Raw genomic sequence first — 288,358 nt, forward strand, 5'->3', positions numbered from 1 at the left:
TATACATTAATCCAACCAATGCCACACACAGCCTTCTGAGTGAATGTCGGAGTGCATTTGTGAGTGAGTGTGTGAGTGACAGTGGCTGTGTGAGTGGCTCAGCCACAAACAAACCTCACCTGCCCTTTTATCCAGCAACAGTCCACAGCTTTGTACAAAATATCTACCCAAGTGGAGTTATTTTTGCTTCCTTTGGGTAAATATCCAGTACATATTCTGCACTACAGCTGTGCAATGGAGCATAAGGAGGTGTCACCAGTGACCTTCTGTGTGTTTGTCAATGAGATTGTTCCTTGTGTTCAGTTCTGCAGAATTCTGTGATACCTTGAATCCTCCTAGAGAGAGCCCACGAGATTCCAAGATGTAAATCTTCACCAAGCCAGGGTCCTTTTTTTTATATATATGATGTAAGTGCTTCTTTGGTTTGTGGAGACGTTCTCATATTCCTCGGCATCAAGAATGTGCCACCAATATTGATGGCAAGCACTGGGGGCCCTTTGTTAGACTGTCCATCATTGTGACAAAATGCTGAAAGACCTTTGCATACTGCTAAGGTGGACAGTGCAGGGCCAAGTGGGCAGATCTTCCAGTTGATTTGCACATTTGCATACTCATAGCACTTTAAAGAGAGAACCATGGGTTCTGTTCTCACCAGGAGAGGACAAAAAAGAACCCACTTGACACAGTCACATACTGATTGTGCTCTAATAGATCAAAGATGCATTCACCTCCATGAAGGATTTCAGAGTTTTTTTCAATATGGAATCACAGTGTAAACACACTTGCTTTGCCTTTGCCAAGCATAGGGGTTGGGATCATTTGTCCTTTCCAGAAGTGGAGCGTCAGCTTGGGTACTTGCTATATTTATATTTGTAAGTGTTTCCTGTTGAGGTTTAATTTCTGTGAAATGAGCTTCATGGCCAGAACAGAAGGTCACCTGGTTGTTTATCTAACAAGAGTCCACAGTTTCACACAAAATGTCTATCCAACTGAAGTATTATCTGCTAGTTAGTTATTAAGTGCTACCTCATTGTGTAAATGCCCAGTGACCAGGAGGGGGCTGGTTGCCCCCCCTCCCCCTGCCAATTTTGGCCTCAGGGGCCACCACTATACAATGAGGGTGGGGGGCTACACAAGCCCCTCCCAGGCTGATTCCAGCCCTGGGGATACCCCATCCCCTGGGCTGACCCTTAAAATATATAATTTTTTTATTTGGGAGGAGGGTTGTGTGCCCCTCCTCCCAGGGCTGATCTTGGCCCCAGGGACCCCATTCCCCGGGGCCAGGCTTTAAAATATATTTTCTTTATTTTAGGTAGGGGGCCATGCGGCTCCCCTCCCCAGGCTGATTTCCTCCAGGGCCCAGCCATGTCAACCCCCGTTGGGGACCAGATGGGGAGCCTGAACGCCTCCCAACCTCCTGCTGGAGCTAGCACTGGTGCCACAAACAGGGAGCTGCTAAACATACAGCTCCCTGTCTGTGAGAGGAGTATTTTCCTCTGTTTCCCTGACCGCAGAAACAGAAGAAACCTCTGCACCCAGGAAGTGAGAGCTGTTTGACAGCTCTCGCTTGCTGGAAGCAGAGTTGCGTTTGCTGTGACCTGGAGGGAGCTGTTAAAGTTCCCACCAAGTTAGAGCAAACACCTATGTCCTTGGTGTGGATACTCCAGGACATAACAGAAGCCGTTCCTGGGGGTGGCGGTCCCCAGGGTCATTTTTGGCTCCTCCATCCTTAAATAGCCCCTCAACAGACCCCCTTCATCATTTTATATCAAGCCCTGTGAGATGGTGGTCCTGAGGCTGCAGGGGAATCTGCGTGCCGCCCCTCATAAGTAATCAATTGCCCCTGGGAGATGGTGGTGGTTCCCGAGGCCAGGGGTGAGGCCACACGGGCCTTCCTCTTAAAAATAACAGTTTTGCCCCCGAAAGGTGGTGGTCCCTGGGGCGCGGGGGGGCACTGCCTCCCCACATACCTATTCAATAAAGTCCCAGGGTGGTAGTGGTCCCCAGGGCTCCAAGAGTCTGAGGATGGGGGACCATGCACATCCCTCCATTATTTAGATAGTGTTCCTGGCACCTGGCCTACCCGGGGCTTTTTCCAAATTAAGAGCAAGAGCCCGTGCTTGTTTTTTATAATTTTCACTGGCTATACCTTGACCCTTGATTAATATTTTAAAATAATGTTTTTTTGCCCTGGTGGGGTCCGTCAGGGACCCCAGCAACAGAAATAAGGGGTCAGAGTGTCCCTATTCCGCCCCCATTTCTTTTATTTTTTTTTGTTTACAGGGACTTGGCTGAAGCCAAATCCCAAAGTGGCTGCTAACACTTCCCTGTGGAAGGGTTGGCAGCCAATCAGATCTCAGCATGAGATCGGGAGGGTTAATGAAGCCTTCATAAATGTATATATATATATATATATATATATATATATATATATATATATACATTTACATTTTCTTTAAGATCTCCAAAAATACTGAATGGATTTACACCAAAAAACAAAAAGGGCGCTTTGTGGCCCATGAGTTGCTTTTATGTAAAATGTAGTGTCATTCTGTCCAGCGGTTCAGACTGTACTCCTGTTCAAAACCCCAAGGGAATTAACATGGGGAAAACACATTTTGGGCACCCCCAGCTCTCACTTGATGGATCACCCCAAAAATGTTCAGTCCGCAGCTGAAAAAAGTGTCAAATTTTATTTAAACATTTCATAAAGATTCTTCAACCAGCGCCAAAGATATAGGCAAGTACAAATATACTTTTTCTATAGAAACCTGGTCCTGTTTATTTATATATATATATATAAATATATATATATATATATATATATATATATATATATATATATATATATATATATATATATAGTGAAACTACTGTGGAAAATATGTTATATTATATTTTAATATATTATATTATATTATATTATGTTATGTTATGTTATATTTTATTATATTTGCACATAATGTTGCACATAATGTTGCCCATGTAGGGTAACAGGCATTCCAAACCATTGTGAACATCAACACCAAAGATAATAGTGCTTACCCCAACACCTCGTGATGATCTGTGAAAGCATAAATATACTATGGAAAAAGAGAAAGAAGAAAGGCAGGGTATTAAAACAAATACAACTCTTTTAAAAACACATTTAAAAAAAACAATTAGAGGCTAAACAGAAACATTACTCTGAACACTCATTGCAATTGTATTGCCATTTCCTAATCGTAGCTCAACTCTGGAGGTGGCACTGATAAACCTTGACTCCAAATTCCTCAAAGTCTGTTCCCTGCCACCCCCACTTACACTTGGAGAAATGGTATCAATCACAAAAAATCTCAATAACTCTGTATTCCTGTAATGTCTATTCACAAAATGTTGTGCATCAGGATACTGGGAGTTATGTATTGCACTCCACTCTACGCCACTTCATTCTATGCTATTTGATTGAACCCCACTCCAAGGTATGCCACTTCACTGTATGCTTTTGCATTCTACCCCATGCCACCGCACACCACTGCAGTCTACACTACTCTGTTATACGCCATTTCACCTATGCTACTCCACTATACAATATTATCCTCTATGCTACTCCACTGTACAACACTCTGCTCTACACTATTCCACTGTACACAACTCAACTCTGCACACATCCAATCTATGCTATCACACTGTATGCAACTCCACTCAGTACCTTTTCAGTGCATGCCACTCCACTGTATGCTATTCCAGTACATGCTATTCCACTCTACGCCATTCCAATGTATGTCCCTCCAGTCTATGCTATTCCATTGTATGCCACTCCACTGTATCATACTCCACTCAATGCTACTTGAGGTATGCTACTCCACGCTACCCCACTCCATTCTACACTATTCCATTGTACACTTCTCCACTGTATGCCACTCCACTGTAAGCAATTACACTCTACCCCATTCCAGTGTACACCACTCCAGTCTACACCACTTCACTGTATGCCAATGCACGTACACCACTCTATACTATTCTACTCTAATCTATTCCAGTCTATGCTAGTTTACTCTATGTCACTCCTCTGTGCTCCACTCAATGCTATTTCACTGTACGGCTCTCCATTCTATGCTATTACGCTCTACACCATTCAATCTTTGCTCTTCTACTGTATGGTATTCTACTCTATTCCACTCCACTGATACCTCGCTCCACTGTGTGTTATTACACTCTGCCCCACCACATAATACACCACTTCAGTATAAACCAACTCACTGTACACCACTCCACTGTATGCTAATACACTATATGCATTTACATTTTACACTATTCGCTGTTGCTGCTACACTATACATTATCACACTACATGCCTCCACTGTAGGACATTGCAGTCTAAGCCGCTCCACTCTATGCTCTTCCTCTGTATGCCACTCCAATGTATGATACTACACTCTACACCACTGCAGTGTACTATCCTCACTCTAAATAACCACCACTCTACAAACCTCTGCCATACTCTGTCACTCTACTCCACTTTATCCATATACACTCCATTGTCCAAATGTGCACTTGACTCAATGTCCTTACACTCTATTGTACTACACTCTATTTCACTCTAACATTTCTAACACTATGGCCCTCATTACGACTTTGGCGGGCTTTTACCAAGACCGCCGAAGCCACGGGCACCAGAAGAATGCAAATGCTGGTGGTCTTCCGACCGCCATATAATGACTACCGAAGGATTTCCCCCACATTTTGGGTGGCAATTTGTCAGCATTTGTGCTGGCAGTCGGCAGCGCAGAGCCATTTCCACAGCCATCACCGCCACGGCAAAAGGACTCTACCCTCTGTATTACAAGCAGTAATACGACGTGGTGGTGTCTTGCGGGTGGGTTGCTGCCGGTGGTGGAAGCGCTGGGTCCCGTTCCCTTGCGGACAACCTCCTCGCTGGACAAGGTAAGTTGATGGTCGGACAGGAGAGGGGGGTGGGAGGGTGTTGGGTGTTGTGTGCAAGTGTGAGTGTTTGTATGCCTGGGTCTCTGAATTTAAGTGCGTATGCGTGAGTGTATGCGTGTGTGAATACGTGTGCATGATTGTTGAAGTTAGTGTGTGTTGGTATATTTGTGTGAATGCGTGTTTGTTGATTCGAGTGAATGAGTGAATGTATACATGTTGGTGAATACTTGTATTTAAGTGTTGGTGAATGAGTGTCTGTATGCGTGTTGGTGCATGCATGTATGCGGGGTGTGTGTATGCAGGGAGTGGGTGCCGTCAATAAAGGGGGGTATTGTAATTGCAGGGGTGGGGTTGGGGGAGTCGTCTACCGGCAATGGGAAAGTATTTTCCTGTTGCCAGCAGTCTTTCCGCCAGGGTTTTCATGGAGGTGCTACTGCCTCGTGAACCCTGGAGGAAAGGCGGCTCGTAATACCGCTGGCAGTCTTCAGTGGACAGCCGGCCCGGAGGTGCTGTCTTACTGCCCTAGCGGTACTAGCGCATATGTGGTGGTTTGGCAGAGGCCAAACCGCCACACACGTAATGTGGCGGACTTCACCACCTGCCCGTCAGCGGTGAGAATTCCACTGCGACCATGGCGATCTTTGGACAAGCCAGTGTTGTAATGAGGGCCTATATGACACAGCACTCCACTCTACTGTATGAGATACCACTCCAATTTATAACTATTCCAAGACTTTACGGTACATCACTTCAATGTACTCCACCCAACTCTATGCTTATTCACTGTACGCTGCTTCTCTCTATGCCACTCCACTTTACATGACTCCATTGTATGTTATTGCACTCTATCCACTCCGGTGTTCTGCACTCCAATGTACAGTATTCCACTCCATGCTATTACACTGTATGTTACCCCACTTTACATTAATCCACTCTATGCCACTACAGTGTACGCCACTCCACTCACCACTGCTCTAATGGTTTACACTCTCCTCCACTCTATAAAAGTCCACCACACTTCATGGCACTATGTGAATTTCTACTCCACTCTTTCCCTGTACACTCTACTGTCCAACTCTATACTCCACTCCATGCCCGAACACTGAAATGTACAGCACTCTAGTTCACTAATCAGTACTTTTCTATATGACACAGCACTCCACTCTACTGTTTGAGACCCCACTCCAACAGTTTACTATCTACGCTAAGCCAGTAAACTCCACTCCATGCCACTTTACTCTATGACACACTATTACAATCTATTGTACTTTACTCCATACTACATTACAACACTCTACTCAACTCTACTGCATTGTCTGAGACTTTACCTAATTGTATATTACTATATGTATATTCAGCTCTACTGTTTCACACACTACTGTACTTTGTGCAACTCCACTCTACAAGACCCTACTACACCGTGTGCCACTTGCTGACAGTTTACTCCTGCCTCTACCTCTTCATTCCACTGTACAACACTTTACTATACTGTATGCCACTGTACCACTCTCTATGACACTCTACTCTATGACACTCTGGTCTACTGTACAACACTATTGACAACCCTTTGTATGCCAGTGCACCTCACATTACTCTACTGTATCCCACTCCACAATAGTCTACATCACATTCCAAATACTGTACAACACTCCACTACACTCAACAGCATAACACAGTAGTCCAATTTATCACACTTCACTCAACTGTATGTTATGCCACTCCACTCTACTGCATAACAAGCCACTTCACTCTATGACTCTTACTCTACTGTATACTACTCCATACCACTGACTCCAGTCCAGTAGCTCCGCTCCACTGTACTCCTATCTACTGCGCTTGATCCCACCGTATGTCACTTTACTTCACTGTCTGACAGTCTACTCCACTATCTGCAACTCCACTCTACAACACTGTACTAAAATATATTGCACTCTATCACTCAACTTCCCTCTATGCTCATCCACTGTATGCCATTGTACTATACTGTATAACACTCAACGGCACGCTACTCAACTTCTCTCCATGATACAACACTCCACAATATGACACAGCACTTTACTCTATGACACACTCCTCAATGTTCTCTTCAATGCTCCATTTGAATATACTCCAGACTAGGACACTTTACCTCACACTACTCCTCTTTATAACACTCTAATTCACTCTATGACAGACTAAGACACCCTACTCTACTGTTCAACACCTGATTCCACTGTACAACTGGCTGTTCCAGTCTAAGATACTTGACTCCACTACATGAGACAGAATGCCACATACTATATAACACTTTACTACACTCTACGATACCCTACTAGACTCTTCTCTGCTCTACCAACTCCAATCTACAATGCTGCAGTCTATGACAACTGACTTCGGGAACACTCTCCTCCTCCACTGCACTGCACAGCACTCCACATAACTCCCCTTTTGTGACACTGGACTCTATGGTTTGAAACACATTTTCTTTATTAAAAACTAAAACCCCATACAAACCAAGTTTAAAGTACACAAACTTCAAAAATTCTAAAGTTAAAGCTATAACTCTCATTTACAATTTATCCACCACCTTCAAATTATTACACATAGTGAATCTTCTTACACACTTTTTTTCAAATTGCTAACCAAAGAGCACTAACTATAACTTGCCACTCTACCATGCACAGTGTTCTCACAAATAGTGATATTCCACTATACACCTCTACACTCTATGAGACTCTTCACCTCTTTACTACATGACACTACATTCATCAACACTGACCTATACAACACTCTACTCCACTGAATTCTCTCTGTGCCACTACAGTCTACAACACTCTGCTACAATCTATGCCACTTTACAATACTCTACTTGATGACACTCCACTACACCACACCCCATTTCCTGAAAGTCCAGTCAACAACACTTCACTATACAACACTCATCTCTACTGTTTGACATGGCACTACACTGTACAACATGCAGCTTCACTCTATTCTACTCCGTTACACGATATGACACACCATGCCACTCCACAGTATAACACTTTACTCCACTGCATGTTATGTCACGCCACTCTACTAAACTATACTGTACTCTACTCTACAATACTCCACTCTAAGACACTAAGGGGGTCATTCCAACCCTGGCGGTCGGTGTTAAAGCGGCGGCAAAACCGCCAACAGGTTGGCGGTAAATAAAATGCAATTCTGACCCTGGCGGAAACCGCCAACAGAGACCGCCACTTTAACACACCGCCCGCCACGGCGGGACAAACAAACAGTGCGGCGGTCACCGCCAACAGACAGGCGGGAGACAATGTACCGCCCACCCTATCACAACCCACCAATCCGCCACCCTTTCCGGGGCGGTAGCCCCGCTGATAAAAACACGGCGGAAACAGACATTTAAAACGGAAAACGCTCACCTCCATACACCCCACGAGGAATCTGGACAGCATGGAACCCGAACTCCACATCCTACCAGCCATTGTCTTCCTGCTCCTCTACCAGGAGCACGAACGCCGGCGCAGAAGACAACGGTGAGTACTGCACTTGCAACACAGGGGAGGGGGGAAGAAAAAATATCGGGGCACACACATACGCGACACACCCACCCCCACCCTCACCCACTACAACACACACATCAATGCATAGCAACACATCACAGTTACCCGCCCAATCCCCCCAGAAGAATGCAAAGGCAAAAGGAAATGATTATAAATTTAGAATTATATTGTTAGACTGAGTATAAAATATATCACACATCAATAATTTTATATACATAAATTGTCCAGTCCGATATGTCTATCAGCCATTGTTCATGGGCCACTGGGCCAAAACACATGGGCAAAGCCCACACAGGATACCTGCCTCCAACGGAGAAAACACTGCAGGGGCATCAGATAGGAAAACTACAGGCACCTCAGGGGGAAGGGAAGGGGGGCACCTCAGCCAGATGAGTCCACAAAGCCAGATCCACGAGGGGCCTCCATGGCCACTGTGCCATCCTGGGGAGTGCAAAGCCACAGTCTCTCAAGTCTCTACAGTGGGTGGGTTGCCCACTGTGCCATCCTGGGGAGTGCAAAGCCACAGTCTCTCAAGTCTCTACAGTGGGTGGGTTGCCCACTGTGCCATCCTGGGGAGTGCAAAGCCACAGTCTCTAGTCTCTACAGTGGGTGGGTTGCCCACTGTGCCATTCTTGGGGAGTGCAAAGCCACAGTCTCTCAAGTCTCTACAGTGGGTGGCTTGCCCACTGTGCCATCCTGGGGAGTGCAAAGCCACAGTCTCTCAAGTCTCTACAGTGGGTGGCTTGCCCACTGTTACATCCTGGGGAGTTCAAAGCCACAGTCTCTCAAGTCTCTACAGTGGGTGGCTTGCCCACTGTGCCATCCTGGGGAGTGCAAAGCCACAGTCTCTCAAGTGGATAACAGTCTTCATTGGTACTGGAGGGGGACTAGTGCCCAGAGTGCTTCGTGCAGCCCTGCCCGACACAGATGCGGGCCTGCCCCTTCCGCCAATGGGCCAGCAGTTCTTGAGATGAAGGGCCCAGTGGAGCAGTGCTTGAGATGAAGGGCCCAGCGGAGCAGTGCTTGAGATGAAGAGCCCAGTTCAGCGGTTCTTGAGATGGCGGTGCCCAGCAGAGCGGTGCTTGAGATGAAGGGCCCAGCAGAGCAGTGCTTGAGATGAAGGGCCCAGTTCAGGGGTTCTTGAGACGGCGGTGCCCAGCGGAGCGGTGCTTGAGACGGCAGTGCCCTGTTCAGCGGTGCTTGAGATGAAGGGCCCTGTTCAGCGGTGCTTGAGACGGCGGTGCCCAGCGGAGCAGTGCTTGAGATGAAGGGCCCAGCGGAGCAGTGCTTGAGATGAAGGGCCCAGTTCAGAGGTGTTTGAGACGGCGGTGCCCTGTTCAGCGGTGCTTGAGACGGCGGTGCCCTGTTCAGCGGTGCTTGAGATGAAGAGCCCTGTTCAGCGGTGCTTGAGACGGCGGAGCCCTGCGGAGCAGTGCTTGAGATGAAGGGCCCAGCGGAGCAGTGCTTGAGATGAAGGGCCCAGTTCAGCGGTGCTTGAGACGGCGGTGCCCTGTTCAGCGGTGCTTGAGACGGCGGTGCCCTGTTCAGTGGTGCTTGAGATGAAGGGCCCAGTTCAGCGGTGCTTGAGACGGCGGAGCCCTGTTCGGCGGTGCTTGAGATGAAGGGCCCAGTTCAGCGGTGCTTGAGAAGGCGGTGCCCTGTTCAGCAGTGCTTGAGACGGCGGTGCCCTGTTCAGCGGTGCTTGAGACGGCGGTGCCCTGTTCAGCGGTGCTTGAGATGAAGGGCCCAGTTCAGCGGTGCTTGAGACGGCGGTGCCCTGTTCAGCGGTGCTTGAGATGGCTGTGCCCTGTTCAGCGGTGCTTGAGACGGCGGTGCCCTGTTCAGCTGTGCTTGAGATGAAGGGCCCAGTTCAGCGGTGCTTGAGACGGCGGTGCCCTGTTCAGCGGTTCTTGAGACGGCGGTGCCCTGTTCAGCGGTGCTTGAGACGGCGGTGCCCTGTTCAGCGGTGCTTGAGATGAAGGGCTCTGTTCAGCGGTGCTTGAGACGGCGGTGCCCTGTTCAGCGGTGCTTGAGATGAAGGTCCCAGTTCAGCGGTGCTTGAGACGGCGGTGCCCTGTTCAGCGGTGCTTGAGATGAAGGGCCCAGTTCAGTGGTGCTTGAGACGGCGGTGCCCTGTTCAGCGGTTCTTGAGACGGCGGTGCCCAGCGGAGTGGTGCTTGAGATGAGTGTCCTGGTCAGCGGATCCGGCCCAGGCATGGATGTCACTCGCCACCTGACATGTGGCTGGCGGGGCCTTCCTGCCCATCTGTCTGGTGGTTTGCGGGGCCCTCCTGGGCTGCAGTACCCGGCCTGTGGGTGTCCTCCTGCCCACCTGGGACGTGGCTTGCGGGGCCCTCCTGGGCTGCAGTACCGGGCCTGTGGGTGTCCTCCTGCACACCAGGGATGGGGCTGGTGGGCCCCTCCTGGCCAGCTGGCCTGCTGCCGGACTTGTCGGGCGTGCTGCCCTTCCCACCCTTCCCTGTACGCTTGTGGCCCTTTCCCACCTTTGGCGGTGTGCCAGGTGGCACCCGACTTCCTGCCGGATCCAATGTAGGGATTTTGGTCCCTGGGGTCTTTGGTCGCTCGCGCCGGGCACTGGCAATCTTCGGATGCTTTTCCGGGGGTGGGCTGGGATGCCCTTGAGGGTGGGGGACTCCACAGTCCATGGCAAACAGTCTTTACAGGTCCCGGTTTTGTGGTGGCTGAGGTGCTGATTGGAGTCTTATGAGATGGACGGGGTGGGGGAGTTGTTGGAAAGAGGTCAAGTTTGGAAAAGAAAAGCAATTTGGAAAGAGAGGGACGGGTAGGTGTAGTGGGTATGGGAGTGGAGGAAGAGGATGTGGTTGTAGGAGTGTGAAGTCTGGTGTCTTTGGGTGCAGGTGCTTGGGCTGGAGGCTGTCGTGAGGTGGTTGGCTGTTGGGTGGGTGGCTGCCTGCGTTTGTGTAGTTTGGAAGAGGGGGTGACAGACACACTGGGAGAGGACACAGAGGACGTGTAAATGGTAGTGGGGGTGGTGACTGCACGTGTGCGGAGTGTTCTGGTGGGTGTGCTGGTGATGGACGTAGTGGCTGAAGATGTTGTGCATGCAAGTGTGAGTGGAGACGTCACAGGGAGGGAGGAGGGAGACGAGGAGGAGGGGGACACAGTGGAGGCAGTGGCTGTTGGTATGTCTGCATGTGGATGTTGCTTGTGTGAATGCTTGTGTGATGTGTGGTGCTTATGTCTGGATGAGCTTCCCTTGGGTGTTGGGGTGTGTGCATGCTGGTCTGATGGTGTGTCTGGGATAGGCAGAGGTACAGGGGATTGGGTCTGGGTGGAGGAAGTTGTAGGGGGGAGGCTAGAGACAGGGACAATGGCTGCTGTCAGTGCTGAGGCCAGAGCGTTGAACGATCGCTGATGGGCAGCCTGACCCGAATGAATGCCCTCCAGGTATGCATTACTCTGGTGCACCTCCCTGTGTGCACCCTGGATGGCATCCAAAAGGGTAGACTGCCCAACAATGATGGTCCTCAGGAGGTCAATGACCTCCTCACTGAGGGCAGCAGCGGCGACAGGGGCAGGGCCTGTGGTGCCTGGGGTGAAGGAGATGCCCACCTTCCTGGGTGAGCGGGCACGGGGCAAATGCTGAGGGGCTGCTGGGAGGGCGGTGCTGGTGCGCTGGGTGGCGGCTGTACCTGTTGTTGCGGGGGCACGGATGTTGCCGCCACCACAAGGGAGCTCCCTTCAGAGGACGAGTCGCTGTCACTGACATCAGCACGAGTCCCCGCTGTGGAGCTCCCCTCGCCCTCCATCCCACTGGCGGATTCAGACACCCACAAAAGTCCGCCACACCAAAGGTCAGTGATAAACTGGTGATAACAAAACCTCCACCGTCACGCCAACAGGAGTACGGCCACACTATCACGACCCACGAATCCATGCGGCGGTCTTTCAAACGTGGTATTCCATTGGCGATACACACCGCCGTGCTCAAACTACACACACATTTACAAAAAACTACCACATTGGACAATTCCAAATACACACATCTGATACACATACACACACCACTCCCACACACCCAATACAATATAAAACACACACTCACATCACCCACAAACCCCTACTACCACAAATTCTGAAAGAAGGACAGAGAGAGACACCACAATCTACAAACAAGCATCCACAGGCACTCAACACCATCACCCACATAATATCCACACACCTCATACAACACACCACTAAATATCACCCCACACATCACAACACACACCAACCCACACATCACCTACACCACCCCCTGGTACGGCAAAGACACCCCAGGTTTTCTGAGGAGGAGCTCAGGGTCATGGTGGAGGAAATCATCCGGGTAGAGCCACAGTTATTCGGAGCACAGGTGCAGCACACCTCCATTGCTTGGAAGATGGAGCTATGGTGAAGAATAGTGGACAGGGTCAAAGCAGTGGGACAGCACCCAAGAAATAGGGATGACATCAGGAAGAGGTGGAACAACCTACGGGGGAAGGTGCATTCCGTGGTCTCAAGACACCACCTTGCAGTTCAGAGGACTGGCAACGGACCCCCACCTCCTCCCCACAACTAAAAACATGGGAGGAGCAAGTCTTGGCTATTCTGCATCCTGAGGGCATCACAGGAGTAGCTGGAGGAATGGACTCTGGTAAGTCAAATCTTTAATACTATGGTGGTCATTCTGACCCTGGCGGTCTTTGACCGCCAGGGCGGAGGACCGCGGGAGCACCGCCGACATGCCGGCGGTGCTCCAATGGGGATTCCGACCGCGGCGGTAAAGCCGCGGTCGGACCGGCACCACTGGCGGGGTCCCGCCAGTGTACCGCGGCCCCATTGAATCCTCCGCGGCGGCGCAGCTTGCTGCACCGCCGCGGGGATTCCGACCCCCCCTACCGCCATCCAGATCCCGGCGGTCGGACCGCCGAGATCCGGATGGCGGTAGGGGGGGTCGCGGGGCCCCTGGGGGCCCCTGCAGTGCCCATGCCACTGGCATGGGCATTGCAGGGGCCCCCGTAAGAGGGCCCCTACATGTATTTCACTGTCTGCTGCGCAGACAGTGAAATACGCGACGGGTGCAACTGCACCCGTCGCACAGCTTCCACTCCGCCGGCTCGATTCCGAGCCGGCTTCATCGTGGAAGCCTCTTTCCCGCTGGGCTGGCTGGCGGTCTGAAGGCGACCGCCCGCCAGCCCAGCGGGAAAGTCAGAATTACCGCCGGGGTCTTTCGACCGCGGAACGGTTACCTGACGGCGGGACTTTGGCGGGCGGCCTCCGCCGCCCGCCAAGGTCAGAATGAGGGCCTATATCTCCCACCTTACCTGCATGCCATCACATACCCCCACCCTCGTCCTCACCCCCATCACTGAAACTCCTCACGAATGTCCCTATATCGCAAACCACCCATCCCAACACCAAGCCCTGCATGCAACAACAAAGCATTGACACCCATCACCAAAGCATGGCCACTGCACATACCCATACACACCCCTAAACCATCATCACACAAGGTCCCACACAGGAATGCAAGCACTGGTGTACACGGTAACCGACCCACTGCACACCATGGCAAACACAGATGCAATAATCATGCTTTTACACCCCTGTAGGACCCCTACCCAACGTCACCGGACAGGAGGGTCCAGACATGTCCACACCACCAACAGAAGAGGCCTGTGATGACAGCAGCTCTGCCCAACTGGATCTAGACGACCAGCCCGGCCCATCTGGGACCTCGGGACAGTCGGTTCCCCTCACACAGTTGCAGGCCACCACAGAGCTTCACCCCTCTGGAAACACCAGCACAGCACCAACCCAGCGGGCCCATACCTCTGTCCCCAGGACACGCCAATCAGCAATGTGTCCACCACTACTGGGAACCCAGGCTAACCCACCACCCCAACAACAAAAGGGACCTGGGAGCAGTGGCAGTGGGCACACGGTTCACAGGACAGAGACCCAGGGAAACAGGGGAACTGGGAGGGCTGCTGTGCAACAGGGGGAGGACAGGCCCAGGGAACCCAGTCTCCACAAGGCCCTCTCCAACATCATGGGAGCCTACCATCATTCCCAGGAGACGATGGCAACAGTACTGGCCAAGTTTCAGGAGACCCAGCGCCTGCAGGACGAACAGTATTTGGGGTTCAGGGAGGAACTCAAATCCATCAATTCCACCCTGGGCACCATCGTAGGGGTGCTGAAGGAAGTCCTCATCACCAGGAGGGACACTGTGGCACAACAAGGGGCCCCTGACACTACCCTGGATGATGAACTGCCCACCACCTCCGCTGCCACTAGTGGACAGGCGGCACCACCATAGGACCACCACACCAGCACCCCACCCCCTACAGATGGAGAACCACCCCACAAACGGTCCCTGAGATCCAGGACAAAGACAGAGAACAATGCCAAGACCCTCGCCAAGAAATGAGACCACCCTGATTGTCATCCTTTTGTCCCACCTTGTCACCCTGTCCATCCTCAAACTGCCCCATCTCCACTTCCTATGCCCCTTTGGACAATGCACCTGTAAGACTAATAGCTTGGACTCTGCCATGGACATTCCTCCACCATCACCCCTCACCATTTTACAACCCCCTCCAATATTGAGAACTTAAATAAACACCCTTAAAGCACAAAACAATCTGGAGTCTCTCTGTGATTTCGAATTAGTGTATTAGCAATTACAGTGACAAAATGCTCTTTCAAATGTAATGTCAACATGCCTATGTCAATCAGCTCTAGTCCATGAGGAAACAAAGCAGATGTCACACTGTGGGACCCACATCTGTGAAATCGTAAGGGAAAGTGAAAACTCAGTGACCATACACTGGGTTAAAAGGACAGACAGTAGAGAGGTAGTAGTGTTAAAGTACATGTAGCAGGCAGGTTTGTCTACTTACCTGTGTCTCACTGGAAGTATTGCAGGATCACAGAGTTCCTGTTGTCGATGTCCTCTTCTTCTGCTTCCTCGTCTTCACTGTCCACAGGCTCCACAGCTGCCACAACATCCCCATCTGGACCATCCTCCTGCAGAAAAGGCACCTGTCGTCGCAAAGAGAAGTTGTGAAGCATCCAGCAGGCCACGATGATCTGGCACACCTTCTTTGGTGAGTAGAATAGGGAACACCTGTCATATGTAGGCAGCGGAACCTGACCTTCAGGAGGCCGAAGGTCCGCTCTATAATCCTTCTAGTTCGCCCATGGGCCTCATTGTAGCGTTCCTCTGCCCTTGTCCTGGGATTCCTCACTGCGGTCAGTAGCCATGAAAGGTTGGGGTAACCAGAGTCACCTGCAAATGGCGAGGGACAACTGTTAGACACACACTAACTCTTAGGGATATCCCCAGACCCAGACAACTATTCCAACTGATTTGGTTCCAGGTGCTCACCTAATAGCCACACACGGTGCCTCTGGAGTTGCCGCATCACATAAGGGATACTTCTATTCCGCAGGATGTAAGCGTCATGCACTGAGCCAGGGAATTTGGCATTAACTTGGGAGATGTACTGGTGTGCCAAACACACCATCTGCACATTCATCAAATGGTAACTCTTCCGGTTTCTGTACACCTGTTCACTCCTGCGGGGGGGACCAAGGCCACATGTGTCCCATCAATGGCACCTATGAAGTTTGGGATATGTCCCAGGGCATACAAGTCACCTTTCACTGTAGGCAAGTCCTCCACCTGAGGGAAAACGATGTAGCTCTGCATGTGTTTCAGCAGGGCAGAAGACACTCTGGACAACACGTTGGAAAACATAGGCTGGGACATCCCTGATTCTATGGCCACTGTTGTTTGAAATGACCGACTTGCAAGGAAATGGAGTACTGACAGCACCTGCACATGAGGGGGGATTCCAGTGGGATGGCAGATAGCTGACATAAGGTCTGGCTCCAACTGGGCACACAGTTCCAGGATTGTGGCACGATCAAGCCTGTAGGTGATGATCACATGTCTTTCCTCCATTGTCAACAGGTCCACCAGTGGTCTATACACCGGAGGATGCCGCCATTTCCTCACATGCCCCAGCGGACGGTGCCTATGGAGGAGAACAGCGAGCACAGAGTCCACCAACTCTGAGGTACGTAAACAGAGCTTAGTCAGAAACTATTCATAAACCGAAATTTGCCTGTATGAGTGTTGAGCCAAGGCCTAGGTATGTGTGACGCAGTTAAAAATAAAGCCATGTGGGCCCCTGAAATGGCGGCTGCCTGACCTGTAAAGTGGACAATGGGATACGAGGTAACTGCGCTGGCGTTGTACACCGTTGGGGTAGGCGGTCGAAGACCACGGCGCAATTCTGCATTGGTTAACATTGGACCCTATGGGTCCCAGGAGCCAATGACGATGTAAGCCGGTGGTGATGGTACGCAACCGCCGCGGATGTGACTGCCATTTTCTATCTGTTCAATCACTTGATACCTGATCTTCGACAGAAGAGGACCTACACTGCAAGTGCTGCTGTGACCTCAGTCTGGAAGAGACAATGGCTCGTGCGTCTGGGGAAAGGGCCCCTGCCTTCAGCATGGAGGGGTTGGAGAAACTCGTGGATGGGGTCCTCCCCCAATACACGTTACTCTACGGTCCTCCAGACAAACAGGTAGGTACACTGAGAGCATGCTGTATGTGCAACGACTGTGTGAAGTGGTGTGGATGAAAGATGGGGGGAGAATGAGGCGGGCATGAAACGACGGTGAGTTCATGTGCACACATGGCAAGGGTAGGGATGCGGGCCAATGACTGTGACAGTGCAGTTGGTAATAACTTCTCTTTTTCCCCTGCACAATTCCTGTAGTTCAGCGCCCACCAGAAAAAGGATATTTGGCGTGCCATCGCCAAGGACGTCTGGACCCTGGGGGTCTACCACAGACGGACCACACACTGCTGGAAAAGATGGGAGGACATTCGCCGCTGGAGCAAGAAGACGGCGGAGGCCCAGCTGGGGATGGCCTCCCAACGTGGGAGGGGTGCCCGTCACACCATGACCCCCGTGATGTTCAGGATCCTGGCGGTGGCGTACCCGGAGTTGGATGGGCACTTGAGGGCATCACAGCAACAACAAGGGGGTGAGTACACTCTTATTCAGCTGATTCAGTGCGCATTGTAGGTGTCTGGGTGGGGGAGGTGGGCTGTGGGTTCCCCTAGGCCAGGGCGAGTTTGCTAGTTAAGTCCCCTTTTTCAGGCAGACCCTGTGGCACCCCACCCCACCTGGGTGCAGTGCCAACTACACCTAGTCAGGCTCCTGTGACATCCATGTGTTCAGAAATCGGCCATAGCCTTGTAACCCATGTCCCAGGGATTGAATAGTGGACCCCAAGTGCGCGTCGTAGTGCAGGGGGCTTCTGTGTCTGTCGTGTCCACCAACAGTAGCGGTATGGCATGCACTCAACATGTATTTCTTCTGTCTCCCCCCCCTTTTTGTGGTCTCCCTGTACTTGTGTGCATTAGCATCATCAGGCGGAGGAGTAGTGGCACCGGAGCAGGAGGGAGCTGCATCCCACATGGCCCTGGAGGGTGAGACTACGGACTCCGAATTTACCAGTGGGACAGAGGACGAGGGGAGATCCACGGCGGGGACAGGAGCTAACCCCAGCGATACTGTCTCCTCCTCTGATGGGAGCTCCCTTGCAGTGGCGGTCCCATCTGTGCCCACCGCATCTACAGGTACAGCTGCCACCCCCCCTCCAGCACTGCCCTCCCAGCAGCCCCTCAGCATTTGCCCTGTGCCCACTCACCCTGGACATCACCTTCACCCCAGACACCTCAGCCCCTGCCCCTGTCACCCCTGCAGCCCTCAGTGAGGAGGCCATTGACCTCCTCAGGTCCCCTGACCGTTGGGCAGTCTACCATTTTGAATGCCATCCAAGGTGTAGAAAGGCAGTTGCAACAAACCAATGCATTCCTGGAGGGCATTCATTCTGGTCAGGCAGCCCTTCAGCGAGCTTTTCAGACTCTGGCCTCAGCACTGATGGCAGCAATTGTCCCTGTCTCTAGCCTCCCCCCTCCAACTTTCTCCACCCAGATCCACACCCCTGTACCTCAGCCTATACCAAGCACACCATCAGACCAGCATGCACACACCTCAACACACAAAGGAAGCTCAGGCAAACATAAGCACCACACATCCCACAGGCACTCACCCAAGCATCAGACATACCAACATCCACACATACCAACATCAACTGCCTCCACTGTGTCCCCCTCCTCCTCGTCTCCCTCATTCCTCCCTGTCTCGTCTCCACTCACACCTGCATGCACTACATCTTCAGCCACTACGTCCATCACCAGCACACCCACCACCACACCCCGCTCACGAGCAGTCACCACCCCATATCCATTCACACATCCCCTGTTTCCTCTCCCAGTGTGTCTGTGAGGCCACCTTCCAAGGTTCACAAACGCAGCCACACACCCACCCAACAGCCATCCACCTCACGACAGCCTCCAGCCCATGCACCTTCACCCAAAGTCATCAAACGTATACCTCCTACGACCACTACCTCTTCCTCCACTCCCAAACCCCCTCCATCTACCCGTCCCAGTGTTCCTAAGAAACGTTTCCTTGCCGTCCTTGACCTCTTTCCCTCACCTCCCCCACCCTGTCAGTCTCCTGGGGCCCGGCTCTCCAGGTCCCAACCTAGCACCTCAGCCACAACATCGGCAGGACCGGTGGTGCCAGTAGTCACCGGATTATGGAGTGCACCAGGCAGCAGGGCAGGCAGTGTGGCAAGAAGCCACAGCACAGAAAGTCCCCCCCCCTGTCAAGCATCAAAAGTTGGCCAGTGCCCGGCAGGAGAGGGGGAAGACACCAGCCACCAAAGCCGCTCACAGAGGTACAGTTGGGATTGTGGAGTCAGCTGCGACACCTTCCAAGGTGGGGAAGGGGCAACAAGAAAAACTGCAAGTCTGGGAAGATCAGCACGGCGGAGAAGACTGCCATCAGCCCCGCTGCCCAGGAGGCGACCGCCAGCAGCCCCACTGCCACAGACAGGACCACCAGCAGCAGCCCCGTTGCCCAGGAGGTGACCGCCAGCAGCCCCACTACCCCAGACAGGACCGCCAGCAGCACCCCCGCTGCCCAGGAGGCGACAGCAGCAGCCACACTGCCCCAGGCAAGACCACCAGCAGCAGCCCCGTTGCCCAAGAGGCGACCGCCAGCAGCCCCACTGCCACAGACAGGACCGCTAGCAGCTGAACCGCTGCTAAGGACAAGGCCGCCACAAGCACCGCTGCCAAGGACACCGCTGCCACAAGCACTGCTGCTAAGGACACCGCAGCCACAAGCACCGCTGCCAAGGACACCACCTCCACAAGCACCGCTGCCAAGGACACCGCTGCCACAGGAACCACAGGCCCATGAGTGCCCAAAGCTCTGATGCTACTGAGGCCTCCACGAGCAGGATGAAGCACTTTGGGCACAAAGACCCCTCCACAACCAGTGGAGAATGTTATCCACTACCTCAGTCCTTGGCGGGATGAAGCACTCTGGGCACAAGGCCCCCTCCAGAACCAGTGGAGATTGACATCCACTACCTCAGTCCTTGGCAGGATGAAGCACTCTGGGCACAAAGCCCCCTCCAGAACCAGTGGAGACTGTTATCCACTACCTCAGTCCTTGCCAGGATGAAGCACTCTGGGCACAAGGCCCCCTCCAGAACCAGTGGAGATTGACATCCACTTGAGAGACTGTGGCTTTGCACTCCCCAGGATATAGCAGTGGCCAAACCACCCACTGTAGAGACTTGAGAGACTGTGGCTTTGCACTCCCCAGGATTGAACAGTGGGCAACCTACCCACTGTAGAGACTTGAGAGACTGTGGCTTTGCACTCCCCAAGATATGGCAGTGGGCAAACCACCCACTGTAGAGACTTGAGAGACTGTGGCTTTGCACTCCCCAGGATTGAACAGTGGGCAACCCACCCACTGTAGAGACTTGAGAGACTGTGGCTTTGCACTCCCCAGGATATGGCAGTGGGCAAACCACCCACTGTAGAGACTTGAGAGACTGTGGCTTTGCACTCCCCAGGATGGAACAGTGGGCATGGGAACCCCTCGTGGATTTGGCATTGTGCACTCAACCGGCTGAGGTGCCCTCTTTTTCCCATCCCCCTGAGGTGCCTGTTTTATTTCTATCTGATGCCCTTGCAGTGTTCTCTCCGTCTTGTTCGGGCAACTTGTGTTGGCATCGCCTATGCCTTTTGGGCCCAGTGATCCACGGACTATGATGGTGGACTCCCTTGGACTTGTGTTCTTGGTGTATTTAATTGTATATAGTATAAATGTGCATTTTTGTAAATATTTTGGATGTATGTAATTGAATATATCACAATTTTTTTACTCATTTCCTTTTGTCCTTGCATTCTTCCGGGGGGGGGGGGTGTAACTGTGATGTATCATGATGTATTAGTGTGTGTGTTGTAGCGGGTGAGGGTGGGGGTAGGGGTGTTGCATGTGTGTGTCACAGTTTTTTCCCTCCCCTGTGTCGTAGATGCAGTACTCACCGTGGTCTTTGCTGCTGGCGTTTGTGCTCCTGGTAGAGGAGCAGGAAGATAAAGGCTGGAAAAATCTGGAGCTCTGGTTCCATGGCGTCCTGGTTCCTCGTGGGGTGTGCAGAGGTGAGCGTTTTCCCTTCGAAGTCCTGTTTCCACCATGTTTTTGTTCACAGTGAATCCACCCCAGAAAAGGTGGCGGATTGGTGGGTTGTAATTCTGTGGGCGGTATATTGTCCTCCGCCTGTATGTTGGCAGTGACCGCCGCTGTGTTTGTTTGTACCGCCGTGACGGTCAGAGTGTTAAAGTGGCTGTCTATATTGGCGGTTTCCGCCACGGTCGTAACTCCATTTTTTTTACCGCCAGCCTTTTGCCAGTCTTACCGCTGCTTTTACACCGATCGCCAGGGTTGTAATGACCACCACAGTCTTGTCACCTCACTTACCACAGTACATTAACTATGCCTTTTCAATGCACTGTTTATACCCTTGAACGACACATCACTTATCACGTGTGAAATCATAGCATTCATTACACTTATAACTTCTCAAATAGCATTATTTGTCACAACACAGTGCATGGTACAGTGGCGAGTTATAGTTAGTGTTGTCTGCTCAGCAAGCGTTAACATGTGTACAATGATGTCCGCTACATACAGTAATGTGAAGGAGGTGGATACATTGTAAATGAAAGTTGGAACTGTAACTTTTGAAACTTTAAAGTTTGTGTAGTTTAATCTAGGTTTGTATAGGGAAAGTAAGTTTTCCTAACTATAAATAAGCTTTAACTTTTTTATATACATATATATTTTATATACATATATATATAAATATATATATATATATATATATATATATATATATATATATATATATATATGTATATATTCCTTCACAAGTGATCCGCCCAGAGGCTGCTGATGCACACAGAGTGGGTGCCTCCCTCCATGAGGGCTACTCACGTAAAGCATCCACCAGTTTCCCGAAGGAGAACAACTGCGGAGCACTCATGGGATGCTTTGCTCTTCAATTTATTAATGAACAAACAGACCAATGTGTTTCGGTGCTAGACCTTCTTCAGTGTTAGTGAACCCATGGTGACGCTTACCTAAAAGCTCCTTGTGATTGGGTGATTTCCAAAACATAGAACTGTGACTTGCTCATACATTAAAATGAAAGAAGGTCTTGCTCATTCATAAAGCTCAGAAGGGTGTTACATAGCGGCCACGATTTTAACTTGATATAACATTCATTAAGAAATTACATTTACATCAATACACAGGAAGGCTGTAGATAGTTAATGTATGATTCATTACTGCAAATGTAAACATTCCATATTTCTTGATTTTCAAACAATTTTTGAAAGAAATCCCTTTTCTTCAGAATTTATTTTGTTACTTAAAACCCTTCTCTCAGCCAATGAGTTGAAACAAAATTCCTAGTTGGATACATGCATGCCTATGACCAGAATTAGTTATTATAATAAGGATTTTGGAGGGAAAAGATTTTCAAAGGCATTGAAATACATTTGTTACTGCTACATACCATTGGGATAGTTGAGAAATGTGTGATTACCACTTTGATTGCTACTTCTACACAGTGTATTGCAGGACCCATTCCCTATGCAGCACAATTATTATTGAAAATTCTAGTTTCTATTCAAATTAAGTTGTGTCGCCCTATATCGACTTAGGCTGCCCTGACTCCCCTTCCTGCCAAAACCCATTTCTGTCCCCTATATGGACCCATAACTCCTCATCAAGATTAAGGCCATTTGGGATCTTTGTTTAGAGTGTAAGAATCTATCCAGACTCTAAACGTCTCAATTTTAACATTCTGGCCCTCATTCTGACCCTGGCGGTCGGTGATAAAGCGGCGGCCAACCCGCCAACAGGCCGGCGGTCCAAAATATGCAATTCTGACCCTGGCGGGAACCGCCAACACAGCCCGCCGCATTAACACTCCGCCCGCCACGGCGGAACAAACAAACAGCGCGGCGGTCCCCGCCAACAGCCAGGCGGCAGACAATGTACCGCCCACCCTATCACGACCCACCAATCCGCCACCTTTTCCGGGGCGGGAGCACCGCCGATAAAAACACGGCGGAAACAGACTACGAACGGGAAAACGCTCACCTCCACATACACCACGCGAGATTCCGGCAGTATGGAACCCGAGTTGCAGGTCATCCCCGCACTCCTATACCTGCTCCTGTACCAGGAGCACGCCCGGCGGCGCGGAAGACATCGGTGAGTACTGCACCTACGACACAGGGGAGGGAAAAGATTACCGGCACACACCCACCCACCCACACCCACTACAACACACACATCAATGCATTCCCACAGATCACTGTCCCAACCCACAAACCCCCCCCTTCCGAAATAATGCAAAGACCAAAAGAAGAGATCTCAAACGGGCAGATATATTGAAAAATGGACAGCAGTAATCCAAATAAATAAATAAACTATGTACAAAATATATACAGCTACTAAATGTAGTCCAACCACTGTCCGTGGACCACAGGGGTCCTGAGCAAAGGGGCAAGGCCCAGTCCCACGACAAGAACTCCACGGAGAGAACACTGCAGGGGCATCAGAAAGAAAAAAGGACAGGCACCTCAGGGGGAAGGGAAGGGGGGGCACCTCAGCCACTTGAGTACACGACGCCAGATCCACGAGGGGACTCCATGACCACTGGCCCATCCTGGGGAGAGCAAAGCCACAGTCCATACAGTCCATACAGTCCATACAGTGGGTGGCCTGCCCACTGGGCCATCCTGGGGAGAGCAAAGCCACAGTCCAAACAGTCCATACAGTGGGTGGCCTGCCCACTGGGCCATCCTGGGGAGAGCAAAGCCACAGTCCATACAGTCCATACAGTGGGTGGCCTGCCCACTGGGCCATCCTGGGGAGAGCAAAGCCACAGTCCAAACTGTCCATACAGTGGGTGGCCTGCCCACTGGGCCATCCTGGGGAGAGCAAAGCCACAGTCCAAACAGTCCATACAGTGGGTGGCCTGCCCACTGGGCCATCCTGGGGAGAGCAAAGCCACAGTCCATACAGTCCATACAGTGGGTGGCCTGCCCACTGGGCCATCCTGGGGAGAGCAAAGCCACAGTCCAAACAGTCCATACAGTGGGTGGCCTGCCCACTGGGCCATCCTGGGGAGAGCAAAGCCACAGTCCAAACAGTCCATACAGTGGGTGGCCTGCCCACTGGGCCATCCTGGGGAGAGCAAAGCCACAGTCCAAACAGTCCATAACAGACTCCACTGCCACTGGAGGAGGCATGTTGGCCAGAGGACATCCTGCAGCCCTGCCCGAGACAGATCCTGCCCTGCCACGTCTGCCAAAGGGCCAGCGGTTCCTGCCTGGAAGGGCCCAGTTCAGCGGTTCTTGCCTTGAAGGGCCCAGTTCAGCGGTTCTTGCCTTGAAGGGCCCAGTTCAGCGGTTCTTGCCTTGAAGGGCCCAGTTCAGCGGGTCTTGCCTTGAAGGGCCCAGTTCAGCGGTTCTTGAGACGGCGGTCCCCAGCGGAGCGGTGCTGGAGACGGCGGGGCCCAGTTCAGCGGTTCTTGCCTTGAAGGGCCCAGTTCAGCGGTTCTTGCCTTGAAGGGCCCAGTTCAGCGGTTCTTGCCTTGAAGGGCCCAGTTCAGCAGTTCTTGAGACGGCGGTCCCCAGCGGAGCGGTGCTGGAGACGGCGGGGCCCAGTTCAGCGGTTCTTGCCTTGAAGGGCCCAGTTCAGCGGTTCTTGCCTTGAAGGGCCCAGTTCAGCGGTTCTTGCCTTGAAGGGCCCAGTTCAGCGGTTCTTGCCTTGAAGGGCCCAGTTCAGCGGTTCTTGAGACGGCGGTCCCCAGCGGAGCGGTGCTGGAGACGGCGGCCATTCTATGGCCAACTGCTCATTGCCTGGTGGTGCCCTCCTGGGCAGCGGGGATGGTGCTCCTTCAATGCCCACCTGGGCTGTGGGTGGTGGGGCCCTCCTGGCCAGCTGGGCTGGGTCCTCCCTGGGCAGCGGCTATGGGGGTGGTGGGCTCTCCCGGGGCAGCTGTGCCGGTTCCTCCCGGGGCAGCGGCTATGGGGGTTGCGGGCTCCTCCTGGGCAGCTGTGACGGGTCCTCCATGGGCAGCAGGCCTGCTGCCTGACTTCTCCGCCTTGCTGCCCTTGCCCTCCTTAGTCGGGAGTCTGTGGCCCTTTCCTCCCTTTGGAGTTGTGGCTGTTGACGGTGGCTGGCTAGTGTCCTGGGGGGATATCGAATCCGGGCTCCGGCGGCGGCCCTTCCGCCTTTTGCTCCTCTTCCCAGGGGGTGGGCTGGCTGTCCCCTTGCTGCTGGTCGAAGATCCAGACCTGCGGGCTGGTGGGCTCCAATACCCCTGCACCCTTGTCAAGGGGGCTGCAGGGCTGGTGGTGGATGAGGTGCTCTTTTTACCCCGACGAGAAGGAGGGGGGGGGCTCAGGGTCAGGAAAGAAGGTAGCAGTAGAGAGATAGATTTTCTTGGGACAATGGAGAGTGGTAGGTACAGTGGGTATGGGAGTGGAGGGAGAGGATGTGGTTGTAGGCGAGACAAGTTTGCTGTCTTTGGGTGCAGGTGCAGGAGCGGGAGGCTGTCGTGAGGTGGATGGCTGTTGGGTGGGTGGGTGGCTGCGTTTGTGTGGTGTGGAAGAGGGGGTGACAGACACAGTGGGAGAGGACACAGGGGACGTGTAAATGGCAGTGGGGGTGGTGACTGCACGTGTGCGGACTGGAGTGGAGGGTATGCTGGTGATGGAAACACTGGCTGATGGTGAGGTGAATGAAGGTGTGAGTGTAGACGTCACAGGGAGGGAGGAGGGAGACGAGGAGGTGGGGGTCACAGAGGTGGTAGTGACTGTTGGCATGTCTGCATCGGAATGTTGCTTGTGTGAATGTCTGCGTGATCTGTGGTGCTTATGTTTGGATGAGCTGCTCTTGGGTGTTGAGGTGTGTGCAGGCTGGTCTGATGGTGTGGGTGGGACAGGCAGAGGAACAGGAGACTGGGAGGAGGGAGTTAGTAGAGGGAGGCAGGAGACAGGGACAATGGCTGCCGTCAGTGCTGAGGCCAGAGCCTGGAACGATCGCTGATGGGCAGCCTGACCCGAATGAATGCCCTCCAGGTACGCATTGCTGCGATGAACCTCCCTCTCCACCCCCTGGATGGCATTCAAAAGGGTAGTCTGCCCAACAATGAGCGTTCGGAGGAGGTCAATGACCTCCTCACTGAGGGCAGCGGGGGTAACAGGGGCAGGGCCTGAGGTGCCTGGGGCGAAGGAGATGCCCGGCTTCCTGGCAGAGCGGGCACGGGGTGAACGCTGAGGGGCTGCTGGGAGGGCGGAGATGGTGCGCTGGGTGGCGGCTGTACCTGTAATGGCGGGGGGCACGGATGGTGCCACCCCCGCAAGGGAGCTCCCTTCCGAGGACGTGTCCGTGTCGCTGCAAGGTCCAGTCGTCCCCGTTGTGGAGCTCCCCTCGCCCTCCGTCTCACTGGTCCAGTCAGACTCTGTGGCATGGCCCTCCTGGGCCATGTGAGATGCAGCTCCCTCCTGCCCCGATGCCACTTCTCCTCCGCCTGATGATGCTGATGCACACAAGCACAGAAAGACAAACAAAAAGGGGGGGGGGGAGAGAGAAATAAAGAGATTTTGAGTACATGGATCACCGGTACAGTTAGCGGACATGACAGACACAGATGCCCCCTGCACTAAGTTGCGCACTTGGGGTCCGCTACGCATTCCGTGGAACATGCCCTACACGCCTAGAGTTGACAACTGCACCCATGGGTGACACGGCCCAGGGATGGCTGTACTGACACACTACTGAGGGTGGTGGCTGGGGACACAGGGGCTTACGGGGGTGCCCAGCCTACAGATATCGCCCTGGCCTAGGGGGACCCACAGCCCTCCTCCCCCACCCAGACACCTCCATTGCGCGACAACAGAGTAGATGATGCTTGTACTCACCCCCTTGTGTCTGCCGTGCTGCCCTCACGCGCCCATCCAAATCAGGGTAGGCCACCGCCAGGATCCGGAACATCAGGGGGGTCAGTTGACGGCAGGCACCCCGCCTACGTTGGGAGGCCATCCCCAGCAGAGACTCGGCGGTCTTCTTGGTCCCGCGGCGGATGTCCTCCCACCTCTTGCGGCAGTGGGTGCCCCGTCGATGGTGGACCCCCAGGGTCCGGACTTCCTTGGCGATGGCACGCCAAATCCCGATCTTCTCATGGGCGCGGACCTATGTGACACGTACAGGGAGGGAGAAATACCACGTTCAAGTTTGTCTGCATTTTCGTTGCCAGTGGCCCAACGCCCGCCATCCCCGCCAGGCCCCCCGCCAGGCCCAACATGCCCCCCATCCCCGCCAGGCCCCCCGCCAGGCCCAACATGCCCCCCATCCCCGCCAGGCCCCCCGCCAGGCCCAACATGCCCCCCATCCCCGCCAGGCCCCCCGCCAGGCCCCCCGCCAGGCCCAACATGCCCCCCATCCCCGCCAGGCCCCCCGCCAGGCCCAACATGCCCCCCATCCCCGCCAGGCCCCCCGCCAGGCCCCCCGCCAGGCCCAACATGCCCCCCATCCCCGCCAGGCCCCCCGCCAGGCCCCCCGCCAGGCCCAACATGCCCCCCATCCCCGCCAGGCCCCCCGCCAGGCCCAACATGCCCCCCATCCCCGCCAGGCCCCCCGCCAGGCCCCCCGCCAGGCCCAACATGCCCCCCATCCCCGCCAGGCCCCCCGCCAGGCCCCCCGCCAGCCCCAACATGCCCCCCATCCCCGCCAGGCCCCCAAGCCAGCCAGTGGCCCCAAATCCATATTGAATTAAACTCACTTGTTGGTCTGGAGGACCGTAGAGTAGCGCATACTGGGGGAGGACCCCATCCACAAGTTTCTCCAACTCCTCTCCAGTGAAGGCAGGGGCCCTTTCCCCAGTTGCAGCAGCCATTGTCCCTTCCAGACCGAGGTCACAGCAACACTTGCAGTATAGGTCCTCTCCTGTGAAAGTTCAAGTCGCAAGTGGATAAGTAGATAGGAAATGGCGGTCACGTCCGCGGCGGTGCGTACCGCGGCGGGGCGTACCGCCACCGCCGGCGCCCTTCGCCATTGGCTCCTGAAACCCATAGGCTTCAATGTTAACCAATGCGGCTTCGCGCCGCGGTCTTCGACCGCCGACCGCCGCGGTGTGCCACGCCAGCGCATTGACCTCACATCCCATTGTCACACTTCACAGGTCAGGCAGCCGCCATTTCGAGGGTCCACATGGCTCAATTTCAACTGCGTCACACAGGCCTAGGCCTTGCATAGCCACTCAGACACGCCATTCACTGCATAGAGAATCGTTTACTGTGCAAGCTGTGAGTACGTACCTGTGGGTTGCTTGACTCTGTGCTCCATGTTGTCCTTCCTAGGCACCGTCCGCTGGGTTTGGCGAGGAGACGGATGAATCCTCGCGTGTACCGACCGCTGGTGGACCTGTCGACAATGGAAGAACGCCACATTATCCTGACCTACCGGCTTGACCGTGCCACTATACATGAACTGTGTGCCCAGCTGGAGCCCGACCTGATGTCCCCCATCCGCCAACCCACAGGGATTCCCCCTCTGGTGCAGGTCCTGTCAGTACTCCATTTCCTGGCAAGTGGGTCATTTCAGACAACAGTGGGAATTGCTTCTGGGATGTCTCAGCCCATGTTTTCGAAGGTGTTATCCAGAGTGTTGTCTGCCCTGATGAAATACGTGAGGAGCTACATCATTTTCCCTGAGGTGGGCGAATTGGCTACAGTGAAGGGTGATTTCTACGCCCTTGGACATATTCCCAACGTCATTGGTGCCATTGATGGGACCCATGTGGCTTTGGTTCCCCCAAGAGACAGGGAGCAGGTGTACAGGAACAGAAAAAGTTACCATTCCATGAACATCCAGGTGGTGTGTTTGGCTGACCAGTACATCTCGCATGTAAATGCCAAGTTCCCTGGGTCAGTGCATGACGCCTACATCCTGAGGAATAGCAGCATCCCTTACGTGATGGAACAGCTAGAGAGACACCGTGTATGGCTATTGGGGGACTCTGGGTACCCCAACCTGTCGTGGCTACTGACCCCAGTAAGGAATCCCCGGACCAGGGCAGAGGAACGGTACAATGAGGCCCATGGGCATACTAGGAGGGTGATCGAACGCACCTTTGGCCTCCTAAAGGCCAGGTTTAGGTGCCTGCATATGACAGGTGGATCCCTAATGTACTCACCTAAGAAGGTGTGTCACATCATCGTGGCCTGCTGCATGCTTCACAACCTGGCTTTGCGCCGCCAGGTGCCTTTCCTGCAGGAGGATGGTCGAGACGGTGGTGTAGTGGCAGCTGTGGAACCTGTGGAGAGTGACGAGGAGGAAGACGACGGGGCTGAAACAGACAACAGGGACAGAATCATTGAACAGTACTTCCAATAGGACACAGGTAACAATTCAAACATAATTTAGTAAATGTGAACTACTCTCCTGCATCTCTGCTGCCTGTCTATTTGCCCCAGTGTATGATGACTGAGTTGTGGCTTTTCCCTCCCTATTTCAGATCTGGGGTCCCCACTACGAGTCCTGTGCTTCGTTTCCCCATGGACTACAGCTTTGTGGCAGCTGTTTGTTGACTTCACTATGTACAAGGACATATTTGCACTGTCATGTCAATTACAATATTTTGAAATTACAGCCAGACTCCAGATAGTTTTGTGCTAAATGGGTGTTTATTTCAGTGCTCAAAATGGGATGGGTGGTTTCAAGTGGGTGGGGGCTATGGTGAAGGAATGTCCATGGCAGAGTCCAGAGTAACAGTCACACAGGTGCATTGTCCAGAGGCCTGTGGAGAGATGGAGCATGGGCAGTTCAAGGATGGACAGGGTGACAATGTGGGACAGTGGGATGACATCAGGTGGTATCCTTTGCTGGCCGGGGTCTTGACATCCTACTCTGTCTTCTTGCGAGATCTCAGGGCCCTCTTGCGGGGTGGTTCTTCTCCTGCAGGAGGTGGGGGTCTGGTGGGCTGCTGTTGTGCGGGGGCCTCCTGTCCACTAGCGCCGGCGGAGGTGGTTGGCTGTTCTTGGTCCAGGCTAGTGGCAGGGGCCCTTTGTTGTTGTTGAGTGTCCGTCCTGGTGATGATGAGGTCCTGCAGCAGCCCTACCATGGTAACCAGGGTGGAGGTGAGGGCTCTGATGTCCTCCCTGTACCCCCGATAGTGTTCCTCCTGCAGTACCTGGATCTCCTGGAACCGGGCCAGTACCGTCGCCATCGTCTCCTGGGAGCGGTTGTATGCTCCCATGATGGTGGTGAGGGCCTCGTGGAGAGTGGGTTCCCTGGGCCCGTCCCCCCCCTGTCGCACAGCTGCCCTCCGAGTTGCCCTGTTTCCCTGGGCCTCTGCCCCCTGGCCGGTGTGCCCACTACCACTGCCCCCAGGTCCCTGTTGTTGTTGGGGTGGTGGGTTATCCTGGGTGCCCTGTAGTGGTAGACACACCGCAGATTGACGCGCCCTGGAGACAGAGGCATGGGCCCGCTGGGTGGGAGCTGTGCTGGTGTTCCCAGAGGGGTTTGGGTCTGTAGTGGCCTGTGCCTGTGTGAGGGGAACCGACTGTCCAGAGGTCCCCGATGGTCCGGGCTGGTCATCGGTGTCCAGGTCGACAGAGCTGCTGTCATCGCTGACGGCCTCTTGGGTGGGGGGTGTGGAGAATTCTGGGCCCTCCGTGGCGGTGTGTTGACGGTCGGGTCCTGCAGGGGTATAGAGGTATGGTTATAGTTTCAATGTGTGGCATATGGGTGTATCTGTGGGTTCCCGTATCCCCAAGTGTTGGCATTCGTGTGTGGGGGCTTTGGTGAGGGTGGCTTGTGGGGGGGATGTGTATATGCATTGGGCATGCTTTGGTGATGGGTGTCCATGCTTAGTGGACGCATGCAGGCCTAGGTTTTGGGATGTGTGGGTTGTGATGGTGAGACATTGGCAGGGAATAGGTGTGCTGGGGTGGGGGTGAGGATGGTGGTGGGGGTGAGGATGGTGGTGGGGGTGAGGGTAGGGGTGAGGATGGGGGTGGGGGTGAGGGTGGGGTTCGAGGATGGGGGTGAGGGTTGGGGTATGATTTGGCATGCAGGTGGGGGGGAAGCAGTAGTGAAGCTTCAACTTACCAGTATCCATTCCTCCGCCGACTCCTGCGAGGCCATCAGGATGCAGGATGTTCAAGACTTCCTCCTCCCATGTTGTAAATTGTGGGGGTTGAGGTGGGGGTCCTCCGCCAGTCTTCTGCACGGCGATGTTGTGCCTGGATACCATGGAACGCACCTTCCCCCGTAGGTCGTTCCATCGCTTCCTGATGTCTTCCCGATTTCTAGGGTGCTGTCCCACAGCGTTGACCCTGTCGACAATCCTCTGCCATAGCTCCGTCCTCCGGGCAATGCTGGTGTATTGGACCTGTGTGCCGAAGAGCTGGGGCTCTACCCGAACGATTTCCTCCACCATGACCCTGAGTTCTTCGTCTGAGAAGCGGGGGTGTCTTTGGGGTGCCATGGAGTGGTGTGTATGATGTGTGGGGTGGAGTATGTGTAGTTAAGTGTGTTGAGTGTGGTGGTGTGTGTTGTTTTGTGTGTGGATGTTGTGTGGGTGATGGTGTAGTGTGCCTCTGTGTGATGGTATTCTGTGATCGCTGCTGTGTCTCTCAGTGCTTCTTTCTGAATTTTTTGTCGTAGGGGTTTGTGGGTGATGTGGGTGTGTGTTTTATATTGTATTGTGTGTGTGGGAGTGGTGTGTGTATGTGTATCAGGTGTGTGGAATTCAAATCGGCCAATGTGGCTGAGTTTTGTTCGTTTGTGTGTATTCTGACCGCGGCGGTGTGTACCGCCAATAGAAAACCGCGTTTGAAAGACCGCCGCATGGATTCGTGGGTCGTAATGGCATGGGCGTATTTCTGTTGGCGTGACGGTGGAGGTTTGGTCGCCTCCACTTTTCCGCCGACCGCTGGTCTGGCGGTCTGTTGTGGCTGTCGGATTTTCGGAGGTTTGGCTGCTGCGGGTCAGAATGACCGTGGCGGGTTACCGCGACCGCGGCGGAATTATGGAGGATTTCTGACCGGCGGTAGGCGCCTTTTACCGCCGAGGTCAGAATGACCACCTCTGTCTCCTCCCCTTTCGGCCGCCGTTATTCAATCAAGACAAAAAAATTGAGCTTCCTTACTATTGCTGTCATGTGCCTGCTCAAAGTGTTGGGCAACTGGAAAAGTGAAATCATTGTTATTGATTGCTTGCATATGTTGCAGTACCCGTATTTTCACTTGTAATGTTGTGCGTCCAACATAGCATTTTTTACATAAACACACAAGGCAAACAACTGTACAGTATTTGATATTTTTTTAGGACAATAAGGAAAACGGAAACTGGGTCTTTTCGTGACTCAAGACCTCATTTAACATAACTAAAAGATAATCTCAAACTGTATAAAGGAAGATAGGAGCATCCGAGAGAAATAATGAATTAAAAGAGGAGGCTTGTAAACATATTGGGGCAGGCAAACCATGAAGGAGATTATTCAGAATCATTCCAGAAAGGTGTGCCAAATGGCAGCTTAAAGCTAAGGTATTTTTTGGCAAACAACAAATAATTAAAGAATTGCAACAGACCAGAATCACAGGAATAAATAAGTGGTTGGAAATGACAACATTGAAGAATTACATTCAGTGTGTATGGCTTCTGGGGGAGCTGCTCATGTTTGTTCTTACTACATTAAATGATTTAGTTCCAGATTTACTTAAACAGTGGCACCACAGAATGTTCTGTAAGACTTATAAAGACATTAACTATTCATTCAGAAAAAAACTTTCTAAGGTAACAGAAGGTATTACGGAACTTTAGGAACTATTGGGGCCTCTGAAAAAAAAGCCTTGTCTGCGATGGAACAGTAGGTAGTGAGAGAGCGTAGCTTATAGAATCTATATTAACATTAAATGTTTTTGAACTAATGTGTGGTAATGCCATATAGAAATTGTGTTGACCTGTTTTGCTAAAACGTGCACTTGAAATGTGACCATAGGGAGTGGCCGTCAATGTATACGTGGATTATAAAAAATGACTAATGCCTATGAATATTCAAATTAATGAATGATTTGCGCTAATTATGAATGATTACGCTATTAAAGTTATGTTAAAGAAATCTTGTAGGCCTTCAGTTAGCATGAGCCAAAGCTTAGCTGCCTGGCTCTCATATTAAATGTATTTTTTCTAACGTGCAGTGTGCTGACTCGCTAAAGGACATGCCCCTTGTTTTCTTCAAACTAGAAGCAGAATGTAACCATAGTAGATCCATTCTCATGAAAATGCTCATTGCTTGTAGAAATATTAGACAAAATGCAACAGTGTAGATTAATGTAATGTACAAGGTCGTTCAAACCGGTGAGGACAATGGAGCTACTGACCAAAAGATGTGCAAAGAATCACAGAAGGATGAAATCATACCGGACGTGCTACCTCTGAAGACGTCAATCATGTGGACCAATGAAATGTCTGTAAAATAATATGGGGTGAAAGATTAATGACATGATCCATTTTCCAATTGGGTAGAGATAGTGGGGTATACCTAAGATCCAATAGAATTTTAGGGGAATGTACAATGAAAAAGGGATAAAAACTCATGACTCAAGGAGCCATGAAGGTGGGTAGGGAATGCTATTGATTTTATCCATAAACTTTGTCACTCTGTTTGGTGACTTGCTTTGGTTTTATTAAAACCATCCTTTTCCTTAGATTGCCCTTCACACTTTACCTCCTTATGAGGGAAGTGCCCCTTTTTTTGCCCCGGAGCTGTGTTTTGACTGATGGCGATTCGACTCATGTCCTGAAGACGAAGCCTGAACTTGTGCGCTGACCTAAACCTTGGAGGGTAACTATGACAATGAACTTGTGATTTGTCTGTTTGTTTTTCCTTTCTAGGTACCAACTGCTTACTTTTGACAGGGACCATAGTTTAGATGTTTTCCAAATTGATGTTCTAAATCATTTTACATGAAGCCCAACATGCCAATGCTAATCAGTGGTTAGGACAGGTGTTCACTAAACTGAAAAAAAATAGACAAACAACTGATTCTATGCTTTGTTGAACTGACTCGCTAATTACATTCTGCTAAAACTGATCTATGTTCACGCCGTGTTATGTTCTGATGTTCGTGCTTTGATGAAATCTTATCAGAGTTGCCATATTGTGACTATGCTACTTTGCGTCTTGGTTTTAAGATTAATGCATCTGCTCTTAGAATTGTAACTAATAGGGAATAAAACTCATAAAATTCTACCAAACTGGTGTGGTTATTCATGACTGCCAGGTCATGTTGGTGTCTTTGATTAAAGTGAAATGCATTGTGGTTATCAATATTGATGACATTTTTGACGTATTGATTTACATATTGATTAGCTATCTCATCCTAAGGTATCTCTCAACTGGGTCAAAAGATTCATTAGCCTAAAATGAGTCCTGATGTGTAATAAATTATTATAAAGGGACGCGTTAGAAGTTCTGGTAGCAGAGCGACGGTTTGGCCCTTTGGGGCCCTAGGACAGAGAATTATTCTTTAGATTGTTTTTCTGAGATAATGCAAATTGGAGATATGATGTGTTTCTAAATTCCCCATGACTTTCCCGGGATCTCGGAGCCTGCCTAAGTGAGTCGGGAATGTTCTCGGCGTCTTAGCATGTATGGTGTAGGATTTGCGCTTGCTCAGCTTATGCATTTTTGCAGGTGATTTGTGAAACTGATGGTGGTCATTACAACCCTGGCGGACGGTGTTAAAGCGGCGGTAAGACTGCCAACAGGCCGGCGGTAAAAAAATTGCAATTATGACCGTGGCAGAAACCACCAACAAAGACAGCCACTTTAACACTCAGACTGCCACAGTGGAAAAGCGCATCGGTCACCGCCAACAGACAGACGGAGGACAATGTATCGGCCACAGTATCACAACCTACCAATCCGCCACCTTTTCCGGGGTGGATTCACCGCGGATAAAAACACGGCGGAAACAGGAATTTCGAATGAAAAACGCTCACCTCTACACACTCCACGAGGAAGGAGGGTACCATGGAGCCGGAACTCCATATTCTCCCTGCGATAGTCTTCCTGCTCCTATACGAGGATCATCAACGCCGGCGGCGAAGACCACGGTGAGTACTGCACGTACGACATAAGGGAGGGGGGAGGCAAAAACACAGGGACACACACAACCAACATCCCAACCCCCACCCGACCCTCACCCACTACAACACACACACCAATGCATATCTATACATTACAGTAACACCCCCCAACCCCCACGGAAGAATGCAAAGACAAAAGGAAATGAGTTGAACCATTGTAATATATCAAAATACAGTAAGTAAATATATACACATATATATATATATACAGTATATATATATATATATATACACAATAAACAAAATATACACCACGATTAGTGGTGCAGGTATTGCACCATTCATAGTCCGTAGACCACTGGGCCCAAAATGCATGGGCGAGGCCCACACAAGATACCCGTTCAAAACGGAGAGAACACTGCATGGGCATCAGATAGAAATACAACAGGCACCTCAGGGGGAAGGGGAAGGGGGGGGCACCTCGGCCGGATGAGTGCACAACGCCAGATCCACGATGGGGCTCCATGCCCATTGATGTATCCTGGGGAGTGTAGAGCCACAGTCTCTCAAGTCTCTGCAGTGGGTGGTTTGCCCACTGTACCATCCTGGGGAGTGCAAAGCCACAGTCTCTCAAGTCTCTGCAGTGGGTGGTTTGCCCACTGTACCATCCTGGGGAGTGCAAAGCCACAGTCTCTCAAGTCTCTGCAGTGGGTGGTTTACCCACTGTACCATCCTGGGGAGTGCAAAGCCACAGTCTATCAAGTCTCTCCAGTGGGTGGTTTGCCCACTGTACCATCCTGGGGAGTGCAGAGCCACAGTCTCTCAAGTGGATAACAGTCTCCACTGGTTCTGGAGGGGGCTTTCTGCCCAGAGTGCTTCATCCTGCCAAGGACTGAGGTAGTGGATGCCTTTCTCCACTGGTTCTGGAGGAGGCTTTGTGCCCAGAGTGCTTCATCCTGTGCAGGACAGATGGAGTGGATGCAAGTCTCCACTGGTTCTGGAGGGAGAATGGCGCCCAGCGTGCAGCACACACCCCGTGACGGTCCTGGTTGTGTCACTGCCCCTGCCGCAAATGAGCTAGCGGTGCATGCCATGGCGGTCTTGTCCCTGTTCAGCGGTCCCTGGCCTGTTCAGCGGTGCTTGAGTTGCCAGTGTCAGACCTGTTCAGCGGTGCATTCCATGGCGGTCTTTGCCCTGTTAAGCGGTCCCTGGCCTGTTCAGTGGTCCTTGCCAAGGCGGTCCTTCATTGCTCAGCAGGGCTGTGGCTGGCGGTCCTTCATGGGTCAGCTGGGCTCTGGCTTGCGGGGCCCTCCTGGCCAGTTGGGCTGTGGCTGGCGGTGGCCTCCTGGCCAGTGACGATGGGGCTGGCCTCCTGGGCAGTGACTCCGGTGGTGGCCCCCTGGCCAGTGAAGATGGGGCTGCTGCTTGCCTTGTGGGCAGTGGGGATGATGGCGGTCTTCTCCGCCGTGCTGCTCCTCCCAGACTTTGGAGATTTCTTCTGCCCCTTCCCCACCTTGGGAGGAGTCACAGCTTAGTCGACGCTCCCCCAGGGACCCTTGTGAGAGGCTTTGCTGGCTGGAGTCTTCCCCCTCCCCTGCCGGGCACTGTCCAACTTCTGGTGCTTCACGGGGGGACTGGCTGTGCTGTGGCTCCGTGCCACACTGGCTTTCCTGGGGCCGGTGCACTCCACATACCTGTAACAACAGGCACCACTGGTCCCGGAGATTTTTTTGCTAAGGTGCTAGTACGGGACCTATGAGTTGGAAGGGGGGGTGGTGGGAAATAGGTTAAGGGGGGACAGGAAAAGTTTTTGGGAGACACTAGGACGGGTAGCTGGAGGGGGTTTGGGAGTGGAGGAAGAGGTGGTGGTTGTAGGAGGTGTAACTTTTGTGGATTTGGGTGCAGGTGCATGCGCTGGAGGCTGTCGTGAGGTGGATGGCTGTTGGGTGGGTGTGTGCCTGCGTTTGTGTATCTTCAGAGGGGGCGTCACAGACACACTGGGAGAGGACACAGGGGACGTGGAAATGGTAGTGGGGGTGGTGAGTGCACGTGAGCGGGGTGTGGTGGTGAGTGTGCTGGTGCGGGACGTAGTGGCTGTAGTGGTAGTGCATGCAGGTGTGAGTGTAGACGAGACTGGGAGGGAGGAGGGAGACGATGAGGAGGGGGACACAGTGGAGGCAGTGGATGTTGGTGAGTCTGTATGTGTGTGATGCTTGCGTGAGTGTCTGTGGGATGTGTGGTGCTTATGTTTGCCTGAGCTTCCCTTGTGTGGTGAGGTGTGTGCAGACTGGTCTAATAGTGTGCTTGGGATAGGCTGGTGTACAGGGGATTGGGTCTGGGTGGAGGAAGTTGGAGGGGGAGGCTAGATACAGGGACAATGGCTGCCATCAGTGCTGAGGCCAAAGTTTGCAGGGTTCGATGAAGGGCAGCCTGACTAGAATGAATGCCCTCCAGGAATGCATTTGTGTGTTGCAATTCCCTTTCTACACCCTGGATGGCATTCAAAATGGTAGACTGCCCAACAGTGAGGGACCTAAGGAGGTCAATGGCCTCCTAACTGAGGGCAGCAGAGGTGACAGGGGCAGGGGCTGAGGTGCCTGGGGCAAAGATGATGCCCACCCTCCTGGGTGAGCGGGCACGGGGCGAATGCTGAGGGGCTGGTGGGAGAGCGGTGCTGGTAGGGAGGTGGCGGCTGTACCTGTAGAAGTTGGGGGCACAGATTTTGCCGCCACCACAAGGGAGCTCCCATCGGAGGATGAGTTTGTGTCGCTGGTTGCAGATCCTGTGACCGCCATGGTGCTCCCCTCACCCTCTCTCCCACTGGTGTATTCTGAGTCCGTGGTGTGGCCCTCCATGGCCACGTGGGATGCAGCATCCTTCCACCTGATGATGCTGATACACACAAGAACAGGGAGACCACAAAAAGGGGACGACGACAGAAGAAAGACAGGTTGAGTGCATGGCTTACCGCTACCGTTGGCAGACAATACAGACACAGCAGCCCCCTGCACTACGTCGCGCTGTTGGGCTCTACAGATGCAATTCCTGGGATATGGCCTACATGGCTATGGACGAGATCTGCACACATAGATGACACAGGGGCATGAATACCTGTACTTGGCACTCTACAGAGTTGGGGTGGGGTGCCACATGGCCTGCATTACGGAGGGGCCTAGCCTACGGAACTCGCCCCGGCCTAGGGAAACCCACAGCCCTCCTCCCCCACCCAGACACCTTCACTGCACGCAAAGTCTGCTGAATGATGTTGTACTCACCCCCTTGTGCATGCTGTGATGCCCTCAAGCACCCATCCAACTCAGGGTAGACCACCTACAGGATCCGGAACATCAGGGGGGTCATAGTTCGACGGGCACCCCTCCCACGTTGGGAGGCCATCCCCAGCTGAGCCTCCGCTGTCTTCTTGCTCCAGCGGTGAATGTCCTTCCATCTTTTCCGGCAGTGGGTGCTCCGTCTGTGGTAGACCCCCAGGGTCTGGACGTCCTTGGATATGGCACGTCAAATATCCTTCTTCTGGTGGGCGCTGACCTACATGACATGTACAGGGGAAGAAGAGAAGTCATTAGCAACTGCACCGTCCAAGTGGGTGGCCCACATCCCTACCCTTGCCATGTGGCACATGCATTCACAGTCCTTCATGTACGTAGAACTGTGCCCCCTTCATTCTTACAACCAGCCCTCTCCACACAGTCATAGCCCATACAAGATGCTCCCTGTGTACATACCTGTTGGTCTGGAGGACCGTAGAGTAGTGTGCACTGAGGGAGGACCCCGTCGACGAGCTTTTCTAACTCCTCTGCAGTGAAGGCAGGGGCCCTTTCCCCAGACGCACGAGCCATTGTCTCTTCCAGACCGAGGTCACAGCAGCACTTGCAGTGTAGGTCCTCTCCTGTCGAAGATCAGGTATCGAGTGATTGAACAGAGAGAAAATGGCGGTCACGTCCGGGCGGTCACGTCTGCGGCAGTGCGTACCATCAATGCCGGCGTACTTCGTCATTGGCTCCTAGGACCCATAGGGTCCAATGTTAACCAATGCAGCATTGTGCTGCGGTCTTTGACCGCCTACCGCGATGGTCTACAACGCCAGCGCAGTTACCTCACATCCCATTGTCCCAGTTTAGAGGTCAGGCAGCCGCCATTTCAGGGGCTCACATGGCCTAATTACCAACTGCGTCACACATACCTAAGCCTTGTCTCACAACACAAATACAGGCCACATTTTGTGTATGAATGGTGTTCTGTGTAGACTGTGGGTACATACCTCTGAGTTGTTTGACTCTGTGGTCACTATTGTCCTTCCTAGGCACCGTCCGCTGGGACAGGTGAGGAGATGGCGGAATCCTCCGGTGTACCGACCGCTGGTGGACCTGTAGACAATGGAGGAAAGAAGTTTGATCATCACGTACAGGTTTGACCGTGCCACAATCCAGGAACTGTGTGCCCAGTTGGAGCCTGACCTGATGTCAGCAATCCGCCATCCCACAGGAATCCCCCCTCAAGTGCAGGTGCTATCAGTGCTCCATTTCCTTTCAAGTGGGTCTTTTCAAACAACAGTGGCCATGGCATCAGGGATGTCCCAGCCTATGTTTTCCAACGTGTTGTCCAGAGTGTTGCTGCCCTGCTGAAACACATGCGGAGCTACATCGTTTTCCCTCAGGTGGAGGATTTGCCTACAGTGAAAGGTGACTTCTATGCCCTTGGACATATCCCCAACATCATAGGTGCCATTGATGGGACCCATGTAGCTCTGGTCCCCCCCACAGGAGTGACCAGGTGTACAGGAACCAGAAGAGTTATCATTCCATGAATGTACAGATGGTACGTTTGGCAGACCAGTACATCTCCCAGGTAAATGCTATGTTCCCTGGCTCAGTGCATGACGCCTACATCCAGCGGAATAGCAGCAACCCTTATGTGATGGGTCAACTCCAGAGGCACCGGGTGTGGCTATTACGGGACTCTGGTTACCCCAACCTGTTATGGCTACTGACCCCAGTGAGGAATCCCAGGACCAGGGCAGAGGAACGCTACAATGAGTCCCATGGGCGGACAAGGGGGGTGATCGAATGCACCTTCGGCCTCCTGAAGGCCAGGTTCAGGTGCCTCCATATGACAGGTGGTTCCCTATTCTACTCACCAAAGAAGGTGTGCCAGATCATCGTGGCCTGCTGTATGCTTCACAACTTGGCTTTGCAACAACAGGTGCCTTTTCTGCAGGAGGATGGTCCAGATGGCGGTGTTGTTGCATCTGTGGAGCCTGTGGACAGTGAAGACGAGGAAGCAGAGGAAGAAGACATTGACAACAGGGACTCAGTTATCCAGCAATATTTCAAGTGACACACAGGTGAGAAAACATTCCTGCCTACTACAAGTACACACTTCTACCTCTTTCCTGTCTGTCGATTTCAACCAGTATATGGTCACTGAGTTGTACATTTCCCTAACGGTTTCACAGGTGTGGTTTTCAACCTGTGTCATCTGCTTAGATTCTTAATGGACTTGAGATGTGTGACATAGGTATGTTGACATTACATTTGAAAACGCATTTTGTCACTGTCATTGCTAATACACATTTTCGAAATCACAGACTGACTCCAGATTGTGTTGTGCTTCAAGGGTGTTTATTGAAGTGCTCAATATTGGAGGTGGGTTGTAAAATGGTGAGGGGTGATGGTGGAGGAATGTCCATGGCAGAGTCCAGTCTATTAGTCTCACAGGTGCATTGCCTATATGGGCATAGGAAGTGGAGCTGGGGCAGTTCCAATATGGACAAGGTTACAAAGTGGGACAGTGGTTTGACCATCAGGGTGGTCTCATTTCTTGGCGGGGGTCTTGGCATCGTGCTCTGTCTTGTTCCTGGACCTCAGGGACCGCTTCCGGGGTGGTTCTCCTTCTGCAGGGAGTAGGGTGCTGGTGTGGTTGTCCTGTGGCGGTGCCTCCTGTCCACTAGCGCCAGCGGAGGTGGTGGGCAGTTCATCGTCCATGCTAGTGTCAGGGGCCCCTTGGAGTGCCACAGTGTCCCTCCTGGTGTTAAGTATTTCCTTCAGCACCCCTACAATGGTGCCCAGGGTGGAGCTGATGGTTCTGAGTCCCTCCCTGAACCCCAAATACTGTTCCTCCTGCAGGCGCTGGGTCTCCTGAAACTTGGCCAGGACTGTTGCCATCGTCTCCTGGGAGTGGTGGTATGCTCCCATGATGGAGGAGAGGGCCTTGTGGAGAGTGGGTTCCCTTGGCCTGTCGGCCCCCTGTTGCACGGCAGCCCTCAGTTCCCCTGTGTTCCTGTGCCTCCGTCCCCTGGACCGTGTGCCCACTGCCACTGCCCCCAGGTCCCTGTTGTTGTTGGGGTGGTGGGTTATCCTGGGTTCCCTGTAGTGGTGGATACACAGCTGATTGACGTGTCCTGGGGACGGAGGTATGGGCCCGCTGGTGGGTGCTGTGCTGGTGTTACCAGAGGGTGGAAGGTCTGTGGTGGGCTGTGCCTGTGTGAGGGGAACCGACTGTCCCGAGGCCCACGATGGTCCGGGCTGGTCATCTGGATCCAGTTGGACAGAGCTGCTGTCATCACTGTGGGCCTCTTCTGTGGATGGGGTGGAGATGTCTGGACCCTCCTATCTGGTGACGTTGGGTAGTGGTCCTGCAGGGGTGTAAAAGCATGATTATTACATCTGTGTGTGTCATGGTGTGCAATGGGTGGGTGACCGTGTACCCCAGTGCTAGTATTCCTGTGTGGGGGCTTGTGTGATGATGGTTGAGGGGGTGGTATGGGTATGTGCAGTGGGTATGCTTTAGTGATGGGTTTCCATGCTTTGTTATGTCATGCAGGGCTTGGTGTTGGGATGTGTGGTTTGTGTTATTAGAACATTTGTGAGGAGTTGGAGTGATAGGGGAGGGGGCGAGGGTGGGGGTCTGTGATAGCATGCAGGTAGGGTGGGGGATATGATAGTTAAGATTTGACTTACCAGAGTCCATTCCTCCACCGACTCCTGCGAGGCCCTCAGGATGCAGAATAGCCAAGACCTGCTCCTCCCATGTTGTTAGTTGTGGGTGGGGAGGTGGGGGTCCTCCGACAGTCCGCTGTACCGCAATTTGGTGTCTTGAGACCACGGACCGCACCTTCCCACGTAGGTCGATCCACCTCTTCCTGATGTCGTCCCGATTTCTTGGGTGCTGTCCCACTGCGTTGTCCCTGTCGACTATTCTTTGCCATAGCTCCATCTTCCTAGCTATGGAGGTGTGCTGCACCTGTGCTCCAAATAGCTGTGGCTCTTCCCGGACGATTTCCTCCACCATGACCCTGAGCTCCTCCTCCGAGAACCTGGGGTGTCTTTGCCGTGCCATGGGGTGGTGTAGGTGATGTGTGGGGTGGTGTGTGTGGTGATAAGTGTGGTGATATGTAGTGGTATGCAGTGTTTTGTGCGTGGAAGTTGTGTGGGTGATGGTGTTGAGTGCCTGTGGCTGCTAGTTTGTTGATGGTGGTGTCTCTCTATGGCCTTCTCTCGGTAATTGTGGTCATAGGGGATTGTGGGTGATGTGGGTGTGTGTTTTATATTGTATTGGGTGTGTGGAAGTGGTGTGTGTATGTGTATCAAGTGTGTGTATTTCAAATTGTCCAATGTTGTGGTGTTTTGGAGATGTGTGTGTATTTTGAGCGCTGCGGTGTGTACCGGCAATGGAATACCATGGTTGAAAGACAGCCGCATGGATTCGTGGGTCGTGATAGCATGGGCGTATTTCTGCTGGTGTGACGGTGGAGGTTTTGTTTTTGCCAGTTTATCACTGACCTTTGGTGTTTTGGACTTGTGTGGGTGTCTGGATTTTGTCGGATTTCGAGATGTCGGCCACGGCGGTGTGTTGGAGGTCTTCTGCACGGCGGTAAGCGGCTTTTACCGCCAATGTTGTAATGACCCCCTTATGTGTGTTTAAGCCTGGTAAAAGTTGATTTAGTAGAAGTGGGCCTACTCCACAGTATGAGAGTAGGGAAGTAGGCGTACTTCATGTGAGTGTGGCGCTTTTTGCTCAAAATTATCCACATGGTTGGTTGTTAATGTACAGACCCATCGTGGTCTAAGACTCCGAAGTATATTGACAAGTCTAGGAAACACTTGAGTTTATGTTGTAATTTGTGCGGTTTAATAGGTCGATCGGGTGTGGTTGACAAGTCGATTTTGAGTCTAAATGTGTGAGTGAAACCTTCGATGGAGATTTGGCAAGTTCTATAGTGCACTAGGACAAACCATTGACAAGTCGAGAGTAGGATTTGCGGGTCGAATTCTCCTTGCGTATGCGGGAACTGAGAAGGAGAGAGTAGCGGCAGAGGCTTCAAGTGAAATCTCTGTAAAGTTCTGAAGCGATTGTGTACCATTCCTGTAGTAAACCAGAAAATTTGAGTTGTTGTTGTTGTTAAAGGTGCTCGTAAATGTTGCATTAGTTTGGTGTGAATCCATTGAGGAGCGGACAAGCCGCAAGACTTTGTCAGCAGCAGTGTGTGAGTGTGACGTCAGTGGTGCCGCGCTGAGGTAGGTCCGTTGCAGAGAGGGGTCGCGCATGGATTGGCTGCCGTCTGTGAGAGGCAATAGGTTCAGAAAGGTGGGTGAAGAGTGTCCTGGGAATTAAAGTCACTTTCTGATTAAATACAAACAAAAGAAAAGACGCAAAGATGAACTTTATTAAAGCCTTTAGGAGCACTCTAAAAGGAGACGCATACATCATGGCGAGTGAAGGGGAGCCTACACCGCCTGAGGGTACTCCAGCTTATATAGTAATGGAGGAAAAGGGTGTTGCACCTTGCTTATGGATGAAACAGTGAAGCAAACTCACAGAAAAGGAGGGATGTTTGGCGTTTCCAGAACACGGAACGTTCAATACGAGAATTTTAGAGAATTTGAGGTGGATGTTAAGTGTACAAAAGCCACCTCCGAGGCTGGCTCAGTACGAGGCATTAGCAGTCTGGGATTTAATGGCTATTAAACAAAGAGAGCAGAAATTCAAAAGGAGAATAAAAAGGGCAGAAAAGACTTTAGCTGAGGATAGGTGGGACAATGAGAGCAAAATGTGGAAACGAGGAATAGTTGACGGACTCAAATTGTTTCCAGCAATAGCACAGGGAGACGAGACGCAGGGGAAGAAAGCCACATGTAAAACAGACAAAGGGCCTGATTACAACTTTGGAGGACGGTGTTAATCCGTCCCAAATGTGACGGATATACAACCTACCGTATTATGAGTTCCATAGGATATAATGGACTCGTAATACGGTAGGTGGTAGATCCGTCACATTTGGGACGGATTAACACCGTCCTCCAAAGTTGTAATCAGGCCCAAAGACTCTAGTAAGCCTAAAGAGGCTAAGAGATCTTGGATAGAAGAAGATGATTCAGACGACGAAGAATTCCTAAATCAGATATTACATGATCGCCCGCCACCTTATGCGGTAAGTGACAATGTCCCGAGCACTAGTGTGGGTCCTGGGAACCAGACGCAGGAGAAGGGAGTTACTGATACAGTGCAGACTATGATACGGTTTCGACACAAAATGGTGTCAGTGTATCCATTGCACCAGACATGCAGATACAGTTGCAACCTCCACCGCAGATACAGAGAATCTATCCAGGCGTCCCAGTACTAGAGACTACTACAAATCTGATAGTGCCGCCTGACCCGATATTTGCAAAATCGAGGTTAGTGCAGCTTGAGCCAACTCCACAATTGCTGCCCCAGCCGCAGCAACAGCTGATACCAGGGTATAATCCAGCAGCAGGACCTCCATTAGTACCTGCCCCGGCTTCAGAGAATCAAACTTTGGGAGTTGCTGCTCCGCAGTGTTTCGGACCAGGCCAAACACTTGCTGCCATATCGTTACCAATTACTGTCGGTCCACCGGTGCCATTGTATGCGCAAGGCAAGCCTGGCATGTGTGATCAGGGAGTAATGACGCAAGATGCAATAAAAAGAAGGTCCATAGGACCTCCCCAGTTAAAGGCTCCAGGAGAGCAATTAATTGAAAGACCAAGATCTTTACTGGACCTTAGCGCGGTTGAAGCACCGTTGGAGGCAATGAGACAGGCAGGGCTAGGTGTGCTAACCCCACAGACAAAAAGTACGAATGTTTCACAGTCGCCAATGATGCATGCAGGGAATATTTCACTGCAAGGTTTTACGGTACAACAGTTAAATGAGTGGTTAGAAAAGACCTATGCTTCACAAAAGACTACAGTAACTGCAGAGAAGCCAGAAAGGTCGGAGAAAGATGAGTACCTGATCTTTGTGAAACTGGGCGTGGAAGCTGCTGTACTGGTGGAAGGGACAATAGGGGTAAGCAGATTAGAGTCATACACAGAAGAAGAGTTAAGATATGTGTGCCCCAAGATTACTAAAGAAGTGGGCAAGGTGCATCAGAGGTTGGCGAACCTGGCAGACAAATACAATATAGACATTGAGAATACTAAACATTTGAATAGAAGTTACAGACTAGACTTTGACTCTAAAGTCTTTGATCACATGAGGTCAGCTGGAATAAAAGCACATCTTAAAGAAATATTGCAAAGTGCGCAGATCTGGGGAGCTTTAGAGAAATGGAAGGCAGATGGGCAAAGAAGAGAGATAAGGGAATAGGTGGCAGTCCAGGATCAAGTCCAACTAAAGCTTCACCAGATACCGGAACGCTAAAGATACAGCCTATGAGAGAAACATCTGGAGGAGTTCTAGTCCATGTACCGTGGACTAGGGGAGACATTTTGTCATTCACAAATGATTATCCCAGGTTGAGGGAGAAGCAAATAGAGTGGTATCAGCAGACAGATAGGTTTCTGAAGCTTGCGAAGTGTCTCTGGGAAGACCTGAATACTTTGTTTGAGATTATTGTTCCACCTGACTTATGGCTTGAGTGTAAGAGGGGTGTAGACTGGCCGACACAGGAGTCGGCAAGGGATAAAGTAACTGGAGCACCATCTGAGGAGGTGATGAAGTACTATCATAAAGTGATTGAGTTTTTGAAACAGAAAGTGTCACCGAAAGTGACTGATTGGCAGAAAATCCACCGGACCTCACAGGAGGTCAAAGAGCCAATCCATGCTTACTATGAGAGGTTATTGAAAGCGTTCAAACATTACAGAGGCACTGAGACTATTGAGCCGAAAGCCATGAATCATCTTGTGTTTAGATTCGTTGAAGGGCTGAGGCCAGAGGTTAGCCAGATGATTAAGAATCATTTGATCTGTTGGCAAGCAAAGCCGATTGATGAGGTATTGCAGTATGCGAAATACTGTGGTGACGAGATTGAGCTGAAGCAGAGAAAGTTAAAGGATAAAGTGATGGTGATGCAGATAAGGGCAGCACAGGCAGGTATACAAGGGAATGGAGTTCAGCAGATGGTACAGCAGCAACCGCAAGGGAATAGTGTGATTCAGGTGCAACCGAGAGGTCGAGGTTTTGTGAATCACGGTCCAGACTTGAATACTGTTGTGGTTCAAAACGATGGACAGGGGATAAAAAAGATGTCACCATGTCACGCGTGCGGGAGTGTGGGGCATTGGAAGCAGGAATGCCCAAATGTGGTGCTGTTCAACAAAGCAATAATGGTGTTGTTCAACAAAGCACTGATGTCGGTACATTTCAAAATCTGAGAGGTCCAAAAATGAGAGGTCAACATCAAAACTTCCAGAATAACATGGTTCAGATGCAGGGGCTACAGTCCATGCAGCAAATGCAAATGCTGCGTGTTCAACCAGCACAAATGCAGCAAGTACAAGAGCAGGTTCCCATGGTACCTAGACAGCAAATTCAACTACTCTTGGCTCCTATGGGACAGCAACAGGTGATGCTTCCTCAGCAGGTCACAGGTCAAGTAGTGAGCCAAAATAACACAGTACAGCAATTCCCATTGCATGGTGAAGATGGAATGGATGATGAATGGTCAGATGACAGTTCAGACAGTGAGGAGTGCAGGCTTGCAGCATCCCTAGAAGTAGACCAGAGGAGACCCTATATAGAAGGGAAGGTGATGGGTCACAAGGTTTCATTCTTGGTTGACACCGGAGCTACACACTCTACAGTCAGAAGTGCAGAGGTTCTGAAATTACCACTATCAGGGCGTACCATAAGAGTGGTAGGAGTAGCAAACCAGTATTTGACAAACCCAATTACTGATCCAGTTCAGGTTGAGATTGGAAACTTCCAGGAACTGCACAAGTTTGTAGTTTGCGATTCAAGTCCTGTGTCCCTACTGGGAAGAGACTTACTGTGCGAAACGAAATGTTCGATTACCTGTTTTAATGATGGAATTGAAGTGCAGACAACAGTGATGATGAGGGGGATGATGGGCAATTTACAGAATCAGAAACGGAGACTGCAAACGAAGATTACCCTTTGATAACCTTATTCTCAATGCTTACAGTAACTGACTTACTAGCTGAGTTGCAGGGAACAGTGATAGAGAAAGTGTGGTACCTGACAGGAAAGGAAGTAGGACTGATAAAAGGAGTAGAACCGGTTAAAGTACAGGTGAAGCCAAATGCAGTGTTTCCCCAGGTGCTGCAGTACCACATGACACAAGATCTCCTCATTCAGGTGTCGCAGATAATCGCGGATTTTGTAAAGCAGGGAGTTTTGAAGGAGGTATTGAGCAGCCCATGTAATTCACCAATAATGGGTTTGAAAAAGCCTTGTGGGAAGGTTCAAATTGTGCAGGATTTGAGAAAAATAAATGAGATTGTGGTAAAATGTTGCCCCATAGTGCCGAACCCAGCAGTGATCATGTTCCAGGTCCCATGTGATGCAGAATGGTTCACAGTGGTAGACTTGTCACAAGCATTCTTTTCGGTGCCTCTTCATGAGGACAGACAATTTTTATTCAGTTTCAAATTCCTGGACAAAGTGTACAATTGGTGCAGAATTCCTCAAGGGTTTTCTGAGTCACCTTCTATTTTCAATCAGATACTGAAGAAGGATTTGGAGTCGCTAGAATTGCCTTTTAGTTCGACTCTAGTGCAGTACATTGACGACTTACTGATTGCATCCAGGACAAAAGACGACTGTAAATATGATACAATTGCCTTGCTGAACCATTTGGGAAAGAACGGACATAAAGTGTCCCCAAAGAAGCTGCAATATTGTCAAAAAGAGGTGAAATACTTAGGACATTTGATTGAGAAAGGGTCCAGGAGAATATAAAATAAAAGGGTGACAGCCATACTGCAGATGAACCCCCCGACAACAAAGAGAGATGTCAGGATGTTTTCGGGAATGGTGGGCTACTGTCGCCAATGGATTCCCAACTTTTCGATTATCTCTAAACCATTGATAAAACTGACAGGCAAAGAAACCAAGGATGAACCGTATACCATAGCTTTGTCTAAGGAAGAGCTTGAGTCATTCATGGAATTGAGAGAGTGCATGTGTAGGGCACCAGCGTTGGGTATGCCTGATTACACGAAACCTTTTCTACTGTTTTGTCATGAACGTGATGCTTGTTCTCTGTCTGTCTTAACACAGGTCCATGGAGGTGCAAATCGCCCTGTAGCATATTTTTCAGCTACTCCGGACCCCGTCCCAGCAGCCTTACTGGGTTGTTTGCGAGCAGTTGCAGCAGTTGGTGAAAGCCTCACACAGTGTGAAGGCATAGTGATGGGACATCCCCTAACAGTAATGGTTCCACATTCAGTAGAATTTTTTTTTACTCAAACTAAAACCTAGCACAGGACAAATGCCTGACTTACCCGATATGAGACAATTATTTTGGGGTCACCAAATATCTCCTTAAAGAGATGTACTGTATTGAACCCGGCAACTATACTTCCTGTCGAAAATACTGAGATTAATAATGAAGAGGAAGTGGAGCATGACTGTCTTGAGGTAACAGAACTGTGTACCAAACCCCGACCTGACATTCAAGATATGCAGTTAAAGGAAAATTACTGCATTATGTTTGTTGATGGATCCTGTTTAAGAGACTCAGTTGGAATACTGAGAGCTGGTTATGCAGTGTGTACCATAGCTGGCATTATAGAAGCTTCCTGGCTCAAAAGAGTGTATTCTGCTCAAGTGGCTGAATTAATTGCCCTTACTAAGGCATGCCACGCAGCTGAAAATCTGAAAGTCACTATCTATACTGACATCAGCTACGGATTTGGCATTGTACATGATTTTGGCCAATTGTGGTCACAGAGAGGTTTTGTGAACTCTTCTGGTTCTCCAGTTAAAAATGGCGAACAAATTAAGGATTTGTTACATGGGATTCAGTTACCTCTTGAAATTGCCGTGGTGAAATGCAATGCTCATGTTAAGTCACAAGATTTTGTGTCAATGGGAAACGGCTATGCAGATCAAGTTGCAAGGTTTTGCGCATTGAACTGTATATCGTTCAAGGATCAGTGGGAACTATTACCGCAAACTGAAAATGAGACATGTTTGAACTTTGCATTAAGAGTAGTTGATACTTTAGACGAGCTAAAGTCACTGCAGAGCCGTGCAAGCAGAGAGGAAAAACACTCTTGGCAGAGAATGCAATGCGTACAAAGAGCTGATGATTTGTGGGTCTCAGAGGAGGGGAAACTAGTTTTGCCAAACAGTCTCTTGTCACAATTTGCAAGGCTTTATCATTGACAGGCACATCTTGGGAGAGATGCAGTGATCAGATTGTTCAAAATTGACTGGTTTAACCTGAAATTCGGGCATGCAGCAGAGGTTACCTGTCACAGGTGCATCATCTGTCAACAGGTGAATACCGGAAAAGGGACTGTGGTAACTATGAGCCACATAGGGAGAGCTGGAGGTCCATTTGGCAAGATGCAAATGGATTTTATTGAAATGCCAATGTGTGGAGGATTGAAGTACGTGTTGGTGATTGTGTGTGTTTTCAGTCATTGGATTGAAGCTTACCCCACACGTAGGGATGACAGTCTCACAGTTGCAAAGCTGTTGCTTAGAGAGCTAATACCCAGGTTCGCTTTTCCGGTCTCTTTAGGATCAGATAGGGGCAGACACTTCGATAATGAGGTGATTCAGCTCTTGTGTGCTGCATTAGACATTGATCAAAAGCGGCATTGTAGTTACCGCCCTGTAGCATCAGGACTAGTAGAACAAATGAATGGTACCTTGAAGTCGAGAATAGCAAAAATGTGCGCAGCCACCAATATGAAATGGCCAGATGCATTACCCTTAGTACTGATGTCAATGAGAAACACCCCTGATAAGAAGACAGGGCTATCACCCCATGAAATCCTCATGGGCAGAGCTATGAGGCTGCCCACAGTACCCGCAAATACTCTTGTGAATATCACGGATGATATGGTGTTGGACTACTGCAAAAGTTTGGCTGATGTGGTCCGCTCTTTTTCCCACCAGGTGGAGGCCAACACATTGCCACCAATCAGTGATCCAGGTCACAACCTGCAAGCCGGTGACTGGGTGGTTGTCAAGAAGCATGTGAGAAAGTCGTGTTTGGAGCCGCGTTGGAAAGGACCATATCAAGTGATACTAACAACAACCACTGCTGTGAAATGTGCAGGTGTTCCAAACTGGATACATGCCAGTCACACAAAGAAGGTAACATGTCCGACTGATGAGGAACTTGAAGTTTCCGACTCAGCAACTCCAGAAAAGGAAGTCTCAGGGCCAGAAAACAGACAAGGGGGAACTGAGACTACAGGAGAGCCCACTGAGGACGGCCTAGTCCCTCAAACAGTAAACGAATCCGAGAGAGGTGACAGTGAGCCTATCTCAGTAGAGGCAGCAGGAGAACTAAATCAAGGAGAGGTTCTCCCAGAAGTAGACGGGTACGGGCTAGAGCTTGAACCTGTTACAGACCCAGAAGAAGAAGAAGGGGAAATAGTAGAGAGAAGTCAAAGCACACCGGCATCCCCTGAACCATTTGCAGGTCCGTCAAGAGAAAACACCATAGCACAAGAGGAGGATGCTGTTCAGTGTTCTGAAAGGACAAGCAGGAAGAAGACGCATAACGGTGATAACTGGCCAGAGATGCAGGCTGCAAAAGAAAAGGTCGTACCAGGTGAAACAATAGCAGAAGAAACCGATTCAACCTGAATAGAGGATCTAAGTGAAGAAGAATTGCAAAGTGAAAGCAGGTTGAAAAGAAAAAGAACCGCAAATAGAAGGTACGCGGGTCCTGAATGGGCATATTCAACTACATCTGAATGGCAACAAGAATTCCTAGCGTTCTGTTTTGATCGAGAAGTACCAGGTCAATACTATGGTACCTGAAATCAATCAGAGAAAGAGACTGTGTTAAAACCGAAATTGAAATCAAAAGCTGAAAAGCTGAGAAAAAGACTTATAAATTACCGGGTGTGACACTAATAACCTGAATTGACTTTAAAACCCGATTATGACAAGCTGCTAACCTAATTTGACAAAGGGATCCTGAAGTGAGTGGAACGCTGTAAATACAAGCTGAGAAAAAGAGAAACTTTGCACCAAGAAAAAATAAAAAAAGAGTTTTAACATCATCCTCAAGTTGATCGTTTGTTTAAAATTATTCTGCTATCAGATTCTTTACAGACCAAGGCTTATAATAGAGGTAGTAGCAAGAAGGGTAAAGTGTGTGGTTGGTTAAGCCTTATATTAGGTATTGTGTGTGCAATAATAATTGTAGGTGTGATTGTGGGAATGCCATGGTTGGATAAGAAAGCAACTAACAATGCTTCAAAACCAGAAACTTCAACACCATCACCATGGAAAGGTTTGAGCAGGGTACAAAACTCTTGCATGAGGGAACTAATTCAAAGGGGGAACTCTCCACTTATGTCTTCTATCGCTTGCTGAATGAGTATATTGAAACCATGGATGCGAGAAATTGTTATGTGTGCACAAAGATTCCTTCATCAGTGCAAGAAGGGGTCACATATCATAGTCTTCCACTAACATACGGGATAAGCTGTAGATTGCTACTAACAAGATTCTATAATCAGGAGCATGTGCAATATTTTTACTCAAATTTGGATGTGGTATTTTCTTTTGTGCCAGTGATTGAGTTTCTGAACAAATTAGCTAAAGAGCATAGTATAAAAATAGTTAGAGGCTTCTTTGAACCGACACTTACATTTGGGACTGCTTATGCCCACCGCAACAATCTGACTTGCTTGTTAACACCTGTAGAAAAAAGCTTCTTAGATCACACTGATGATAGACGCAAAGCATTGAAAGAGAGATTAGAAAAATGGCTAGAAAAACGCACATATGCAAATTATTATGCTTACACTGCAATAAAGACACAAGGCAAACTATCTATAGATGCATTACATGCAGGAAGGCTTTGTATATATAGGCCAAAATCTGAACATGACACTTTATTTGTGGGAATGAGTGAATGCAGGCATGTGTTTTTGTAGTAAATGGACATTCATGTTAAATGGACAGAATCCAGCGATCCCTGGGATCTATTATATTTGTGGATTAAATGCTTATTACCGTCTCCCTAAGGGATGGTACGGGACATGTTATTTGGGGATAGTTTTCCCAAAGATTTACCAGATTGATAACTTAAAGCAAATACCCAAAGCGTCTGAATTACAACATGCTAGACAAAAACGAGAGACAGCAGCTGCTGTCGTTGGTGACATATTTGGAGCCATAATTCCTTCAGTAGGGGTTATCTTAAACTCCATAAAGATTCGAAAGTTGTCTTCTATATTGGATAACATGCTGACAAACTTCACAGGGGCTATACTCCTGATGGATATTGAGCTTGCTGCTGAAAGAGTTACGACTCTTCAAATTCAGCTTGCTTTAGACATTCTTTTAGCAAAGAGTGGCAGAGTCTGCAAGATGCTCAACGAGCATCATTGTTGCTCGTTTATACCGGACAACAGTAGAAAGATTAGAGGTATGCTTACTAACCTAACTAGAGATAGTGCAGATTTGAAGGAACTGAATGAACCTGGAGTGTGGGAGAAAGTGGGAAAAGGAACTGGTTTACCAATATTTGGAATGGGGTACTTGCAAAAATATTAGGGGGTCTACTAGTTGTCCTGACTTGTCTATTAGGTTTATGGGGAGCATGCAAAATTAATGATAAAATCAAGAGAAATTGGACAAAGAGAAACAAAAAGAATGAGGAAAGTGAAAGGGAGAAAATGTTTAATGAAATTTGGGAAAGTTCACACAAGGGACAAGATGTTGAAATGCGCATTATGCTCAAGGTGAAAAATTAGAAGTGAAAGGTCAAAGGAAAAGGTTTGTGTGATGACGAACATCATCAGAGGAGGGACTGAGAGAGCGTAGTTTATAGAATCTATATTAACATGAAATGTTTTTGAACTAATGTGTGGTAATGCCATTTAGAAATTGTGTTGACCTGTTTTGCTAAAACGTGCACTTGAAATGTGACCACGGGAGTGGCCGTCAATGTATACGCGGATTATTAAAAATGACTAATGCCCATGAACATTCGAATTAATCAATGATTATGCTATTAAAGTTATGTTAAAGAAATCTTGTAGGCCTTAAGTTAGCATGAGCCAAAACTTAGCTGCCTGGCTCTCATATTAAATGTATTTTTTCTAACATGCAGTGTGGTGACTCGCAAAAGGACATGACCCCTTGTTTTCTTCAAACTAGAAGCTGAATGTAACCATAGTAGATCCGTTCTCATGAAAATGCACATTGCTTGTAGAAATATTAGACAAAATGCAAAAGTGTAGATTAATGTAATGTACAAGGTCATTCAAACCGGTGAAGACAATGGAGCTACTGACCAAAAGATGTGCAAAGAATCACAGAAGGATGAAATCATACTTGACGTGTTACCTCTGAAGATGTCAATTATGTGGACCAATGAAATGTCTGTAAAATAATATGGGGTGAAAGATTAATGACATGATCCATTTTCCAATTGGGTAAAGATAGTGGGGTATATCTAAGATCCAATAGAATTTTAGGGGAATGTACAATGAAAAAGGGATAAAAACTCATGACTCAAGGAGCCATGAAGGTGGGTAGGGAGTGCTATTGATTTTATCCATAAACTTTGTCACTCTGTTTGGTGACTTGCTTTGGTTTTATTAAAACCATCCTTTTCCATAGATTGCCTGTTCACACTTTACCTCCTTATGAGGGAAGTGCCCCTTTTTTGCCCTGGAGCTGAGTTTTGACTGATGGCGATTCGACTGATGTCCTGAAGACGAAGACTGAACCTGTACTCTGACCTAAACCTTGGAGGGTAACTATGACAATGAACTTGTGATTTGTCTGTTTGTTTTTCCTTTCTAGGTACCAACTGCTTACTTTTGACAGGGACCATAGTTTAGATGTTTTCCAAATTGATGTTCTAAATCAATCAATCAATCAATCACAATATTTATAAAGCGCGCAATGTACCCGTCAGGGTTTCGAGGCTCTGAGGGGAGGGGGGGGGGGCGTGGTGCGCTGCTGTTTAGCGGTCGAAGAGCCAGGTCTTGAGGAGCCTTCTGAATGCGAGGAGGTCCTGGGTCTGGCGTAGAGGTGTGGGGAGAGAGTTCCAGGTCTTGGCGGCGAGGAAGGAGAAGGATCTGCCGCCGGAGGTCTTGCGCTGGATTCGGGGTACGATGGCGAGGGCGAGGTTGGCGGATCGGAGTTGATGAGTTGGAGTGTAGAAGTTAAGTCTGGTGTTGAGGTAGGAGGGTCCGGTGTTGTGAAGCGCCTTGTGAGCGTGGGTGAGGAGTTTGAAGGTGATCGTCTTGTCTACCGGGAGCCAGTGGAGTTCCTTCAGGTGAGGGGACATGTGACATCGGCGGGGTATGTCGAGAATCAGTCGGGCGGAGGCATTTTGGATACGTTGGAGTCGTTTGATGTCTTTGGTTGGGATGCCTGTGTAGAGTGCGTTGCCGTAGTCAAGTCTGCTGCTGACGAGGGCCTGGGTCACCGTCTTTCTGGTTTCTGTTGGAATCCACTTGAAGATTCTGCGGAGCATTCGAAGGGTGTTGAAACAGGAGGAGGAGACGGCGCTGACCTGTTTGGACATGGTGAGGGCGGAGTCCAGGATGAAGCCGAGGTTTCTTGCGTGGTTGGCAGGGGTGGGCGAGGGTCGGAGGGCCACCATGAGTCGTTCCAGGCCGAGGGAGTGCGCCCGAGGATGAGGACTTCCGTCTTGTCGGAGTTGAGTTTCAGGCGACTGTTGTTCATCCAATCGGCGATGGCTTTTAGTCCCTCGTGGAGGTTTGTTTTGGCGGTGAGCGGGTCTTTGGTCAGGGAGAGGACGAGCTGGGTGTCGTCGGCGTAGGAGATGATGCTGAGATGATGTTGGCGGGCCAGTTGAGCGAGGGGGGCCATGTAGACGTTGAACAACGTAGGGCTGAGGGAGGATCCTTGGGGGACGCCGCAGATGAGGTTGGTGGCTTTGGAGCGGAAAGGGGAGAGACGGACTCTCTGAGTTCTGTCGGAGAGGAAGGATGAGATCCAGTGGAGGGCTTTATCTTGGATGCCGGCTTCCTGGAGGCGGGTCAGTAGGGTGCGGTGGCAGACTGTGTCAAAGGCGGCTGATAGGTCGAGGAGGATGAGGGCTGAGGTTTCGCCGTTGTCCATTTGATGTCTGATGTCATCTGTGGCGGCGAGGAGAGCAGTCTCAGTGCTGTGGTTTTGTCTGAATCCGGATTGTGAGAGGTCCAGGATGGAATTGTCTTCGAGGAAGTGGGTGAGCTGAGTGTTGACGATCTTCTCGATGACTTTAGCTGGAAAAGGGAGGAGAGAGATCGGACGGAAGTTTTTGAGATCGTTGGGGTCGGCCTTGGGTTTCTTGAGGAGGGGTTGTATTTCTGCGTGTTTCCAGCTGTCCGGGAAAGTTGCGGAAGTGAAGGAGAGGTTGATGATCTTGCGGAGTTCGGGGGCGATGGTGGCGTTGGCTGAGTTGAATACGTGATGAGGGCAAGGGTCCGTAGGGGAGCCTGAGTGGATGGTGTTCATGGTTGTTATGGTTTCTGCATCGTCCACGTGGGTCCAGGCGGTGAGGCGGCGGTCGTGGGAGGAGACGTTGGGGGTGGGGACTGGCGGTGGACCGGTGTTGAAGCTGTTGTGGATGGTGGCGATTTTCTGGTGGAAGAAGGTGGAGAGGTCGTCGCAGAGTTTCTGGGAGGGCGGGATGTCGTTGGAGTTGGCTTTTGGATTGGAGAGTTCCTTCACGATGCCGAAGAGTTCTTTGCAGTCGTGGGCGTTGTTGTTGATGCGTTCGGTGAAGTGGGCGAGCTTGGCGAGGCGGATCCGTTGGTGGTGTTCACGGTTGGCGTTTTTGAGGGTGGCGAGGTTGTCGGGTGTGCGTTCTTGGATCCATTTCTTTTTGAGCTTCTGGCAGATGCTTTTGGAGGTGGTTAGATCGTCTGTGAACCAGGCTGGTTTTTTCTTTCCTTGGATTGCGGTGGGTTTCTTGAGTGGGGCAAGGGTGTTGGCGCAGTCGAGAATCCATTGATGGAGATTGATGGCGGCTGTGCTCGGGTCGGTTGCGTCGGGTGGAGGGTTGTTGATGAGGGTGCTGGTCAGTTGGTCTTGGGTGACTTTGCCCCAGCGGCGGTGAGGAGGTAGCTGGATGCGGTGTTGCTCTGTGATTTTCTTATAGGTGAAATGGACGCAGTGATGGTCGGTCCAGTGGAGTTCGGAGGTGTGGCTGAAAGAGATATGGTTGCTTGAGCTGAAGAGGGGGTCAAGGGTGTGTCCGGCGATGTGGGCGGGAGTGTTGACTAGCTGGTGGAGTCCGAGGTTGAGGAGGTTGGAGGTCAGTGATGCGGTGTTGGCGTCGTTGGCGTTTTCCAGATGGTAGTTTAGATCTCCCAGGAGGATGTAATCAGTGGAGGCGAGGGCGTGGGTGCTTGCGAGGTCGGCGATGGTGTCGCTGAAGGGGGCTCTTGGTCCTGGAGGGCGGTATATGAGGGTTCCTCTGAGGGTCGTTTTGGGGTCTGTGTGGATCTGGAAGTGGAGGTGTTCGGCTGTCTTGAGAGGGTGTCGTCCGAGTGGGTGTGGATTTTGAGGGTAGCTTTGTGAGCGATGGCTATTCCGCCTCCGATTCCGTTGGTTCAATCTCTTCTGATGATTTTGTAGCCGTCCGGTATGGCGATGGCGATGTCCGGAGCCGAGGAGTCGTTCCACCAGGTTTCGGTCAGAAAAGCCACGTCAGGTGCAGTGGTGTCGAGCAAATCCCAGAGCTCGATGGCGTGTTTTCGTGCGGAGCGGGTGTTGATGAGGTTGCAGTTCAGGTGGTTGGGGTTGAAAATTTTAGTAGTTGGATTAGTCGTTCTGATGCAGGAGAAGTTGCAGGTGCGGCAGGAAAAAGGTCCTTTAGTGTGCTTCGGGGACGCCCAGAAGCATTCAGTGGAGGGGCCGTGGTTGAAAGCGCGGCCTGAAATCGTTTTGCATGAAGCCCAACATGCCAATGCTAATCAGTGGTTAGGACAGGTGTTCACTAAACTGACGCAAATAGACAAACGACTGAATCTATGCTTTGTTGAACTGAACCGCTAATGACATTCTCCTAAAACTGATCTATGTTCACGCCGTGTTATGTTCTGATGTTCGTGCTTTGATGAAATCTTATCAGAGTTGCCATATTGTGACTATGCTACTTTGCTTCTTGGTTTTAAGATTAACGCATCTGTTCTTAGAATTGTAACTAATAGGGAATAAAACTCATAAAATTCTACTAAACTGGTGTGGCTATTCATGACTGCCAGGTCATGTTGGTGTCTTGCATTGATTAATGTCATGTAAAGTGAAATGCATTGTGGTAATAAATATTGATGATATTATTGATGTATTGATTAGCTGTCTCATCCTAAGGTGTCTCTCAACTGGGTCAAAAGATTCATTGGCCTGAAACGAGTCCTGATGTGTAATAAATTATTATAAAGGGACGTGTTAGCAGTTCAAAAGCATGAGGTGAAGGTTGAGATCAAGAAAGCAAGGAAATTCAAATGTGATAAGATAGACTATGTCACAGGTAGAATTTACAACTTCAAAAAAATTTGATTATCTGTACAACAGACATACTATGGTAAAAATATATAAGACAGTCCTAATGAATGTGGACAGCTCAGAGGTTAGCTTGGGGGACGAGAGACTAACAACATCAATGACAAGATTGGATTTTCCAATGGAAGTGCAGTTGTATCTGATAAAATCACAAAAAAGGCAGAGAGGCTCCTATGAAAGGCAATGCTCCACCCTCCAATGGAGGACAAGGAGGTCATTTTTAAGTGTGTCAAACAATGACTGAATAAGAAACATATTGATTTATTGAACAAACGTTTTACATTTTGCCCCTTGGTATGGATGGAACTGGCCGCAGCCAGGACTGATTTGTCCTTCAAGAAACTTGAAATGAAACACATATTTCTCACAAAAAAGAATTTCAAACAAGGATACAGAGTGCAATCCAAGGGAAGAAGGAATAGGATATCGGTACTAACGTCAGAGGATGTGACCCACTTGAGAACATTAACCTCCCTGGCTGTGGAGGAGGAGGATGTACTTACTCAAGAGGATACCGGAAGTATGACAAATTCACTGCTTTGTGAGTCTATGGGGATCTAAGTGACTGAATCAATTTCCAGTTAATGCAATCCCAAATCCAAGTTTTGATCACAGCTCCCACCTGGAAATAACATAGATGTCTTCCAAGAATTAGTAACGGAGGGGTTACAGGAGATCAACAAAAATGATCTAAGGAACACAAGAAGGAAACCTAACATCATGACCAAAGATGATTGGTCACTCACAGATTTTCAAAATGATGAGTGCATTATCATTAAAGCCTCTGGTAAAGGTGGTAATATTGTCATCCTGAGTAAGGAACAGTACATTGCAGAAGCTAATTGACAATGAATGCAGAGCATTATCAGAAATTATCAGGGGATCCCATGAGGAAATACATGGAGATTGACAAGCTAGCATGGAAAAGGACTTTCGGATGATGAGGAATATCGCTATTTGAAAATTGACAATCCTTTTACTCCCACTATATAATTTTTGCCAAAAGTACATAAGGATAAATACAACCCACCAGGGAGACCAATTGCAAGCTCAATTAAAGCTCTCCCTAAAAACACCTCATCATGTATTGACCTCTTGTTTTTTCCCATTCATGGCCATGTTACCATCCTATTTCAGGGACTCACAAGATTTTTTAAATAGAATAGAAGGGTTACCCTAGACGTCATGTTATTGGATGGCTGTAGTTGATATAGTGTCATTATATACCTTAATCCACCACTCGGATGGCGTGAAAGCCTGTGAATAATTATTGAAATCAGTGCCATTTTTGGAGCATTCCAGGATGACAATGGAAATGATGGGCTTCTGTCTCCACCATAATGTGTTCTCATTTAATAATTAGAATTTTCTCCATAAACAAGGTGCAGCTATGGGGACATCCTTTGCACCAACTTATGCCAATCTCACCATGGAATATTTGGCGGTGGAAACTGTGTGGAATGATCAAAACATGCCCATAGCAGACCAGATCATCACGTGGGTCTGCTACAGTAATGATTTATTCCCTTTATGGGAACGTGAAAGAAAGGACTTTTAGAGGTTCATTGAGTCCCTGAACAATAATACACAAAAGGTTTAAATTCATCTTTGAAATCAACAATACAGAGATAAGTAATCTTGACATCAATGTATGTGGAGGGTAAACTATGAACGAAGATCCATGGAGAAGCTGCCAACACCAAAAGTATCCTCCATGCCAGTAGTGGGTATCAACATGCTTTAAAACAAACTGTACCCTATGGAAAATTCCTCTCAGCTAGGAGGAGCTGCATGGATATGGAAGATTTTGAAGTACAAGCGGTAAAAATGTATCAATGTTTTGAAGTAAGGGGATACCCAACAGAAGTCCTTGATGATTGATGAGAGTCAGAACAGGGAGAAGACAGGAATTATTGGTAGTGAAATCAAGAAGGGTGCGCAGGAAAGATGGAGAAGAACCCATAAGGTGTATAATTGAATATAATTGGTCTCATTACGAAATAAGAAAACTTCAGAAACATAATTGGCACATCCTGAAGTTGGGTGAGACTCTGAAGCATTCAATTTCGGAATACCCAAATATCATGTACAAAAAAAAACCTTCTTTAGGATATATGTTACATGCAACCAGAAGAGATTATGGGGGAACAGCAATTACAAATTGGCTAAATAAAAACAAGAATGGGTTTTGGAAGTGCCAAAAGTGCAGGCTTTGTCCTCAAGCTTGCAATAAAACACAATTTGAGATACAAAATGGCAGAATGAGGCAGAATATAGAATGGATAATTTGTGGAACCCCACTTGTGATTTATGTATTGGAATGCTCCTGTGGGCAAACATATGTTGGGAACACGATGATTTAACTATATCTTTGAATTCTCCAGCACATGAGAGACATAAAAATAAAGACTTTACATGCTTGATGGCTAAACATTTATGGGATTTTCATGATAGGGATGTGAGGAATTGGTACTTCTATGGTATCCATTATGTCCAAAAAAAAAACCACGGAGGGCACAGAGAATTGGATCTGCATGCAATATAGTCAAGATGGATTATATTGATGAAACCAGAGAAGACGTTTTGCTTGAACCTGGATTCAGAACTACATGTGCACCTCTGATGAAAATATAGACTTTTGTGGAAATAGGTGGAAGTACTATGAGATGATGATTTGAGAATAGACATGTACATTTAGGGGGTCTTTATGACCCTGGCAGACGGCGGTAATTTGGGTAAAGATATTGCCAACAGGCTGGCGGTACCTTTTCCCAAATTATGACATTGGTGGTTTGGCTCAAGCCAAACTGCCAATGTACCACTCCGTCCGCCAGGGTGGTAACAGCCGCTGGGCTGGAGACTTCAGTCTCCAGCCAGGCGGCCGTCACAAGTCCGTCTGCGCCCATCCGCGCCATGACCGCGCCCAGCACCAGTCCCCCTGGCCCCCTCAGACAAATCTACTCCCCCCTCACCCTCCACTCACTCAACCCAGGCCCTCACCCCACCTGCACCCTTTCCAGCCCCACACACACTCATGGCCCCTTCACTTGCCACACCTGCCATTTCTCCTGCTCCTCATCCCTCACACCACACACCAACCATAGCGACCCCCTACAACAAACACAACAACCCAAATGCAATACTCACCTGCTCTTTCCCCACCCCCACCAACCAACCCCACCGCACACCACCCCACAACCAGAACACACCCCGCAACAACACCCTCACGCACCACACCAACACCACCCACCACAACCACCTCAACTGCCTGCTCCTCAACACCCGCTCCCTTCACAAACATGATATGCCATAGAACTCTGGGACCTCATCACATCACACTCACCTGACATCGCCTTCCTCACGGAAACCTGGACCAACCCCTCCTCAGGACATGACATAGTCATCGCCACCCCCAAGGGATACAAAATCCAATGTAAAGACCGCCAGGTGGTGGCATCGCCATCCTACACAGGGACACCATCAAAGTCACCACCAGCTCCCAAGACACTATCGAAAACACAAAACACATGCACTTCCTAATCCACATTAACAACAACTCCACCCTCAGAGGTACACTAATCTACAGGCCACCAGGACCACGCCCCGCCTTGTGCGACACCATCGCTGACACCATCAGCTCACACGCCCTCACCTCCACAGACTACATCCTCCTCGGTGATTTCAACTTTCACTTGGAGAACCTTCAAGACCACAACTCTACCTCCCTCATAGACAACCTCACCAACCTTGGATTCAAACAACTGGTCACCGCACCCACCCACTCAGCAGGACACACCCTCGATGCAATTTTCTCCTCAAGCCAACACATAGCGTACACCCACACCACCAAACTCCTCTGGACTGACCACCACTGCGTCCACTTCCTCTTCACCACACCCACCACACACCACCATCAACACACCACACCATACCGCATGTGGGACAAGATCCCCACAGAACGCCTGAAGTCCCAACTTGCTCACAACCTCCCCCCCTACACCAACGACCCCAACACAGGAGCACACAACCTCTCTAAATGGATCACTACCTGCGCAGACACACTAGCCCCCCTTAGAAAATACATCGCCACCCGCAACATCAAGAACGCCCCATGGTTCACACTCGAACTCCAAGATTCCGAGCGTAAATGCCGCCAAGCGGAGAAAATATGGCGACAAGAACCCTCTACAGCCAACTTCTCCACCCTCAAAGCAACCATCTGCACCCATCACCACCTCATACGCACCGCCAAAAGAGCTCACTACAAGACACTCCTTGACAACAACTCTCAAAACAGCAAAGAACTCTTCACCATCATTAAAGAGCTAGCCAAACCCAAAGCCAGCAGCATCGACCTCACACACACACAGCCTCTATGTGACGCCCTCTACAACCACTTCCACCACAAAATCCTAGACATCCACAACAGCTTCATACCACACACACCCGCCACACACAACCCTCACTTACCCAACTCAACCCCCACTCACGACCCCCCACCACACTCACCACCTGGGCTTCCACCACACACGAAGAAACCGAAAAAAACACGAACTCCATCCACTCCGGATCCCCTCCGACCCCTGTCCACATCGCATCTACAACATAGCCAGCCCAACCATCGCGCCTATAATCCGCGACATAATCAACTCCTTCTTCGACTCCTCCACCTACCCAGACCCCTGGAAGCATGCGGAAATCACTGCTCTCCTAAAAAAAAAAAAAACCCGACCCAGAGATCCTCTCCAACTATCGCCCCATCTCCCTCCTCCCTTTCCCCACCAAGGTTGCTGAGAAACTAGTCAACGCCTGCCTATTCCACTTCCTCGAAGAAAACAACACTCTTGACCCCTCACAATCCGTGTTCCGCAAGAACCACAGCACAGAAACCGCCCTCATCGCATGCACTGACGACATCATGACCAAAGTCGACAAAGGCGAGACCGTCACACTCATCCTCCTAGACCTGTCTGCAGCCTTTGATGCTGTCTGCCACCACACACTCCGCACACGCCTCCACAACATAAGAATTTGCCACAAAGCCTAAGACTGGCTCACCTCCTTCCTCACCGACCGGACCCAGAAAGTCCGCCTTCCACCTTTCCACTCCACCACTACCAAGATCATCTGCGGAGTCCCCCAAGGGTCCTCCCTCAGCCCCACACTCTTCAACATTTACATGATCCCCCTAGCCAACATCCTCCGACCACATGGAATCACTATATTCTCCTACGCAGATGACACCCAATTCATCCTCTCCCTCACCTGCAACCCTACCACCGCCAAAACCAACCTATTTGATGTTCTGCTTGACACCGCCAACTGGATGACAACTAACCACCTCAAGCTTAACCCCAACAAAACCAAGATCATCATCTTCGGCCCCAACAAAACCATATGGGACAACTCCTGGTGGCCCACCTCTCTAGGCCCTGCACCCACCCCCGCAACCTCGGCATCATCCTGGACCCCTCCCTCTACATGACACAACAAACTATGCACAACCCTCCTCCTGCTTCCACACACTCTGCACCCTAAAAAAATCCTTCAAATGGATTCCCCCAGAGACCAAGAAGACAGTCACCCATGCACTCATCGGCAGCAGACTTGACTACGGTAACTTCTCTACGCCGGCACCACACTCAAACTCAAACGCAAACTTCAGAGAATCCAGAACACATCCGCACGCCTCGTCCTTGGCCTCCCCCACCACGAACAAATCTCACCACACCTCAAATTTCTTCACTGGCTCCCCATAGAAAAAAGAATCACTCTCAAGATCCTCATCCACGCACACAAATCCCTCCACAACACCAGCCCGGCCTACCTCAATGAAAGAATGAACTTCCACACTCCCACCCGCAACCTCCGACCTCGCACTAGCTACAGTCCCCCGCATCCAACAAACCACCACAGGAGGCAGGGCATTCTCCTACCTCGCCCCCACAACCTGGAACTCCCTCCCCACCAACCTCCGCAAAACCAAAGACCTCCTACTCTTCAGAAAAAACCTCAAGACATGGCTGTTCGAAAAGTACCCCCCCCTTTGCCCCCCCCCACTAGCGCCTTGAGACCCTCACGGGTGAGTAGCACGCTCTATAAAAAAAATTGATTGATTTCATTGATTGAATCCCACCCTCGGGATAACGACCCCGCCTACCACCATGGTTTTCTTGGCAATCGTACCTCCATGAAAACCATGGCGGTAGGCATTATGAGTGCCAGGGAATTTCTTCCCTGGCACTGATAGGGGTCTCACCTGCCCCCTCCCCCTCTCCAGAGTCCTCTCCCACCCTCCCCCCTCTCTTGCGCCCGAACACATTTACACACCCACACACGCACACATACACACTCATACACACACGCATACCCACATCCACCCACGCATGCACACATACATAATCACACACCGCAACACACACTAACATACATTGTCGCACACATGCATTCACAACACACAACATACACATACACTCACATTCAGTCATTCACGCACGCATTTGTCATTCACACACGCATTCCACGTGACTCACGCCCGCATGAATGCATAAAGAAACAGACACACACACCCCCACACAACACCCCCACACATGTACATTTCCCCGTCCCCCTATCCTGTCGGAGAACTCAACTTACCTGCTTGCAGGGAGTCCTCCGGCAGGAGACGATACGCCGCACTGCTGCCAGCAGCAGTGTCTGCCAGCAAAACACCGCCAGGCTGGCGTGGAAATACTGCTGGCAGCAGCGCCACCTAATTGACGTCTGCCGCCATGACCGGGCGGAATTCCATCTACGGTCATAATGCGGTTGGTGGCTGGTAGCCAGGGCGATGATATGTTGGCGGCTGTTGCCGTGACCGTAAGCAGCATTTACTGCCAATGTCATAATGAGGGCCTTAGTCTCTGCTCTTGGGATACATGAATTGTGGTTAGGAATTGACTATAATGTATTATTGTGCACTTATAATTCTCTGGTAGACAATATTCACTTATAAATAGAAACAATGAGGACAATCATGTTATAGTTCCTATATAGCCAAAGGCATGGTACATATATGGCTATAAATGAGAAAGTATTTCAAATGGTGAGAGTGAGGGAGACTAAATGGCATTTTAAAACTGGCTCTTTGGGTTCATTATTTCCAGCATTAATGGAAGTGCCACTGTCCCCCTTTCAATTAATAAGTGACTCTGGATTGGTACTTTACCAGGAAGATCATCCTATTATCTTATGCAATTATGCATCCTTTCCCCCACAAAATATCTTTTTTTGAAGTCCTTCTCATAGATCATGAGTAGATATTTGCACTTTTTAACTTGTGCTTTTTGCACAGTTCTCTAATTTGCTATTTTACACAGTGAGATATATTATATATTGATCCGTATACCATTAGTACTGTATGGCAATTGCACTTTATTGGTTCTTGTTGCATTTTTGTTATCTGAATTGACTTTCATTTGGAATGGGCCTATAGCACTGACACTTTGAATGGCATGGTTTACATAGTGGTGAAAATCAGTCACCTTTGTCCTTATATGGCATTAATGGCAAGAATGATCACAATTCGGTGACTGATATTTCACCAGGAATACATAGAGACATTGAAATTTTATAAATTGCAAGTTTTTGCATATGAGATTATACTTGTTACCTCTACATTCTTAGGGGATTTGCTATTATATGACAGTCTGTATCTGAAGGACCTGGGAAAGAAAACTCTACGAAAATTGAGGTTTACCTCTTGGCACTGGCAATGTGTTTTGAAAATTAGACACACGTGGCAATGAAGAACATTTTCTTATCAGCACTATTTGGTACTTTACCAGATCAGTAATTGGATATCTAAGGTGGGATATTTGTTTATGTTGCACTGGGACATTGAATGTTAATCGGAGAAGATTGGTGCTAAATGTTATTGTTGAAAAATTTATAAAAAACTGATGAAAGAACAATATTGCAAGTGCAGGTGAGATACTTGTACTTACATCTCAGAAGGTGGAACGGAGTTGATTTGTAATTTGCACTACAAATACATGGGTATCAGTATTTGCACTGATACTCATGTTTAAATTCAGTTGAGATTCATGTTTATATCAAAAAATGTTCTTAAACAATTAAGTTGAACACCAGAAGAACAGTGCACATGTAAATATTAAAGAATAGATTGAAATGGCAATTGTTCCTCATTGAAAATCTTTAAATCCAAGAAGGCAGTGGGTGATGTAATCATACACCTATACCATATAGATTATTTACCCCAGCACTGGAGTTATGGATCATCTCTAATTATGTTAAACAAACATCCTGCTACACAATATTTAACGAATGGGTGGAAATGTGTAAAAAAAAAAAAAAAAAAAACAATTAGAAAAGGGTTTGTGGAAAACATTGAAGTTAATGATGAAGTTTGGGGCCCAGTTGTTAACTGTTTTCAATTTGCAACGTATGGAAATGGTGGTGGTTCCTTTAAAAAGGATGATCTTTCAGCATGCACTTTATGAACCAGAGGAAGGCTATGGCTGAAAAGCATTGGTCAGTTACTATCCTGTATACTATTAAAGTAAAATAAAAGAAGCACTACTTTACCAGACTTATGCCACTTATGTCCTTGGGTGCCAGTCTCAGATGCAAAGGAGAGATGGGGTTTTCGAAGGATTGATTACTGTTTTTACATATATTAATCGGAACTTGTTGTTGTAGGTGGGGCTCACCAGCACTCATGTTTGGGACTTGGCATTCACTTTTCCTGATCAGACTTTGATCACAGCATAGAGGAAAATACACAGGAAAAAAGAAGAAAGAAGAAAAAGAAGGTAAAGGGTGACTAAGGGAGAAAGGCCAGACTTGTTTTTTTGTTCTATTGGTCATTTTCCTGGTGGGCTGGAGTCATTGGTGGCCTGTTTTGAGAGCCCAAGGTTGGTGTCACTTTCCACAGGTCCTCATGATTAAATAAAGCAGGCAGAAAGGGCTGGAAGAAAGAGAGAGTAGAGAGACTGCGAGAGAGAGGAAAGAGAGAGATAGAGTGAGGAGAAGAAGGGAGTGGAGCTTGAGTGTTTTTGCCAGGGATGCTTTTGGTTCCCCAGTTAACCCTGAAAAAATGAATCAGGAACCTGCAAGAGTGAGATAAAGAGGCAGACAGTGACTGTTTATGGAATAAAGAGTCATTAACTGGTACACTGACATTCAGTAGTGCTGACTTCAGACTTGTGAGCAAGTCTTTGTGTCCTAGCACTTACTGATTTACAAATTAAGCACTGGGAACATGTCTATAATGTAGACCAGGGAAGACCTGATTTGGGAATAGCTAGATTGCAAATTGGGTGTAGGGATAGAAGTATATATTGAATGTCAGGCCGGAGGTACATTATGGGTGACTTAATTGGTGTGCCAGTACTGTAATGTACTGCAGGATGAAAGTCAGTGTAGAAATTCATTGTGAGATCTCAATATTAGATCAGGATTTAAAAAACAGTCATGTATGGAGCAGTAAGGAGAAATCTATTGGGGTATTCCCTCAGACATAGAGAGCTGAGACAAAAAATAAACCACAATCAAAAATTGTCTTCAGATGCCTGCCAACCCACCACAGGGTTGGTGCAAAACAAATAAAAGCAACATTTAAAAATAAATCTTCTACAGGTGAGTGGGTGAAGGCATCTCACAAATACTCATATGATGTAGCAGGATAGGAAATTGCTCTGCTGGAGCCTTATTTCCCTACCCCTAAAGAGTAAAATAACATATGTGCAGGGCTAAACACTGTTAATAGTTGTCCATGCTGAGTCATCATAAGGCTATTAACTTCACATGCACATACAGTAATGTGCTGTGGTTCTGATGCTACAACCTCAAGAGGGATATTTATTATTATTAGCTGCATTGACACTGGAGGTAGGAAACTCAACAAACCTGTCAGAAAGACTTGTCCTGATTCTAGGGTACACTGTGCGGGATGATGCTACAAAGTAGTAAGATGAGGTGGGTGATTGGGATTTGGAAGTGAGCATTGTCCAAATAATTTTCACATCAAGCTCTGCTGGTGGAAGGACATGATAAAGTGAATGACTGAAGGATACAGCATGTGCCCAGAGAGTACTAGCAATGGTAAGGCAGAGTATAGCTGGAGACCATCCCCCAGAATCAACAGGAAGACAATGTGCCCATCAGGATTGAGAACAAAGCATCATAAAGCCACCTTCCTGTGCCCAGTGACCACTGGGACTGTGATGAGTGATACAGAACCTGGTTAAAGGCTACACCATATATAATGTAGGCAGTGTGCATACTACTTGTCAAGGTCATACTATAGAAGGTACTAAATATAGAGGACAAAATCTCGACAGGTAAGTAACACTAGAATTTCCATATCTAACTCCAAATATATGTACCTACGTGCTGCCTGTATCTTTAAAGTGCACAGAGGTGGAGATGGGGATAGTAAATTTATACTTCCTCTAAGTACTTACCTTTCGCTACTTTGTCTCTCAATATTCTGGCCTTGATATTCTTGTACCACAATATACTTGTCGACATCCAGAAATACAATCAAAGTAGACATGATGGAAAGGAGGAATGAACACAATGCAAGATGAAGTTTTTTTAGCTGGATGTGAATCACGGGCAAAGGTTACCCCCAATGTGAAGCAGGCACAGGGAAATGCTTAAACATTTAGCATGCACAAACCTCAGACACTTGACAGAGCAGAACCTAGAGGAGGGATGAATGGGCTGATGCCATAGCTGAAGGTCACAGTATATTCCTAGCAGGGACTAAAGACAAGTGCAAATCACACTGTGTGCTTAGTATGCACGTAAGCTGGTTGTAGACCAGGGACAGCAACCCCTGGAGGTTAAATGAATGGATGTTGAGTATGATAAAATGTCATGGGTTTTATATTTGCGTCCTCTTACCGAGGAATAAGATATGGTTTACTAGACATTCCATGCACAGGTTTTATTTAGAGCCATTGTTGCACTAAAACATAAGCATTATGTGAGAATACATAAACCAAGATAAAAACTTTAACCCTGAATCCAAAATGAAGAAACAATTATTGCTTTTCTTAGAAAATAAAGAAAAAATGCATGTTATTAGATATTTTCAAAAATGCTATGTGACCCACTAAAACGGTCAAGGTTTGGAATCAGAGTTAGGGTAAGGCTTAAAACCTGGCTTATGGCTAATGGTGTGTCAGGGATATGTATAGGCTAAAGGCATTGGTTAAAGTACTGTTAGACTTGGTATCCTTGGCGTGATCTTCCACAAATATTTGCCTCTATTTCCCAGGTTGTTGATGTGTGCTGTACTCTGTTTTTGCTGTTTTCGGTAATCTGGGCAATTTACCACTGCTATCCAGTGCTAAAGTGCAAGAGTTCCCATGTAAAATTATGTGTAATTGGCTTTCCATAATCAGAATATTTGATTTACTAGTAAATCCCTAGTACAGTACACTAGAGGTGCCCAGGGCCTGTAGATCAAATGCTACTAGTTGACCTGCAGCATTGGTTGTGCCACCCACATGAGTAGCCCTGTAAACATGGCTCAGGCCTGCCACTGCAGTGTCTCTGTGTGCAGTTTTAAACTGCCAATTCAACTTGCCAATTGTACCTACTTGCCAGGCCTACACCATCCCATTTTGTAAATGTAAGGCACCCATAAGGTAGGCCTCATGGCAGGCTGCAGTGTATGTGCATATACTAAGGTGTTTTATATGTCCTAACCGTAAAATACTGCCAAATTCGTTTTTCACTGTTGCAAGGCCTATCTCTCTCATAGGTTAACATGGGGGCTGCCTTTAAATATTATTAAAATGCATATTCCCTTTGGGAGCAGATGTAAATTTGGAGTTTAGAGTCTTTAAACTCACAATTTTAAAATACATCTTTTGATAAAGGTTGCTTTTAAATTATGTGTTTGAACGTGCCACTTTTAGAAAGTAGGCATTTTCCTGCTAAAAACATTTTGTGACTCTGCCTGTTTGTGGATTCCCTATCTAGGTCAGTTTGACAGTTGGGCTGTTTGCACCTCCCCTGTAGACAGTGACACAAAGGGAGCTGGGGTGTAGCCTGCATATCCTGATGAGCCACCTGGGCTGAATGGGAAGGGAGGAGTGGTCACTTGCACCTGAATTGACTGTACCAGCCCTCACACTATGCAATCTCCAACCCCCCTTTAGTGTGTCTGGGGCCTGGCCTGGGCAAGGCAGGGTCTTACAAACAAGAGAGACTTTCCTTTGAAGTTTGCCTACTTCAAAGGCAGAAAGGGATATAAGAATTAGACCAAAACAAACCTGAATATTAGATCATTTCTGGATTTAAGCGGAACCTCTGCCAAGGAGAAGAGATGAGGAAAAGTGCTGCCTATGGCTGTGCTCTATTGGGCTATCCTGCAGTTTCTGCCTCTGCCTGTGAAAGTGGACAAAGGCTGGAGTTTGTTGTGTATTCCTGCTGGAGAAAAATCTCCAAGGGCTTGAACTGAGCTAGTCTCCTGTTGTTGTAATCTCAGGGTCATCAAAGACTTCCTCTGCCAGCACCTGGACTCTCTGCTGAGACTCCTGCCCTGCCAAGTAGGGCCCTATCAAGTCCCTGGGCCCTGGAAAGGTGAAATTGACAGACAAGAACTGAAAATCCACACACAGAACACAGTGTGGGGACATTTTGGACGCACCTTCCCCAATGTGGCTGATAAACAACGTGGTGCCGGCTTTGTGGCTGAAATCGACACACCACCTGCAAGCGGCTGGGAGATCGACGCACCGTGACTGGAGAAACAACGCGCAACACCCCCTTACAGAGGATGATAACAATGTAAACCCCACAAAGCTTGGTTTTCTGATACAAGCGACCGGATTTTCCACACATCATCCCTGGGCGTCCAAGTCAACCCGACTCTGCGCTGATCTGAGGTGCCCCATCCGGAAATCGATTGCATCGCTCTCTTGCGAGGGATTAAAATGACGCATCGCTGATCCGACCGGAAAAGGAAATAACCCACAGCCTCACTGGTGAGTAAGGAATCGATGCATCGCTGCCCTCTTCTGATGCATGCTCACCTGTTCAGCTTTATTTTTGCCGCTACCAGGTGCTTTGTGTAACAACAGGATTGTCACTGTTTTCTAAGGATTAATACTCTCATTCTTTAAAAAATTCACATCTTGACTTGTGTATGTTGGATTTTTGTCGTTTTGGTCTTGTTTGATTTAGATAAATATTACCTATTTATCTAAACTGGTGTGGTGTCCATTTTGTAGTGTTTTCACTGTATTACTGTGTGTGTTGGTACAAAATACTTTACACATTGCTTTAAAAGTTAAGCCTGCCTGCTGGTGCCAAGCTACCAAGGGGGTGTGTAGGGGTTAACTGAGGGTGATTCTCCTTTACTCTGACTAGAGTAAACTAGCAAGGACTTGAGTGTCCTTGCTTGGACAGGGGACAACCTGACTGCCAACCATAGACCTCATTTTTAACATTGGTGATCAGCAGTGAATATTGGACTTGTATTTGTACTTGACATACAGTGAATAAGGCCCTCATTATGACTTTGGCTGCCTTTACTGAAGACCGCCGTGGTGACGGCTGCCAAAAGACCACTGCGGAGGTGACAATTTGCCTAACAGATCATGAGTCACAAACACAAAGCCGCCAGGAAGCAGCCAAAAGTACCATCTCACCAGACCCAACAAAGGCACGAGAGAGTCAGTCCCACCACCCTTACAACACACCGCCCTCCAAATAATGTCCCAAAAAAATCACCACAGCGGTAACCCATTGGCAGTGCGGACCGCCACAGTCTATTTGGCCACTCCATACCAAAAGAAGGCAACATTGGACAGAATGAAAAACCCACATCTGACACACATACACACACTGTGCACACCCACCAATAGCACTATAAAACACCCCCCACACAACCCACAATTCTTTGCAAATGCTACATGTTGCCAGTCCACACTTTTACAGAACTGTACACACAAACCACAACCACCTATACACCCTTCACACACTACACCACTGAACACAATCACTACTTCACAGCATCCCCTGCTATCCGACCAAACATTCCAACCTCTGCACAACACACACACTACACCCACTACTGGTATGTCCCCACCAAAGAACCCCTGTTTCACTGATGAGGAGTTGCGGGTCATGGTAGACAAAATCGTTAGGGTAGAGCCACAGCTGTTCTGTGCACAGGTCCAGCAGATAATCATTGCGAGGAAGATGGAGCTATGGAGAGTCGTGGACAAGGTGAACTCTATGGGAACCTATCCATGCACAAGGGATGATATTAAAAAGAGGTGGAATGACCTATGGGGGAAGATGCGTGCAATGGCATCCAGGCACCACATTGCCGTCATGAAGACTGGCAGTGGACCCCCACCTCCTCCCCCACAGTTGACAATTCGTGAGCAGCAAGTCTTGGCTATCCTGCATCCCGAGGGCCTCCCTGGAATCACTGGTGGGCTGGAATCTGGTAAGTCAGCATTACTTCCCCACCACCACCTTTACCTGCATGCCATGTCTCCTCGTAACCCTATCTCCCTTCACCCCACTCCATCTCAAACAGAGAACCACCCTCATAACCATCTTCAACAATTTACCCCTGCATGCCCTACCCACTTCAAGCACACCTCTCCAAGGTCAGCATGCACACACATCAGTAATGCATTGGCAGCATGTAGCACTACCAATCTCACAATCTATCACCATACACAAACCAAAGGTGGAAAAACCACACCCATCCCATAGGAAAACCCAAAAATGCAGTACATGTGTTTGAGAATGAATTTAACAAACATTATACATGCCCACAGGTACCCCGGCCAATGTTAGCTGGCAGCATGTGCCACATCAACCTATTCCTCCACCAGAAGAAGGCCTCAGTGATGATAGCAACTCTGGATGTCTAGATCTGGAAAATATCCCTGGCCCATCTGTACCATTGGTCAGTCAGACACCACAGGCAACACCCCGTCCACCCCAGAGCACACCACATCAGACTCCACTACCACAGCATACACCCAAAGTCCCCAAACATCTGTCCCCAGGACACATCAATCAACAGTGTGCCCACCTGTACAGGAACCCGAGTCAGCACCTCACAGGCAAAATGAAGAATGTCCTGGTGTCAGTGGGAGTGGGCACACAGTTCAGGGGACACAGGCACAGGGAGCCAGGGCCAGTGGGAGGATATCTGTGTGCCAAGGGGTGGGCTATCCCTGGGAACTGACTGCCCAGGAGGCACTGTCACATGTCCTGGGAGCATATCTGAAATCACAGGACAGGATGGGCCAGGTACTTATCATCTTGCAGGAGAACCAGTGGGTGCAGGGGGAACACCACCTGGAGGTCATGCCACCATGGCCTCCATTAAATGAGTGCTCAGTGATATGGCTACCATCATGCTTGAGTACACAACACACCACAGGGATCCTTCCACTAGCCAGCGTACTGAACAGCCCTCCACATCTGCTGCAGCTGGTGGGCATAAGGATCTGCCACAGGACTCACGGACCACCATCACCCCTCCCTATGCAGCAGAAGAGCCACCCCACAAACTTTCCCTGTGATCCAGACAGCCACCAGAGACTGTAGCCAAGACCTAAATCACTGCCAGGAAGAACGCCTCTCCTACATGTCTCCCTTGTGTGCCACTGAGACATCCTATTTATTTAGGACTGCCATTGCTTCTTTTCCTATTGCCTATGGATACTGAACCTGTGCTACCAACTAACTGGGACACTAAACTGAAGATTTCATCCACCATCACCCCATTCTATTGCACTGTCCCTTCCATTTTGCAATTTCAATAAACGCACTTAAAGACAACTGAAGGATTGCTGCTTTGATTTCAACAATATTCAATGTCTTGACCTTTATTTTCCTGTGCAAATGTTATGTAAAGTGTGAATCCATTCAATGTACAGTCAGCTTGGGGTACACAAAACCAGTGTAAGAGCACATCACAAGTCACCATCACCAAACTGTGTGAAAGAATGCTGTAGGCATTACATGAGTTCACAGTAGTGACCTCACCACCATCTGTAAAAAGGGAAACCATTAGTGACATTCAAATGAGAAGTTAAAGGTAGTAGAGCAACATGAGCTCCCCGCAAAATAACAGCCTACATTCAGCTGGTCACATCAACTCAGACATTTGCACAGCAATTGACTCCAAACACCAGAAGTGAAGAGAAACAACTCATTTAAGGCCCTCAGACAAGATACCACAGTATTATCTATACCATATTGTCAGTATGTCAATCCCTCCTCTGGCATAGCTAGTCTAGGCCAAATTATCAGGGACAATGAAGTCTGAGCGGTTGTGTAAGCACATTGTAACCCACATAACATTCCCAGCAACAAATGCTAAGTACTGTATGGAATGAGGACACAGTCTGATATGGGCATGTATCTGAAAATGCAAAACAGCTGATACATTGCATTTGCTGAATAAGCTTTATCACTATCTTCATACCACTGGCACGACTGACCACAGATGAAACAGTGTCAGGTTACAAAATGCACACATTTGTGCTTGGTACATCATAGCTACCACACAGCTTTCAATTGTAATGGTGGTGTGAACAGAAGTACAATCTTACCTGAGTGTCATTGGAAGTAGTGGTGTATCAGATATGTCCTGTTGTTTACATGCTCCTCTCCATCTTCCTCATTGTCCTCGGCATCCTCTGCTGTCACAGGCACATTATCTCCCCCTCCTTCTGGAGGAATGGCACATGCAGTCTGAGGGCCAAATTGTGAAGAATGTAGCAGGCCCCCACTATCTGGCAAGCCTTTCCAGGGTAGTAGAGTAGGGATCCACTAGACATATGGAGGAACCTGAACCTGGCTTTCTGTAGCCCAAAAGTTCTTCTGATGACTCTTCTGGTACGTCCATGTGCGTCATTGTATCAATTCTCTGCCCCTGTCCTCGGATTCCTCACTGGTGTCAACAGCCAGGATAGGTTTGGGTAGCCGGAGTCACCTGGAAATAGTGAGAAACACACATTTCTTGTCTATAATAGCACAGAGGACAACTCCAGGTGGCATACAGTGATACATAGTGTGAAACATCGAGCTCACCAATAAGCCAGACTCTCTGTCTCTCTGTAGTTGTGCAATCATCTGTGGGACACTGATGTTCCTCAATATGTAGGCATCATGCACAGATCCTGGAAACATGGCAGTAACATGGGAAATATACTGATCAGCAACGCACACCATCTGCACATTTAGTGAATGGTAATTCTTGCTATTTCTATGCACCTGCTCATTCATCCTGGGAGGGACCAAAGCAATATGGGTCCCGTCAATGGCCCCAGTCACATGTGAAATGTGTCCCATTGTATAGGAAGCAGCTTTAGCAGTGGGCAAATCATCACTGTGGGGGGAATGAGATATACGTGCTCATGTGTTTCAGCAAGGCAGTCAAGATTCTACTCAGCACATTGGAAAGCATTGGCTGTGACTACCTGCAGCCAAGCACATAGTCACCTGAAATGATCCACTGGCCAGGAAGTGGAGCACTGACATCACCTGCACTGTAGGAGGTATTGCAGTAGGACTACGAATAGCAGGAATGAGATATGGCTCTAATTATGCACACAGTTCAATGATTGTGGGTCTGTCCAGAAGATAGGTGAGTACAATATGGTGTTCCTCCAGTGTAGCCACGTCAGATAGGGGTCTGCACATGGGTGCGTTTCTCCTCCTCCTCAGCAGTGGTTGGTAGCCAAACAAACCAAACATCACAAGTGTGTTTCAGCAGGAAGGATAGACACACAACATCACAGTAAACTCTCTCATACATTCCAGGCAACCAATGATTGAAATCTGCACTGGTGTACTCTACATTCAAATGGACTACTGAAACCATATATTCTTATTCATTTGCCATAGTGCAATAACTACTCTTCTTCAAGCAGTGCACTGGTATGAGATCTCATTGAAGAGCCAGAGTCTCCCACCAAAGCAAAATATGTAGACGGCTTGGAATTGTCTTGGTGTGTACCATCTATACCCATGACACACATTTAATTGACTGCCATGAGTACTATCATGAAGTAATGGCACCCACCTTCCCTGCATGCAGCGGACAGGTGGAAGGGAACCCACAATGGCCCATGCTATAGTGGATTGGGCCCCAGCCTTCACATCTGAAGACCTGGTGAAGCTTGTGAATGGGTCCCACCTTTGTATGGACAGTTGTATGGGGCTCGAGATCAACAGATGAGCACCTTTTGGGTATTTTGGATGTGACATGGATGTATGTAGGTGTATGTGTGTGCAGGCAGTGTGTCCTTTATGGACTGCTTCTATGCTGCATGCAATATGTAAGCAGAGGTATGAGTTATGTTTAAGATGAATGTGCGATCAAAGCAGTATGTAGTCCATTGCTGTAACAGAAGGTAGTGTGTAATTAATGGTGTCCTTCTGTCTGTGTTTCCTATGCAGGTCAGCAGCATCAGAAGAAAGGATTACGGCATGCCATCACCAAGGACATGCGGACTCTGGGAGTTCATAGCCGGAGGAGCACCCACTGCAGAAAGAAGTGGGAGGACCTGAGACGCTGGGCCCTGAAGACCGTGGAAGCCCAGCTGCGGACGTCCTCCCAATGAGGGAGGGGTGCCCGTTGGATCTTCACCCCTCTAATGACTCACATATTGGAGGTGGCCAACCCAGAGTTGGATGGGCGCTTGAGGGTAGCACAGCAGCCACAAGACAGTGAGTACAAACTGTTAAGTTAATTCTTGATGCCTGGCATGGTGTTTGGATGTAAGATAATAGTGAGTGTGTGCCTCAATATGCTCCTGGAGGTTATGTTGTCAAGTTCTGCATAGCTATGATGAGTGGCATGCACAATTGGTATTGGTAATTTGCTGGTATTCCAGCTTCAGTAAGGGCCTACAGCCTGACTCACAGGTGTTAGAGTGATGCTCAGATGTCCACTGTCTAAGTGGTGTTACCTGGCAATTGCATGTTAGGCAGTCACTTTGTCGAATTAGTGTAGCTGTGCCTTTGTCAACAGGAAGACCTGTATTAGTGAGTCTCTGTAGATGTGCAGTTGGTTGTGTCTGCTGAGGTAATTTCAGTTGTTGTTCCCAGGCAATGGTGTGGTATTGTGGTTGTTACTGCATAGTGTAATTACCAGTGAGTCATTGTGATATGTATGCCATATGTGCTCTGATTGCTCTTTTTGACCCTGTGCTCCCTTTCGTTCTCCCCCACCCTCCCTCCTTTTCTTCTCCTGTCCTTGTGTGCATTAGCATCATCTGGCGAAGGAGCCAGGGCACCGGCGATTGGGGAGCTGCAGCCCACGGGACCCAGGAGTCAATGTCCACCGATGCCAAGGGGACCAGTGGGTTGGACGGCGATTGGAGCACCATGGGGTACACAGGAGCTACAACAACAGATTCTAATTCATCCTCTGGTGGAAGCTCCCTGGTGGTGGGGGACCCTTCCGGGACCCCCCCAGCAACCTCATCTCCACCACCCCCGTACCAGCACTGCCCTCCCAGTAGCCCCCCAAACAGTTGCCCGTGCCCACTCACTCAGGAGGGTGGGCGTCTCCTTCGCCGCAGGCACCTCAGCCCCTACCCCAGTCCGCCCTTCTGCCCTCACTTAGGAGGCTATTGACCTCCTGAGATCCAGCTCCGTGGGGCAGTCAACCATAGTAAATGCCATCCAGGGACGGGCATCCCAGATGCAGCAATGCAAGGCATACCGGGAGGGCATTCATGGTGGCTTGTCTGGGCTACAGACATTGTTTCATGCTCTGGCCTCCTCTTTGATGGCAGCAAGTGTCCCTAGTTCTTCCATTCCCCCCTCCAACTACCAGTACTAAGGCCCAGAGCCCTCTCCCCCCACCCATCCCAATCACACAATCAGACGAGCGTGCACCCAAGAAAACAGACAGGACTCCCAAAGACAAGCACAAGCACCACAGATCACACCACAAGCATACACATAGCCAACACACAGAAGCACACATAACAAAAGCCACTGCCTCCACTGTCTCCCCTTCCACCTCCTCCCTCACAATAACATCAGCACTCATACCTGCAAGCACTGCATCCTAGTTCCAAATCCTGCCACCTGTTCAGCCTTGCACACAGTCACCACAACAGCAGACACACACAGTAGAAGACCATTCACCACATGCGCAGTCACCACCATCACAACCACATGCTGCACACCCACCTCACTTGTAGAACTCACCCCAACATACATGCACATGACCCATTTGTCCTCTCCCTCCTTCTCTGCCACCCCAAAACACATAAATGTTCCCTCTCAGAGGGAAGAGCATCCACCTCACACACGTACAATTTACATGCACCTACAACCCAGTCCAGCACACCTATACCTCCTACAACCACTCCCTCTACCTCCACACCCAAATCTCCTCCCACACTCCACCCCACTGTACCTAAGAAACTTTTCCTTTCCTGTCTTGACCTCTTCTCTCCTCCTGACCCACCCTGTTTTGTCTAGAAACAGAAGGTCCCGCTCACCCAGCCCAGTCACTCTTGCTCCCAGTCCTCTCAAGGCCCCCCTAGTGTTACACATGTTCCTCCTCCAGTTAAAAAGGCTCCTACTACAGAGCATAGGGCAGCCACTATGACTGCCTCCTCCAGGCCCACCCGTCCACCCCTAAACAGGAGAGCAAAAGCTTGCCTCCTCCAAAACCAAAATCAAAAGACCCTTTTTCCAAGAAAACCTCCCCCAACCCTCCCTGCTGCCCCGAGGTGCCTGCCTTCCACATGGATGGCCCTGCCCACTGGAGTCACTTGGGCTGTCAGGAATCAAGTTGGGCCTCTCACGTTGCCCTTTGTAGTGACATGGACACTTTTGGACTGGTCATTGGACCTTTGTGTATATAGTTCCATTAATGTTAAGTGGTCACTATTCCCACCAGAATACAGTGGTTGAATCAAAGTTATTTGTCCTGGCTTTGTTTACTCCTGGCTTAGAATTATTGTTGTATTTTTCAGTCAAGTGTTCTCCACATGTGGTATGTGTGTATGGTGTGTGTTGTGCGTGTGGGTGTGTCACTCTCCCCTCCCTCCCTTGTGTGCTAGACTGCTGTACTCACTGTTGTCGTCTTCATCGACATCACTGCTTCAGGACTCCCATCATATGGTACAGCATCAGCAGGACTTCCAGTTTGGGTTCCATGGTGATCGTGCACTCATCTGTCTCCCTGGAGGAGAGTGTCTCCTTTTATATGGATTGTTTCCGCCATGCTTTTCATGGCGGTGGTCCTGCCCCAGAAATCCTGGCAGTCTGCTATGCCGTCATATGGTTGGCGGTGAATGGCGTTCCACCGGCCTGAAGATGGCAACCACTGTGGTCGGTGGCTAGACTGCATTGGTGGTGCAGGCGGTGCATTGGCTGTATATGGGAGGGATCACCACTGTTGTCATAATTTGGCAGTCTTTGCCACCAGCCTGGCGGCGGTACTACCTCCATCACTGGCGTGGTGGTCAGCTGACCGTCAAAGTCATAATGAGGGCCTAAGTGTACACTACTGTTTCAGTGCAGACCATTACGTGATCACATACTGCTTGGTTTTGCTTTTTCCCTTTTTGGATTTTTTTTTCCCTACTTCTATATTTTTGGTGATCTTTGATTGATTTTTGAACTTCATTAGGAACTCTTTTTCTGCCTTGGAACTTTGCACATTTGTTGATTCCTCATCATGTCTCAATCTGGAGATGCATCAGCTGGAGCTGCTTTTGACTTAGAGAAACTTTAAAGCTACACAGTTGCTCAGTTGAGACAGTTATGTAAGAAGCTTGCCTGTCCCCTTACAGGCTCTACCCGGAAGGATGAGCTGCAGAAGGCAATGGGGGCCTGGGTGACAGCCAAGGAAGCTGAGGTGCACACAGAGGAGGAGGAAAAGGAGGAGGATGAGGATGAGTACATGCAATCCATACACAATTGTATAGTGGGAGGGCCTGTTAGGTAGAGGGAGAGGGTCTCCAGTGCAGGTAGCAGTATGGCATCCAAGGGTCTGACACCTGAAGCCTTGCAGGACAGACAGACAGAGAGGATTCACCAATAGGAGTTGGAAAAACTTAGAATGGAAGAAAGGAGGATGGCTGTAGAGGAGAAGAAGTTACTGCTGACTCATTAGCTCAGCTTGAGGGAGCAGGATCATAGGAGTCAGTCCAGCAAGGATGGTGGCAACAATATCACAGTGCAGCCTGAGAGGTGAGTTCACATTCCTAAAGGCGTTGTGAAGGATTACAAAAGGGAGGATGACATATTCTTGTGGTTTGAGGGGCATGGGTCTGCTCTCCATAAGAATCTGGTCCCTGAAACTCATTGGGGGGCAGGTCTATGGAAGCACTTTAAGGTAGAGGGGAGGGATACTCTGACATCTTTAGGGGATGCTCAGGGGCTCACTTTCTCTATCATGAAGGACGTCATACTCACAAGGTATGGTCTCACCCCTGAGCAGTATAAGGACAAATTTAGTTTGTATAAGAAGAAGGAATCCCAAACATGGTTAGAATGTGTTGATTAATTTTACAGGTCACTTGATGGTTGGGTGAGGGGCAGTAAGGTGACAGCGTATGAGGGCTTTACAGTTTAAATGTTTGGGAGCCCTTGTACAGTTTATGTTTTCCAGAGCTGCGCCAGTACCTGATTGACAGCAAGCTGACTGACCCCAGGAAGCTTGCACAGGAAGCGGACCTTTGGGAGAGCACCAGGGTCCAAAAAAGGTATGGTGGAGACCACGCTAAGGGTGGGCAGTGTCCCTCTCAAAATAAAGGGGCGGGGTAAGGATAAAAAGGGGAGTTCTCTAAAGGGGCCGATCCAAGTTCCCATGGTAAGGATTCCCAGCCCGAGTGAAAAAAAAACGTTTCTCAAAAAGGAAACCTGTGGATGGGGACCCCTGCAAGCGTTATGCATGTGACCAGGTGGGTCATGTGAGAGGGGATCCCAAATGTCCCAAGGGTACACAAGCACCCACTGGTGCTCAGACACAGCGTTTGGCTACTGTAGCACTTGGGGAGTAGTTGGTTCCAGGTGAGTGGAAGCCAGCTGAGATGACCCTTGTCTCACTAGGGGACAGTGAGATGGTCCAGAGAACCCTAATGCCTGAGAACACTAAGAAGTACAGGCAGTGGGTGACCATTAATGGACAGAGGGTGGAGGCTCTGAGAGACACAGGAGCCAGTGTGCCTAAAGTGAGGAGTCACCTGGTGTCTGAAACCAGATAGATCCCCCTGTACTTCACCAAGTAGTTGCAGTGGACAACTCGGAGCACCTGTGCAGAGTGGCGCAGGTTCCCTTTGAATGGGGGGGTCTCAGGTTAATTGAAGCTAGCTGTGAGTCCAACCATGCATGTGGATTGTTTGCTTGGCAATGACCTGGAGGATTCCCCTTGGAAGGATGTGGAACACAGGTCACACTTGGAGATGTCGGATCTGCTTGGGTGGGTATGTGTATATACCAGGTCAATGGCAGCCTGTCAGGGTAGTCAGAAGCCCCTGGAGCCTGAAACTGTGGCCCAGGGGGCCACCAAAAAGAGGAAGGGCAAGGGGCACAGGAAACCAGCCCCAGAAGTTCCCATGGTCCGGGAGGAGGCTGACCCTGAGGGTGACACCCCAAAGCCTACTGGGAAACAGGTGGCTGAGCTGAGGGAGGTCCCTAAGCTGTCACAGTGGCAGCAGGAAGGGGACCCTCCAGTGAGGCCTTCTGTGAGGCACAGAGGTATGCCGTACTCTTAAGGGTTTGTTACAGCAGGCTGCAGACCAGGTGGCTGGCAAGGAGCCAGGATCTCATCTGATTTAATGGGAGGATGGCCACCTGTTTAGTAAGTCTAAGGCTGCTGAACCTGGGTCAGCCTGTGAGCTGGTGGTACCCCAGTGCTTCAGAGGCTTCCCATTGGGTCTGGCTCATGATGTGCCTTTAGCTGGACATCTGGGGCAGGACAAGACCTTTGACAGGCTTGTCACCTTTTTTTACTGGCCCCAGATGTGTAGGCACTTAGATGCTCATTGAAGGTCTTGCCAGACTTGTCAGGTAAATGGCAAGAGTAGGGGGAGGTGCAAGGCTCCCCTCCAGCCTTTTTCAGTGGTTAGTACCCCCTTTGAAATGGTGGGTATTATCATTGTGGGGCCTCGGAATCCCAAGACATCCATGGGCAACAGGCTCATGCTGGTTTTGGTCCACCGTGCCACCCGGTACCCAGAAGCCATTCCTCTGAGGTCAATCACCTCCCCTGTGGTGGGTCATGCATTGATTGAGGTTTTTATCCACATGGGGCTCCTATGGAAGTGGTATTTGATAGGAGTACAAACTTCATATCTACTTATATGAAGTCTCTGTGGCAGGAGTGTGGGGTAATGTATACGTTCACCTCTCCTTACCACCCCCAAAGCAATGGTCTGGTTGAAAGATTTAACTGCACCTCAAAAGGCATGATCATGGGCCTGTCAGAGCCCTTGAGGCAGAAGTGGAACATCCTCTTGCTATGTCTTCTGGTCGCCTACAATGAGGTGCCTCAAAAAGGGCTTGGATTTAGTCCTTTGGAGTTACTGTATGGCCACCCTGTCAGGGGACCTTTGAGTCTGGTGAAGGAGGGTTTAGAGAAAGCCCCCAGTAAACCTCCACAGGATGTATTTAGTTACATGCTGGTCTTCAGAAACCAGACTGCCCACTTCAGAGCTCTTGCACAAGAGAACCTAGAAGCAAGCCAGGAAGACATGAAACGGTGGTATGACCAGAATGGCGCTCTAGTTGAGTTTCAGCCTGGGCAAAAAGTGTTGGTAATGGTGCCAGTGGAGCCTAGGGCACTCCAGGTCAAGTGAACAGGGCCATTTAAGGTGGTAGAGATCAAGAACAAAATCACCTACTTGGTGGACTTGCAAACTCCCAGGAAGCCCTCAGGGGTCCTGCATGTGAACTGTCACAAGTCACACTTTGAGTAGACCGAATTGTCCATACTCCTAGATACAGATGATGGGGTGAAGGAAGAGAGTGAGCCTCTTCCTAATCTCCTGTCTGCTGGAGAGAAGGATCGGTCTGTGGAGGGAGTGAACCTCTTCCCCTTCCTGACCTCAGAACAACAGAGGGACTGTCGCCAGATATTGGGTCAGTTTGCCTCACTGTTCTCCTTGATCCCAGGTTTCACACACTTGTATACACATGATATGGACACTGGGGACAGTCCACCTATGAAACAGAAGGTTTACAGGATGACTGAGAAGGTCAGGGCTAGCATCAAAGATGAGGTGTCGAAGATGTTAACTGTTGGGGTAATTGAGCTTTCTAGAAGTCCTTGGGCCAGCCCAGTGGTCCTGGTCCCAATGGCCAATGCTCCTGGTGCCACCCCAGAACTCCAGTTCTGTGTGAACTACTGGGGTCTCAATGTGGTCACTAAAACTGATGAGCACCCCATCTCCTGAGCTGATGAGCTCATTGATCCGTTGATAGTTGCCAAATACCTCAGCACATCTGATTTGGCGTCTGGCTAATGGCAGATTGCCCTAACTGGGGGGGCCAAGGAGAGGTTAGCATTTTCAACCCCAGATGGGCACTTCCAGTTAAAAGTGATGCCATTTGGGATGAAAAATGCCTCTGCCACATTTTAGAGGTTGGTCAACCAGGTATTGACTGGGCTGGATGACTTCAGCCGTGTTCAGTTCCACCTGGGAGGAACACTTGCAGGACCTCTGCAGAGTGTAGGAACCCCAGCAAAAGGCAGGACTCACTATTTAGGCCAGTAAGTGCCAAATAGGGCAGGGTTCGGTGGTGTATTTGGGACACCAGGCAGGGAGTGGACAGGTGGCACCCATACAGCCAAAAATTGACACCATTCTGGCTTAGGGGTCTCCCAAGACCCAGACTGAGGTGAGGGCCTTTTTAGTCCTCACTGGCTATTACAGGAGGTTTGTCAAGGGATATGGCACCATTATTGCCCCCTTGAATGAGTTGACTTCAAAGAAGAAACCAAGGAAGGTGATCTAGACAGAGACTTGAATGACCCCTTTTGATACCCTGAAGGCTGCCATGTGCACAGCATCTGTGCTGAAGGCACCTGACTACTTTCAGGAGTTTGCTGTGCAAACAGATACATGGTATAGGAGCAGTACTCTCACAGCTTAATGAAGAGGGCCTAGATCAACCTGTAGCCTTCATTAGCAGGAGGTTACTTCCAAGGGAACATATGTGGAGTGCAATACAGCATAAAGCTTTTACCATGGTCTGGGCGCTGAAGAAGCTAAGACCCTGCTTGTTTAGGACTCACTTGTGGGTTCAGACCAACCACAGGCCCCTCAGATGGTTAATGCAGATGAGGAGTGAGAATCAATCCAAAATTGTTGAGGTAGTTCATTTCTACAGGGGATGGACTTTACAGTGGAACTAAACTTTCCCTTTTTATTCATGTAAAGCACCCCTAAGGTAGGCGGAGCCTGGTGTTTCCACTAAACTGATTACGAGGTTGCACACAGTCAGTGGGACCATGGCAGTCCAACCACCATGTACAAGATGGTGGGAACGGACAATATAAAGGGAGACACTCACCTGCAGGCAGCCTTACACATCTGGTGCCGCCATGGAGCCCTTACCAATGTCATGCTGCTGCTGATGATCACTGTAAGACAACAAAATCAATGCCACTGTGGACACCAATAACCGTAAGTACACACACCTATCTATATCATTAACCTTAAAAACAGCCTGTAGCACCATCTTACACACAATGGGGGGGCACGCCATGGGCAGCAGGTCCATGTCTCAACCTATACAGACTCAGTAAAATAAATCAACACAGACACATACACAGTCACAATATGTCCCTTTAAGGCAGCACACTCACACTGCACTGCAAACCTACACAAATACACACAGCCACACAGCTCAGGCACAGGGGGACTGAAGGCTACACAACACTGTCACACACATTAACAATAACACACCTACAGCATATATACAAATACAGTTCACACACTCATATTCTACACTGGCCAGGGACTGTCCTATCATGCAACACACATATTTATTGATGTGGCATGGAACACAAACAACACCACCATTAGACAGCCCTGCAATGAACACACTCGTCACAAACATCACAGCATAATGGAAGGACAATGGTATGCAAAAAACACAGAGAGACAAATAGACATAGAATACTATGTCAACTATACATGCACAATTCGGATGGGGCCATCTGGAACACCCCAGGGAATGAGACTGCACTGGGGCTTCTATCACTTTGAACAGGTCCCTCAAACAACATGTGCACAGGAAATGACCCTACATGGGTGTCTGGGACAAAGAATAATAAACCCAAATGTCATGCACAACTGCACAATGGAGAAGGACAAGTCAACAAAGCACATACAACTCCTACTGCATGGGACATACCTCTACCGGAACAAGGAACACACACCTAAATGTTCACGTGCACAGTCTAATGCAAACACAGTTAGTACAACTTAAAACACTCCATTTCAGCACAAACAAAACTCAAGATGACACATATCACATGAACACATTAGATATATTAGGGGGACAAGTCTAACACCATACATGTCCACATTGGACAACACAAAAAGAAATACTTACCATACCAAATAGTACACAATGTCATGACACCACCACTGCATTTACACACACATACCTATACACACAACATATACCCTTCTGTTGGGAGAGACTAGCACTGCCCACAAAGTCCCATATTGCGAGCTACAGCACATGAAGTACTAAGCAGGCTGAAACACACACATCAGGTGGCACACAACACGTCACTCAGGAACAACATAAAGCTAGAAAAGGAATTGCAGGATAAATGTGTACCCAAAATAAAACAACTGTTTGGGTTTATTTGAAAACCAAACTGGAAATGTCCAAGACTGTTGACCAGACCATTAGTGTTTAGAATGCACAGTACTGTGCCAACACTTGACTAATTTTACTGCCAGGGAACCTCCACATGAAGAGGCATCAAGGTGGTGTCGCGTAGGCTCTCATTATCCTAATGAGACTACTGGATTTTTGGACGGCAAGATCGTTCACAGTGTGGGGGACTAAGTCTGACCCAAGGCGAAGGACCCTTGTTACCCCAAATCCGGGTTGAGCTCCGGCTAACTAGCAGTGCCTTATCTCTCCCAAAAGGAAGAGACAATTGGGAAGCCGAGCGCAGGACATCTTAGTGCTTCCCAGGGAAGTCGTGGTCACTCAGGTCACAACCAGTTCTCTCATACACAATGTGGTCTCATATATAAATGACAAAGGCAGTTTGAATTTTAAAGATTGGTTTAATAAAACGACTGCATTTTAGATAACAAGGCGTGAGCCCCAATAATCAGAACCATGCAACACAGTAGGATTGAAATAGTAACAAGGAGAGTGAAACATAAGAATAATGCTATCATAGTGTAACTAGATTACATTCTCTCTCTAAGTTATATTTTGAGCACAGCATGTTAAGCTCTAAGCCTGCCTTTCAGGTTCCCCCGGGAGGACATCAACCCTCATACCTGAGCAAAGGCCTGCGATCTGGATCAGCATCTGCAACAGGGCAGTCAGCATCTAGTTATGGGTTCCTGGTCGGAATCTCCCTCTTACGTATACTGGGACTAGAAAGTGTTTTTATACTATTGATGTGAAGTAACACCCCGATGTTCCTGCGTAAGAATGTGTACTGTCTATGAACCATAAAGACTAAACTTCTACCACGTCTATCGGCAATGTACCAGACTGTATCCTTGACTGAAGCACAGAGTGAGCAAGAATGTATTGTTTGCAAACACAGCACTGAGGTAAGCTAAACAGTGTTATAGAAGAAAATAAAACAAGACCGTGAAACTGGTTATTGTAAAATAACAGTGCGAGGCTAAAGAAAATGCATCTAGAACAAAGTGCACAGAGGCCTAATACTTTAAGCAAACGTGCATACAGCTACATTAAAAATGGCTACACTACAGTGGCAGGCAGGTACCTCAGGGATTGTCTGGGGGTGGTGGGATCAGATTTGGGAGGGGGGTCTGGGCTTGGGCTTGGGAGGGGTGGGATTTTTCTTGGGAGGGGTGGGCTTTTTCTTGGAGGGGAGAGGTATAGCTACTTGCGGGGGACAGAGAAGGCCTTGGAGGTGGAAGGGACAGCCTGGTAGCTGGGCGGGGTTCTTCTGGTTCTAGGACAGGGGGATAACAGGGCAAAGGTTAAGCTCAACAAAAAAAGTTTCTTTGACACACAGGGATGGTCATCAGAACAGGGTTGGGATTTGGAGGTTGAGGGAGTGGGTGTAGGCTGTGTTGTTGTGGATGTTGTAGATATGTTCTTCTGCAAGGTATGTTTGTATGTGGTGAGTGTCTGTTGGGTGGGTGAGTGAAGGCATTTATGTGTATTGGGGGATGGAAGGTGGAGGTGCTGGGGATGTGAGCTTAGTGGATGTGTGTGTGCCTGTTGGGGTGTGTAGGAAAGTACCCTCTTTTTGGCCTGAGGGCAGGGTGTAGAGTACCTGTGTATTAGGGCACACATGCACTAGCAGAGGTACCCCCATGACCTCCAGGACCATTTTCGAAGACATTGTGAGTGCGGGGACACCATTTTACGCGTATACTGGACATAGGTCACTACCTATGTCCAGCTACATAATTGTAACTCCAAACATAGGCATGTTTGGTATCAAAAATGTTGGAATTTTACCCCAATGTTTGCAAGCATTGATTGTATTATTCCATGTACTCTGGGGACTCCTTAGAGGACCCGCAGTACTGCCCTTCCAGCCTTCTGTGGTTTTCTAGGCAGCCGCAGCTGCTGTCGCCTCTCAGGCAGGTTTCTGCCCTCCTATTGCATGAGAAACTCAAGACCAGGAAGGCAGAATAAAGGTTGTCCTTTGGGAGAGGGGTGTTACACCCTCTCCCTTTGGAAATAGGTGTTACAGGCTTGGGAGGGATAGCCTCCCCAAGGCTCTGGAATGCTTTGAAGGTCACAGATAGTGTCCTCCTTGCATAATCCAGTCTACATCAGTTCAGGGACCCCAGCCCCTGCTCTGGTGCGAAACTGGACAAAGGAAAGGGGAATTACCACTCCCCTGTCTCTCACCATCCTAGGGGTGGTGCTCAGAGCTCCTCCAGGGGGTCCCTGGGTTTTGCCATCTTGGATTCCAAGTTGGCAGGGCACTCTGGGAGCAGCTGAGTGGCCAGTGCCAGCAAGTGACGTCAGAGACCTCCCCTGATAGATGCTTACCTGTGTAGCTGACCAATCCCCTTTTCAGGGCTCTTGAGAGTCTCTCTCTTGGGTGGTTCTTCAGATTCGGGTTGCAAAACTACAGGAGGAATTCTCTACATCCATTACTTCACTTTCTTACTGAATAAACTACATCTGGACCCTCCAGGAACTCTACAAACTGCAATAAAGTAGCAAAAATGACTTCTGCAACATTGTATCTTCAGCTCCTGCTAGCAACTGCAACTTGTTCAAGGTCGTGCATCCTCCGAGGACTGCCTGTCTTCAGACTGCACCAGAAGAACAAAGGGATCTCCCTTGGAGTGAAGGAGTCACTCCCCTGCTTCAGCAGTCACTCCTCTGCAGGCATGACTGGTGGTGTGAGTCTCCTCTCCTAATGAAGTGCATGGATCTAGCATCACGGGTAGTAGACTGAAGTGGTCGCCATGATCCTAACGTCCGACTGTCCAACTTTGGTGGAGGTAGGACCTTGCCTCCACACCCAAGACAGTACCCCCATGCACAGCGTGTTTTGCAGTTGCCAAGGCTTGTTGGCATCCTTTCATGAAGTTCATGAAGCTCCGGCCCCCACCACACTTTCCTGTGATGCACAGCTTCCTGAGTGGTTCTCCACCAGGGTGGAATCCCTCTGTGTAGTGCTACATGGGCCTCCTTTTGCACCTTCTTTGTTTGCATGCTGGTCGACTCCTGTGTGTGCTGCCTGATGTTCTGAGGGCTCTTTGCATTGCTGAGAGCCCCCTATGATCGCCCTCCTGGGTAGAGTCCACCAGGTCCCTCCTGGTCCCGGGCAGCACCATTTCCTGTTAACTGTGATTTTTGCATGTGCCAAGGCTTGTTGGCGGAATCCAGCAACGCAAACCAGACTGCATTCATCCATCCGGCATGGGACATCTTCTGCACCAATCAGAATCCTACATCTGTCTTCTTAGGGTTCAATACTGATTGTTGTTCGTCAGCAGTGGTTCTTCTTTTGCATCTTAATCTGGGTTAGCAGGGGCTCCTGTTCTTCCTAGACTCTTCAGTACTTCTTGGACTTGGTCCTCTTCTTTCACAGGTCTTCAGGTCCAGGAATCCATCATTGGAGTCTTGTAGTCTCTTCTGGTTCTTTCATAATCTTCTTTCATGTGTTCTGTGTGCTATGAAAGTTACTGTGATTTACTCCTGCTGTCCTGGGCTCTGGAATGTGTTCTATTACTTACCTTTGGTGTTTCCTAATACTCCCTGTGCCCCTCTACACACTACACTTGCCTAGGAAGGAAACCGACTTTCGCAATCCACTTTTTTTAGTGTATGGTTTGTGTTCCCCCAGGCCCTTTTCTAACTCTAATAATTTTCACTATTTGCATTGTTTTCTAGCTGTTTTTACAGCTATTTCTGCATACTAGTTTATATAATTTGTGTATTATTTAGCTTCTAAGGGAGTATAGTCTCTATGGTATTTTTTGCATTTGTGTCACCAAAATAAAGTTATTTAATTTTTGTAACACTGAGTATTTTCTTTCATGTGTGTGAGTACTGTGTCATCACAGTGGTATTGCATGTCTCCTAATTAGGCCTTGGCTGCTCATCCACACTACTCCTCGAGAGACTGCCTTCTCGACACTGTCTACATTTTACTAATAAGGGACAACTAGACTTTGTATACGGTGTAAGTACCTTTGGTACCACTACAAACCAAGCCAGCCTCCTACAGGGTGGTGACTGCAAGATGGCTGGATGCAGTGAATGCATGTGTGTCTGTAATTATGGTGTCTGCTAGTGTGGTGCTTGTGGTGGATGTTTGCAGGTCTGCTGGGGTAGTATCTGCAGTTTGATGGGTAAAGTAGGTGTGTCAGTGACTGTTGGTGTTGTGCCTGTGAGTATGCTTCGTGTTGGGTCTGTGATGCTGGAGGTGGTGGGAGTGTTCAGAAAAGTAGTGAATGTTGTTGTGCCTGTAGGTGGATGTTGTTTGTGTGTGTGCCAGTGTGTTTTGTGGTGTTTGTGTTTGTGTGAGTGTGAGCTACACTTTGGTCCCTCTGTGTCAGTTGTGTCTGGACCCAAGGTCCCGTGGCCAGATGCTTCCCCACTCAAGTCGGCCCGTCCCCTCCACTTGCGGGTGCTGAAGCTGCAAAGGCAAAGAGGAATAGGGTCATCACATGTCCATGAGATACTTGGACCAAAACTCTGTTTGACAAACAATACCATTATGTCAAGTAGGCCCCAGCAATAAACTCCACCCAAGAGGCCCGTACATATGCCATAACACATGCATGCATCCCATCTGGATTTTCTAAAGTTGGCCACAGAAAAATATGGATCTCAGACAACTACAATTGCATGGCTGAAGTCTTGCAATCACAATAACCATATCAATTGGCAAACAATAGTAGCCCAGTGTAAAGTCCATTCCCACATATCCCACACAATGTTATTCGCACATCTATTTGGCACCTACATAATGAATGAACAATGAGAAATGATGCCCTGAAGTCCTGCTATGTTGCTTACAAAAGTACAATATCCTGGAGTAGGTGACATGGAAATACCCATGTCACACTGGAAACATATCAACAATGTACACTTTACCATCATGACATCTGTCCCACTAGAGTCAAAAGGGTAGTATCAATGTTACTCAGATAGGCCTCACATATGGCATTCAAAGAAACACTGTTGACGTCATGGCCAATATGTCAGAAAGAGATGCCCCCAAAAACACAACACAATGAATCAGCAAGCCCCAGGGTAATCACCACTAATGCCTGACACCCATAACAATGACATTCTCTGAGTGTTTCTGTAAAAGCCAACTGTCCTTTGCTTGTTGGAGAGACACAAAACTTGCAAGGACTAGTAGGAGGCATAAATGCATGTACCCATGTACCATGTGATGTCAACATCACTGCAAGTCACTCCGTAATGCATGCCAAGAGCCAGGGTACAAACTGTACCCATTACATGTGCAGTGCACTTTTCCATTTGATTCCATATCAACGGCATAGATTAACACCAAGTGGTTCCACACTCTGGGCCTACCTATCATGTTGTTCATTCCTAATGCAGTTCTACGTGCCAAATGACATACTATGACACATGAAAGTATCTGTCAGACAATAAACAATGGTGAGACACTCCTGTCTGTGGCACAACATGAAATGTACCTCCATGTAAATGTACTATTCCACAGTTTGCCATGCACATATATGGGAGGGAATACAGTCATCACCCCATCAAACAGAGGAAGACCATGCATGGAACTGCAGCCTACAAATGCCTACTTAAGAGAAAGAGACACATGTTGACATGTAGGCACAAGGAATGTTGGCAACAGTAATGGCACATCATTCATGTCAATAGACATTCCCAACTTAAGGGAAAGTAGTTTGCTGCAACTGAAAACAATTAGCCATGTTAGCCATGTCACATGTATGATGGCCACATCTCATCACAGACTGCAATGAGACACCAGCACCCATCATATACTGAAGATAACTAGATCCTGGGTGGCAGATGTCTCATACAAATATAGCCAGACAAGTGGCAGAGGACGGTGATCCATCACCTACTTACTTTTGGCAAGTAACATTTAAGAGTAGTGATCTTTTGGATAGAAATTACACCCACTACAACTGCAAACAGTACATGAATGATCACTGTACACAGCCATTTGTGATCCCTGCAGAGCAAGTGGTCTGAGGATCCCCCTCCAGTTTTGTTCTAGGTCCCAGGTCCAAAAGGTAAGGCACATCTGTTTGATACAAATGACAGGTCAACACAAACATCCTCCCATCTACTGTGTGACACATACCTCATCCGCAGTCAAAACCTCACTCAATCACCTGGCAAGGGGCATGCAGGAATTTGCTGTGTACACCCTCCTTGTGGCTGATGTGCTGCCATCAAACACCCATCAAGCTCCGGATTGGACGCTACCATCATGCGAGTCATTAGTGGGATCATTGTCCAATGGGGACCCCACCCACTTTGGGAGGACAGCCTCAGCTGGGCCTCCGCGATCTTCCATGCCCAGCGTATCAGGACCTCCCACCTCTTGCAACACTGGGTGCTCTGCTGGCTGTGGACCCTCAGGGTCCGCACCTTCTTAATGATGGCTCTCCATATTCCTGACTTCTGATGGGGGTTGACCTGCATGGATGTGTAAGACAAAACAAGAAATTACGTCCACAGGTCTCATCCAAAATGGCTGAGTCCCATACATGTCAGTAGACCAAGCTAAGAACATTCTGTTTTGCCCATAGTGCTCAAGTGTTGCACATACTAAACAATGAGTACAGGGACATGACTAAAAACATCTCCCAAGCTGCAGACTAAGCCACACACCTGCTCATGTAATGCACTGACTAGGTAAGTCAACTGACATCTTGTGGGAAATGCTTTAGCAACCTGACTGAGATCTGAGAAACGATGAGACACGTCACACCTCTGTGGCTTCTGAAGGGTAGACTCCCTAGGCATGACTGCATCAATAAACTCACTCTTTGAATAAGATTCTCTGCATACAGGCTAGACTACTACCAGATTACAAACTCAAACATTACACATGGCTAACAATGAAGGGACTGGCATGGTGGGTACAGAGGGAGTTTAGCTTGTCCATGTGTGGTCATGTGCAAATGCAGATGGAGACTCATCCCACTTCAGGGGGTGGGGTTCTGTGAGACTTATCATTAACACATATGTGACCTGTATGAAGATGACAACAGGGCTGTCGGACTAAGGGACACAAATTGACAATGATGTCACATGCACATCTGTCGCAAACCAGTAACTCTCCTCTAAAACCATTTACAATCGTATCAAAGAAAAGAGACTCAATAAGCTGCATTTTAGCACATAGCTTAGATTAGTCCACATGACAGGATCTTCTAGGTACAGAAAGTAGGCGCAGTGCTACAGCTGCATAGCTAAAGTGACTGAGCACCAGCCTAGACTTGAACCCATACTGTGAGATACTTGTCAAAGGCCCTGGTCTCTGCAGGCTGAGCAGACAGAACCTACACGATACTCCACTCCCATCACTTCCATGCATGACAGTACATCATGTAGCCAACAGCAATTTGAAATGTGGTGTGCGTATGGCAACCTTAAAGGCAGGAAGAGTGATGACATGCCTTTCAAACCATCTAGCAAGGGCAGATGAGTGATGAAATCTCTGTGGCAACACACACATAGCTCACTTCACACACAGCTGACACATATAAAATGCTTACACAGCTCATTCTGTCATGCACATACATGTTGTCTCACATTGACAAGATTCATGAGGTAAGAGGTGTCTGTGGATGGCTGTAATGTCACTCACCTAGTTATGTGCATCCAACACAAGGTGGATCAGGGAATGCACAAAAGGCACACACCACAATGTATTAAAACTCACCATCTGGCACTGTGCACAAATTCATGCCCATTGACTCTCCCATTGATGCCATACTGACTACACCTACAGGTCCTCGAGTTTACATTCTGACCCACATGGGCACAATCTAAACTGTGAGGAGGGAATATATGGTGAAGTACAAAGAAAACTGTGCACATGAGGGATTTTCCTGCTCCTCTGGTGCACCATAGAGCTGTTGATACAGGGGTAGGACCTCAGACACCAGCTTCTCCAACTCCTCTGGCGAGAAGGCAGCGACCCTATCACCTGCTGGACATGGCATGATTGCTCCCTGAGGCAGTACACAGCAGCTCACGTAATTGAGGCTTTGATGGAGCAATGGCAGGAATCTAGTGAGGGATTTTGCAGAACATGGTGGTCATGTCCAGCACGTACGTGGTTGTCAGCGCCACCGGTCACAGCCATTGGCCTGCAGCCACCCCTGGGAACAACGATAGCCTATGGCTGTATCAGTTGCGGTTGCATCTGCCTACCACCATGATGACTTCTGCCAGCAGTCATGGGCGGCTCCTATTGTCCAGTGGAATAGATCAGGCAGCTGCCATTTAAGAGGCCTCAAATGTATTACAGGGCTCCTAAAATGTGTCACTCCTTGGAAAATGTTGTTTTTAGCATTACAAACTGCTTGTCTTGTCATGTAGGCCATACTACTACACTATTGTTGTACTGATCTAGGGAACATATACTACTGCACCATTGTTGTACCTTGCTAGGCACATACAGCAGTTTGCATCAGGGCACAGCCCCCTCAACAAAGGTTGTTTTAATGCTTGGGACATCTAGTCACAGTCCGTGTGGCATTCGTAATGTACAAATTGTTGATGTCTAGATACATGATACATGTGTGGCAAAGCAAGGGGATAATATGTGACCCGTGTGATTATCAGCTGTGATGTGTACTGTGTATCATGTCCACACCTTACTACATTCCTTGTCACATTTTATCATTGGAATGCATCCTGTATGTTGCAAGGGACACATTGCAAATTGTCAATACTAATTTCTTGTCATATAGGTACCCAGAAAGGGGGAGGATAAGACAACCTCCTGTCCATCGTCCACTGCCAGACCTTCAGACCATGGAAGAATTCCACATCATCCAGATCTACCATCTGAATCTGCAAACAATTGTGGCCCTATGTTGTAGGTTGAAGCCAGATCAGATGTCTGCCATTAGTCATCTAACAAGCATACCACCCTTTGCACAAGTAATGGCAGTGTTGCACTGCTTGGCCACAGGGTCCTTCTAAAATACAGTGGGCCTATCTGTTGGGAGGTCCCAGCATATGTTCAGTCTGGATTTGAAGGATGTTCTCTCAGCAATGTTGAAACACCTGGACAGCTTTGTCCAGTTTCCTCAACATGAGGATTTCATCCATGTGAAGGCTGAATTCTATGGTTTGGCCCATATCCCATATGTGGTGGGAGCCATTGATGGCACACATGTTGCCTTGGTTCCACTGCATGGCAATGAACAAGTACACCACATCAGAAAGAGCTTCCATTTCATCAGTGTCTAAGTTGCTTGTTTGTTGGACCTCTATATTTCACAGGTCGTTGCCAGTTATCCATGTACAGTCCATGATGCCTTCATTAAGGGGAAAAGCGCAATCCCCGAGCTGATTTTAAAACTGTACCCAAAGAGGGCCTGGCTGGTTGGAAGTCACATTTGTCCTGTCTGTTTGTGTGCAATGTCTGCTGTAACAATTTCAATGAGAGGGACCCATAGTTGCATATATGTCCTATTCTATAACAGGGGACGCTGCATACCCAAACTGTCTATGGTTGTTGACGCCACTGACAAGTCCGCTTCAACGATGCCCATTGAAGAACATGGCGTGTTGTGGAGCGGGCTTTTGGGCTCCTGAAGGTCAGATTTAGATGTCTGAACAAGATAGATCGAGCCCTCCTCTACTCACCCACAAAAGTCTGTAAGATCATTTTAGCTTGATGCATCCTCCACAGCATTGCCCTGCAGAGGAAAATCCCATACATCCTGGATGAGGGGGAGCTAGCAGTGCACCCGGTAGAGAGTCCGGAGAAGCCAAGTGAGGATGACAGTGATGAAGATGAAGGTAAAGACTTGTGGACAGATTTCATCAATCAATACTTTATAAGTATGTAATGTGGTGTAATTAGTGAGACTGTATGAGGAACTGTAGTTGTCAGAATGTGTAGAGTAGGGTGTTTTTCAAAAGCCCTGGGGTCCTAATGTTTTGCAGTATATAGCCAAAGGTTGATTCTAAGTCAGACCGGAACATTTCACTACTTTGATTAGCTGTTTTATTTGTGTCAGTATCATGAGTGGATCTACTGATGTTTGATATGAGGCTTTGGTCATAGGTATCACTATCAAGCCTAAACTCCTTGTATTGTTTTTATCCAGGTACCTTCACCATGGCATTCTCATGTAGGCATTTCAGAGTTGTGACACTGGCAGGCATCTGATGCAGTTCTGACATAAGAAGTAGACATATATTGATCCAGGTAACGTTAGTCACATATTTAGGGAGTATGAGTTCTGTGCCAAAGCAGCTTGGACAGGCTGTGGGTGGAAGTCTGAAGTGCACAATACACTTTTTTGATGTAGTGTGTTGGGCCAACTGTCTCATGTGTGTGGTGTGCTCATGTGGCCTTGAAATATGTTGTCTTCAAGTGCAATCCATGCATTCACCCTTCACATTGTATAGACAATGATCTTGTATGACCTATTTGTAGCTGTAGATGTGTTTCCTTATGGCAAGCCACAGTGCCTGTGCCACAACACTGGCATAGGTTTCTCTGATACCACCAGGTGCTTGGTCACTATAATAAGATGGACCTAGGATTAGGGACTGTTGTACTGCTCTCTGTCTGTGCCATGGTTTTTGTGATGTTAGCAAACCTGGTTGGCAAACATTTACCAGTCTGTTAGCCTATTCTATGGGACAAGGTCTGACAAAGCCCTTTCTTCTGTTGTCTGGGGTACTGTACCTTGTTATAACTACCTTGACTCAATATGGTTCAGCCAATCTTGGCAATGACAGTCCTGACATTTTGCCAGTCTACCTGCTGTACAGTGCAATAAAATGATTGGTGTGACCAGATGCTTGTATCAGTCTGTTGCATGTAATCCTCAGCATGACACCACCTGTGATATATCCCTCCTTCCTTTACCATTTTGTGTCTTCCTCATGTGCATCACAAGGGCTTGAATCTCAACATTTCAATATGTGGAACAGAAGCAAGTAGGCAATGATTTTCTGATAGGTGAATTTATTGACACAGGTGCAGGAAATAACAATGAGATGCAACACAAAAGAAAAGTGAAGGGATCAGTCATCTAATCATTTTAGTAGATACCACAACATTTGAAGTCCTAAGTTCAGTGTCTTAACACCTAAGAAAATGGAATTTAGTTGAAGGACAGTCAACAGAGTGACTATGTGGCACACAAAGGAGTTCCTTCAGGAAGAGGTCACTTGCTGGCAGTGGTCAATGTCTTGCTATCTGATGCTCCTGGATTCTTGGCTGGATGTCCCTGCTTGCGGGGGACGTGGTTCTGCTGCTATAGAGGCAGGGGTGTCAGAGGTGGGTCCTTTCCCTGACAGGGCCTCTCTTCCACTGGCTGACACAGATGTTGAAGGGACTGGTGTTGCTTGGCCAAAAGAAGGGGTATGGTATTTCTCACGGTCCCTGATCAGGGTAATACTCATCTCCCTGAACACCCCTATATGGAGGCCAGGATAGTGTTGGTGGCCTACAACTTTTCCACTGACTCACAATGGAAGTCCCTCTGCAGCTGCTTTGTTTCCCTGAGTTTGGCAAGTACCTGGCCCATCACACCTCTGGATTCTTGATAGGCACCCAAGACTTGGCTGATGATGTCCTGGCCAGGACCATTCCCAGTGGCCTCAACCTGCTGTCCCACAACATCCCTCCCACACACATTACCCCACATGCTTTCCCCCTTTCCACGGATTGCCCCCTACCACTGGTTCCAGGATGATCACTGTCAGAGGTGTGTTTCTGTGATTTAAGATGGTTGTCACTGTCCTGCCGACACATTTTGGGGGCGGTGAATAGCTGCATGCGATGTTGATGCTACTGGGCTGGGAGGACTGGATGTGGTCAAGGTGAGGCTCACCGGTGTTGTCTGACCAGGTTAACCTGATAGGCCACAACCGTTTTCAACATCCAGACGTCCAGGAGTGTTGTCATCACCGAGGGCTTCATCATGGGAGTAGTGGCAGTCTCCCAGTGTTCACAGTGTCAGCTCAAACTGTTGATGCTAGAGATACAATTTTATTGGTTGATGTGTGACATCTACCTCCAATAGTTTACAGTGACATTTAGCAAAGGCTGTGTACCCATTGTATTGACCTGACTTTTGTAATACAAACCAATTCCATTTCAGTCAACTAGCTGCAGGATTTAGGAGTTCATTAACACTTGGCAGGATGGGCATAGACTTGCATCTTGGCACCCGTGCAGGTAACATAGTGTAGGAAAGTACCATCTTGCCTGGCATGTTACCCCCATTTTTCACTGTATATATGTTGTTTTAGTTGTATGTGTCACTGGGACCCTGGTAACCCAGGGCCCCAGTGCTCATAAGTGTGCCTGAATGTGTTACCTGTGTAGTGACTAACTGTCTCACTGAGGCTCTGCTAATCAGAACCTCAGTGGTTATGCTCTCTCATTTCTTTCCAAATTGTCACTAACAGGCTAGTGACCATTTTTACCAATTTACATTGGCTTACTGGAACACCCTTATAATTCCCTAGTATATGGTACTGAGGTACCCAGGGTATTGGGGTTCCAGGAGATCCCTATGGGCTGCAGCATTTCTTTTGCCACCCATAGGGAGCTCTGACAATTCTTACACAGGCCTGCCACTGCAGCCTGAGTGAAATAACGTCCACGTTATTTCACAGCCATTTTACACTGCACTTAAGTAACTTATAAGTCACCTATATGTCTAACCTTTACCTGGTAAAGGTTAGGTGCAAAGTTACTTAGTGTGAGGGCACCCTGGCACTAGCCAAGGTGCCCCCACATTGTTCAGAGCCAATTCCCTGAACTTTGTGAGTGCGGGGACTCCATTACACGTGTGCACTACATATAGGTCACTACCTATATGTAGCTTCACAATGGTAACTCCGAATATGGCCATGTAACATGTCTATGATCATGGAATTGCCCCCTCTATGCCATCCTGGCATAGTTGGCACAATCCCATGATCCCAGTGGTCTGTAGCACAGACCCTGGTACTGCCAAACTGCCCTTCCTGGGGTTTCACTGCAGCTGCTGCTGCTGCCAACCCCTCAGACAGGCATCTGCCCTCCTGGGGTCCAGCCAGGCCTGGCCCAGGATGGCAGAACAAAGGACTTCCTCTGAGAGAGGGTGTTACACCCTCTCCCTTTGGAAAATGGTGTGAAGGCAGGGGAGGAGTAGCCTCCCCCAGCCTCTGGAAATGCTTTCTTGGGCACAGATGTGCCCAATTCTGCATAAGCCAGTCTACACCGGTTCAGGGGACCCCTTAGCCCTGCTCTGGCGCGAAACTGGACAAAGGAAAGGGGAGTGACCACTCCCCTGACCTGCACCTCCCCTGGGAGGTGTCCAGAGCTCCTCCAGTGTGCTCCAGACCTCTGCCATCTTGGAAACAGAGGTGCTGCTTGCACACTGGACTGCTCTGAGTGGCCAGTGCCACCAGGTGACGTCAGAGACTCCTTCTGATAGGCTCTTTCAGGTGTTCGTAGCCTATCCTCTCTCCTAGGTAGCCAAATCCTCTTTTCTGGCAATTTAGGGTCTCTGTCTCTGGGGAAACTTTAGATAACGGATGCAAGAGCTCATCCGAGTTCCTCTGCATCTCTCTCTTCACCTTCTGCCAAGGAATCGACTGCTGACCGCGCTGGAAGCCTGCAAACCTGCAACATAGTACCAAAGATGACTACTGCAACTCTGTAACGCTGATCCTGCCGCCTTCTCGACTGTTTTCCTGCTTGTGCATGCTGTGGGGGTAGTCTGCCTCCTCTCTGCACCAGAAGCTCCGAAGAAATCTCCCGTGGGTCAACGGAATCTTCCCCCTGCAACCGCAGGAACCAAAAAGCTGCATTACTGGTCCCTTGGGTCTCCTCTCAGCACGACGAGCGAGGTCCCTCGAATCCAGCGACTCTGTCCAAGTGACCCCCACAGTCCAGTGACTCTTCAGTCCAAGTTTGGTGGAGGTAAGTCCTTGCCTCACCTCGCTGGGCTGCATTGCTGGGAAACGCGACTTTTGCAGCTACTCCGGCCCCTGTGCACTTCCGGTGGAAATCCTTTGTGCACAGCCAAGCCTGGGTCCACGGCACTCTAACCTGCATTGCACAACTTTCTAAGTTGGTCTCCGGCGATGTGGGACTCCTTTGTGTGACTTCGGGTGAGCACCGTTTCATGCATCCTCGTAGTGCCTGTTTCTGGCACTTTTCCGGGTGCTACCTGCTGCTGAGAGGGCTCCTTGTCTTGCTCCACATCCCCTCTCTCTCTTGGTCCAATTTGCGACCTCCTGGTCTCTCCAGGGCCACAGCAGCGTCCAAAAACGCTAACCGCATGATTTGCAGCTAACAAGGCTTGTTGGCGTTCTTTCGGCGGGAAAACACTTCTGCACGACTCTCCACGGCGAGAGGGATCCGTCCACCAAAGGGGAAGTCTCTAGCCCTTTTTGTTCCTGCAGAAACCTCAGCTTCTTCTGTCCAGTAGAAGCTTCTTTGCACCCGCAGCTGGCATTTCCTGGGCATTTGCCCATCTCCGACTTGCTTGTGACTTTTGGACTTGGTCCCCTTGTTCCACAGGTACCCTAGATTGGAAATCCACAGTTGTTGCATTGGTGGTTTGTGTCTTTCCTGCATTATTCCTCTAACACGACTTCTTTGTCCTTAGGGGAACTTTAGTGCACTTTGCACTCACTTTTCAGGGTCTTGGGGAGGGTTATTTTTCTAACTCTCACTATTTTCTAATAGTCCCAGCGACCCTCTACCAGGTCTCATAGGTTTGGGGTCCATTCGTGGTTCGCATTCCACTTTTGGAGTATATGGTTTGTGTTGCCCCTATCCCTATGTTTCCCCATTGCATCCTATTGTAACTATACATTGTTTGCACTGTTTTCTAAGACTATACTGCATATTTTTGCTATTGTGTATATATATCTTGTGTATACTTTGGCATATTGTCATAAAAATAAAGTACCTTTATTTTTAGTATAACTGTGTATTGTGTTTTCTTATGATATTGTGCATATGACACTAAGTGGTACTGTAGTAGCTTCACACGTCTCCTAGTTCAGCCTAAGCTGCTCTGCTAAGCTGCCATTATCTATCAGCCTAAGCTGCTAGACACCCTATACACTAATAAGGGATAACTGGGCCTGGTGCAAGGTGCAAGTACCCCTTGGTACTCACTACAAGCCAGTCCAGCCTCCTACATTGGTTGTGCAGCGGTGGGATAAGTGCTTTGAGACTGCTTACCACTCTTGTCATTGTACTTTTCATAAGAGAAAAATATACAAAACAAGGTCAGTGTATATACACATAGCCAAAAAGTTTTGCATTTCCTCTTTTCACTCTTTTCTAAGTGCTGAAAAGTACTTCTAAACTTTCAAAAAGTTCTAAAAAGTTTTAAACGTTTTTTTCTCTGTCTTTCTAAAAGCTCTGACAAACTTTTTATCTTTTACTATCACTTTAACTCTCTCTAAAAATGTCTGGCACAGGCCAAAATGTTGATCTGTCCAAACTTGCATATGATCACCTTAGCTGGAAAGGAGCAAGGAGTCTCTGCATAGAGAGAGGTTTGAGTGTAGGGAAGAATCCTTCCTTGGAACTGTTACTTAACATGCTTAGAGAACAGGATAAGGCTAGAAGTGCCCCATCTGTTGAAAAAGTAGCTAATGGTTCTCAATCTGATCCAGGGACTCCCCCAGGAAAAGATTCAGGAAAGAAACTTCCTAGCCTGCCCATTACTAGACAGTCTAGCATAGTTGGTAATGATGATGAGCCACACCATATAAATAGTGTTGTCTCACATCATAGCAAAAGCATTTATTCTCACCATACTGGTAGTAATGTTTCTGTTAGCCAAGCTGTTAGGGTGGCTTCTGTAAGGGACAGGTCTCCTTCTGTCCATTCTCACCATACTTCTGTTTCAAGGCATGTCCCTCCCACCCACCCTGATGACAGATTGTTAGAAAGGGAGCTCAATAGATTGAGAGTGGAACAAACCAGACTGAAGCTCAAGAAGCAACAGCTGGATTTGGATAGACAGACTTTAGAAGTAGAGAAGGAGAGACAGAAACTGGGTTTAGAAACCCATGGTGGCAGTAGCAGTATTCCCCATAGTCATCCTGCAAAAGAGCATGATTCCAGGAATCTGCACAAGATAGTTCCCCCTTATAAGGAGGGGGATGACATTAACAAGTGGTTTGCTGCACTTGAGAGGGCCTGTGTTGTACAGGATGTCCCTCAAAGGCAGTGGGCTGCTATCCTATGGCTATCATTTAGTGAAAAAGGTAGGGATAGGCTCCTTACTGTGAAAGAAAATGATGCTAATAATTCCCAAGTTCTTAAGAATGCACTCCTGGATGGTTATGGCTTAACCACTGAACAATACAGGATAAAGTTCAGAGAGACCAAAAAGGAGTCTTCACAAGACTGGGTTGATTTCATTGACCATTCAGTGAAGGCCTTGGAGGGGTGGTTACATGGCAGTAAAGTTACTGATTATGACAGCCTGTATAACTTGATCCTGAGAGAGCATATTCTTAATAATTGTGTGTCTGATTTGTTGCACCAGTACTTGGTGGACTCTGATCTGACCTCTCCCCAAGAATTGGGAAAGAAGGCAGACAAATGGGTCAGAACAAGGGTGAACAGAAAAGTTCATACAGGGGGTGACAAAGATGGCAACAAAAACAAGGATGGTAAGTCTTCTGACAAGGGTGGGGACAAATCTAAAAATGAGTCTTCATCAGGCCCACAAAAACACTCTGTGGGGGTGGTGGGCCCAAATCCTCTTTTAATCAGAACAAGGAAAAGAAACCATGGTGCTATTTATGTAAAATAAAAGGCCATTGGACAACAGATCCCAGTTGTCCAAAGAAAGGCACCAAGCCTCCTACCACTACAACCCCTACTGCTACACCTAGTGTCCCTACTAATAGCAGTGGTGGTGGGAGCAAACCTACTAATAGCCAATCCAAGGGAGTAGCTGGGCTCACTATTGGTAACTTAGTTGGGGTTGGCCTTGTTAGGGAGGCCACAGAGGCTGTGTTAGTCTCTGAGGGGGCTATTGATTTAGCCACCTTAGTTGCTTGTCCCCTTAATATGGATAAGTACAAGCAGCTACCCCTAATAAATGGTGTTGAGGTTCAGGCCTACAGGGACACTGGAGCCAGTGTGACTATGGTCATAGAGAAACTGGTCCACCCTGAACAACACCTACTTGGTCACCAGTACCAAGTAACCGATGCTCACAACAACACACTTAGCCACCCCATGGCTGTTGTTAATCTCAACTGGGGGGGGGGTACTGGTCCAAAGAAAGTTGTGGTAGCCACAGATTTACCTGTAGACTGTCTACTAGGAAATGATTTGGAGACATCAGCTTGGTCAGATGTGGAGTTGGAGGCCCATGCAGCAATGCTGGGCATCCCAGGGCATATTTTTCTTTGACAAGAGCTCAGGCCAAAAAGCAAAAAGGACAGGGAAGCTTGGATCCTGGAACAATGGACCAAGTGCTCCCTAAAGCTAGGGCTAGTAGAAGCAAACCACTTCCTACTATCCCTCCCTCTACAGTGGATTCTACTTCTGAGGAAGAAGAATTCCCTCCCTGTGCAGAACCTACACCAGAGGAGCTGGAAGCAGACACTGCTGAGCTTTTGGGTGAAGGGGGGCCTGCCAGAGAGGAGCTGAGTGTGGCACAGCAAACCTGTCCCACATTAGAGGGTCTCAGACAGCAAGCTGTCAAACAGGCTAATGGGGATGTCAGTGACTCTCACAGAGTTTACTGGGAGGACAACCTCTTGTACACTGAGCATAGGGATCCTAAACCTGGAGCTGCCAGGAGATTAGTGATTCCTCAGGAGTACAGAAAGTTCCTCCTAACCCTGGCACATGACATTCCCTTAGCTGGGCACCTGGGTCAAATGAAAACTTGGGACAGACTGGTTCCATTGTTTCATTGGCCTAGGATGTCTGAGGACACAAAGGAATTTTGTAAGTCCTGTGAAACCTGTCAAGCCAGTGGCAAGACAGGTGGCACCCCAAAGGCACCCCTTATTCCACTGCCTGTGGTTGGGGTTCCCTTTGAAAGGGTAGGGGTTGACATAGTTGGCCCCCTTGACCCTCCTACTGCTTCAGGCAATAGATTTATCTTGGTGGTAGTGGACCATGCCACAAGATATCCTGAAGCTATTCCTTTAAGGACCACTACAGCACCTGCAGTGGCAAAGGCCCTCCTGGGAATACTTTCCAGGGTGGGCTTCCCAAAGGAAGTAGTATCAGACAGGGGAAGCAATTTCATGTCTGCATACTTAAAGGCCATGTGGAAGGAGTGTGGTGTAACGTACAAGTTCACAACACCCTATCATCCACAAACAAATGGACTGGTGGAGAGATTTAATAAAACTCTCAAAGGCATGATTATGGGTCTCCCTGAAAAACTCCGCAGGAGATGGGATATCCTTCCACCATGCCTCCTTTTTGCCTACAGGGAGGTACCCCAGAAAGGAGTGGGCTTCAGCCCCTTTGAACTTCTTTTTGGACACCCTGTTAGGGGTCCACTCACACTTGTAAAGGAGGGTTGGGAACAACCTTTAAAAGCTCCTAAGCAGGATATTGTGGATTATGTACTTGGCCTCAGATCAAGGATGGCTGAGTACATGAAAAAGGCCAGTAAAAACCTTCAGGCCAGCCAAGAGCTCCAGAAGCAATGGCATGATCAGAAGGCTGTTTTGGTTCAGTACCAACCAGGGCAGAAAGTGTGGGTCTTGGAGCCTGTGGCCCCAAGAGCACTCCAAGATAAATGGAGTGGACCTCACACAATTGTTGAAAAGAAGGGAGAAGTCACCTATTTAGTTGACTTAGGCACTGCCAGGAGTCCCCTTAGGGTGCTCCATGTCAACCGCCTGAAACCCTACTATGACAGGGCTGATCTCACCCTGCTCATGGCAACTGATGAGGGACAGGAAGAAGACAGTGATCCTCTACCTGATCTCTTCTCTTCCACAGAACAAGATGCTCTTGTGGAAGGTGTAGTTTTGGCTGATTGTCTTACTGCTGAGCAGAAAGACAATTGCATAAATCTCCTAGATCAATTCTCTGAACTCTTCTCTACTGTGCCAGGTACCACTTCTTGGTGTGAGCACACTATAGATACTGGAGACAGCTTGCCTGTCAAAAGTAAGATCTATAGGCAGCCTGACCATGTCAGGGACTGCATAAAGCAAGAGGTCCAGAAAATGTTAGAACTAGGAGTGGTTGAGCACTCTGACAGTCCATGGGCTTCTCCTGTGGTACTGGTACCAAAACCCCATTCCAAAGATGGAAAGAAGGAAATGCGGTTTTGTGTAGACTATAGAGGTCTCAACTTGGTAACCAAAACTGATGCTCACCCTATACCCAGGGCAGATGAGCTCATAGATACACTGGCATCTGCCAAGTATCTAAGCACTTTTGATTTGACTGCAGGGTATTGGCAGATCAAATTGTCAGAAGATGCTAAACCTAAGACTGCATTTTCAACCATTGGAGGACATTACCAGTTTACTGTAATGCCTTTTGGTTTGAAAAATGCACCTGCCACTTTTCAAAGGTTGGTGAACACAGTCCTGCAAGGGCTGGAAGCTTTCAGTGCAGCATATTTGGACGATATAGCTGTCTTTAGCTCCAGCTGGGATGATCACCTGGTCCACCTATGGAAAGTTTTGGAGGCCCTGCAAAAGGCAGGCCTCACTATCAAGGCTTCAAAGTGCCAGATAGGGCAGGGTAAGGTGGTTTATCTGGGACACCTTGTTGGTGGGGAACAGATTGCACCACTTCAGGGGAAAATCCAAACAATTATTGATTGGGTTCCCCCTACCACTCAGACTCAGGTGGGAGCCTTCCTAGGCCTCACTGGGTATTACAGGAGGTTCATTAAGTACTATGGCTCCATTGCAGCCCCTCTTAATGACCTCACATCCAAGAAAATGCCTAAAAAGGTATTATGGACAGCAAACTGTCAGAAAGCTTTTGAGGAGCTGAAGCAGGCCATGTGCTCTGCACCTGTCCTGAAAAGCCCTTGTTACTCTAAAAAATTCTATGTCCAAACTGATGCATCTGAATTAGGAGTAGGGGCAGTCCTATCACAACTTATTTCTGAGGGCCAGGATCAACCTGTTGCTTTTATTAGTAGGAGGTTGACCCCTAGAGAAAAGCGTTGGTCTGCCATTGAGAGGGAGGCCTTTGCTGTGGTCTGGGCACTGAAGAAGTTGAGGCCATACCTGTTTGGCACTCACTTCATTGTTCAGACAGACCACAAACCTCTACTTTGGCTAAAACAAATGAAAGGTGAAAATCCTAAATTGTTCAGGTGGTCCATATCCCTACAGGGAATGGACTATACAGTGGAACATAGACCTGGGAGTAGCCACTCCAATGCAGATGGACTCTCCAGATATTTCCACTTAGACAATGAAGACTCATCAGGTCATGGCTAGTCTTATTGTCCTTCGTTTGGGGGGGGTTGTGTAGGAAAGTACCATCTTGCCTGGCATGTTACCCCCATTTTTCACTGTATATATGTTGTTTTAGTTGTATGTGTCACTGGGACCCTGGTAACCCAGGGCCCCAGTGCTCATAAGTGTGCCTGAATGTGTTACCTGTGTAGTGACTAACTGTCTCACTGAGGCTCTGCTAATCAGAACCTCAGTGGTTATGCTCTCTCATTTCTTTCCAAATTGTCACTAACAGGCTAGTGACCATTTTTACCAATTTACATTGGCTTACTGGAACACCCTTATAATTCCCTAGTATATGGTACTGAGGTACCCAGGGTATTGGGGTTCCAGGAGATCCCTATGGGCTGCAGCATTTCTTTTGCCACCCATAGGGAGCTCTGACAATTCTTACACAGGCCTGCCACTGCAGCCTGAGTGAAATAACGTCCACGTTATTTCACAGCCATTTTACACTGCACTTAAGTAACTTATAAGTCACCTATATGTCTAACCTTTACCTGGTAAAGGTTAGGTGCAAAGTTACTTAGTGTGAGGGCACCCTGGCACTAGCCAAGGTGCCCCCACATTGTTCAGAGCCAATTCCCTGAACTTTGTGAGTGCGGGGACTCAATTACACGCGTGCACTACATATAGGTCACTACCTATATGTAGCTTCACAATGGTAACTCCGAATATGGCCATGTAACATGTCTATGATCATGGAATTGCCCCCTCTATGCCATCCTGGCATAGTTGGCACAATCCCATGATCCCAGTGGTCTGTAGCACAGACCCTGGTACTGCCAAACTGCCCTTCCTGGGGTTTCACTGCAGCTGCTGCTGCTGCCAACCCCTCAGACAGGCATCTGCCCTCCTGGGGTCCAGCCAGGCCTGGCCCAGGATGGCAGAACAAAGGACTTCCTCTGAGAGAGGGTGTTACACCCTCTCCCTTTGGAAAATGGTGTGAAGACAGGGGAGGAGTAGCCTCCCCCAGCCTCTGGAAATGCTTTCTTGGGCACAGATGTGCCCAATTCTGCATAAGCCAGTCTACACCGGTTCAGGGGACCCCTTAGCCCTGCTCTGGCGCGAAACTGGACAAAGGAAAGGGGAGTGACCACTCCCCTGACCTGCACCTCCCCTGGGAGGTGTCCAGAGCTCCTCCAGTGTGCTCCAGACCTCTGCCATCTTGGAAACAGAGGTGCTGCTGGCACACTGGACTGCTCTGAGTGGCCAGTGCCACCAGGTGACGGCAGAGACTCCTTCTGATAGGCTCCTTCAGGTGTTAGTAGCCTATCCTCTCTCCTAGGTAGCCAAACCCTCTTTTCTGGCTATTTAGGGTCTCTGTCTCTGGGGAAACTTTAGATAACGAATGCAAGAGCTCATCCGAGTTCCTCTGCATCTCTCTCTTCACCTTCTGCCAAGGAATCGACTGCTGACCGCGCTGGAAGCCTGCAAACCTGCAACATAGTAGCAAAGACGACTACTGCAACTCTGTAACGCTGATCCTGCCACCTTCTCGACTGTTTTCCTGCTTGTGCATGCTGTGGGGGTAGTCTGCCTCCTCTCTGCACCAGAAGCTCCGAAGAAATCTCCAGTGGGTCGACGGAATCTTCCCCCTGCAACCGCAGGCACCAAAAAGCTGCATTACCGGTCCCTTGGGTCTCCTCTCAGCACGACGAGCGAGGTCCCTCGAATCCAGCGACTCTGTCCAAGTGACCCCCACAGTCCAGTGACTCTTCAGTCCAAGTTTGGTGGAGGTAAGTCCTTGCCTCACCTCACTGGGCTGCATTGCTGGGAACTGCGACTTTTGCAGTTACTCCGGCCCCTGTGCACTTCCGGCGGAAATCCTTTGTGCACAGCCAAGCCTGGGTCCACGGCACTCTAACCTGCATTGCACGACTTTCTAAGTTGGTCTCCGGCGACGTGGGACTCCTTTGTTCGACTTCAGGTGAGCACCGTTTCACACATCCTCGTAGTGCCTGTTTCTGGCACTTCTCCAGGTGCTATCTGCTGCTGAGAGGGCTCCTTGTCTTGCTCGATGTCCCCTCTCTCTCCTGGTCCAATTTGCGACCTCCTGGTCCCTCCAGGGCTACAGCAGCGTCCAAAAACGCTAACCGCACAATTTGCAGCTAGCAAGGCTTGTTGCCATTTTTTCGGCGGGAAAACACTTCTGCACGACTTTCCACGGCGAGAGGGATCCGTCCACCAAAGGGGAAGTCTCTAGCCCTTTTCGTTCCTGCAGAAACCTCAGCTTCTTCTGTCCTGTAGAAGCTTCTTTGCACCCGCAGCTGGCATTTCCTGGGCATTTGCCCATCTCCGACTTGCTTGTGACTTTTGGACTTGGTCCCCTTGTTCCACAGGTACCCTAGATTGGAAATCCACAGTTGTTGCATTGGTGGTTTGTGTCTTTCCTGCATTATTCCTCTTACACGACTTCTTTGTCCTTAGGGGAACTTTAGTGCACTTTGCACTCACTTTTCAGGGTCTTGGGGAGGGTTATTTTTCTAACTCTCACTATTTTCTAAAAGTCCCAGCGACCCTCTACCAGGTCACATAGGTTTGGGGTCCATTTGTGGTTCGCATTCCACTTTTGGAGTATATGGTTTGTGTTGCCCCTATCCCTATGTTTCCCCATTGCATCCTATTGTAACTAAACATTGTTTGCACTGTTTTCTAAGACTATACTGCATATTTTTGCTATTGTGTATATATATCTTGTGTATATTTCCTATCCTCTCACTGAGGGTACACTCTAAGATACTTTGGCATATTGTCATAAAAATAAAGTACCTTTATTTTTAGTATAACTGTGTATTGTGTTTTCTTATGATATTGTGCATATGACACTAAGTGGTACTGTAGTAGCTTCACACGTCTCCTAGTTCAGCCTAAGCTGCTCTGCTAAGCTACCATTATCTATCAGCCTAAGCTGCTAGACACCCTATACACTAATAAGGGATAACTGGGCCTGGTGCAAGGTGCAAGTACCCCTTGGTACTCACTACAAGCCAGTCCAGCCCCCTACACATAGTGGCTGGGCAGGATGTAGCTTTGATAATTGTAGGGCCTAGTAGACTGTTATGTAAGTAGACCCAGAACTTTGTTGTATATGTGGTTGGAGTCATCAAGTGGTCAGTGCAGTGTGAATGTGTCTGCTGCTAATACCATTCAGGGGAAGCATCTTGAGGCTTTTGGGGTATTTTTTGTTGCACACAGGTTGAGCTGTCCCTCCTGTCCACAACATTTTCATCTTGGTTTGGCTGCTCAAGATGGATCTAGGAGGTTAGCCGCATAACAGAGTGTACCATGATCTGTATCTTGGTTCCTCCCAGGTGAGTAAACTTCATTTGTGAGTTCACAGACTGATACATTATGGCACATGGACACTGGCCTGGTGATTAGAGTTACAGAGACTGGTTCTCCTGGTATTTCCAGTCATGTTACTCCATGTACTACACACAATATACATATGCTATCCACCCAGGTGAGTACACTTTCATTGTGAGTTAATGAACAGGAATATTTGAACAGATGCACACTGGGCTTCTAGTCGGAGTTGCAGAGACAGAGTCTCCTGACCTTAGCAGTCATGTCACTCCCTGTACTTCGTGCACTTGTTATATGTCATCCCCCCAGGTGAGTACAACTCATGTGTGAATTCCCAAAGAAGGGTATTTTGGCAAGACTGGTGGTTGGAGTGAGAGTAAGGGGGCCTCCTGTAGGTTGCAGCCATGTAACTCCCTGTATTTCATAAACTCTACTGAAGGTTTCCTCACAGGTGAGTACACTTCAATGATGATTTGGTACACAGGGTAATTTTGAGGGGAGAACACTGTTTTGGTGTTTGGAGTTGGGAGAACAATGCGTGCTGTGAGTTGCAGTCCTGTCACTCTCACTGCTCCCCAGTACCTGACAGATGCCACCTTCCCCAGTGAGTACACACCATGTGAGATTTAAAATGCTGTGGTCTTCAGAGAAGAGGACACTGTTCTGGAGTTTGTAATGAAAGTACCAGCGCCCCCTGGCCTTAGCAGTCCTGTCAGTGCCTGTACTACACACATACTATACAAATGTCATACTCTCAGGTGAGTACACTTTAATGAGGAATTGACAAACAAGGTAATTTTGTGAAGGACACACTGTTCTGGTTTTTTGAACTGTAGAACAGTGCCTGCTTGGAATTGTAGTGTTGTTAATCCCTGCACTGCACTGCACATAATATACACATATGTTGTTCCCGCAGGTGAATCTACTTCACATGTGAGATGCCAGACAGGGATCTATGGACAGGTTGACACTGACCTATTGAGTGGGATGATAGTGAATGTGGCAAAAGGTGAGCAGTGAGCATGCATGACAATACATTATGGTGACATAGTTTTAGGTTGTGACTTACCAGACACCACTCCCTCAAATATTCCTGTCATGCCCTCGTGGTGCAGAATGGCAAAGACCTTCTCCTCCCAGGATGTGAGCTGTAAGGAAGGGGGGGGGGGCTATGACAGTCTTCTGAACCTGCAGCTGGTGCCTGGATATCATGGAATGGACCTTCCCCCTGAGGTCGATAACCTCTTCCTGATGTCCTTCCTTGTACACGGGGTGTGGCATACAGAATTCACTCTGTTGACTATCCTTTGCCACATTTCCATTTTACTGGCGATAGTGGTATGCTGGACTTGGCCTCAAAATAAATGTGTCTCTACTCTAATGATTTCATCCACCATGACACTTAACTCATCTTTAGTGAAATGGGGATTTATCAGGAGCTACATGGTGGTGATAAAAAATAGTAGTAAATTAACAGATGACAGTGAGTTTTTTAAGTTGGAAAGTATAAATAGATGTGTTTGGAAATAAAGGTGTATTGAAGGTATGGGATAAGTGCTTAGGTAAAGTTGGAGGGTTTGATAGTTTCTTTTGATAATGCGCTCTGGCTTAAGTGCTTGGCATTAGAAATGCAAAGGATTGTGGTGTGTGAAGGTGGATGTTTTTAGAGTTCTTTGCAGGTGTATTGAGTGTGGCAAAGTGTGTCAGCTGTTTTGTTTTCAAATCCATTCAATGTGCAGTTGTGTTTTACTATGATGACCTCGAACAGCCGAGGTTTGGGCCACCACTGGTGTACCCCCATGGTTATCCGCTACTGCAACTTTAAACTTGTAATAAGATCAGTGGTTGGTCAACAGCTGTCAGTGTTTGGGGTCGGACTGCCAATTTCCCGCTCTCCATGGTACTGTTGGTCTAACTTTTTTTGGTTGGCGGTAAGTGGTCCTGCCTGTGTAACTCGTAATACAGCAGGCTGTAAGACCACCAATATGGCAGCCTTTCGGCAATGTCCCTATGGCAGTCTAGCGGTCTGAATGTAATGAGGCCATTAGTGTAAGAGTTAGGATTAGAGGCAATACAAGGATTACCTTTGATGCCACATTTTTTATTACTATAGCCTTCCAAATTATGAATCAGTGGTCATTGCTATTTCAATGGCTAATTTAATGGCACATGACTGATGTGCATTGTTATGACTTCCTAAGTGTGGATTTTTTTGTGTTGTTTTATTCTTCAATGCAGCATTTTCATTTACACATCAATCCAAATGGTCGTCTGTTCCCAACATGAAACTATTCAGCTCCAATTCTGAGTAGACTGCTAAAACAAGCAGAAAGTAGGGTAATGTAAAGCAAATAACTTTGAAACTGTGAATATTTGCAGTTAAAGTTTATTGTTATTGCAAAGAATAGGGTTAGATTTAGTGAAAGGTTTATGGTTAGAAAAAGGGTTAGAGTGAGAACAAGGATTTTGATTTCTTTTTTTTGTTGTGGGTGTGATTATTGTCAACCTAATGTAATGTAAATAGAAATGTTCTTATTAATTAGATTTGTATTATTATTTAATTATGTCTCTTCATAACATTCTTCATTTTCAAACAGATGCAACAAATGACACATTGTTCATGATCAATTACACCACCCAAAGAAAAAGGCACAGTGATCCAGACTTCTGAATGTTGCGTAGGGCAAAGTTCTAATGAGTTCCATTCAAATTGATGGTTTTACTTTTCATAGATCTCAATTTATAATCACCGTTACATAAACAGCTGCTTAGGACCTCAGTTCATTCTATTCTATAAAGTAAAACAGATAAAGCATGTTTCCGGCCACAATCCCCAGTGAAATCATCTGAACTGATTAGCAGTCCATAGACAGCGTTACTGTGCACCTTTTAACTGTATCTAGTGTGTTGCAGGTGGGCTTGACACATGCTATGTTATCACATCTGATTAAGCCACATCTGGTGGAAATGTGTATGGTAAAAACAGTTATTCCAAGTGGGATGGACCCCAGTGAAATAGGCAGAAATGCTCAAGAAAACATCCTTGAGTTAAACGCAGTTAGGACATTATTTAAATTCAGGGATGCACCCTCTCAATACCATTTAGTAAAAGTAAAAAGACAAAATAGTGACATCCCGGCTGACATTAAATGAAAGAAAATGCTATGATCTGGGTTTAGAGAGGGACATACTAATACAAGGACCCCATCAAAAGAAGAATATAATTGCAGTTCATAAACTACACGTCTAAAGTTACTTAAGCTCTAAACGTGTAACAACAATAGTGAACGTACTTTATCTCCATTCTTGTAGTAAGTCAAACACCACACATGGTCACTCACAGGTACTGATTTAGTCTCCCACACAAAATGATGGCAGAAAAATGTAAAAAACAAAGCTCAGGAACTATTGTTACGTATATATGTATTTAAATTTGTATAATGTTAAAACATTATTTTTATATATATATATATATATATATATATATGTATATAATATATATATATAAATATATAGATAGATAGATAGATAGATAGATAGATAGATAGATAGATAGATAGATAGATATATTATGAGTATTAATATATATATATATAATTATGAATAATATTTTAAAATGCTAAAATGATTTAAAATGAATTAAAAATTAAAAATAATTTAAATACTTTTGACAACATTTTGTAAATATTAAATAAAAACGTTATTGAGGGTGTGATTGTTAAAATATATTGCAAAAAATACTATTTGTATATTATATTAATATTTAACACACATTTAAATTTAGGAGTTAATGTGCAGTGATTTTTCTCTTAAGGGGTAAAAACGAATATTTTCAATTAATTTACATTTCTATTTTTCACTAACTTCATTGTTTTAATGCTTTTCAATAACGTTCATTATATTTTCCCCTATGGAGCTCTCCACCATGGTGATCGAGATTGCCACCTGCATGTGCCAAGTTACTACTAGTAAATGTACACTTTTAAATCTTGTTGCAGGAAGTTCCACCTCATAAACTGAGGGGGAGGAGACATACATATACACCTAGGTGTACGCTCTGAATTGGTAAATAATAAAAAAGTGCAGAGCTACAACTTGTGCATAAGTAAACAGGCATATGTATATTTAACTCTGTGAAAAGGCCCCTTAAACATCACATCATAATACCCTCATCACATCGATTGTCAATTAAAACTGCATGAGAATCATTTCGCCTGAAGGCATTGCCCAATCACGATGAATTTAGTTGTGTCCTCTCATATCTATCAATATGAATTTAAGCGTGTGCCTATGTACCTAATCCGAACATGAGAGTATGTTCATGTATATTTTCAGAATGCAGCATACTGCTTACTTAAATCCATCTGTGCATTCCATGTAGGAGACTTTAGATATTTCCCAAAGCCATGTTTATGATCCCTCTGGAAGAACAACAACAGCTAATGACCAAGTATACAAGAGTGCACAAATCTGGACAAACAAATTAATTGAGTCTGTATTCGAAAAGCTGTTTCCGGTGTATACACTGCAACAGGAGAGCCAGCTAAGGTGCGCTACATAGCCCGATTTTGATAATTGCCTCATCATTGCAGTGAGGCGAAGTATGCCCATTTCAGAAGAGGGGGAGACATAATGCAAGTGACAATGATTTGAGGCAGAAGTGCAACATGTGCAAACTTAACAAAATGCATGGCTTTTCTCATAAAAACATCATTATTACTCACTTCTGAACAGATCTACACAACATTGTTACAGTTTACTTGAACATAACACATTGCACAAGATTGTTTAGTTTCAAATAATTATTTTGAAAAATTCCCCACTAGACAGGACAGCTCCATCCCACCACCCTAAAGCCAATAGTACCATCTGTGGGGTATGTTAGTCTACCATCTGTTTTTTGCCCTTTTTGCAGGATTATCCTAAACATTTTGCCCTCCTCCTCCTATTTTTCTGACCTTCTTTTTGTTGGGTTTAGGACTGTGGGCAATTTACAACTGCTAATCAGCACTAAAGTGCCTGTGCTGTTTCCTCTAAACAAGGTATTATTGGTTTACATCTGTTTGGCATATTTGATTCACTTGAAAGTCCCTTGTAAAGTAGTATACCATATACCCATGGCCTGTAAATAAATGCTACTAGTGGGCCTGCAGCAGTGATTATGCCTCCCACAGAAGCAGCTTGTAAATCCAGTCTCAGGCCTGCCACTGCAGTGTCTGTTTGTGCAGTTTACTGGCACTTCAACTTGGCATTTAAAACTACTTGTCAAGCCTCAAACTCACCTTTTATTATACATAGGCCACATTTAAGGTAGGCCCTAGATAGCCTTATGGGCTGGGTGCTGTGTAAGTAAAAGGTAGGGCATGTACTTTTATGTATTGCATGTCCTAGTAGTGATAAAGAAACGATTTCATTTTTCAGTACTGTGAGGCCTGCTCCTCTCATAGGTTAGCATTGGGAATTGCCTTATATCCATTTAAGTGGTAATTCCTGATGAGAAATGAGTAGCTTTGTCATGTTTGGTATATTTAGAATGGTGATGATAAATCATACTTACTGGTGTAGTTGGATGTTGTATTACTATTTTAGAAATGCCACATTTAGAAAGTGGGCATTTCTCTGTGCTTATGGCTTACTGTGCTGCAGCCTGACTCCAATCCACGTCTGAGCTGGGTGACACCTACGCTTAGTGCATACTTTCCAGACAGTCACAACACAGGAAGGGCTGCCTGTGACAGGGGATACATCTACATTCATCTGCATACTGATAGTCTTCCTGGTCTAGTAGAGGGAGAGGTTGTTCTCACTTTACATTCATATAGATTATGCCCTGCATCACTCTGCTAATCACCTGGAGCCAGGGCTGGGTTGAAAGGGATTGCTTCACACGTCTAAGGGTTCTTTTTGAATTAAAGTCACCCATTCATCAAAGGCACTTATGCGTATGCATACAGGGGCTTTGCCCCAATGTTTAGGGACCCTGTGCTGTGCTGCCAGGGGGAACTGCCATTTGGATTGCCTGCTTTGTTGTGCTGACCTGCTGCCCACTAGGCTGCTGGAGAGACTGTCACTCTACAGTCTGCCTTATGTGCTGGCATGCCTGGTGCCCTTCAAGTGTTCCAGAAGGAGCCCAGCAAGTAGTGAGTGTTGTTTACTGCTCTTTGCCTCTTCAAGCTCAGCACGTGGTGAGCGCAGTTTACTGCTCCTTGTGTTTTACAATCTGCACATGGCGAGTGCTGTCCATCACCTTCTGGTGGTTACAGGATCAGGGTGTGGTGTGCGCTCTTGGATTCACCATAAAATAGAGCATGTGTCATGTCCTACGAAAGCCCTGTGGTTTGTGCCCCCTAAGCAAGGGATTCAGGACATGCAGACCTCTGGAGATAGGTGCTGGTCGGAGGCACCACCCCTGCACATGGCATCTCCGCTAGCCACTAAGGACCCCCCTAGTGAGAGCCTCTGCCAAGAGAGGCACAGAGGGTGCGGATCCCAGTTGCAGTGTTGAGGAATAGATGCTGCTCCCAAGGGCAGCATCAGATGTTCTTTCCCACAGTGCTGACACAGAGAAGTGCTGTGACTGCTGGGAAGACAGCTGCAACGTCGTCTGATTCAGGCTCAGCCTGTCTTAGTACAGATTGGTGTTCTTGAGACCAGTGTGGGTCCCAGGGGATAATATCTATATTTACCCACTCTAGTATTTAAAAGGCTCACTTTTACCTCGTCCACCTGCCTCAAACACAAGCCCCATTTTTGAGGATGAATGCTATGCGACAGCAGAGGCTGTGCATAGCCCACGAAGCAAGAGTGCTCTCGCTAGCACTCCATGTTGTTAAACATTGTCCTGGGGACCCTGAAACTGTGGAGAAGTGTGTCTCCACTCATTCTTATTGGATGTGGGTCGTTAAAGGGTGACCCATGGAAAGAAAGTGCTGTTTAGCACCGTGGCTTGTCTTAGAACCAGTAAATGTGCAGTTAAAGGGATGTTTACAAAATGTTTACTTGCTGGGTTTTTTGGGATACGTTAAAATTGCATCCCTGGGAAAGTACTTATTGTGACATGTATTCAAAGTAATATTTATGCAACATTTACTCCCTGCATCTAATGTGACATTTTTATCCCACATTGACTGCACTACCGATTGATCCATGTCCTTTTGGATAGGTCATGTACAATATACTTTATTTTTATATAATCTTGTGAGGAGTCTCTTTGGTGGTGTATGCATTGTGTTTCTGTGTGAGTGTGTTGCACAAATGCTTTACACGTTGCTTCAGTTTTACCAGAGGGTGAGCACAAGTTATCTATGGTGTGTAACTTACTCGCCCTGACTAGGGTGGTCGGTTTTGCCTGACTTAGGTGTATACCCTAGCCAAACATAAATCCCATTTCTAACACTAACTATCCTAATTCCAAAAGACCTCTGCCCTGAGAGCTCTAGAACAAAAAAACGACTATGTTTTTGAAGGTCGTTCCACTGCATCCCAAAGAGCTGCACCTCACAGGTCACCCGTCTGTCTTGATCGAGATACCTACTAGCATTGAAGGCCAGGAAGTTAATTGAGTGATGAGTGGCATAATACTGTCCCAGGAATGGAAATGGGGTATTAGTGGCAGTATAATCTTCTAAACCCCCAGGATTCTGTTCAGGGTGAGAAATGCTAACCCTGTTATCTGCTGCCTTTTCACAACCTGCCAGCAAGCAGTTAGTGTACAACACATTAGCTGATTGATGGTTCAGCAAATTGTTCGTAGTGCACCAAACTGCTCCTGCTCTCCTGTCGTACATGATGGTGTCAGGCAATTGATATAATTTCTTGTGCACTGGCTTGCTGAAAACAAAGCAATTTAACATGTTTTTTTTTTTCCGAATGCCTGTTTTTCTCACAATTAAGTCAATTATGTCTCCATAGCGAAATTAATTTTAGAAACATTTTTTTCTGACAAATATGGAGCAACGGCTGGAAAACCTTCTATCTGTACTTTGAAAGTTCTATGAAACACACTGAAAAGTAAGCCATTGTTTCAATATTATAAACAGCAAACATACGCTTATATATATTTTCAAATAATTGAGCTAACATTCAGTTTGTTCTGACCAATATTACTCCTTGTATATGTCATTTTCTAGTAGAATTATTTCGAAAGCTTGTGGCTCCGGAGCACTGTTTTCCATTAAAGATCTACATTTTATTCAAGACAATGCTTATGAATAGCATTCCTGCCAAAAAACTGGCAGGAAAAAGACAGGGTCCTACAAATCACCATGAAGGTGCTAATCAACCTGGAATGCTCTTTGATTTATTCCTGGAAAAGGATGTCCTCACCATTATCTTCTAATAAAGACTTTTGGGAGGAGCCTAACTCTTTTTTTCTGAACAAAATGTACTCTGTAACAAACAGCCTAAATGTTACTGCTAGGCATGGAGGTGTTTGCTGGAAGGGACCCTCATACTGGTCTATTGCTGTAATAGAGTCTTCAGTCTTTAATCTTGTGACAAATCTTAATCCACACATTACTTGATCGTACTCTGAGACATTAATTGAAAAAATGCCCTTGGTACCCGTCTCATGGTTATCACTTTAATCTTTGCTTTATAGAAATCTATGCCCTCAGTACCTAAACTGTTAGTTTGGTGATTATGCTCTATGATCAAGTATGTTCAATGGCTGTACCCCCACATGTGCCCTTTGTTAATCACTTTGTTTAAGATTACCCATTTAGGATCATTTACAGAGTGTTCTTTTTCCAAGTAATGTCTGGGCAGCTTTGTCGCACTCTTCTTACAGCTGATGGTGTTACATCACTCGTTGAGTCTAATACTAAGGCCCATATTTATACTTTTTGACGCAAACCTGTGTAAGCCAGGGCCAGGGAGGCGTAGGGGGGACCGGGGCTTTTGTGCCAAATTATGGCGCTACACTGTTTAGAGGCAAAATAATTGCCTCTAAGCAGTGTAGCGCCATTTTCTGGTGCACAAGCCCCATGGACATGGCTCCTGGACAGGAGCCATGCCCAACACCCCATGGCCATGCCCAGGGGACAAATATCACTGGGGCCAGAAGGGCCCCCGAGCGGTGCTGGGGAAAAAAAATATACTCACTTTGACCTACCTGGGATGGGTCCCCGAGCATTTGGTCACCTCCTGGTGTGGGTGAGGATGAGTGGGGCTGTCCCTGGGGCCAGGGAAGAGCACCTGAGGGCAATTTCTATGGTCTCTGACCATGGAAATCTCCCTACAGGTCCCCTTACGCTTGCCCAGACCCAGGCATTAAATAATGGCGCTAAGCAAGCTTAGAGTTATTATTTAAGGCCCCCATCCCCTGTGCTTGATTTTAGCATGGGGGATAAATATGGCGCAAAGGCCATATCGCCCTTTTCTGGACGGAAATGCCTACCTTGCATCTCATTGATGCAAGGTAGGTTTTCCCATACAGAAAACAACATAAACTCCATAACTTTGGAGCTAGACGTGTCTAGCGCCAAAGTATAAATATGGAGTTAGGTTTGCAATGAATTATTGTAAAAACATGACGCTAATTCAGCACAAACCGAGTATAAATATGCCCCTTAGTGTGCGTGTTGTCATTCCTACATAATAGAGGCTGTATCGACAAGTGATAAGGTAAATTACATTGTCACAATTGCAATTCATAAATGTCTTTATGAGCCAGGGTCTGCTAGTGCCTATGTCAACGTTTTAGCAAGCGAGCATTCACACCGAACATTTTCCGCATGGGCAGTGGCCCACAATGGCACATAAACCCCAAAGGGTCAATGCTGAATGTCTAAGTCTTCTCTGTACCAACATCTAAAATAGGGTTGAGGAAACTCTCACCCTAGGTTGGAAAATTTAAAAAGAGGCTGACTTTATTGTGGCTAAGAAACCTGACAGTCTCCTGATCACAGTGGCCACTGAAACTCTTCATACTTGTGTTCTCCAGATCGGTGACCTTGCAATTATAGCAAACATTCTCCCAGAAACAGAATGTAATTTCATGTCACCTGTTTGCTTCATGACTGAGAGAGCCCAACTGGCCTTTATGGTGAATTGCTTTGATGGGCAGCACTTTTGCCTCAAGAATGGCATGTCTTTACATCCATCAATTCAAAATACACTTCACTTATTCTGAGAGCAGCCTATACAAGAAACGTATCAAGTTGTGGTGTAACTTCGTTGATGATGTCCTGATTATATGGAAGGTGGACAATACCACATCAGATGTGTTCATTACATGAGTGAACGAAAGAGATCAGTTCCTAAGATTTTCTCATACCATTAACAAAGAAGAAAACTTTCTCCTTTATTTATCACTCAAAATCAGAGATAATCATTTTCAGACACAGGTATATAAGAACTCACTGATAAGAATATACTTCTTCCTTTTGACAGCCACCATTCCTAGAACCTGTAAGAAAACGTTGCCTACTGACAATTTTTAATAATTCAATGCAATTGTTTAGGTATTAGTGTGTATAATGAAGAAGCGGGAAAGCTCACCAAGAAGTTGGAAGCAAAAGGCTATCTCAAAAAGATCATTAAAAAAAGCTGGAAAAGATGCTACGATCAATAAGAGGAAGGACTCTTTGTAAACAGTACTTAACTGGAACAAGACAGAATCACATCTTACAACATTTTTTCTGCCTCCAACACTATTAAAAAAATCATCTCTGATCATTGGATCCTCAAGAGCACAGGCACACATTGGAAAAATACCTTGCACTTCTTTAAATGCAGTGCAAATATATGTGATCTATTACTACATACTAAAGAACAAAAAGAGACCCAGGGCCCCCATTAGCACATTTTGAGGTTTACCCTAAATAGTGGGCCACGACTCATGCAGAAAATGTTCAGTATGTATGCTTATTTGTGCTACTAAAGAGGGAGACAAAGGCACTAACAGACTATGGCTTATAAATATCTTTATGAATTGCAGTAGTGACAATGTAATTTACCTAATCAGTTGTCCTTGTGCCCTCCATTATGTAAGAATGACAGCACACACAATTTGTATTTCAACCACTGTATCATTGTTCTTCTTACAGACTCAACATAAGAATATTGAACCATACGTATGCTTGAATAATTCTACTAAGCACTGTGAGGAAATAGGCTTTTGACAGGTTCCCACCTCACTTTTTGACCCCATTTGGACTACTTACTACTAATTTATTGACTTTGAGAGTGCACAGGTCTACTAAACAGACCTCAGTGCCAGTGTTCTAACCCATTACAAACTTTATGTTGAATTGGCTATCCCCAGTTGGCAAGGATTGACTTACTTATAAGTCCCTTGTGTGTGGTACCTAGAGTACCCAGGGAAAGTAAGGCAGAGTGGTCACCCAGAGCTGAGGCACTAATTGTGGTACCCTGTGTTGGACACAGAACAAAAATGCCCCCAGCATACCACTGCAGACTGGAAGGGCGATGCCCCAATACTTTTTCGATTTTGCCTTTCAAACTAATGACAAGGCCTCCACTTGCCTGAACAATATGTATAATTCTGCCCTAAGGAAGGCCTATGAAACCCTAAGGCTGGCAGCTGTATATTATTAAGTAGGGCATTTACTTATATATGTCTTAACAACAGTGCCTGTGAATTGTCATGTTTATTGTGGAAAGGTTAGTAGCTCCAACACACTAGGCCCTTATTTGCAATGGCATTGCGCCACTGGAATGTCACTTTAACAGATGTTCCAATGGATCAATGCCCTGTCCCTTATTTACAAAGAGGCGTTAAGCCACTTTTTGTGGCTTAATACCGCTTTGTAAATACGGCCCCTCTACACACATCTCTTTGCATGAAAGGGGCATGCAATGGGTGTTGCTGTGGGCGTTCCACTGCAAAACCCATTGCATTTTGGCGCTGCCCCAGATTTACGAGGATTCAGAAGCTTGAGGCAGCTCCAAAAAGTAACACCACTCTAGGAGTGGTGTTAGAATGGCACATCGCAAAAAAATACTTTTATGTCTTCTTGTTTTTAATTTTCCTATATGTTCTGCATTATGCACCACACATAGGAAGAGCAAAACGCCATTATTGATTGTTTATGTGCAAGAAAGTGTATCTTCCTGCACATAAAAATCATTAAATAATGATGATTTGCCACTCCTATGTGTGCTGCATTGTGCAGTACACACAGGACTAGCAAATCACCATTATTGATTTTTTATGTGCAGGAAGGGACACCTCCCTGCAAATATACAATCAGTCCCTGCAACGGCAGTTGGTGCTTGGCAGCTAGTTTTGCACCATTGCTGGGGAAAGCGCAGGATGCGCAGTATTGTATTAAAAACAGTGCATCCCTGCATTTCTGATGTGACACAGCGCGTAGCTGTCAAATTTGGATCACTGCCACCTGCACCACTACTTAGTAAATGAGGCCCTAGGTGGCGCTTCGTGCTCACCACGTGCACGTTACGTGCACCTAATCTGTTTAAAGCCATTGTGCTGTAGCTCGGCCAACGTTAGATTCATTCCGGCTGCTGAACTCATCTTGAAATAAAGTTTATGATTTTGGCAGGTACTTTATCACAGTAATTTTCTGGTTTGAGACTAGCCCGTATATTCTCTCTTGCTTTTATTAGAGGAATTCCGAACATTTGACGGATTAAGAAGTTTAGGGTCAGTCAGTAGTTCTTGTGGTTAAATACATTGTGAATTCAAACGATATGTTGTTTCTTTGTCTGTTGTGTCACAGTGATCTTTCGGCAATTGTTGACAATTCGAGGGTAAACTGTTGACTCCTTCTGGATGATAAAGTGTATGCAGGGCTGGTAATTTGTTTGAAAGGACTGCCTTGGTTATTTATGAATCATAAATACGTTTTTATTAAACAGCTTGTTTTGAGTGTGAAATTACAACCTAAAATATGTTATATCTACATTAGGATTGATTTCCCATGACACACTGAGTTTTCAAGATGAGTTCAGACACCTTCGATATTGTTCAACCACACACTGCTATTGTAAATGTTGGATTCATGTGACAGACCCGTAAGATTTCAATATGGATGTTGCAGGTATTTGCGTGTCAATAGGAATCATTAATGGTTCACACTGGCATTGCTAAATATTTTACATAGTAGTACGTTTCTGTCGTGCTTGGGTTTATTATACACTAGATGACATTGAACTAGTGGTTATACAGGTTGCTTTGCAGTGTTGCAGCAACTTTGGAGACAAATTGATCTTGCCATAGACCAGTGGTTCCCAACCTGTGGTCCGGGGACCCCTGGGGGTCCGCGAAGCCTCTTCAGGGGGTCCGCGACAGCTTAGAAAAATAAATAATATTAACAGATTAGGTCCCCAGCTTTCAGTAATGACTCAGTGGGGGGTCCCTGGATTCCAAGAAAGATTCAGTGGGGGTCCCCGGGCTCCAGTAATGATAAAGTGGGGGTCCACAGAAGTCAAAAGGTTGGGAACCACTGCCGTAGGCTATTGGATGGTTGCTCTATTCCATGGGGATTCTATCCTGTAAGCCTTCAAAGGTTGAACTTTTACAGTTTATCATTTCATGCCACTGTACAATAGGGTAATATTTTACATTCGTTTTTGCAGCTTGCCTTTACTCGAGTTAAGCTGGATGTTACACCTACAGAGTGTGATTTATGCCCGTATTTTGAGGCAGGTCTCAGAACCAATAGATTTCACATTAATTCATTCATTAAGTACAGAGCAAGGAACTGATACTTGATTATTTTTTTGTAGGTGCTTCCTATACAATCATGTCATCCTGATGATGACCCTTTTCTAATGAATCTTCCATTTGGGTCAAAACGTTGACAAATTTGAATGTGGGCTATTTTTAAGTTGTTATTAGAACATTGGAATGTTGGCATGTCCATTGAAGACAATGGACTGCTGTGGGCTTTTACAGGCCGGTAAAAGCCCGCAGCGCCAACATTCCAATGTTCGCTTTGTTCACAGCAACAGCTGTGAACAAAGCCTCACGGAGCCCGAGGGGATTTAAATCCCCTCGGGCTCCGTGAACATTTTATTTTTTTGATAGAACATTCTGCCCTGTGTGGCAGAATGTTCTAATAGCCTTAGAACCCGCCGTAGCGGGCTCTACCGGCTATTAAAGTCCCTCTCCCTTGTTAAATGCCCTCGCCTTCGGCTCGGGCATTTAACGCGGGGAGCGGGCCTTTAATAGCCGGTAGAGCCCGCTACGGCGGGTTCTAAGGCTATAGTGGATTTCCGAGACTCATATTATGGGTGTTGAACAAAAGATCAAAGGATCCCTATCAGTCACATGTGTGTATATATGCCCTTATAAATATCACTGGATTGCACTTTGTGTTCACGTTACTCACCCACATTGCACTGTCAATAATAAGGAGCAAGTTTTTCTCCATCAGATAAAGCATTTCACATACACCCACACCCAGCATGCTTGAGAATCTTCATCTCCTGTATCTGCTGCATTAGGACACTCCATTTAAGTCTATGGCAGTCATGCTGTAAAGTTTGGAACTGGACTAGAAATATTTCTGGTGGCCAGGTAACTGTCCAGGTGTACCCCATTGGCCCCCTCAGACATTCTTCTTGTCAGATTAGGTCACCCAATTCGGGCCGAAGTAGACAAACTAACTTTTACAAACTTTTCAAACGTTTACAATCTTTACGGTTACAATTTGTTTTTGTTTGAATCTGTACCTTGGGAACCATCCGGTCGATTTTGCTCATGTTGGACTCTATACTTATAAATTGGTGTTGTGTTTCTTTCGTGTTGTGTGACTTTATTATTATATTATTTGGTACTGTTGAATGCTTTACACTAGTTCCTTTGTTCAAGCCTTGCTGCTTAAAGCTATAGGTACCCAGGGTTGAGCTTAGGGTTGTTCAAAACAGCCTGACTGGACTTAAGACAGTTTTTGCAAGTGTATTCTACAGGAAGGCCACGCAGCCATAACATATGATTCCTCCAAGTCCTCAAAAGCACAGTGCCTGAGTATGAGTTAATGTTGATTGGAATGATTGGAAAATAGAGTTCATTAAAAAGGAATCGTGGTCCTGACAAATGCCATGGAGCTTTCTAGGACCAATGAGCAGAAACATGTTGACCAGAATAATGCAGGTATAATTCATCTTTAGATACCAACCATTTTGTTTTTAACCGTCACCTCGGTACTCACTATAGTAAAGATATACTTGAGGCATCTAAGTGATTTTATTTTTCTATATCAGATTGCCCTTCCTTCAAAAAATCCTCAAAGTGCTTCCGACCATTTAGGAAGCCCATTATGTTATTATAATAATTTTTGATGAAGGGGGGAGCATGAGGATTAAGTGTTTCACCCGGCTAAATGTGTGAGGGCTTACCTTACTTTTTTTATTTTTTATTATCCTTTCTTATTGGGCAGGTTAACTGGACACCATATGGTGCACCACTAATTGGAAATTTCCTGTGTACACCATAATTATTCCACCCCAGGTTTTTTTTATCTACAGAAATGTGATTTTCAGGGTGCAATCCCTTGTGGACCATTCAATCTCATTCCTTCTCCCTTGCTTCTGGGTAATCGTCACATGTGGTCATAAATGATGTACAACAGACGCTTACAAAAGGCAATTACGGAACAATACTTTTATTGGACGGTTCAGCATTCTTCCATGTGATATCCTATATGGCTCACCTTACCCATTTGAAAAGATCTTTTGGCTTCACGTTCGTGGCCTCCACTGATGACACGCAATTATTCATCCATTCAGGTAATCCTGAAAGTCAAACAAAAAAACTAATTACAATTGTCTTCTTGCATTGTTGTTATTGATGAAGGAGAGTGCATTAAACCAAAATCTTGATAAAACAGAGATCCTTATCTTACATTGCCTCTTGGGAGCATGGGCAATCATTCAATCACTAGGATTTATAAAGCGTGGCAAATCACCTGTGACCGTCTCAAGGCTCTGGAGTTGCTAGCTGTTGTGAAGTTCTCTGTTCATTCGAACAGCCATGTCTTGAGTTCTTTTTGGAATTCCTGAAGTGATGTCGTGTTCCTGAGGTGCAGCAGAAGGTAGTTCCAGGCTTTGGCTACCAGGTGTGAGAAGGAGCGTCCTCCACTGTTGGATAAGTGCACCAGGGAGATGTCTGGGAGGACGAGGGAAGTGGATCGCAGGTGTCTGGTCGGTTGGTAGAAGCTCCATTGTTTGTTGATATATGCTGGTCCTTCATTGTGCACAGTTTTATGTGCGTGGGTCATCATGTTGCACTGGCATCTCTTCTGGATTAGGAATCAGTACAGCTTCTTGAGACGCGGGGTGATGTTAGTCCATCTGGGGAGGTTAAGGATGAGCCTTGCAGCAGAGTTTTTTATTGTTTTTATTCACATCAGGAGGTGTGCAGTGATTCCTACATAAAGAGTGTTACCATAATTCAGCCTGCTGGTGAAGAGCACTTGAGTGATTGTCTTTCTGGTGTTGATTGGGAGCCACATGAAGATCTTACAGAGCATGTGTAGGGTGTGGAAGCAGTTGGATGACACTGTGTTTACCTGTTTCTGTATAGATAACTTGCTGTCCAAAATGATGCCGAGGTCTGTTGGGTGGGGTCTGTCAGGACGGGGTCAGCCAGCTACTGATGACCTTTAGAATTTGGTTCCATTCAATATCCAGTGCAAATGGTAAAAAATATGAGTTGCTCTTCATATGTCTTTATCTCTAACACCCCAGGTTAGAAATTTTACATCTTCCTGCTCAATTATATGTGAAGACGTTTGGAAAAATATGTATGTTTCTGCCTCTAAAATGGGGCAAAGCAGATTTTTTGGCAATAATTCTATCTAGAAATGACTATTGTATTTACCTTCATTTAGTTTATTTACATATCTGTTACTGAAACTGCAACCTAGTTCATTATTTTTGGCCAAATTACATTGGCTGCCAATTGAGCAAATAATCTTACTTAAATGCCTTTCCTTTTATAGCAGATGTTCTAGTGACCGGGGCAGTGAATATCAAACATAAGTTCATCCTTTCATGCATTTAACCCTACATATGAAACAGACAACTTTGTTCTATTGCTTCAGCAGGGCATTTGGTTCCTCTATATGGAAGATGTTTGGTGGCCAAGCTTTCTCGGTATGTGCAGTTAAGGCACAAAATGCTCAGCCTCTGGCCTTAAAACAAGAAACTAATTATTGGCCTTCAGGAAACCACATAATATCTCACTTTTTGGCAGACAGTGTCTTGAACTTCACCTTATACATGCACTTTTTTTCTTCTCAAGCCTTATTCCTCAGTGACAGGCAGTGGTGCTTTCTCCCTTGGAGTGTGAGGGTGTTGCCCTTCCCCTTCAGTGTGCTGCCACATCACAAAGTTTTAATTTAATAGGAATCTTACTAGTGTTTGCCCCCAATGCCTTGCCTGACCATGGTGCTCTTTCTACTGTTTCTTCCGTGTCTGGAGTCTTTGAGGGTGGGACCAATATTTGCAGAAGGGAGTTCAAATAATTATGTGGGGGCATGTGTAGTGCACACGTCACGTTGAACAGTTGCCTTGCTATGTCCACCATGGCATGTACAGTGAAGGCCTCCCTAGTACTCACTGTAGGAGGAGCCGAAGACCGTGAGGATGCAGGCTTTCAGTCTCCTGTGAAGTGAAGGATTTGCCTTATTCAACCAGTCATGATACTGCTCTCATGTTTGTTTGTATAAACAGCATGATAACAGTGTCTTGATTGGTTCTGAAGGCCGGCCTGTAGTCCCTCGCATTGTCGCACATGAGGCAATGAGGGGGCAGGACAATTGAAGAATATGAACAATCAGTGTGTGGCTTAATTCTGAAGCCACATAATGATTAGCTTTTTGTCCGTGACAAGCTCTTTGGTACCGGTGTGCTTACATTATTGCAGCACAGCTGACACCACTGTGCGTGAAAGAATGAAAGTGAAAGCACTGCTACCAAGAGAGCTGCCTGTCTCTGGTAATGCATTGCAAATGATTCAATACTACTGTACAGACGAGGTGTGACCATTTTTTATTGGAATGAAAAAATGTGGAAATGTTAATGACATTTTCCGTCAATGGAGGCAGTGGCGTAGCGTGGGTTGTCAGCACCCGGGGCAAGGCAAGTAATTTGCGCCCCCTAACCCGTGGATTTTAGCACTCGAGTCCCCCCCCCCAGATGTTGCGCCCGGTGCGGCCGGCCCCCCCTGCACCCTCCACGCTACGCCACTGAATGGAGGAATAGCCACGCTGTACCTGCCCGAGTTACAGATTGACATGCGAGTTAATATTCACGTTTAAATAGCATAACGTTAATTAGTTTTCTAAGCACGTCCAGCAGAGGAGAGTGAGGCATATGGCCGCACAAGACAAAAGTGGAAGAGCAAAATTCGATGCATAAACACAGCTATGCACTTTATTTACAGACTCTTGAAGGTGTCAGGCGGTATACGGATTTACTAATCATTTCACAGTTTGATGATTGGGTAAGAATTGTCCTTTTCATCTGATGCAACTGTCTGTGGCTACTATATTTTGAAAGAAACATTTTGCAATCTTTTGAACAAAAAGCTATCCTGTTTTGGTTAAGGTTTTATATTTCCATTTATGGTGTAAATGCTGGCCTTTGACTTTCTATGTGCCCCGTAGTTGCAGGCAACAGTTATATTATGAATGTATTCTTAATTAGCAATAGGTTCCTTCTAGTTTTAATTCTTTAGTCTAAACTCTGTCTTAATCTTTCTTATGTCCTCAGTGTTGATGAATAGATTCATTAAATGGCTAATAGGGTCTTTAAACACAGTATTTTTATACCTACCAAAGTTGTACTTCAGTTTGTAAATATATGTCCAGAATTCAACATGGATTCACTAAGGTGAGGCAAATCTCACCGCTGTCAGTCGTTATTATACTGTAGACTGCACCTAAGGTGGGGTGTTCACCTGCAGTTTCATGGCACTTTAATAGGGAGGGATTGAGGACTATTGATGAAGAGTGCCTTAGCAGCATTCACAGCGCTTCAAAGTGCAAAACTGTTAGGGAGCATGTTTTGCAAAAAAACAGTAAGTAGATTGTGAAGACTGGACGTAAGAATCCACACACTATGATTTCAAAAGCTATGTCCACATTCAAATAAATATAGCTGTACCGCAGATTGGCAGTTTCCAGGGCCCGCCAATATGGCTGAAGCCCTCCTCTTGTATTCTTGCAAAAGACTGCTTCAAAAAGTAAACATACATGCTTTCATATTTCTGAAGGCAATTTTCCATGTTCCCTACTCTAAGACAATAATGTTCATAAAATACGTGTATCTGATCTCTCTCCCTGCTTTGGACCTGGGGCCAAGGCTTGTACACATGCTTCTTCATATATGCTGCCTGATTTAACAAATACATTTTCATCGAAAAATAAGCCATGGGTAAGCAGTTGGGCTTTTTAAACAAATTCCTTATCAAATGTGCTGAAAAATGTATTTTTTGGTCATATTGTTCAAATATTTTTCTGTGGGAAGACTTCTTGCTGGCCCCTCATTTGGCAGGTGGACTCATACATATCATTTGCTCAATCACATTCCTCAGCAACTTTTCCAGTCCGCCAATTTCAAAAGTCACCAGCCACCACGGGACACCCTCCAGTTAACAGTCACACTTTATAAAGTAAATAACAGTACTCCTGGCTCTTCTCTAGATACACTACTGTATTTTTCTTTTTTCTCATGTTTTAGGCCCTTCAACTAGATCAAAATCACTGTACAAGGGTTATAGGAAGGTGACTTGGATGTGAGATTTGTCATACACTTGATTATCTTGGACCTCTCTGCAGATTTGGCACTGTGCTCTATGAAGCAGTGCCTACTAGTCTATATCAATGATGACAAATATTGACTAACTCTGCTATTATGCTGACAGATCTTATAATATGTAGAGGATATCAGTAGCTAGCTGGGCTTGTGCTGGAAGAAGTGGCAAGGAATTTGAGTTAACTCTATACACATGCATGCAGGACACCTCTCCATGAATATATGCAAAACACCTTCAAACTGTGTGAATATCAAGAGAACAAGAAACCAAAAAATTTATAAACAGAAATGACACCAGAGCAATCAAAAATAAAGAAGGGAAATTAGATATTTAAAGTTTTGGCATGCACAAATGCCTTAACAAAATCACACAGCACAAATTAGAAGTCACACATAATGGTTGCCCGGAACCTGGGTGCAATTTCAGGTAGGCCAAGTCAGGTCAAGCCACACGGGTCAAAGTTTTTACCTTTTTGACTTAGGGACCCATTTTGACTATGGCAGGCAACCTCCTGTCCGTCAGGGAGCCAGAGGTAACTACTTTCATACCTTTACTGGACTACTTCCAACAAGATAAAGAGATTTCTACTGGGCCTGCAGAGATCTCTGTGCCATCAGAGGAGATGCCACCATGGTCACCCCTCTGAAGGCACTAAAAGTCTGCTTATCGATCACCTGTTTCAGGCAATATTGTGAACAGAGAACTTTTCGAGGCTTTGCTCATGATTGGGGGAGGGTGCAGTTTAGGTTTGTTTTGAGATCATTTTAATGAGGAGTTTTGCTTGTTTTCAATTTCCGACCTGGGCAGTCTATAATCTAGTGTTAAGGCTCTGATGAAACAGCTGCTGTCTGTGTTTGCACTTTCAATCACACTTTTAACTCCTACTGTGTTGCTGATAACAATTAATACCCCTTCTGTAGACAGATATCTTTCTCTTATTTTTTGAGAGATACAATCAATATTTACATTGAGATACTCATAAACCACATTGCCAGCAGCCAACAATTAATTTGATTCATTTTGCAGCAGCAATGTTGGGACTTTGGACGTATTTTTCGACCCTTTTTAAAGTGATTGTCACTTTATGAATGGAACTGTTCTTTCTCTGTTGTTCTTAGGAGATGTTTCCTCTTCCAGAGTAGTAAAGCATAGACAGTAACAGCAACACAATTTCCTGCCTCCCTCTTTGGGAATAATAGATAACCCATCTGTCTGGGTAGTTATTTGTATTTTTAATACAAAATCACTACAGCACATTACTTTTCCCAACTACACACCATATTATTTCCTTCAACACTAAGAGTAATGTTAGCCCAATAGGAAGTGATCTAGCCCCTTCTCCCTCAGAAATGAAATTGTCAATATACATTGTTGTGGATGACTTATATAGTGGTGTCATTTGTCCACAACCACCACACTTTAATATTCCACTGAGTGATATTGATGGGTGCTTAGCTATCCAGCCCTCTTTTTGGTGCCCATATGGCCTGGAAAAGACACTGATGCATTGAACTGACGTCCGGGTCTCAGATGGATTTCCATTGCCTTCATGATTTTCCTTTTAAGTTGATAGTACTAACATGAGACAGTAAAATATTACAACTACCCATGCACTAACTCATCTATCATTAGCCTTACTCATTCACTTTCCCACCGATTGCACTGCACTTGTGCCCATACTACTCCTTCCACATCATCCTTACATACTTATGGCCTGATTTAGATCTTGATGGGAGTGGTCCCGCCATCGACTTTTTGACTGTAAACACATCCACTCCATGATGGTCCGCCTGCCGTATTTAGATGCTGGCAGTCCCTCAGGCAAAAGTCTGCATCAGAACCACCATCTCTGCCAAGAAACACTGCCCATGTTGATGGCGGGAGAGGGAAAAAGTGGATGCCGGCAGGACCCCAGCCACCCTTCCGACTGTGCTGAATTGGATGTGCCTTAATGCTAAGAAAACGTGGCGGACCGACCCCCATGTCTGAGTTGGCGGATTGTGGGGAAAATGGGTGACAGCTCACCTTTTTTTCCCCCATTTCACCCCGTCTTTGACTGGACACAACTGGGCAACACCTGCCATCACTGCAACACTGACCCACGGAGAAAACATAACCCCCCCATCGCCGATTCTATGGTAGAGATGCCACGATGCCAGGATATAGCGGGTGGGCACTGCACTGGAGGTTTGACCACTGCAGCCATTATTTAAATCACTAATATGCAAATGTGGAGTACACAATGGTGTCACCATGGCTGGGGACACTCTGGCACAACACACATATTGCAAACATACGCAACTGTCATTGTGGTGTCATCATTCATTGCAAATGACGAAATTCGTACACTGAACAGTGGTGTCCATGTGTGCGCATTACAAGGGAACCTGTATAGGTAGGTTTGTGCTATCTGTGGTGTATGTGAGTCTGTAAGTGTGTGTGTGTGTGGGTGGGTTAGCTGTTTGAGGTGGGGGAGCTGGAAGGGGTGGTGTGGTTGTGTCTGTATCTGTGTCACTTGCATGTGAGATTGATGTTGTGTATGTTGTGATGCTTTGTGCACATTCTGGTGAGTGTTGTTGTTGTATGGCGAACAATGTCATGATGTTTGTAGTTGTGCTTGTGTGTTTGTTTGTATATTTGAGTGTGTAGTTGTGTTGGTTGTTGTGGTTGTGTCATGTGTGGATGCAGTGTCAATGTTGTGTGTATGTTGTGGCGTGGATGTTTGTCAATGTGTGTTTTCGGCATGTATGGGTAGTGTTGTGTTAGAATGGCAATGGATGATGGTGTGAATGTGCTATGTTGTGTAGTGTGTAGTGCAGGGGTACACATATGGCTAAGAAACAGTGTGTGTGTGTTACTTACCTCTCTTTCATAGTCCCCCTACTTGTACGAAGTCCATTGAGTACCACCACTGTCTCCCTCCATCAGTAGTCCATCACCAGTCAATCTGCTTGCAGAGTTAACTCTGTTGACTTGATGGTCTTATTGAGTCCGCTCCTGAAGCGGCTTGGCGGGAACACCTCCAAGATCTAAATCAGGTCCTTAATTTGTTTATTCGCTTATCAATAAATATAATCATTGAATCATCCAACAAGTTTCTCATCTATTCAACCATTCATCGATGCACTAAGTCACTTTGTTATCCATGCACCCATTAATCTATTGTTTCAGCTTTAGTCACCATAGAAATGGCACACCTTTTCTATGAGCACATACATGTATTTTTTATAATTTTAACCTATTTGCAGTTAGACCAGAATAATATTTCAAAGTACTTGAATACACTTTACAAGTGTAAATTAGCTCTCCTAGAGCACTGACTCCAGTAAGTGGCAGGACTTATCCCCAAATGTTTGAATCTTTCTTGAGTATATGCAGGTCCTGAGTGAGAATATTAGAATCATCCCCTCTGTGCCTGGAAGTTTAGGCAATAATGTGGTGTTACTGCCACATTTCTAAGGGCAACATTTTAACAGCCTGCACTGGCAGCTTTAATAATTTTGTATAGACTTACAAATTAAGCTTTTGCAATTAAACTAAATGCTCTAGGTGTGCCAAATGCTAGACCAGCTGCACCTATCCATGTCTGGAATGCCAACAGTGCCAGTACCCCTGGTACTTCACCTGCCCACAGCTACCAATCCACATCCCTCCAAGTCCTCAACCCCTCCTGATCCTCACAGTGCTGCTGCAGTGCACCTTCAACACAGAAGTAACCTTCTCCTGCCACTTTTGCAAGTTCTCATGCACACTCTTTCCCCCAACACAAGTCCCATACCAACAGCACCCCATCAGCCCACATGCATGCCAACAAGGCACAAACAACTCCACTCTCACATGCATGATCCTCAAAACATGCTCTTTCAGCAAAGACAACACAGAGATATGGGACATGCTGCACAATTTTGCCCCAGATCCGCTCCCATGCCCGCAACCATATCATCATCACTGACAACAAGCTGGAAATTTCCACACAAGTTATTGATTTTCACAAATTCCTGCTTGCACAGCCCGAGGATACTGAGAAAGACCTTCAAATGGCTCTAAAGCAACACCAGAAAACCGTCACTCAGGCCATCATCACTAGCAGGCTGGACTACGGGAATACCCTCCATGCGGCAATCACAAAGCAACTCATGAGAAGGCTGTAAATCATCAAATCATCCATAATGCAGTAGTCATGCTTCTTTTCAACCTGACTCAAGACTCACATCACACCACACCACGCCTCATGGAGTTCCACTAGCTCCCGGTGCATAAAAGCACTGAGTTCAAACACCTCACCCACACATTCAAAGCACTACAGAACACAGGCCTTGACCACCTGAACAAACAAATCTCCTCCCATCAACTAGCCAGACACCTGCACTTAGTCATACTGCTACTTGCAAATATCCTGCGTATACACAAAAGCAGAGACAGTGGTAAAAAAAAATTGCTCCCAAAGCATATACACCAGATCCTCCTCTTCTCTACTTAAGTTCCACAAGAGGCAGAAGACTTGGCTCCAAGAGTAACCTCTTTCCCACACTCCAGCAAGGCCTGTACACCATTACAGTGCCTGAATACCCTTCATGTGCACAGTGTGCTCCATAAATTCACTTAACCTAACATAACTTAACCTAGCATAACATAACATAACATAACATAACATAATGTTACATCTTTCTACTTTGTCCAGAAGACACTGCAAAGTGCTGCACTTGCCATCTAAATTGATGTTTTAAGGTGGGCGGAGCTCATGGAGTTCTACTCCGCTGAATTCCATAGAGATGGTTTAAAACTCCATGAAATTCTGTGGCGTTCCGCGAGCGGTGCAATGCCACCTGCCTTAGTGGCAGCCTGGTCTGAATGTGCCCGATCTCGGAACCGCTAAGCAGGGTTGGGCCGGATTAGCCAGGCCAGACCGTGCTTAGCGCTTCTGAGACTGGGAGCATTCAGGCCAGGGTTGTAGGCAATGAAAGCTGCAGTGTCAGGCCTCTTTTGCCCCGGCCTGCCCCATATGCAATGCACACAGGACAATCCAGTGCACAAGAGGCCTGGGTAGGCCGGTACACAAGAGGCCTGAAACAGCAGCTTTCGCTGCCTATGGCCCTGGCCTGAATTCAGGCCAGGGCCGTGGGCAGTGAAATCTGCCATTTCAGGCCTCTTGTGTACCGGCCTGCCCACCGTGTGCACAAGCGAAAGTGAAACAAGGGTCTTACCAGGGTCTTCCCCCTGCTCCTGGGCGGTTGGTGAGGCCGGAGAGAGGCCTGGATCTGGAGCTGACACCAGCAGCAGCAGCACAGACTGTCTGTGCTTCGCACTGTGTGGCCCATAACTGGGCTGCAGTGCACAACACTGTGAGCTCCGCTCCGCTGCTGGGGCTAGCAGAATTTTTGGTTGAACTATGCGCTCTGAGAGGTGTGCGTAGTGCCTAAAACTCTGTTAACTCCACCAGCGGAAAGGAGCTCACTGGAGCTCACCGCCCACCTCTAGTTTGCATACCACATGCACCGGTATCTATGGTCAACCTTTCAAAACCACCTCTCCTCATTTCTTCCATACATGCATGTAGAAATTATAATTTTGGTGTGAAATCCCTACACATTCAGGGTTGTGTCCTTTGGAGTTCTCAGAGTCTGCCTCTTCGCCTTGGGAAAAGAATACAAAAAAACTGAGTATCTGGATTGAACTGTGAGGACCGGACACACTGAGTTTTCTTCTTCTTTGCTTTTCCACTCCATATTCAACTTTGTGTGCAATGAAAGCTCTGAAGCTCTGATTGTACTGTATAATTTCTCATTTGAAGCAGAAAGTTTTGTATTGCACGATAATAATGTGACAGGATTACCAAGGTGTTCGATAAAAGAATCAGAATAAAGACTTTATTAATGAATTCTGCCATGCTACCTAAAGACACTTGTGCTATGCTTAAAGCAGAGCAAGGTGTTGGCAGTTCAAGGGTACCTTGAAATTCAAACTGAATGTGAAAAAAACAACAAGGCAAAACTTTGAGGCCTATGAACATTGATGAAGATGAGAGGATGTCTTACCTAGGCTCATTCCTTGACTGTGTCGGTCATAAAAAGGGAGTATCACACTGATAGACCCTTGCAAACTGTGACGATCTATCCTACTAAACTAGGTAAAACTTTGACAAGAAAACATAAAATAAGTTTGTGAATAGTGAGTTTCTAACTAGATTATAGAATTTTAGTACCAACTAGAAAGCACTAAAGTGAGGAAGTACTACATTGTTAATTTTTAACAAATGGCCAGTATGGCACATTTTGTGAGTTATCATATTTTATGGATTTAAAATAGAAGAACTATTGTTTTTTATTATATTTTATTTTCAGGACTAGCTAATGCAAATTGTGAATAAAAGCTGAAAAATGTGATGATTTGCTTGAAGTCCATTTAGACATTTGTATCCACTGCAGCTATATTCTTCTTCACACATATAGGCACACATGCACCAAACATTCAAAATCATAAAGCTTATTTCTGTTGCAGCTCTCAAAGGGGGAAACCTCAGAGGTCCCAGGAGAGTTGGGACTACTACCTCTTCCCATGAGAAGAGTCAGAAACCCCTCACTCAACACAGTGATGGGATCAGTGGGACTTCTGACCCCAACACATTTTGTGACAGGGAGTCACTGATAGATACTCAGCCCTTAGCATTTCAAATCTTAAAATTCAATTGCCCAGGGCATAGGCAATCTCCCACCCAAGCTCCCACCCATCATGAAAAGCTCTCCCCATCATTAAAGGGAAGACTATGAGGCAGTTTTAACAGGCTAAGGAGGTCAAGCCCACAGAGCTGTGAAATATTCAGCCTGGCAAAGTTCAGCTCAAGCAGCTAAGTGCCTGAACATTTAGCCCATGTCTAACTCCTGGCTGTCTGACCTGAAAAAGAAGAGTGTCTGACAGTGTTACCTTTGCTCAGCCTGACAGACACTTTTGTTGTCGGGGAAAATGGCAGTGGACATGCAGCGAGTGGCGGATTGAAATTATCTTCAGGAATTATTTTTTTTGCTGTTAGCTACATTTTTCAAGAGTAATTTATGTTTTAAGTAAGCAATTATGTTTTTACAGTGTATAGCTCTCTGTGATTCAAGTTTAGTGAGTGATTTAAAAAATCAGTTTGTTTTGGAGTAAAGGATTTGTCAGAAAGTATTTGGCCTGAACAAGGTCAATCAATCAATCAATTAGGTCATACTTGTGGAGCGTGACTTGTCGCCGGAGAGGGTATCCAAGTGCTTACAGCAGGTATCAGTCAGGACTTGAGTTCTTTCCTGAAGTGGGTCAAGGAGTGTGCAGTGTGAAGGTGAAGAGAAAGGGTGTTCCAGGCTTAGGTAGTGAGATGGGAGAAGGCGCTTCCTCTGGCATGGCAGTAGAGTATGCAAGGTATTTGTGCGAGGAGTGGACCTTCCTGGGAGGTCAGTGGAAGTGCAGGCAGTGGTTTAAGTAGGCGGATTCTTGGTCGCTAAGGGCTTTGTATGCTTAGGGTCAGGAGTCTGAAATGGCATCTTTTCAGGATCGAGAGCTAGTGGAGGTCCTTCGTGTGTTGGGTGATGTGGGTTCTCTTATGCAGGCCGAGGATCAATCTGGTGTCTGTGGTCTGGATTGTCTGGAGACTTTGCATGAGTTCGGAGGTGGTGCCTTCAAAGAGTGCATTGCTGTAGTCCAGTTAGCTGGTGATTAGAATCTGTTTAACTGTCTTCATGGTGCATATGGGAAGTCACATGAAATCTTTCTGGAGCATGCAGAGCGTGTGGAAGCAGACTAAGGAGACAGCATTGACCTGACGTTTCATGGAGAGCTGGCTGTCAAGGATGATGCAGAGGTTGCGGACATGGTCTTTCAGCTTGGAGGAGGGTTCAAGTTCTGATAGTCACCAGGAGTCATTCCAGAGGGCTGTGTGTCTGCTGAAGATTAGAACATTGGTCTTGTCCGTGTTGACCTTTAGAGAGTTGTCCGACATCCTGGCTGATACGTTCTTCATAGTCTTCTGGAAGTTAAGCTTCACCAAGGTGGGGCTTACTGACAGTGAGAGGATGAGGTGATGTTGTCGGCATAGGAGATAATATGGATGCCTGTGAGTGGTGTGATGTAGATGTTGACAAGTGTTAGGCTGAGGGATGAGCCTAGGGGGACACGGCAGATGGTGTGCTTGGTTTGCAATGTGAAGGGTGCTGGCACACTCTGTAGGTGCGCCCCATGAGAAAGGATGCCATCCATTTAAGAGCATTATCTGTGATCCTAATCTGGTTTAGTCTATCGAGGAGTGTGTGGTAGGAGGAAGTGTCACATGCTGCAGAGAGGTGAAGCTGGATCAGAATGGTTGATTCTTCTCTGTCGAGTAGGGTGCGGATATTGTCTGTTGCGGCAATCAGCGGTGTCTTGGAGCTGTGGTTGTCCCTGAAGCCTGATTGGGATGGGTCCAGTAGGTTGTTTCTCTACAGGTGTTCGGTGAGTTAGAGGTTGATGGCCTTCTCCATGCCTTTGGTGGGGAATGGGAGCAGAGATATAGGACAGTAGTTCTTAAGCTCGCTGGGGTCTGCAGAGGGTTTCTTGAGGAGGGGTCTGATCTCTGCATGTCTCTAAACTTCAGGAAAGGTGGCTGTGGTTAGCAAGGCTTTGAGGATGGTGGTGAGCTGGTGGCTGATGCCATCTCTTCTGAGGTTGAAAAGCCAGTGAGGCAGGGTTATTGGGTGCTCACAAGTTGATGGAGTTCATAAGTGTGTTTGTGTTTGGTGAGCTGAGTTGTTTTGATGCGGTGAGTGGGTGGTCGGTAGTGGTGGTTGATGGGATGCTGAGGAGGTCAGAGGGTTGGGGATTGAAATTTCAGTAGATGGTTTCTATCTTGTTGTGAAAGTGGTCAGCAAAGGTATCACAGAGCTCCTGTGAGAGGGGGATAGAGTGTTTGGTGGCTGACAGCAGATGAACACTCTGAAAATGGTGAAATGTTACTTGACCTGGTTGGCACTGGTCTCGATCTAGTGGGTCAGGGCCCCCTTTTTTGCAGCTTTGATCTGGCAGCAGGAGTCTTTAAAGGCTGATTTGAAGGTGGCTTGGTCAGTGAGGTTCCTGCTGGTTGTTTGCACCTGTGTTTTACTGTGCTGAGTCCTAGGGTGTACCAGCCGACTTGTTTGGATGGTCTGTGGGTTTTGGCTGGTTTGGTTGGAGTGACTCGTTCGGCGGCGCTGGAGATCCAATCGTTGAGGTTCTGTGCTGCCGGATCCAAGTTGGTGGTAATGTTGGGCCGTGTGCTGCTGAGGAATTTGGTCCATTGTTGCTGAGTGACATTGGTCAAGCTGCACAAGATGGTACTGTAGCAGTTCAGCATGGTGCTGGGGGGGTCCAGTGAGGGTGATGTGTATGATGTAGTGGTCCAATCAATTGAGTTCCGAAGTGTGGCTGTATCTGATTCTCTTGCTGAACATGAAGATGGGGTCCAGCGTGTGTCCTGGTTTGTGAGTGGGGAATGTGACCAGCTGTTTGAGGCCAATGTTGTCTAATCTTTCCATGAGGTCGGTAGATTTGGTGTCACTGGAGTCATCCAGGTGGAAGTTAAGGTCTTCCTTGAAGACATAGGGGGTCAATCTGACTCCCGCGGGCGGCGGAAGCCGCCCGCCTGGCGGGAACCGCCAGAAGACCGTACCGCGGTCAAATGACCGCGGCGGTCATTCTGACTTTCCCGCTGGGCCGGCGGGCGACCGCCTGAAGGCCGCCCGGCGGCCCAGCGGGAAAGCCCCTTCAACAATGAAGCCGGCTCCGAATGGAGCCGGCGGAGTTGAAGGGGTGCGACAGGTGCAGTGGCACCGTCACGATTTTCAGTGTCTGCAAAGCAGACACTGAAAATCTTTATGGGGCCCTGTTAGGGGGGCCCTGCACTGCCCATGCCAGTGGCATGGGCAGTGCAGGGGTCCCCAGGGGCCCCACGACACCCGTTCCTGCCATCCTGTTCCTGGCGGTAAGAACCACCAGGAACAGGATGGCGGGAAGGGGGTCGGAATCCCCATGGCGGCGCTGCTTGCAGCGCCGCCATGGAGGATTCCTATGGCCAGGGGAACACCGGCGGGAAACCGCTGGTTTCCCTTTTCTGACCGCGGCTTTACCGCCGCGGTTAGAATTGGCCAGGAAGCACCGCCAGCCTGTTGGCAGTGCTTCCGGGGTCGTTGGCCCTGGCGGTCCATGACCGCCAGGGTCAGAATGACCCCCATAGTGTTTTGATCCAATGGTAAGCGGTCTGATGAATTCAGTGATGGCGTCGCTGAGGCTGGTTCATGTTCCTGGCAGTCTTTATGTGAGAGTGCCTATGATGGTGGTGGTGTTGTTAGTCTGGAGCTGGAAGTTCATGTGTTCCATGATTGGCGTGATTTCTTCATTGGTGATGGTGCAGGTGATTAATTCCTTGTGCATAAGTGCGATGCCACCTCCGTGTCTGTTGATGCGGTCATGATGTTTTATCTTATATCTGATGGGTGTTGCTGTAGTGATGTCAAGGGCCGAAGATGGGGTGAGCCAGGTCTCTAAGCAAGGTAATTCCCACACAACCATGAAGGAAAATGTGAGCTAAAGTTCACCCACTTCCCTGCCAGGTAAATTAAATGTGGCCAGCACTTACTGAGTGTGATTGTGGTGAATGGACATTTCCACTTTTCAGTCAGTCATTAATTATAATTTTTCAGTGAACTCTAGCTATATGTAATGAAGGATCACAATACTCTAGGGTACAACTTTGAGGAAGGTATATGCAGACCATTGGCTGTATAATGTAATAAATATATTTAAGAAAAGTGATACAGAGAAAAGGGATGTGTTCCTCCATTTCCAGGTTTTCTGCAGGGTCAACATGTGTCTCATCTGTGTAAAATGTAATGGTACGGCTGATAGAGAAACCAAAGGGTGTAGGCATTGAATGAGAGTCAAATTGATTCAGCACTCAAGCAACTGTTCTCTGCACAAAATGAGTGGTTTGTGTACAAGGAACACCATAATCAAACTGTCTCAAATTCACATGGGCCAAGATCACAGGGTGATGAATTAGCAAGAGTGAATGCATTTCCCAGATCCACAATAGAAGACAAATGTGAATATAACCATGATTTGAGATCTTGGAGTAAATCATAGTCTAACTTTACACAACTTTAAAAATAGACACGTCCAAACCTCCTCAATCACTGACAATAACTTTTTAACCTCAAGCTGTGCAGGTACTCCATTTCGTAGTTCTATCATTTCAAGACTTGTGCACAAACAATTCTGATCCATTCATAAGAAAACCGCCACCAAAAAGGCTGGTGGTCAGTGCCTAATTTGGCCCAGTGGTTGCTTGTGGGGCCCACCAGCACTCCTTTTTGGGGACGAGCACTTATTTTTCCTCATCAGATATTAACTACAGGCAAGAGAGAAAAACACACATAAAAGTGGGAAAGGAGGATGAAGACAAAGGCAGTAAAATGGGAACAAGGGGAGCGAATCAGGGGCCAACTAGATTGAGATAAAGAGGCTGCAGTAGATAATAGTGGAATAAAGAGGCCTAAAGTGATGTGGCACTTTTTTATAGCACTGCCACAGCAGAGGTTGGGCAACAGCATTCATTCTTTTACACATTAAGCCCTGCTGATAGGTATGATAAGTCTGTGTCTGGTCTTTGTGCAATTGATAATATAAATGCATGATATCAGAAAGTGATAAGAACTCAAAGTATACCATATGATCGCTATTGATATTGATCTATGTATCTTGAACAAAGGACAGAATTAGACTGACCCTTGTGGCACTCAAAGGAAGGATGAGAACCTTGGTGTCACTGTTAGTTGCTGGTAGGAATAATCACCTTAAATTCAGGCACCCTGTTGTCCACAGAACAAAAGTAGTACATATAATCATCAAAAAGTGTTCTGCCCGGAAATTCTATAGAGTAAACATCACGGAAAACGTAACAATAATGTAATAGGTGTCACATCAAAATGTAATCAGTCAATGATTCAAAAATCCAAATATACTATTTCAAAGCTTGATAGTAGTCAATTATAGTTTCTTTATATTCAAGAAAATAGTGAGACTGATATAATGATGAAGGTGCTCCAAAGTGACCACTCAATGAAAGGTACAAAAGTGAAGTGCCAACACAAATCCAAAAATTAGATATACAATATTTACAATAAGAGAGGCAGCCACTTGGTCTGTGTTAACAAACAAGAACTTAAAGTGTTCTTAGTATCCAATAGATAATGAATGCATGTTGCCTCAATCCTATGTCGACGTTATGACCACAATTGGAATATTTAGTCTGGGGTCTTCATCAGGACATTATAATGGTAGACACCTACAGATCAAATTGTGTGCACGAATCAGGCTCAATCAAACCAATAAAATTGAATGACTTGTTATAACAAATAATAATGAAAAGCTCATCACGACCCATATTATTCACGGTGCATTCTAGAATCAATTCCTACACATTAGCCTTTAAGCTCTATAAAATACAGAAAACCCTTACCATTGAGATGAATACAGGTCAAATAGTAACGCATGCATGCATGCTTGTCCAAACTACAGAAGAATAGCATACTGTGAATTTGGCAAAAAGGAATGAATAAAAGAAGAATGAATCTCCAAAAGCTTGGACAGGACACTGATGTTTGGCACGCAGGTAAGTTAACACGTCTACACCCAAGTGTGCGTCGCAAGAAGGATGCAATTGCTATGGATATCTACTTGCGATGCCCGCACTGCACGTTCTAATTGGGGTTGAAACCTCGACATAGGATTGAGGCAACACACGTTCATTAATTCTTGGATTTCAAGAATGCTACAAATAAAAACCCCTGGACAGCAATGTAGTCTACCCATAAACACTTCAGTAGACATTCTTAGCCTCAACTCATAAATTCTGCCACTAAGGACTAAAACAAAATGCTGGACATTGCTCATACTCCCATTGCACAGCCAGAGTTACTGCATAAGAGTTCAGATACAAAGGGTACTATTTATGCAACACATGCACCTAGAGGCATATGATCAATGTTTGATTTTGTAGATCTTTCCACTTCAGACTGTGGTACATGAGCAGGAGTGATTGGAAACAAAGACAAGGATAGTTAACAAGCATTGGTAAATGCATTAGGTTTCGCCCATGTGATTTTGAATATTGTATGTGGTTGAAACTCAATATATTTGACACAAGTTAATCAGTGAGAAATGCAATATTGTTCTTTATGAAACCTGAAATACTGCAGCATTCCTTTAGCAGCAAACTTCTTGTTGCCGCTCTTGTTCGGCTCAATCAACTGCAGTCAGTGTGACAACCAGCAGATGGAGTATTTTGACAAAGGTAAGCAGGGCGGCTGGAGGCGAAGAGGTTAATGTAAAAAACACAAAGGGGGTTATTCCAACTTTGGAGGAAGTAGTCATCCGTCCCAAAAGTGACGGTAAAGTGACGGATATACCACCAGCCGTATTACGAGTCCATTATATCCTATGGAACTCGTAATACGGCTGGTGGTAAATCTGTCATATTTGGGACGGATTACCACCTCCTCCAAAGTTGGAATAACCCCCAAAATCTCTTAATGATGGGAGTTCCACGTGGTGTGGCAAGATTACTTGTATTAAAAAGTAATTAAGATGTGTTACAGTCACTGCTGTATGGCTGCTTGAGTCGATCATTTAGGGCGCTGTATGTTGGTGTGGTCCGCATCTCCAGTGCTTTATTTGAGCTGGTGGCTTCTGGTGCAGGGCACCAGCACTGATTTTTGAGGGCCGGCACTCAGTCTTCTGCTCACACATTTACTGAGAGTAAAAGAAACATATGGGAAAGATGGAGGAAGAGAAAAATGAAAAAGCATCACAAAGGGAAAAAGAAGAAAGCTGCAAGAGTATGCTGAAGGGGCAGGGAGTGGCTGTAATGGATTAAAGAGGCCCAAGATGGTTTCAGGATTATGCTCCTTCAGTATTCAGTATTCCGTGCTTGCACATTTAATTTCAGCAGCCGCAAGTTTCAGAGGAGAGCTTTGGGCACCAGCACATTCCTGAATGGTGTGAGTAACCTGCTTTATTCTCATACTAATGCATGGTATTATCATTGAACAGAATGACCACAAGGGGGTGTCGCTGCTGGAGAAATATTTCCCTATGTTTCTCAGTGAGTGAAATCTTGTAAGTTTGATTCTTGTTAAAACGCTCCTTAATGAAAGAGATAGCTGCATGGCGAGAGCTGGGTTTGTAGGCTTCAATATCAGACAGTTTTTCTCATTCGCTCGACAATCACAATTCAAATAAGTGTTTAATTTGAGTTGATGGTTGTCAGTGGGGGGCACAGGCACTTATTTTTAGGGGCCTACATTTTTTTTGCATCAGGCATTCACTTCGAGCAAAAGATGCACAAGGCGTCTCAAATGGAGAAAGCAGAAAGCTCCAAGAGTGAGAGGAAGGGGCAGGGAGTGGCTGTAAATGTGTTAAAGAGTCCCAAGATGGCTTTAGGATTATGCTGCCTCAGTATTATGTGCGTGCACATTTAAGTGCAGCAGCCACCTATTTCAGAGGAGAGTTTTGGGCACAGGCACATTTTTATTTACAAGTTAAGCACTGAGCATCTCCCAATCAGATAACAATTATACTGTGGACTATATTTTCTAGGTGATTGTGTTGGAGTGTAACTTTTATAATCAGTATTAACATGAACAGCTAGCAAACTAATGTGTAATGAAGCTGCATAGAAAATGTGTTAAAACAGTACGAATGCACACGTTTGAAATGTGCCCACGGGGAGTGGCCACTAATGTATACTTTGATTAATGGAACTGACAAATAATGAGTTAATAATGTACTAATGTATGATTTATATTAGCATTTAGAGTTATGTATTAAGGTTTTGCTAAATTAATTACTAGGCCTTAGTTAACAAGGGTCTGGGCCTATCTGCCTGGTCTCATATTAAATGTGTTTTTCTAACGTGCAATGTGCTGTCTTCCTGAAGGACATGAAGCTGTACTTTTCCAGAAGCTAGAGATATGTGTGTAGCTGTGTAGTAAATTCTTTCTCATGGGGCCCGACTTGCTCAAGGAGACATTCTTGCTGAATGCAACAGTGTAATTCGCAACAGGTGCAAGGTCGCCTACACTAGGAGAAGACAATGGAACTACTGACTGGAGCGAACAGTGTAACTTTTCTTATCTGGCATTCTACCTGATGAAGACGTCAATCACAGGAGCCAATAAACTACGTGAGCACTGTCTTAGGTGAAAATTCTAGTGTGTGATGGATCATTGGACAGAGATAATAACGATGCACCAAATATTGCCCAATGGGACATTATAGACTTGTTCGACAGATTTGATATAACACTGTGACCTGAGGAGAAACCAGCCATTATTACTTAGCCATTCTTTTGAAGCCATTCTTAGCCATACTTTACCATCCCTTGCTACGCTGAGAGACTTTGTCTTTGGCTGTCTTATACTTAAAACCATCCGCACCCTATTCCTTGCCCGATACTTTCTTCTCCTCCTTACGAGGGAAGAGCCATATTCTTAGCTATGTCCTGCTGAACTTGCCTGTCCTGTTCTGGCTGATGGCGAATCAACTGATGTCCTGAGGACGAAGACTGACGTTGTATGCTGACCCATTTGGATGGGTAACTATCTGATGATTAATTGTAATTGTTTGTTTGCCTTTTCTTTCTAGGTACCAACTGCTCTTTTGATAGAGTCCATAGTTATATGTTTTCAAAATTTGTGTTGCTAAATTGTTTTGCATGAAGCCCAACATGCTGATGCTAATTAGAGGTTAGTTAAGGAGTTCACTAATATCGGATGCAAATAGACAAATGACTGAATCCTTGCTTTGTTGAATAACGTGCAAATTATACTCTGCTAAAGTTCATTCATGTTAACATTGTGCTTTGTTCTAATGTTCATGATCTATGCTCTGATAAAGTCTTACTCAAGTTGCCATATTGTAGTGGTTTTGATGTGCTTACTGGTGTTGAGACTAATAAATATGCTATCAGAGAGTAACTAATAGGGAATAAATATCCTAACTCTTAATGGATTTGAGTGGTTATTCATGGCTAAAAGGTTTTGGTGTGTTTGATTCTTATTAATGTTATTGATTAGTTTGATTGCTTGGTTATTGTGAATATTGATGAGATTATTGATCTATTGATTGCAATGATTAATAGATATCTCGTCCTGAGGAGTCTCCAATCAGGGTCAAAAGTTTCATTGGCCTAAAACAAGTCCCCGTGCAAGATAAATTATTAAGGTTGGGACGCGTTATCAATTGTAAGTGGTGCAAGTTAACCTTCAGGGAATGGAAAACAATATTTCTCCTCTTCTTCTGCTTACTATTCCACACAGTGGGCACTTCAACCATCGCCAAAGGTGGTGCTGAGAACACTTAGGGCCATATTTATACTTTTTGACGCAAAACTGCGCTAACGCAGTTTTGCGTCAAAAAAATTAGCGCCGGCTAACGCCATTCTGAAGCACCATGCGGGCGCCATATTTAATCAATGACGTTAGCCGCCGGAGCTGCCTGGTGTGTGTGAAAAAAAACGACGTACACCAGGCAGCGCCGGCGTAGGGGGATATGGAGCTTGGGCGTCAAAAAATGGGGCAAGTCAGGCTTAGGCAAATTTTTCGCCTCAACCCGATTTGCGCCATTTGTTTCGACTCCCAACCCCCATAGAAATGACTCCTGTCTTAGCAAAGATAGGAGTCATGCCCCCTTGCCCAATGGCCATGCCCAGGGGACAATGGTCATTGGGCATAGTGGCATGTAGGGGGGCACAAATCAGGCCCCCTCATGCCACAAAAAAAAAAAAAAAAAGTACTTACCGGAACTTACCTTAATGTCCCTGGGATGGGTCCCTCCAGCCTTGGGTGTCCTCCTGGGGTGGGCAAGGGTGACAGGGGGTGTCCCTGGGGGCATGGGAGGGCACCTCTGTGCTCCTTCAGAGCCCACAGGTCCCTTAACGCCTGCTTTGTCCAGGCGCTAAAAAACGGCGCAAAAGCGGCCGTACGTCATTTTTTTGGGCCCGCCCACTCCCGGGCGTGAATTTTGCCCGGGAGTGTAAATATGGCGCACATGCCTTGGAGTAAATTTTTTAGACGGGAACGCCTACCTTGCATCTCATTAACGCAAAGTAGGTATCCACGCTAAAAAATGACGCAAACTCCATGGACTTTGGCGCTAGACGCGTCTAACGACAAAGTATAAATATGGAGTTAGTTTTGCGTCGGAATTGCGTCAAAAAAAACGACGCAATTCCGGCGCAAACAGAGTATAAATATGCCCCTTATTCCTACAAACCACATAGAGCAAAACAATCATTTTTTACCATCAAAAGTGAGGTCCAACGCCCGGCATACGTTTCCCAAAGGGCCATGCAAAGTGTCAGGTTCACCTTCGGATAAGAAACAGTGTAATCATTTGCCTACATTGTTGTATGCCGCAGGATAGCACAGGGTGTGACAGGTCTCTCTTCTGAGACAGTGGTGTGTAATGTACTTCATACAGCGGCCTGGGGCCCATTAGGATACACACCATCTTCTCTTACTGTGCTGCTTGTGGTTAGACCACACTTTTTACATGCTGATGCATGCCCCTGTATTTTTGTGGTAAAGGGGCAAGATAAAAAAAAATTAGAAACTACAATTTCCGGCATGGGCTGGTTGCAAAAGAAGCCTATGAGAGTATTAATTACCACCAAAAAGGAGGCAGTTTGTCCATGAACATAGAAGACGTCCAAGAACTGCATGACCGTGGCTTATTAAGGACAAAATCTGCCATGTTGAAATCTAAAAAGTGCTATATTTTCAGGGATGGAGTCACACAGATACATTTTTGTTCTAGAAAATCCTATAACAATGTGATACCACTTTTAGATCTTATGATTCGGAAAATTAGGCTACGCTTAAGAACTAGTAAATGTGATCGAATTTTGAAAATAAAAAAAACACAATTTGTTCTCACTGGCAGGATATTTTTCACTTGCAATCGCTTTGGGTCACCATGAACATGATGAAATGATTGCAGCAGTGTTTCTTCTTTAACAGATGGTGATGCCAGTCCTCTGTTTTTGTTGTCAGCCTCAAGTGAGCAGCTTGTGACGTTAGAAGATTGAGATTTTCCTAGCCTTGGTGTCTGAAAGGCTAGATTTTATTAAAGACACGGAGGTGAGTATTATGCAGTCTTTTCTTGCTTTAATTTTAACAGCAGCCAGGAAGAAAACTACATTTCACAACAAAAACAAGAAACTACAACGTGACATCACAAAGGAACCATCCAATAAGACGTTGAATACCACTACTAGTATCTTAACTGCGAACAACAAGGAGAAGTAACCAACAAGATGACATAAAAAACAGAAATCATTGTCATAAAGCAATCCTGAAGATGGCGAGTGTAGAGAGGAGTCCGGGAAGGATATCCACTGATGACAGAGTCCAGAGTCGGAAGAAGTACATCATGTAGGTTATGAAGAGCCAATGCTTGAAGAGGGAGTTGGAACTGAAATAAAGGAACAGGGAGAGTTAGCCTAGTGGTGGGATAATACTCGCCTCCATGTCTTTAATAAAATCTAGCCTTTCAGACACCAAGGCTAGGAAAATCTCAATTTTATTACAAGACTGGAGGCTCATATTATGCATGTTTAAAGCATAGCAATAACAGAATCCGAAACATGAGAAATTGGTTTATAGTAAAAGGTTCTAAAGGTACTTTCATTAGACCAGTCTGCAGACTTGAGAATATCCTGTAAAGAGGATCCCGCCCAAATGGCCCGAGAAGCCAGAGCCCCTCTGGCAGAATGGGCTCCAAAAGAATTTATATCAATCCCAGATAGAGACATTATGCATTTGACCCAACGAGCTAGGGTAGGTGCAGAGACAGGTTTATTTGGTTTCTGGAAGGAAATAAGTAATTGGGAGGCAGAGGATGATCTCAAATCTGCAATACGAGTCACATAAGTTTTGAGACAATTACCAACACACAATTTGGGTTGAGAGGGAAAAAATTGAAAATTGACTGATGCTAAATTAGTTTTAGTACGTCTTCTAACTTGAAAAGAAACACCAAGAGGAGAGAAGAAAAAGGATGTAACATCTAGGGCTTTAACATTCGAAACACATTTAAGAGAAATTAGACACAAAAGCATAGTAAATTTTGCAGAAAGTTGTTGAAGAGAGAGGAATTCATTATCCGGCCAAACTGTAAAAAATGTAACACCATATTGACATCCCACATAGTATTATATTTAGGAGATGGAGGGAAAACACATCTTACTCCCTTTAAAAGTTGACAAATGAGAGGATGTTCACCAATCGGTCTGCCGCTGACTCTATGATGCTCAGCAGAGATGGCAGATCTGTAAGTGTTGATAGTGCAATAGGCCTTACCTTGGGAGGCCAAAGAAGCAAGGAAATTTACAACCAATACTACATCAGCTGAAAAGGGATCTGTATTCCTGTCCATACACAGGCTGCACCAAATGACCCATGCAGATTTGTAAGCTTTGGAGTTACCAGGGGCCCTGGCCTGTTGGATGAATTTGAGAGCATCCTCTGAAATTCCTGGGGTTCTCCAGAATGACCCGAAATCTTCCAAGCAATGAGGAACAAGGAATTGTTGAGAACCAAGTGATGTTGTCGACCTTGGGGATCTAAGAGGAGGTCGGGGAAGTGAGGAAGCCAGACAGGTCGGTCGGCTGTTAGTTCCAATAAAGTTGGATACCAAGGCTGAGCCTGCCAAAATGGGGTTATTAGAACTACAGTGGATTGGTGTCTGCGCACTTGTGCAAGGACTCGAGGAATGAGAAGAAAGGGAGGAAAAGCGTAAAGAAGAGACAATGGCCAAATCTGAAGGAAAGCATCTGTGGCAAGAGCCTGCGGGTCCGGCCTCCAACTGAAAAAGAAAGGAAGGTGAGAATTGAGGCGAGAGGCAAAAAGGTCTATGGACATTTCACCAAAGATGGAAGTAAGATGATTGAATATTGAAGGGTGCAACTGCCAGTCGCTGGAGTCGTGAAGATGTCTGGAATACCAATCCTCCACTGTATTCAGATTGCCCGGCAGGTAAACCGCTCTGACCGAGATTTGTTGAGGGAGACAATATTCCCAAAGATGTTTTGCCAGGGTAGACAGAATCTTGGACCTGGTGCCCCCCAGATGGTTGATATATCTGATGGCGGTTAGGTTGTCCATTCTGAGAAGAATGGTGCAGCTTACCTTGTCCTTTGTAAAGGAGCGGATGGCAAAGGAACCTGCAAGCATCTCTAAACTGTTTATGTGCAAGAAGGACTCCTTCAGAGACCATGCGCCTCCAGTCGAGAACTGGCCACATCTTGCACCCCAACCGGTGTGACTTGCATCGGATCTGGGGCTGCAGAGAATATAGTTCTGCCGTTCCAGGTGTCCAGGTGAGTCAGCCACCATAGAAGCTCTTCCTTGGACTCGGGGTCCAGAACCAATGGATCGGAATAGGCCAGACCCTTGTGAAGATGGTGAATCTTCAGCCGCTGAACGGCGCGATAATGTAGCGGACCCGGGAAAATAGGTTGGATAGAGGAGGCGAGGAGTCCTACTAAATGAGCCAGAGTTCTGAAGGAAATGTGAGGAAGGGACAAGGATTGACGAATATCTTTTTTGATTAAGGAGACCTTGTGCTGGGGAAGTTGAAGAATTGAACGAGTAGTGTCTATGAGAAATTCCAATTTTTGAGTTGGAACCACGGCTGACTTCTGAAAATTGATGAGGAAACCCAATTTGAGAAGAAGATCTTGACAAAACAGTAGATGAACGAGGAGAAGGCGTCTGTCTTGTGCCATCAAGAGAAAATCGTCCAGATAGAGAATCAGACGAACACCGTGAGAGCGGAGAAAAGACACAGCGGGTTTGAGAATCTTGGTGAAACACCAAGGGGCAGAGGAGAGCCCGAAAGGGAGAACTCTGAATTGATAGAAAGAATTTTGCCATTGAAATTGAAGACATTTTCTGTGTGAGGGGTGAATTGGAACCGTGAGGTAAGCATCTTGAAGGTCTAGTCTGACCAACCACTCTTCTTGAAGCAATATATCCCTGAGGTGGAGAATAGTCTCCATCTTGAAGTGCCGGTAAACCACAAAATTGTTTACATTTTTTAGGTTCAGGACTAGTCGAAACTTCTGATTTTTCTTTTGGACCAGGAAAATGGTACTGAGAAAACCTGAAGTGTCGAACAGAACTGGCTCTATGGCCTGTTTGGTGAGGAGGGACTGAATCTCGTTGTGGAGAATTTGATTTTGTTTTTGAGTAAACACGAGGGGAAGAGAAAAAAGGGTCTGAGTTGGGGGTTGACTAAACTCTAAAAGGTAACCTTGAATGGATGGAATTATTCAGGGGACTGATGTGAGAAACAGCCATGAATCTAGAAATAGAGTTAGTCTGCCTCCTACTGGAGGAAGGCCAGAATTGGAAACACTTACCGGAGATTTGTTCTCCTTTATTGACGTAGCCCCTGTGTCGATAGCCTCTTGACCGGCGGGGGTAGAATCGTGGCTTGTAGCCTGAGTAGGTGTCAAGCTGGGTTTGCTGGTTGTAGGAGTCTCTATTGGCATATTGACCTCTGAGGGAACGGCCGGCAAAGTGACTCCTGCCTTTGCCGGCCCTGGCAAAAACCCGAGATGAAAATATATTTTTAATAGAAAGCTGAGCTTTGTCCAGGGAGGCAAGGTGGAGACATACTTTCCCAGCTCTTTGATAAAGGAATCTTCAAATAATAGGCCTTTAGCCGAAGGACCCTCATCCTTAGAGGCCAAAGATGCCAGTTTAGGGTCAATCTTGAGCAGGAGACTTTTCCTTCTTTCCATGGACAATTGGGTGTTGGCATTGCCCAGCATACAGATACCGGGCTGCGCCCAGTTAGAGAGAACCACAGGATCAATTGGAGAGTTTTCCATTTTGGCTTCCTCTGCCAAATCCAAAATCCTGGTGAGAGGACCCACCAAACCCAGACGTTTATCCTGGCAACCTGACCAGGCTCTGTCGACACCCTTCTTAGGGTCTTTACCAAATTTAGTAAAAAAAACATGAGCATGTTAGGGTCAATCGTCGGAGTAGCAGTGATATTATCAGGTAAAGAAGGACGGGGACATTCAGATTTAAATTTATTCCGGGTAACTTTGTCTAGAGAATGGCGTAAGAAAAAGGAAACATAGTCTGCCACATGGTCAGCAGGATACAATTTTTTTTGAGTTTGGATGAACCATTAGGGAAGGATCGAACATGGGTTCACCAGAATGGTCCACCAAAATCTGAGACACCGGGTGAGCGTCACCACAGTCACTAGGATAAATTCTGCTCCTTTTCTCCAGAGGCCCATAATAAAAAGGATCCGAAGATAGGATCCGAAGATCTTTCCATATCATCTGTATGACTGGGAGAGTCATCATCATCATCAGTGTCTCTTACATGGGTAATATGGAGCGGGCAAAAAGGGGTTCCCGATTTGGATACCTCTCGGGTGGAAGGACCAGCAGAAACGCCTTTTGAGGCCCCCGTAACTGTGGCCGCACGTTTCTTGCCTTTTGTAGAAGGCATATCAGAAGCAGAGATAATCTTAAAAAGAGAGGCTTCCAAATTCTCTAATATGTCAAGCATAGAGACAGAAACTGCTTGTTGGACAGAATCTTTAATAAAGGACTTTAAAGATTCCTGAAAAAATTGGGAGTCTTCTTCTTCAGTCATTATGAAAAACAATTTTGTATATATGCTATAAAAAACGAAGTTAAGCTGAAACATTACAAAAAATCATGGAATACAATTAGAACTGGTAAAAAAGGGGGTAAACAGTGAAACTGTGAGGGAAGGGCGTGGCCATAGGGAATGGGCGTGAAGAGACAGTCGAGGCAGAACTAATAAAGCACTGCCGGAGGCGGTATTTAAAGAGGAGCCCCTCTCGAGGGAGTTAAATGAAGGAAAAAGGGCTTTGTGTTAAAGCGCGCCCTTAATAAACAATTAAATGCGTGAGAAGTGCAGCCACAAAGAAAAACGGGCTTCGCAAGTGAAAAGCGTGTCCAAAATAAACAAAGAAACGCGTCTGAAGAAGACGTGAAAACCTGTGGTATGAGAGGAATGCAGCTGGCTGTCAAACGGTGAGGCAAATGGCATGCGCGCGTCTACAACGGTGAAAAACAACTATTACTAGACACGCCGGCAAACAAAGGTTAAAAGAAGAAATAAACGGTGCACGCAGGTAATGAAAGCAATTGAGTCATAAGCATAAAAGTATACATGCAAATATAAAGTATATAATTAGTATCAAATGTACATATCCAAACTTAACAAAGACGAAAGAATGATGCTACTTATCTTGACTGCGAGCAGCAAGAAAAGAGGACTTGTTGTTCCCAGTTAAGATACTAGTAGTGGTATTCGACGTCCTATTGGATGGTCCCTTTGTGATGTCACTTTGTAGTTTCTTGTTTTTGTTGGGAAATGTAGTTTTCTTCTTGGCTGCTGTTAAAATTAAAGCAAGAAAAGACTGCATAATATGAGCCTCTGGTCTTGTAATAAAGTCTTGGAGCTGGGGGACCTGGTTCAAGTCTCGCATCGGCTTACAAGTACGCTTTAACTGTGTGGTAACAGAAAGCGATATTATTAAAGGAAGAAAGAAAAAAAACATGCTGACGACAAGCAAGCTTCAAATGCATGCTGGCAGTGAAAGTTTAGATAGCAGTGCAAAAAGAAGTTCCACACCAAAGCGGATGAAAATAGTGCTTTAAGGCACAGACATTGATAAGAGAAAACACATGAGAAACAAGCATTAGCAAATGTAGGAAATAGTGCTACAGCCAATCAAAATGGAGGAAAAGTAGGTGGCAAGCACAGGAACCAATGAAAGGTATGGAAAGAAAGGGGGCAGGATGTAATTCCCTTTTAAGATTAATATTAAGTACTCTAGATTTCGCAAGCACTGTGCCAAAAAAGCCTAAAAATGGATACTCTTCTATAGTGTTTGTTTAGCTTCCTTGAATATCCTGCCTTCCACATATCATGTATGTCAAAACACATCATGGCTGGACACAGGTATGTGCAGGTCAAGTATGGAGGGAAGCATTGAAGTGATTTTCATACATAGGCATATCCAGTTGTATGTTAAACACGTTTTCTATGAAGTTTCCGTTTTTTATCCTAAAAGTTGTAAGGTCTTTTAACCAAAGAGGAGATGTGGATTAGAATAGAAGCAGAAGGAGCCAGAAATTAAAATCCAGTATTCCACCTGCTCATCACACGGAATTCGGTTTCTAGGACTTTTGTCATTTGTTTTTTCACATGTCCTTCTGTATTTAGCTATATTTGTTTTTGGCTCACTTTATCTGTAAAAATGAAGCTGCAACATGTATATTTACCACATTTAGTCAATCCATAGATGAGCACTAATGCTTATGAGGGGCCCATCAAGATGGACTGAAAATAAAGCACTAGGGGGTATATTTAAGAAAGGTGGCACTGCACACAGTGCAATGCCACTTTTCTTGTGCCCCTTAGCGCCGCCTAATGCCACAATGTGTTCCCCGTATTTCAAATGCGGCGCACCATAGTAGTAGTTAGGGGGACTAGCATCAGAATTGTTGATGCTAGTCTGGAGTTTGCAGGATTAGCATCAAAAATGTTGACGCTAATCCTGCTAAGCACCCAGAGGCTCATTGTAACTAATAGAAGCCTCCTTTTAACGCCTGCACAGAGCTTTACACTGTGCAAGCACATAAAACAGGCACACAGCTCTGTGCCAGCACATTCTATCATGATAATGTCCCTGGTTTTAGTCATATGGTACACTGCACTCACCTGAAAACATCTGCGTTGTAGTCCAGCTAAAACAGTGGTACATCTGCTATACATGCTTCATTAGGAAATCTTTTCCTTTTAACTCCCCTTACTGCCAATCTGCACAACTCTGGACCTGCAGCCATGATTGAAAGGAGGGAGAATCATCAAAAAAAGGCCTTTTTCAATTTTTGTAAATAAAAATATGTAAGGGCAGAATATCTGTAGAAATCAGTAAAAACTGAAAACAGGAAGCCTTATTCATAATCCAGTTTTCAGCATCACTGTTTGTGTGACCTGAGAAGTGGCATTGTGATTTCAATTTGCTGTTGTCTCATTCTGCCCAAGAAAGAATATTAGTGTTTGCATTTGAGCCCATATCTTGGTATATGCTCTATTTACTTTGTGAACATAACTTAAAAACATTCATTGCTACTTTACATCATAAGTGTTGCCCAACGTGAAGTTTCTGATTATGTATCTACATATTGTATAATGCCACAGATTACAGATTTCCTGCAGGTGTTAGATGTGCACACTGTCCGCAGTTGTGGTGGTCACTACAAGCCTTTTCGCTACGTATGTTTCAGGAAGAATGTGGATAATTGTATACATCACCTGAGACAACTCCTATGTGGAGTATGGGAAGTAATAACTATAAACAGGTTTAAAGGATAGCAGCTGAAACCACATCCTTGTTACTGGTCATGAGCATCACTTGTGCTTGAATCTCTGCCACAAAGTCTGACATTCACTTATGCACTCAAGAGAATGCCAGTGCCATTGTTGCCAACAAGCTCATGGGTGCTCTTGAGGGCTAACATGAAAAAAACATAACTTGGCATGTGGAGGGAGAGCCAGATCCTGATATATTCTATAGCTATTGGAGTTGTAATATGTAAAATGTTTAATTCCCAGCAGAAGCTTTAATGAGTCTACAAAGGGAATCAGGCATCTATGGGTCTTTGGAGTGTGGTGTATTTCAGAATGTTGTGATAAGTAATGCCTAACTTAACAACTATCACACAGGAATACTACACACGCACATTTGATAAGTGCACGTCTATTAAATAAGGCATATGTTTTGGCCTGTTTTGGTGTAGGAACATTGTGAACTCAGAAACTGAAGTCCTCAGTTGTTTAGATTGAGTCCTCCTCGCAACTCCCCCTAATCTGTGAAGAATGTTTTTTGTGGTCGATATAGCAGCTAGCAACAACAGTAGCAAAACCACACACACTTAACAAGTTACAGTGTGAATGGTAAGTTTACTTTTACAACAGACAAAGACAAAGAATAATGAGTGCACTGAAAATCATGCTTGTGTTACAGCTCAAGAGATGAAGTTGATGCACATGATCTGCTGCAAATATTCACCTACCTCACAAATTATGGAGACATGGGGTGCCCACAACGTATATCCTGCTCTTGCTTAAAAACATGTATAAAATGTATTGCACCAAGCAGAAGGGGATGAATAACCAGGACTACACTGGATGCTTAGTTGGGGCTGCTGCTTATTGCTGTGAGGGAAGATGGGAGTCACCTGATTGGTATGGTTGTTTAGTCTCAGAGTTTGTCTCTGCTTTTTACTGCACTAAACCCTCTGTCTTTAATGTTGTTCTGCCCTATTTGGCCCTGAGTTTCTTGTAGAATCAATTCCCTTCAAGGTTTTCTTCTGGCAACTACAGTCATTATGACAAAAGAGTCATTAGACATTTCAAATTTGGCTTACCAAAGATCACTTTCCTCAATATCATGAAATAAGAAAGGAATCTTAGGAACTGTTGTATGTGGAAAAACGGGGTAGATCTTCATGTCTTAAGAATCAGACTTTAAAAATGAGGCAACAGCCACAAGACATAGACATAAAGAGTTTTAGAATATTGCCCTCATTCACAAGGACAAAATAAATGTTCAGGGGGACAGCCCATTGGAGATGGACTTCTGTTTCTGTGTGATTCAAGGTGAGGCTGTACTCCCACCTTTGCTGTGTGTTCTGCCCACACATAGGGGGTCATTACGACCCTGGTGGTCTTCAGACTTTGGCACTTTGACTGTGGCAGTTGCGCCATGGTAGGATCACCAGCCCTACCAGTTTTCCTTCACGGAGGGGCTGGTGGTGCTGACAGTCCTAATCCACAAGGGCAGCCCTGCATGCAGTGCCACCCTGGGGATTTAGACCCCCCTTTCCACCAGCTTTTTCATGGTGGTAGCACCGCCCTGTAAAGGCTGGCGGAGATGGGGTGCACGGGGCATGGGCAGTGCAGGGGCCCCCATGGTCAGCCCCATCATGCAATTCACTGTCTGCATTGTGGACAGTGAACTACATGACAGGTACTGGTGCACTCAACACACCACAACATTGTCGCTGGCTCAATTATGAGCCGCCGTCAATGTTGTAGGCTGTTCCCCGCTGGATTTTCTGTCCTCTGACCCAGCGGGAAACTCGTACTGCGGTCGCATTGGCAGCAACCTTACCGCAGGAGTTTGGCAGACGACCTCTTCCATCTGCCAAACTCCGAATTACCTTTTTAGTGTCCCATGAATAGACATGGAGAGTTACTAACTACTGTTAGTCCATGCCATGGGCAGGCTAAAATATGCTGCTGACAAAGCCCAACATGGGCCTACTTTGGCACGTTCACATCTGCCTCCCGCAGCAGCTGACAATGCTGTTGTTCCAGGATAGTCAACAATAACTATGTATTTACATATCCTCAAGCAGTAATCAGAACATTAGCATTCCAATAGATTTGCCTTCTTGTAGAAGAATTTGAAAACATTGGATACAGATGTGTCAATACTCAATAAGCAACTGGTTCCTTTGTGTGCTACAGTGGAAGTGGAGGACTTGTGCGTCAATTAATGTGTTTGTGTTGGTACAAAGCATTCGCAAAGCAGATCCCTAAAGGTCAATAGAGCAGTTCCTCTCTCTCTTGAAGATAGAAATAGAGTTACTGGCTTAAAAGCTGACATCTCATTGAACTGCTCCTAATGAGGAGGGAGAAGTCTTCCCCCCTCACTGATTTTCACACATATGATCTGAGGATTCCATTACATTTGAGTGGCATTACTCAGAAAATAATTTAATTGTAAGTAAGCACAAGAATCTTATGAGCAAAAGGTGTTATTCCACATTCTACAACTTGCTGTATAAACAAGAAATAGCTGAGGAGTCACAAACAGTTTTGAAGTGGATTCAGGAATCTGGTACTAGCTATACATAGAATTGAGGGATGGATTAGTCAGTGATATGCATGAAAATATCCTGAACATTCCAGTCCCCATTAACAAAGGTCATTCTATAGTTGGACAGTTCTACACACACACATAGATTTACACATACGCCTAGGTATAAATGTCTGCCTAATGACATTTCAATAACTCAGAGCAGAGAACTATGCTGAGGAGTAGGATTGCATGTCCCCGACACCTTACATGAGAGGACGCAGATACACATAACTCAAAATATGAATAGAAATTATAATGTCTGGTGCATGGCTGCTGAGTAGGAGCCTCTGATTATAGCCATGAGCTGAAATATGAACTTTTTCTGTCCTGTAGAGTGATTTTGAAGGTGCCTGTTTTAGGACTCTCCACAGTTATGTGAGGTATTGTCAACATTACATCAAATTGAAATATAAAGAAGCATAGAGCAAAAGTAGGTATTGGGTCACCCTTGTTCATCCATTGTCTTATACATAATGTTGGGAATGACCCTTTCTGCAGAGTCGTCCTGAGAATTTTGGCCTTCATCGTTCTCTTTTTCTGCCTAAAACATCGTAACATTAGTGTCTTCATGAATGGCATATTTGATTTACTGCTACGCCCTTAGTAGAATACACTATGGTGGCCATTACAACCCTGGCGGACGGTGTTAAAGCGGCTGTAAAACCGCCAACAGGCCGGCGGTAAAAAAATTGGAATTATGACCGTGGTGGGAACCGCCAACAAAGACAGCCACTTTAACACTCCGGCCGCCACAGCGGTACAGACAAACAGCGCGGCGGTGTGTGTGGTGTTTTGTGCGTGGAAGTAGTGTGGGTGATGGTCTGGTGTGCCTGTGGATGCTTGGTAGTAGTTTGTAGTGTCTCTCTCTGGCCTTCTTTCTGTGTTTTTGTCGTAGGGGTTTGTGGGTGATGTGGGTGTGTGTTTTATATAGTATTGGGTGTGTGGGAGTGGTTTGTGTATGTGTATCAGGTGTGTGTATTTCGAATTGTCCAATGTGGCGGTGTTTTGTATGTGTGTGTGTATTTTGAGCGCAGCGGTGTGTACCGCCAATGGGATACCGCGGTTGAAAGACCGCCGCGTGGATTCGTGTGTTGTGATAGTGTGGGCGTATTTCTGTTGGCGTGACAGTGGAGGATTTGTTTTCGCCAGTTTACCACTTACCTTTAGTGTGGCGGACTTGTGTGGGTGTCTGGATTTTGTCAGATTTCGAGATGTGGGTCGTAATAGCTGTGGCGGAATTCCGCGGCCGCAGAAATGTGTTGGTGGTCTTCTGCACGGCAGTAAGCAGCTTTTACCGCCAATGTTGTAATGACCCCCTATGTGTGCCCAGGGCCTGTAAGTCAAATTCTGCTAGTGTGCCTGTAGCACTGGTTGTGCCTCCCACTACAGTAGCCCTTTCAACATGTCTCTGCACTGACATTTCAGAGCCTGTGTGTGCAATTTAAACTACTGTTTGACCTGGCAGTGTACCCACTTGCCAGAACCAAACCTTGCTTTTTGTTACATGCAAGAAACCTCCAAGGTAGAACTTGGTAAGCCCCGAGGGCAGTGTGCAGTGTATTTAAAAGGTTGGACATGTTGTTTTGAGTTTAACATGTCCAGAGAGTGAAAAACTCCTAAATTTGTTTTCACCACTGCAAGGACTCTCTCTCCCATAGGCTAAAGTTGAGGTTCCCTTAAAACATCCTGTAAGAGTAATTTACAATTGGGAAAATATAGAAAAATTGACTTTGGTGTCTCTGGACTCACAATTTAAAAATACATCTTTTGTTAAAGTTAGTTTTAAAACTGGAGGTCTGAAAATACCACATTTTCTTACTTTAAACATTCTGTACCTTAGCCTGTCTCAGAGCACATGTCTGGGTTTAGGCGACAGCTACATTTGTGCATTCTCTCCAGACAGCCAAAAAAAGGAGAAGCTGGGTGTGACAGGAGATATATCTGCATTCATCAGCTTACTGTTAGTCATCCTAAGCAGGAAGAGGGAGAGGTAGTTCATACTTACATCAGAATAGGTTGTGTCCTGCCCTCACACAAAAGGCTAATTACCGACTACTGGTAGTCTGGAACAAGGGCTGGGTTAAAAGGGGTCTCTGTGCATTTCAGAGAATTCTTTTGAAGTTACCCCTACTTCAAAACACTTTTTGGGTATAGGTACTGGGTCTCTGGCACCATGTACTCAAAACACTTCTGGACGGAGGATATTCTACCAGGATGAAGGACTGCTGAGCTGTCAGGAGGGACTGCTACTTTGCTGTCTGCTCTGCTGTGTTGGCCTGCTGTCTGCTACTTCTTGTTTTGTGTGAGGGGACCAGAAGTAAATCTCTCCATTCTCCATTCTGTAGTTTCTCTACGGGCCTGGCTGAGCTTGCCTACTGTTTCTGAGGTCTCAGGGATATCGAAGACTTCACCTGCCTCTGAGTGAGTTTTGCTGTGCCAAGTGGTGCCATATCCAGTCCTGGGCCCTGGGAGGCGAATTTGGTGCTGCAGAACAAGAACTGATGTATCAACACCAGCTCGTCATTTGGAACCAATGCATCCTGCTGCAGAAATGCCACTTTGCCGCTGCCTGCACCAAAGACGCGGACACCAATCACTGACTGCATGACACAATGATCTCAAATACAGCCCCGGCGTGGCTGATGCACCACCAGCACATTGAAACTAGTACTCATCGCTCTGGACATCAGTGCATCAATGACATTGCCCAATCAGGAAGTGACGCTTCACCTGCAGACAAGATGCATCCCCTCCTCTGGATCAACACAGTTCTATGACACAATATCGAAACTCCAAATACTGTGGTACACAAATATTGTGTCAAAAATATTGATCATAAAAACATTGTTTTCCAAAAACATATACAGTAATGATTAGTACAAACATATGGAGACAAAATTGTTTAATACAAATATTGAAAACAAATATATTGTTTTTAATATATATGTAGTTAAAAACAGTACATCTTAAATAAGTGAACATATAAAATTCATATAATGTGAATTAAATATATGTAGGTAATTAAAAAAAATATATACTTAAACACACACATATATATGAATAAATTAATCTTTTTATACACATATATCATGTAAAACTATTATAACAAATACCAATTTTAATTTATTTTGTATTAGTTACTTTTTAATGTGTGTGTGTGTATATATATATATATATATGTCGGAAAAATAAATACTGTAACAACTTGAAAAGTTCAAAAAACCTTTCAATATCACATTGTGTAGGTGCTTTTTTTCTTTTGTTTTCCTTTCTTCCTCTTTCCTTTTTCTTTTTTCTTTTCTCCCCTTCTTTCTCTTTCTTTCTCTTGTCTTTCTTCCCCCTTCTGTATAGTGGGATAATAAGGAAAATGGAATAATAAGGAAAATGGAAGAGAGAGTAGCGAAACGTGCTCTCAAAGCTGAAACCTTATTCTCAACAGTGCAAGGAGCTCAGATATCCGAAGACTCTGTGGAATTAACAGATCATGTTACCGCTATACAAGATGCATTTTTTCAACTGGAGAAGTTATATCGGAAGGAGATGAACAAAAGTTGGGAAATAATAGCTCATGAAAAATACATAGAGGTTGGTAGGGTGCCAAGAGGGCTGCAGATTTTTACACTTCCCAGCCATCTAGTTATAAAACCTGAGCCACTATCAGAATCGGGTGAAAATAATATGACTTGCTCACGAAAGATGATGCTGATCTTGATCAAATATTCTAAAATTGATGTGGCAGAAGCAACAAAGGAAGCACAGATATTGGAGGAAAAAGTTAAGAACATGAGTAATCAGGAAGAACTTAGTAGATATAGGAAAAAAATGGAGGATAGACTCAATTAATATGAATTTGAAATAGAAATGCGAAAACAAAGGAAATTCCATTGTGATGAATTGGATTACAAAAATGGCACAGTGTTAACTTTTGCAAAGAGGGTTGAACGTATTAAGGAAAAACATTCTAAAGATGTTAAATTAAAAATGCCAGCCATGTCGGATACGATAAGTGAATCAGATATTGAAATCAGTGAAGGGGACAAGGTTGGAGATATAAGAACCAAAACAACATTGTTAGAAGAAATGAAGATTATATGTATAATCAGCAAACGTCAAAAGGCAGGGGCTGAGGATGCAGGATGGGCAGAGGCCTGCCAAGAAGTGTACAATCAAGCATAGAAAAATCAGAAGAGGTAAAGGTTTTCATCCAAAATCATTGTTAAAGACCATTCCATTTGGCGAATTTTTAAAAATGAGACGAAACTGCTCCAATGACAAAGAAATGGAGAAACCATTCAGTAAGGTGCGAAAACGATTTATGCGCTGTGGTTATTTAAGAGCAAATATTGATTCTAGTGAGAGAAGAGCTAAAAAGATATCTCAACAGGATACACTGATAGAAAAAGGTGTAAAAAGAGGAAGTGACAAGGAGGCAGTGTGTCCTCGTCTAATTCTCACTTATAGCAAGGAAAACAAGGATATAGAATCAATATTTAGAAAACATTGGAAAATACTGAGAAGTGATCAAGATCTGGCAAAGAGAATAGGCTGTAATTCACAAATATCATACAGAAAGACACGCTCATTGAGAGACCTATTGGTAAAAAGCCAAACAAATTGTGTGGGAATAGTACATTTTACACTTCATGAGTCCAATGTTTTCCCTACTGTTGCACCAACTGGAGTGGGAATAGTAAATTTTACTTCTTCTGAGTACAACACTTTCCCTACTGTTGCATATATTGGAGTGAGAATAGTAAATTTTATATTTCCAGTGTCAAAAGATGTATTTACTGTTGCACAGATTGGAGCGGGAATTGTACATTTTACCCCTCCTGATTCCTATGTTTCCCCTACCATTATATAGATTGGAATGGGAGTACTATATTTATTATTGAAAGTTTAATAATTTTGTTCATATTGTTTAAATATTTATTACTGTTATATGTTTGTGTATTTAATTTTATATTATTTATATTTATACATTTATGCTGTTTTTAACACAGTTTTAGTTAAATGTATTTTTATCTATTGTTTACTTTTTATGTATAATTAAATTTGACATTTTTTTTGCAGTTTATTTGCTATATTTCTTATGTTTGTACATAATACCAAGAATTTGCACTGCACTCCACGAAGTATCAATGATGTATATTTTAATTTAAGTAACAACCACCAACACATTTCAACTCCCCTGTCTTGTTCACAGTGAGTGAGTCCCTTTTCCCTTTTACTTTTTATACTCAATATCACTTCATCATGCACAATGCATTCTGGATATTGTAGTTCACATACATTACACTTAAAGTCAAAATTAAAAATTTAAGTTTAAAATTCAACATCCCATTTTAAACACATAATCTTCCTCTCTTTTGTTTTTTAAACATTCTTCCAATCCTTTCTGACTTATCAGTCCTCACTGTTTATGTTTGCTATTGTCTTTTCACTACTTCTACTACACATGTAACAATGTTTCTCCTTTATCATTTGTTTCATTTGGCATGGACTCTTTTATATGTGGTACTGCATCTATATTTGAAGTCATTCTAGTCTGATGATTGTTTCATTGTGTATACATTGATTTTTGAAAAGTTTATTGCATTCATTCATTTTCATGTTACTCTTTTCTCTTATTTTATCATATCAGTTCCACCACAAATGCCAATAAAGCCTTTTCTTTCCAACTCAATGTCTATCATTGTTTCACTTTAGTACCATATAATAAAATAATAATAATAAATGTCCGCCCTACATACTATCATTACTATCATTACCGTATATCTTGTCATATTCCAAATCATAAATGTACATGTAATTCCTCATCCTTGTTCAGCCCATAGGGCATTTTCGTACGGAGCTGAATAATATATTTACTCTCCATTTGTCGTAGCTTTCGAATTCTATCACCCCCTCTCTCACTCCCTTTCACCTGCGCTATTCCCACAAATCTTAGTGATCTCCAATCATTGGTATGTGATCTTGCAAAATGTTTTGCCATTGTATAGCTCATGTCTTGATTAGTGATGGCTCTATTGTGTTCCAAGATCTTTTTCTTGGGTGGACATATTGTGCTCCCAATATATCTTAATCCACATTCACACTCAAGCGTATACACTACATATTGGCTATCACAAGTGATTCTCTGTGAAATGTGTATGACCTTTCCTCTATAGTCCATGTATGTTTTTGTATTCCTTGCAATCTGACACACTTTACATTTATTACATTTGTAAAATCCAACTGCCTCAGTCTTCAGCCAGTTTCTTGTTATTGGTGCCACATTGTTGGATAAGTATTGGACACCAGAGGGGTAAAAATGTACTATTCCCACACCAGTGTGTGCAACAGTAGAGAAAGTTTTGGACTCAGGCGGGGTAACATTTACTATTCCCACTCCATTCTGTACAACTGTAGGGGAAACGTTGTACTCAGGAGGAGTAAAATTTACTATTCCCACTGCAGTGTGTGCAACAGTAGGGAAAATGTTGGACTCAGGAGAGTTTAAATATATTATTCCCACTTCAGGATATGCAACAGTAGGGAAAATGTTGGACTCAGGAAAGGTAAAATTTACTAGTCCCACTCCAGTGTGTAAAACACTAGGCAAACTGTTGAATTCAGGAATGGTTGCATTTACTATTTCCACTACAGTATGAGCAACATTATGGAAAATGTTGAACTTAGGAGGGGTGACATTTTCTATTCCCATTCCAGTGTGTGCAACAGTAGAGAAAGCATAGGATTCAGGAGAAGTCCAATTTACTTTCCCCACTCCAGCATGTGCAACTCCAGAGAAACTGTTGGACTCGGGAGGGGTTGAGACTTCCGCAGCAGCGATTGGGAGAACACCACCAAGCCAGCGGCATCCCGACAGAAGCATTACAACATTCCTGCGGGGCTGGCAGAATGGTGATGGTACAGTCAAGGTGACATGCTTCAGCTCTAGGAGAGAGCCTGAAGACAAAGCCGGCTACACTGCTGCACCTCCAGCAAGTTGAGCGCACTGTTTCCATGCAACATGTTGTGCATGGTAAACAATGCATGCACCAACATTTCAGGCGTAGGGAGAGCAGCATGGCCCCAGCCACAATCCACATGCGCCTATGTGCTGAGGCAAGCAGTGAGAACTGGAGACTGTGGAAACATCAGCTGTTGAGTAGTAGTCCAGCAGCCCTGCAAGATAGAGATGTGGGTGGCCTCAGAGAGTGCCTTAGAGCCCAGTGGAAAGCAAGGCTAGGCACTTTGTGAAAATACCAGACTACTGGTGGCGAGCTGGTTTGCTGCTACTAATGCTGGGCCCCACATAAAGGGAGGTCTGAGGCTGTTTGTAAATAAAGACAAACGGATTGCAAGGCTGGTGCAAGACAGAGTGTGGGCTTAACCCTCTGAAGGAAGATTGTGAAAGAGAGGCAATTGGTGAAGGGAAGTGTGCAGTTGTGGTTGAGAGCAGCATGCTCAAGGCCAGTGGGCTGTGTCAGCACAAGAGGTCTGAAACTGCAGCTCTTGCTGCCATTTCGGCCTACCCTGGCCTGAATAAGCCTGATCCTGGAAGTGCTAAGCAGGGTGGTAGAGCAGGCGGCACTGCGCTGCACATGGAGCTCAATGGAATTCCATTGAGTTTTTATGCAACTCCACGGAATTCTGTGACTAGAACTCCGTGAGCTCTGCCCACCACTAGTTCATTGGTCTTCGGACCGCCGCACCATCTTTTATGGTCTGACTGCCACCTCCTTGGCTGTCCAACCACCCAATTACGACCTGTGGGGTCAGACCACTGTGAGATTGCCACCACCGTCAACATTTGAGCTACAGAGGGGGTGGTAGGGACAATGGCGGTCAATGGTGGAGGTGTCAGCATTGGCACTACCCTGTGTATTATGACCTGCCTTTCTGCCAACTTTTTCATGGCAGAGACACTGCCATTAAAAGGACAGAAGAAAGGCAGATAAAGGGCCACACAAAGGGGTCCCAGGGCAAATAAGCCAATGTTGATTGTGGCTGGGGCCCAAGCTGTTCCTCCCATGCCCGCAATGTTGGTGAGCGCACTGTTTGCCATGCATAAATGAATGCACCCAGCTTTCTGGAGGTGCAGAAATGTAGCCGGTATTGACTCCAGGCTCTCCTAATGCCGAAGCATGCCACTACCTCGACTGTACTGCCAACACACTGACTGCTTCGTGGGAATGCCGTAATGCGGCTGTTGGGATGCCACTGGTTTAACAACGTTCTCCTGACCGCCTCAGGGCCAGACTGGTGGTCCAACCACCAAACTCGTAATCAGGCCCTATATTCCCACAAACATAACAGCCAACAATTAAGATGTAATAGAAATAAAGAAAGTATAGCACAAGGAACCTATGAAATAGTTAAAACATACATTTTTAAAAAGTTGAAAACCATTTTTAAATAGATAATTACTTAAATACCTTCCCATATTACTGTACAAACTAAACAACACACATCCAAAGTATTATTTAATATTATAAATTAAAAAATAAATAATAAAGTGATAAGTGATTACCAATCACTTATGTATTAGTTAATTTCCAACCCTGTAACCCTAAAAAACAACACAGACCTAATGTATAATCTCAAAAATATAATATTTTCACAATTGACGTAACTATCAATTAAATAATTAATAATACTTTAAATTAATTATTAGTTAATTGTAATTAATTTACTTCCCACCCTGTACCCCTATAAATCCCATAACCCACACCTAAAACATAACTTTAAAAATGCATTAATTAGAGAATTTACATATTCAACCGAATAATTAATAATATTTAAAACATAATTATTAATTGAGTACAATTAAATTATTTCCCACCCTATATTCCTAAAAAACCCAGAACCCACAGCTAAAACTTAATTGAAAAAACAAAAAAAATAACTAGAGAATTTACATTATTAAATTTAAATAAAATAATTAATAATACTTATGTAAATAAGTATAAATGGATACATACATATCATAAAAAATAGTCTAATTAAACCACTTAATAAAATTAAATACTTAATCAAATGACTTGATCAAATCACTTCCCATCCTCTACCCCTATAAAACCCACAACCCACTACAACACTAAAAATTACAATAAACAATTAAACTAAATTAAAAAACAACTAAAAATCTACAATCTATATTGAAAAACGTTAGCAATATTTCTACAAATAAGTTATAACATATAAAATTATAACATATACTAAAACACATAAAAATAATTTAAAAAGATAATATTGAGAAGAATATTTTTGCAAACGATATTACCATAACATAGATATTTTTAACATTGATATTAACAACATAATTATTTCTGTAAATGATATTAACAACATAGATATTTTTGACATTGATATTTACAACATAGATATTTTTAACATTGATATTACTTACAGCTGAAATCGATATTCTTGTCAATGATGTTCCTGCATCACGGTATTTGTGGATCACTATATTTAAAGCTCAATATATTATTTTAAATTCAATCTTTTTTCTGAATACTGATTAGCATATCGTCACTAAGCCTTGACGCAACAAAGGTACAGTCAGAGGGTCTGCATGACTCCTGTACCCGCACCCCGCTACATCGCGGTTGGACTGCATTTTTAGATTTGCCCCAGTCCAGCATGATCCGATAGTTCTGGATGGAGCTACTTTCTTCTAAGCAGTACATTTTGATTTAACCTTTAAAAATTAATAACTGGATGTGTGCATGTTGGATTTTTGTCTCAGATAAATATCACCTATTTTTCTAACCTGGTGTAGAGTTCATTTGTTGTGTTTTTACTGTGTTACTGTGTGCACAAATACTTTACACATTGCTTCGTTAATTTAGCCTGACTGCTCTCTGCCGAGCTAGCAGAGGATGACCACAGGTAAACATTTAGTGTGCATCTTACTTGCACTGACTAGAATTGCTGTCTCTGTTTGGACAGAGTGCAAACCTCTGCCAACTAGAGACCCAATTTCTAACACATATTTAGCACATATTGTTGATGGTTTCCCATTTCTTAGATGAGCTATCTCCCTGGCCATGCAATTTTGAGAATGGGTACATTGCCTCATGTGTTTACCCACTAGATTCTGGATATGTGATCAATTAGTCATTTTATTAAACTGAAAATGCAGCATGTCAAGTAGTTAGAATTTGAGACCCTGCATGTGTTTTTTATTAATTACTATATTTGGCTTTACAGTGTGGTGTTTGGATGTCTGAGCCTGTCACAAAAGAAAAGCACAGCACTATTGACTAATTGCCGTTGAGTGTTCTTTAGATTTTGGCCCTCATTATGACACGGGTGGTCTTTTCTGAAAACTGCCGTGGTGATGGCCACTAACAGACCATCGCGGACGCGGTCATCAGCCCGCCAGATAATGACACACAAACACAAAACTGACAGAAACCAGCCACAACAATTCCGCCAGACCCAACGGAGGTGAAAAACTGTCAGACCTGCCACCCACCCCGCTAAGCCAGAAACAAACGCACCACCCTCCAAAATTATGGACCACAAATCACCACAGTGGACACTCAACAGCGGTCACCCATTGACAGTGCACACCTCCGCAGTAGAATTGGGCACACAACACAAACAGAAGCTAACATTGGCCAGATGAAAAAACCCACACCTGACACATATACACACACCATACACACCCACCAACATCACTATAAAGCACACAACCCACAAGCCTTTGCAAACATGAAAAAAAAACACACCTTGCCAGCAATAGACAAAACAAGAACTGCACACACAAACCACAGTCACCTATTCACCTCTGATGCATCACAGACCACACACCATACCCCAACACCCATCACACTCTGCACAACACATACACAGCACCCACCACACAATAGGCATGTCCCCACAGAAGAATACCCATTTCACAGATAAGGAGTTGCGGGTGATGGTGGAGGAAATCATCAGGGTAGAGCCACAGATGTGCGGTGCACAGGTCCAACAGATATCCATTGCCAGGAAGATGGAACAATGGAAGAGGATTGTGGAATGTGTGAACTGTGTGGGAACGTATCCATGCACAAGGGATGACATTCGCAAGAGGTGGAATGACCTAGGAGGGAAGGTGCGTGCAGTGGCCCTCAGGCACCAAGTTGCCATCATGAAGACTGGTGGTGGACCCCCACCTCCTCCCTCAAAGTTCACAACATGGGAGGAGCAAGTCTTGGCAATCCTGCATCCTGAGGGCCTCACTGGAGTCACTGGAGGACTGGACACTGATACATCACCATTATTACCCTAACTCCACTGATACCTGCATGGCATGTCACACCCTAACCCTGACTCCCTACACCACACTCCATCCCATACAGTGTACCACCCCAATAACCACTCTCAACTGTGTACCCCTGCATGCCTTACCCACTGCAAGCACACCCCTCCCAGATCTGCAGCACACACAACAGCAATGCATGGGCAGCATTTAGCACTACCAATCCCACAATCCATCACCATACTCTAACCAAAGGAGGGAGTACAACACCAAACCCATAGGAAAAGCCAGAAATGCAGAGCATGTGACAGACAATGACTGTAACTAATCACTTATACGTCCACAGGTACCCCTGCCAATGTCAGCTGTAGCTCAAATGCAGAAGTCTACCCATATAACCCTACTAGACCTGGGTTGAAATTACAGACAATGTAGAAGACTGGTCATATAGCTGGAAAGAATCTGTCACATTAATTAAAACACAGTGAGGCTATTAATCCCTCATTGGCAATGAAAATGAATTTCGACATTTATTCAATTCATTAATATAAAGAACAAGAATAAAAAATCAATAAACACCAAACAACATTCAACATTTCTAGACAAACAAATATTATTGAAAATCCATAATCTCCAAAACATTCGCCATTGCTCTCCTAATATGCAGGTAATGTGGTTATGTCCATAAATAATGTAATAATCCACATAGATTTGATGGTTGTACTTGCCTGCCAATGTCAGCGGTGAGCATGTGCCACAGTAGCATGGTCCTCCACCAGAAGATGCCCTCAGTGATGACAGCAACTTAGGATGTCCCCATCTGGATGAACTCCCTGGCCCATCTGGGACCCCTGGTCAGTCGGCTTCCACATCCCACACCCAGTTCAGCACAAGCCCCCCGCCGACTCTAATTCCACAGCAGCCAGCCAATGTCCACAAACCTCTGTTACCAGCACACGTCGATCAATAGTGTGCCCACCAGTACAGGTACCCGAGTTGACACCACACAGGCAAGACGATAAAGATCCTGGTGTAAGTGGGAGTGGGCACACCGTTCAGGGGACACTGTCACAGGGGGCCAGTAGGAGGGCAGCTATGCACCAGAGGGAGGCAAGACCCAGGGAACCGACTGCCCAGGAGGCACTCACACATGTCCTGGGGGCATACCAACAATCCCAGGACAGAATGGGGCAGATGATTACCATCTTGAAGGAGAACAAGTGGCTACAGAGGGCACACCACCAAGAGGTTATGCAGCAGTTGCATGACCTAAATGCTAACATGGCCTCCATTACAGGGGTGCTGGGTGACATGCCCAATACGATGCGTGAGAACCGAGCACACCACCGAGCCACTTCCACTAGCCAGTCCACCCAACTACATCTGTTGCAGCTAGTGGACAGGAGGACCTCCCATACCACTCACATGACACCAGCACCCCTCCCCCTGCAGAAGGTGAATTACCCTGCAAACGTTCCCTGCAACCCAGACAGACACCAGAGACAGTTGCCAAGACCAAAACCACCACCGGGATTTGAACCCCTTGTGTGCCACTGAGCCACTTTGTTCACTTTGGAATGCCAGAACTCCTTTTCCTATGGCCCCAAGGATAATGGACCTGTACTACAAACCAACTGGGGCACAACACTGTGAGTTTCAGTCCACCAACACCACACTTTATTGCACCACCCAATCCTTTTTTGTCACTTCAATAAACACCCTTGAACACAACCTGAGTAATCGTGATTTCTCATACAACAATTTGCAGTGTGTTGAACTGCATTATCCTGTGCAAATGTCCTGTAATGTGTGAATCCATCCAACAAATGTGTTTAAGCAGTCTGTAGTCAGCACATCAGTACACAGTTGTGACCACTCCAACATCTACAAAAAGGGAAAGCATAAGTAACAATCAATTGAAAAGTAAAGGTAGTGCTTGCCACACAACAGCAGGCTTAACTGTAACGGAGATATGAACACAAGTACAGTCTTTCCTGAGTGTCATTGGAAGTATTGCTCTATGATATGTGTCCTGTTGTCCACATCATTCTCCTCCTCACTGTCTACAGTGTCCTCTGCTGCCACAGGTGCATTGTCTCCCCCTCCTCCTGCAGGTAGGGCACATGGTGTCTGAGGGCCAAATTGTGCATTATGCAGCATGGAACATGGCCTTCAGTAGACCAAATGTGCGTTCAACAACACTCTTGGTACGGCATGTGCTTCTGCCCCTGTCCTCAGATTCCTCACTGGGGTCAACAGCCAGCACTGGTTTGGGTAGCCAGAATCACCTGGCAGTAGTGAGAGACACACATTACTCATGTACAATGGCATGGAGTAGAAATTCAGTTGTCATACACTGACACACATTGGTTGAAGACTCAAGCCAACCGATGAGTCACACTCTCTGCCTCTGTAGTTGTGCCATTACCTGTGGGATGCTGCTATTCCTCATCTCATAGGCATCATGCACAGATCCAGGAAATGTAGCAGTGATTTGGGAGATGTATTGATGAGCAAGGCACACCGTGTGGACATTTAGAGAGTGGTAACTCTTTCTATTCCTGGAGTCCTGGTCATTTGACCTGGGAGGGACCAAGGCAATATGGGTCCCGTCAGTGACCCCAATCACATGTGGTATGTGTCCCGTGACGTTGAATCCAGCCTTCACAGTGGGCAAATCTTCACTCTGGGTGAATGAGATGGAGCTGCTCATGTGTTTGAGCAAGGCAGCCAAAACCCTTCCAAGCACAATCAAAAACATTGGCTGCAACATTCCTTCAGCCAAGCCTACTGTCACCTGGAAATAACTACTTGCCAGGAAGTGGAGCACTGAGAGTATCTGTACTGCAGGGGGTATTGCTGTAGTGCTAGGAATAGCAGGAATCACATCTGGCTCTCATTGTTGACACAGCTCAGTAATTGTGGCCCTGTCCTGACGATATGTGATAATGATGTGCCGTTCCTCCAGTGTAGCTAAGTCCAATAGGGGTCTTTACAAGGGTACTTGCCTCCTCCTCCGCAGTGGTAGGTAAGTAAGTAAACCAAAAAGGAGATGTATGTGACTGCAGAAAGTATGGACACACAATATCACAGTGCACAGAGCATGTATGTATGTAGCTGACTGGAATTGTCTTGGGATGTGCCATTGATACCTATGATACACATTAAATTGATGTCATGAGTACCAACGTTAGGAATTGACAACTTTTTTTCCTGTATGCAGGGACAGGTGGAAGTGACCTCTCTCCGCCAGTGTTTGGTGTCATGGCGGTAGGTGGTCTGTGCTGAAGTGCAACTCCTCATTGGCTAACATGGAGCTCTATGGAGCACAGGGACCAATGATGATCAATGCCGGTGGTGAAGGTGTTCACCTCTGCAGATGTGACCGACATTTTCTCTGTGCCACTTCATTTGATTCCTGACTCTCTACTGTTCAGCACCTACACTGCATGTGCTGCTGTGTCCTGTGTCTGGAACCCGCAATGACCCGTGCAACAGGGGAAAGAGCCCAGCCTTCACCTCAGAGGAGTTGGAGAAGCTTGAGGATGTGGTCCTACCCTTGTATGGGCAGTTGAATGGGTCTCCAGACCAACAGGTGAGTACATCATGGGTACGTTGGATGCAACATGGCTGCATGAAGATGTATGTGTGTGTGCTGGCAGTGTGTCATTTGGGGCGTGGGGGCTTCTCTGCATGCAATGTGTATGCAGAGGTACGGGTCATGTGTGTGCTGAATTTGGGATCTATGCAGTATGTAAGCCATATCTTTAGCAGTATGGAGTGTTGAGTTCATGGTGTCTATTTGTTTGTGTTCCCTATGCAGGTCAGCGCCCATCAGAATTAGGGGTTGTGACGTGCCTTCGCCAAGGATGTGCACACCCTGGGGGTCCATAGCCGGCAGAGCACCCACTGCAGGAAACAGTGGGAAGACCTGAGACGCTGGGCTGGAAGACCACAGAGGCCCAGAAGGGGATGGCCTCTCAACGTGGGAGGGGGCCCATCGGATCCCGACCCCCCTAATGCGCCGCATACTGGCGGTGGCCAATGCTGAGTTGGATGGGCATTTGAGGGCAGCACAGCAGCCACATGGGGGTGAGTACAACCTGTGAGGTATTTTCTTTTTGTTGCCTGCCATTGTGTTTGAGTGCAAGGTTCTAGTCAGTGGATGGCCCAATTTGCCAGTTCAGCTATTCCTGTGGCCCTATTTAGCCATGTAGGATGGTATGTATTTTTGCTTTTGGTCAGTAGCTGCAATTCCATGGCAGACATGGTTTAGTGAGTCCCAGTAGTTGTGCAGATGGTAGTGTTTGAGTTATTTTCTGCTGTTGTTCCCAGGTAAGGGTTTGTCATTATGGTTGTTATTGCACAGTATTAGTCCTCGACTTTGTCGGCGTTGCTGCTCCTGGACTGCCATCATGAGGTACAGCATCAGCTTGACTTCCAGTTTGGGCTCCATGCAGCCGCAGACTCCTCTGTGATCATGCAGGTGAGTATCTCCTTTTACTTGATTATTTTCGGCCAGCCTTTTGGTGGTGGTGGTTCAGCCCTGGAAATCCTAGAGGTCTGCTGTGTCGTTATATGGTGGGTGGGGTGTTGTCTTCCGCCAGCCTGAAAGTGGTAACTGCTGTGGTCAGTGGAGGGCCCGCACTGCGGTTTGGGTGGTACATTGGCTATTTATGGGAGGGATCACCGCCATCATCATTACTTGGCAGTCTTCACCGCCAGCCTGGCATCTGTACTACCACCATCGCCAGCGTGGTGGTCAGCTGACCGCTAATGTCATAATGAGGGCTTTAGTCTGTCATGATAAGTCATTATATTTACAGCTTTTATTTTTGACAAAGAAAAGTGTGCACACGCATAGGCTTTCGTAAACATGCAACAAAAATGCTGCCCCTCAGGTGGAAGTGTGTACCATAGAACTGAATTTGCTAGTTATCACACAGTGAATTGAAAGCTAGAAGCAGAAATATTTTTGCAGCATCAAATATAGTTAACTTCTCATCTATCAGCAAAAATGTGTGCTTTATTAATAATAACATAAGTTTGTGCTAATCGTTCAAAATTCTGCAATTTGTAAGGACGAAATTTAGAAAATCCTTTAATAATAAACATTTTTGAAATCTTTAAAAATTGTATACGTTACTCTATATAACCTACAAAGCCTGAATCACCATACCAACCTACCATATGTAACTACCGTACTGAACCTATCATACTTACCTACTTTCTATGCCTACAAAAACTACCTACAATACCTATTTACAGTGCCTCTCTATCTTACCTGCCAGACCTACCAAGGGTACCTCCAATACATAACCTACTTTATCTACCTAATCTACCACAACCAACTTAGATACAGTCCATGCATACCTAGCATTCCTAACCTCCTACCTAATCTATTCACTACACTTAACCTAACTTAACCTACACATCCTCTTTGTTCACCATATCTATCAAACCTACGTACCATACTTATTTCCCTATTGAACCAACTTACCTACATATTACCATGCCTTACTTGACCTACATACAATATATACCTACCATAAGTACCATAACGTACCTACATGCCATACTTTACCCACCATTCCTACCTACACACCATCCCTAGCCTGATGTACCCATTCTACTATACCTACCTAGCATACTTACGGTCTAATTTTGAGTTTGGCGGTCCCACTAAAGGGAGGGACGCCACTGCCATGGCGGTGGTATCTCCACTGTGTGTATTACAATGTTTCCACCGAGTTGACTGGTGGGAACATTGTAATACACATTCTGGCCAGTCCAGTGGGAACTGTACTATGAAATAGAACTCAGCTCCCATGAGGGAGTTTGTGTTCTATATCGCAGCACAGATGCGGCCTTCCAGCACCCTCTGAATGCTCACTGTCTGCAAATCAGACCATGCTTATTCTGACGGTGCTGGGCGGGGGGCCCCAGCACTGCTCATGCCATAGGCAGTGCTGGGGCCCCTTGTGGCCACCAGCACTGGATTTCCTCCACCGTTTTAATGGCATGGTCCCTGCCATTAAAAGGCTGAGTGGGGTTGTAATCAAAAAGGCGTCGCTGAGCTCAGTGCTGCCATGACCAGTTACAAGTCTGACCACCGTCACCCTGTTGCGATCTTTGATCCTGGTGGGGATGTCAGTATTTAGGCAGGTCCGCCCACCAAAATTGTAATTTGGCAGTCAGACCACCACAGCTGCGGCAGTCCAACTGCCACAATGAGACTGGCAGTCGTAGGACTGCCAGTCTCGTAATGAGGCCATTAATCTAGTTACTAATTGTAATTGACGAACATTCCCAGAAGTACAACGGGAAAGCTAAACTAGGCAGTTTTTGAGGCCTATGTCTGGAAATGTCGTTACTTTTTTCCCGTTTACGGAATTGTCCACACAGGGGAATGGGGCCCACATCGCAAAGGCACACTTTATTTTTATGCTCCCAGTGGGAAAAACATTTTTCCTCAAGGAGAAAGTTTATCTACCATGCCCCCATACAATGTGAGAGTGGTATGTTACCCCTACCTCCCTGGAACTAAGGTTTTTCAAGCAATTTGCTGGTGTAAATCTCTGACAATTTCCCCTTCTATGAGATTTGCTAGAGTGGTTTTCTCGCACTTGTGGCAGGAGAAATAAGCTCTGTAAATGCATTGGCATCTGCAAGGAATTTCTAAGTGGATTTCCGGCAGGTGTAAACAAAAGGTAAATTACAAAGTAAAATTAATTTTACAATCAAATTTATCTTTGTAAGGACTTGTTGTGCTCATTTACATTTTTTGACAAACGTAGCATAATATAGATGGAGATTTGGAGAGAATTTCCTCAGATGACAGCCTTAGAAAGGACTATGTCATATGCAAGGATGGATAACACAATTTGTGAGATCAGGGCAGTGCTATAAAAACTGCATGAATTATCATATATAGTTGACATAAATTGTTTTTTCATTTCCACATTGATTCATTGTTTGAAAATGTTGAGAAATGTATTTATTTGCCGACTGTACGCGATTCAGATAAATAGGCATGAAAAGAGCTGCATCTTGCAAACCATTAAGGAGAATGATGGAGCAAGGGATAACTTATCGCATTTTCAAAAGGATTGGATGTGTCCACTAGACAAAGAACCTAGGGCCACATGTACGTACGTTTGGTTTTGCGACTCGCAAATTGTGAGTCAGAGCGACTCGCAGTTTGCAAGTCGCAAAACCTTATGCAGAAAAGTGTCCATGACACTGTTAGCGATTCGCAAGGGGCTCGCAAATGCCCACCTCATAAATATTCATGAGGTGGGTCACAATTTGTGACCCCTTTGAGAATGGCGGCCCTCACAGGGATGGTGGCCTGCTGCGGACAGCAGACCACCATGTTTGTGACTGCTTCTCAATAAAGCTTTTTTTTTTTTTTTTAATGCAGCCCGTTTTCCTTAAAGTTAAACGAGATGCGTTACAAAAACAAAAAAAATAACATTTTCGTTTCATTTGTTCAGAGTAGGCAGTGGTCCGTATGGGGACCCCTCCCCTTTTGCGAATGGGTTAGCACCCATTTGAAATGGGTGCTAACTTCGATTGTTTTGCGACAGCGTTCGCGGTCATAAAACAATCCTACATTGCACTGCGAGTCGCAATTAGGAAGGGAAAACCCCTTCCTAATTGCGAGTCGCACACCCGTTTTGCAATTTGGTACCCAGGTTACCGAATCGCAAAACTGGGTTTGCGCATGGCGATGTGCTTTTTGCACGTCGCAAACAGTGAAATTCTCTGTTTGCGATGTCCAAAAAGCTACCTACATGTGGCCCCAGATGACTAAAAATGTATGCAAATTGCGGCCAGTCCCTACTCAAGCTTCAAAATTACACTGATGATAACCAGAACAACCTGCTTACTAAACACTTATGAATATTTAATTGAACGCGATAATCAATCGTAACAGGTTAGGGAGAGGGAACATCATAGATGGGTGTAGCATTGAATGACACAGCAGGCTCGAGCTACCATTCTTTTAGTGTATGAATGGTTGAAGGGTCCAATAGAGCTAAACGGCAGGCGACAAATACAGCTCTGGCAGAAAATGCAGTACGGATTCGGTAAACAATTCTAGTACAAGTGGGATGTTTACGGCGTCCACTGCTTACCTTAAATTGCAGTTTTTGTAGTCTGAGGCACCTCATGATAAGGGAACAGTGATAAGGCTACAATTCTGGTGAACAAAACCATTGAAACGCAACAAGAGTCCTTTTTGTGATTAAAAAAATTAGAGTATGGTGATGTTTTGCAGCATCCATCTTTTTGCCAGAAGAACCTAATGCTCCTTAAATATAAATACACAGCTGTTCTGAATCCTCCATTTGCATTCCTGTCTGAACTAAAGAACCCTATAAAGATGACAGTCTCTGTTGTATTGCTTGTTACGTAGGTACCACCAGGTAGGTGATGATCCTGCATTCTATTGAGTGATCCACTTGTCACCTATTGAAACTGTACTCCAATGAACATGGTGGGTGAAAGCTTTTCAAATTCTGTAATGGAAAGTATACTTCTGTGGATTGTAGTTGCAGTTGAATGTGAGACAACCTTTCATCTTCAGAAACGTATTCCTTTGAAATATTTGGATTTCTATTTGCCAATATTGGTTCTTCAATACATAGGGCTTAATTGGGAGTTCGGCGAATGGGAAGGCCCGTTGGCCGAACTTCTGACAGGAAGGTTGCTGCCACACCGGCTACCTCCCCGCAGGACCCATTAAGACTTTCCTGCTAGGCTGAGTGGTGGACACCACCATGAAAAAGCTGGCAGAGAGTGTTAGCGCATCTGAACTTATTTGGTTTCCTATCGTTAGATTATAAGGGGACTGGTTAGAGGTTTGATGGACCTTTTGACTGCATGTTTGGGCTTCGTGCAAAACAATTTAGTCAACACAAATTTGGAAAACATCTAACTATGGCTCTATCAAAGTTAGTGGTTGGTACCTAAGGACAAAAGCAATAGACATAGCAATCAGTAACATCGCCTTATACCTTGCCTCAGAATGGTTCAGCAAGCTGCGACTGTCTTCGTCAATTGGACATTGGCTTGGTCAGCAAAGCATTGTAACTCACCAATACAGTTCAAGATAGAATGTTGCTTCTCGGTAAAGATTTAGGAAAAAGTGAGCTCTCTCTCCTCTCGGAGCAGTCTGGCTAAGTTAGATTCCCTAAATACTACTTCCCACATTGCTATTGGTAAAAAAATCATATGTTTACATTTAGTCCAATGAAAGTGGAACCTCCCTAAACCGTTGTTCGCATGCCAATGATTGGCTCCTCTTCTCCTGTTCCCGTTGTTGGGCTCGTCAGATAACAAATTTGTATCAGCTTGTACTCCAGTCAGTGCATCCATTGTCAGTTAATAGGAACCTTCCCTTTACACACACTAAGGTATACAAAGTATCCTTAGCTAGTACAACATATTCTATTAAGCAGTTCTCATGGGAATTAATTCTAGCTAACATTCAGTCAATGCAATGGAAAATTACAATTTAATTCTCTAAGCAGCCATTTTATGATTCGTCTAAACAATGCAACTTGACATGAGGCTGTGCAACTAGGCTCAAGACCTTGCTAAATAAAGGCCTATGATTAATGAAACAAATACATAATAAATAATCATTAATATGACATACTACTACATTATTCCAAACATGAGCTAAATATTTCACATTAATAAACTGTGAATAGGTAAACTTTGTGATTAGTGGTGGTCACTCAAGTAAGCACGTTTTCAAACGTGTGTGTTATTTCTCTATGTTAACTTATTTTCTATGCAGATTTAACATTCAGCATTAGTAAAATGTTAGCGTTAAAAATCCCTCCTCTGATGACTAAATATGTCACCACACTTACATCTTCCCACACAATTTTTCGCTACAGCTAATATTTGTCATTTCCATCCCTTCTAGTAGTCGTTTCCTCCTTGAATTTTCCCTTAACAAATTTTACATGTGTATCTCTTGCCTCCTCTGATCATTTTTCGTTTTCTCTGATTTAATCACATGATACAATTTACATATTACCCATGCTCCAATTATACAAATCACAATAATCAATATCGCTTATATTATTTTCAATATTATCCCTTTCTCAGTGTGGCTGATCCAATTTCCCAAAGAAGCAAATCCTTTGCCAACTTTCTCTCAAACATGGGGTTCTTCCTGCTTTTTCAAATGGGCACTATCATTAGTCAGATTAGTAAGTAAGTTTCAAATTTCTTTGCTATTATCAGGAATATATGAACAACAATGCTTCAAATTCAGCATTTTGCAATCTCCGTCATCATTTGCTAAAAGAATGTCTAACGCAAGGCAGTTCTGAACAGTCATAGATCATACCGCAGCCATTTCCGTATCCATTAGGATCATGGCTCCTGAAAAATTTGTCAACATGTTATCCACAATAGTAGACAACTTTCGAATCTTTATAGAATTCAGAACAACTCCTACTGAAGGAATTATTGCTCCAAATACATCTCCCAATATACAACAAGGAGACTCTCTCTTTTGTTTAATGTGATGTAACTCAGTCATTTTCGATAATCTTTTCAAGTCCTCAAGTTGGAATATCTTTTGGAAAACTATCCCCAAGTAACATGTGCCATACCATCCTCTTGGGAGACGGTAATAAGCATTCGGCCCACCGATGTAGTAAATTCCAGGAATCGCTGGACCCTGTCCATTCTACATAAATGTCCATTTACTCTGAAACAAAAACACATGTCTACATTAACTCGTTCCCACAAACAACGTCAGTACTAGATGTAGGCCTATATATACACAAAGCTTTCCTATGTGTTGTGCATCTAAATCTAACCGTCATTGTGGTTTTATTTCACTAAATGCATAATTATTTCTAAAAGTCCTTTTCTTTAAGCCTTTTTCTAACTTTTCCTTTAATGCCTTTCTCCTGCTTTCTGTCTGATCTAAGAAGCTTTTCTAGTGGTGCAAGCAAGCATTTCAGCTTGTTTCTATGAGCATATGCAGTGCCAAAGCTTAATGTAGGCTCAAAGAATCTTCTCACTAATTCTATCGTGTTCTGCTTAGCTGCTGTACTCAGGTACTTAATTATGGGGACAAACGAAAACACAACATCATAGTTGGAGTAGAAATACTGGATGTATTTCTCGTTATAGAATCCTGTTAGTAACAGACTACAACCTATCCCATAAGTGAGGGGTAATCTATGATAGGTAACTCCTTCTTCGACTGATGAGGGAATCTGCGTGCAAACATAACAATTTCTCGCATCCATCGTCTCAACACAATCACTCAATAAGCTGTAGAAAACATTAGAAGAAAGTTCTCCTTGTGTTTTACCTACATGCACATACTTCTCATCCAACCTGAACTTCTCTATTTCTGTCAGTGCAGTAGTTGTCTCTGAAGCTGAAGTATGGTTGGCTTTGCTCTTGTCAAGAACAGTCATTCCCATACTCTATACTAAGCAAAATATCACGCATACTGTTAGACTTTTCATACTTGGTATGGTCGTCCTTAACTTTTTGCTTCTGTTTCACGGGTTGTTGATGTGTGCTGGACTCTGATGTTGCTGTTTTTGTTACTCTGGGCACTTTACCACTTCTAACCAGTGCTAAAGTGCAAGTGCTCCTTTACAAAATGTGTATGTAATTGGCTTATCCATGGTTGCCATATTTGATGCATTAATAAGTCCCTAGTACAGTACAGCAACTCAAATGCTACTAGTGGGCCTGCAGCACTGGTTGTGCCAACCACATAAGTAGCCTTGTGATCATGTCTCAGACCTGCCACTGCAGTGTCTGTGTGTGCAGTTGCAAACTGTAAATTCGACTTGGCAAGTGTACCCACTTGCAGGCCTAAACCTTCCCTTTTCTTACATGTAGGGCACCCCTAAGGTAGGCCCTAGGTAGCCCCAAGGATGGTTAAGATAGGACATATATTAATGCATTTTATATGTCTTGACAGTGAAACATTGCTAAATTCGTTTTTCACTGTTGCAAGGCATGTCCCTCTCATAGGTTAACATGGGGGCTACCTTTAAATCTGATTAAAGTGTAGATTCCCTTTGGGAGCGGATGGACATGTGGAGTTTGGGGTCTCTGAGCTCACAAATTTAAAAATACATCTTTTAGTAAAGTTGATTTTAAGATTGTGTGTTTGAAAATGCCACTTTCAGAAAGTGAGCATTTTCTTGTTTATACCATTTCTGTGACTCTGCCTGTTTGTGGATTCCCTGTCTGGGTCAGTTTGACAGTTGGGCTGGTTGCACCTCACACTAGACAGTGACACAAAGGGAGCTGGGGTGCAGCCTGCATATCCTGATGAGCCATCTATGCTAGGAGGGAGGGGAAGAGTGGTAACTCACACCTGAATGGGCTGTGTCTGCCCTCACACAATGTAGTCTCCAACTCCCTGGTGATTGTCTGGGGCCTGGCCTGGGCAAGGCAGGATTTCACATTCAAAAGAGACTTTACTTTGAAGTAGGCCTACTCCAACTGAGAAATTGGGTATAAGAAGGGCACCCAAAACCACAGACCTTAGAACACTTCTGGAAACCAAGAGGAACCTCTGTCTGGAGAAGAGCTGAGGAAAAAGAGCTGCCATGCCTGTGACTGTGCTTTGTGGAGCTATCCTGCAGTTGCTACTTCTGCCAGAGTAAGAGGGCAAAGACTGGACTTTGTGTGCCTTCCATCTTGAGAAGAAATCTCCAAGGGCTTGATTTAGAGCTTGTCTCCTGTTGTTTGAAGTCTCAGGGACAGCAAAGACTTCTCTCTGCCAGCACCTGGAGTCTCTGGAGAGATACTCCTACTCTGCCCTGTGGTGCCCATCCAGTTCCTGGACCCTGAAAGGAGAAGCTGGCAGCCTAAGCGGAGGAAATCCACACACAGGACTCCGTGCGGGGAAAAGATCAACGCAAATCTGATCTGCAACTGAAGAAACAACGTGCCGCCCGCTCCAACGCTGAAAATCTACGTACGCCAGAAACGTGACCGAAGAATCGATGCACTGAGCTGGAGAAACGATGCGCAGCATCGCTGATGAAAGCTGAGAGATCACAAACTGCGCTGCGTGGTTTTCTGATCATCGTGCGGCTGGATTTGTGACGCAAGCACCGCTGGGCATGTAAAAAAAAAGCAAGGCCTGTCTGGACCCGAGAGTGCTGACCAGATCAACACATCGCTCTCCTGCAGAGAGAAGAAACAATGTACCCCGACCAAACAAAAGGAGAAACAACAGAAGGTCCCACTCGTGAGTGGAATGGACGCATCGCAAGCCCTTTTCTGACTCACACTCATCCGTGCGGGGTTCATTTTTATGCACCCAAGGTACATTTTCACACTAACGGTGTTAGTGTGTGTTTTAAATTACATAAAGACTCTTTTTGATTTTTAATTGATAACTTGGCTTGTGTATTTTGGATTTTTGTTGTTGTGGTCTTGTTTTGTTTAGATAAATATTTTCTATTTTTCTAAACTGGTGTTGTGTCATTTTATAGTGTTTTCATTAAGTTACTGTGTGTGTTGGTACACATACTTTATACCTAGCACTCTGAAGTTAAGCCTACTGCTCTGCGAAGCTGCAAAGGGGATAAGCAGGGATTAGCTGAGGGTGATTCTCTTTTACCCTGACTAGAGTGAGGGTCCTTCCTTGAACAGGGGGTAACCTGACTGACAACCAAGGACCCCATTTATAAAACATACAATAGCCAAACCAAGTACTTACAGCGTCTATTCTTACTCTGCGGGCTAAGGTTACTCATGATCTGTAAGGAATCAGAATGTAGAAGATAAAAAAATAATAATTATGCAGCAAAAATCAAAAACAAAATCTTCACTCTTCTTCAGCAATTATCTACAGCTCTCAGTCTTATTTCCAGGATCCTTTTGTCAAAATCGGTTTAGCAGCTCGTCACATCAGGTTATATTGTCAAATCAGGTTATCAAAAAACTTTTTTGGGTTACTTTCAACAGTCTCTTTCTCTTTGTACTTTTCTCAGCTTATAGTTTCAACATTTCAGTTCATTGGATTCCTTCAATTGCCAAAATATTTACCTGCCTCAATCAAAACAAAAAGAAAAAAATTCCCTTTGCCATTCACTTGTTAGTACATACGCCCATTCAGGACCAGCATACCTTTGACTTGCAATTCTCTTCCTTTTCAACTTTCGATCTCCATTCAATTCTCCTTCAATCAGATCTTCTTGCCTTGTTGTATCTACTTCCCCTTCAATAGTTGTCACTACAATTGCTTCCTTTCTCTTTGCTAGTGACTCCGGCCACTTATCTCCTTTCAGTGGACCTTTGGTGAATGCTCTTTTCAGTGTTGAACTTATAACTTCTTTTTGCTCTGTAGGACTCTCTCTTGATGGACCTGCAACTGGTTCAGGAGGAGTCAGACGGCGGTGGCTTTAATTCACCTCAACTCCTAACCCCTCGGGGTCTGTTGTTTGCTCAGTTTGTCTCTCAAAATTGTCTACTTCTGGGAGAGCCCTCCTCTGACTAGACTCTCCTGCGGCCTCAATTGAGATTGGTTCACTTTCACTTTCATGTAGGTCTTCTCCTTTGTTTCTCACAGGAGAGGCTGAGCCGTTCTCAATCTGCCCAGATCTGATCTCAGTTCCTCTTTCTCCTCTTTCCGGCTCTGAGATTAATCTGGTCGTTGTTGGTACTCTCAACAACTCTTCTTCATTGTCCAAAGGACATCCCACTTTTCTCGTGAGGCTTCAGTGGATCCAGTTCGGAACTCCTGCGCACTTCACAGATGTGGTAGTGATCAAAACTACCTGGAAAGGACCTTTCCATCGAGGCCCTAAACACATCTTTCTCACTTGTTTCCTGATCACAACCCATCCACCTGCTTTCAGGTTGTGCCCTTGATTTTGAGAAGGTTGCAGTGTGGTGGCTTCCACCTGATGAGAGAAAGAGTGAACCACATCAGCCAGACCCTTGCAGTAGTTCAACATCATATCATTTGTTATCTTCACAAGAGCATTTACAGGAACCACTGCCAACCTCATAGCTCTGCCCATGAGGATCTTATGTGGTGACAATCCTATCTTCCTATCAGATGTGTTTCTCATTGTCATCGGAACTAACGGTTTTCCGTTTGGCCATTTCAGGTTCGTGGACACACACATTTTCACCATTCTTGATTTCAGGGTACCATTCATCTGTTCCACAAGTCCTGATGCTTCAGGGCAATAACTACAATGCAGCTTCTGTTTAATTTTAAGGCTGCACATAGTAATTTAACTATTTCATTGTTGAAGTGACTTCCTCTATATGATTCTAAGGAGATCGGAAACCCAAAACGTAGTATCAGTTCCCTAAGCAGTAATTTAGCTACTGTGAGACTGTCATTTCTTCGTGTGGGATAAGATTCAATCCAATGAATAATGATGCAGACAATAGCCAACTCATATCTCAATCCTCCACACACAGGTATCTCAATAAAATCCATCTGCATTCTGCTGAATGGACCTCCTGCTCTTCCAAGGTGGCTCAAATTGACCACTGGCCCTTTACCCACGTTCATTTGTTGGTAAATGAAGCAACAATGGCAAACTTCTTCAGCAACTTCTCTAAACTTTGGATTGAACCAAATCTGCTTGAACAACCGATTATCACATCTCTCCCAACATGTGCTGGACCATGATAATATCTAGCCATTTGAGTCAACAATCTGTTTGGCAGTACTGGTTGACCTTCTGAAATTCACAGTTCATCCTGTCACTGTACACATTTCATTTTGACCCATGACCATTTTTCATCCCTATCAACATTATTTTGCAATGTTTTCAGCTCTTCCAAAGTGTCTCTAACATCTAATGCATAACTTGGACATGTCTCATCTTCCACAGTTAACAGTTCCCACTTATCTTTGAATGATATACAGTTCAATGCACCAAACCTTACGATGTGATCCACATATCCATTTTCCATTGACACAAAAACTTGTGATTTTAGATGTGCACTACATTTCACCATGGCAATCTTTTCAGGCATTTGGATAGCTTGCAACAACACCTGAATTCTCTCACCATTTCTTACTGGTGAACGAGAAGAGGTCAGGAAACCCCTCTGTGAGCTCAACTGGCCAAAATCATGCATTATTCCAAATCCATACTGGCTATCCATATAGATGGTAACTTTAAGCTGTGCAGAAACATGGCATGCTCTAGTAAGGGCTACCTGTTCCGCTACTTGTGCAGAGTATGCTCCTCGAAGCCAGGACGCTTCAAGTATACCAGAAATCGTGCACACAGCATATCCTGCTCTCAGTATTCCCATATTGTTCCTTATACAGGAACCATCAACAAAGATAATTTGGTCATTTTCTTCCAATCAAGTGTCTCTTATATCAGGTCTCGGTTTTGTGCACAGATCAGTTACTTCACGACAATAATGCTCAATATCTTCCAGTTTTTCAATTTCAGCATTCTCATTTGGGAGTAAGGTTGCTGGGTTAAGCACTATACATCTTTTCAATGACACATTTGGGGACACAAGAATGCTTGTTTCATAGCCAGTCAGCCTGGCACCTGTTAGGTATTGCATCTTTGTTTGCATAAGTAAAACTTCAGTGGAGTTAGGGACTATAATAGTCAGGGGATATCCCATCACAATGCCCTCACACTGTGTGAGACTCTGTCCAACCGCAGCGACTGAACGCAAACAGCCTGGTAAAGCTGCTGCAACTGGGTCCAAAGTAGCTGAAAAATGTGCTACTGAGCGGTTTAAACCACCATGGTCTTGGATCAAGACAAAAAACATGCATCACGCTCATGACAGAACAACATAATAGGTTTTGTGTAGTCAGGCATTCCCAAAGCCGGGGCTTTGCACAAACTCTCTCTCAGCTCAGAAAATGCTTTCATACAGGCCTGATCTAACACTAGGGGATCAGTGACTTCTTTGTGAGTCAGCTTCTGGAATGGTTTTGAAATGACTGATAAGTTGGGAATCCACTGGCCACAGCAGCCTACTATCCCCAAAAACATCCTGACATCTCTCTGTGTGGTTGGGGGACTCATCTGCAATATGGCTGTGACCCTCTCTCTGGATATTTTCCTAATCCCCTTCTCAATCTGGTGACCCAAATATTTCTTTCAGACAGTATTGTAATTTAAGTGGGGACACTTTTTGACCATTCTTTCCCAAATGATTTAGTAAGGCAATCATGTCATATTTGCACTCCTACTTAGTTTTGGATGCAATCAACAAATCATGTACCAATGTCGATTGGAAAGGCATTTCCAATGACTCCAGCTTCTTTTTCAAGATCTGGTTGAATATCTAAGGTGATTCTGAAAACACTTGCGGAATTTTACACCAACAGTGGACTTGGTCTAAAAATTTGAAACAGAAGAGAAATTGACTATCCTCATGAAGAAGCACAGAAAAGAATGCTTGTGACAAGGCTATGATGGTGAACCATTCAGCATCACATGGAATCTGAATCAAACTCACTGCTGGATTTGGTACTACAGGCCAATATTTAATCACAATGGCGGTCATTACAACATTGGCGGTAAAAGCCGCTTACCGCCGTGCAGAACACCGCCAACACACCACTGCTGCCGCGGAAATCCGCCACAGCTATTATGACCCACAGGACGGAATCCGCCAAAATTCAGACATCTACACAAGTCCACCACACCAAAGGTCAGTGATAAACTTGCGAAAATAAAACCTCCACTGTCACGCCAACAGAAATACGCCCACACTATCATGACCCACTAATCCATGCAGCGGTCTTTCAACTACAGTATTCCATTGGCGGTAAACACCGCCGCGCTCAAAATACACACACATCTCCAAAACACAGCCACATTGGACAATTCAAAACACACACACCTGATACACATACACACACCGCTCCCACACATCCAATACAATATAAAACACACACCCACATCACCCACAAACCCTTACGACCACAAATCATAAACAAAAGCCAGAGAGAGACACCACCAGCAACAACACTAGCATCCACAGGCACACAACACCATCACCCACATAACTTCCATGCACCTCACACAACACCCCACTACATATCAGCAAACTTATCACCACACACACAACCCCACACATCACCTACACCACCCCATGGCACGGCAAAGACACCCCAGGTTCTCGGAGGAGGAGCTCAGGGTCATGGCGGAGGAAATCATCCGGGTAGAACCACAGCTATTTGGATCACAGGTGCAGCACACCTCCATAGCTAGGAAGATGGAGTTATGGCGAAGAATCGAAGAATAGTGGACAGGGTCAACGCAGTGGGACAACACCCAAGAAATCGGGAGTACATCAGGAAGAGGTGGAACGACCTACGGGGGAAGGTGTGTTCCATGCTCTCCAGAAACCACCTGGCGGTTCAGCGGACTGGCGGCAGACCCCCACCTCCTCCCCCACAACTAACAACATGGGAGGAGCAGGTCTTGGCTATTCTGCATCCTGAGGGCCTCGCAGGAGTAGGTGGAGGAATGGGCTCTGGTAAGTCAAAGTTTTACTATTACATCCCCCACCCTACTTGCATGCTATAACATACCTCCATCCACGCTCTCACCCCCATCACTCCTACTCCTCACAAATGTCCCAACATCACAAACCACACATCCCAACACCAAGCCCTGCATGCAACAACAAAGCATGGACACCCATCACTAAAGCATGCCCACTGCACATACCCATACACCCCCCTAAACGATCATCACACAAGGTCCCACACAGGAATGCAAGACTGGGGTACACGGTCACCCACCCATTGCACACCTTGACACACACAGATGCAATAATCATGCCTTTATACCCCTGCAGGACCCCTACCCAACCTTACCACACAGGAGGGTCCACAAATGTCCACACCACCAACAGAAGAGGCCCACAGTGATGACAGCACCTCTATCCAACTGGAGCTTGATGACCAGCCCGGCCCATCGGGGACCTCGGGACAGTCAGTTCCCCACACCCAGTCACAGGCCACTACAGACCTTCCCCCCTCTGGAAACACGAGCACAGCACCCACCCAGCGGGCCCATACCTCCGTCCCCAGGACACGCCAATCAGCAGTGTGTCCACCACTACAGGGAGCCCAGGCTAACCCACCACCCCAACAACAACAGGACCTGGGGGCAGTGGCAGTGGGCACACGGTTCAGGGGACGGAGGCCCAGGAACGCAGGAGAACTGGGAGGACTGCTGTGCGACAGGGGGCGGACAGGCCCAGGGAACCCACTCTCCACGAGGCCCTCTCCTCCATCATGGGAGCCTACCAACACTCCCAGGAGACCATGGCAACAGTACTGGCCAAGTTTCAGGAGAGCCAGCGCCTGCAGGAGGAACAGTATATGGGCTTCAGGGAGGAACTCAGAACCATCAATTCCACCCTGGGCACCATTGTAGGGGTGCTGAAGGAAGTACTCAACATCAGGAGGGACACTGTGGCACAACAAGGGGCCCCTGACACTAGCATGGACGATGAACTACCCACCACCTCCGCCAGTGCTAGTGGACAGGACGCCCTGCCACAGGACCATCACACCAGCAACCCACCCCCTGCAGAGGGAGAACCACCTCGCAAACGGTCCCTGAGATCCAGGAACAAGACAGAGAATGATGCCAAGACCCCCGCCAAGAAATGAGACCACCCTGATTGTCATCCTACTGTCCCACTTTGTCACCCTGTCCATACTTAAACTGTCCCAGCTCCACTTCCTATGCCCATATGGGCAATGCACCTGTGAGACTAATAGATTGGACTCTGCCATGGACATCCCTCCGCCATCACCCCTCACCATTTTGCTGCCCCCTCCAATTTTGAGCACTAAAATAAACAGCCTTAAAGCACAAAACTATCTGGAGTCTGTCTGTGATTTCGGAATACTGTATTAGCAATAAGTGTGGCAAAAAGCTCTTTCATTTGTAATGTCAACATACCTATGTCACACAGCTCTAGTCCATGAGGAATCAAAGCAGATGTCACACTGTGGGACCCAGATCTGTGAAATCGTAAGGGAAAGTGACAACTCAGTGACCATACACTGGGTGAAAAAGACAGACAGTAGAGAGGTAGTAGTGTTTAAGTACATGTAGTAGGCAGGTCTGTATCCTTACCTGTGTTTCACAGGAAATATTGCTGGATCACTGAGTCCTTGTTGTCAATGTCTTCTTCCTCTGCTTCCTCGTCTTCACTGTCCACAGGCACCACAGCTGCAACAACACCGCCATCTGGACCATCCTCCTGCAGAAAGGGCACCTGTTGTCGCAAAGGCAAGTTGTGAAGCATACAGCAGGCCATGTTGATCTGGCACACTTTCTTTGGTGAGTAGAATAGGGATCCACCTGTCATATGGAGGCACCTGAACCTGGCCTTCAGGAGGCCGAAGGTCCGCTCGATCACCCTCCTAGTTCGCCCATGGGCCTCATTGTAGCGTTCCTCTGCCCTTGTCCTGGGATTCCTCACTGAGGTCAGTAGCCATGACTGGTTGGGGTAACCAGAGTCACCTGCAAATGGCGAGGGACAACTGTTAGACACACACTAACCTGGAGGGATATCCCCCAGACCCAGACAACCATTCCCACTGTCTTCCTTCCAGGTGCTCACCTAATAACCACACACAGTGCCTCTGGATTTGCCCCATCACTTAAGGGATGCTGCTATTCTGCAGGATGTAAGCGTCATGCACTGAGCCAGGGAACATGGCATTCACATGGGAGATGTACTTGTCTGCCAAACATACCATTTGTATATTCATCAAATGATAACTCTTCCTGTTTCTGTACACCTGAGGGGGGACCAAAGCCACATGGGTCCCATCAATGGCATCTATGATGTTGGTGATATGTCCCAGGGCATAGAAATCACCTTTCACTGTAGGCAAATCCTCAACCTGAGGGAAAACGATGTAGCTCCGTATGTGTTTCAGCAGGGCAGCAACACTCTGGACAACACGTTGGAAAACATAGGCTGGGACATCCTTGATGCTATGGCCACTGTTGTTTGAAATGACCCACTTGCAAGGAAATGGAGCACTGACAGCACCTGCACTTGAGGGGGGATTCCTATGTGGGATGGCGGATAGCTGACATCAGGTCTGGCTCCAGCTGGGCACACAGTTCCTGTATTGTGGCACAGTCAAGTCTGTATGTGATTATAACATGTCTTTCCTCCATTGTCGACAGGTCCACCAACGGTCGGTACACCGGAGGATGCCGCCATGTCCTCACATGTCCCAGCGGACGGTGCCTATGAAGGACAACAGGGTGCACAGAGTCAAACAACTCAGAGGTACGTACCCACGGCTAACACAGAACACCATTCATACTCAAAAAGTGGCCTGTATGTGTGTTGAGTCTAGGCCTAGGTATGTGAAGCCATGTGGTCCCCTGAAATTGTGCCTGCCTGACCTCTAAAGTGGGACAATGGGATGTGAGGTAACTGCTCTGGCGTATACCGTCGCGGTAGGCGGTCGAAGACCGCGGCGCAGTGCTGCATTGGTTAACATTGGACCCTATGGTTCCCAGAAGCCAATGACGATGTACGCCGGCGGTGACGGTACGCACCGCCGCGGACGTGACCGCCATTTTCTATCTGTTCAATCACTCAATACCTGATCTTCGACAGGAGAGGACCTACACTGCAAGTGCTGCTGTGACATCGGTCTGGAAGAGACAATGGCTCAAGTGTCTGGGGAAAGGGCCCCTGCCTTCACATCGAAGGAGTTGGAGAAACTCGTGGACGGGGTCCTCCCCCAGTACATGCTACTCTACTGTCCTCCAGACAAACAGGTAAGTACACTGGGACCATGACGTATGGGCTATGCCTGTGTGTAAAGGGGTGGATGTAAGAAGGAAGGGGGGAGAGTGTGGCGTGCATGAAACGACAGTGAATGAATGTGCCACATGGCAAGTGTAGGGATGGAGGCCAATCACTTTGATGGTGCAGTTGGTAATTACTTTCTCTTTCCCCTGTACAAATCATCTAGGTCAGTGCCCAACAGAAAAAACATATTTGGCGTGCCATCGCCAAGGACGTCTGGACCCTGGGGGTCTACCACAGACAGAGCACCCACTGCCGGAAAAGATGAGAGGACATTCGCCGCTGGAGCAAGAAGACGGCGGAGGCTCAGCTGGGGATGGCCTCCCAACCTGAGAGGGTTGCCCGTCGCACCATGACCCCCATGATGTTCAGGATCCTGCCGGTGGCATACCAGGAGTTGGATGGGCGCTTGAGGGCATCACAGCAACCACAAGGGGGTGAGTACACTCGCATTCTGCTGACTTTGCGCGCAGTGGAGGGGTCTGGGTGGGGGAGGTGGGCTGTGGGTTTTCGTAGGCCAGGGCGAGTTCCGTTGGCAAGGTCCCTCCGTAAGGCAGGCCATGTGGCACCCCACCCCACCTCTGTAGAGTGCCAAGTACACCTAATCATGCCCCTGTGTTATCTATGTGTGCAGATGTCGTCCATAGCCTAGTAGGCCATTTCCCAGGGATTGAACAGTGGAGCCCAAGAGCGCGGTGTAGTGCAGGGTGTCTGTCGTGTCCGCCAACGTTAGCGGTAATGCATGCACTCAACATGTCTTTCTTCTGTCGTCCCCCCATTTTTGTGGTCTCCCTGTTCTTGTGTGCATTAGCATCATCAAGCGGAGGAGCAGTAGCACCAGAGCACCAGGGGGCTGCATCCCACATGGCCATGGAGGGCCACACTACGGAATCTGACTTCACCAGTGGGACGGAGGGCCAGGGGAGCTCCACAGCGGGGACAGGAGCTGAGACCAGTGACACGGACTCGTCCTCTGATGGGAGCTCCCTTGTGGTGGCGGCAACATCTGTGCCATCCCCATCTACAGGTACAGCCGTCACCCCCCATTCCAGCACCACACTCCCAGCAGCCCCTCAGCCTTCACCCCATGCCCGCTCACCCGTGAGGTTGAGCATTACCTTCTCCCCAGGCACCTCAGGCCCTGCCCCAGTCACCCCTGCTGCCCTGAGTGAGGAGGCCATTGACCTCCTCAGGTCCCTCAGTGTTGGGCAGTCTACCATTTTGAATGCCATCCAGGGTGTAGAAAGGCAGTTGCAACAAACCAATGCATTCCTGGAGGGCATTCATTCTGGTCAGGTGGCCCATCAGTGATCTTTGCAGACTCTGGCCTCAGCACTGATGGCAGCCATTGTCCCTGTCTCCAGCCTCCCCCCTCCACCTTCCACCACTCAGACCCAATCCCCTCTACCTCAGCCTATCCCAAGCACACCTACAGACCAGCATGCACACACGTCAACACACAAGAGAAGCTCAGGCAAACATAAGCACCACACAACCCACAGGCATTAACACAAGCATCACACACATGCAGGCATACCAACATCCACTGCCTCCACTGTGTCCCCTTCCTCCTCATCTTCCTCCTCCCTCCCAGTCTTGTCTACACTCACACCTGCATGCACTACCTCTACAGCCACTACGTCCCTCTCCGGCACACCCAACACCACACCCCTCTCACGTTCAGTCACCACCCCCACTACCATTCAGACGTCCCCTGTGTCCTCTCCCAGTGTGTCTGCGAAGCCCCTCCCAAGATACACAAACGAAGGCACACACCCACCCAACAGCTATCCACCTCACGATAGCCTCCAGCACATGCACCTTCACCCAAAGTCAGCAAACGGACACCTCCTACAACCACCACCTCTTCCTCCACTCCCAAACCCCCTCCAGCTACCCATCCCAGTGTGTCAAAAAGACTTTTCCTGTCCAACTTGACCTCTTTCCCACACCTCCCCCACCCCATCTCATAGGTCCTGAACTAGCACCTCAGCCACAACATCTCCAGGACCAGTGGTGCCTGTAGCCACCAGAATCTGGAGTGCACCGGCTACCAGGGCAGCCAGTGTGGCACAGAGCCACCGCACAGACAGTCCCCCACCTGTGAAGCATCAGAAGTTTGCCAGTGCCTGGCGGGAGAGGGGGAAGACTTCAGCCACCAAAGCCACTCCCATGAGTCCCGGTGGGAGTGCGGAGTCAGCTATGACACCTTCCAAGGTGGGGAAGGGCCACAAGAAACCCGGCAAGTCTGGGAAGAGCAGCACAGTGGAGAAGACCACCATCATCTCCGCTGCCCAGGAGGCTACCGCCAGCACCAGCCCAGCCCAGCTGCCCAGGAGGCCACCGCCAACACCAGCCCAGCTGCCCAGGAGGCCACCGCCATCATCCCCACTGACCAGGAGGCCACCGCCAGCACCAGCCCAGCTGCCCAGGAGGCCACCGCCAGCACCATCCCAGCTGCCCAGGAGGCCACCGCCAGCACAAGCCCCACTGGCCATGAAGGACCGCCAACAAAAGCCCTGCTGGGCCATGAAGGACGCCAGCACAAGCCCCGCTGGGCCAAGAAGGACCGCCAGCAAAAGCCCCGCTGGGCCATGAAGGACCACCAGCAGCTGAGTCTCTGCAATGGAGACCGCCGTCTCAAGCACTGCTGAACAGGACACCGCCGTCTGAATCACCGCTGAACAGGGCACTGCCGTCTCAAGCACCGCTGAACAGGGCACCGCTGCCTTAAGCACACCTGGCCCATGTGCGCCAAGGGCACTGACGCTACTGAGTCCGTCACGGGGCGAATGAAGCACTCTGGGCACCATACCCCCTTCAGAACCAGTGGAGAATCACATCCACTACCTCTGTTCTTGGCAGGATAAAGCATTCTGGGCACCATGCCCCCTCCAGAACCAGTGGAGAGATACATCCACTACCTCTGTCCTTGGCAGGATAAAGCACTCTGGGCACAAGGCCCCCTCCAGAACCAGTGGAGAGATACATCCACTACCTCTGTCCTTAGCAGGAGGAAGCACTCTGGGCACCATGTCCCCTCCAGAACCAGTGGAGACTGTTATCCACTTGAGAGACTGTGGCTTTGCACTCCCCAGGATGGAACAGTGGGCAAACCACCCACTGTAGAGACTTGAGAGACTGTGGCTTTGCACTCCCCAGGATTGAACAGTGGGCAAGCCACCCACTGTAGAGACTTGAGCGACTGTGGCTTTGCACTCCACAGGATGGAACAGTGGGCAATCCACCCACTGTAGAGACTTGAGAGACTGTGGCTTTGCACTCCCCAGGATTGAACAGTGGGCAAGCCACCCAGTGTAGAGACTTGAGAGACTGTGGCTTTGCACTCCCCAGGATGGAACAGTGGGCATGTGGCCCCCTCGTGGATTTGGCGTCGTGCCCTCAAGCGGCAGAGGTGCCCACTCTTTCTCTCCCCCTGAGGTGCCTGTTTAGTTGCTCTCTGATGCCCCTGCAGTGTTCTCTCCGTCATGGTCGAGGATCTTGTGTGGGCCTCGCCCATACCGTGTGGTCCCAGTGTTCCACTGACTTAATTGGAGCAGTACCTGGACTACTATGCTTGGTATATATTTTGTAAATGGTGTATATATATATTTCTGCCTACTTGATTTTAATATATTACGATGGTTACACTCATTTTCTATTGTCTTTGCATTCTTCCGAGGGGTTTGGGGGTGTAACTGTGATGTATTAATATGCATTAGTGTGTGTGTTGTAGTGGGTGGGGGTGTTGCATGTGTGTGTGTCTGTTTTTTCCCTCCCCTGTGTCGTAGGTGCAGTACTCCCGTGGTCTTTGCCACCGGTGTTCGTGCTCCTGGTAGAGGAGCAGGAAGACTATCGCTGGTGGAATTTGGAGTTCCGGGTCCATGGTGTCCTCGTTCCTCGTGGGGCATGTAGAGGTGAGCGTTTTCCCTTCGGAATTCCTGTTTCCGCCGTGTTTTTATCCGGGGTGAATCTGCCCCAGAAAAGGTGGCGGATTGGCTTGTCATAATAGTGTGGGCGGTACATTGTCTCCCACCTGTCTGTTGGCGGTGACCGCCACGCTGTTTGTTTTTACCGCCGTGGCGGCCGGAGTGTTAAAGTGGCTGTCTTTGTTGGCTGTTTCCGCCACGGTCGTAATTGCAAATTCTTTACCGTCGGCCTGTTGGCGGTCTTACCGCCGCTTTAACACCGTCCGCCAGGGTTGTGATGACCACCAATGTAATTTATTTTTCCAAGATCCTGGACAATTTGAACTTCCCACAGTGCTTTCTCAATGCCATTATTGGTAAATTTCATGGGCTGCTCAATACGTCTTTCAAAATCCCTTGGTTCACGAATTCTGCAATTATGGGAGCAACCTTTTCAATTATGTCCTGTGTCATGTAGTACTGGGGTATCTGGGGAAAAATTGCATTTGGCTTTAATGGAACCTTAGCTGGCTCAACTCCTCTTATCAGACCAATGCCTTTCCCTGTCAAGTTCCAGCCCTACTGTTCCCTGCAAGTCAGAAGGAAGGTCCTTTACTATGAAAACTGGAAAGAAACTAATCAAGGGATATTCCTCATTTATTTTCTCCCACTCATCTCTCGAGCTGGGTCATCCTCATCATCACTGTTCATCTGTATCTCAATCCCATCATTTGAACAAGTAATCGAGCATCTTGTTTTACACAGTAAGCCCCTTCCCAGTACTGAACTGATTCTGTGATTGGGTTGGTCAAATACTGATTGGGTTGGTCAAATACTGATTCGCTACTCCTTCAATCTGGACTGTTTTTCCTGAAAAGGCAAGTTTGGAACTTCTGTAGTTCTCACTATAGAATGTGTAGCTCCTGTGTCAACCAAAAATGAAACTTTATAACCCATTACCTTTCCCTTCACTTATTGACCTTTCTGATCTACTTCTAAGGAAGCTGGAAGCACACACTCTTCTTCGTCAGAACTCTCACTCACCCGATCATTGTTTATTTCATTCTCACTGTGTAATGAGAATTGGTGTACTGTGTTATTGGTCTGACCTGTGACCTGTTGAGGAAGCATCACCTGCTGCTGCTCCATTGGTCTTGAGGTATTTGGATTTGCTGTCTAGGTACCATTTGAATCTGCTGTTGCATTGGCTGGGACTGTGCCATCTGTACACATGGCATTTGCACCTGCTGCATGGGTTGAAAAGTTTGCATCTGATTTACATTGCTTTGAAAATTTGCATTATCACCCCTCATTTTTGGTCCTCTCATGTTTTGGAACAAATTGATGCCATTTGTTTGCTGACCAACACCTTCCTGTTCCATCATCCGACACTCTTGCTTCCAATGTCCGGTTCCTCCGCAAGTGTGACATGGCAACAATCTCTTCATTCCCTGAACGTTATTCTGAACCACTACAGTACTCAAATCGAGGCTATGGTTTCCATTTCCAGTTCCTCTGTGCCATCCACCTCTCAGCTGATTTTGAAATACCACATTTCCCTGCTGTTGCTGTTGCTGTTGCTGTGGAAAACATCCCCTCATCCCTGTTTGTGCCCTCTAATCTGCATCACCATCGCCTTTTCTTTCAACTTTCTCTGCTTCAACTCAATCTCATCACTTCAGTACTTTGCATACTGCAATACCTCATACATCAGCTTTGCTTGCCAGCAAATCAAATGACTCTTAATCATCTGGCTAATTTTAGGTCTCAATTCTTCCACATTTCTGAACACAAAATGAACCATGTCTTTCGGTTAAATTGTTTCTGTACCACTGTAATGCTTAAATGCCTGCAACAATCTCTCCTGATGTGCATGTATTGATTTTTTTGCTTCCTGGGGTGTCCTGTCTATACCCTGCCAGTCAATGTTTTGAGGGTGAAATTCTTGTTTTCAAAAATTCACTCACTTTATAGTAGTATTTCATCACTTCGGAGATGGTGCACCTCTAATCTGGTCTCTCTCTAGGTTCCTTTGTCGGCCAATCTACGCTCCTCTTGCACTCAATCCATAAGTCTGCTGGAACTACAATCTCTAGTAGGGTGTTTGAATCCTCCCACAGGCATTTTGCAAGTTTCACAAACCTGTCTGTCTGCTGGTACCATTCTACTGTTTTCTCTCCCAACCTGGGATAATCATTTGTAAAAGACAGAGGGGGTCATTCTGACCTCGGCGGTAAAAGGCCCTTACCGCCGATCAGAAGTCCGCCATTCTACCGCCGCGGCCGCGGTAAACCGCCACGGTCATTCTGACCACCAACTGTGAAACCGCCAAAAACCCGACATCCAAGGAAGGGCGCCTCATCAGCGGGCCGCGGAAAACTGGAGATGACCAAACCTCCACCGTCACGCCAACACAAACACGCCCATGCCATTCTGACCCACGAATCCACGCGGCGGTCTTTCAACTGCGGTATTCCATTGGCGGTACACACCGCCGCGCTCAAAATGCACACACAGCTCCAAAACACAGCCACATTGGACATTTTGAAATACACACACCTGACACACATACAAACAACACTCCCACACATCCAATCAACTATAAAACACACACCCACATCACCCACAAACCCCCACTAGTTGGAAATCGGAGAGAAGGCGATAGAGATAGAGATAGAGAGAGCGAGCACAGCAATCAAAAACCCCAACACACACAGGAACCCAACTTCATCACCCACACCACATTTACGCACACATCACCACATATCACCACGCACATCACCACAAACACCACCCCACACCTCATCCACACCACCCCATGGCACCCCAAAGACACCCCAGGTTCTCGGACCAAGAACTCAGGGTCATGGTGGAGGAAATTATAAGGGTTGAGCCCCAGCTCTTCGGCACACAGGTGCAGCACACCACTATAGCAAGGAAGACTGAGCTATGGCAAAGGATCGTAGACAGGGTCAACACTGTGGGACAGCATCCCAGAAATCGGGAAGATATCAGAAAGCGATGGAACGACCTACGGGGGAAGGTGGGCTCGATGGTGTCGCAACACAACATCGCTGTACAGAAGACTGGAGGCGGACCCCCACCCACTCCACCCCAATTCACAGCATGGGAGCAAGAGGTAGTAAACATCCTGCATCCTGATGGCCTCGCTGGAGTACACGGAGGAATGGACTCTGGTAAGTCGAATCTCAACTACTTCACCCCCCCCAACCACCAGCATGCCAACCCCCCGCCCCCCTCACCCCCAATCTCAACCCCCCAGCACACAACCTCCCTGCCAATGTCTCACCAGCACAACCCACCCTAAACAACACCAACCCCTGAATGCCAACACAAACCATAGACAGCCACCACCAAAGCATGACCATTGCACATACCCATACACCCCCCCCCCCCCACCACCCTCACAACACCTCCCACAAGGGAATGCCAGCACTGGGGGACAAGGGCACTCAAAATGCACGCCATGGCACACACAGAAACAATAACCATACTCCTTTACCCCTGCAGGGCCCGAACGCCAACACACCGCCACGGAGGGTCCAGATTTGTCCATCCCACCCCCAGAACAGGCCCCCAGCGAGGACAGCAGCTCTGTCGACCTAGAACCTGATGACCAGCCCGGACCATCGGGGACCTCTGGACAGTCGGTTCCCCACACACAGACACAGGCCACAGCAGACCCAACCCCCTCTGGGAACACCAGCACAGCTCCCACCCAGCGGGCCCATGCCTCTGTCTCCAGGACGCATCAAGCAGCGGTGTGTCCGCCACTACAGGGCACCCAGGCTGACCCAACACCCCAACAACAGCAGGGACCTGGGGGCAGTGGTAGTGGGCACACCATCCAGGGGACAGAGGCCCGGGGAAACAGGGCAACTGGGAGGGCTGCTGTGCGATAGGGGGGGGAGGACAGGCCCAGGGAACCCACTCTCCAAGAGGCCCTCACCACCATCATGGGAGCATACCATCACTCCCAGGAGACGATGGCGACAGTACTGGCCAGGTTCACCGAGATCCAGGCACAGCAGGAGGAACGGTACATGGGGTTCAGCAATGAACTCAGGAACATCGCTACCGCTATGGGGACCATAGTCCAGGCCCTCAATCGGATAGAAACCACATTGCGGGACCATGTGGCACCACAAAGGGCCGCTGTCACTAGCCAGGAACAGCCTACCACCTCCGCCGGCGCTAGTGGTCAGGAGGCCCCCACAGAACGACGGCCCACCAGAACCCCACCTCCTGCTGAAGAACAACCACCCCGCAAGAGGAACCTGAGATCTCACAGGAAGACAGAGTAGGATGCCAAGACCCCCGCCAGCATAAGATACCCCCTGATGTCATCCCACTGTCCCACAGTGTCACCTTGTCCAACCTTGAACTGCCCCTGCTCCATCCTTCCACAGGCATATGGAAAATGCACCTGTGAAACTGAGAACTGGTCTCTTCCATGGACATAACTCCACCCTCACCCATCACCGTTTTAATATCATGTACCAATATCTAGCACTAAAAATAAATCACTCATTGCACTGAAATCATTCAGGAGTCAGCCTGTATTATTTACAAATGTATAACCCATTACTGATCAATAATGTTCTGTTATTTTTGTGATGACAACATACCGATGTCAATAAGCATTAGTCCATGGGCTAACCAAGCAGAAGTCACGCAGTGGGTCATACAGCACTGAAAAGGGAAGGGAAAATCAAACATCAGTTTAAAAGAACTGGGGGGAAATACACAAAGTAAAGATGCAGGGGGTTTTCAGTAAATGTTAAATGGCGTGAGTGATTCTTACCTGTGCGCTACTGAAAATACTGTTGGATAACTCTGTCCCTGTTGTCTGTGTCGTCCTCTTCGTCTTCCTCCTCTTCACTCTCCGCAGGCTCCACAGCTGCCACAACACCACCATCTGGACCATCCTCCTGCAGGAAAGGCACCTGACGTCGCAATGCCAGATTGTGAAGCATACAGCAGGCCACGATGATCTGGCACACCTTCTTTGGTGAGTACATCAGGGATCCCCCTGTCATATGCAGGCACCTAAACCTGGCCTTCAGGAGGCCAAAGGTTCTTTCTATGATCCTCCTAGTTCGCCCATGGGCCTCATTGTACCGTTCCTCTGCCCTGGTCCGGGGATTCCTCACTGGGGTCAATAGCCAAGGCAGGTTGGGGTAACCAGAGTCACCAATTAGCCACACACGTTGTCTCTGTAGCTGTTCCATCACATAAGGGATGCTGCTATTACGCATCACATACGCGTCATGCACTGACCCAGGGAACTTGGCATTCACATGGGAGATGTACTGGTCAGCCAAACAGACCACCTGGACGTTCATAGAATGGTAACTTTTCCTGTTTCTGTACACCTGCTCATCGTCTTTTGGGGGTACTAAAGCCACATGGGTCCCATCAATGGCACCAATTATGTTGGGGATATGTCCAAGGGCATAAAAATCACCCTTCACAGTGGCCAAATCAACCTCCTCAGGGAATACAATGTAGCTCCGCATGTGTTTCGTCAGGGCAGACAACACTCTAGACAAAATTTTTGAAAGAAGAGGCTGAGACATTCCAGATGACATGGCCACTGTTGTCTGGAATGACCACTTGCCAAAAAATGGAGGACTGACAGAACCAGCACTAGAGGGGGAATTCCTGTGGGTTGGCGGATGGGGGACATCAGGGCTGGCTCCAGCTGGGCACACAGTTCATGTATAGTGGCTCGGTCAAGTCGGTATCGTAGTATGATATGGCGTTCTTCCATTGTCGACAGGTCCACCAGCGGTCGGTACACGCGAGGATTCATCCTTCTCCTCGCAAGTCCCAGCGGACGGTGCCTAGGAAGGACAACATGGAGCACAGAGTCAAGCAAATCACAGGTACGTTCACCACAGCATGCCGAGCACACGATTATCCATGTATTGAAAGGCGTGTATGTGTGGCAATGCAAGGCCTAGGCCTGTGTGACGCAGTACAAATTATGCCATGTGGACCCTTGAAATGGCGGCTGCCTGACCTGTGAAGTGGGACAATGGGATGTGAGGTCAATGCGCTGGCGTGGCACACCGTGGTGGTAGGCAGTCGAAGACCGCTATACGAAGCCGCATTGGTTAACATTGAAGCCTATGGGTTTCAGGAGCCAATGACGAGGTGCGCCGGCGGTCGCGGTACGCACCGCCGCGGGCGTGATTGCCATTTTCTATCTGCTTAATCACTCGAGACCTGATCATCCACAGGAGAGGACCTATACTGCAAGTGCTGCTGTGACCTCGGTCTGGAAGTGGCAATGGCTGCTGCGACTGGGGAAAGGGCCCCTGCCTTCACGTCTAAGGAGTTGGAGAAACTTGTGGATGGGGTCCTCCCCCAGTATGCGTTACTCTACGGTCCTCCAGACCAACAGGTAAGTACACTGGGTGCACATTGAATGGCCTATGCCTGTGTGGAGTGGGGTGGATGTAAGTTGGTGGGGTGACAGATGAGAGCATGTGCCATATGGCAGGGTTGGGGAGGGGGGGCCAATCACATCTAACATGCAGAAAATTTATGAATTTTTCCTTCCCACCCTGTACATGTCAAATAGGTCAGCGCCCATCAGAAAGTGGACATTTGGCGTGCCATCGCCAAGGAAGTCCAGGCCCTGGGGGTCCACGTCAGACGGGGCACCCACTGCCGCAAGAGGTGGGAGGACATCCGCCGCGGGACCAGGAAGACCGCCGAGTCACTGCTGGGGATGGCCTCCCAACCTAGGAGGGGTGGCAGTCGTACCCTGACCCCCCTGATATCCCAGATCCTGGCGGTGGCCTACCCTGATTTGGATGGGCGCTTGAGGACATCACAGCAGACACAAGGGGGTGAGTATCAGCACATTCTGCTATCTTTCTGCGCAGTGGAGGCGTCTGGGTGGGGGAGGAGGGTTGTGGGTGACATTAGGCCAGGGCGCTTTCTGTAGTGTAGTCCTCTCCTTTAGGCATGGCCCTGTGCTCCCGGCCCCCACCTCTGTAGGGTGACAAGTACAGCTATCGATGGTCCAGCATCACATATGTGCGCGTTTGTCGTCTCTAGACCTGTTGTCCTAGTCAGAAGTACTGAGTAGTGTACCCCGAATGCGCGGCTTAGTGCATGAGGCTCCTGTGTCTGTCCTCTCCGCCAACGGTGTTGACATTGCATGCACTCAACCTGGTCTTCGTTTTTCTCCCCCCACCCTTCTTCTTCATCTTCTTGTGCATGTGTGCATTAGCATCATCAGGCGGAGGAGAATTGGCATCGGAGAACGAGGGAGCTGCAAGTCACAAGGCCCCGGTGGGCCCAGGAACAGACACCGAGGGCACCAGTGATCCGGAGGGCGAGGGGAGCACCACAACGGGGACCGGTGGTGACACCAGCGACACCGACACGTCCTCGGATGGGAGCTCCCTAGCGGTGGCGGCAACATCTGGGCCCCCCGCCTCTACAGGTACAGCCGCCACCCAGCGCACCAGCCCCGCCCTCCCAGCAGCCCCTCAGCCTGCGCTCCGTGCCCGCTCGCCCAGGAAGGTGGGCGTCTTCTTCGCCCCAGGCACCTCAGCCCCTGCCCCTGTCACCCCTGCTGCCCTCAGTGAGGAGGTCATTGACCTCCTTCAGACCATCATTGTTGGGCAGACTACCCTTTTGAATGCCATCCAGGGGGTAGAAAGGGAGGTGCATCGGAGCAATGCCTACCTGGAGGGAATTTATTCGGGTCAGGCTGCCCATCAACGATCAGTCAATGCTCTGGCCTCAGCACTGACGGCAGCCATTGTCCCTGTTTCCAGCCTCCCTCTTCTGACTGCCTCCAGCCTGTCTCTGTCTCCTGTTCCTCAGCCTATCCCATCCACACCATCAGACCAGCCTGCACACACCTCAACACCCAAGGGCAGCTCATCCAGACACAAGCACCACAGAACCCACAAGCATTCACGCAAGCAACACCCAGATGCAGACATTCCAACAGTCAATACCACCTCTGTGTCCCCCTCCTCCTCGTCTCCCTCCTCCCTCCCTGTGACGTCTACACTCACTCCTGCATGCACACCACCATCAGCCAGTGCTTCCATCACCAGCACACCCTCCAGTACAGTCCGCACACGTGCAGTCACCACCCCCACTACCATTTACACGTCCCCTGTGTCCTCTCCCACTGTGTCTGTCACCCCCTCTTCCAAGACACACAAATGCAGGCAGACACCCACCCAACAGCCATCCACCTCACGACAGCCTCCAGCACAAGCACCTGCATCCAAAGACAGCACACCTGACTCTCCTACAACCACATCCTCTTCCTCCACTCCCATCACCACTTCTCCTACCCTTTACCTTGGTCCTAAGAAACTTTTCCTCGCTAATCTTAACCTCTTTCCCTCCCATGACCCACCCCCTCCATCTGCAAAGAGTCCCAAGAGCTCCTCAGCCACCACCAGCCCAGCTTCGAGTGTCACTGTGGTGCATGGGTTCTGGAGTCCACCCTTTGCCAGCAGTGACACTTCAATCAGCAGCAAGGGGACAGCCAGCCCCCCCAGGCAAGAGGACCAGGAAACTAAAGGGCCGCCGTGAGAGGACTGACATGGCTGCCCCCAAGGAGCAAAGTTCGCCCACTTCACCAGCCACAACATCTAGGGGAGGCAAGGGCCCGAGAGCCCCATCTAAGGAGCGAAAGGGCAGCAGGGCGGAGAAGTCAGCCAGCAGGAGCGTGGAGCAGGAGGGCCCCACAAGCCCCATCCCGGGTGTTAGGGAGGACACCAAAGGGCCCAGGACTCTGTCACCGAAGGGTCCAGCGACAGCACGGTCGGAGGGCGACTGAGCAGGGAGTCCAGGCCAGGTATGGCTCCCTTGACTTACTGGACGAGCACCGCTGAAGAGGGCCCCGCCGTGCAGAAGAGCACCGCTGAACAGGGCCCCGCCATGCAGAAGAGCACCGCTGAACAGGGCCCCGCCGTGCAGAAGAGCACCGCTGAACAGGGCCCCGCCGTGCAGAAGAGCACGCTGAACAGGGCCCCGCCGTGCAGAAGAGCACCGCTGAACAGGGCCCCGCCGTGCAGAAGAGCACCGCTGAACAGGGCCCCGCCGTGCAGAAGAGCACCGCTGAAGAGGGCCCCGCCGTGCAGAAGAGCACCGCTGAAGAGGGCTCCGCCGTGCAGAAGAGCACCGCTGAAGAGGGCCCCGCCGTGCAGAAGAGCACCGCTGAAGAGGGCCCCGCCGTGCAGAAGAGCACCGCTGAAGAGGGCCCCGCCGTGCAGAAGAGCACCGCTGAACAGGGCCCCGCCGTACAGAAGAGCACCGCTGAACAGGGCCCCACCGTGCAGAAGAGCACCGCTGAACAGGGCCCCGTCGTGCAGAAGAGCACCGCTGAACAGGGCCCCGCCGTGCAGAAGAGCACCGCTGAACAGGGCCCCGCCGTGCAGAAGAGCACCGCTGAACAGGGCCCTTCCTGTCAAGCACCGCTCCGCTGGGCCCCGCCATCTCAAGCACCGCTCCGCTGGGCCCTTCCTGTCAAGCACCGCTCCGCTGGGCCCTTCCTGTCAAGCACCGCTCCACTGGGCCCCGCCGTCTCAAGCACCGCTCCGCTGGGCCCCGCCGTCTCAGGCACCGCTCCGCTGGGCCCTTCCTGTCAAGCACCGCTCCGCTGGGCCCCGCCGTCTCAAGCACCGCTCCGCTGGGCACCGCCGTCTCAAGCACCGCTCCGCTGGGCCCTTCCTGTCAAGCACCGCTCCGCTGGGCTCCTCCTGTCAAGCACCGCTCCGCTGGGCCCCGCCGTCTCAGGCACCACTCCGCTGGGACCTTCCTGTCAAGCAATGCTCCGCTGGGCCCCGCCGTCTCAAGCACCGCTCCGCTGGGCACCGCCGTCTCAAGCACCGCTCCGCTGGGCCCTTCCTGCATGCACTGTTAACGGTTCACTGTGCCCACCATGCCTCCTCCTTGACCAGTGGAGACTGTAATCCACCTGATGGACTGTGGCTTTGCACTCCCCAGGATGGAACAATGGGCAACCCACCTACTGTATAGACTTCAGAGACTGTGGCTTTGCACTCCCCAGAATGGCACAGTGTGCAACCCACCAACTGTAGAGACTTGAGAGACTGTGGCTTTGCACTCCCCAGGATGGCACAGTGGGCAACCCACCAACTGTAGAGACTTGAGAGACTGTGGCTTTGCACTCCCCAGGATGTAACAGTGGGCAACCCATCTACTGTAGAGACTTGAGAGACTGTGGCTTTGCACTCCCCAGGATGGCACAGTGGGCAACCCACCAACTGTAGAGACTTGAGAGACTGTGGCTTTGCACTCCCCAGGATGTAACAGTGGGCAACCCACCTACTGTAGAGACTTGAGAGACTGTGGCTTTGCACTCCCCAGGATGGCACAGTATTCATGGTGGCCCCTTCGTGGATCTGGCGTCGTGGACTCATGTGGCTGTGGTGCCCCCCCTTCCCTTCCCCCTGAGGTGCCTGTAGTTTTTTCATCAGATGCCCCTGCAGTGTTCTCTCCAAAGGACTCAGGTCTCCTGTGTGAGCTTTGCCCTTGTGTTGTTACACTTTGGCCCCCATACACTTCGATTTTCTTTTGATGTGCAGGACTAATTGCCTCGGTTATCCATTGCACTGTATATAGAATTATTTTGATATTGATTTTTTGGCTAGTTGACCAATACTTTTCAGAGCCTATTTTGTACATAAATTTTTATTCACAATTTAATTATGTCTTTGCATTTTTCAGGGGGGTTTGGGTGGTGTCACTGTGACTTGTTGCTCTGCATTGGTGTGTACATAGTTTGGGGGGGTGGGGGTCGCATATGTGTGTGCCGTAAGCTTTCCTCCTCCCCCCTCCCGTGTGTCGTAGGTGCAGTACTCACCGTTGTCGTCTGCGCCGGCGTTCGTACTCGTGGTAGATGAGCAGGTAGACGAGAGCAGGTAGGATATTTAATTCGGGTTCCATGCTGTCCTCCTTCCTCGTGGAGTGCGTAGAGGTGAGCGTTTTCCCGTTCGTAGTCTGTTTCTGCCGTGTTTTTATCGCCGGTGCTCCCGCCCCGGAAAAGGTGGCGGATTGGTGAGTTATGATTCTGTGGGAGGTACATTGTCTGCCGCCTGTCTGTTGGCGGTGACCGCCGCGCTGTTTGTCTGTACCGCCGTGGCGGGCGGAGTGTTAATGTGGCGGGCTGTGTTGGAGGTTCCCGCCAGGGTCAGAATTCCATTTTTTGGACCGCCAGCCTGTTGGCGGGTTGGCCGCCGCTTTCTCACTGACCGCCAGGGTTAGAATCACCCCCAGAAGAATGTCACTTCTGCTCCAAGGTACATGGACAAAATTCCCTCCAGGAATCTCTGTAATTGTTAAACATTTTACAGGGTCCTCAACCTGCTGCACATTCACAGTAAGATTTGGGGAATCCCTTTTCTTCTTATCTCTCTTCTTTACCCATGTGCCTTCCCACTTGTCTAAGGCTCCCTATGTCTGTAGGCTTTGGAATAACTCCCTAAGGTGTGCCTTCATTCCTGCAGATCTCATGCGTTCAAAATCCTTTGAGTCAACATCTAACCTGTAACCCCTCAACTGTTTTGTTTTTCTCTATGCCATATTTCTCTGCTAAGTCTGCTGTTTTTTGGTGCACCTCGCTCGCTTCCCTTGCAATTTTCGGGCACAGGTATCTCAATTCTGCTTCGGTGTAGGATTCGAGTCGATTCACCCCCATAGTTCTTTCAACAAGTTCACCCACTTTGATCCCTATTTTAATATAGTTCAAGTACTCCTTTCCCCTAGGAGCACTCTGGGGGTATTCAGCTTCTCTAACCATTAAGTCATTTGTTGGGCAGATAAACCTTGCAACAAAATGTTGATGGGCTGGGAATTTGGCAATGGTTTTACAGTCGGTTTTGGAGACTGTGGTGTCAGAAACTTCAGGCTAAGACTGATGATTGACCCTGTTCCAGTATTCAGCGGAACTCTTAATGGACTAAGGTTCAACAATGATCCAGTTCCGTCAAAGGTCTGTCCCACGGGAGAGACTACTCTGGCACTCTCATTGAGTCCTCCTCTCATTGAATTCTAACTCAGGACTCGCTGTTTATTTGTACTGTTATTTCCCTGGGCAAAGAAGGGTATGACTGGAGCAATTGTGACAGGTACAGATACAGCATCTGGGCTTGGTCTAATGTCCAGGTTCTCTGGGTGCATAATTCCCATATTCTGACTCATCAGTACAGACATATCTGTCTGGGTCCCAGTTACAGAAGTGTACTTTGGCATTGCTTGGGACTGCACTTGAGGTAGTAAGAGTGGAGTTGGCTCTGTCTGAACCAATGTTGGTTTTGGGAAAACCTGTCCTGTTGGCACTATTAGGTTTGTGCCAGTTTCCACAATGGGTACATCAGGGTAAATTCTCAGGACATTTGGCTGTGGCATCTGGTTTTGTGCTATTGATGTAGTAAGTAGATCAAGACTGCTCTGCATTGGGATCTGTGTCATGCTAGGATTTATGTGCATTGGGCCTGTCATCGTGTTAATCAGTGTTGGTGCCAAAGGGTTTACACTAGTGCTCGGACCGCTCTTTTGGACTGAATATGGTGGAGGACGATTTCTCAGTAACTGTAAAATGAACTCATCATCTGACTCTTCCTCAAGTGTAAATGTTCTCCTGGACTCTATTGATCTCCGCTCCCTACTCTCAGAGGGACGTCTGTTTGTCTTTCTGGTAGCTTTCCTTTCTTCTCTCTCGCTGTCCTGTGTAATCGCAGGAAACAACTTAATTACATGTAAAGTCTTGGTTCTCCAAAGTTACTGATCGCTGTCTCATCTAGCCTCAGCTAGTATCTTTTCCGCCTTTCTCATTCTTCTCCCAAACTTCTGTTGCTGTTGCTGTCTGGCTACTAATTCCCAGGTTGCCAATACCTTAAATTGTGCTGGTCTCGGAGGACTTTTCAAATTATGTAGCACCATCCTCAACTTCTCTAAGCTCCTCAAATTAAATGTTCCAGAAACAATACCGGTTGGCTGAATCTTCTAATGAATCTCACTTTAATCAAAGCTTGCATCACTTCCTAAAGTTACAGTACAAATCAGTAGCAAGAATAGCTGTGCAATAGAAATGGCATACATTTAGAATTCAGCAATGAAAAAACATCAACTGTTGTCATCATTAGGAGGCATCAATCAGTGAGTATCCTAACTGACCTTATGATTAGAATGGCATGCTTGGGCTTCATGCAAAACAATGTAGTCAACACAAATTTGGAAAACATCTAACTATGGCTCTATCAAAATTTGTGGTTGGTACCTAAGGACAAACACAAATAGACATAGCAATCAGTAACATCATCTTATACCTTGCCTCAGTATGGTTCAGCAAGCTGTTACTGTCTTCGTCAATTGGACATTGGTCCAGTCAGCAAAGCATCGGAACGCAGCGATAAAGTTTAAGATAGAATGTCGACTTCTCGATAAAGATTTAGGAAAAAGTGAGCTCTCTCCTCTCGGAGCAGTCTGGCTAAGTTAGATTCCCTAAAAACGACCTCCCACATTGCTATTGGTCAAAAAATCATACATTTAACTTCAGTCCTATGAATCTCAAATCTAAACTGTTGTTCACATGTCAATGATTGGCTCCTGTAGGAAAGAACCATCTTTCTTGGCATGTTACCCCCATTTTTACCTGTATGTCAGTATATTTTTGCCTGTCTCACTGGAATCCTGCTGGTCAGGACCCCAGTGCTCATAATTTATGGCCTAATGTGTGTGTGTGTGTGTGTGTGTATAGTGTTTAACTGTGTAACTGAGGCTCTGCAAACCAGTACCTCAGTACTTATGCTCTCTCTGCTTTTAAATTTGTCATTATAGGCTAGTGACTTAATTTTCCAATTTCAATTGGCACACTGGACCCCCCTTATAAGTCCCTAGTATATGGTATCTAGGTACCCAGGGCATTGGGGTTCCGTGATATCCGTATGGACCGCAGCATTTCATTTGCCACCCATAAGGAGCTCAGACAAACCCTTTCACAGGACTGCCACTGCAGCCTGCGTGAAATAGTACACACATTATTTCACAGCCATTTTCACTGCAATTAAGTAACTTATAAGTCGACTATATGTCTAACCTTCACTTGCTGAAGGTTAGTTGCAAAGTTATTAAGTGTGAGGACACCCTTGCACTAGCAAAGGCGCCCCCACATAGTTCAGGGCCAATTCCCGGAACTTTGTGAGTGTGGGAACGCCATTACAAGTGTGCACTACATATAGGTCAATACCTATATGTAGCATCACAATGGTAATCCCTAATATGGCAATGTAAGGTGTCTAAGATCATAGAATTGTCCCCCCATTCCAAATCTGTTATTGGGGAGCCAATTCCATGCATCCTGGGGGCTTCAGCATGGAACCCCAGTACTGCCAAACCTGCTCTCTGAGGCTTGCAATGCAGCTACAGCTGCTGCTACCTCACAGACATGGTTCTGCCCCCCTGGGGTCCGAGCAGCTCAGTCCCAGGAAGGCAGAACAAAGCATTTCCTTAGGGAGGAGGGTGTTACACCCTCTGCCTTTGGAAATAGGTGTTACAGGCTGGGGAAGGGTAGCCTCCCTCAGCTTCTGGAAATGCATTGAAGGGCACAGATGGTACCCTCCTTGCATAAACCAGTCTACACTGGTTCAGGGAACCCTTGTCCCTGCTCTGGCACGAAACTGAACAAAGGAAAGGAGAGTGTCCACTCCCCTGTCCATCACCACCCTAGGGGTGGTACCCAGAGCTCCTCCAATGTGTCCCAGACTTCAGCCATCTTGCTTTGCAAGGTGTGGGGGCACTCTGGAGGAGTTTGAATGGCCAGTGCAAGCAGGTGATGTCAGAGACCCCTCCTGATAGGTCCATACCTGATAAGGTAGCCAATCTTCCTCTCAGGGCTTACTACGGTCTCTCCTGTGGGTTCTCTTCAGAGTCTACTTGCAAGTTTCCAGCAGGAATACTCTGGAACTACTACTTCATCCTCTGACCTCGGATCAACCACAGCCTGCTCCAGGGCCCGCTGTCACAGCAAGAAAGTATCCATAAGGGATACTTTTCCTCTGCAACTTCAGCTCCAGCCAGCAAATGCAACAGTTTCCATGGTGTGCATGCACTGAGGACTCCCTGTCTTCACCCTGCACCCGAAAGACGAAGAAATCTTCTGTGGGTAGACAGAGTCATTCCCCTGCTGAAGCAGGCACCTTCTAAGTCAACAACCGGTTCTCTTGGACACCTCTTCTGCAACAAGCATGCTCCTTTGGAACACAGACGGTGGACCCCATTGTCACCGACTGTCCTGAGGTCCTGCTGTTGCAATTTGGAAGAGGTAAGACCTTGCCTCCCCCAGAACGACAGTATCCCTGTGCACCATGTCTTCTTCACCTCCTGCGGCCTCTATGCACTATTTGCAAAATGCCTTTGTGCACAGCCTGGCCCGGGTCCCCAGCACTCCATCCTGGGATGCTCCACTCACTGAGTTGATCTCCAGTGGCGTGGGACCTTCCTTTGTAGTGCTGCACCAACCGCATTTTGCACCTCCTTTGTCCCCATGTTCTGGGACCCCCGTGGCTGCTATCTGGTGCTCTGGGGGCTCTCTGAAGTGCTGAGAGTCCCCTCTTCCTCCTCACAGAGAGTTCAGGCCCCCAGGTCCCTCCTGGGTCCAGATAGCGATTACTTGATGCAAAATGTGACATTGCCGGAGCCAAGGCTTGTTGGAGGAATCAAGCACCAGACCTCACCTGCATCCAACTTCACGACGTGGGACATCCTTTGCATCATGAAGGAACCCACTGGCATCTTCCTAGGGTGCAATTTTGCAGTCTTCATCCAACCAGGGACTCTTCTTTTTGCACCCTCTTCTGGGCTGGCAGGGGCTCCTGTCCTTCCTGAAACTTCTTTCGACTTCTGGACTTGGTCTCCTTTCTTTGCCAGTCTTCAGGTCCAGGAATCCAATCAATCAATCAATCAATCATAACATTTGTAAAGCGCACTATGTACCCATCAGGGTTTCGAGGCGCTGGTGGGGGGGGGGGTGGGTGAGCTGTTTAGCGGTCGAAGAGCCAGGTCTTGAGGAGTCTCCACCATTTGTTGTTTGCACACTTGGTTGGTTCTTGCAATAACTCTTATCACGACTTGTAGTGTGTCCTAAGAAAACTTGCAGTACTTTACTGCTGCTTTTCTGGGCTCTGGGGTAGGGTAATTTACTTACCATTACTGTATTCTTACTCTCCCAGAGATTCTGCACACACTACACTTGTCTAGGGGGAATTCGTGATTTGCATTCCACTTTCTTAGTATAAGGTTTGAGTTGCCCATAGATCTATTTTCTCCCAATGCATTCTATAGCATTTCCTATTGTTTGCACTATGCTATGTCTAATTACTTACATTATTTTGGAGTCTAGTGTATATATTGTGTATAATACTTACCTCCGGAAGGGGTATTGCCTGTAAGATATTTTTGGTACTGTGTCACCCAAATAAACTACCTTTATTTTTGGTAATACTATGTATTGTCTTTACTTGTGTATAAGTATTGTGTGTCTATAAGTAGTATTGAATGAGCTTTGCATGTCTCCTAGTTTAGCCTAAGCTGCTCTGATATAGCTACATCTATCAGCCTAAGCTGCTAGAACACTACTACATTTCACTAATAAAGGATAACTGGACCTGGTGTAAGGTGTAAGTACACAAGGAGTCCACTACAAACCAGGCCAGCCTCCTACAACTCCTCTTCTGCTGTTCCCTTTGTTGGGCTTTTCAGGTAACAAATTTGTATCAGGTTAAACTCCAGTCAGTGCATCTATTGTCAGCTCCTGGGAACCTTGCCTTTACACACATTAAGTTATACAAAGTATCCTTAACTAGTACAACATGTTCTATCAAGCAGTTCAAATGAGAATTAGTTCTAGCTACTAACATTTGGTCAATGGAATGGAAAATTACAATTTAGTTCTCTATGCAGCCATTTTATGATTTGTTTAAACAATGCAACTTGACATGATGCTGTGGAACTAGGCCCAATACCTCACTAAATTAAGGCTTATGATTAATGAAGTGAGTACAAAACACATGAAAATTAATATGATACAATACTACATTAATCTAAACATGACCTCGACATTTCAAATTAATAAACTGTTAATAAGTACATTTCATGATTAGTGGTGGTCACTCAAGTAGACACATTTTCTATGTTGACTCATTTTCTATGCAAATTTAACATTCAGAATACATGAATATAACATTTTTCTCTGGAATGATGGGAGCTCCCTACTGCCACAACTAATCTCCCCCTTCAGTTTCCTATTTTCCCTACTTTTGTTCCCCCAGTCTCATTCAGAACCCCAGCACAAATTTACCACCTGCTCAGAGAAAGTGGTAGTTGGGTGTTAAACTCGTCAGAACAGAGAATGCTGTGCAGAATACCAATTGTTGCAAAGATCTTCCTCATCGTGAGGGGTTGTCACTCATAATAGAAGTGAACACATGGCAATTACCAGTAGGAAATGGTAATTCCAGCCATCTGAAATCTCTGCATAGTGTTACTATTAATTTGTAACTTGGCCCATAGTATGTACTTTCAGGAAGCATGTACCTATGGCTTTTAGATAATCCCAGCCCCCTGATTTACCTCAACAAAAAAATTGTTGTCCAGAGATTTTCATTTTTGATTTGAGCTTTTGGATCATTAGAGAAGTAATTTAGTGGAGTAGTTATTGCTGATCCAGGACAAATTTGTCTGAAAGACATTTTAAAAAATGGCTGATGTGTTGCAGTATTGATATAATATGTAAGGAAACAGGAGACTTATATACCTAATTTTGATGTCAAAACATAGGATTTGGGGGTCAAGTAGTCTTATAAAGAGAGAAAATAACTTGTCAGAGCAACCCTTTTGCCAGATTTTCAAAATGGCTGCTATAATAGAGGAAGAAGAGACATATATAGAAATCAAACAAATAATAATGTTTTTGAATCCTTTTATGTATACAGCAAACATGGCACACACTCAGAAGAGTGGGGTAGCCAGAAACCACATCTCCCAGCATGCAGAGTGGCAGAGGGAAGGCTGCCTCCTCACACTCTTGCCTGGAGGTGCTTAAAGGGCACTCAGCTGTTCCCACGGCACGTGACACACACTCAGTAGAGCAGGGGAGCCTGAAACCACATCTCCCTGCATGCATAACGGCAGGAGGAGGGCTGCCACTCACACTCATGCCTGGAGGTGCTTAAAGAACACTCAACTGCTCTGACGGTGCAAGACATGCATTCAGAAGAGCAGGGGGAGCCTGAAACCACATCTCCCAACACGCATAGCGGAAGGAGGAGGGTTGCCACCTCACACTCATGCCTGGAGGCTCTTAAAGGATACTCAGCTGCTCCCTTGGTGCAGGACGTGTGGGCTTGAAAGGGTGGGGGGAGCCTGAAACCACATCTCCCAGCATGCATAGAGGCAGGGGGAGGGTCACCACCTCACACTCCTGCCTGGTGGTGCTTAAAGGACACTCAGCTGTTCCTGCGATGTGGGACGCGGGTGAGACATACCTGTGAGCAAACCTGGGGGAAGACCGGGCCAAAAGCAGACCTATCTGTGCCCGGACAAAGGCTGGGCCACACCTCTTGGTTTTGTTTTTTTGGGCCCCCAAGCCAGAGGACATTCCTGGTAGTTGACCTAACTACATTTACATCAGTGTAATGGGAGAAAGGAAGGCGAGTGTGACTGCTAGTTCTGCCTTCACAAAAGAGACAAAGCTTACAGTCGCCACTGCATCTTTCCTCACTATGGCTTTGTCTGCCCTAAACACTGAAATTGAATCAGTTGAGGAGAGACTGGGTGCTGCTAGGAAGTTATTTGTACCCTCTCAGCATTCCACACCGAAGGACAGCAGCCACCACACTTTCCAGAGTGGTCCTCACGAGGTAGTGAAGGGAACGATTGAGAGCAAAATTCCTAGCCCCCACAATGGGTGCATTTTACAGGGGGAATTGGATATTTCTTCTAGTGGTGTTATTGGTGGTGCTGATGTTACTATTAATGATAAAAATGATTAACTTGTCTCCCCACCCACTAAATGAAAGAAGCCTGCTCCTCGGAATCTGGGCATGACTAAGATGAAAGGTTTAAAATTCAATGAGTCTGATAAGGTCATCTCCAGATGCACCAGACACAGGCTACTGGGCAAAGATATCCAGGGGATCCAATGGGATCCCAGCACCTGGAGGGCAATAGCTTGGTTGGAGGATTGGTTGAGGCTATATTGGAGAAAGTACTTAAACCCTTGTTTGGTATATTGAACGGCATTGACTCCACTCTGTGGAAGCGCTGTGACCGGAGGAGGGGCAGGAGCCCTTTAACTTTGTAGATCGCGCTCCCGCCGTCGCGGGAAGCGCTGTGACCGGAGGAGGGGCAGGAGCCCTTTAACTTTGTAGATCGCGCTCCCGCCGTCGCGGGATGCGCTGTGACTGGAGGAGGGGCAGGAGCCCTTTAAATTTGTACCGCGCTCCCGCCGTCGCGGGAAGCGCTGTGACCGGAGGAGGGGCAGGAGCCCTTTAACTTTGTAGATCGCGCTCCTGCCGTCGCGGGAAGCGCTGTGACTGGAGGAGGGGCAGGAGCCCTTTAAATTTGTACTGCGCTCCCGCCGTCGCGGGAAGCGCTGTGACCGGAGGAGGGGCAGGAGCCTTTTAACTTTGTAGATCGCGCTCCCGCCGTCGCGGGAAGCGCTGTGACTGGAGGAGGGGCAGGAGCCCTTTAAATTTGTACCGCGCTCCCGCCGTCGCGGGAAGCGCTGTGACCGGAGGAGGGGCAGGAGCCCTTTAACTTTGTAGATCGCGCTCCCGCCGTCGCGGGAAGCGCTGTGACCGGAGGAGGGGCAGGAGCCCTTTAACTTTGTAGATCGCGCTCCCGCCGTCGCGGGAAGCGCTGTGACTGGAGGAGGGGCAGGAGCCCTTTAAATTTGTACCGCGCTCCCGCCGTCGCGGGAAGCGCTGTGACCGGAGGAGGGGCAGGAGCCCTTTAACTTTGTAGATCGCGCTCCCGCCGTCGCGGGAAGCGCTGTGACTGGAGGAGGGGCAGGAGCCCTTTAAATTTGTACCGCGCTCCCGCCGTCGCGGGAAGCGCTGTGACCGGAGGAGGGGCAGGAGCCCTTTAACTTTGTAGATCGCGCTCCCGCCGTCGCGGGAAGCGCTGTGACCGGAGGAGGGGCAGGAGCCCTTTAACTTTGTAGATCGCGCTCCCGCCGTCGCGGGAAGCGCTGTGACTGGAGTAGGGGCAGGAGCCCTTTAAATTTGTACCACGCTCCCGCCGTCGCGGGAAGCGCTGTGACCGGAGGAGGGGCAGGAGCCCTTTAACTTTGTAGATCGCGCTCCCGCCGTCGCGGGAAGCGCTGTGACTGGAGGAGGGGCAGGAGCCCTTTAAATTTGTACCGCGCTCCCGCCGTCGCGGGAAGCGCTGTGACCGGAGGAGGGGCAGGAGCCCTTTAACTTTGTAGATCGCGCTCCCGCCGTCGCAGGAAGCGCTGTGACTGGAGGAGGGGCAGGAGCCCTTTAAATTTGTACCGCGCTCCCGCTGCGCGGGACGTGCGCGGGCGGCGCCCGTGCGAAGCCCGGGCAAAGGGCGGGCCCGTCCTTCGCCCGTCATCGACCGGAAGAGGCCGGGCTGGGCCCCCCCCTAACGTCTACTTCTTCTGCCTGTGGAATCTCCATCAGGGTGCTGTACCAGATATTGTGTGAGTTTGTTACCAAATATGGGGAAAAGAAAGTCTAATGTTCAGAAGGGGGAAGCCGGGTCCAGCTCCCTTCAGTCCTCCATTACTAGTTATTTATCCTCTGTGATGGGGGCCATTGAATCCGAACTTGAACATGTAGAAGAAAGGATTGGGGCTGTCCAAAGTACTGTTCAACACCCCCCCTTGGAACCTACCATCCATATTTCCACTTTTCCAAGGACTGGTCCTTCATCACTGATCTCGCCTCTGAATACCAGCCAGTTGGGCGCCGATATACTCCCCACAACCGACCAAATTAATTCTTCTCTCCTTTTAGCTATTCCTCCTCCTGATAGCTCTTGCTCTCAGGCCGATTCTCCCCCTTTGAAGAAGAGGAGAGCCGGGAAAAAGCTCAAAAATACAAAAAAGGCCCTGGGCCCCAATAAGAATCTACCTACCTCCCTGGCCCATAGTGACCAACCACCAATCCCCCTGGTCTCCTTCCCCGAATGCCCTCCGAGCAAGGATGCTCCTGAAGATCTTTCTAGTTTTATTGACTTGACACTCAAATCCTTTTGTGCAACTCTTGAGGCAAAAATTTCCACCTTGATCGCTAGGAAGCTCGATTGCTTTTGTAACGATGTGACCAGGTTTTTATCTAGTTTTTTAAAACCAGGTCCTTTATGCACGGGAATACTTCATAGCCCCGAACCAGCACATCAGTCTACTCCTCCCCCTACTTTGGTATCCCAAGGAGTAAGCAATTTTTTGCCTGATCCACGAACCGTCTCTGGTCAAGGACCTTTCACTGACAACCCTGCATCAGGGCCGATAAGGGAAGTTTATTCCTCTAGATCGCATGACAAAGATCCTACTAAACTTACTAACCATGCAGACTTTTTACATTTACCACCTGCCTGCAACCCGTACGTTCTGGTTCTTTCAAATGTTCCTCCTCTGGAGTGCTCCAAACAAGAAGATACCCACTCCCTAATTAGAAAAGCTGGTCACTGGTTGAACTTCAATTTCAAATCCAATTGTTTTCATAATGATAAGATTCTCATGGCCCGAAGAGTGAGGAGGGTAGGACACTCCAAAGTATTGGAGGAGGGAGACTATGTTGTTTTAAATTTTGCTAATCCTCGTTCAGTAGACAATTTTTTGACCAATTTGGACTACTGTAAAATGTCAACTAACAGGATTCAAATACATCCCCTGTATCATTTTTACGACCCTGTGCTCCTACCAAACCGCATTGTCACTAATTCTAGTATTCGCAGACCAGATTTTGAAAGGTTTCATTTACAGGTAAATGTACCCTCTAGCAACCGGTTCTCGACTCTCAGTCACCTTGACGTGAACGATTGACTATCGGTGACCCACCCCTGCTCTTCTAAAAAGGAGAGACCAAAGGCTGGGAATGTCCACGCTGAATGTATCTGGGACACAGGAAAGCCTGATTTGGACCTGAAAGCTCCTATAAATACTAAAGTTCTAATGTCATGTCCTGTGTCTAGACCATTAACTCTGCTTAGCTGGAACATAGCAGGGCTGCGATCTAAATTTGACAATTCGGACTGGAAGAGCTTCATTTCCTCCTACGATATAATCTGTCTACAGGAGACCTGGTCCAAAGATACGTTCCTCTTGAACGGTTTCACCTCTTTGTGTCAGCCGGCATTAACTTCCCAGATGGGGAGAGCTAGTGGCGGCCTCTTAGTTCTCGTTTCCGTACATCTCCTGCTTTTAAAAGTGTCTTTAATCTGGTCTTCCCTTTATTTTATGGTTGTCCTTGTCTCTATCTGTGGCCAAAAGGATATCCTTATTTTAAACTTTTATAACAATATTCCACGGGGCCTCCTTATGGGTCATTTGGAAGAGGTAACGGATTTTATAGATTCTTCACATGCTTTGCAGAATAGTGACCTAATTATTATATGGGTGGGCGATTTCAACACTCCTCTGTGCAGCAAAGAACACATGGACCTGTGTGCCTTTCCTGCTGAGGGCAGAGAGTCAGTATTTCATTTTAACCACACATCTGAAGGAGATGCCTTAAACCTTTTTACTTGTAAATTTGACTTGGTCCATGTTACCGAGAAATTGGCCCCTGACGCCTGCAATATACCAACCTTTACAGGGAATTTGAGGGGGAGTATTATCGATTTCATACTTATCAGCTCCTCTGATTTTTACGTAATTCAAGAATTCAAGATTACGCCCCACTGTGCGAGTGATCATAACCCCCTTAGTATTATATTGGACCTAAAAATTATTCAGGCATCCAATAATAAAAGCTTGAGCGCTGCTACTGTTTATAATCCAAACTGTGGCATACGTTTAAAATGGGACAAAATAGATCCAAAACTTTTTAACCAGGAAATTGTAAGAAGTAGGTCGGACTCGATTCAGATGTGTCTCTCCCAGCAGTTAGATTCTGACCGCATAGTGTGTGAATTTGAATTTTTAAGCACTGACATTTCACGCGCCTTGGCGGTGGACAGGCCTCCGAAGGGGCCGGCGGCCCACAGATGGTTCGATTCCGCGTGTTCATCTGCCCACAAAAAACTCAAAGATGCACTTAAAGCAGTTCCTCTCTCCCGACAATTAGTTAAAATAGCCAGAGTTGATTATAAGGCTGCCATTGACAAACGGAAATCAGAAATTAGGTCCAGGGCCTGGGGCGATCTTTTGGCTGCATCTGAGCAGAAGGACACTTCTAAATTTTGGAAAGTGATTAATCACTCATACTTTTCTGGTCACCACTTTTTGGCCGATGACTGTCTTATTACTGAGGATGTCTGGTTAACTCATTTTAGGAAAGTCTTCTGTTCAGGAACCTATGAGAATTCGCTTGTAAATTCTTCTGCACTTTTCAATTTAGATTCCAAAACTAAGGCCCCAAACATTATTTTTGACCTCCACGAGGTCAAAAATGCTATTAATAGATCAAGGCAGGGAAAAGCTCCCGGCCCTGATGGGGTTCCCGCTGATCTTTTTAAATCAGAAATTGATCTTTGGGGTCCGCTAGTTACAAATGTTTTGAATAGTGTGGTAAACAGTAACGTGCCCCTTTCATGGAAATCGGCCATTATTGTTCCTATCTTTAAAAAAGGTAATAGACAAGATCCTTCCTGTTACAGACCAATCTCTCTTATTGATTCGACGGCAAAGATTTTAGGTAGAGTGATCTTGTCCCGGTTAGAAGACTGGGTGTCCGAGGCCCATATTTTATCCCCTATTCAATTTGGTTTTAGACCTGGTGTAGGCACAGTTGAGCAAGTTTTAAACTTGCAGCTGATACTCAGCAAATATGTGACAGTCAAAAAAGAGTCTATTCACATGGCTTTCATTGATCTAACCAGTGCCTTTGATATGGTTAATAGGTCAAAGTTATGGCAAATTTTGGAAGCCTTAGGCTGTGATCCGCCTCTATTGGAGCTTATTAAACGCCTACACACAGACCTAACAATTTCTGTTCAGGTCGGCTCACATGGGCAGAGAACCTCCCCCATCCCGTCAACTAGGGGCGTAAGGCAGGGATGTATCTTAGCCCCTTTTCTCTTTCTGATTTATATAAATGGGCTCTATGATTCACTTTTAAAACAGGCAAAGGACATACCGAAGATGGGTCAGAGACACCTTCCAGTTTTATTATACGCTGACGATGCAGTTTTAATTGCCCGTACTGCAAACGGTTTACAGGGACTACTGGATGTATTTTACGATTTTATGCTGAATCTGGATCTGAAAGTAAATTACCCAAAGACTTTTGTTATGACTTGTGGCCCACGCAACACTAAGTCTAAACTATTTTCTATGGGAGGGCACACTCTTAATAAGGTCAAAGAATTTTGTTATCTAGGCATGTACATGAGTTCTTCTTTGTCCTGGAAGACACACATTAATTTTAAGCTCCATCAGTTGATAAGGAACAATGAAGCAATTTTTCGCTTTTCAAATAAACTAGGTCACAGACCCCCTGCTCAGTTGAAAACTCTTTATAATTCCAAATGCACTGCATCAGTCCTTTATGGGGCAGGCGTCTGGGGCTATAATAAAATACCGTCTCTTCAGAGTGTAGAAAATAAATTCCTGCGCAGATTATTGTTGGTTCCAAAATGCACCGCAAACATAATCTGCCATGAAGAACTGGGTCAGTGCTTTTTGGAGGACAGGGTCTTTATGGCTCCCCTACTGCTGTGGATCAAATGTTGGTCAAATCCTATGGCAAGTTTGGTCCAAGACTGTATCACTGATTGTCTTCAATTGGAATACTCAAATAGGATTCCCTGGCTTATGTTTCTGCAAAACTCCTTTGAGAACCTAGGGCTTAGATATATGTTTGATGATCCCCATCTATTAACCACAAACTCTAGGTCTGTTTTGAAGTCTACCTATTCCAAGCACATATCAGAGCTGAGATTTTATAGTTCCCTGAAATTGAAATCTTTTGATTCTTATTCTCGGATTGTGACTGTTCCATGCCTTGAACCCTATTTGTCTTGGTTTTCAAGTTTTAAAATAATTTCCTTTTTAACACTTTTTAGACTTAATCTAATTCATTTTAAGGTAGCTTTCCCTGAACCATGTTTCTGGAAAAAGGATTTACCGCTTTGTCCCTGTGACTCCAAATCAACCCAGAGCACTTTGCACTTTTTTCTTTTTTGCCCTTTATATGCTGCACCTAGAGGGGCCTTTATTTTACCCACGTTACGTCTTTTTAGACCTATTCATTATAAGGAAGCCCTGCTATACCTTCAGAGGTTGCCTAATATCCAAATTTGTCACCATGTATTAGACTTTGTCACAGCTTCTTTACGCATTAGGAAAAGGCCTATTCCTTTTTAAATATTTTATGTACGTATAGTATATCCTTTTAACGCCAACATTTGTACTTTTCTGACTTTGTGATTTTTAATCATGTCTAGTATATCTATCTATGTATGTCAAGGGGTTTCAGTTTGGATGTTCATCTGGTGCTTCCAGTAATGGTTTTTAAGTTTTATTTTACTATTTATAGATTGGGAAATGTGTCTTGGTTTGTACTTTTATGGCAATTGCCGAATAAAGTTATTTGACTGACTGACTGACTCCACTCTAAAACATCTTTGGTAGTCTATGAAACTTAATCATTAGCGTTCTGAAATTTAGAGGTGGACAGAGAGAGACATTTTTTAAGTCCATCAGTGGACTATTGTGGGGTCGGACAAGGTGTGGATGTTCAATTTAAACCAATAGATATCACCATGGATTAACTAGTCAGTACTAATGAGTTATCTAAGAAGTCTTTAGCTGTACCCTTAGGGAGCACAGGGAGGGTGAGTGGCTCTGAGAGTGAAGTATCACAATTATTCGAGGCTGATCAATTTTCTAAGGGCCAAAATGTACATGTATTGCAGCTTTCTATGCAATGTACTCCTTATGTACTCCTTATGTAGTCATGTTAAAAATGTGTCCTTTGTTACAACTATGGAGCAGGATCATCACTTAAAAAACAAGGTGATTTATTGGTTTAAAAACTCATTGGTGGGTAAATGAACAGCGTCTCTCTGGAATGGTATTATTGGAGTGAGGAGGGTTCAGTGGGTAGGTCATACTAAGAAGCGACTACCTGGTGAATAAGTAGTGGTTAATTTTAGAAATCCCCATCAGGTAGCATGGAAACTGAACCAGTTTGGAACCCACGAGAAGCAAGACTCTAGCATACAGATTGTCCTTTTGGGTTTTTTTTATCAGCCCTATCATGCCGAGCGTATTCAAATAAGGGAAACCCTTAATTTTGCTATGCCCACTCAAAATTGCTAAGGTCCCTTGGACACCCCTCTTGAAAAGGTAGACTCACTTTGGGAGAGCGATGGGCCATCGGCAACCAACTTGACAATTGTGAGTTATACCCCCAACACTAAAATGGATGGGCCCAATTGCATTTCCTCAAACAGTGGTTACACGAGAAGGCTGAGCGGAAGTGGTTTAAACCACCTCTGTTGGAATCAAAATATAATAGCTCCAATAAACTAGGGAGAGATTCCATAACACAACATGCAGAAGTTGGAAGGAGTTCAGCATGTGAATGGCAGATGTTATTCTGGAATGTGGTCACTGTCTGGGAGAAATATACAAATAGTAACTGCCTTACATTGATAAAAAAATAGGCAGGTAGTCTGCTTTCAAGAAACATGGGCCAATACAAATGTATTTATCAGTGGCTTTCAATCAATTACAACTCTGGTGAACTGGACACCTGTAGGACGAAGTAGTGGGGGGGCCTCATGACTTTGATTAATATTTCTTCAGGACCTAAAGTGGTTAAATACCACACTGACTCTCCCTATTGCCAGTTACTACTATCATCTTTGACAGGTGGCCGACAATGCTAATAATTAATTTGTATCACAATCATTTCCTGAGATCTAATGTTGATATTCTACACTCCCTCTCTAAGGCTAATGAGAAAATGGTATGCTGTATGGATAGGGATTCTATAATTGTGTGAGGTGGGGATTTTAATATCTCCCTCTGTCCCATAGGGGACAATAAGTTCTGTGAGGGAGTTTATGTGGATCATAATAATTACTCTCACTTTACTCATAACCCCTGTGGGATTAATTAATCTATTTTTATGATTTAGTACTGACTAGTGATATCTCACCTAACCATTCTGCCCCTGATGTAACCTTTACTGGGAGAGGCTGTGGCTCAGTTATTGATCATATAATGATGTCAAAGTTGTGGATTAATGAAATGGGAACCTTTCAGGTAATTACCAAAGGTTTAAGTGTTCATAACCTATTAGTTCTTACAATTTACAATGGATATAGAAGAGTGAGTGAGCAGGGACTGGGATGTTCCTTTGGATGTAATAGGGATAAAGGTGTGCAATGCAAATGGCAAAAAGTGGATCCAAAGACTCTCCTATCTTCTGTAGTTGGTAATAATGTGGCACAATTTGATCAGTGTTTAATCACCGAATTCCCACCAGCTCAGGTTTTGGGAGCATTCACTGAAATCTGCGCATCTGTTAAGGTATATTTAATGATATCAACTCAACCTAGCTGAAATAAACCAGTTAAATGGTTCGATGAACCATGCACAAGTGCCCATGCTGAAATTATATGGGCCTTAAAGGCCACCCCAAGGAATCAGATTGTAGAGTCCAGTATAAGAATGCAAATATATTAAGGAAGAAGATGATTAGAGAAGAGGCGTAGGAGAAATTAGTGGATACCTCAGTTGAAAATGATGGGGAACAATTATGGAAAGGATTTAACACTCCTTTCTTTAACACAGACTCAACTAAGGGAACTGAGGTTCACATTCCAGAACATAGCTGGATTACTCACCTTACAAAGATATATTCATGCAATGTGGATGAATGTGCGAAATTTGTGTTAGATGGATTAGAAAATCCTAACAGCGAGGAAGTGGCTATACATCTGAGTGATGTGATATTGGCTATTAATTGTTCACTCCCAGTTAAGGCCCCAGGGCCTGACAACGTCCCAGTTGATCTTTTCGAGAACAATCAAAATTTATGGACACCAATTTTGGTTAAAGTTTTTAGAGCTCTTGTAACCTCTGCCCATCCCTCAGCTTTGGTCAAAGCTATTATTGTCCCAATTTAAAAAAAAAGGTGATCAGAAAGATCCTGTGTGCTAGCGCCCTATTCCATTTCATGAATTGACGCCACAGTAAAAAGTTTTGGCAGAATTATTTTGGATAATTCCAAATTAGCATTCGCTAACATTATTATTTCTCAAGCACAGTATGGTTTTCGGAGTGTGGTGGGGACAGTTGAGCAATGTTTGAACCTTCATTTGCTGAGAGAAAAGTAAATGCAGCAGGGCAGGGATGCTTATATATGATATTCATGGATTTTACTACAGCATTCGATAATGTGGTCAGAAGCAAATTATGAGCAATGATGATCAAGCAAGGAGCTAATCCTAAATTAGTACACTTGTTGGCACAACTCCATAGTGATGTGGATGCTATGATCAAACATGGGCTGGAGGGGGAATGTACTTGTTTCTTTAGAGTTGGGAAGGGGGTCAGACAAGGGTGTGTCTTGGCCCCCTTTAGTTTACCTTTTATTTAAACGGTCTAAAGGAATCTCTAGCAGATGAAAAGGTGGACCCTCCCAAGATTGGTGGCAGACCACAACCATTGTTAATGTACGCTGACGACTGTGTCCTAATGGCTAGAGCAGGGGGGAGGCTTAAAACATTGGCAAAGAAATCTGTGGAGTTCATGACATTGCTGGGTCTGACCACCAATAGAGCAAAATCTTATACTATGGTGCGTTGTTGCCCTAGTAGTAGGGTCCCCCGGTTTTATATTAGTTTTATATCAAAGGCACTTGTCTGAACTATGTAACCACATTCACGTACTTGGGAATTCCCTTTCACAATGAGAGCAAATGGAATCACCTTAGAGAAATACAATTAATGCAATACAATCAGGCAGTGGTAACACATGTAAATTAATCACCAAATTGGGCTGTGCTCTACTTAAACTAATCACCACAATTTATAAGCCATGGCCTCAAATAATTGTTATATATGGAGCGGGTGTATGGGGATATATGGGTGAACTACCTCTGCAAAAAAGGGAAAATACATTTCTGAGGAGCTTACTTTCACTCCCTAATAGTGTACCTGCTATTATTCCTCATGAGGAGATGGGACTCCCTTTTATTGAGGACATGATCAAGTTAGCCCCTCTTTCTCTCTGGATGTCCTCATGGATTAGACTAGAAGTGGCCCTCACTTAGTCATTGATCATGGATTGTATGAAACTGGAAGGGGTGCAGAGGTGCACGAGGGTCATGTATATTAAGGAAATATTGGGCAGCATTAATAGATTAGATCTGTTTTTTAATCCCAGGTCCATAACTAAACAGGTTGCTGCCGTAATTAAAAATGAACTCCATATAAAAATGATTGAGGGCAGATGGTGGTGTAATTTGGGGAAAGGTATGTGGCAGCATATCTTCCTTTATGTACTACCCTGAAAAGTGAACCTTATCTGTTAGTTGTCCCATGACACTATACATTTTATTTGATTAGGTTTCGTCTGGGGATGAACATTTTTTGGTTGCTTAGCCATCAAAGGTATATCGCCCCAGGGATTTATTACATTGTATATGTGATTCTCATCAGTGCAAAGACAACTGCATATGTGTTTGTTCTGTGAATTTTACAAAAAGCAGAGGAGGTTTTTCTAATTATAATCCTTAGGTTTCTAAACATTGGGACGTGCAAGGAAGCAATTTATTATTTACAGGTATTGCAATCCAATGTGGTCTGCATTACTATCTATCATTGTATCTCCTCAGTAGGAAAAGGTGGGGAAATGACTTAGAACTATATAAAATGGGTTGTCAATTGTACAGTTTTCGTGTTTTCAAATAAATCTAATTTAACCCACTGGATAATTTTAATGAAAATAGCATGTGATTTTTTTATTTCTTAATCTTGCTGATGATTTATCTGGATTTTATTTTTTAATTAACTTATGTATTTAATGTAGTGTTTTCTATGTGTATTCTTTTATGGATTATTTTAAATTCCGAATAAAAATTATTTGACTGATTGACTGTATACATCAAACAATGTTTATGATCCAAATATGAAAAAAATAATGTTTATCACTCCTACTCTAGACACATTTTCATAGTTCACTTTATTTATTTGTTTCTCCAATCACTCGTTGTACATTTTCAGAATGTTTAACATTTAAGAAGAATATATCGACAGGGACACCTTTTTGCAGCACAGGTTTTGCAACTGCATGTATGTGCAAGTTCTGTGGATAGAGGCTTTAGAAATGTTGTGGGACTAATCGCTTGAACTCAATGTACCAAAGATCATTAAACGTGTGACAGTCAGTACTCATTTTCCACACATGCAAAAGGTATTTTTCTACATCTTTAAAGTTACATTCTTCTTCTGTCTCAGCAAATGCTTTTGCAAAACTTCACAGGTTCATCAGGTAAATCTCCAAGCTTTGTTTGAGTTTTGCACATAGTGTCATCACCTGTAAGGTAATGTTCCTTGATAAGAACACTGGTCATCTCTGGGTCCAGTTTCTTGTACAGAATATGAAGCTGGATTAAGTATCTTTTCTCGCCTGTTCCATGATATATCCATAACTCCATAACTCCATAACTCTGACAATTCTTGACTTATGAACATTGCAACAAATCTAAGTAGCACAATAATACGGTCTGTATCATTTGACAGTACAAAGACTCGGTTGGAACCAGTTTGAACAGCCTACAGCAGGAAGGACAGCCTCCTCCAGTGTGCTGTTAAGTTCTTGAACAATATGGCTCGTACCATTTGAATATATCTCTGCAGGCACCAACTCCTCATTGACAATCATTACACTCATATTCTTTGACAGATGGTTCAAGATAACTGCCAAAGACAATGTGCAGTTCTTGCAGGATGCACACTGACTTTGATATCTGTAGAATAGTCTGAACAATGTCTCTGAAGTTTTGCAAGGATGAAATCTTGACCATTTACAATTGTGACATAAATTCCACTTCAACAGTAGTTTTCAGAGAGGGCACCTTTTTGAATTGAAATTGTTTAGCTGAAAAGTTTTTCTGAGCTCTTGTTTGAGTTTGTTCTTCACTGGTTTGCTTCCAGCATTTCCATCAAATAATACGTTTGTTTGAAGAAGATCATGTGACAGAATGCCTTTGATAAATTCACACATTTCCTTTGCTGCATCCATCCTATACAACATTGCACATGCGTACAAAGCATCCATAGCCTCCACACATTATGTGCAAGTTCTCTCACAAGAACACCTTCTCTTCAAAGAAAGAAACCTCCTTATAAACTGTCAGCGTTCTTATGTCTGGAGCACAGTTAGCGAGGTAAGTCAATATATGCTTTTTTATCTTCTTCTGCCTCTGGAAAGATTCTTCCTAAGTAAAGACCTGTAGGAAAAGTGTTAGTGAATTTATTAAAAGCAGCAGCACCCTGTCTTCCAGTCTTGTGAAGTTACAGTGTCAAATGAGGAGGGGGAGGCCTCAGGGAGGTGATAGAAAGGCACTCACGCGAGGGAAGCCTGATACTGGCAGAGTTCCAAAGCTGCTGGTGTTGCAGGCAGGCCTGCACATTTCTCCCTCAGTACGGGTTGGACAGAGTACCATCTGGGCCAGTAACTGTACAAGGCAAGCCAGGACGACACAATCTAAGAGTTGCAATCCATATGTTTTTTCATCCTTCATATGAATGCCTAACAGACTTACCACAGGACATCAAACAGGTAAGTCCAACAACAATGGCGTGACTCATGTCAACAATGTCTGGCCTGCCCTATGAAGTAGAACAGGACTATCTCAATATCAGAGTATAAAACTGCACAAACTACCATTTGCTACACATTTTGTACAGGTTAGCATGTTTATCACCTTGTTATTGTATTTATGTAGCACTTACCACAATGAACACCAATGCACCAAAATGGCAGATAGGTAAGTAAAAGCTTATAAAGCGTGTACATGCTGGATGGCTTGTTGGTGCTAGCATCCTCAGAAGAAGCCATCAAGTATATTCTGTTTTGGTGAGGGATGAAAAAAACGGTTTTTAGCATTTTCCTGAATTGGTACAATGAGATCTTAAATGGAAGGGCATAGAATTCTATGTTTGCAGGCAGAATAGGGAAATCTCTGACCTCCCCATCTTGCTTTGTAGATTTTAGGGATAGCTACCAACTCTCTAATTGCTTGCGAAATAGTTTCTTTTGTAACCTGTGTTGTAGTCGCTGGTTGGATGAAACTCTTACTATGGCAATTAAAGCATGGAAGTTTAGCTTTAGTGATTATGTTGAACAGCTTTTTCCCTTTTAATACAAATCTCTCCTGCTTCAGTTCTGTGTATAGTTTCGATCTATGTTAAAGGACATCTAGTAGATGTGTCTTTATATTGTTATCTACATATTAATTGGTCAGGAGGTTGTGTAGTCACACAGGCTCAGTCATTTCAAAGGGATTTCCTTGCTGCTGCTTGAAATGAAGAAGGCTGTCAACATGTTTATCAAAATGTTCCCCTCTCTTTCCCACAAGTTTGTGGTGAGGAACAATTTCACAATGGTCCATTGATTTTGAGTTTGTAATCTCTCTAAACACATCACAAATAGTAAGTACTTCATGTTAAACTAGCTGCCATTGAGTAACATATTCACTTTTACATGTCTGACCAATGATTCCCTTGGAGCATTTATGTGATCTGTGGATTGTCTGTTCCAGTTTCATATCTAGAGCCACAACATTTAACGTTCCCTCTCTGTCTTTCACCGCAAAATGTCTTTGGATAAATTTCTGTAGAAGTATGGTTTTTCCACCTGCACCTTCTTCACTCTTTCCAAATACCAGGACCCATATCTAAGGTAGTTTATGCAATCAGATTTATGAAACACAGTAATCAGTGACTCCACAGTCTTCATGTGCAGCTCCCAATCACCTTCCCTATCCGCATGCACTAAGTTTTTCACTAGAGCTATCATGTGTAAAACATTTCCCCAGTACTTGCCCATTTCAGATTTTTCTTCACATTCTTTGACAAACTCTATGAGCTTGTTTTTCAGATTTTCTGATATTGAACTGAGTGTGTTGAACATTGCCTGGCTTTGCATTGTGTCTTTTGAATGATGTGGACCCTGTGCCTTGTTCACTTCTGAGATAAGATATACAAAGCCTAACTTGTAATTCTTGTTCCAGAATGCACTCAAACACAATGGCCCTCATTATGTCATTTGCAGTAAAAAACGCCAACCGCTGTGGTGACAGGAGCCAAAAGACCGTTGCCGCGGCTACCAGCCATCCGCCGTTTTATGGCCACAGCCTGATTTCCGCCAGAAGGATGGTGGAAATCCGGCTGTGGCCATGCCGGCAGATGGTGGTAAGGTGGCGCTGCTACCACCAGCAGTGCCACACCAGTAGAGCACTGCCAGACGTATTATGACCCACAATGTGGCCTGGCGGTGTTCTGCTGACGGACGCTGCTGGTGGCAGCAGCACCCCGTCCCGTCTCCTGCCGGAGGACCCCCTAAACACAGGTAAGTGGGTGCTCTGACAGGGGAGGGGGTTGGGGGATTTTGTGTGTGTGTGTGTGGGGGTGTGTGTTAATGTTTGTGTATGTGTGTATGTGGGTGTGTGTTCCTTGCTTAATGAGTGTGCATGTATGGAGGTGTGAGTGCATGTATGTTTTGTTCTGTGAATGCATGTCTGCGTGTATGTTTGAAAATGTGTGTGGATGTGTGTGTGAATGGATATACAGTATGCATGTGTGGCTGAATGTGGGAATAGGTGTGTGTATTTGTGTGTGCGTGTGTGAAGGTGTGTGAATGTAGGGGGGTTGGAGACGAAGGGGGGCTAGGGGAGAATCTGGGGAGTGGGGTGGGAGTGGTGAAGACATCTATCAGTGACAGGGAAGGGATTCCCTGTCATTGATAATGCCTACTGCCATGGTTTTCATGGCGGTAAGGGAGCTTCGGAAACCATGGCTGTAGGCGGGGTCATTATCCCACAGGCGGTACAGTGATGGCCGCCAGGCTTCAGCCAAACCGCCAATGTCATAATATGGTGGAAAGTACTGCCAACCTGTTAACAGTACTTTCCACCAAAATATATCAAAGTACTTCTCAATTGCAATGTACACAGCAAATACATGTGATTATATTATAGCATAATTTCAAAGCAAAGAATAAAAGTCAAAATTGCATCACCGTAGTGCCTATCACTGCTTGTCATCCTTCTCCTATCTTCAAATTGATGACTCCGGTTCAACTGCGAGAAAGGGACTTTCCACCCAAACGGGAGACAGGCAGCTGACGTCCGCTCCGGTCTGAAGTCCTGAAAGATCTCTCCCTGCTGCTTCCCAGGGCCACCATTACCCCTTCCTCTCAGACTCGGGAAAAAAAAACAAGCCAATGGAGATTGGCCAGATCTCCTAGACCTCTCCTCGTCCCAAGGCTGAGCAGAAAGGAAAACACCAAATATACGCTCTCTTATCACCTTAGGGTTCGCGTGAATTCAATTTGAAAAACACAGCTTGGTCTACCATGTGGAAAAACACAGCTTGGAAAAACACAGCTCATTTGCAATGCCTCAACTGCAATGTCTAACTTCACGCTAAAGCCAATAGGCAGCTAACCTAAATACCAAATGTAATGTCTAATGCCATGTTAAAGCCAATAGGCAGCTGACCTACATACCAAATGTAATGTCTAATGCCATGTTAAAGCCAATAGGCAGGTAAACTGAATACAACATGTAATGTGCTTCTGGTGAACATTGAACAACTAATATGCGCAGTAGTGAAACACAAAGTCATTGGTCAAACACAATTAATAGCATAGCAGCGCCTCTTGGAGCCCAGGCCAATGCCGTCACACATAGGGTACTCCCAGCACCCTTGAATGTGCGCTGTTTGCCTCAGCAGACAGTCCCTATTACAAGGGTGCTGGGCAGGTGGGCCCCTGCACTGGCCACCACATGGCCGTGGGCAGAGCATGCCCATCCCGTCGCCCCCAGCACTGGCTGTCCACCGGCCTTTTCATAGCGGGGTACCTGTCATGAAAAAGATGGGAAAATGTGAAGCCGTGATCAGCTCAGCGATGCTGCTTTAAGCACCACCGTGGCTGAATATGACTTTGACCGCTGTCTACCCATCTGGAACCTTGTTCCTGGCAGTGATCCCCCAGCGGTCTGACCTCTAGGATCATAATTTGGCACTGAGAGTCTGGTGGTCTAACGACTACCAGAGTCGTAACGAGGGCCTATGTCATTATAACTTGTTGACACACCAGTCCTATTCATTGAAGTGATTAGCTCTCTACTTTTGCACTTGTCATAGATTGTGTGAGCAGTCATTGTCTGTAGCAGGGTTTTCTTTTTGCTGTGATGTAATTCTTAAAACATGGAAAAGGCTTCACAGCACAAGCATGTCAGTTCATGTGATTGTGTTTCACTTCTTTGCTTATATCTTCAAAGACATCATCAATGTTGCCGGCTTCTGTTCTGAACTCAAGAACTTTAGTTTGTACCAGTTGTGCTTTGCTGATACTAAACATTGATGTAATAAATGTTAAGACAACATTAGGCATTCTTGTTGACTTCCATGATTTGCGGAGATCTGGGGCATCACAAAATTTATCATTAAGTTCAAAATCTAAGGCCCTCATTGTGACATTGGTAGTAAATCCTGCTGGGTGCCAATTTACCATGGTGGATATCCGTTCACCATATTATGACACACACACACCAATCAGACAGAATTCAGCCACATACACAAATCCACCAGACGAAAGGTCAGTGATAAACTGGCGGTATCAAAACCCACACCGTCACGCAAACAGAACAACGCCCATCACATTATGACCCACGAATAACCACGGTGGACATTCAATGGCGGTAAACCATTGCCAGTACATACAGCGGCACTCACAATGGACACCCACAGACAAAACAACACCACATTGGACAATTCAATCAACTCACACCTGACACCCATACATACACCACACCCACGCACCCACACTACTATAAAACACATACCCACATTACACACAACCCTTCACGATTACAAATCATTGCCACCAGAGAGACACCAAGACCACTGAGACAACTAGAGCCACACACTACTCACACCTATACACCACTCACGCACTTTACATCACACACCCCAACACATTACCCAACACACCCTCACCAACACACCTCACATAACACCCATGGCACCACAAAGACACCCTCATTTCCCAGAGGAGGAGCTAAGGGTCAGGGTTGAGGAAACTGTCAGGGTAGAGACACAGTTATTTGGAGCACAGGTGCAGCAGATATCAATAGCCAGGAAGATGGAGCTATGGCTGAGAATCGTGGACAGGGTCTATGCCGTGGGACAGCACCCCAGAACTAGGGATGACATCAGGAAGAGGGGGAAGGTATGTTCCATAATAGCAAGACACCAGCTCGCTATCCAGTGGACTGGCGGTGGACCCCCACCTCCTCCCCCACAACCTACAGCATAGGAGGAGCAAGTCTTGGCAACACTGCATCCTGAGAGACTGACTGGAGTCGGAGGAGGACTGGACCCCTGTAAGTCAACTTTCAACAATTATCACCCCCCTATCTGCATGCCATCACATACCCTCACCCTCACTACCATCACTCCACTACATCCCACACAGTCCACCATCACAGCTCTCTAATCCCAATGCCAAGCCCTGCATGCTGTACCAATGCATGGACACCCCTCACAGCCCTGCATGGACACTCATCACAAAAGCATGCACACCATAGAGGACTAACAATCCCACCATACACTAACATACAAAAGTGAAAGCTGGCAGGGCAAATCAAACCATAAAGGGGAAGCCAGGGACGTACAATATGTCATACACATCAACCATAACACATAATTTACATCCCCACAGGTACCCCAGCCAATGTCACCGGGGAGGAGGTGCCAGCACTATCCAATCCCCCAACAGAAGAGGCCCACAGTGATGACAGTAACTCTGGTCTTCAGGATCTGGACGATGTACCTGGCCCATCAGGGACCACTAGACAGCCATTTACCCAAGCCCAGTCACATATCACCACAGAGCCCCCCATCAGGAAACACCACAGCACCCACCCAGCATACCCTCACCTCTGTCCCCAGGACACGTCAATCAGCAGTGTGTCCACCTCTACAGGGACACCAGGCCACACCTCGCACACAAGACAATCAGGGACCTGGGGTCAGTGGCAGTGGGCACATGATTCAGGGGACAGAGACACAAGTCAACAGGTAATGGGAGGAGTGCTGTGTGCCAGGGGGAGGACAGACCAAGGGAACCGACTCTCCAGGAGGCACTCTCTGAGACCCTGGGAGCCCACCAACATCCCCAGGACACAATGGGCCAGATCCTGGACAATGTGCAGGAAAACAGGCGGCTGCAGGAGGGACAGTACCAGGGGATCAGGGAGGACTTGAAGGCCATCAAAACACCCTGATCTCCATAGCAGGGGTGCTGGCAGACATGGCCCACATTAAGAGGGAGGCAGTCTCACACCAGCGGGCCCCTGCCACTAACCAGACTTATGAACAGCCTTCCACTTCCGCTACCGCTAGTGGCCAGGAGGCCCTACCACAGGACTCACATGCCACCAGCACCCCACCCCCTGCAGAAGGGGAACCACCCCAAAAATGGTCCCTGCAATCCAGACAGAAGCCAGAGACACATTCCTAGACCCCCACCAGGCAATGAGACTCTCCTGATTGTCCCCCTTGTGTCCCACTCAGTCACCATGCCCACCTTGAACTGCCATTACTCCCCTTCCTATGTCCCCTAGGACAATGCACCTGTGCTACAAACAGACTGGAACAATACCCCAGACTTTCCTCCATTATCACCTCATCCCATTGCATTTTCCCCCTATATGTAGGCACTTCCGCAAACACCCTTTGAAAAAAATCCATTTAGAGTATGTCATGTACATCAAATGTGTATGTTTTGAAACAGGTACAAACATTGCAAATTAACTGTACATAGAATGAGCATAGATTAATGACCTGTAGCTGGCTGTAGTGATCACACCAGGAGTATCTGTCAAATCACCAACATCTGCAAAATGAATTGCCAGAGGAAACAGTAAGTGGGCATAGAAGTGGGAAATATTAGCATGCCATTGCCTCACAGATTACAACCAAAGTCAAATAAATGTAAAGTTGCACTGTCTTACCTGTGTGTCAATGGAAGTATTGACGCATCATAGATGTTCTGTTGTCCTCATCCTCATACTCTGCATCCTCATCCTCACTGTTCACAGGGTCTACTGCTGCCACAGGGGCATCTCCTGTCTCCCCCTCCTGCAGAAAAGGTACATGGCATCTGAGGGCCAGGTTGTGCAACATGCAGCATGCCACTACAATGTGGCAGACCCTCTTGGGTGAGTAGCACAGGGGCCTCCTGTTAGAAGGAGGCACCGGAACCTGACCTTCAGGAGGCCAAAGGTTCTATCAATTATCCTTCTGGTTCACCCACGTGTCTCGTTATAACATTCTTCTGCCCTTGTCCTGGCATTTCTCACAAGGGTCAGCAGCCATGATAGGTTTAGGTAACCAGAGTCACCTGCAAATATTGAGGGACAACATTTAGCCACACATTATCCTATATGGCCAACACCACAGGCATACACCAACATATACTGGGTGGGAACCAGGCTCACCTATTAGCCACACCCCGTGCCTCTGTAGTTGGGCCATCACATTTGGAATGCTGCTGTTCCTTAGGACAAAGGCATCATGCACTGACCAAGGATACTTAACTCTAAATGTGGGAGATGTACTGGTTCGCCAAGAACACCATCTGAGCATTCATGGAAAGGAAACTCTTACGATTCTGGAACACTTGTTTATTCTGGCAGGGGGGGACAAATGCAATATGTGTACCATCAATCACCCCAATAATGTTGGGGATATGTCCCATTGCATAAAACTCAGCCGTCCCTGGGGCCAATTCCTCAACCTAGGGGAAAGCAACGTAGCTGCACATGTGTTTTATCAGGGCAGACAACACTCGTCAGCACTATTGAGAACATTGGCAGTGACATTCCTGCTGCCAAGACCACTGTCATTTGGAAAGAACCAGTTGCCAGGAAGTGGAGTACAGATAGCATTTGCACAAGAGAGGGGATCCCAGTGGAGTGACGGATAGCAGATATCAGGTCAGATTCCAATTGAGCACACAGCTCTGTGTTTGTGACCCTGTCAAGTCTAGAGTTAAGGATAATGTGGCTGTCCTCCAGTGTAGCCAAGTCCACCAGGGGTCTCTACATGGGGTATGTCTCCATCTCCTTTTCATCTGCAGCGGTAGGTATCTAAGGGACACAAGTGTGAGGAGGCTGTCACAAACTGAACATCGGAGCGACAACAGTAGTTTGCATTCTGTAAACATGTAATGGGTCAGTGTGATTTGTCCAGTCTGTACCAATTTCTCCTGTGATGCAGCATGATTCCATTGGGCTGCCCCCCCTGAAATGGCATCCTCCTGTCCTGTGTGGAGGGAAAGGTAGAATTGAGGTATTTCCACTTTTGCTGTGCACCGTAGCGGGAGGGGGACGGGAACCGCTGTGCAATTCCTCATTGGTTACAATTGGGCTCTTTGGGGTACAGGGGCCAATGGTGATCGACGCCGGCGGTGACAGTATGCACTGCCATGGAAGTGACCACCATTTTCTATCTGATTCCTCACGTGCTAGCTGACCTTCCATAGGTGAGGACCTACATTGCATGTCCTGCTATGACCTGTGTCTGGAACCTACCATGGCCTGTGTGACCTGGGAAAGGTTCCCAGCCTTCACTTCAGAGGAGTTGGAGAGACTGGTTGATGGGTCCTACCCCAGTGCGGGTTGCTGTATGGGCACATACTGTGACAGGTGAGTACACTGTGGGCACAATGCATGTGGAATGCATGTATGGAGGTGTGTGCAACGGCTCTATGTAAGGGGGAGGGCATTTCCTCCTGGCTGCTTACAAATTGGGTGATAGGTTATGTGTTTTCCAATAGTGTGTGCCATATGTGTAACTGGCTGGACAATTTGTCTAATGGTGTCCTCCTGTCTGTATTGCCTCTGCAGGTCAGCGCCCATCAAAATTAGGGTATATGGCGTGCCATTGCCAAGGAGGTGTGGACCCTGGGGGGTCTATGGCAGGCAGAGCACCCACTGTTGCAAATGGTGGGAGGACCTGAGACGCTTGGCACGGAAGATGGCGGAGGCCCAGCTAGGGATGGCTTCCCAATGAGGAAGGAGTGCCCATCGGACCCTGACCCCCCTGATGGCCCGCATAATGGGCAGTGGCCTATCCAGAGCTCGATGGGCACTTGAGGGCATCACAGCAGCCACAAGGGGGTGAGCACAGTAACTATCATTACAACTTATGGCTGGTAGGGTGGTATCCGGGTTGTGGTTGTGTGTTAGTGGGTGACCCTAGGCCAGACCTGACATAGAAGCGTAGGTCCTCTGGTGGCTAGGGTTCAGAAGGGATAATCCTGCCTACCTAGCTTGTTAGCATCCACAACTGTCCAGGTCTACGTTGGTCTCAAGTGTGATGCAGTTGGCGGTGTGTGCCCCTCCTCATGACTTGGTGGCTAGCAATATCTGTGGTGGTGCAATGCATACTACGTAAGCCTGTTCCCTGTGTGTGAGGGTGCTGTGTACGCCAACAGTGGTGTTGGTGCAGCCATTTATCCAGTGTATCCTTTGTCTCTCTCCCACCTTTCTTGTTTGTCAGCCTGTCCTTATGTGCATTAGCATCATTTGGCAGAGGAGCAGAGGCACCGGCAACCGAGGGAGCTGCATCCCACAGGATTCAGGAGGCAGAGTCCACTGACGCTGAGGGCACAAGTGGGACAGAGGGGGCGAAGGGAGCACCACGGCGGGGACTGGAAGGGACAATTCCTACTCAATACCTCCTCCAACGGAAGCTCCCTGGTGGTGGCAGACACTTCAGGTACAGCCGCCACCCCCTACCAGCACCAACCTCCCAGCAGCCCCTCAGCGAGTTGCCCATGCCTGCTCACCCAGGAGGGTGGTTTCTCCTTTGCCCCAGGCACCTCAGGCCCTGCCCCAGTGAGCCCTGCTGCACTGAGTTAGGAGGCTATTGACCTCCTGAGATCCATCTCTGTAGGGCAGTCAACCATAGTGAATGCCATCCAGGGGCTGGCAGCCCAGATGCAACAATCTAACGCATTCCTGGAGAGCATTCACACTGGATTGGCGTCTCAACAGAGATTAATCCAGGTTGTGGCCTCCTCTATGATGGCAGCCATTGTCCCTGTTTCTACCGTCCCCCTCCAACTACCACTTCCCAATCCCATTCCCCTCAACTCCAACCCATCCCAAGCACACAGCCAGACGAGCATGCACACAGGACAACACCCAAGAGTGTCCCAGGCAAACACAAGCACCACAGTGCATCCCACAGGCACTCATGCAAACACCCTCATGTTGCAGACACACCAACATCCACTTTTTCCACTGTCTCCCCCTCTTCCTCCTCCTCCACCTCCCACCCAGATATGTCCACACTCACACCTGCATGCACTACACCATCATCCACTCCCTGCATCATCACCACAAGCAGAACACACACCTCACTGGCAGACACCTCCACAACAGCCATGCACATGTCCCCTGTGTCCTCTCCCACTGTGTCTGTCCCCTCTCCTAAAGTACACAAACACAAGCACTCAGACACCCAACAGCCATCCACCTCACAACAGCATACAGCCCATGCACCTGCACCCAAATCCAGCCACCTCCAACAACCACTCCCTCATCCTCCACTCCTATTACTTCTCCCTCTTCCCGTCCCAATGTCCTTAAAAAGCTTTTCCTTTCCACCATTGAGCTGCATGTATGGCCAGCCAAGCACCTCAGCCGCACAGTCCACGGACCCAGTTCCATCCGCACCTACTTGTGGTGGGAAGGATTCTAGGCCACATATACTGAAGGGGAAGGAGCCTGCACCAACTAGCTGAAAGGGGAAGGAGCCTGCACCTGCCATCCGAAAATGGAAGAAGCCTGCACCAGCAGGCAAGAAGGGCAAGGAGCCTGCACCTGCCACAGGAAAGGGGAAGGAGCCTGCAGCAGCAGGCAATAAGGGGAAGGAGCCTGAACCAGCAGGCAAGAAGGGGAAGGAGCCTGCACCAGCAGGCAAGAAGGGCAAGCAGAGGGGAAGGAGCCTACACGAGCAGGTGTCACGGAGCCCCCACCACCAACTGTGGTTGTGCAGCCATCCGAGTCTGCAGTGGCTCCCCAGGACTAAGCACAGGGCATGTTGCCCCCTCCAGGACCACTGGGCAAGACACCCACTCGAGAGACTGTAGCATATCACTCCCCAGAACCAAGCACAGGGCATGTTGCCCTCTCCAGAACAAGTGGGGAAGATACCCACTCAAGAGACTGTGGCCTGTCAGTCCACAGGTCCAAGCACAGGGAATGTTGCCCCCTCCAGAACCAGTGGTCTTGTTTCCGCTTCCGGCTGAGGTGCACCCCTCCCCCTGAGGTGCCTGCCTATTTGCCAACTGATGCCCCTGCAGTGTTCTCTCTGTATTGATGCAGGTGACAAGTGGGGCCTTAGACTTTGCCCTGTGGCCATGTGGCCCTCGCAAACTAAGGACTGGGAAGTATCCCTTTTTCTGTACATTTGTACATATCTGTAGCATTGGCTAAATTATTATTTATGCTGTGTTGATCTTATTACAATCACTTTAGTACATTTCTGCTGTTCTTGCATTATTCAGCCGATTTAGGGGAATTAACTTGTTTTCTTGTACAACTGGTTGTGTGTATGGTGTGTGTTGTGCGTGTGTGTGTCACTGTTGTTTTCCTCTCCCTCCCTTGTGTGCTTGTCGGCTGTACTCACCGTCATCATCTTCACTGGTGTTTGTGTTCGTGGTGAAGCATAACATACGATATCATCGGAAATACTTGCAGTTCGGGTTCCATGGCAGCGTGGTTCTTCCCTGTATCTCCAATGGTGAGTCCTTTCACTTCTGTTCAGTGTTTCCGCCAGGCTTTGGATGTCGTTGGTAGCACCCCGGAAAAGGTGGAGGATTGTCTGGTCATAATATGGTGGGTAGAACTTTGACTTCCGTCTGGCTGTAGGCGGCTACCGCCGTGGTGCCAGTTGCTTCTGTCCTGGCAGTCGGTGTGGTACATTGGCTGTCTTTCAGAGATCTTTCTGCCACGGTCATAATTTGGTGGTAGTTACCGCCAGCCTGTTGGCGGTATTACTGCCACTTTATTACCAACCGCCAGGGTCATAAAGAGGGCCAATATCTTTTAGGAAGTTTCTTAAAATTGTTCCTGCTGATTTTGCTTCATCCTATAATCTTATTTTGGCAGCAAGAACTTCAGGAGTCAAATCAGCTGAGAACACCATAAGTGGATCATTCTTTTTGTTAGACTGACAAAAATGAATTCTGTCATTGCACATTCTCACCAGAAAAATCTTAATTTCATTATTATGGATAAATACAGTGTCATCAATGTTGACCATTATTTCTCTGATCTCATTGAGTTTGAACCCGTAGCCAGCACTCAAGAGTAGCTTTAAAACATAATGTGCCTTTTCAAAGAATGCAAACCTAACTGAAGGCTGGAGGTTCCATTGCTGCTGGGAGCTCATTGTCCATTCATGTTTTTGAATGTATTCACACAGGCAGTTCGGATGGGCATTCTAATCTGCTGCAAATACATTCACCTCGCTGTTTAGATGAGCTACTCAGATGAAAACTTGTTTTGGAAGAAACCACCTGAAGATAAAAAAAAATTGCCCTTTGAGACTCACATACTCCCTACTTTGTTCTTTTGTCAATCCCTTTGGCCCTTATTCTGGCTAAACCATAGATAACACATTGAAGTTCCACTGCTTTCTGATCAGTTGTTGGAGGTGAAGGAGGGGTAGCCATTGATCTTCTAAGTGGACTGACATTGTGTTTGGTTTTCATCGCTTTCTCAGAAGACTCAGATTCTTGTTGGGATTCACTGGTTTCTGCTACTTTTTGACAATTTTTTCCAGACTTTTCCCATTATATATGACTTGTAGTCCTTGTTGTTACAATGATAAAGTATTTGAGCCTCTTTACCAATCAGTTTCAATCTTTTGTAAACTTCATCTTGCCGTATTTCTGCAGCATCTCGAGCTCTCTTCTATCCAGCCGCAGTTGATGTTAGCTTCTCTTTCTGATTAGTTTGGCATATGACACATTTTCCTTTGTTGAAGGAGATCTCAGATTTTGTAGTTAGCAACACTCTGCCAGGAGGTAAAGATCCTCTGCTTCCACCTGCTTCGCTCATGTTTACAAATTTGGATCAACAAAAAACCTGAAATAAAAACAATATCACAACAAATTACTAGTATGATGGTTAAAACAAATCCTGTCCCTGTCGATATGCTCTTCTCAAATGTTCAACATTCTGTAACTGTGGCACGAGCGACTGCTGAAACAAATAAATAAAGTGAACTATGAAAATGTGACTATACACAATATTTTCATATTCAGATTATAAACTTTGGTGTCTCCATTAAAAGAATAAAAACCATTATTATCTGTTTCATTTCTATATGTGTCTTTTCTTCCTCTATTGTAGAGCCACCATTTTGGAAAATGGTGGCAGGATTCTTCTGAGGAGTTATTTCCCATCCCTATAAGACTCCTTCACCCCAAAACCTATGTTTTGACACAAAAATGAAGTATATATTTCTCATGGTTCCTAAAATATTGCATCATCACTGCAACATGTCTGCCATTTTTAAAAATGCTGTCTCATCCCCGATTTGCATTGTCTACACCACCTAAAGTACTTCTCTAATGATACAAAAACACAAATCAAAAATGAAAATCTCTGGACAACTATTTTTTACTGAGGTATATCAACAGGCCAGGACTAAGTGGATCAGAACACGGTTAGGTAGCAGAGATCTTCAGTCATTCATTGGGGCAGACTACGATTGCCCCGCGCTTCTCACCTCTTAGTACTTAGTTAATGGTGGCTGCAGCATGACTGCACAGCAGGCACAAGAAATGAGTGTGTCAAAGGTGCACCAAAAGCAAGTTCATCTACACTTGTCCATGCCTGGATCAAACCCAGAGCCACAGGCCTGGTTCTGTTCGGCCACCACCATTACTCATCAGCTGACCTGCTGCTACTCAAAACCAAAGACTACCATTACTGCTGCTACTGCGCTGCAACGCATTACATGGCAGGACCATTCTAATGTGCTCACTGCTGCCTCTATTATTGCATCTTCCCAAGCGATCCTCTGCACATACCTCATACCAGATCCCTCTGAAAGCACGCAAATGCGGTAAGAGACCTTAACAACATGCACTTTAATATAATTTGGGGAATTTCATTCTGTGGAGTTCCATGAAGTGTCATGAACACTGTGAGATTCTGCAGAGATCCGTGAAGGGGCAGAAAAAGGCACTTTGTGCTGCTTGGGCTGATTCCTAGCACCAGGACCTCCTTCCATGCTGAAAAATCAGCAAAAATGGTACCTTGCGGCCCACCAGAGGGCACAGCTTCTCGAGTTTATTTTGTATGCAACCAAAACAGAGCTGGGATAATTGAAATACCTACCAAGAAACGAGTCATAAAGACTTTGCCATCACAAAAGGCTCAGAGATTACTGGGAACTTATTTTTTAATTCATCAGGCTACACCAGGAACCACAGCTAGCAAACACCCAACATAAACATGATAGGCATTCAAACCTGGGAACATTTTGGGGGAAAGGAAAATAAGGCGCAGTAGAACAGCTAGTGTATGTACACATGATAGTGCTTTTTTTTTCTTTAAGCCGTTCTTAGTGTGGCTTAAAGTAAAAAAAAAAGTGCTATGCTGCAGACAATATTAACTGTTACACAGTGCTTAGGGGCATCAACACAAAGGACATAGGTTGAGCAATACAAGCGAGGAGTGGGAGAAAGGGGAGGGAGCAGAAACATAATGAAGGGTGGTGAGAGTGAGGAGGGCAAGTAACATGATAGAAGTGTTGGAGAGGAGGGAGAAAGCTGGAAGCAAATGGAGAGCTTGTGGGAGCAAGAACATGGACTCTGGATGGAGAGGGGTGTTGGTGATACAGACACTTTGATGGAGGATGTAAGAAATGGGTTCTTTGGTTGGCAGTCAGGTTATCCCCTGTCCATGCAAGGACCCTCACTCTAGTCATGGTAAAGGATTACCACCCTCAGATAACCCCGCTCACTCCTTTGGTAGCATGACACGAGCAGGTAGGCTTACCTTCAGAAGCAATGTGTAAAGTATTTGTGGCAACGGACACAGTAACTCAGTGAAAACACTACAAAATGACACAACACAGGATTAGAAAAAAAGGTAATATTTATCTAAACAAAACAAGATGAAAACGACAACAATCTGACATACACAAGTCAAGTTATTAACTTTAAAAAGAATAAGAGTCTTAATCATTGGAAAACAGTGAGAGCACTGTTATTTAAAAAAAAGTACCTTGGTAGGTAAAGCAGCATGGGCGAGTGTACATTGAAAAAGACCAGTGATGCGTTGATTTCTCACTCGCAAGCGAGAACGTGCATCGTTCTTCCTCGGGTCGGCATGTGTTGTTTCTTCTCTCCCACAAGAGAGCGATGTGTCAGTCCTCACAGGCACCTCGGGTCAGAGGCAGGCTTTGCATTTATTTTACGCACCCATCAATGTTGCGTTGAAATCCGGTCACAAGGTTTCAAGAAACTGCACTGCATGTGGGCTTATGTCATTAACAGCAGCCACTGCAGGTGTTGTGCGTCGTTTTTCCAGGGGCGAGGCAAGTGGTGCATTGAAAGTTTCCCCGTACGGCATGGATTTCTGTCCTTTTCCACCAGGTGTCCCTTTCAAGGGCCCAGAGACAGGTTTCAGCAGAAAGCCCAAGTGCGGGCAGAGAGAAGTCTTTGTTGTCCCTGAGACTTCAACAACAGGAGGCAAGCTCAGTTCAAGCCCTCGAGATTCTTCACCAGTATGAAATCACACAAAAGTCAGTCTTTGTCCTCTCTCAGGCAGAAGCAGCTAGTACAGGCCAACCCAGCAAAGTACAGCCACGAGCAAAGGGGTAGAACTCCTCCTCCAGCTCCTTAGCACTTCTCCTTGGTAAAGGTTTATCTTGCTTCCAGAAGTAATCTGATTTTCAGGGGTTTTGGGTGCTCATCTTATGCCCCTTTCTGCCTTCTTCAAAGAGAAGTCTCTGTTGTTTTCAAGATCCTGTCTTGCCCAGGCCATGCCCCAGAAACACACCAGGGGGTTGGAGACGGCATTTTGTGAGGGTAGGCACAGCCCTTTCAGGTGTAAGTGACCACTCCTCCCCTCCCCTCAGCCTACATGGCCCATCAGGATAAGCAGAATACACCCCAGCTCCCTTTGTGTCACTGTCTAGAGGAGAGATGCAATCAGCTCAACTGTCAAACTGACCCAGACAGGGAATCAACAAACAAGCAGAGTCACAGAATGGTTTAAGGAAAAAAATGCCTAATTTCTAAACGTGACTTTTTCAAACACACAATCTAAAAACCAACTTCACTAAAAGATGTATTTTAAAATTGTGAGTTCAGAGACAGCAAACTCCACATCTATCCACTCCCAAATGGAATCTGTGCTTTAATCATATTTAAAGGCAGCCCCCATGCTAACCTATGAGAGAGATAGGTCTTGCAACAGTGAATACTGTTACAGGGCTACTAATGTGGGTGGCACAACAAGTGCTGCAGGCCCACTAGTAGCATCCAATTTACAGACCCTGGGCACTTCTAGTACACTTTACTAGGGACATACTAGTAAATCTAATATGCCAGCCATGGATAAGCCAATGTACACATATAATTTATACAGGGAAAACTTACACATTAGCACATGTCAGCAGTGGTAAATTGTCCAGAATAAACAAAACAGCAAAAACAGAGTCCAGCACACAGAAACAACCTGGGAAGTAGAAGCAAAAGGTTAGGGGAGACCAGGCCAATGATGCCAAGTCTAACAGAGAACATGTAAAAAAGGGTTGAAATGTACATACAGAACATGAGCCCAGTGGAAGGTCTCTGGCGACAGACAGGAAGCTGTTCTAGGTCCATGCTAGAGATGGGGGAGAAAAAGGCACTGACTAATCAGAAGCAAGGAACTGAGAGCGACACGGAATCCAACCCATGGTAAGAAATGCGCAGATTCTAAGCCATTTTTAAAAGTATTTTTTGTTAACAATACATGTCTCTAATAGCACATGTGTACAGTTCCGGCAAAACCTAAAAGGTTGTCCCTGCACCCAACCAAACTATTAGCACAGACCCAATTCTTCTTCACCTTTTTGGCAAAAAAGTGGAGTCTATAAAGATATTTCACCTTTAAGAAGTCTATTAAAGTGAATCCTTAGTTCATGAGTTGAATTCTAGTCAGGACACAGGAACAATTGGCACTTTAAAGCAGCAGCACTTAATGAAACTGAGCAGTATTTAAACATTGAAAAAAAATATCAAAATGCTACCTAATTCGGATACATCTCTTTTTATCCTGTCATAGAATTAGTCAGGGTTTGGCTGTTTCTTCGAACCATTTAGACCATAAATTATAATTGCAAAATATGACTCTGTTATAAATGGGTTTTTGATTGGCTAGAGTAGACACTGAAGCCAGGCAGAATCCATCACTCCATTTAGAGTAAGGGAGCTACACAACCAAGATAACCCCTGCTCAACCCCTTGATAGGGTGGCACAAGCAGTCAGGCCTATCTCAGAGGCAATGTGTAAAGTATTTGTACACACACACAGTAACACAGTGAAAACACAACAAAAGTACTTCACACCAGTTTACACAAATAGACAATATTTATCTGAGTAAAGCAAAACCAAAATGACGACAATCCAACATATACAAGTAAAGATATTACTTTTCACAGGTTTCAATTAGTCTTAATCCATAGGAATCAACGGTTATATATTTTTATTACAAAGTCCCACGGTTGCATCAAAAAAAAAGATGATGTGGGCTGCTGGGGAGGTGAGGCACTGGAAAGTAAAGCAATGCATTGGTTCCTTACTGCACAGGGGAGGTGATACATCGATTCTTTCCTCACAGAAGAGGTGATGCATCGGTTCATTACTGGCAAGGGAGGTGATGCATTGATTCTTTCCTCACAAGAAAGGTGATGCATTGATTTCCCAGACACACAGCCTTGATTCCTTACTGCGGGGTCAATGAGAAATTGACATTCCAGGGACGATGCGTGGAAAATCCAGACATGCTGTATCAATGGAGCCGTGGGCAAACAGGTGCTGAGTCGATTCTGTAGCCACGAAACAGGTGCTTATTTGATTCTCCAGTGGCAGGACAGGAGCTATGCTGATTTATTTGCCGGGCCACACTCATGCGTGGATTTTCTCCTTGAGGTCACCAGCTTACACTTCCAAGGGCCCAGGGACTTGGCAAATTAAATCTTTGAGGACCCTGAGACTTCTTAACAGGAGACACGCTCAGTTCAAGCCCTTGGAGAACATTGGAATGCAGGATGTAGAAACAAACGTTCAGTCCTTTCACTCCCAGGACAGAACCATGAAGAATCAGGCCGGCACAACTAAGCAACAGGCAGAGTGGCATTCCCTCCGATGGCATTCAGGTCTTCTTCCTGGCAAAATGTCCTCAGTCCACAAGTGTTCTAACTATGTGGTGTCAGAAGTCCAGTAGGTATGCCCATTTAATTTAAAGTAGGCAAACTTCAAAGAGAAGTCTTTGCAACAATGAAAACCGAATTTGGCAGTATTTCACAATCAGAATATGTAAAACACATAACTACAAGTCCCACCTTTAACATACACTGCACCCTGCCATGGGGCTACCTAGGGCCTACCTCAGGGGTGCCTTACATTTATAAAAATGGAAGGTTTAGGCCTAACAAGTGGGTACCCATGCCAAATCAAATTGGCAGTTTAAAACTGCACACACAGACACTGCAGGGCTACTAATGTGGGTGGCACAACCAGTGCTGCAGGCCCACTAGCAGCATTTGATTTGCAGGCCCTGAGCGCCTCTAGTGCACTTTACCAGGGACTTACTAGGAGATCATATATTCCAGTCATGGATATGCCAATGTACACATACAATTTACACAGGGAACACTTATACTTTAGCTCTGATCAGCAGTGGTAGAGTATCCAGAGCAAACAATAACAGCAAAAACAGAGTCCAGCACACAGAAGCAACCTGGGAAGTAGAGGCAAAAGGTTAGGGGAGACCATGCCAATGATGTCAAGTCTAACAACTTCATAAGCTTTTCCACATGCATATTGGCTGTAAAAGAATGGAAATTTGTTTAAATACTAAAAGCTGAAATTCTGGTGGTAGTTTTTAATGTTTCAACTATAAATAAATAACATAGGCCAAAATATCTGGTTGGCTCCCCAGAACCTATAAAAATATTTATGAGTCTTCGTTTAATGCTTGATGCCGAAATGTCATGTTTACTGCAGGTGTTTTGCAGCAAAAATCACTGCGAGTGTTTTGCAGCAAAAATAATGGTTTACCAATGTCGGAAGAAGGGATGATCCACCACCTGTTCGGTATAACCCACTGAACTATACTGATCCAAGCAATCACATTTTTCAGGCTCTACTATTGCTCAACTGTTTTTGAACACCTCACAGCAGTATATGGCTAGATTATAAACTGTTTGAAATAGGTCACTGAGAATTGTTTGGTCTGTGAGGACACAATCGTGTATCTTAGTCACTGTTTCACCCATGATGAACAAATTCATAGACATTTATGGGCAGACACCTAAATACCTCTCTAAGGGCCAGATGTATAAAAAAAATTGCATTCGCAATTGGTGCAAATTGCAAAATTTGGCCGTTTGCAAAAGTAAAAACGTGGTCTGCGATGCATGAAAGGCATTCGTAGACCAAAATAAGAAATCGCAAAAATTTTGCTTTTTTTGCGTTGCGAACTGGTTTTGGGAGTCGCATTTTGCGATTTGGTATTTCAAGTAGGAAATTGCGAGGCACAAATTGTGAGTTGCAAAACCCAAGTCGCAATTCGATGCACCAAAAAATCGCAAATTGCGATTTTTCACAGAATGGCATTTTGCACATGCAAAATACCGCTAAGTGAAACCAGGTGGTAACGAGGTGGTAACCAGGTGCAACCTATGTAAAGAGGCCCAGAATGCCTCAGACTCTTTTCCATGATGGCTTCACTCTACGTCATGGCGAGGAGGATGAGGATCTTGGCAGGTTTGAGGAGAAGGAGGAGGAGACAGGAGTGCATTTTCAGAGTGCGCATTACACTTTTTGACCAGTCTGAGGAGGAAATATTTGTGAGATATAGGTTGAGCTCTGCTGTGATACTTGATCTGATAGCTGAGATACAACCTATACAGCAGCGCACAACACATTGGACTCATAGCATCCCCACCCATGTGCAGGTATTATGCTCTCTCCACCTACTCGCCTCAGGGAGCTATCAAGGGGTCATAGCAGCAGCTGGAGGGGTCTCACAGAGTACCCTCTCTAGATTTTTCAATGTATTTATCAACGCCATGCTGAGCAGAATACACCAGTACATCAGATTCCCCCACACCCCACAGTTAATACAGCAGACAAAAATAGATTTTTACCAGATAGCACAGTTCCCCCACGTCCTAGGTGCCATAGATGGGATACATGTTGCAATCTCTCCACCGTCAGCCACAGAGTATGTGTACCGCAACCGTAAATACCAAAAACATTCAGTGAATATACAGGTGATATGCAATGCCTCCTACATCATAACTGATCTTGTGGCCAGGAACCCAGGGAGCACCCATGATTCATACATCTTTCATCACAGTGGGATTCACACAAGACTGCTAGCTGGGGAGTTTGGTGAAGGATATCTACTAGTAAATGTCACTCTTTACACTGATGGCGTACTGATGTCAGATGGCTCAGTTACTCAATATACCCTCTGTCCCTTCCAGGAGACAGTGCCTACGCAGTGCGCACCTACATGATGATGCTCTAAATCCTGCAACACCAGCAGAATGGAGATACAATGCAGCACACAGGGCGACCCGCAACGTGGTGGAGCGCACCGTTGGGCTGCTGAAGAGTCGCTTCCGGTGCCTCCACAAAAGTGGAGGGGCACTACAGTACAGCCCAGAGACAACATTTAGAATAGTGGCTACTTGTGCAATCTTGCACAATATAGCTACCACCAGGGGCATACCTGTGGAAATTTCTGAGCCAGACTCAGATGAGGATGATGATCCCATACCACCCCTACAGCCAGCAGACAGGACCAGTGCAGCAGAGGGAAGGCAAAGGTGTGCTGACATCACACACAACCATTTCAGATGTGAGTATGAAAACACAAATCCACTGACAAATGTACCTGTAGTGAGTACATTTATTACCTTAATATCAGGTAATGTTAGTTCAACGAATACCAACAAAAGTAATTGTGAAAAACAAAAATAGCAGTTCACAGTGAAGCACTATTTCTTCATAGTGCCCTCATTCCAGACATACATACAGTCCCCTGTGGCCACTACAGTCACTTATTTCGGCCACGCACGCCACTCGAGTGCGCAGTTGCCTCACTGGCACCTCGATTGTCTGCCTCTGTGTCAGTGCTGTGCCTGGCACTGCGCCATCTGGTGTCCATTGCGTGTCCCCCAGTCCAAGCTCGCCAGGTGTGGCTGACCGGTTTCCCATTATATTGTCAATCACATTAGTGATTTGTGCTAGTCCTTGAGCTACATCCCTGCTGCTGTGTGCTGCCTCAACCTGTGCAGCCACTGCACAATGTGAAATTAGGGAGGTGGAATTAGCCAGCCAAGTCACAGAGCGACAAAATCCTCCAAACATGCCCATGGAGCGTCGCTCCTGCCTGCAGTGGCTTACCCTGTCAGGGCGCAGCTCCTGACATAGTTCCCTCACAGCAGTAGTGAGCTCCCTTGTGTCCTGCGATGCCTGGACCTGTCCCTCATGCAGCTGTTCAATGTTGGCATTCGGGCACTCCAGCTGGTGATGCAGGCCCCCCATGTTTGCATTATGTTGCTGCATCTGCCTTTGTAATGCTGTGATCTTTTTATTTTGCAGGCGCTGCTGCTACAACATAGCCGATTCCAGGCCACCAAATAAGGAGGTTCCCTCACCTGCCTCATAAGCCTGTGCACCTGCATATGTAGGCATCCTGCGGGGTGCTGTGGTCTGCTGCGAACGGGGCTCCTGCATCTGGGTGCATCTGCCAGTTGGGAATGGTGTTTGTGGGCCTTCCTGCTGCTCATCAGAGTCCTGACTCAGTTCTGGCAGTGACAGTGCCCTAGGCCTGCGTCGGAGTGGAGCAATGTTCTGAGACCCACTCATATTGGAGTCTGAAGCAGGATGGGTGTCTGTCTCCCCTACACTGGCACATGCTGTGGCTGCTGGGCCTGGCCCACCTGCAACGACAACATGCAGCATGTCAGTTATGTTTTTTACAATTAAGGTCACACAATGGTAATAAAGATACAAGTACTTCTCTTCACTGTGTTGTGGGTGTTGTGTTCTTCTGTGTGTCGCTCTGCCTCTTACATTGTATGTGCTACTTTCAGCTCTGGGTTGTGGACTACCACTCCCATAAGGCATTGTTGTGCCACTTCTAAGATGTGGAATGGACTACTTCTCACAATGTTTTACATTACTTGTTAATTCCTTAGGGGCTTTTGTGCATACACATATGGGGTTACAATTCAATATTGCACTTACCTTTGCTGGTACTTGGTGTGCCGGAGGTGTCAATCTCTGTGATCCCACTGACTGCTTCCGGGAGGAGTGTGGACTCCACTAGGTCCTCTATTGGGGTGGAGGGTGTCTCTGTGGGTGGTCCGTCTCCTGTGCTCCTGGCCTCCTGCAGTCGTCTTGCCACGCTCTCCTTGGCACGGGACCGCAGGTCGTGCCACCTCTTCTTGATTTCTTCTACCGAGCACTGTGCCACTCCTACAGCGCAGATCTTTATCTGGATTTCTGCCCAGAGTCTGCATTTTTCACTCTCAGGCACCTGGAGTGAGCTTTTGCCAAACAACCGGTCATGGCTCCTGACCACCTCCTCTATCAGCCCCTTCCAACTCTTGCTCCCTAAATTTCAGCTTGTGCTTTCTTTCTCCCTTCTCCTTTCACTGGGCAGAGGTGTCCATGTTTGTTCAGCTGTGCTGCCTTCTCCAGAGACTTGCTCAGTGTGGCTGTGCTGACTCTCTCTGAATGCTGGAGAGAAACACAAAGGGGTAGTGAGGGTGAACGGCGCCGCACATCTGAGCAGTAAAACAGTTGTAGTGAGACAAGTAATCAAAGTGAAAGCAGGGTCTGGTGCAGCCTGGCCCAGTGCCTCACTACCCGGTAGGCATAAAGACGGGTAACAAAATACCCATAGACGAATTTGAACAGGATGGCCACTGCACACAGAGTATATAGTCCAATGGTGTAACAGGGAGAATATCCCTGAAAGTATAATGTTGAAGTGAAAAAGTAGGCTGGAGTCCAAGTTCTTGTTTCGCAGATGTTGCCTTTAATTATAGATGCCAGGGATCATTTGTGTCATCAACGAGATACACCATTGGACTATATACTCTGTGTGCAGTGGCCATCCTGTTCAAACTCTCTCTGAATGCTGTTTTGGGTGTGGCACCTGCAAACTGCCTGGGATGACTCACTTCCTGCTTGTGATGTCATCGGGCTCCTCCAGGTGTGCATTCTCGCAATTTCTCGTAATTTGCGATTTTCAATTACCGAATCGCAATTTGCGAAAATGCAAATTGCGATTCGGTAATTGGGCCTCGCAAACCACAAATAGCGATTTTTAAGAAATCGCTATTTCCGAATCGCAATTATGATACATGGCCATTTGTGACTCGAAAATAGTGATTTCTTAAAAATCGCTATTTGCGATTCACAAAGCCATTTCATGATACATCTGGCCCTAAAAGTTTTCAGTTTGCTAAATCTGACAGAAACCTGCTCTCTGCAGCGGATTGCAAGTTGACCGATCCTAAGTGGTGACATAACAAGCTGGGCAGCGGGTTGAAACAGTTACTGGAATTGCTACACCAAAGAAACATGCAGGCTAAATTTAAGATTCTGTTAAGGGAACAATTTACAAGAGCACCCATTTGGTGATTGAAGACCTCAGTGGTTCTGCTTCTGCAGTTTATTCTTTCAAAAAGTTAGTTTTCAGTATTTTAAATAAATACAAATATGTTTAGCTTGGCAACTGAGTAACTGATTAATCTGACACTAACTGCCATAACCTTAACATACTACTCAGGCCAAAATGTGATTTCTTCTTGCAATTTAGTGACTCCCTGTGCATCATCATATAAGATATATTTGACCCATCTTATATGAAAAATTGGATGTCATCTTTCTTAACCTCTTTTAAAGCTAATGGTAGGCTCTCAGACTAAGGAAAATCCTGCTGTTGCTGTTATTGTGAAGTGAAGGAGCTAGACTGCCTTGGGTGAAGGGGCCAGCCCGAACTCCAGTTTGAGAACTGCAAGGCTGTTTCGGACCTGCAGATGAGTTGTGCCAGAGTGTTCGGCGCTTTCCCGATCAACCTGCCCATTTAGGAGATTGCTTCTCTGTGCCACTCTCTACAACCTTTCCCTTCAGGAGAATGATTGATCCCTTGTGTCAATATTTTGTCTGGAGAATAGTTGTGAGGGAAGAGATTAAAAATGCCCTGGTAAGATACTGTCTTTCTGCCAGTTTGTCCCCCCCTCCCACCACCCCCGGCAACCTCCACAATGTTACTAGAGAGAAGTTCTCCCATGCCAACCATGAAGGTTAAAGATTGTTCTTTTGCTTTGCTCTGCTAGCTGAGTGCCATACGTGGCACTTATGGATGGGCCTTTGTCTATCAGCACCCAGTTGGATAGTTGCCTTCTGCATGCATGTTTTGTAAGTAGAAATGACTGGGAGCGCATATTAACCACCCCTCCCCACATGCGTGACTGCAACTGGCCAAAAGGAATTGCCTTAAACATAGTGGCCCCTGTATAGGTCCCACCTCCATGTTCCTGAAGAGATTTTTCCATATGGTATGAGCTGCTCTCTGTGCGTACCACCAGATCATGGCATCAAAATGCTGGTTGCAGTATGTGAGAGTACATCTAGGTACATATCTTTGGATTCCAGGGTCCCAGTGAGCATGTGCAGGCCTGATCCTGGCAGTACAATTGGAGGATGGAGTCAAGCTACATTTGAGTAGTTCTAATGTGCTCCAGTTAACAATTTTTGGTGCATGTGCAATATCGGCTGCCTGTGTGTCACCAGTACATTCTACAGACATTTCCACTATACAGGACGACAGGCAGCCCCTGGAAAAACGTACAGCTGTCATTAAGACTTTAACACTGGTGTCAAATTATTTCCCAAGATATCTAACTTTCAATGGGCCCAACAGAATAAAAAGCACATTTGTGAAGAAAATTGCGAACTTCCACAATCAGACTTCATTAGGACAATCTCCTGGTAAATACCGTGGCCAAAACCTTTAATTAGGAATGCTGCTACATCCTTGTATGGAGTTTCATATTAATAACATCAACAAAAATGGATATCCTCAGGGTCCTCTGCCACTCTCATGCTCAGTGTGAAAAAATGAAAAGGGAGTCACAATAACAAAAATGAACAAAACAAAGCAGCTTGTTAGAATCTTTAAAACTGAACTGGGTGCAGAGGCAGGCCATGTACGTAAGGATACTTTTCTAGACCAGATAACCTTGTGTGTTACAGTGATCCGTCCTTCCAGGCCTTCCCCCGAAGTACAAAGTCATATAACAATCAAATAAGACTGGAGTGGCAATGTTGCCAAATGTGGCTAGCTAGATATATAATCCATTATGAAACTCAGCATTACTGACCCTCTTAACTAGGAATAATCTGAGTGGGCAATGAGCTGTAAAATAAAGTTAAGGTGCCTAGGCAGTCAAAATGAACATGCGTAGGGTGAATATACATAACATGAATTTTGTTTGTTGGCCACCCTGATAAATTTACGTCCTCTTTGGATCAAAAAACCCATACCTAATAATGATCTTAGATTTGGCTTAAAAATGAATTAATCTTAAAATTCATCCATTTTTTTGTTCCACAAAGACATTACTTCATTCTGGAGATGCCAAAGATGCTCCTTCAATATGAATATGAATTGAGGCACCGTCTGCTAATATTTGAAACAGTGTTCATTATACATCATTACCTCAGCCAGGGAGCTACACACATTTTGAGATATAATTAGTCAGGAGCTAAGGCCTATGGGTTCTCATCTTTAAGCTCCACTTTGGTGTAATGGTCTTATGCAACCTCGATCTCATGCCTCCTGGTTTTCTGTTCCTATTATGCATTGCAGAACTAAACACCAAGGAAACACAGATTTCTTGAAATGAAGATACACTTCTACCACGGACTACAGTATGTTAAGGGTTAGACACCACATAGTAAAAGATAATATCTTCAGAGAATTCCTTTGACATTGTAACTTCACAAACAGCCATATTGCTAGCACACCTTTTACAAATATATGTATTCCTTGGAACATCCCCCATTTATTTCCACACAACTATTGCTCCAAAGTGTACACTGGAGAATCAAATGAAGCCATGAATTTACTGCTTTCTAAAATGGTCTCAAAGCACACAAGCACTTGCAATGCAATGGGTCTCGAGTTTGCTTGAGCTAGAGCTATTTGCATTGCAAACTCCTAACTGGACGTTTCTTGCAACATAAATCGAAAATGAAAAGTAAAACAGTTTCACATAACTAACCGTACTTTTCTTGGCACTTAAACTGAAAAGTAAAAGTTTCACATAAGCGAACCGATGCCTGCAAAGCAGGCACACAAAAGGAAACAGAAGTTAGCTTGCAGTGAAACGTATCGGCAAAAGTGCAATTATCCATGTAACCAGCAAAAGTGCAAATATCCATATAACAGGGTCGACATCATGCAAATCGCTCAACTACTACCCAGCGAGATTGTGCTGCAAAATAAAGTGAAAAAGTAGTCCAGAATCCATATGGAAAACATCGATCCTCGTATGTTTTCAGTAGTAGGTTGGTGCACTCGAGGAGGGTTAAACACCGGAAAAGGCATGACGTATGCATGCCTTTCACTAATGAAATCAAGCAAATTTTAAAAGACAAGCCCACAAACCAACCAAACTGATGGGAGTGGCATGGGCGTGGTTACAGGCCTATAGAGAGATGACACCAGGGACAGAGCGCTTTGTGCTTGACCCTAAAAAATTATATCTTACAGTAACACAATTCCCTTTGTACTCTCTCATATAGCTAAATGAGATATTTTGAGCTTGGTGGTGATCTCAGATGTAGGTTTGAGTTTACAAGGCTCGCTGCTAGGCAGCATAGGTGGGATTGTGTCCTTTTTTAATGACTTAACAGCTTCATGGTCAGAGTACTTCTTGTTGAGGAATGACAAGTACTTTAAGATTCCCAAATGCATTTATAAATGGCACATTCAATTTTATGTTGTTTCACTTCAGATATGACTATGACAATACTGAGAGCCCTTATAAAGCATCCCACTCCCTCCTTGGCTTCGAACCATTTTGGCATGATTTTACAATGTGTATTGCACAGCTGCAAGGTAAAATGCAAAATCATTCCATTGACAGGGTGATCTGTTGCCGGGGCACAGTTCATACCCGACACCTTGCATCATAATTAAATTTTTTAGTTTTAAGGTCACTTAGTCAGCTTCTGTTGATTGCACCAGCTCCATTTATGGGTATTTGTTGTAGTTAATCACTACCACTTTTAGATTACATCTATCTAATAAACATGACTATCAGTAATATTTTTTAACCAAGGGATCCGATCAATTTGTATTAATAGGTACAGGCATTGTGCTTGGGCTTGTTATTTGGCTTCACAGACAACTGTCAACAAGGCACTCTACTTGTTGGTCGATGTCATGAAACCAGAGCCTTTGTTGTATTGTGTTATTTACAAACCCTTGATGCACTGAATGAGGAAGCTGTAATCCCTGTAGCAGCAAATTTGATAGGACTACAAAATGACCATCAACAGTCTTTTCTTTGTCATCACAATTAATTTCTCATATTGTATAATGCATGTATATTCCTTGACCTTGCCCATGAGATGACAATTGTCTTGTATGATATTTCACAGTTATTTTCCTGCAAGGCTGTTTCTGAAATGGACAAGCACTCATAATTGATAGTTGCAGTGATTTTGTCTTCTAGGAACAGAGGACTTGGGGGCATATTTAAGAAAAGTGGGCTGCACACAGTGCAATGTCAATTTTTTTTTGTCCCTTCGCGCCCCCTTAACACAACCATGTGAGCGCTGTATTTAAAATACGGTGCACCATGGCAGTAGTTAGAGGACTAGCATCCTAACTTTTTACCCTAGTCTGGAGCTTTGCAGGATTAGTGTAGAAAATGTTGACGCTAATCCTGCTAAGCCCATTGAAGCCCATTGTAATCAATGATGTGCCTCCTTTTAATGCCTGCTCTGAGCAGATGTTAAAAGTGCCAATAACATGACGCAGAGAAATCTCTTAGATTTCTTTGTGCCATTTTTTCAAAACCCTAACAGGGGAATGCACCCCCTATGCATCCATTATGCCTGGCCCAGGCATAATGTAGCACAAAGGGTTACAAAGAGGCACAATGCTTGCATTGCGCCACTTTGTAAATATGGAATTGGATTTTGGCCTTGTTGGGCCTCTTTAGTGTAAAAAAATGGCACTAATGTGGCGCAAGGAGGCGCTAAGTGCTCTTAAATATGCCCCTTGGTCGTTCATCACTGGACAAAAAGAAAAAAGGGAGCACACTGCCTCACACTCAAGCAAAAAGTTAGCCCCAATGCATCATGGTAAATGCAGTCACTTCGTTTTGTGCTGAAAAAGTAATCAAAAGTCTTTCACCTAAGTAGGTGCAGCAAGTGCTGTGTATCTCTGGACACATGTTTCTAGGTTTAGCCCGTCATCAGCAGAGAGCAGCCAAGTCTGTGGGGTTGCTTGAAATGCCGCCAAAAGTCTTCTCGGGTTTATGTACCACTCACTGGCGCACAGGTGCCTCTCCAGAGCTCGTCAGCTCGTTAGCTCAAGGGAGCAGTCATTGGACAAAAAGAAAAAAGGGAGCACACTGCCTCACACTCAAGCAAAAAGTTAGCCCCAATGCATCATGGTAAATGCAGTCACTTCATTTTGTGCTGAAAAAGTAATCAAAATTCTTTCACCTAAGTAGGTGCAGCAAGTGCTGTGTATCTCTGGACACATGTTTCTAGGTTTAGCCCGTCATCAGCAGAGAGCAGCCAAGTCTGTGGGGTTGCTTGAAATGCCGCCAAAAGTCTTCTCGGGTTTATGTACCACTCACTGGCGCACAGGTGCCTCTCCAGGGCTCGTCAGCTCGTTAGCTCAAGGGAGCAGTCATTGGACAAAAAGAAAAAAGGGAGCACACTGCCTCACACTCAAGCAAAAAGTTAGCCCCAATGCATCATGGTAAATGCAGTCACTTCGTTTTGTGCTGAAAAAGTAATCAAAAGTCTTTCACCTAAGTAGGTGCAGCAAGTGCTGTGTATCTCTGGACACATGTTTCTAGGTTTAGCCCGTCATCAGCAGAGAGCAGCCAAGTCTGTGGGGTTGCTTGAAATGCCGCCAAAAGTCTTCTCGGGTTTATGTACCACTCACTGGCGCAAAGGTGCCTCTCCAGAGCTCGTCAGCTCATTAGCTCAAGGGAGCAGTCATTGGACAAAAAGAAAAAAGGGAGCACACTGCCTCACATTCAAGCAAAAAGTTAGCCCCAATGCATCATGGTAAATGCAGTCACTTCGTTTTGTGCTGAAAAAGTAATCAAAAGTCTTTCACCTAAGTAGGTGCAGCAAGTGCTGTGTATCTCTGGACACATGTTTCTAGGTTTAGCCCGTCATCAGCAGAGAGCAGCCAAGTCTGTGGGGTTGCTTGAAATGCCACCAAAAGTCTTCTCGGGTTTATGTACCACTCACTGGTGCACAGGTGCCTCTCCAGAGCTCGTCAGCTCGTTAGCTCAAGGGAGTCTTTCATCACTGACTGCTGGTCAAGCCAATTGTTCAGTTTCATCTGCTTGAGCCACCTTCATTGCTGTTGCACTCCTTGGTTGACATGACAGGTAATCAGTAGGGTTCCCATTGCCTAGCCTTAAGAGAATATTTTTGCACTTGCAAAATCCAGTTCTCTAAGCGCTATGGTGGTTTGGATGCATACCCTTGAAAAAAGGAGGCCAAAAGTTTAAGGTCAGTACGCACTGAAAATGGTGAAAGTTTCCACAAAATTGCAGTATCTTCATTTTCAAAGTATGAGAAGTGATGTTCCATCTTGGTCAGTGCTCAGCTTGCATAAGCTATGAGAGAACTTTGTTTTTTTCTTGTTTTTGCAGGAGAACAGCCTCAATGGCTGATAGGGTTTGCATCAGCTGCCAATTTAGTGAGTTGTAGTGGATCATAGAACTTTTTAGTGGTGTCTGTTGATAGTGCATCTTTGCAATTTTTAAATGTGGTTGCTTGTTCCTCAGACCATGTCAGCAGAGCATCCGTTTTGACCATGTCTGACAGTGGTTACGTGAGGGATGTTAATTTATGAATGAGACATCCACAGTATGTCACTGTCCCTAGGGAGCTGTGGATATCAGAGACATTTTAGGGTACAGCGACATTCTTTATATCATGAACTTTATTTGGGTCAAGAGCAGCACTATGTGCCAGGAAGTGGTGTCCGTAAACGTAAAATTAAAGTTTTAAGAAATCACATTTGTTGCTGTGAAGAGGCAGTTAATTCTTTCTAACTCGGTTGAGGACAACTCTCAACAGACCCTGCAGGTCAATGGAAGTTCCATGCTCTAATATGTCATAGCTAATGTTAATGAATATCTGCCTCTTACCTCCTCTCTCAAAATCCAATAAGATGAAAGTTATCTGTTCATGACCAACTTTTGTATTACAAATACAGTGTTCACACTTTTAATGTGCACACAGAAGCTGAATCATACCCCTAGGCTTTAGAACCACAGTATATTAGCTCCCAATCATGACAACCTAACATGCTACCAAAACACTATATTTTATCTGTCCATTTCCTTGTTCTCTTTGCTTGAGATTGATTGTGTGTGTGCTGAGAGGAACATGTTAGGACACTAGCTTTGAAGGCAGCAGTGCCTAGTGAAAAGTAAGGTATGCTAAAGTTTAAAGTGAGGGGTCCGATACATAAACTACAATATACTCACTGAAAATGAATGTTGTACTGGACATTCGAGGCTGGGGTTAAATCTAGAGGGCCACTGGAGGCTAGGAGTCTTCATTCTAATGCTCTGCTCCTCTAACCATTGGCTTTCTTCAGTTCTTAAGGGCCTGAGAGAGCCGTATGCCTGCAAGAGGTGCTCCATAAATTTTAAATTGTTTGTTAAACTGCATTCTCTATGGAAAAAGTGTCTTTTTTTATTAGAGTATATTTTATGCTTACTTAAACCCAAAAAGGGCATTCAGGTCACCAAACATCATGGATTAAACTTTCAGAAGATATTTTTTGTATAAATTCCACAATTTCCACAATGATGTTCATATGGACAGGACGGTAAAGTTGCGGAATGCTTGAGCATGTAGTAATAGCAGTTTTTTTACTAATAGGGAGAGAGAGGTTTTTAAATGGCAGTCACATGACCTCCAAAGTATAATGTTTAGCACAAAAGTATAACAATCCTGAATAGAGGAACTATCAAATAATGTTTGAGTTTTTAACTCTAGATTGGGTTATGTCATCATATATATTTGTAGTTTTGAGAGAGAAATGCAGGTAAAATCCCTAGTGGTAGACTCAATACATTATATTATTGTCCCATATAATAAAATTAAAAAACCATAGTGAATAATGGGGTACTTACTATCCTGTTTGTCGAAATCTACATATTTAAGTCACTATTTAAATCCACCTAACGCAGAAATCATTGACTTTCATTAGGGGAAGTGTCTCCTAGACCTACCCGCTAGCACCATTTCTCAGCTACATTTGAAATAGTAGTGTGGTAGAAAGGGAACATGCAAAATGTAAGACATTATAAAGAAAATATGCTGAGATACTAAACCAGTGTGATTGACAGCCACCTGGTTCAGTGCCTAAATAGGAACAAATAAGGTTACATTATGTAACAGCTTTCTTATATCTTGCTGCATATGATTAACCCACGTTTTTTAATTACAGCTGCAAACTAGGTTTCCACAATTCGGGCAAGATTTACTAAACTGTGAAGTAAAGCAAAGCAGCAAGACAACTTGCTGTGCTGCACTGCATCAAACAGAGAGAGCAGGAATGTGCCATATTTACTACAATATGGCACATTCCTGCTCTCTCTCTCCGCACCGTGGTGCAAGGCTGTCTGCATTACAGGCATTTGAGCAGGAAGGAACATTTTCCAGAACAAAAACAATCCTCAGAGGCATTTTCCTCTTTCTATGTGTGCCACAGAATGCAGCCCATGTAGAAAGATGAAATAACGAGGATAAATAAACATATTTCTCCTCGTTAAACCTCTGTTGGGATGGCGTCCATTTTGACCGATTCCCAGAGTTACCACCCTTAGTAAATCCAGGAATGTGCCAAAATCTACAGTGTGGATGCATGGAAACGCCCACACTTCATCCATGGAATGGCTTCTCAATGCAGAGAAATGCAAGACTGTCATTTGTGCTGCCTTGAGTTACTCTGGATTTACTAAACCACATAGAGCCAAGGTGGCTTTACATGGCTTAGTAACTATCACTTAGGCCCTTACATTGCCTTGTGTCGCTTTGCGTGACACAGTGACAACTCAAGTGCTCAGTAAGTCTGGGCCTGAGAAATGAACACTTATAATATGGCAGAGACATTCTCAAATAAGCTAAACACACAACCTTTTTGAGAAATACAGCAAAGCATGCAGGGTGGCACACGTAATAACATCATACTTCGTTTGGACAATTGACCATAACTGTAAGTACATATTAAGAACGTCTTAACCCAGGTAGTGGAATAAAGGGCAAGGCAAAAATACAGCCTATTACCATTGGAAATGTATCTGATCATGTTAGGCTGTAACTGCAGGTGACCATCTTTGGCATATGATGGTTGAATTCGGATTTGTGGCATCTGCCATATGTTCGAAGCATCCTAGTGAACATAAACATTTAGTTGTCTTCCTAACTGTTACTTTGCATTTATTTCTTAACTATGATGATGTTGTATTCTTTGATGTTTTCTGTGATGTTATCAGAATAAAAGTTTATGTTGCATCACTTTCTGCGATGACATTACATCAAAATTTCACTTCCTTTGACGACACTGGATCAAAGGCATGTGATGTCACTTTCACTTCCCCTAGAATTGTATGGAGTCGACATCCATATCTTATGATAAAGTCTTCATATAAGTAGAGTCATGCACAAGCGAATGTTTTAACAGCACCGAGAAACTTCTTTGTCTACTCCAACCCAATATTACGTATTATGGTTGGTTGTTTTAAAGATACAAATGCAGACAACTCTTATGCACTTTATGCAGAGTTTTAAGCACCAGAGCTAGCAATATCTGGACCGAGGATATTTCGTTTCCCTATTGAAACTGATAGCGACGAAAAAATCATTGCAATAGTTGGCGTCTCACAAATTAATATCGGGTCGTGTGCTAAATTAAATCATGTAAATTAGTAACAGTTGAATGCATTCATTGAAGAAATAGAACACTTTAATGGATATTGCGAAACTGTAGCCAACAATCATGGGTTTTTAACATTGCTGAGTAACTGTCATTATTGTGGTTCTCTCTCTCAGCCACATGATACGCACAATCCACATAACTAATTCATTTGTAAATCTCTGCAGACATTAATATTGAGGCCTTATGTTGTGGCCAGGCACAAATGTCCTTAATATTCGAATCTGAATATTCAGAGTTAACCATAGTGCATAATGGAGCTGATTTGCTAGGCACAAAGACAAATGAAAAAGTAGCATACCAAAATGCCATCCAATTAATGTTCTTATGGCCCTAGACGTTCGAATTAGTATCTGATATAGGATGCAGCCTGAAAACATCTTGGATTTTAATATAAAAGTTTCTAACATGACTGATCTTTTTTTACATCTGGCCTAGAGACAACTTAGGGTCTCATTTACAAGAATGAACGCATCAGCATTAATGAGTCAGTTTTCTTGTGCCTGCCGCAAATGCCCTTACAACGCCATGGATTTTCTGTATTTACAATACAGGGCTCCAAGGCACAAGGATTCATGGATGTGACAGAAATTCTGATGCATTTCTTGGTTCTAAAGTGACAGATTGCTGGATTTGGTTATAAGACTGACGCAACTGCAGCAATGCATCAGAACACAGAGGCCAAACCCATATTAAAAGCCCTGCGTCAATCTGTATGCCTGGTTTGAACTGTATTGTAATTGTATTTATATAGTGCTTACTACCCCTGATGATGCATCAAAGGGCTTTTCAGTGAGTAGCTCGCTACTCCGGAACCCAAAAAGATTAGTGATGGATTAGTATAGGGAAATACAAGTACAGTGTTAGTATAAGGAGGTAGGAGTTAATTTGAGCGGAGAACACAAAAGTCTGTTAATTGGTTTGAATAGAATAATGGAGGGATAACTGGGAAAATCCAGAAGTGTTAATTGGGAGATCACAGTAGTGAGATGAGGTTTGGGGTGAGTAAAGGAGAGGTGGAGGATGAAAGAGTCTGTAGAAAGGGATTAGGGTGACAGTGGTAGTTAAATGTGGTTTGGGATGAGTCAAAGGAGAGATAAATGAGGGAGAATATAGTAGGGCTGTTTGGGAAATCATAGTCGTAAACTGAGGTTTGGAGTGATCTCTGCAGACATTAATATTGATGCCTTATGTTGTGGGCAGGCACAGATGTCCTTAATATTCGAATCTGAATATTCAGAGTTAACCATAGTGCATAATGGAGCTGATTTGATAGGCACAAAGACAAATGAAAAAGTAGCATACCAAAATGCCATCCAATTAATGTTCTTATGTCCCTAGATGTTCGAATTAGTATCTGATATAGGATGCAGCCTGAAAACATCTTGGATTTTAATATAAAAGTTTCTAACATGACTGATCTTTTTTTACATCTGGCCTTGAGAAAACGTAGGGTCTCATTTACAAGAATGAACGCATCATCATTAATGAGTCAGTTTTCTTGTACCTGCCGCAAATGCCCTTACAACGCCATGGATTTTCTGTATTTACAATACAGGGCTCCAAGGCACAAGGATTCATGGATGCGTCAGAAATTCTGATGCATCTCTTGGTTCTAAAGTGACAGATTGCTGGATTTGGTTATAAGACTGACACAAGTGCAGCAATGCGTCAGAACAGAGAGGCCAGACCCATATTAAAAGCCCTGCGTCAATCTGTATTCCTGGTTTGAACTGTATTGTAATTGTATTTATATAGTGCTTACTACCCCTGATGATGCATCAAAGGGCTTTTCAGTGAGTAGCTTGCTACACCGGAACCCAAAAGGATTAGTGGTGGATTAGTATAGGGAAATAAAAGTACAGTGTTAGTATAAGGAGGTAGGAGTTAATTTGAGCGGAGAACACACAAGTCTGTTAGTTGGTTTGTATAGAATAATGGAGGGATAACTGGGAAAAATCCAGAAGTGTTAATTGGGAGATCATAGTAGTGAGATGAGGTTTGGGGTGAGTAAAGGAGAGGTGGAGGATGAAAGAGTCTGTAGAAAGGGATTAGGGTGACAATAGTAGTTAAATGTGGTTTGCGATGAGTCAAAGGAGAGATAAATGAGGGAGAATATAGTAGGGCTGTTTGGGAAATCATAGTCGTAAACTGAGGTTTGGAGTGATCTCTGCAGACATTAATATTGATGCCTTTTGTTGTGGCCAGGCACAAATGTCCTTAATATTCAAATCTGAATATTCAGAGTTAACCATAGTGCATAATGGAGCTGATTTGATAGGCACAAAGACAAATGAAAAAGTAGCATACCAAAATGCCATCCAATTAATGTTCTTATGTCCCTAGATGTTCGAATTAGTATCTGATATAGGATGCAGCCTGAAAACATCTTGGATTTTAATATAAAAGTTTCTAACATGACTGATCTTTTTTTACATCTGGTCTAGAGACAATTTAGGGTCTCATTTACAAGAATGAACGCATCAGCATTAATGAGTCCGTTTCCCTGTGCCTGCCGCAAATGCCCTTACAACACCATGGATTTTCTGTATTTACAATACAGGGCTCCAAGGCACAAGGATTCATGGATGCGTCAGAAATTCTGATGCATCTCTTGGTTCTAAAGTGACAGATTGCTGGATTTGGTTATAAGACTGACGCAACTGCAGCAATGCGTCAGAACACAGAGACCAGACCCATATTAAAAGCCCTGCGTCAATCTGTATGCCTGGTTTGAACTGTATTGTAATTGTATTTATATAGTGCTTACTACCCCTGGTGATGCATCAAAGGGCTTTTCAGTGAGTAGCTGGCTACTCCGGAACCTAAAAAGATTAATGGTGGATTAGTATAGGGAAATACAAATACAGTGTTAGTATAAGGAGGTAGGAGTTAATTTGAGCGGCGAACACACAAGTCTGTTAGTTGGTTTGAATAGAATAATGGAGGGATAAATGGGAAAAATCCAGAAGTGTTGATTGGGAGATCACAGTAGTGAAATGAGGTTTGGGGTGAGTAAAGGAGAGGTGGAGGATGAAAGAGTCTGTAGAAAGGGATTAGGGTGACAATAGTAGTTAAATGTGGTTTGGGATGAATCAAAGGAGAGATAAATGAGGGAGAATATAGTAGGGCTGTTTGGGAAATCATAGTCGTAAACTGACGTTTGGAGTGGTCTCTGCAGACATTAATATTGATGTGTTATGTTGTGGCCAGGCACAAATGTCCTTAATATTCGAATCTGAATATTCAGAGTTAACCATAGTGCATAATGGAGCTGATTTGATACGCACAAAGACAAATGAAAAAGTAGCATACCAAAATGCCATCCAATTAATGTTCTTATGTCCCTAGATGTTCGAATTGGTATCTGATATAGGATGCAGCCTGAAAATATCTTGGATTTTAATATAAAAGTTTCTAACATGACTGATCTTTTTTTACATCTGGCCTAGAGACAATTTAGGGTCTAATTTACAAGAATGAACGCATCGGCATTAATGAGTCAGTTTTCTTGTGCCTGCCGCAAATGCCCTTACAACAACATGGATTTTCTGTATTTACAATACAGGACTCCAAGGCACAAGGATTCATGGATGCGTCAGAAATTCTGATGCATCTCTTGGTTCTAAAGTGACAGATTGCTGGATTTGGTTATAAAACTGACGCAATTGCAGCAATGCATCAGAACACAGAGGCCAGACCCATATTAAAAGCCCTGCGTCAATCTGTATGCCTGGTTTGAACTTTATTGTAATTGTATTTATATAGTGCTTACTACACCTGATGATGCATCAAAGGGCTTTTCAGTGAGTAGCTCGCTACTCCGGAACCCAAAAAGATTAGTGGTGGATTAGTATAGGGAAATACAAGAACAGTGTTAGTATAAGGAGGTAGGAGTTAATTGGAGCGGAGAACACACAAGTCTGTTAGTTGGTTTGAATAGAATAATGGAGGGATAAATGGGAAAAATCCAGAAGTGTTAATTGGGAGATCATAGTAGTGAGATGAGGTTTGGGGTGAGTAAAGCAGAGGTGGAGGATGAAAGAGTCTGTAGAAAGGGATTAGGGAGACAATAGTAGTTAAATGTGGTTTGGGATGAGTCAAAGGAGAGATAAATGAGGGAGAATATAGTAGGGCTGTTTGGGAAATCATAGTCGTAAACTGAGGTTTGGAGTGATCTCTGCAGACATTAATATTGATGTGTTATGTTGTGGCCAGGCACAAATGTCCTTAATATTCAAATCTGAATATTCAGAGTTAACCATAGTGCATAATGGAGCTGATTTGATAGGCACAAAGACAAATGAAAAAGTAGCATACCAAAATGCCATCCAATTAATGTTCTTATGTCCCTAGATGTTCGAATTGGTATCTGATATAGTATGCAGCCTGAAAATATCTTGGATTTTAATATAAAAGTTTCTAACATGACTGATCTTTTTTTACATCTGGCCTAGAGACAACTTAGGGTCTCATTTACAAGAATGAACGCATCGGCATTAATGAGTCAGTTTTCGTGTGCCTGCCGCAAATGCCCTTACAACACCATGGATTTTCTGTATTTACAATACAGGACTCCAAGGCACAAGAATTCATGGATGCGTCAGAAATTCGGATGCATCTCTTGGTTCTAAAGTGACAGATTGCTGGATTTGGTTATAAAACTGGCGCAATTGCAGCAATGCGTCAGAACACAGAGGCCAGACCCATATTAAAAGCCCTGCGTCAATCTGTATGCCTGGTTTGAACTGTATTGTAATTGTATTTATATAGTGCTTACTACACCTGATGATGCATCAAAGGGCTTTTCAGTGAGTAGCTCGCTGCTCCGGAACCCAAAAAGATTAGTGGTGGATTAGTATAGGGAAATACAAGAACAGTGTTAGTATAAGGAGGTAGGAGTTAATTGGAGCGGAGAACACACAAGTCTGTTAGTTGGTTTGAATAGAATAATGGAGGGATAAATGGGAAAAATCCAGAAGTGTTAATTGGGAGATCATAGTAGTGAGATGAGGTTTGGGGTGAGTAAAGGAGAGGTGGAGGATGAAAGAGTCTGTAGAAAGGGATTAGGGAGACAATAGTAGTTAAATGTGGTTTGGGATGAGTCAAAGGAGAGATAAATGAGGGAGAATATAGTAGGGCTGTTTGGGAAATCATAGTCGTAAACTGAGGTTTGGAGTGATCTCTGCAGACATTAATATTGATGTGTTATGTTGTGGCCAGGCACAAATGTCCTTAATATTCGAATCTGAATATTCAGAGTTAACCATAGTGCATAATGGAGCTGATTTGATAGGCACAAAGACAAATGAAAAAGTAGCATACCAAAATGCCATCCAATTAATGTTCTTATGTCCCTAGATGTTCGAATTGGTATCTGATATAGTATGCAGCCTGAAAATATCTTGGATTTTAATATAAAAGTTTCTAACATGACTGATCTTTTTTTACATCTGGCCTAGAGACAACTTAGGGTCTCATTTACAAGAATGAACGCATCGGCATTAATGAGTCAGTTTTCGTGTGCCTGCCGCAAATGCCCTTACAACACCATGGATTTTCTGTATTTACAATACAGGACTCCAAGGCACAAGAATTCATGGATGCGTCAGAAATTCGGATGCATCTCTTGGTTCTAAAGTGACAGATTGCTGGATTTGGTTATAAAACTGGCGCAATTGCAGCAATGCGTCAGAACACAGAGGCCAGACCCATATTAAAAGCCCTGCGTCAATCTGTATGCCTGGTTTGAACTTTATTGTAATTGTATTTATATAGTGCTTACTACACCTGATGATGCATTAAAGGGCTTTTCAGTGAGTAGCTCGCTGCTCCAGAACCCAAAAAGATTAGTGGTGGATTAGTATGGGGAAATACAAGTACAGTGTTAGTATATGGAGGTAGGAGTTAATTGGAGCGGAGAACACACAAGTCTGTTAGTTGGTTTGAATAGAATAATGGAGGGATAAATGGGAAAAATCCAGAAGTGTTAATTGGGAGATCATAGTAGTGAGATGAGGTTTGGGGTGAGTAAAGGAGAGGTGGAGGATGAAAGAGTCTGTAGAAAGGGATTAGGGAGACAATAGTAGTTAAATGTGGTTTGGGATGAGTCAAAGGAGAGATAAATGAGGGAGAATATAGTAGGGCTGTTTGGGAAATTATAGTCGTAAACTGAGGTTTGGAGTGAGCCTGGAGGGATAGAGGAGGAAAAAGTCTGGGAAGGATTATTTTGAGATCATAGTAGTAAAATGGGTTTTAGATGAAAGAGTGGAGATAGAGGATAGATTGATAGAGATTTAGGATGATGGTCGGAGAGTAAAGCTTTTGAGAGTAAAATGATTTTTTCCTCTTGTACAGTAAGATTAGATTAGTAAATGTATAGATACATGATTACATAGTCATGGGAATAAATGTGTAAGGAATAATATATTGAGATTTTAAGTTGTATTGTATAAATACAGACTTTCTAGAGTTACGATATTTGAAGTTAATTTGTCTAATTTTATAACATTTTGGGGCATATTTATACTCTGTTTGCGCCAGAATTGCGTCGTTTTTTTTGACGCAATTCCGACGCAAAACTAACTCCATATTTATACTTTGGCGTTAGACGCGTCTAGCGCCAAAGTCCATGGAGTTTGCGTCATTTTTTAGCGTGGACACCTACTTTGCGTTAATGATATGCAAGGTAGGCGTTCCTGTCTAAAAAATTTACTCCGAGGCATGCGCGCCGTATTTACACTCCCGGGCAAAATTCACGCCCGGGAGTGGGCGGGTCAAAAAAAATGACGTATGGCCGCTTTTGCGCCGTTTTTTAGCGCCTGGTCAGGGCAGGCATTAAGGGACCTGTGGGCTCGGAAGGAGCCCAGAGGTGCCCTCCCAAGCCCCCAGGGACACCCCCTGCCACCCTTGCCCACCCCAGGAGGACACCCAAGGCTGGAGAGACCCATCCCAGGGACATTAAGGTAAGTTCAGGTAAGTTTTTATTTTTTATTTTTTTGTGGCATGGGGGGGCCTGATTTGTGCCCCCCTACATGCCACTATGCCCAATGACCATGCCCAGGGGACAGAAGTCCCCTGGGCATGGCCATTGGGCAAGGGGGCATGACTCCTGTCTTTGCTAAGACAGGAGTCATTTCAATGGGGGTTGGGGTCGAAAAAAATGGCGCAAATCGGGTTGAGGCGAAAAATTTGCCTCAGCCTGACTTGCCCCATTTTTTGGCGCCCAAGCTCCATATCCCCCTACGCCGGCGCTGCCTGGTGTACGTTGTTTTTTTTAACGCACACCAGGCAGCGCCGCCGGCTAACGCCGGCTTACGTCATTGAATAAATACGGCGCCCGCATGGTGCTTCAGAATGGCGTTAGCCGGCGCTAATTTTTTTGACGCAAAACTGCGTTAGCGCAGTTTTGCGTCAAAAAGTATAAATATGGCCCTTTGTCTTTCCTCAATATTTCAATATTAAAATGCTTGTAGATACATCTTAGCCATGCTAATTAATGAGTAACTGTGAATATAGGGTACACTGAAATGGTCTCAGAGGCTCCAATGAGGTGGAAGGCAACTTTTCCAAAGGAGATACCATGTTCTGACATACTGTGCTGACAATCTCTGGCAATAATGCATTTTCAATGCATCTTCTTCCTGATCTTATGGTAGAATTTCCATCTACTCTTCCCTAGAAAAAGGTCCAGAAGATGTAATGTCATATTGAATCTGAATTGACATTTAGAGGAGAACACTACGGTTTCCAACAATTCGCAATAATGGTTTCAAAATCATCTGGGAGTAGTCAAACAGGCCCATGACTATTTTATTCTATGGGGCAAGAAGCACTAGATAGAGAACTTTAACATGATAATCTACTAGGCATGAATCCACATATTATCAATTCGACTCAGCACTCCTCCAAAAAGTAACCAGACTCCAGAAGAACACCTATTTTATTACAAGAAGAATGTGCATATAATCTGAAAATGCTTGCATGCACAGAACTGGACAGTCTACGTGTATGCTCAAGAATTCCTCTTTCACTCATATGCAGACATTCAAGTGTTGTACCTGCAACTGTGGTCTTCTGTGTCACTTAGCTCAACACCTGGATTATTGTGTATCATACACATAAGAGGAAGACTTGTTCTCATCTGACAGTGTGCTTTTCACCATACTGTAAAAAAAAAAAAAAAAAATAGAAAAAATAAAACACCTTACTGTGTACTCTGTATAGGAGAGAGAATCCAGGATCTTCTGCCACTACACCAGTATCAGTGTTCCTCAATCATCACAGAAGACAACCAGGTCCTCTGGTGAGGTGAAACCATCCTCCCATTCCTAAACAGACACACCACAGTCCTTTTCATTGCGCCTGGCACAGAAGAATCTGTGTGTGACGTCCCTGTCAGACTCTCTCAGCACCTCCAACCCTGCTACCGCCACCAACCTCGAACAACAGCACTGTCCCCATCAAGAGCAGCCACCAGAGAAAATCCTCCAAAAAGCCAGCTGCTACACCCAAGAAATCAGAACAGTGAAACGAGACAGCAAATAGCTAGATAGGAGATGGCGCACCAGCACGGATACCTCAGACACAGCAGCCTTCAAGACCTCCCTCAACCTCTACTACCGCCTTCTGAGTGCAACAATGAAGACAGCCCTTGCTGCACACATGGAAACCAGCACCAACACCACCAAGGAACTTTTCAACAACCCGACTGCCAGTGAAAACAACATCACACCCTCACAGGAGCTTTGAAACAACCTTGCCCACTTCTTCCATGACAAGCTTGCAATCATACAGAAACTTCAAACCTCAACCCACACTTATGGATTTCCTTGATAGACATGCCACCATTGGAACTGACATGAACCACACACTGACCACCTGGAATCCTCTCTGCCCAGGACATCAACTCCACCATGAAATCCATCTACTCAATAGCTCCGGCAGACTTATGCCAGCACCACATCTTCAACTTTGGATACCAAAGGATCTGCAAGGAACTCACCTTGCTCAACACCTATATCACCACCAGAACATTTTCAGACGCCTAGAAACACACCAAAGTCAGATCACTACTCAAAAAACCCTCTGCTGGCCCCAGCAAACCCCAAAACTACCCACTAATCTCCCTGCTCCCATTCCCAGCAAAGGTACTGGAAAAGATCATCAAAAAACAACTTATGACATACCTGGAGCAGAACCAGCTACTTGACACCTCCCAGCCCAGCAGCTGCAGCAATCGCAGCACCAAAACTGCCCTGATCATAGCCACAGATGACATCCGAACCCTCCTCAGCCAAGAAGAAACAGCAGCTTTGATCCTCCTTGACCTCTCCGTAGCCTTTAACACCATATCCCACCAAATGCTGATTGAAAGATGGATCACTTCTTTCTCACTAGAAGAACCCAGAGAATTCACCTCCCACACTTCACCTCTGAACCCTAGGAGACCACCTGTGGTGCCCCTCAGGGCTCCTCCCTCAGCCCCATTCTCTTCAAAGCATATATGACCCCGTTGACCAACATAGTCAGATCCCATGGTGTCAACATAATTTCCTATGCAGATGACACTCAACTCATCCTCTCACTCACTGACGACCCCTCCACCACCATATCAAACTTCCACAGATGGTAAGCATCGTTGACTGGATGAAAAACTACTGCCTGCAGCTGAATATAGACAAGATGGAAGTACTGGACTTTGGCAATAGCAGCAACACATGAAAGACTCCTGGTGGCCACCAGACCCAGGAGCAGCAGCCACTCCCTCCAAACATGCCAAAAACCTCGGAATTATTATTGCCAAAAAGCTCCCAATGAAATCACAGATCAGCGCTGCTTCCTCCACCTGCTTCCTCACTTTACACATGCTATGCAAGATCTTTAAGCGGCTACCCCTTCACACAAGATGCACCATGACACAGGCACTCATCACCAGCCAACTGGACTACAGCAACGCCTTCTACGTAGGATTCACTTCACACCTCCTAAGAGACTTCAGACCATACAAAACGCTGCAGCCAGATTTATTGTCAGTATTACCTAAAGAACCCATTTCACACCCCACCTTAGGCAACTCCTGGACAGAAGAGATGCCAATTCAAGTTGTTGACCCACGCACACAAGGTTCTACACAACCAAAGGCCTGCATACATTAACCACCGCCTGAACTTCCATCAGCCGTCGAGAAGACTGTGCTCTGCCTCCCTTTCACTTGCCCATACGCTCTACATCTACCGAAGTAGAAGTTGAGGAATCACTATCGTAACCCAGATCGCCAATGTGTTGCACATGCTTCAATATTTCTCCCATGCACACTACATCACAACCCAATCAACTTATCAATTCTCTTACGGATATTCACACTGTCACTGCTGCCGTGCAGCCATTGCTCCCTCCTGCGCAGGAGTGATATTGACTTTGACACCCACCTGCTAATAGATCCAGATATGACCCCCTCTCTCATCTAGACTCCTCCTTCCCAGTTTAAATAAATGTATTACTGTTTTGTTCCAACATGCTTGAGCTGTTCGCTACAAGTGCAAATGTATGAATTTGACACTGTTGCCACATATGCAGGCGCACTCTCCACTTAATTCATACTTATTGTACATTTATAATAATGCTTCAAGTACTGACCATTCGATTTCCTGAATTATGACAATACATCAGGTGCTCGTTAGTTATGTTGCCTGAACTAAACGCAGTGTATATACACCACAAATGATATATGTGCACTACTTCAGCACCGTAATATCAGCATTTGAATGCAATGTAATGTTAAATGGTTGAAAACAATTCAACACCAAATTAAAAAAAAGCAATAAAACAGATTCAAACAAAATTAAATACATTATGCAACGGTATGTACAGAATCACAGTAACACATGCTAAGCTTTTAGTTCACTGTATGTTCTTACAGCTCTAGCCTTAATAGTAAATGCTTTACATTAATAAACCAAAACTATAATGGTGAACTTCCACATGATGATTGGCAGACAATACTCTCTCAAATAAAACCATCTTTGACAAAGTAACCTGGCAACCAATCGCTTGGATAAGTGGACAAAAACATTTGAAACCCAGAAGCAGAAAAAGCTAAATTAACTCTTGCTCAACGCTTTTAAAAGAAACTTTCACTATTCAACAATTCAATCCGCTAGCACACTAAACTCTATTTAAAGTTAATAGTGATTCTGTGCCTTTTAACAGAGCACATTCCAGCTGACACTTTGCTTCCAAGTTTGTGCCTCTATTACACCATTGTCACAAGTGCACCGCTCAGCACATACTGTCATTTTTCAAAAAGTCCCCCAACAAATGAAAACCCTTCCAAGTCATTTTAACTCTTAGGAATATTCTGCACTCTGATAGGCCTCACCATACTGGGGAGCACACCTCAAACCACATGACGAATAAGCCTGTTTTTTCTTTATAGCAGGTGATAGCCCCAGTGTAGTGCGGTAAACAAAAGCAGAAAAGAAAAGGGCTTAGCTGGCGTAGGGATTTTGATGCAGGCAAGTCATAGAATGATCCAATGAAAAGATGTAAATTTTGCTATGTCAGTTCTATGTGGCTTCAACATGAGAACGCCTACTCTGCATACATTATACCTAGCCCAAGTATAATGTGATGCAGGCCTCTACAAACTGATGCATTGGGCCCAATGTGACAGTTTGTAAAAATGGAGCAGTGCGGAGCACTGATTGCGCCACAGCTGCATCAAAAAAATTATACTGCTACAGCGCAAAGCTCCTTCTAAATATGAGCCTAAGGCCCGTATTTATACTCCGTTTGCGCCGAATTTGCGTCGTTTTTTTCGACGCAAATTCGGCGCAAAACTAACGCCATATTTATACTTTGGCGTTAGACGCGTCTAGCGCCAAAGTATTGGCAAATAGCGGCATTTTTTTGCGTGAACGCCTTCCTTGCGTTAATGAGATGCAAGGAAGGCGTTCCCGTCTAAAAAAATGACGGCGACGCAAATGCGTCGTATTTATACTCCCGGGCAAAAATCACGCCCGGGAGTTGGCGGGTCAAAAAACCCCGCATTTGCGCCACTATTTAACGCCTGGGTCAGGGTAGGCGTTAAGGGGCCTGTGGGCTCAAAATGAGCCCACAGGTGCCCTCCCCTGCCCCCAGGGACCCCCCCTGCCACCCCTGCCCACCCCAGGAGGACACCCAAGGATGGAGGGACCCACCCCAGGGACATTCAGGTAAGTTCAGGTAAGTATTATTTTTTATATTTTTTTACTTTTTTTTGGGTGGCATAGGGGGGCCTTATTTGTGCCCCCCTACATGCCACTATGCCCAATGACCATGCCCAGGGGACACAAGTCCCCTGGGCATGGCCATTGGGCAAGGGGGCATGACTCCTGTCTTTACTAAGACAGGAGTCATGAAATGGCGTCTGGGCGTCGTTAAAAAATGGCGCAAATCGGGTTGAGGCGATTTTTTTGCCTCAACCTGACTTGCCCCATTTTAAGACGCCCTAACGTCATTTTTTCCCAACGCCGGCGCTGCCTGGTCTACGTGGTTTTTTTCCACGCAAACCAGGCAGCGCCGGTCTGCTTGCGCCGGCTAACGCCATTCCATAAATACGGCGCCCGCATGGCGCTTCAGAATGGCGTTAGACGGCGCTACATTTTTTTACGCTAAACTGCGTTAGCGCAGTTTAGCGTCAAAAAGTATAAATATGGGCCTAAATGTATAAAGAAAAACGCAAACATAAATAAATGCATGAGGTCAGCCCTTGTCTGTTCAACCGTCAGACACATTTTACTTTCACCCTCTATAGCATATAGCACGTGGCAATGGGCCAGTCCACTTCCGCTATTGGCTTTCTTGCTCTATAAATAAGGGCATTTTGCCTGTTCACTTGTGCACACCCACCTAAAAAGATGCGTTCTTCAGTGCCAACGCGGGTAATCCAGTGCTTTTCTTTGCTTTCTCATTCCATATGTTATCCTTGTTTTAGATGGGATTATATTTTCCTTACACCAGTAAACATCAGATTCCCTATGATGTGATCTAAAACTACAAGTGATTTCTTTACCTGAGTAAATACAGTTGTCTGCTACGAAAACACCACATTGTTTTAATAAAACCATATGTGAAGATTATTTTTTCTTTTAATTTCTAATCATATTTTAAAAGCATATGGAAACGACATTCTGGCGGCCACATATTTTCTTTTTATTCTTGTTTTATTAGTTAATTTTGTGGCATGTTGTGTAATACGAAATAAACAAATTAATCTTTATATTGGCTTTCCAATTCCAGACATATTCTTTTTATCAAGCCCTGTTTGTTCAACCACTCTGTTATACTTTATGCTCCATTTAAAATAACGTTATCTCTTAACTATGTTCCCATACTATTCTTGTGGGCGACTTAAAAGCAGGACTTCACGTAACATTTTAGATAACTCATTTTCTTTTTTAAATAAATATAAAATTATATTTGCCAGAAATATAACGTCGTCTTTTAAATTTTAAAAACTGTTTATACTTGATCTGGAATGCTAACTTCCCAGGTGCATATTTAGCCAACTGTAACCCTGTGAGCGGAGCAGTGATAGAAACATACACATCAACCACGAACTTTAATTGGCAGAAACCAGAGTCGCTGTCAGACTTTGGCTTTTCCTTGTGGGCTGACTTAGCTTGGTTATCCTAGATATATAATCTTCCATTCCTGTTCTTATTAGATAATGTTAGATGATTATTTCTCTGTAGGTCATATTTATCGTTTGAGTTCTTATCCATTATGCCTCTCTGTACCATCAGCTTTAGACTTTGTGCTTTCCCTTCTCTCTGCAGAGCAATATTGGCTATTTAATAACTGCTCCTTTTAGTCATAAACAGGAAGGAGAGTGTTTGGGTTTGAAGCTACAGTATATCCTATAATTTTTGCAAGACTTTAATTTACTAGATTGTTCTCCTAAATTCACCGGAAATCATTTGACTGGGTTGATTAATTATACTTCTTTCAAACATTTTCTCTGAAAGAAATGTGCAATTTGTAGTCTAGAGCGCCAAATATTTGAAAACTGATATCATCTTTTCCTCCTGCTTATGTATTTTTCTTCATTTATCTTTTCTTTCACTTCCCAACCTACAGAGTTCTCTTTAATTGTATGGAATATAGCTATTTCCTGCAAGTTGTAGCTATTGTCCATCGATATGGTCATAGGGTCCTACCAAGCATGTCATTAATGACAACATAGGGCCTTATTACAAGTGCCCATAGCCAGGCCACATTCAGTAAGTCACCCCCGATTTACTGATACGTGGGACATTTGTAAGTCTGAAATGTTCAGTTAACAGGGATTACATGTGAGAAACGTGAATGCTGATGTGGGTTGTAAGCGAAAAGTCAGCATTCATGCCGCACTTGTAATCAGACTAATAGGTTGAATTGTTGTAGGAAGTTCATCTGATAAAGAAGGAGTATTCTTAGAAGCTTTTTTGATCTAGTAGCTCCTAGTATGAAAGACAATGAACATATAAACCCCCTTCTTTATTAACTCATCATTTAAAAACATATTCGTCATTTCATGATATAAGATTACATTTTGTCCACCTGTGTATCTGTTGTTTTTTCAAATGTATCAATATCCAAAATGTGTGCTGTTCACTCAGGGAAAGGGGGCAATGTTTGCATTTTGCTCCAGGCCCAACTGATCCCCAAAAGAAGCAGAAGACCTAATAAAAGATTCATCATCCAGAATCTAGTTTCTTGAGATTATTTCTGTATTAGATATGGTAGTGGTAGCTCTGCTTGCTCAATTCTAATTATATGTTCAAGTCTGGATCACCTCGTAGCATCCCAACTACTTCTTTCATATCTTTCCATCTTAGCTGGACACTTAGGTGGTCATTACAACCCTGGCGGACGGTGTTAAAGCGGTGGTAAGACCGCCAACAGACCGGCGGTAAAAAAATTTGCAATTACGACCGTGGCAGAAACCGCCAACAAAGACAGACACTTTAACACTTCAACCGCCACAGCGGTACAAACAAACAGCGGGGCGGTCACCGTCAACAGACAGGCGGGAGACAATGTACCGCTCACACTATTACAACCCACCAATCCGCCACCTTTTCCGGGGCAGATTCACCGCAGATAAAAACACGGAGGAAACAGGAATTCCGAAGGGAAAACGCTCACCTCTACACACCCCACGAGGAATGAGGACACCATGGACCCGGAACTCCAAATTCTCCCTGTGATAGTCTTCCTTCTCCTCTTCCAGGAGCACGAACGCCGATGGCGAAGACCACGGTGAGTAATGCACCTATGACACAGGGGGAAGGGAGAAAACAGGGACACACACACGCAACACGCAACACCCCCACCCCCAACCTCACCCACTACAACACACACACTAATGCATATTGTTACATCACAGTTACACCCCCTAACCCCCCTGGAAGAATGCAAAGACAATAGAAAATGAGTGTAACCATTGTAATATATTAAAATTCAAGTAGGCAAAAATATAGATATACACCATTTACAAAATGTGTACCAAGCATAGTAGTCCAGGTAGTGCTCCAATTAAGTCCATGGAACACTGGGCCCACACGGTATGGGCGAGGCCCACAAAAGATCCCCGACCATGATGGAGAGAACACTGCAGGGGCATCAGAGAGCAACAAAACAGGCACCTCAGGTGGGGGAAAGGGCGGGCACGGTTGAGTGCACGACGCCAAATCCTCTAGGGGGCCACATGCCCACTGTACAATCCTGGGGAGTGCAAAGCCACAGTCGCTCAAGTCTCTACAGTGGGTGGGTTGCCCACTGTTCCATCCTGGGGAGTGCAAAGCCACAGTCTCTCGAGTGGCTAACAGTCTCCACTGGTTCTGGAGGGGGCCTGGTGCCCAGAGTGCTTCATCCTGCTAAGGACAGAGGTAGTGGATGGATCTCTCCACTGGTTCTGGAGGGGGCATGGTGCCCAGAGTGCTTCATTCTGCCTGTGACGGACTCAGTAGCGTCAGTGCCCTTGGCGCTCATGGGCCAGCGATGCATGAGACGGCGGTGCCCTGTTCAGCGGTGCTTGAGACGGCAGTGCCCTGTTCAGCGGCGCCCTGTTCAGCGGTGCTTGAGGCGGCGGTGCCCTGTTCAGTGGTGCTTGAGATGGCGGTGCTTGAGATGGCGGTGCCCTGTTCAGCGGTGCTTGAGACGGCGGTGCCTTGTTCAGCGGTGCTTGAGGCGGCGGTGCCCTGTTCAGCGGTGCTTGAGGCGGCGGTGCCCTGTTCAGCGGTGCTTGAGACGGCGGTGCCCTGTTCAGCGGTGCTTGAGGCGGCGGTGACCTGTTCAGCGGTGCTTGAGACGGCGGTGCCCTGTTCAGCGGTGCTTGAGACTGCGGTGCCCTGTTCAGCGGTGATTGAGACGGCGGTGCCCTGTTCAGCAGTGCTTGAGACGGCAGTCTCCATTGCAGTGACTCAGCTGCTGGCGGACCTTCATGGCCCAGCAGGGCTTTTGCTGGCGGTCCTTCATGGTCCAGCGTGGCTTTTGCTGGTGGACCTTCATGGCCCCGCGGGGCTTTTGCTGGTGGTTCTACACGGCAAAGCGGGGCTTTTGCTGGTGGTCCTTCATGGCCCAGTGGAACTTTTGCTGGCGGTCGTTCATGGCCCAGCTGACTCCACACTCCCACCTGTACTCCTGGGAGCGGCTTTGGTGGCTGGAGTCTTCCCCCTCTCCCTCCAGGCACTGGCCAACTTCTGATGCTTCACAGCTGGGGGACTGTCTGAGCTGTGGCTCCGTGCCACACTGGCTGCCCTGGTGGCCGGTGCACTCCAGATTCCGGTGACTACAGGCACCACTGGTCCCTGAGATGTTGTGGCTGAGGTGCTAGTTCGGGACGGGTGGGTTGGGGGAGGTGTGGGAAAGAGGCCAAGGTTGGACAGGAAAAGTTTTTGGGAGACACTGGGACGGGTAGCTAGAGGGAGTTTGGGAGTGGTGGAAGAGGTTGTGGTTGTAGGAAGTGTTCATTTGCTGACTTTGGGTTAAGGTGGCGGTCCCTCATGGCCCAGCGGGGCTAGTGCTGGCGGTGGCCTCCTGGGCAGGTGGGCTGGTGCTGGCGGTGGCCTCCTGGGCAGGTGGGCTGGTGCTGGCGGTGGCCTCCTGGGCAGCTGGGCTGGTGCTGGCGGTGGCCTCCTGGGCAGGTGGGCTGTTGCTGGCAGTGGCCTCCTGGGCAAGTGGGCTGGTGCTGGCGGTGGCCTCCTGGGCAGGTAGGCTGGTGCTGGCGGTGGCCTCCTGGGCAGCTGGGATGGGCTGGTGCTGGCGGTGGCCTCCTGGGCAGGTGGGCCGGTGCTGGCGGTCCTGTCCTGGGCAGCTGGGCTTGTGCTGGAGGTGGGCTCCGGGGCATCGGGGATGATGGCGGTCTTCTCTGCCGTACTGCTCTTCCCAGACTTTCCTGGTTTCTTGTGGCCCTTCCCCACCTTGGAAGGTGTCACAGCTGACTCCACACTCCGACCGGGACCCCTGGGAGCGGCTTTGGTGGCTGTAGTCTTCCCCCTCTCCCGCCGGGCACTGGCCAACTTCTGATGCTTCACAGGTGGGGGACTGTCTGTGCTGAGGCTCCGTGCCACACTGGCTGCCCTGGTGGCCGGTGCACTCCAGATTCTGGTGACTTCAGGCACCACTGGTCCCGGAGATGTTGTGGCTGAGGTGCTTCTTCAGGACCTATGAGACGGACGGGGTGGGGGAGGTGCGAGAAAGAGGTCAAGGTTTGACAGGAAACATTTTTGGGAGACACTGGGACGGGTAGCTGGAGGGGGTTTGGGAGTGGAGGAAGACGTGGTCGTTGTAGGAGGTGTAAATTTGGTGACTTTGGGTGAAGGTGCATGCGCTGGAGGCTGTCGTGAGGTGGATGGCTGTTGGGTGGGTGTGTGCCTGTGTTTGTGTATCTTTGGTGGGGGCATCACAGACACACTGGGAGAGGACACAGGGGACGTATGAATGGTAGTGGGGGTGGTGACTGCACGTGAGCGGGGTGTGCTGGTGGGTGTGCTTTAGAGGGACGTAGTGGCTGTAGAGGTAGTGCATGCACGTGTGAATGTAGACGAGACAGGGAGGGAGGAGGGAGACGAGGAGGAGGGAGACACAGTGGAGGCAGTGGATGTTGCTATGTCCGCATGTGTGTGATGCTTGCGTGAGTGCCTGTGGGATGTGTGGTGCCTATGTTTGCCTGAGCTTCCCTTGTGTGTTGACGTGTGTTCATGCTGGTCTGTAGGTGTGCTTGGGATAGGCTGAGGTACAGGAGAATGGGTCGGGGTGGAGGAAGTTGGAGGGGGAGGCTAGACACAGGGACAATGGCTGCCATCAGTGCTGAGGCCAGAGTCTGAAAAGCTCGCTGAAGAGCCGCCTGACAAGAATAAATGCCCTCCAGGAATGCATTGGTTTGTTGCAACTGCCTTTCTACACCCTGGATGGCATTCAAAATGGTAGACTGCCCAACAGTGAGGGACCTGAGGAGGTCAATGCCCTCCTTACTGAGGGCAGCAGGGGTGACTGGGGCAGGACCTTAGGTGCCTGGGGCGAAGGTGATGCCCACCCTCCCGGGTGAGCGGGCACGGGGCGAAGGCTGAGGGGCTGCTGGGAGGGCGGTGCTGGAAGGTGGAAGGGGGGGTGGCAGCTGTACCTGTAGATGGGGGTGGCACAGATGTTGCTGCCACCACAAGGGAGCTCCATCAGAGGACGAGTCCGTGTCACTGGTCTCAGCTCCTGTCCCCGGCCGTGGAGCTCCCCGCACCCTCCGTCCCACTGGTGAAGTCCGATTCCGTAGTGTGGCACTCCGTGGCCATGTGGGATGCAGCCCCCCGGTGCTCCGGTGCCACTGCTCCTTCACCTGATGATGCTAATGCACACAAGAACAGGGAGACCACAAAAAGGGGGACGAGGACAGAAGAAAGAAATGTTGAGTGCATGCATTACCGCTACCGCTGGCGGACACAACAGACACATAAGCACCCTGCACTACGCCGCACTCTTGGGCTCCACTATTCAGTTCCTGGGAAATGGCCTACAAGGCTATAGACGACATCTGCACACATAGATGACACAGGGGCATGACTAGGTGTACTTGGCACTCTACAGAGCTGGGCTGGGGTGCCACATGGCCTGCCTTACGAAGGGACCTTGCGTACGGAACTCGCCCTGGCCTAGGAAAACCCACAGCCCACCTCCCCCACCCAGACCCCTCCACTGCGCGCAAAGTCAGCAGAATGCGAGCGTACTCACACCCTTGTGGCTGCTGTGATGCCCTAAAGCGCCCATCAAACTCCGGGTATGCCACCGCCAGGATCCTGAACATCAGGGGGGTCATGGTGCGACGGGCACCCCTCCCATGTTGGGAGGCCATCCCCAGCTGAGCCTCCACCGTCTTCTTGCTCCAGCGGCGAATGTCCTCCCATCTTTTCCGGCAGTGGGTGCTCCGTCTGTGGTAGACCCCCAGGGTCCGGACATCCTTGGCGATGGCACGCCAAATATCTTTTTTCTGGTGGGCGCTGACCTACATGATTTGTACAGGGGTGAGGAAAGTTATTGCCAACTGCACCATCAAAGTGATTGGCCCCCATCCCTATCCTTGCCATGTGGCACATGCACTCACCGTCGTTTCATGCACGCCGCACTCTCCCCCCTTCCTTCTTACATCCACCCCTCTCCACACAGGCATAGCCCATACATCATGCTCCTAGTGTACTTACCTGTTGGTCTGGAGGACCGTAGAGTAGCGTGTACTGGGGGGGATCCCGTCCACGAGTTTCTCCAACTCCTCCGATGTGAAGGCAGGGGCCCTTTCCCCAGACAGTCGTGCCATTGTCTCTTCCAGACCGAGGTCACAGCAGCACTTGCAGTGTAGGTCCTCTCCTGTTGAAGATCAGGTATCGGGTGATTGAACAGATGGAAAATGGCGGTCATGTCCGCGGCGGTGCGTACCGTCACCGCCACCGCCGGCGTACATCGTCATAGGCTCCTGGGACCCATTGGGTCCGATGTTAACCAATGCAACATTGCGCTGCGGTCTTTGACCACCTACGGTGATGGTGTACAACGCCAGCGCAGTTACCTCACATCCCATTGTCCCACTTTAGAGGTCAGACAGCCGCCATTTCAGGGGCCCACCTGGCTTAAATTTCAACTGCGTCACACATACCTAGGCCTAGACTCAACACACATACACGCCACTTTTTGATTCTGAAAGGTGTTCTGTGTAAACTGGGGGTACGTACCTCTGAGTTGTTTGACTCTGTGCTCGCTGTTGTCCATCATAGACACCGTCCGCTGGGACATGTGAGGAGATGGCGGCATCCTCCGGTGTACCGACCGTTGGTGGACCTGTCGACAATGGAGGAAAGACGTGTGACAATCACATACAGGCTTGACCGTGTCACAATCCAGGAACTGTGTACCCAGTTGGAGCCAGACCTGATGTCAGCTATCCGCCATCCCACAGGAATCCCCCCTCAAGTGCAGGTGCTGTCAGTGCTCCATTTCCTTGCAAGTGGGTCATTTCAAACGACAGTGGCCATAGCATCAGGGATATCCCAGCCTATGTTTTCCAACGTGTTGTCCAGAGTGTTGTCTGCCCTGCTGAAACACATAAGGAGCTTCATCATTTTCCCTCCGGTGGAGGATTTGCCTACAGTGAAAGGTGATTTCTATGCCTTGGGACACATCACCAACATCATAGGTGCCATTGATGGGACACATGTGGCTTTGGTACCCCCCACAGGAGTAAACAGGTGTACAGAAACCGGAAGAGTTACCATTCGATGAATGTACAGATGGTATGTTTGGCAGACCAGTACATCTCCCATGTGAATGCCATGTTCCCTGGCTCAGTGCATGACGCTTACATCCTGCGGAATAGCAGAATCCCTTATGTGATGGGTCAACTCCAGAGGCACCGTGTGTGGCTATTAGGTGAGCACCTGGAAGCTAGTCAGTGGGAATGGTTGTCTGGGTCTGGGGATATCCCTCCAGGTTAGTGTGTGTCTAACAGTTATCCCTCGCCATTTGCAGGTGACTCTGGTTACCCCAACCTGTCATGGCTACTGACCCCAGTGAGGAATCCTAGGACACGGGCAGAGGAACGCTACAATGAGGCCCATGGACGAACTAAGAGGGTGATCGAGCGGACCTTCGGCCTCTTGAAGGCCAGGTTCAGGTGCCTCCATATGACAGGTGGTTCCCTATTCTACTCACCAAAGAAGGTGTGCCAGATCATCGTGGCCTGCTGTATGCTTCACAACATGGCTTTGCGACGACAGGTGCCTTTTCTGCAGGAGGATGGTCCAGATGGCAGTGTTGTTGCAGCTGTGGAGCCTGTGGACAGTGAAGACGAGGAAGCAGAGGAAGAAGACATGGACAACAGGGACTCAGTGATCCAGCAATATTTCCAGTGAGACACAGGTAAGAATACAAACCTGCCTACTACATGTACTTAAACACTACTACCTCTCTATTGTCTGTCGTTTTCACCCAGTGTATGGTCACTGAGTTGTCACTTTCCCTTACGATTTCACAGATGTGGGTCCCACTGTCGGACATCTGCTTTGATTCCTAATGGACTAGAGCTGTGTGACATAGGTATGTTGCCATTACCAATGAAAAAGCTTTTTGCAACAGTTATTGCTAATACAGTATTCCGAAATCACAGACCGACTCCAGATTGTTTTGTGCTTTAAGGGTGTTTATTTAAGTGCTCAATATTGGAGGGGGTTGTAAAATGGTGAGGGGTGATGGCGGAGGAATGTCCATGGCAGAGCCCAGTCTATTAGTCTCACAGGTGCATTGCCCAAATGGGCATAGGAAGTGGAGCTGGGGCAGTTTAAGGATGGACAGGGTGACAAAGTGGGACTGTAGGATGACAATCAGGGTGGTCTCATTTCTTGGCAGGGGTCTTGGCAACATTTGCTGTCTTTGTCCTGGATCTCAGGGACCGTTTGCGAGGTGGTTCTCCCTCTGCAGGGGGTGGGGTGCTGGTGTGGTGGTCCTGTGGCGGTGTCTCCTGTCCACCAGCGCCGGCGGAGGTGGTGGGCAGTTCATCATCCAGGCTAGTGTCAGAGGCCCCTTGTAGTGCCACAGTGTCCCTCCTGGTGTTGAGTATTTCCTTCAGCACCCCTACGATGGTGCCCAGGGTGGAATTGATGGTTCTGAATTCCTCCCTGAAGCCCATATACTGTTCCTCCTGCAGGCGCTGGGTCTCCTGAAACTTGGCCAGTACTGTTGCCATCGTCTCCTGGGAGTGGTGGTAGTCTCCCATGAGGGAGGAGAGGGCCTACTGGAGAGTGGGTTCCATGGGCCTGTCCGTCCCCTGTCGCACAGCAGCCCTCCCAGTTCCACGGTGTTCCCGGGCCTCTGTCCCCTGGACTGTGTGCCCACTACCACTGCCCCCAGGTCCATGCGGTTGTTGGGTTGGTGGGTTAACCTGGGTTCCCTATAGTGGTGGACACACTGCTGATTGACGTGTCCTGGGGACGGAGGTATGGGCCTGCTGGGTGGGTGCTGTGGGGGTGTTTCCAGAGGGGGGAAGCTCTGTAGTGGCATGTGACTGGGTGTGGGGAACCGACTGTCCCGAGGTTCCCGATGGGCCGGGCTGGTCATCTAGATCCAGTTGGACATGGGTGCTGTCATCACTGTGGGCCTCTTCTGGTGGTGGTGTGGACATGTGTGGACCCTCCTGTCCGGTGACGTTAGGTAGGAGTCCTTCAGGGGTAGAAAAGCATGATTATTGCATCTGTGTGTGTCAAGGTGTGCAATGGGTGGCGGGACCGTGTACCCCAGTGCTAGCATTCCTGTGTGGGACCTTGTGTGATGATGGTTTAGGGGGGTGTATGGGTATGTGCAGTGGGCATGCTTTAGTGATGGGTGTCCATGTTTTGTTGTTGCATGCAGGGCTTGGTGTTAGGGTGTGTGGTTTGTGATGTTGGGACTTTTGTGAAGAGTTAGAGTGATGGGGGTGAGGGTGGGGGTTGGGGTATGTGGTGGCATGCAGGTAGGGTGGAGGATGTAATAGTTAAGATTTGACTTACCAGAGTCCATTCCTCCAACTACTCCTGCAAGGCCCTCAGGATGCAGAATTGCCAAGACCTGCTCCTCCCATGTTGTGGGGGAGGAGGTAGGGGTCCGCCGCCAGTCCGCTGAACCGCCAGGTGGTGTCTGGAGACCACGGAACGCACCTTCCCCCATAAGTCATTCCACCTCTTCCTGATGTCCTCCTGATTTCTTGGGTGCTGTCCCACTGCGTTTACCCTGTCCACTATTCTTTGCCGTAGCTCCATCTTCCTTGTAATTGAGGTGTGCTGCACCTGTGATCCTAACAGTTGTGGCTCTACCAGGACGATTTCCTCCACCATGACCCTGAGCTCCTCCTCCGAGAACCTGAGGCGTCTTTGCCGTGCCATGGGGTGGTGTAGGTGATGTGTGGGGTGGTGTGTGGGGTGATAAGTGTGCTGATATGTAGTGGGGTGTTGTGTGAGGTGCGTGGATGTTATGTGAGTGATGGTGTTGTGTGCCTGTGGATGCTAGTGTTGTTGATGGTGGTGTCTCTCTCTGGTTTTCATTCTTGATTTGTGGTTGTAAGGGTTTGTGGGTGATGTGGGCATGTGTTTTATTTTGTATTGAGTGTGTGGGAGTGGTGTGTGTATGTGTATCAGGTGCGTGTATTTCGAATTGTCCAATTCGGCTGTGTTTTGGAGATGTGTGTGTATTTTGAGTGCGGCGGTGTGTACCGCCAATGGAATACTGCGGTTGAAAGACCGTTGCGTGGATTCGTGGGTCGTGATAGTGTGGGCGTATTTCTGTTGGCGTGACGGTGGAGGTTTTGTTTACGCCAGTTTATCACTGACCTTTGGTGTGGCGGACTTGTGTGGGTGTCTGAATTTTGGCGGATTCCGAGCTGTGGGTCATAATAGGTGTGGCGGAATTCTGCAGCCGCGGCGGTGTGTTGGCGGTCTTCTGCACGGCGGTAAGCGGCTTTTACCGCCAATGTTGTAATGAGGGCCTTGCTCTTTTCTTGCAGACTACATAGCTTGAGACGCTAATTCTTTTATAATCCAATATTGATCAAATATAGAATTCACATTGGAATACCTTCAAATATTGCTGAACTTTCAAATGTGTTTTATTGGAATATTGCATGGTACGATTGTCAACTATATGGATCCTAAGCTAATATGTTAAAATTCTTAGACATTGAGGCTGTCTAAATGTTATTATTAAACATTTTATATCAGGAAACCTACACCCCTAAAGTGGCAGACGCACTATCATCAACTTGTATCTATACCTTAATATTTAATATGATTAGTAGCCCAAACACACATCTATTTTTTAACGCCCCGTCTATCAATCATGTACACCCAAAGGGACAATCCACATTGTGTACAAATTACGTATCATTTGATAAAATAATACCTAAATAGCATTATTTGTAAAATTTGAATGCCCCCCCATTCAAGATCCAATTAATATTTATCTTCACTTGTCTTCTTCTAAACACTATCACTTTGCCGCCTCTGTATTCATTTAAAAAGTTCTCTTTACTGTACTGACTGAACTTGTTCTGGGCACATTAAACACCTAATGCAGTAAGAACAAATCAGAGGGTGACATCCCCGTGATATTAATTTTGTGTGGCCTCTTCATACAGTTTCGGTGGGGTCCATCCTATCTGTTATAATGCATTAAAGAATCAGCAAAATAGATGCAAATAATAATGGTGCCAAGGTGACCCCTCCTTTGGGCCATTTGGTGTCATAATCTTTTCTGGTAGTGCAGTGTTCCCCTAGTTAGATCTGAGTCTAAGAGCCTTCAAGTAGTTTGATTATGAGGAGTAATAATGGCTTAGGGACTCTCCTTGCCCACATTTTACAACACAGTAATGGGTCAGAATATGCTGTGTAATCAATATAGAAAAAATATGAGCACTTATGTTTGCAATTAATATTTTTAGGCTTAAAAATTATCCAAATTAATAAACCATCTAATGTTGAGCAGTTCTTTTGAAAGTTTATGTGAAATTTCGGGAGAATGCCTGATTGTTTCACCCATTCTATCAAACCCATGTAACAGACGTGTTGCAAAATGTTCCTCGAATGTCAGTGTCCTGTCATTTTTTTGTAGATAGGGCTTTGCATGCATGTATAATAGGATAAGAACACTGTGACCCACAGTTCCTGAGGAGACTTCATAATGTGACTTGCAGCACCTCTCAACATCTTGAAGAATGTAACCTGAACATGGAAGAATTTGTTGGTCCAATTATAAACACTAGTTGATCTTTGGACGGATGCATCATATCTGGTGGGTTATTCTCTCTTTGTTGAATTATTTAAATTCTCCCCTAAGCATTTATGTAATTTCTATTTGGCCACTAAATGTTGGTTACGTAGGAAACATATTGCTTTTCAGCCACAGGTGAAGCTCTTACCCTCTGGTTTGTAATAAATGCTTCCCAAGTAGATCCCAAAAACAATTGGTCTTCTTTGTCTTATTTTTCTGATTGTTTCTCAGACACCCCTATTCTACTTTGAAGATATTGCAAATATCTATGGTCAGCAATTTTCTTGTCACTTCTTGTTTAATATTCTTTTACATATTTGTAGGTTTTATGTCTATATTCCAGTTGTTGACTGTTTGGGTACATTGTAAGTGATTATTGACGCTATTGTATAACTCTATCATTTTGTTTTCTCTATGTTTTTGGCTCTGCAACTTACATTTACTTTCACAAGCATTATGTGCTTTTGTATACAAATATTCTTTTCATATTCTTTTTATCCATAGCAAATGCGTTCCATTTGTTTTCATCCCTGACGTTACCCAGTGTTTTAGGAATTTTTTGTAGGTTTCATGTCTATATTCCAGTTGTTGACTGTTTGGGCACATTGTAAGTGATTAATGACGCTATTGTAAAACTCTATCATTTCGTTTTCTCTATGTTTTTGGCTCTGCAACTTACATTTACTTTCACAAGCATTATGTGCTTTTGTATACAAATATTATTTTCATATTCTTTTTATCCATAGCAAATGCTTCCCATTTGTTTTCATCCCTGAAGTTACCTAGTTTTTTGGGCATTTTTTTTATTTGCTTATGGTTGCTATCCCCTAAATCTCTCTCTCAAATAAAACATTATAGGGAAGAACAAGACAGAGGACACCACATGATCCATTTGTGAGGATCCGCCACCACTACTGAAGGTATTTATTCCATGCATCATTTAGTGAATTTACACTTGAGAAGACAAGTAATTCTTTATTGTCTCAGTTCCTTAAACATTGTACAATACAATACAATACAATTAACAATAAAACAAGTACACAGATTCATCGCCAACATTTTGCAATATGTCCAACATTTCTTGGAATAGAGCCCCCAAAGCAGAATAAAATTGCCTCTGCAATAGTTCTTATGCCCTCAGTATAAAAATAGTGGTCTCAGGTGCCTCATATGAAGATCAAGCAGTCGACTGCAGAGGCAAAAGATATGTTCTAGGTATTCCTGCTTAACATTACAGAGCAAACACGGATTGCCAAGTCTCTGTTGGAGGTTTCCATCATCCATCAAATTGATTGAAGGGTAAATCAAAAAGTCTAAAACATAGACATCATTGTTTCACATTGATGTTCATTTTAAACTTCAAGTTTGGTTAGTGCCATAAGATTCAAAAGTATAGCCTGAATTTTTATATTTTGCCAGACTTTCCATGTCTACTAGGCCAGAGAATATTCTTAAATCATTATGTTTTAACAGAGCCTTTCATGCAATCCTCTTTATTTTCTAAAGAGCATTTGACGCTGAGAGTTTGTCTTTGGCTAAATTGTGTTTCATAAAGGGTTCTGCTAATGGTACTTCAGCAAGTGAACTTAATAACTCTTACTAGTGAGGAAAGTTATGATATCCTCACCTGCCAGGGAACAACCGATAAGGTAGATAATACAATTGATAGTTGTTGAAGCGTGTAGGGACATGAGACCAAACTCAAGTCTTAGTTGATCTTGTGGTATAAAATTTCGCAATGAAAATACCTTGCTAATGCCACTCAACACAACTGCACCTGATTTACTTATTAGATCTGAAGTCAATCACACAGAGCCATTCTTAGGAGCTGAAACTAATTTGTTATTTGCCGATTACTCTGCTACTATATTTCAGCAAAAATATTTTAACTGAGCCCGTAGTCACCAAAGCCCTTTGGCGCAGATGTGATAAGATCACATTCCATCTTAGTTTATTGCCCATTAAGTCACCTAAGTATCTATAATTTGACACAAAGTGAACCTTAATGTGCCCTATAAACTAGAGGTATTTGGGAGCCTGACCTCGGAATGAAATAACCTTTGCTTTGCTAAGGTTATTCAACAAATGATTATCTATGTTAAAGTAGTACATGGCTACACCCAGGACAATTGATCTTGTAGACAAATCTGTGCCCTTAAAAGGATCACTAAATTATCTGCATATACGAGATATCTTGCATTTGTCAGTTTGGAAGAATCCCCTCTTTCAGGCTGTAAACTGCTGACATGTCTGAAATATATAGGCTAAATGGAAGTTTAGCAAGGAGAGAGCCTTGTTTTAGTTCTTTTAAGGTGTCGAATTTAGGTGTTAGGCCATTGCTATGCAATAACTTCACCGTTACCCATGTGTCACTGTAAAGATCAATTAGGATTATAGTAAGCCTTGATCTACCCCCCATGTGTCCAGTTTAGCATAAAGCTTAGAGCTATTATCATTATCAGTGACAGATTAATAGTAGGTGAAGCACATAAAGAGATTGTTCAGCTTAGTCTGACATGCTTCTTGAGCCAAAATGGGCTCAATCTACAGTGGAACATGTTCTTTACGAAAGCTTATCTGATACAAAGATATTCTCTTAGATTCTTCTGTCCATTTTTGGAGCTGAGATAGCACATGATTTGCAAATATTTTAGAGTCTCTTAGGCCTCTTTTGTAAATTAGCTGAACGATGGGCCTCTTCCAAGATTGTAGTAATTAGCCTGAAAAAAATCAATGTGTTGACTGTTATTCTCGGTATGGAGCCTCATCTTCTTCAGTCTTGTTTCATGACTGAAAAGGAGAGGCTATTTGGTCCTGGTGCATGTGAGTTGTTGGAGGTTTTAAAAAGTGTTTCTGTTTCCGGTTGTGATATGGCATAAACAGGCAAACCACCTTTCCTTTTTAAATTAACTGTTTAGTCGATGCCCCTTCATGCAAATTGTTAAAATGTTCTTTCCAGCTCCTCTAAGAAATATGATATTCCCTCTCCCCCATTTTGTGAGAATTAGTTCCTGTACATATCGGGAGCCAGAGGTTTTGCATATTTTTGTCAAGATTATGACCCTCATTATGAACATGGCGGGCCGAACCGCCACATAATGAACAGGGTGATGGCTGCCAGCGGGCAGCCGTCACCCACCGCCACGCTCCCGCCGTCAAGCAGACTGGCGGCAGGATGAAACACCGTCCGCCAGGAAAAGGTTGGCAGAGGGGGTGCCCCTGCACTGCCCATGCACTTTGCAGAGCACTTTTGCGCAGGTCATTGCCCGATTTTCGGGCAGTGATCTGCGCGACGGATGCAACTGCACCTGCCGCACAGAGGCATTGACAGGATCCTTCGTCAATAACCCGGCCGAGCCTTCCTGAGAGCCGGCGGGCGGAAACAATGTTTTCACCCCCCGGCTCTCAGAATTATTCATGATGTGGCCGGTGGGGTTCCGGGGTTACTGGCGGTCAGTGTTTTGACCGCCAGCATGAACACGGCGGTTGTTTCTGCCGTGTTCATAATGACGCCCATGTCTTGAATCTGCTCAAATCTGTTCTTG

This window comes from Pleurodeles waltl, chromosome 10 (genome assembly GCF_031143425.1).
Source record: "Pleurodeles waltl isolate 20211129_DDA chromosome 10, aPleWal1.hap1.20221129, whole genome shotgun sequence".
Lineage (NCBI taxonomy): Eukaryota > Metazoa > Chordata > Amphibia > Caudata > Salamandridae > Pleurodeles > Pleurodeles waltl.